We start from the raw sequence: 250,598 nt of genomic DNA on the forward strand, positions 1-250,598 counted from the left end.
TAATGATGCACCAAAAGTAAGTTGTATAGAGAAAAGGTAACTTAAAAATAAACGCAATTTCATTAAAATAATTTTCTTTCGCTTATATTTAACAGTATTTTCAGAATCCATTACGCTATACAACACTTCCAATTCTATCCTTCCTCTTCCCATTCTATCCTTCTCCTTTCATTTGTAACGTTAAGTGAAGTAAAATAATACATAAAACATATTATGCAAGATAAAATACAACAAACATTAAATATATAGATATATATAAGAAATGCATTCTTCAACCTATGCCACCCTTCAACCTATGCCACCCTTCAACCTATGCCATCCTTCAATCTATGCCACCCTTCAACCTATGCCATCCTTCAACCTATGCCATCCTTCAACCTATGCCATCCTTCAACCTATGCCACCCTTCAATCTATGCCACCCTTCAACCTATGCCATCCTTCAACCTATGCCACCCTTCAACCTATGCCACCCTTTAACCTATGCCACTCTTCAACCTATGCCACCCCACCTTCTATTCTGCATAATGTCAAAAACATTTCGCTATATCGTAAAATCTTTTTGATCATTACAGAAATGCTTTCCGTCATTTACGCAATCATTCATCCAGGTTTTATTCATAAAACCTGGATCAATTCGTGCAATCTTGTGAGAATAAATGGAAGATTTTTTTTTCCAAAATTAATCAACGCGTACGTTTATCTTCGAAATCTCTTCGCTAAATTCTGCATCGGAGTGTAAAATTTGTAATATCAATTATCTAAATTTAACGAGAAAACGATTTGTATAAAAAATACAAAAGTATTTTAAATAGATCATAATTGCATCGTTATAATTGTTACACTTTTCGCTTCGGCAAATATAATTTGTAAAATTATATCATTTTTTTCAATCTATTGACTACTTTAGATAAAAATTTATTATAAATAATTCAAACTTTTCTAAAGTTTTAATCTTCCGATCTCATTAGATATAGGAATTATTCCTCAAAGTTCTCCAGAAAGATTAACGAGAACTGGACGAAAAAAGCATTAAACTCGTACAATTCTGTTCCATTTTTGCATAATTCTGAAGCGATTTCGCGGAAGAAATTCAGAACGATGGTCACTATCGAATTATTTTTGCACGTATATACTACTTTATACTACTGTACTCTATACAATGTGCATTTGGCCTTTCATCTGCGAATTCGACTACCGCGGATCAAAATTATTCGAAAAAAAGATACAAAAGCGTACACTGCAAAAAGTTCCAAAAACCAAAATTTCAATTTCTTTTGTATTTTTAGGTCATTAATCTGTGTATTGAAAGAAAGAAAATGTTACGTTATTGCTGACGTGTACTATGTAGGGTAAAGAGACCTACGTCTATAGTGAATATGTACTGTACACTGTACAGTAAAGACATTTTTGGTTAATGTTACCTTAGGTAGCCAAGATGGCGGCTCGTCTCTAATTCCAACAAGGAAACAGTGGGACCTACTGTACGTTCTAACCTAACCTAACCCATTCTAATAAATTACCATAGTTATTAGCAACCAAATTATTAGAATAGGTTAGGTTAGGTTAGGTTAGGTTAGAACGCGCGTCCCACTGTTTCCTTGCTGGAATTAGAGACGAGCCGCCATCTTGGCTACCTAAGGAAACATTAACCGACATTTTGTTTCCTTCTGGTCAAAATTTCCTGAACAATACAATACAATAACTATTTACATAGAATTTATATTGTATTAAGTATTATAAGTAATGTAGCTATAGTATACGGCAGGATGTACGCGGGTTATAAGCAACTCGAGCATTATTCGAAACCAATTCCCAGCGGATATCGAGGGTGGACTGTATATATTTTTATGTTTTAGGATGGGGATGCGCAATATCTATAGTTAGGTATCCGAATAGATTCAGTTTACATCTCTTTGGGAGATTTCTTTATGTTCGACATCATTCATCGTAATACCCGTGTCTAGAACGACAAAACGTGAAAAGCCAGACGTATAAGTCATACTTACAAGATGGAATGAAAACGAACCGGTTCGATCTGTCTTTCGTCTCCAAAACACGAAGAATTATAGAGAAAAATTAATTATATCCGATCGAAAATTTCGCGTAATTTTATCTATTTTCGCGTTAAAGAAAGTGACGATACGTAACGTACAAGTAAAACCAAGTTGTATTTAGTGTTTCTCCTAAAATTGGAACATGTTCTAAATGTAGAGGTTAGAACACGGGGTACGTTGAAACATTCGCGCTATTTCTTTGTGCAGCTTATGAAATGCGTCTCCGCTTGAAGATGGGGACAATCGACTCGTTGATGTAATGGTAGGAGTATGGCGGCGGAACCATTGTAGTTTGAAGGATTTTTATAATTTCCGGGCAAAGGAGTAACTTTTTTTATGTCAGAATTGTTCTCGAATACACTTCTGATAATCTTTTCCATATTGGTCTGTAAGAAGAATGAATATTATCGGGCAGAACTATTAAAGTTTAGTCAAGGCACACTTAAGTGTCGTTTTACTTATCTTTCAATGTGCTTTTGTACATTTCAAGTTTTTCAGCGTTCTGTGTTAATGTAGGGAGTGTACAGACTTAATGATGTTTGCCGCTTCCTATTTATCACTGAGCCCTCGGCCTGCGCCATCCTGGATAGTACCGTGTTATTGGATCCCTTTCTTACATTATATTGATGTTCTTTAAGTTTAATTTTCAAGTTCCTTGTGATGACACCGATGTAATTCTTGTCTATCCCCGACTGCATGTTTTCATATAGTACCCTGTATACCTCTGCAATTTCTTGTTTCTAATCTATCCTTATTGTTTCCTAAAATTCGATACATACTTGGGGCTCTTTTTACAACCCTATTAGACCCTTTACGTTCCGCGATTTCTTTCACGAAGTTTGTTATACCTCTGTTAAAAGTGAATTTCGTGATTCCAATAGATTTACTGTTTTTTGTCCTAAGATTGTCATCTTCAAACATTCTAATCAGATCTTTTATCGTACTAGTTCCTTAACCTAGTGTCATGGCCATTTGTTTAATTCTGTTCAGCTTCTTCATCCTATTACATTATCGTAATGTAAAAAAGCTCTTCTGATGACTGCCCGGAATGTCGCTAGTTTGTATTGATAACGATTATTGAAATTGGAAGGTATGTACAGTGGGCTTGATGTACACACTCGTATCCTTCCGTTTTTAAGTTCTGTATTTATGTCCAAAAAATGTTGTAGTTGTAGTAAGCTTTTTTGTTGTTTTCAATTTCGACCCACCTTATTAATAAATTCAATTATGCTCTTCCAAATTATGCATACTTTATCTACATATCTTTTAAAATATATAATATCTTCAATAATTTTTATATCAATCCGTTCTCATTCTGTTCGTTCGATATAAACATCCAAACTTTTGTTGTAAGTTTCTCTTTTCACGGTAACAAAATGCTTTGTTTTGTCTTCTCTTGTTAAGACCAATCCTTTCTCGCATTTGTTGCTAATGCTTTCCTTTGCCTTTTTTGTTTGGTCTTGTAACTGCTTTCCATCTGAAGTAATCTTTTTCCATATCACCAAGTCCTGAAATTCCTCTTTCTAGTTCTAGAATTGAAAATTGTCACCAACCCGCATTAGCCAGAACAAAGTTCGGGCCTTTTTCGAGGACCTACCTAACTTTTTCCGGAACTTCAGTTTGGTCTTTTAGGAGTAGAAAGTAACATAAAATAGTATGTAAGTTTGGTTATTCGTTTACTTTCCTGGAAACTAAGCGAATAAGAAGCTAGAAAGAGTCTATTTGTCGAATCATTTCCGAATCTCTTAAACGGGGAAGAGAAAATTAAACCAGTAACATTTTTATAAAAGAACAACGTCCATTGATACTTGGAAACCGAGTCCCACTTCATCATCGAATAGACGGAAAGCTTTGACAAATTGGAAAGTGACCCGGTGTGAGGCGTTACAGCGGATCGCAGGTTCGTCTTTCAATTTCGACATCCGTCTGGTCGAACGTGCCCGTATCACGGGACCAAATTCGCCAAAAATTCTTAAAATTATTAATAAATAATGGATTAAAAGGTGTCGGTAGACGACTTTGTTATTTCTGTAACGACAAAAAAAAAGCGACAATTTTATTCATTTCCTCAATGAATAACGTTTATTTCGGCAATAACTGTAATGTCTAAGGCATCCGATATATCCTCGTTATATTCGTAGTTATTAAAATGGAACACGTCAATTGATTAATAATTTAACGAATAAGGTAAACGTGTATATTGGCAGAAATTACCAAGTTCTCGGCAGAGTTGCCTTTTGAATATTAACGGAGTCGACGGGCCGATCGGTAACAAATTAATAAAAATATGTTGAAATTACTTAATGGATAATTATTAATTCGAAGAAGGTAAGTAGCGAGGGACGTAATTACCTCGGCTGGTACCCGGGTATTAAATCCGTGGCTTTCATCATATTGGATTCGATAGTTTTTTTATTCCTATCCGGGAACATTTGCCGGTGATTTATGAGTCTCTAGAGATATCGATAGCAATAATCACTAAGAAGTAGCACCATCTACTTTAAAAATTCACTAAGGTACTCCGATACCGGATAATGGAGTTTACTAACATCGGCGCATCTTCATAGTAATGTCCGTCGGTAGATCAAGAAATGAGTATTTTTTTTATACCTCCAAATATAGAATTTCGGAAGATAAGAAGAGATATTTCTAGCGAGTTTATAAAGTAGAATTTGTTCGAATCTTCCAGCGAAAAAAAATGTAAAATTGCTCGTCTCGAAAATCTGAAATCGATGGTAAAATAAATTACTAAACCTTAAGATAATCTTTGGAGATTTCGAAAGGATACGGTAGTTCCGGTCATTTAGATGCGGGCAGGGATGCAAATTCTGGAATTACGAGACGAAATACGGAAGAGGGGTGCCATTTCTAATTAAATTTTGTCACGGGGTAGGCTAAAACGAAAAAAAATTCTGTGATATTCGGTAAGTAGGAGAGGGAGGGGCTAGTTGTTACAGTTTTTACTATTTTCTATAAGTTATAATGTGTATACTGGCTGCGCTTCTAAAACAAAATTAAAGGCATCGTATACCTTATTGTTTCCCTCGTTATATAAGCATAGAACCCTTAAGCATGTTTTAAATAGTTCAAAATAATTTATTATTTTATGACTTATCACAATACGGGGCATGTTGTGACACTCGTGGGGCAAGAAGTGACAATAATGCAAAAGGTTTGCAAAGTCCAAAGAATAAAACTATAACATGGAAAAGGCTTTAACTTAAAAGTTGTAAACGGATAAAAATAACTCTCACGAATATAACAATTTGTTGCGAATTTATTTAGAATGTTTTTTCCTATTATAATACTGCAGAATTATGGAGTGACTTGTGGTAAGTAGGCCTAAATGATGAGGACTCTTTAGAATCCCCACCGACCAATATTTGAAAAGATTGTTTAGTGTACTAATTCACGGTTAATCAGACGTTAATTAACCTTAAAGTAGTGGAGAAAATAGAGTTTCTCCCTTCGTTTCTTATGGCTTCCACCCTAACAAATGTGAGCGAATTTAATCTACTCCGATCGCGCCACGAAGGTAAAGGCGCACTTATATTTGTTCGGGTGGAAATGACCCAATTTCCGTTTTGAATCCGGTAGTGGTAGGTCTTAAAAGGATAATTTAACGGATCCGAAAATAAGATTACTTACGTACAGCACGTCAGTTAGTACGAGTAGGCGATTTTTCTCTAGAATTGGGAGGAAGACTTATCGGTAAAGAGGGCGAGGTGTTGTCGTCTATAAAACGCGGAAGATAACAATTTTCGCCTTTATCTATACAAAAAAGAATTTTCCGGCAAAAAAGGGAGCTTATTTCGGCCTAAAGTAATGGGCAGAGTCATAAGGCTTTCTTTTACCTTTACGTAATCTTCTCCCTACGAAGCTCTCCCGAGAAATATAAAATCCTTCCGATAATATTTATTACGCGGACATAAAAAGTGTCGGCGCTTTTACTCCTCATTAACTCGGCACAGTAATTAATAATGTTTATCCAAATAGATGTTCGCGTGGATTCATATTTAATATCGCCGGATAAAAATCTTGTCCAGCCTAAAAAGTGGCAAAAATTCTAATTCGTTATATTTTATCGCTGAAATGTAAGAATAATTTCCAGCAACGAGTTGCTTAACTTTCCTGACAACAGGTAAAATTTTGGTGGCGCCATCCGTTACTATATATTTTATTTAAAAACTTTTTATATCTTTAATTATTATAAAATGGCAAAAACTCAATTTTGAGGGTAGGGGACGGGTTTTATTAAAAATTTTTAAATGCTAATAACCAGTAAAATCGTCGTTAAGTCCAACCCTACTCGAGATACGACACACGAACCCCTTTATCTCCCTACCCCGTTGACCTTTAACCACCAAAATTTAAGAGCATCGAGCCTCCCGATACACAAACCTCCATGCAAAATTTCAGAAAATTTCGACAAAAATAATACGAGTTATTAAGCTTTAAAGAGAGTGGACAAAATTGCTCCCCCCACACACATCCATATATAAGACGGTTAACCGGATCGTTTATAATTGGCTATCGCTGGACTTGGGTGTAAAAACTCCTTCGTCATCTCCGAAGAGAGTAACTGGAGTTTAACGTGTAATCTATTATCGTCGTCACCTTCGGTCGACCGAAAATATTTACGTAACGCCTGGAAACGGGGGGAGGAGACGTTCGGCCCTACTCTTAACTAGGAATAATTCGGGCGTAAAGGTGGAAACTCGATCGCGTCGGACGTCTTGGTCCTCGTTAATAATTCAGCGGAACCTTCCCGGAAAGTTTTAAGTAACGGTAAATTCTCTAAATAAGTAATATACAAATAAAAATCGATGGATCTGCCTAATCGATCGGAGGGGACGAAGAGTAATTCGCCCGCTGCGGGACCGAGGTTTGTAATTTCTTAGCGGCGAGGTCGTTTGTTATTCGTCGAAAATCTCCGTTACCTTCAAAACTCGAGCGGTTTACGTGAGGAAAAGATAATTAAAAAGAAGTGTCGTCTCGCACGCGCTTGCCTTCGTCCCGCATTAATCTTAAGGAAGAAGCGGTTATTGTCTCGATACCCAACCGATTTCCCGTCCACTCGACTCCTCCGTTTATTTTAATCGAATTTCGTAATTAAAAATATTATTTGTTATCTGTATAGAAGATAATAAAATGTTAAATTTAAAAATAAAATAAAATTTCTACGCTTAAAATTGATTTGTTAGGTGAGGCATTAGCCGACGAAACGAAATATATATATGACACGATTGATTTTACCGTCATCACGGACGATCTAACACTAGTCGGAGTCTTTTGCACAAATATATTACACGTTCTCGGATACGTATGGCTCCAATATCTTTTTATTTACGATTGTAGCGACGGTAACCGTACCTCTTCGACACCGTAATCGTTCCGTCCGTCTGGTTTCCGTGCATAAATCCGTCTATCCGGCAATCTTTGCGATATAAACGGCTTGAATTATAAATGGCTACGATCATTGTGACAAATGACGTATTTAAAAATCGTTCTTTCCCCGCACAATAGGATACTGTTTTGCGCTAAAGAATTATATTACTTTGCGGCTGGTTTTACGTACTATCCGCGCCTATCCCAGCGAGAGATTTATAATTTGACACCATTCGTTAAGCGCCAGTCTCGTCTGCATCTGTCGTGGCAGAAAATTACGTCGTTAAAGATGTCTTCTCGGTAATTTATAATTTGACGATTTGATCCCGCGAGTCCTTCCCGTCGGGAAGAATTTTCCTACAGAAACAGGAAATTTGACTTTTACGGTCTGCGCGGATAGACAAGTTTATTAAAATATTAAATATAACACCAGACCGATGTAAAATAAATAATATAAATTTAGAATATAGATAAAGGAACGAAAAAATTGGCTTAATCTCGAGAAAGGTGTTAGATTGATAACCTGCACGACTCTATTGTTAAAGGAAAAGTATGATTTACAGGGGCAAGCCACTACTAATTTGAGGTGGAGAGCATATATTTTAAATTAAGTTAAAAATTTCAGCCCGACATTGCGACTATATCGCAATAAATAATTGCTGGTTCGAATTAAAATGTTTTAAACTAGATTATAAAATAATATTTTAAAAAGGTAAACCAGAAATTTTCTGGACAGAAAGTCAAAGAAAAATAAAATTTTTGCTGCGAAATAAATCTAAGAAAACGCGTCATTCGAAATCCGGTGGTCTTTTCACGAATATTATTTTTTCCAACCATTTCTTCGAAAAATCGATAGAAAATGTCGTCGTTCGGATGCTAATGATTTCCTCGAAAGTGTTAAAGCAGTTATTGAGTGAAAAATTCAAAATTAAAAGATCCTCCAACAGGTAATACTTATAAAGACGAAAGAAATGGATTACGAATTGTTAGTAAACGATGGGCTAAGTAACGATTTCACTCCAGTCGCATTGTGTGCATCTTTTTACTGTTATTCTTTGTTGTAAGTTTTCCAATAAAATAGTCATCCGGATCACCTTACCTCGCACTTGCATTATCAGTTTTCTCTTTTCTTGGAGGAAAATACCCACTCCGCTTTTCATCCATGCGTGTGACGAGATATTAAAAGTGAGCTATTAATCCGAATTTTATTGTTAAATTCCAAGTGTGTTTCTTTTAAACAATTCTTCCAAACAAAAATTCTAACTTTTAAATCTTGTTTTTAATTTTTTCAAAAAGCAAATTTTTATATATTTGAGAAAATAAACAGTTTTCTTCAGTATAAATAAAAAGATTTATAAAAAAAACTTTTTTTTTATATATTTTTAATTATTATAAGTTGGCAAAAAGCTCAATTTTGAGGGTAGGTTTTACGAAAAATTGTAAATGCTAATAACCAGTAAAATCGTCATTAGGTTCGATCTTACTCGAGATACGACGCACGATCCCCCTCTATCTCCCCACCCCGTCGACCTTTGACTCCCAAAATTTAATAGTATCTATCCCTCTAATAAACAAACCTCCCTGCAAAATTTCAGAAATTTTCGACAAAAAGTATAGGAGTTATTAAGCTTCAAAAAGGGTGAACAAATTCGTATCCCCCCCACACACTAACATACATACATGCAAAAACCCCCCAATTTTGTTGTATTTCTCGAAATTTCAAGGTTTTCCGGGTCAAAAAATGGAAAAATCTTGGGGGAGGGGGGTGATTCTTTTGACAGATGGCCATAGTTTTCCTCTGTTCTATATAACAGAGCCGTGAAAGTAAAAATTAATCGAGAATGTCAAAATTAAAAACTTTTCTTGTCGAAGAAAACTCGAGTTGTTTGTCATTTTCGAAAGAATTTAAAAAGAATCAAACTATAGGAAAAATATGGAGACCGGTTTTGTTGTTAATCGGTTCTGACGACAAATCTCCTCCTTACTCATCAAATTTACATTACTTTTCTTATTAAAAAAAAAATAACAAGAATGTTTGGAATATCGAAAGCTTCGAAATCAAAGGAATTAAAGATGATTTAGACTAAAACATAAAAGTACGCTACGTACAGTTTCTAATCATTATAAATTCTTCTTTGTTAATCCTAATGTCCAGCAAAAAATAAAATAAAAGAACATTATCAGACGTAAAATAACGAGTTATTTAACCGTTTTCTTCGGAAGATTAGGGGACGAAACATATATTTGCATTTAGAGGACACGCTCGATTGCCAAATACATAAACAAGGATCCGAGTTTCCAAGTTTCTCCGAAATTCGATAACATCATTCCGCCTCCTAAAATCATTAATTAATAATATCAGAATTTATAATATTTCTGGTTTCGGCTCCGGAACAAACACTTTAACCCGAAAGGAAAAAGGTTGGGATTAAGGAAGATAAAAGAGCTTTATATTTAAAATTAATTATTCCATTTAAAAAAATATACTTTTCATTTAATAAATTCGAGATTATACACAGACTCATAAATTATTTTCGAAATTTTTTAAAAATACAACGGATGTTTATAAATTTAAATAACGTAAAAGAGGAAACTAATTAATAATTGATTAATTATACTTCTCTTATGATAATTAATTAGTTTAGTTAAAATATAAACAGATAAAAATACGGAAGAAAAATTATAGTTTAAGTAATGTCTTATAACCTATTTTTATCGGGGGAAGTTTGATTATTTCCAGCGAAAAATTCATTATTATCGTTTCAGAAATGTCTTAAATAATTCGAAATCTGTATTAAAAATTTCTGATACTATCGAATTTATATCTATACCCGAAAAAATAACGTGCAATTATTTATTGTGACGTGGTCACAATGCCGGGCTGAAGTTTTTACTCGTATTTTTTTAATTTATTTCATTTAAAATATATGCTCTCCACCTCAAATTAGTAGTGGCTTGCCCCTGTAAATCATACTTTTCCTTTAAACAACAAAGTCGTGCCGGTCATCTATTTAACTCCTTTCGGGGAAAACGTTTTGAATTAAAATAACGTATAGTTAATCAGGTCCTCCTGATTAACTATACGTTATTTCGGATTTCATCTAACTCTGTTCTCGAAATTAAGAAAAGACAGTGGGAATTTATAGGTTTATTTTTTTGAAATTAAAGCCTAAAAATTTCGAAAGGAAGCCAAATACATTTCGTTCAGTTCCGAAACTATCGATTTATATTACTTTTTGGACTAACAAAATTCGTTAAGCCGGTGTCGTGAAGGAAATAACTGTAATTCAAAATCGAGCAACAAATTCGAAGTTTGTAAAATTCGACGATAATAAATTTGGATGAGAAAAGGAAGGGTAAGACGTAGGAAATTGATAACAAATGGACGTCGGTCGATCAACTTCAATTATTGTCGCTTCTCGGGGATAAATGTAAACTGAGAAATAAATTCTTCGTTTCCAGAGATAGACTATTTCTTCCTAAAGGGGCGCTTTACCACTCCATTCGCAATTTTGACAAATAGCGTAATTAAATTCCATGTTCCTACAGAAACTAGTCTTTAAACTGTAAGAGAAAAAAGTCAAAACTCCATTCTTCCCACACGATAATGCACCGAGTAAAATAATAAAAAGTTTAAATATTTTAAAATTAGTCTTGATCTAAGTTGCGACATAATTTTAATATTATTCCAACCGAAATTAAGGAGAAAAAACTATTCGTATAAATGCATATCGTACTCGCAGTAACACTATTAAGATTTATAGATATTGGCGTTTTATAAATGATACGATTTTATATCTTCCCGCGGACCTCCTCCCTAAATTTGTCACGCATTTTAAATCGGCTCGCTTTTCGGCCATATTTTATCACAGATTATGCGACTCGCTCCTAATGTTTCCGCAAGAAAACCTAATTTATCTGAGGAGTTTTTGTGATATTTTTTACAGCTAGAATCTATTAAACACTATCGACGATATTCTGAGCGGGCTGACATTTAAGAAAATGCCGCTGTCCGCCTATCCTTCCTCAATCTCGAGAAATATGTTAGATACGTGAATGTCAAGACCAGATATGAAAAGTTTATGGCCAGGAGGACCCTATTAACTATATAGAAACCTTCCAAAATACACTGGGAGTGATTTAGATTCAAACGTTTTTCCCTGAAAGGTGTTAGATAGATGACCGGCACGACTTTGTTGTTAAAGGAAAAGTATGATTTACAGGGGCAAGCCACTACTAATTTGAGGTGGAGAGCATATATTTTAAGTTAAATAAATTAAAAATATGAGTAAAAATTGCAGCCTGGCATTGTGGATATGTCATAATAAATATTTTTGCCCGTTGGTTAACGTTGGTTAAGTCCTGTAGTGTTTTTGAAAATACGAATTGGTAACCTCGACGTCCGAAAATTTCGCCATTAAGTACGAAAAATGAATAGGTAGATCCCATTATTGGCGTTCTAAAAATAAAGTAAATAATTCATATTTATCTTAAACCGATCTCAAATATTATGTTATTTCCATATATCCGAACGTTTCATAAAACATAAACTTATCTCGACACGTTTCCAAAATTCCTCCCCGGTAACATTTTATCATAAATCATCGGATGCGTATCGTCCCTGATGATTTGACACAATTTTAAGAAATTGTCCGAAAGAATAGACAGATTTCGTTAGATAGAAAAGTATAAGGAAATGTTTTCGGTTCCTTCTCTACATTCCAAACTAACAGAATTTTCGGAATTGCGTTTTCATTGATCCGATCGACTGAAAGCGGAGGTTGCGAGGAGATATGTAGGAATGCCACAGGACGAAGATGTACGACGTCACACTCCCGTTACAAATTAATGTCTTATAACTTAATAAATATATTGAGTTGCAATTCGTGCAAGCGACATCGTTCTCATTTTTCGCTTATAGATAAGTATTTTTAACAGTTCCTCTTTCCACCTATTACTTTCCCTGGCTCTTTTATACTGTATATAACAGAGGAAAAGTATGGCCATCGGTCAAAAAATGATCCCCAAGATTTTTACATTTTTGAACTCGTGAGACGTTGAAACATCAAGAAATGAAAAAAATTCGAAGGTTTTTTTCTGTACGTATTGATATTAGTGTGTGTGTGGGGGGTAGCACAATTTTGTTCACCTAGTTTGAAGCTCAACTCTTGTGCTTTTTGTCGAAAGTTTCTGAAATTTTGTTTATTAGGGCAATTTATACTAATAAATTTTGGTGGTTAAAGATCGAGGGGGTGGGAAGATAAAGGGGATCGTGTGTATCTTCAGTAGGGTCGGACTTAATGACGATTTTATTCGTTACGAACATTTACAATTTTTAATAAAACCCGTCCCTACCCTCAAAAATATCGCCACATACTCGGTTTTAAATGTCGCCGGGAAAGTTAAGCAACTCATTGCTGGATTTTTTTCTTCTTATTCTATTTCATCTTTCCGCGAAATTTTTTTGTCTATATTTTCACTTCTCGTCTTCCTTCGACCGATCCGATAGTTCTAAAAATCTTTTTATTCTAGAACACTAACGGAAAGTCGAAATATTTCGTTAAGTTCGTGTCAGAAATAGCAATTTCTTCTCTAAAAAAAACACTACCGGTATTAAGTTTGTCTTATTTAAAATGTTGACGGGGAAGAAATTCAGTCAGAAAGTTCTTACGAACGTGGGTGGTTCTTTCGTACAAAATATAGGCCATGCATTCTTACATACTTTAATGGATAAGAATGGAGAAATGGTTCGTCGAGTGACGATTGATTAGAGAAGTAAAAACTGACAAAGATACGTTTACGACGACTTATTTCCGCTTCCTCAATCAATCGTCGTTAACGTAATCGGGGTTGGGGGTTGGGACTTAACGCCATCGTTACGGAAGGAAATTTCGTTTTAAGACACAATATACATCATAAAAGTACCGACTGCTCGAAGGTAATTTTTAGTATTGTCTCGACTAATGTATAAGTTGTACTTCGAGTAATCGATTATACGAATCGCTTCTGCGTGTTATTGACAAAGAGAATCGATGACAAGTAATTTATGTATTGATATGCACATTCATTTATTCGAAAATCTTGCAATAATGTGCATTTCATTACGCGCGCATCTTTTATTACGTATGCATTATACATGTGTAGTAATTATTATAGTTTTTGCCTACTGAATATATTATTTCCTATCTTTATGTATTAAATACAGCATATAAAATTTAAAAAAAAAGAAGAAATTAAATATATTTTAATATGGAGAATTTCGAAATTTAATAGTGACGATGGGAAATGTTTTGTTCGGTTTCTTTATAGATAAACGACTACACTCAGCAAATTTCCTAATAATTTATAATTTGATAAAATATTTCATTTAATAAATAATAATTTCTTTATAATAGAAGACGTTGTTGAAAATAATGAGAATATAGAGGACTGCTGAGTAATGAAAATAAAACATTTTGATTTACACTTACGGTATTATAATGACTGCTACAAATAATTTTTTATCTATAAAACCCGTTATTTTATAATAAATAATTATACAGATGTTACAATTATTACATCAAATTACATACAAATGTAATTGTATTCATTAAAGGAACACGCTGTATTTAGTTAATATTTAATTACAAATATAATTTCGAATATTAAATAACTATAAATACATTTTTTAATTGGAAAGTAAATGATTTAAGCCTTACTCTACTAACATTATCGGCCGAAGACACGGCTGGCTTCGGATCTTACCGGTCCTACAAGAAAGCGTAAGGAGGTGGTTTCGAATCTTATTAAGTATCGACAACTCGTTTACAATCGAAAAGAGAGTAATTTATTTCGAACATATTATGATAATGAAAGAGTTAAAACCCATCAGAAAACGATTTTCCGGAGTGAACCATTTGACAAATGGATCGCGCTTTGATAAGTAATTTTAGAAGCGAGTCCGTACCCAGAAAAAACTGCAAAATAATTGGCATCCGATTCATCCGAACGCGAAAAGAAATAAAGTTAGGAAAAATGATTTTGACATTTTCTTAAATACAAGATTTATGCTACGACCTTCGAGTTGATCCACTTTTGAAGTCATCACATTGTGCCTCTGTCATTTGATAATCTCCGTGATTGATAGTCGAGTCTAGGATATTGCCGTAGTTCGGCTCACTATGTTTACTTCACTTATTTTATACCGGACAATAGCTTTGGCACTTCATTGATTTTTGGATACCGTCCTCCGCCATATTACCCGGGTTACACCCTCGTCAGTCGTGAAGGAACCGACTCAATTTACGCTTCTAATCTTTTCTTCGGAATATCTAAAGACTCCCATTCCGGATATTAAAGACCAAATAAAATTATTTAAATTTAGCCACCCGTAGGCGTACGGCCGCAATCTTCTCTCGTATTTCGAATAAATTCTAATTAAAAAACAGTAAAGAAAAAAAAAAGATATTTAGTAAAAAATATGCCATTTATTTTCTCGAAGAATACTTAAATAAATTATTTACATAATTCAATTCGCACCGGTGCCTTTTTAATTTTTAAACTTCCGCAAATTAATTCTGATATATTATTCGAAAGTAAAATTAAATTAGAAGCTCGGCATTTTATATTAATTTTTTATATATTTTACATTTAAAATTCAATACGGCAAATTCGTTTATCGAACCGAGTCTTTAACAATTAGCCTACACCAAATACGAACGATTTAGACGTAGAGGAAAAGAGAATGCGCCGATTTTCCGATATTTACAATTAAAATTAAAGATATTGTCTGTAAAAAAATATAATCCCTGGTATTTTGTTAGAAATATCGGAAAGCAACACACTCCTAACAAAATTACTCGGCGGCGAATTCGTCGCACTTAACACCTACGTTATACGATTAACGCTTTCGTTATTAAGTTTCATTTACTTTCTTCGTTAATAATTAATCGTAAATTTATAAATATTAATATAAAGTAAAAAATTGATAATTTATCTTCTCCGCGCGGTTGGAAAAAATACGAAAGAGATCCGATCGGAATTATCTTAAATTTTAAAATTGAGCGAAGGAAATGACGTCGGAGAAAAACACGAACAAATTTATAGATTATAATTAAAGAAACAAAACGGAAGTGACAAATTACCGAAAGCAATTACGGTTAAATGAGAAATTCGAAATCGGAGCGAATAACTGAGAAATGTACGTTATCGTCCGACGATGGCTCCGTAATCACGTAAAGTGAACCTACTTTATCGATTTCGTTCTCCGTCAACAATTCGCAGTAATTTTCGGTTCCTTCCAACTTTCTTACATCCGACACAGACGAATTGTTATACTCCAGATCAACTTCCCGGACCGACATTAATTCTCGTTTTCCTAAACTTCATTTTTTACTTCCTAAACGTTATCCGTACTTCACGTTATTATAAAGAGCGTAAGTAATATATTTTTTGTCTATTCTAATCCCGTAAAGAAACAACAATAATTTCAATCTATAAATTTACGTCGCGTGTAAATAGTATAACGGGTGAACGGACGAAAGACCCTTTATCTAACGTAATACGGGAGAGTACGAAATAAAAGAGACCGTATCGAAAATGTTACCTCTGGTGCCAAGATGGCGGGTCGTCTCTGATTCCAGTAAGGAAACAGTGAGACACACGTTCTAACCTAACCTAACCTATTCTAATAATTTGGTTGCTAATAATTACGGTAATTTATTAGAATGAGTTAGGTTAGGTTAGAACGTGTTTCCCTTGCTGGAATCAGAGACGAGCCGCCATTTTGGCACCAAGGGTAACGTTAACCAAAATATATTTTACGTGGAGGATCGATTTTATTTTTGTCCAAAAGCATTGGTACTACGAACGGATTTTTTAAAATATTTTCTCTATTTTAGTCGTAAAGTTTTATAAAATTAAAACGGAACGGATTTAATAAACCCGGTCGACGTCCTCAAAAATTAGCTACGACTTTCCTCTTTCGAATCGCAACGGATTTGGAGTAATGAGATTCTCTAGGAAGAAAAGAAGAAAAAAAAAATCATTAGGCGAGAGTAACCTATTCCGGTTAGAGTCCGACAACACCTACTCTCGTCATTGATCCGTAAAACGGGGAAAAACATCCCCACCGAAACAGTTGGAAATTTGCATATTCTAACTTGTCAATTGTACCCATCTCGCTACCCAACACACGCCGGTAAGTATTATTTTCTCGTTTTTAAATATCAATTTTTTTGCACGAAAATTGGCTCGGGGAAGGGGGGGAAATCGTCGTAATCGCGACGTAAAGTAAGTCATCGCATCGGTTGACCCATGAAATATCACGAAACTTCCGTCTAAAAATCGATACCAGAAGTCGAGTTTGCTATAGATAATAAAAATGGAGGCCGGCTTAGAAATCGGCAATAATTACGGCAGCGATTCGAGCGCCGTTTCTTCTTCAAACGTACCGAATATACGACGAATAAAATACCACGACGTGCCGTAATTAATTTACGCCAAAACGGGTACAATATATTACAATTTAAAATCAATATTACGCCACGTAATTTTTAATTACTGTAAGTAAAATATAAGCTTCCGGCTTCAAAATTATTCGGGAAATAACTCTCTTAATCAAATTAGTTAGCTTACTTAAAAATGTAATACAATTAGTTCGGAGCGTGATTAATATCATTATATTAATCACACTGAGAAGTAATTGAAGAAAAGAAAATGAACCGAACAATTTGATATAATTTAAGCAAAACACCATTTCAAACGTGTAATATTATACAATTTATTATTATTATTATTATTATTTTTTTAAATTAAAAGAAAAACACAGAAACTGGAAACTGCGGTGTTCTTTTGTTATTTCATTTATTACAGTTTTTATTTTTTATTTTTATTAGATGGAGTGAGCTGACGGGTAAAATTTACCATCGGAGGAGAACGAGAGTATTTTTACAATGAGATATTTTAAAACGGGGTCTGCACTGATTACTTCTACTCCCGTATATTAGAAGTTTGAAAGGCAAGAGAACTCTTGAAGTTTGAATTATTTAGATAGCCAGCAATAGAATTCTAAGTTGAAGTACGATTGAAATCTTTTAAATTCGAACGTTTAACAGTTTCCCATCATTCATACATCTATAAAAAAAGGAATGTTCTTTATTTCTCTTAAAATTGACTTCATTGTCGATGGAGAAGGAAAGCGATTTTTAAATTTAAAATAAGAAAAAGAAAAATTAAAGTAGGAATTGGTTTCGTCCGTAGACCGTGGTCATAATTTGAGATCGAAAAAAACACTTATTTTTTTAAATATACGTAAAGATTTTTAGGTGTTTTCATTGTTCGATTTAAGGTCTTACTTATCATTATGTAAGACCTTAAATCGTCTTATAAGTCATCGTGTTTCCGGTCCAAGTCGCTACCCAAACTTGCAAATAGACGATGGATGCGTTAATAGTGATTATTATTCTTCCGAGATTAATTCTGAGCTACGAAAGAAATTCCTAAACTTCTCGTAAACAGTTTAAAATTCGTAGACGTTACGTCTTTCTCTTCTACTAGTAAAAACTATCCACAACTCAATTTTAGAAATGTTCGCTCCGTTACACAACGGAGTTTATGAATAATTTATGTTTATACCAATTTTTATTTATCTAAAAAAATAATCTAAAAGTCTCGTTTACATGACGTTAATCTACGTTATCCAGAAGTCGGTTACGGTTACTCGTGTTACAATTTACTTAATTGTTATTTAATAGGAAATGTTTTTAGCTGGTAGACCTACTCGAATTACGGAATACCGAATTACGCCTTAGAACTTTTATTAAAATCCCCCATCCGATCCAAACTACGTCGATGGCTCCTTCGTATCGGTATACGAAATACCGTAACGGGCTATCGTTACGTAACGTCACCGACGTAATTGGATAAGACGAGTAAAAAAATAGCGTAGACCAATGAGCGTAATTAAATACTTTTTTATCGAAGAGGACAACATTAACGGGAAGAAATATTTAATGGTTTATTTCGTTAAAATGTTTATGAGAATAGGAAGAGAGTAGTGGAATCATTAATCATGTATCGAAGACGGTAGCGATCGGTGGAGAAGTTAAAGTATTTATTACTCTGTCCAATGACACTCGAGTAAACATCCGCTCTCTCGTACCAGCTCCGTTAATAATCGATTTTAAAATATTGGCAGAATTAATTAGACCACCGCCTACGGTACGTCGTTCGTACCGGGTTCGTTCGGGATTTTTCCTTTCTAGAAAAAAAATTATCTAATTAAATTTAACGATAATTAAAATTTAAAAAGTCCATTTCGTTTAATAACGGACGTTAACGAAAGGAAAGGAGGAAGAATCGGGGCGGTGGAGACCGAGAATCACGTGGTAGAGCGGGTACGTTAAAAAGCACGTGATCGAGTGGCGCTGAACCGCGCGTGACGTCACCGGGCACGGGTAGTGCCTATAAGACAGTGCGCGATGAATGGTCCCGGGTGAACACAATGCCCGTTGCCGCCACGGGTGTAGGATTGCTGTGGTCTGTCCTGTCCCTGATCGCTTCGGTGCTCAACTCGGTGGGTTTCTACAGTCCCTACTGGCTGCGAGGCACCTCCTTCAACCGGACGCAGGTGACGTTCGGATCGTTTCGTCGCTGCGTCTACCCGCGACTGGGTGAAGACGGCGACTGGGTCATGGTGTACGAGTGCGGACGCTACACTACCTTTTCGGACATCCCCAGCGTGTCGTGGCAGATCGTCACCGTGGCGGTGGGAGTGGGTTCGGCCATCTCTCTGCTGGCCGCCTTCACGGCGATCGCATCCTGCTGCATCTCGGACGTATTGACCAAGAGCACGGCCAGGATATTGGGCATGATTCAGCTGTTAGCAGGTGAGTCTCCCCCTCCTTCCGATGCCCGTTTAAATCCGCACAATCTGCGCTTCTTTTAAATTTCTTTTCAAATCCGGTTGCCATTTGCAATTCTCCCGGACGGAGTACGCGCGGTACAGTACGTCGAGTCGGAAAGGTAAACTTAAAAGCCAAGTTTCTTTCGTTTTTCCCAAATACACGCAGATGGATTCTCTAAAATACAATCGATTTTTGAATTAAACGAAGTATAAAAGCACCCATTCCGTAGGATACCGGCATTAACCGCCGAGAGAGGTTTGTCGATCGTCTCGGTAACGGTATACTTTGTTACGTTAACCATAAATACGTAACTAGGCGGAAGCGGAAACCGTAATTACTCGGGCAATAACCGCGAATGGTCTTAGAAGGCGTTGGCGGAAAAAAAATTCAATAGTTATCTGAAGACAAGTACGGAAATCGTTAGGAAAGATTCCATGGTGGTGGCAGCCTACGTTAAGTAATCTCGCGTATTTGTTACCACGTCGACAATGTCTCTTCTCGTACGCTCGTTCCTTATAGCGTTACGCTGCCGTTCCCGAAACAAATTCCAAACCACGTTTTAAAGTCGTTTGGCGATATCGTTTCCACTTTTCTCAATATATAAAACAGAGACGTTTACAGCGGGGTTTATATTCCGGTATCGACTGCAAGATCCGTCACATTACGTATGAACGAAGGCAACAGATGTCGAGTATTACAAAAAGCGTGTCTTTGCGCGACAAAACCACTTTTCGTATTGATAATGTGTGGCCGAACGCGTTTGCCTTTCTAATCTTAGAAATCCCTTCTTCGTGTTTCGCTTGTTGGACTCTTTCTTGTTTCTTTACCAATAATTTCGACCGTAGTAAATCGTCAAGCGGTGGAGATATCGTGGCTCGGATTGGATTTAATTCGTTCCGGTTTACCAGGTAAGTTTAAAAATATCATTAATTACTGCTAATTGGGCTACAATTAAAAAAAAACTTGTAGACCTATAAATTCCCACCGTCTTCTTTCCGTTCGTCTGTCCGTCCTTCCTTAATCTCGAGAACGGGGCTAGATACACGAAAGTCAAAGACCATATGTAGAAAGCTTAGGAGCAGGAGGCCCCGATTAACTATACAGGAACTGTTGATGCAAACCGGAAGTGACGTTTTTTCAATTAAAAAGTTTCCCCCAAAGGAGTTAGATACGACTCCATCGCTAATGGAAAAGTGATATACAGGGGCAAGACACTACAGTACTAATTTGAGGTGGAGAGCATATATTTTAAATTAAGTAAATTAAAAATATGATTAAAAATCGCAGCCCGCATTGTGACCGTGTCACAACAAATGATTTCTCGTCATTTAAATATAATAATCGTATTTTTAAATATCGAATAACCGGATAGATCGGGCGTTTCGTGGTAAAATGTATCAAAATTGTTAAATTTTGATAACATTGCTAAAGCCAATAATTTTCGTGCCGGAAAAGTTAAATTTGTTTAAGGCGGAATCTCCGATAACACTTCCCCAACGCGTTTGTCAAAGACAAAGTCTACACCTAAAAATGACAGTTTAATGCCAAAATAGATATAAAAAGAAACGAGCGACGAAGAAGGAAAAAAAGAAAAACGGAATTTTTCACTACCGACGATCGTTTACCGATAGTAAAGTGACGTCACTTCCCAGATAGAGGGTACTCTACTTCCGAGCGGTGATCCATCAACGTCGGATACGACCGATGTCCGGCTTCTGTCTTCTTAAGCGGGACATTCCTATAAGTTAAACGTTGGCTGCGGCTTTAGCGGAACGCAATGCGCCGCCACTTTTTCGTTCGTAAGAAATATTTCCCGTGTTTAAAGTCGAAGAAAACGTAAGAAAAAAATCCGCACCCCGAATTAAATACGATTCCGTATTTTTGTACCAAATAATAGCAATAATTCGGTTCGTTTCTACCGGAGAAGACTTGTTACCTTCCTAATTTGCGTTAGGAACCGCTGGTATGCGGGCCTACGACGTACGGTCACGTCTATCCATTTTCGCCTCCGATTGGAGACTTATTATTAGACGTACGAGGAATGTATCGAAGGGCAAAACGTTCTTCTCTTAATTAACAATCTAAATCAGTGTTTCCCAACGTGGGGCCCACGCCCCACAAGGGGGCAATTTGATTGTTAAGGGGGGCAATTCGAAACTCGTCAAGAGTTTAAGTTAACCGTATAGCCGTTGTAAATATTGATTTAAGTTAGTTTTAATTTTCTTTGTTTCCCTTTCCTTCTAGAACTTTCCTTTATAACCCTTTTCCCTTGGGGTGGGATTAACAATTCTGGGAACCACTGAGAACAAAGAGATGAACGAGGCCCTGAGGCCGGTGAAAGAGGAGAAAGAACATTCTTTGCCCAGACCTCAAGGTGGGCAGACGCGAGTTGTGGTGTTCCAGGTTGCGTTTGGCAATGACTGGAAAGTGCAAGAGACTGATGAAAGAATTGGGTTTTATTGTGGTTACGATAAAACAGTGTGGCAATTAAGTGGAAGAAAAAACTTCAACGAACACGACAACGACAGATCTTCCAAAAGAGTTCAACATATGTGTTGGGGGGCATAAGAATTTTAGAAAGGCTTAGGTGGGGCATAGCACAAAAAAGGTTGGGAAACACTGATCTAAATGGAGGTTTTCAACAGATTAAGCGCCCGATTCCATATTTTCCACGGGGCCATTCTTTAAAAACTTTCTAAAAAATAGCTTTTTATTCCCAACAAAGGTGACGTACGAAAATTAGCCATTAGTATTTAAATAATCGGTGGCCGAAAAACCGGGAAGGGAAAGACGGGCGCGTAGACTACCTCCCCCCCGATCCGGAAAGCGCAGAAAATAGAAATGGCGGGCGTAATGAAAATTCGTCGTTAGAGGGCATTTATTAAGAAGAGAAGCGCCACCTGGCGAGAAGACCTTTATAACGGCGAACGGAGAGAACGACATTTTAAACGTCACCATCGGACGCGTAATTAACAATAACTTAGAGAGAACGACTTATTTAATAAAGTGTGATTAAATTTATCTCTCGTTCCCGACCGATATTAAAATATTCTGACCCAAAACTCTCCGATGTTTCTCGGGTTATTAAAAATATTTTAATAAAATTTAAAGTTAAAATGCCAATGGAATATTAAATAAGACGATTGAATACTTATTCTCTTCCGACCGAAAACACTTTTTCCGGTAGATGTCGCGCCACGAGGTAAAAGGCCTTCCACCTAAAAATCGTTGGCAATTTCCGTCCGTCGATCCAAATTCTAATTTTTACCCGTCTTATCTCCCGTAAAATTCGTTAAATAACATAAAAAAATGGAGGGGGAAGTAGTTTAAACGTCCGATAGAATATCCGGAAGATTAATTCTTTACAAAAAACGAAAGCAATTGAAGGAACGCCCACCGTCTTTTAATTGTATTTTACGCGCCGATACTGTGCCATATCCAAATTATTTATTTTCCTTCTGTGGTAATTTCATTCCCAGATGTATATATATATTTCTTTAAGCGTTTAGTTTATTGTTAATGGCCCGACGTTACGGAAGAGTTCTCCTTTTAACCGGGTTTTTGCCTTTTAACGCGAAATAAATCGGTGTCTGAAAATAGGTAAAGAGAAGAAGTAATAAATTTTAAGGTTCCGGTTAAAAATGTAAGTTTAGATAAAACCGTTTCAGTGGAATATTGCGGTTATATTTATACTGCGAGTATTTTTTATCTGTCGTGTTTCGTATATTTCATGAATAACAAACAACTGTTGATGGTTTTTCCTCCGCATCTTTAAACTCTCCGCGATTTTTTTTTTAATAGAAACTTTCGTTTTATATTCTCGTTTTGATTAGATTTTCTCTTCTTTTCCGACTAGTGTAACGTGGTTATTTCACGTGTTTTCCGATAAAATCGAAAAAGTTATTCAGTAGTGTTTTTTAACGTTTTCCAAAGATAATTTTCGAAACTCGAAGATAAAAATCACGCAGATTTTTGGAATAGAAAGAGCGGTGAGGTGGGGACGGAATTTAATAACTTTTCTTTTTATCGTTTCGTCCAGTAGTAATAATAATCCGAAGCTATCCCGAAAAAGTAAATTTACATTTACATAAATTTCTGTTGGATTTTTCCCGGCGAGTTCGTTTGTTTTTCCCAAACGAGTAGAATTAATGTTTACCATCTTATATTCAAATATTCGGTTTAAATTAATTTACCACCTCCGCGTAAACAACACGCTGGTGAAAGCGGACACGCGCCGTTTCACCCTAACAATAACTTTTATGAATTGGAAATTGGTACCACCTCGGGCTATTTAATGCGTTTTTTTTCTTCCGCGAATTTTTAAAACTGGAATTTACATTTATAAACTGATTTTAATCGACCCGGAAAAATATTCTCGACGACACTCGACTTACGGGGAAAGATTTCTCCTTTCTCCTTCGTTAATCCACCACCGAGTCCGTCTCGAACCCCTCTCCGGGAAATGGGAAGGAAGAAGTCCGGGAGGGTTTTATACGGCCCGCTGCACCCCGCCATTTTCCTCTACTCCGGACTCGTCCGGTGACGTAATTTCGATTCGACTGGACGAATTCGTTCGACGTTGGGGATTAAGTTCCGTCGACGGTACCCGGCTAACGGAGGGTGGTCGAGCGAGAAAACATCGTCTCTATACTTAAGCCCCCGCCGATCGAAACCAAAGTCGTTTCGATCTCCGCCGGTCGGTCGACAGACGGCCGTTTTGCCGAGCGAAGAATTACTTCCTATCCCCGCGGATCCCGAGGATTTGCCAGACGGGCGTCGATTGGTTTAGACGTTACTTCGCGTCGATCGAGAGCGTGGAAGAACCAATTATAATTAACGGAAAATGGAAAGCCATTTTTGCCTCCGCTAAGTTTGTTTTCGATCGCAAGAAATTTCCGTACTTTCCTCTAATCTTATTCCGGATTGGTGAAAATTTATATTCTATAATAATGGCGATAGTAGAATCGTATCGGCCGTGCGATTCGAAAATATGGATCGGGAAGGAGTTGGAAGCCGGCCAACAATACTACGAGGTGTGACGTCAAAGGTACCACCGGGTTAGGCGCCCCCGTTTAGTCCGTCGAAAGCTTTGCCTCGTAACTTGTCGGTCTTTCCCCATCACCCAATACCGATTACTCGGATTTGACGAAAGATCCTTTACCGTCTTACGGATTTAAATACGTTATTTCCAGTGTTTACACTCTTAAATTAACCGGAAAAAAACATTCCCTATGTGTTATTTCCAATGCGGAAAACGGACGAAAATTGATCGATAGGTATCGTGTCTTCGTCGTATTTCAAATGATTTGTTTAAAGGACGTTTTTATTCAAAAATGCCGATTCGGCAGTTAAAAAAATCTTACACCGAAAGTGTTTTTCGGAAAATTTCTTTCTCGGTAAAACGAGAAAACCATTAAATCTATTATCCGAAATTGGTTCGTTAAAGGCATTATTTAGTGGGAAAAATGGCGGAAAAAAGAAAAATAATCAACGGAGACAAATGAAACGTATTAAAAGAAAATATCTTAATTTTGTTTGGAAATCGATAAACAGATACGTTATAAGTTATTTTGCCCGCTTCTTCTTCTAACAAATTCTTTTTCAACTGGAATAAATTAGATTAATAGAAATACGACCGAGTAATCAACTTATCAGCCTACAATAATGCGTTTAATTAATCAAATCATTTTCGCAGACTCAATTTCCCAGAATATTATCGTCATTAACAATTTAAACGTTGATCGAGGCGCGCGAATGAAAATTCTCGTCTCATTAATTTTGTTCGTTTCCTACCGCGGATGTGAACCCACGTCTCTTTTTCCTTCTCCGATCGGTAATTAGACGCCTTAACGAGCGTCGGAGCCATCTAAATTAAAAAAAAAAGAATTAACGTTTTGACGGAAGAGACGAGAATTGACGATTTACGAGATTGCCGCCTGTTACGTCACGGGGTCCTTCTATTGCCTCGCGACTGTGAACAATCGGAAAGATTGGCGAAACGCCTTTATTTCGGTTCGATTGTCGGCGGTTTCATCTTTTATTCATCGATTCCGTCGGTCGGTATCGAGCGGAGAACTTTTTTTTTTTTCCTCCCCTTGCCTTCTATTTTCTAAAGTGTTTTCGGTAAACGGTTAATAAAATTATTTCTGGTCGCTGCCATAAAAATAAACCGAAGTTGGTTTGTTAAGGCGAGTCTAGTTGCTTAGAGAAGCGATACCGAAGACTTTTTACCCGTTGAAATAAGTGAAATTCTTCCTTTCTCCCCGCATTAAAAAATGCGGTCTTTCAAACGAGGTCCTCATTATTTAGAAATTGGGGGTTAAATTTCCTTAATCCGAACGAATAATTTATTAAAAGACGAAAGGAGCGAGAATTAGAAGAGAGAAAAAGACAGTTACGACGTTATCGTCGATGGTCTATCGACCTTCGCCTTAATTAAGACGTCGTCCTTCTGTCCCAGAAACGATCTCGTGCTGCCTTTTTGTAAACTTCGACGTTATTAATAAATGTAAGTTAGACACAAGGTTGTTTAAATTACGCCGGTTTTACTTCCCAACTTCTTCTAACTCTTTATTATATAACGAAAATACAAATCTGTTAAAGTTTCTTCTTAATTCTGGAGGGCATTAAAAGTCGAGAAGCGAATCTCGACAATCTTTCCTCTCCGTGGAATAGAGTTTTTATTCAAAGAAGAAGTCTCTCTCTTCGATAACCTTCGATAACATTGGAAAAATTCAATCTTCTTTAATGGTTCTTTCCATTATTATTTATTCCCGGCTTAAATTGTATTTGGTTTAAATGCCTGGACGTAATTCGATGGAAAACGTAATAATTGAATTAATTATTTTAATATTTATAAACGTAATCAAATTTTACGGTGAGAAAAAAGAAAATCTTTATTTCGTGTTTCTCTCGTTGAAAAGCTAATCGATATTATTGTCATTTAAATTTTTAATGATTATTAATTAGTATTTCGCCTGATTATTTCCCGATTTTACTGTGTGTTTTATTCCAATGGTCCTAAACATTTTAAATTAGTTTATTCGATTTTTCGCACCTTTTACGAATTTCTCCTTTGTAAAAACTCGTTCAGAATCGATCGATTAATTAAATCTGATCGATTATCAGCTTTAATTAAAATCAATTAAAATATTCTTTTCAAAAATCTTCAAATTCAATCGTTCTTTTGTAAAGAAGATATAAATTATTCCCGTAATTACCTTTCACTTTATGCTAAATATTTCTCAAATAATAATTGGAAGATAATATCGGAGAAACACCCGAAAATATCGATTAATAAGCAAAGTACATACTTTTTTATTATGTTTAGATACACTAGTTAATACCTAGGTTACGAGAGGATCGGTAGCGTAGATTTTTGTTAAAATGAATTCTGTTGACCGATAGAAAACATGGTTAATAAGTAAATAGGGCTTATTATACGTATGTTAAATCGGCAATTAATCTAGTATATCGTCGACCGGAAATAATCCCCTAATCCCATTTTGAACAGAAAACAAACGAAATGAGTTTTGGTGTCAGATACGGATCAATTCGTAAGAAACCGGAAGATCCAATTCGAATAAATTTCTGATTTTTCAAACGAATATTCCGACTAAAAATGAATTTTAAAATTCCTCGACTGCAAACGTGTCCGCTGTGTCATTTAACAAAGCGCAAACTTGCGGTATCTTTTTTCCATTTATCGATCTAATTTTACGTTTTTGACACGTTTATTTTATTATAGTTTGTCTTTATTAAATGCTATTGTGTGTTATTTCAGCGGTTATAAAAAATTTATGTGTTTTAAATCGAGTTTAATTTATTTTTTCTTCAGATAGGTAATTAAATATTAACCGTTTTAAAGGCCCGAAAGTATTGTTTGTATCGTTTGTTTAAAATAAATGCCGTGGAAAAACGGTAATTTTATTTGGGAAATTATGCGGATATTATTTCTAAATAAAATTATTAGATTAATTAAGCGTATTTACGTGAATTTTTATATAACTGCTAATGGCAATTATTAAAATTAAAGTTACAAGCAAAAATGAATAGTTCAATTATATTTACGCGTAGTTTTCGATTAGGATAATTATAAAACGGAATATTTTTCGTCCGATTAAAGCATTTATTCGGGTTTATGCAAATATTTACTTTTATTTCTAATGAATATTCATTTATACAAATATATTCGACTGGTACGGTACACAGTGGGAAAATAGTTTAACTATAAATCATAAATATGTGGGTATAACGAGGATAAAACATCCTTATTAATCTTCCAAACGATTAATGGAGCTATAATAGAATAATAACTTTTCAATGGAAGAATTTATTAGAAATATTCTTTAAAAGAAATTATACAGAACTGTGCATTTGTTCCATTGATTGATCGAAGGCCGAAGAAAAATCGATCAATATTTGAATCCTCGCGATTAGTAATTCGTTTCCAATCCCTGTCTCTTATTGGTCAAATCTGCCACTCTAATAGTGCAAAGTTTCCACCGGTATCGGAACTTTTCTCGGATAAGTTTTGAAAACCAAACTAAACTGCAACTAACTGAAAGAAGCGAAGAAGTTGAATGCCAAGCGAGACTCGACATAACCAATAATAAATTCGATGTAAAGCGTGGAATTATCCGGTGCCTCAAACTCAAATTTACAAAATTCAAGATGATCGGAGTCACAAATTTTCCAGTCGAAAGAGATTTCTGTCGATCACTGTGTGTCCGTTATTATTACGGATGCAATTTAATTACATAAACGGCTTTTGCTGCAATACATCCAAATTCGCAGCTCGCCCGTCAAGTATTTCAAAATAGCTATTCTCTTCTTCCATACCCTGTAAATTAATTCATTATAACTATTAAATTTAACAAGAGATGGTGCCTAACGCAAAACAGATATCGAGATTCTATTATTAATGAAAAAATAAAAATGGAGTGGGTGACAGCTTTCGATCGTAGCCTATAAATTATGTCGGTTAAATCTCCAGTTTCCTCCTCGAGTCTGTGGCTGTTGCAACTTAAGATTCTTCAATATGTAGATGAGATAAAAACACGACACTAATTTCAGATCACAGAATTGCATTTTCACGAAAATCAATAACTATATAGACGAAGAAATAATTCTTTTCGAAGCTCGCAGTCCGTTGGGACCCCATAAACACGATAAACGAATCTGCCGTATCGTTCTAAGGATCCGAAGATGGCGAAATTTCTAGTTTGTACGGTCTGAATCGAATAGGGATCTGCAATGCGATCCTATTTCGTACGTTCGAGGAAAACAACTTTACAACGATAAAAATTTCCCGAATGATTAATGGAAATAACATTTTAATTATGTGAAAAAACAGAAAATTTATCGTCTGAAAATAATAAGTGATACACCAATAGCGATTCTCTTGTCTGACAAATTGGTGGAGACAGTATTGAAATTGTATGCCTCTGGGTTAAGTTGACGGCGAATGATAATTTTCGCTATTCCCTTACGATTGAATTGTTACCGACGATTTTCGACGGTAATATATTTGTTAGCGATAACTTAATGACTCTTGTTCTTTGGTTTGTTAGTGTAATAAGCTTTGTTTCTATTGTTTCGTCGTCGAAATATTTTTGTTACAGACAATGCAATTCTATATTCAATATGCCAATATTATTATTGAATCTTATAAAATGTTGTGATTTAGATGAACGTTTATTGTCTAGAATATCTCTTAAGTTTTAAATACTTTTCGAGACCATTAGTCTCGAATAATTAAAATAGTCACCGTCCAGGTGGGATTATCAAATTACTACAGAATACATTTGCTAGAATTATTCGAATGATATTCAGATTTAAATAATCTTAATTCAAATTTAATTAAATTAATAATCTAAAATTACAAATGACTTTTCCCTTTTTTAACGTCTTTTTTTTGGAGGGGTCGAAAATGCACCAAGTACTGGAAAAAGTCTTTCGCTACATTTCGAAGTTGGTCGAATGGGGCCGAGAACATTCAAAAGCCTCCGTAAATTAGAAGTGAAGGTTCCATTAATTTCTGACAATTTAATTCTTTGTCTAATGTAACACTACCTACTTTTATTTTATTTTTAAACGACGCAGTCTTCTTCGTCCCCATTGTAAATGAGAATAAAGCATCTTCATCTCTGTCAGTATCGGACGACGTGGAAGATGAACAATCATCTGTACTGCACCGGTACAATCGCTTTGTAATGTTTTTATAGTCTTCTTTCTTTTTATTTCAAACTCGGAATCGTATTAATACACACGACGAAATATGAGTAGGCTACTACACGGATACCAAATAGTTTTGAACTTTCCAACTACCCGCATTATTGTAATCGGATGATATCCGTATTGTACACATTGTTCATAGTGTGTTCCGGAGAGACATCTCCGATCCTAATGAAGTTAAAACTTTGGATGTATTAATAGAGTACAAACTTCATTTTTGAACGATATTTTGATGGTCAAAACGGTTGTAATTTTATAATTTTGTACCACAAAATTAGCCATATTTTGTAGTACATTAAAGGATTTTAAATGCTGAATCCAATGATGCAAACGGATTTCAATTCGAACGAAGATTCAATGCCCGACTATTTTTGAATATTACTAATTATCAAAAAGTGAAACTAATTTACTGTATTTCTACGTAGTAGGGTCTCATTTAAAGAAGAATTTTTTAGGGGAAAATGCTCTATTTTCTATTTTTAATAGGAACTAGCAGGTTTATCGCGTGTAACTTCTCGATGCTCCGTTAAATTCAAACCTTCAAACTTTAATTTTTATTAGGTTCAGAGATAAAAGTCTTCTATGGCCTTTATAGGATAATATAAGTGAACTATGAGCGCAATGGACAACTTTAATTTTGCTTACAAATTAGAATGGAGAGAGGAAGCGGGCTCAAACTATTTCTAGGATTTATCCTCAATTTCTTTGTGTATCTAAATAGGAGAAAGTCGTTTCGGAAGGCATAGATAGAACATGGCAAAGCAACAAGTGGGCGATCTGTCATTTCTCAAATTACGAAAGTTGCTGTCTTCTTCGATAAGTTTGGATTCGTAGGTCTATAAAAAATTTCAATTATCCATTATTATCAATTTCAGTTCAAATCATTAAAACTAGATATCATATTATTATTATTATAAGAGTTTTGTTTCTTAAAAGCAATTAAATAAAGGAAGGATTTTCTTCTCTTTCTTTAAATTGTTATTCTTTAAACAACCGGTTTGGGGCCATTCCTAGTATATTTGTGATATTGCCCGTATTCGTGTACTAATACTACTTCAATATCTACATATTATTTGTACCTTTGGATAAATTTCTATCCAATGAATAGATATTTCCGTTCTTTTACCACCGACGTTTTTGAAAAATTCTGTTATTTTTTGTTTATTACACAAAAAATAAAATGTTCGTTACTGTAAGCCGTACTGTACTTTACACGGGTGTAAACCAGCTTTTATTTATTTTATTTTTTTGTCAATATTTTCGATGATTCTATTTTTCCTTACCCGGCTTTTCTCTAATGACAATATTCGATATTCTTTGTCTCCATTGTATTCAAAATCTGTTTATTCTAGCAATTTTTTTCAAAACTCTCCCGTCTGACAATTTCAATATTTTGTCTGTTGCGTTTTTCCTCGGGTACGTTCTAGTCAATAAATCAAAATAAAACGAAATAAACTTTAACAGCGTGGCTTCTTTCTTCACTAAATACATTTACCAACTTGTTTTCTTAATGATTAATTTATTCGATTACTTCATTATCATATTTCTTCACTGAAAACTATTCGTAAATACAATACGTAAATAGTCTAATATTTTTTAAAGATTTAAATATAAGGGAGATAATTTACTCACTTCTCATTATTTTGTGCCGATATATAAACAAAAATATACTACTTTAGACCAGTGACGTAACTGGAGGAGGAAACTAGGTTAACCCAGTCATCCTCAGTCTCGTAAACAATTGTATACAGTACACAGAAACAAATTCAATAAGGATTGATTAGATAGCGTAGAAAGTTATAAAACTTTATTGAGAATGTAATTTTGATCGTAATTGATTGGGCATATCTTATACGAAATATTATTCTAATACGTGTTTTGTGGTGTAGTAATTTTTAAATTCCTCGTGTCTCTTATTGTCGCGTGTTTGTCCCCCTTCCACTTAAAATTGTGACGTAATAGACGTTAAGATTTGTTGGCAGGCAGAAGTAAAGTAGGCATTTCGATCTGTAAAACTTAGTGTATATTAATACGCTCGATGCATATTTGAGGCATTTTAAATCGCGTGTGTACGAGCGCATAAACTCAAATAAATTCGGCACTTAGTGATCACCGAGTTAGAGTTCTGTACTGTATCGATATAGGGCGTATGTTCGCAACGAGCAGGCTTGTAAGCGTTAATTAATTTTCACTTCTGTCTATCGTTTCGTAGTTGGATAATCATGTTTATTTAAGTTTTACGTAATTTTGAATACCTCGATAAACTTAAGTTAAACAAATAAGTAAAAAGTTATTTATTATGATTTGTTAAAAAGAATTAATTTAAAACTTAAATACAAAGTAAATGTTTTTGGTAGAATCTCTATCTTCAGATACTTTGAAAAATCCGTTTGTTCAAAAATCGAACACGCGAAAAGTCTGTTTTCTCGAATTATAAAGAGTATTTAGGCTATTCGAGATAATTAAAAAGACGGTTTAACACATAAACTCCAGCAGGCTGTACAGTATATAAATAACATATCATTGACGATCTGTTTACGTTTGAGAAAATACAATTAACACGTCGACAGTGGACATTTCCATTGCGTGTGACAGAAATTTGTAATGGAGTTCGAGTTGGTAAAATAAAAGAATAACTATAGTATTTACGATGATTATAGATGAAAATATGCAGATAATTCTGTAAAATTATATTTTTTATGCATTCCGATGCGAATAAAGGAACCTTTTTTAAAAAAAATTTATTCATCCAATAGCAATCGAAGCCATTTACGTCGAAATTCCGTAACCAGTTTTGTTCTTTTGCAAAAAGATTCTTCTTAAGCTATTATGTTTCACCCTCTTAATTGGTGCAAAGTAAAACGTCTTTTCTTTTTCTTTAGATGGTGCCGGTATGTGTTCGACCCATCCGGCTTTCATTAAATTTTTTTTATTGAAAAAATCCATTCCGTCATTCTCGATCCCTACCTGCTTTTTTGTCCATTCAATACAATGAGTCTGACGACTTTTTATTAATGACAGTTTTTCTTTAATTTTCGCAGTTTTGTTTTTCCATTTATACCGAAAATCTTGCCAAACTGATTCTCCGCAAGAAAAAGAACTAAATTTAATTTATTTTCTACTCTTAGAGAATAATTTTGCTTAAAATCTCTCGAAAAATCCCCCGTAGTTCTAAAATCTGTGGTTTAATCTTTACTTGTAAATATTGGATGCATTGGTTGAATTTATATTAATAATTTATTGTTTTATTACAAATTTCCTTTTTATCTTCAACGGTTATGCTTGCGAGCTTTAACAATATTAACTTCGGATTTTTATGCATTCAAATAATGTGTTGCTGGATTAACCAATAAAAATTTTTTCGCATTAATTTAATCCCGCCATATTGAAAATTTTAGTAATATTTGTTATGATAATTTCATCTTTTCGTGTCGTTCGTAAGATCTAAAATTGATCTTTCGATTAACAAGTTTGTAAGTTGCTACTTCGAGGAATTAGACTTTCTAGAATTTCCACTAAAACGTTTGTATTGTTCTTTATTTTAATTTAAAATTCCTTTTAACTCGTGCATGAAATTAAATAAGGCAAGTTGCAAAGAAACCATTACTTAGAACTTATCTTTTATACTGTATATTTCAAATTCTTCTCGTACTTATTATTTTTGTTCTATATATTTTTAATTATTGTTACAGTTTCTTCACTAACTGGCTTCTGCAGTTGCTTTTGTCCTTTCGTCCAATTACGTTTCTTTATCTTCACTGGAATGTCTCCTGCCTTTTATCTTTACAAATACCGGTGATCGTAATTAAAGCAACCTTATTCAACGCTGTCTAGAAAGATATTTAGCGGTTCAAATACAATCATTTCAGAAAAAGTGGTATCTAAATTCACCAATACGGTACTTTTGGTACTGCATGCGACAAATTGTTCATTTATGTATAGACCTTAGCGATATAGAGGTACTACTCGATGTGTGTTTTGTTCTGTAGATATAAATCTGAAGGGTATGTTCTACAACTAACCTTCTCTGTACAACCAATAATTCTCTGTAGCCCATCACTGTCCTTGTGGATAAAACCACTGAACACTAGAAGTTGGTCGTGAGTGAACGTTTCACCAACATGGACTTTACCGGGTTTCTTCGCCTGTCTAACACCTAAATAGGAGCCAGTTTCCCATAAAAGTCCCGGAGGCACCCTTTCCTTGACAGATCGCCCATGTGTTGCGCTGCCTTTTATTTGAGAAGCATCACAAAGAATTGGATTGAAACAAATCTATTTCAATCCAATTCTTTGTGATGCTTCTCAAGTAGCCTACAGTGTAGTGCTGTCTTGCAAAACTTCCAAATATGCTACGTTTCGTCGATAAATCACACTTTTTTAACTGTCTCCACAACCAAAAATCAAACGGATTAAGATCTGGAGAACGAAGTGGCCAGGCGATAGGAAATGTATAGTACCACTAATCATACTGTTATTAGAAATGTTGCAGAAAATGTTATATGCAGCGTCTGATGTATGAAAGGATTTTGCATCAAAGTGAAGAATGCAGGCATTTTCCAGTTGGGAAACAAAATGTTTTGTATCTTTTGGTATCTCTGGACTGTCACGGATCATGTTACAGGTCTATTGAGAGTAGCTTCTTCAAAAAGAATGATCCAAGGATAAAAGTGGCTGTGAATCACACCAGACTAGGCAAGTGCAATGAAATATGCTGGAAAATACAAGGTTTTCATACGTGGCCTAAATGCTACAGTCTCGGATGTTTTCTGTTCACTGAGATGAAAATGCACCTTGTCACATTACACGTTTTTCTATGTCTATGATACATCCATTCTGACAACAAAGGCCATTGCAAAGGTCAATCAGTCTACCTGTCAGTGGCAAGCAACTGCTGGTTGTGACTGATCTTAAATGGGTAACAATGCTCAACTTTCTCAATGCAACTTTCTACGCTGGTGCCATAGGATACACCTACTGGAGCCTGAAACATTATTAATTTTCTGTTCAACAACAGCTGTGGTAACATCCTCGGCGACTTGTGAAGTGATAGGTTTGGGTCCAGTTTTCTCGAATTGCGTGATCCTCAGTTTGTGGAGTCATTGATCCTCGGCAAAAGTTCTTACGACAGCAAAATTACCGAAGTGTAGTTGCAGCATTGTCGATGTTTTCGTAACTACACAAGAAATGCACATTCCGACAAAGTGATGACCGTCGTAGCAGATAAGATAACATTTAACAGTTGTATACATTTTGATACGCAGGACTCGGCCTTTTTCTTCGCCATATGGGTACTAAGAAAACCTTTTTATAGGCCCACAATAGAGCAGCCGGATGGTGAGGGACCGGCCCGACTTATCCAAGACTGACCACCCTCGAAAAATTCCTGATGTTTTTCGACCCTTCCGTATTCGTTCTCGAGTCCCCAGAGAGGTAGGCTGACACCTTAACCGCTCGATTTGTTTTATTTATTTACGGTAAGGCTAAACATGAGCGATCTGACGAGGAAACACCGGAAAACTCCAAGTGACTAGCCTGTTAGTGAGGCGCAAACCGCAATGGTTTTATCCTCTCGGGCCTTAATCGCTCGGCCATCCACAGGCAACCAGAACTTGGCTGCAGCACACGAATCTATACAGCATTCAATAGAGATACTTTAATTACGGACAACTGGTATATTTTTTCGCTAACTGCTTTAACTAAATAATAGGTGGATGTGAAAAATGTTTTTGTTTCCTAGCATATACGATTCGGTGTTCGATTAACTAAACTACCTCCAGTTCCAATTAGTTCGAATAATCGGAGTTCTGTATATATTTTAATAAAATGTTTCCGGTTCTGATTCTTCGTAATCTTTAAATAACAATGTTTCATTTTTGGCAAATATCGTTATATTTCCCTAAAGTAATAAATTCATTTTCTATAATATATATATATATTCATATATTCAGGATTTAGTATATGTTGTACAGTTGATCTGTTTAAATTCGATCTCTAATGTTCTTCGCGGAACTTATTTACATTTTACATATTTTTCTGTTTACAGATAATCGTAACACGTGTCTTCTGACATCATTTCTGGAATATTATCGAGTGTTATCGACCGATATCTGTTTGATTTTAGTTTAGGAAATTGGTGCAAAATTAATAAAAATAAGTTGCATTTTATAGATTTCAATTTTCTATTGTTGTTTATAAGCTAAAGGGTCGTTTTATTTTATGCAAATAAATTAAAATTGAATTGATTTTTGGTAATTTGTCAGGAAAATTTATACGCATTGTGCAAGAAAAAATTATATTCTTAAAAACTCAAATGAAAGTTATTTATGTAAAGCAATAAAAAAGGAGATACAAATAACCTGTAAATATCAGTCGTGATATTTTTTTATTTTTCGTGTTTTCGGTCAATTTTGCAAGCTTTTCTTTCTGTAAATAATGATAATAAACGTCAAGAGCGTTATTTTTTACAATTATAACAAAAATTATTCGTTATTATTACGTGTATTATAAAGTAGCGTTACATCGCGATTTTATTCGATTACGTGACAAGATTCCAGACATAAGCTACAAAATTCACGGAGAGTTGTATTTATAAATAGTTATCTGTTAAATGTATTGGTATTATATCTATACAGCTAATATAATTATGAATACATAAATAAATAAATCGATAAGTAATTATTTCGGGCTGCAATTTTTAACCATATTTTTAAAATATATGCTCTCGATTTTAGAAGTAGCTTGCCCCTGTAAATCATACTTTTCCTGTTAGCAGTCGTGCCGTCTATCTAACACCTTTTAGGGGAAAATTTTAAAATTGAAATAACGTCATTTCCGGTTTTTATGAGAAGTTCGAATATAGTTAATCGGAACCTCCTACCCCTATGCTTTCCATTCTTTACATTCGCGTATCTAACTCCGTTCTCAAGACTAAAGAAGGACAGATAGTGAGAATTTATAGGGCTGTACAGTACTGTACAGTACGTATCCCTCTCAAGCACTGTAATATGCAGTGCTTGAGGGGGGATAAAATAAGAATTGAGATTGTTTCCCGTCTCTGCTAGGTGGCGCATGTTTACATGTCACGCATACATAAACACATGCAATGATTAAACGTAATTTACTAATATACCTTATTATTAACAAATTTATTTGCATTACAAGTCTTTAAAATGTTTTCCGGATGTTAATAAGTAAACTTTCGGGATGATGATGATGATGATGATGATATTGCTAAATTGGGATGCAATTCCAAAATTTAGCATAAATCATCTAATTTCATAAGTTTAAAACGTTCTGTTCAGTGCAAGTGACATCACACTTTTTCTCTAAACAAGTAATTGTGTGTTTTCCGACGTAGAGAAAAGAAATATTGAATCATTTAGTTCTGTGTGAACTGGGAGAAAGTGAAACTGATGTACAGCGTTCTAACTTTTTAAACTTTATGATATACAAGATCATCCACTAGTAAAAAATGACGAAAAAAAACATAAAGTAAATAAGTCAAAAATGAAGAGAGCCAGACTTGCAAATATAAAAGAAATGAGCAAATATTTATCGTGACATTGTCGCAATGTCGGACTGCAATTTTTACTCATATTTTTAATTTATTTAATTTAAAGTATATGCTATCCACCCCAAATTAGTAGTGTCTTCTCCTGTATATCGTACTTTTCCTGTTAGCAATAGAGTCTTGGGGACGTTTTGAAATGAAATAACGTGACTTCCGGTTTGCATCGGAAGTACGTATAGAGTTAATCTGGGCCTCCTACCCCTACGCTTTTCATATCTGGTTTCGAATTTCATCCCTATAATTTCGTTCTCGAGATCAAGGAAAGACAGACAATCAGACGGACGACATAGTGGAAGATTTAGAGGTCTAAAAAAAAAAACAATTTTTTCGAATTGCGGTTTAATCAATTTTAATCAAATTCGCAATCGATTGGGTGTAAAAGTTACTGGGAACGATTCAAAGTGTTCGGTTTTGTCTCTCTCACGGAAATGCAAACTGGTCAATCTTTACATTAAAAGACACGTTAAAAGTTTCTCTCCCTCTCGAACACGTAATACAGAAGACGTCGTGTTGGAAAATGTTTAAAAATGTAAGACAGAGATCAATTTTATATCATATCTTCCATACATTTTTGACAATTGTGTTGTCGTCAGTTTATGAAAAATGCAAAGATGAAGAATCTGAAATTCGACTATCCCTCCAATTGCCGAAACGTGATGCCCGTCTCTAATAATATTTTTTACACGAATCTTAGCGCAATTTAATGTAGTCTGAACACTATTTTGGACGAAAGCCGGCTCTTTCTGATCCACAAAGACGTATAATGAGAGACGTATCGAAGCAATCGATTATTTGACATTATGTTAACCAGTTTTCGTCATTTTGACAAGTGTTCAGGAAAATTTTCTGTCACTGCGTATAACGTTTGCATTAAAATATTATTAAATGTTAAGATGGATGGACATTTTTTATACTTAATATTTAAGACTTAGCATCTTTTGTTTATCGATTAAAACGAATTTTCAAATGTATTTAAAGAGTATTTTCTATAAAAACTGAAATACCAACAACTACAATTGTCTTATGAACTTTGAGATTCTGTTGTTGTTGGTGTAATCTGTAAAGACGATATCGTATAAGTGATGTATTTTTATTTTCGCAAATATGGGGTCATATTGATAACGCAGATAACGACAATAATCGCCAATTGTATAAATATACAGGGGTAAGGTCGGAGTAGGATTATTTGTGTACCAACTACACCACGATTATTGTAACGTCGTCACAATGCCGGGCTGAAATTTTTAATAATATTTTTAATTTGTTTCATTTAAAATATAAGCTCTCCATCTCAAATTAGTAGAGGCTTTCCCCTGTACATCATACTTTTCCTTTAACAACAGAGTCGTGCCGGTCATCAATCTAACACCTTCGGGGGAAATTTTTGAATTGAAATAACGTGACTTCCGGTTTGCATCGGTAGTTCGTATATAGTTAATCGGGGCCTTCATATCCGGTCTTGAATTTCATTTATCTAACACGTTCGTTGTTTGCTCGATGTTCTTTGCAGTGGCGCGTTATAGTTTCATGGAACCCAGGCAGATTTGAATTGAGTGACCCGTGTACAGTGTTGACTTCAGACATTTTTCTTCGAGGAATATTTTCTTATAAAAGATTTGTTTGGGACCCTTGTTGGTGGGGGCACCAAGAAATTGCCCTTTTTGCCCATAGGATAACGCGCCACTGGGTCTTTGTGGTATTAATCTTCTTCAAACCTAAGTAATTTTTGCATTCGTTAAGCATATTTCTTATACGACACCGAATCATTCGGACAATCCAAATGGCGAGCTCCGATTTTTATTTCGTATTTTTATAATGCTTAACAAAAAATATTTCTAGAACGTGAACAATTACAATTAAAATTTTAGATACTTTTTCTATAATTGCTCACGTATCGTATTAATATCGTTCGTGTTAAGGATTTTTACGTAAACATTTTAAAAATAATTCAATTAGACCCTTCGGTAAAAGAAACTGCAACCGCTTCACTTTAATATTGGTGTAAAATGAAATATAAGTACAGTACGTATGTATTATTTATTTAAATTTTATGACCACGGTTAAAACTAATATTCGAGAAAACAATCTTCAATTATTTAAAGCTAAACTTTAGAATTCGTTAAAATTGTTTTTAATCTTTAAATATTTAAATAAAAAAACAAATATACGCATTAACTTTGAAGTATAGAACCCGTATAATGTATCAGATTTCTGTCATTACTCGACGGCAATTTGAGAGAATTCATTTAAAAAAATCTAATCGAATTTCTTTCATTCTTATTATAATAAAAGATGACCCTTTCTGTAAGACGAGAATAATAAAAAGTTAAAAAATTACTTTAATTGTAAATGAGGAACGTTATATATATATATATATAATATTTCTTTTTCTGTATTTACAAGAAAGGCAAATTTTAGACATAGAATTTTTCAGAAAAAGTGACAAGCCACCGAATTGCATTTGATATTAGTTATTTTTCGTTTCTTTCCAGTAGAGACTTTCATTCGTGATGTAAAATCGGAAACAGATTTGTCCAGAGATTTGACCAATCACAGAACGACAGAGGGACTCGGAATCGTGACGTGTCTTTCTTCAGGCAGTGTAAAAATTGAACGTTTTTTTTTCCTTTTCATATCTTCATCTCCACCAGCGTGATTAAATAATCGTTAAGAGAATTTGTAATGGTTTTTTCCCCCTGTCTTAGTAATATAAAAGAGTAATGGAATAATTATAATTTCCGAAGATTTATGCTGACAAAAACGAGGTAAAATGTCTTTGTTTCGTTTATATTTACTATTTGATATATGTGGGAACAGCGCCGTAACTATCCTTTTATGCACCCGGTGCGAGCTTCTGTAACTATGTCCCAAAACTTGGTCCGGGTCATTTCTACGCCCCCCCCGAGTCCCCACCGCTGGCACCGCCCTAGTTACGGCACTGTGTGGGAATAGGACGAAGATTCGTCCTCGATCCGTCTTCTCGTATAACAATGACACGGAGTTTGTAAAAATGAGTTGGTTTTATTATGGAATGGCATTAAAAAAAACAAAAGATATGTCAAGGACATACGAATGTATCTGTTAAATCGTTAATTAGATCACATGATAAAACGAAGTTTCGGTTGATACGATGGAATTATGTCTGGAGCTCGACTTTGACAATACCTATTGTTTTTGTTTAAATTTGAATATAACAGAAATAATACCCAATTTGTGTAGGTAGATTAGGAAGTATGTACTGTACTTTCTAAACTAAACACTGTAAGAGGTAACGCGTGACTCCACGTAGTCTCTCGCATCATTCCGATAATAGTAGAAAATATTTACAATGGAACATTTTAATACTAATGAATACTTCTTAAAGATAAAAGAAAGTACAGATTACGTGTTTCGATAGGCTTTTTCTCTCTTTCGATCGATTCTCTTAACGTTACGTCATAAGTCATTTTTAACAACGATGGACCCTGTTATTATACACTAATTTATTTTGTCCGCATGGCTTGTACGACTTATACAGAACTAGTGATGGCAACTGCGAAGTATTCCTCCGGAAGTCTTTAAAACTTTTTAATGTGTAAAGCCAAATATTTTGTTTTGTGTAGTTGCATTTTTCGGATGCCAATGTGCAAATCGTCAGTTCCAACTCTAATGTTATATTCTGGTAAGGAAATAGTTTACTGTTACTTAGTAAAAAAAGTTTTTCTGTCGCAACGAGTTGAGAAAAGAAAACGAAGAATAACCGAGATTCTTTTCGGAGATTTATACCGTCTTAACTCGAAGCGGGAACTAAAAAACATCTTTAAAGAATCGAAAAGTGACAAAAACAACCTCTCTGTATATCACTTCTCTTAAAAAATATGCTGCTACACAATTCGAATAGATACAGAAATTCGGAATAATTCTTAAGTTTTCTTCTTTAATTGGCAAGAATTACCGGAATAAAATAATCATATGAAAAATTCTTACCGAAATATGTTATCTCTTCTATTATTTTAACAGTAAATCGCAGATTCTCGAACTAATTCTACTTCCTCAATATACACAAATTTTAGTATTATTTAACCTAAATACATTATCTCTAATAAATTTTATTATTTTATTTGTCTTTACCAAAATTCGTAAAACGAAACATTTCACACGTATGAAAAGAAAAAATTCCAACAACTAGTTGCTTAACATTCCCGGCAACATTTAAAAGTGCGTGTGCGGCTCCATCCGTTACGATATTTTATATAAGAAAACTTTTATATTTTTAACTATTATAAAATGCAAAAAGCTTCATTTTGAGAGTGGGGACGGGTTTCATAAAAAATTGGGTTAATGTTACCTATGGTTCCAAGATGGCGGCTCGTCTCTGATTCCAGGAAAATAGAAGGGAAACAGTGGGGACGCACGTTCTAACCTATTCCAATAAATTACCATAATTATTAGCAACCAAATTATTAGAATAGGTTAGGTTAAGTTAGAACGTGCGTCCCCACTGTTTCGTTGCTGGAATCAAACAAGCCGCCATCTTGGAACCATAGGTAACATTAACCAAAAATTGTAAATGCTAATAACCAGTGAAATTATCATTAAGATACACACGAACCCATTTATCTCTCCACCCTCTCGACCTTTAACCATTAAAATTTAACAGTATCAATCGCCCTAATAATCAAACCTTCCTGCAAAATTTCAAAAATTTTCGACAAAAAGCACGGAAATTATTAAGCGTCAAAGAGGGTGAACAAAATCGCGCCGTATACACACACTAGCATCCATACACAGAGAAATAACTCCCTAATATTTTTGCATTTCTCGATATTTCAAGGTTCCCCGAGTCCAAAAATGTAAAAATTTACGGGGGTTGATTTTACGACCGATGGCCGTACTCTTCCTCCGTTATATATAACATTAATAAGTACACTTATAAGTCAACTTTAACTTTTTGTTTTCTCGATTAAAGTCATCTGGTTTTAAATATGCTGCACGAAGAAACAACTGTTACGTGCAGGATAAATGTTTTCTCTATCATTAAACAAATTGGCATTTACGAATTTTTTTTTAATATCTACTTTATATATTTTTAATGTAAAATACAAGGGAATAATTATAATCGGTTAACGGTCGACGTGGAAAATAAATAACAACCGTTGATAGAACCACAGAACGTCTAACATCATCATTTTATACAATTTATGGTTTCGAAAATAGGCACAATACTAAGTCAAAAATTTCGGAAGTTCGTAAATCGTAAATAAAGCGAAAAACAATCCGAGATTATAAGCCTCAGAACCATTTACGATTTTTTTTTTTTTAAATAACTCATCAAAGTTAATTAGCAGGTGATTATTTACAGGCAATTAGTCTTTTTCGAAGATGCCCGGAAACGTCAACAAAACTGTAATAAGACCGCGGTAATTGCCTACGTAACACCTAAATACCCAAAAGTATCCACGCGACGGAGTAAACCGGTTCGAAAATGCGAATGCGAATGTCCCGGGGCGATGAGAAGAAACGGCTTTTTTTGTCGAATACGAACACAAAGAACGAAATCCATTTCCACCCCGAGGTAAATATCAAAACGTCGACGTAGAAAATGGTGTGCCACTTTGGTAATGCCAAAGGAACGAGTGACTCGAACCTTTTCTATAATAACTCGACTCCAAACGTCGAATTTCTTAGCCGTGACTCTTCCACAATGTATAACTTATTGCTTGATCTATAAATTTATAAATTACAGTAAAACTTTCACATTACCCTTTCCTTTAGTATACGGTTTATAGAAAATTAGGTTAATGTAACCCTTGGTGCCATGATGGCGGCTCGTCTCTAATTCCAGCGAGGAAACAGTGGAACTCACGTTCTAACCTAACCTAACCTATTCTAATAGCCGCCATCTTGGCACCAAGGATTACATTAACCGAAAAGGATTATTAACAAAAGAAAAAGATCGATACGTTTAAAATCGATCGATATCTTATTAAATTTATTGGAGTTTTTGTTTTACTCGCGGTAAGTACGACGAGTAAGTCGAGTCAAATAGGGAACGGTGTCACGAAAAGCCAAAGGAAATAAGAAATGTAACGGTATTAATCATAGTGTCTAGACGTTATTAGTTTTGTAGTAGATTTGTTGTTGCACGCACCGCTCTTTGCTAAACCCTACTTTTATCGGGATTCTGTCTTTCCATTATCTACGTATGGAGTCTATTATTACCGTGGATAAGATCCCATCGATTATTGTTAACCAGTCCGAAATGACTTCCGAGTTTCATTATTAATTCGGTGTTTTATTATAATTGGCGAAATAATTCAAATCGATTAAAGTAAAGCGGGCATCGATTAAGGCACGAAAGAGCTAGAAATTAAAAAAAATACTAACCGGGTATGCGAGTTGATGGACTTTTACCTACCCAGCTCTGTTATATAAAACGGAAAGTATAGCAAAAAATCAAAAAATGACCCCCAAGATTTTTACATTTTTGAACTCGGGCAACCTTGAAACGTGGAGAAATGCAAACAAATTCGGGGTTTTTTCCTGTATTTATGGATGTTATAGTGTGGGAGGACACGATTTCGTTCACCTTTTGAAGCTTAATAACTCCCGTGCTTTTTGTCGAAAATTTCTGAAATTTTGTAGGGAAGTTTGCATATTAGGCAGGTCAATTCTATTAAATTTTGGTGATTAAAGGTCGACGGGATTGGGAGATAAAGGCAAAATTCAAAATGTCGTTCGTGGTATCTTCAGTAGGGTCGGACTTAATGACGGCTTTACTGGTTAAAATTGTTTATAAAACCCGTCCCTACCCTCAAAATTAAGCTTTTTGCTGTTTTATAATAGTTAAAAATATAAGAAGTTTCTTTTTAAATAAATAAAATATCGTAACAGATGGCGACACACAGGCAATTTTAAATGTTGCCGGGAAAGTTAAGCAACTCGTTGCTGGAATTTTTTTCCGGAAAGGGTGATAAATTTGGAGAACGGAGTAGAGGCGAGTGTAGAAACACGGACTGACATGACTATTTTTTGTCGTTTTAATTCGATTTCGCTTATATTGCCGAATTTAATTGGAATTTTTTAGAAAATGAGGCACCGTAATATCGTTAAGCTCCGATCGTATAACCGTTTCTTTCGTCGAATTAAAACAAGAAAAAAATTTAGCAATTAAGAGACGTAAAAAGCCATTAATTTCGATACCGCAAAAGAGTAAATTCCGTCGTCCGAGAGCCAGAGAAAAACTTAATACCCGGATAATTATCCTCAATTTTAAAATCAGAATGTAACCAATTTTCTGCGGTCGAAATAGCTTCATTAAGAGAGAAAATCTGGCCGAAGGAAGCGGGCAAAACTATAAATTGTTATCGTATAATCGTTACTTTAATGGTGTCACCCGAGCGACGACCAGGTGTAGGTCATTACGAGCAGGCTAATTTCTAAAAGACTTTTAAGGAAACATTCCAGAAAAAAAAGGTTAAATATTAAAATTATTACTTTAATTAAGATTTTGTTACGAAAGGGTAATAAGGACGGTAAAAAAAAACGCTTCTTTACTCCGCGGTCGCGCCGGCGTAGGAGGGAAAACGGCGCTAGTGAAGTAACGACTTTTCGGTGTTGTAACGGAGTATTATGACGCGTTACGCAATATCCGGAGTTTCGACGAAATTTATTTAAGTTACTTAACGGAAAAATACATCAATTGTAAGTGTTTGTACGGAAGATCGCAGTTACTGGTCGTTAAATGTCTTCTTCTCTTATCATTTAATGTTAAATTTTAATACATTTAACAACTCGATTGATACTGTTAAATTTTGGGAGTTAAAGGTGGGTTGATGGGAAGATAAAGAAGAGTTGTGTGTCTTAATGACAATTTTACTCGTTATTAGCAATTAGAATTCTTTATAAAACACGTCCCTACCCCGAAAATTAAACCCTTTGCCGTTTTATAATAAAATGTCGCAACAGATGGCGCCACACACGCAATTTTAAACATCGCCGGGAAAGTTAAGCAACTCGTTTTTGGATTTTTTTTCTACTTTTACCAACCAAAAATGTCTTCTTTTTTTTCTTATCGTCGTAACGATATAAAATATCTTTTTTTTCGTATTTAAAAAAATATAATTTTATATTTATTTAAGTCGTATTTTTAATAGTAAGGTTGTTAATCCGTTAAAAATCCCGATCTTTCCGTCTTAGCAAATATTGTCACGCCATCCGTATACGATAAATTGTCGCTAACTAGATAAGCTTGTGTACGCCGAATACGTGTCGGGGGTAAGACGACGAATACGTAATTCCGACGCCGATATTCGTCCTCCGTTGCCGGAATTGACTCGAGTCGAGTACATTTTCTGGTTTGTAATTAAATCGAGTTTGGCAAAAATAAATACAAATTATAGGACCGATCCAATTAAATTATTTAGGAAGTCGGACGGCCGAAAAATAAAGATAATTTAAAATTCGCGTTAGGCGAAATCCTCTTAACGGATTTCGATAAAACTTTTATTAGTACGGAGCGTACATAAAGTAGTAAATATACCAATATGTATTAGTTTCCGTCTACACACAGAATTGAATCGAAATCGTTCCGAAAATATCGATTTTTCCCTTTACAGTCGGCAAAACCCAAATCGTATTTCTCAATTTGAATTTCATTCGTCGTTTCCACCCAATATTGATCGATAAATTTCGTATTATCGGATTATTTCGTTGTCTTAATTACAGCAATTCTTATGCGAATAAGACTTTATATAATAAACGTTTTGTGTTGTAATTTCGAATGAGCGAGGATCCATTCCTTCTCTCAAATATTAATCGTCCCGTGTTGTTGCTCTTTTTCTTCACGCACCTTTCTATTGAAATTTGGTCCTCGACTAAACATATTTTTGGTTGATCTCGGGGACCTTGAAACATTGAGAAATAAAAAAAAAAGTGGGGAGGGGCGTTTTCTTTATGTATGGATGTTAATAGTCTGTGTGGGGGGACGATTTCGTTCACCCCTTTAAAGCTTAATAACTCCCGTGCTTTTTACCGAAATTTTTTGAAATTTTGCAGGGAGGATTGTATATTAGAGGGGTCGATGCTGTTAAATTTTGGTGGTTAAAGGTCGACGGGGTGAGAGATAATGGGGGTCGCGTGTATCTCGAGTAGGGAAGGAATTTAATGACGATTTTACTGGTTATTAGCATTTACATTTTTTTAAAAAATAAAACCCGTCCCTACTCTCAAAATTAAGTCTTTTGTCATTTTATAATGATTAAAAATATAAAAAGTTCTTTTTAATAAAATATCGTATATTTTAACGTATTAATTTTACTTAATTCTTCTAGATAATAACGATAACACATTTGTAACATCACTTCTTTTTAAATAACTTTTAATAAGTATTATTCGACAAAGGTTTGTTTGTATTATTGAACATTAAAATATCAGGTATAAATTATCAGGTCTTTTAGACATTTCCATATAATTGGCTTAAATTAAATCTCATTCCGACCGAATATGTCACGTAACTCTTCGGTGTACGAAATTCCATAAAAATAAAACTTCGTGACAAATGTTTTTATCTTTAATCTTCCTCTTTCGTCATTCTATTACAATACACAAGAATTCCAAAATTGACAAATTCGTTTATTAATCAATTAAAACCGTACTACGGGAAAATAACTTTTTCCCAGTATTTTCTTAAAGAAACCGCGAAAATATTATTAAAATCTTCATCGGAATTGCCATAGAATTTGAGAGTTTTCGAGGTGAGAATATAAAATCTGCTTTAGGAGTCGAAAAACGGCGATTTTGGCAAACTGTCCTCATGTGTTACGGACGAGGGAACAGGAAGTAATGGTTTGCGTCAGTCTTATAGTTCTCGATGCCAAGTTTGGCACTGGCAATTACACTTCTCCTTCTCTGTCCTACGCGGTTTGAATTCCCACTATTGTATTTCTAGAAGAAACTTCTACAAACGTTTGAAGTTCTCTTTATTTAATTTTCAATTCCTCTCTCTCTCTCCAATATTTTTAGTTTTCTTAGAAACGGACGAGCCCGCGGCACCGTCGCCATTCGATTCCCTTCGAGGAAGAAATGATTCTGGGCGATAATTTTGTTTGGAAAAACTAATTTGACAAACAAGACATTAAAAATTAAGTCGAATGTATTTTCTCCCACTCTAAAATTTCTTATGGACGGATGTAAACTTTTTAGTACCTTTACACTCGTAATCTGCACCGAATTTCGGGTTAAATATAACAGAGCCAGAAAAGTAATACAGTTGTCCCTTGATAATCCGACTGGTATGAAACCAAAGGGGTGTCGGATTACCGAAAGTGATTACATATTTGGCATTGTTTTGCTAGCAATAGCCTACAATATTCCTACATTTTATGAGTAAAATGCTGTCTAGGTTAATATGGAAATGAAACACCCATTTCGGTTAACTAAAACATGTTTATTAAAAGAAATATGGGAGCCAATAAATGTACATAATACAGTATGTGTAGACATAAATAATACAGTATGTACAGTAATTTATAAACATTATAACTAAATGCCACAACGTAGGTAGATTAATTATGTACAGTACATATGTAAATATGTACAGTACAGTACATACTGTGCTCACACTTTGAAGACGGGGACTACGGTGACCTTGACGGGAGGCGCGTCGGACTAATTAGCGTGTCGGATTACAAAACGTCGGACTATCAATAGACAACTGTACTTCGCTTTCCAGTACGATTTCTTTTATAAAGGGTGTCCCAAAATGAACGAAAGAGTTAAATTTTGCGCTAGCAGCTCCATATAAAGTAACATCTTGTAGTAAACACATTGCAGTTAGTTAATGTGGAGCGATACACAATGGAGGAGCACGTAATAATTATCATAACTTATTACAAATACGGGGAAAGTCTGGCTGCGACTGTGCGCAGATTACATGGCATTTTCGGTTGGAGAAACGTTCCAAATTACTGTGCAAAGACTGTGCAAAGAACAACTGATGCATGCCCATTGAGTGACAGTTTGGTTTGAATTTTGGACTATTGGAATGACTGGAAAAATTTTCAGCCATATTTCTTCGAAAATGACACCGAAAATGTAGTTACTGTTAACGGTGTGCATTATCGCGAGATGATATCGGAGTTTTTGCGGCCTCATTTGGACACGTGGTTCCAACAGGATGGGGCCACCTGTCATACGGCACACGAAACAACCGAGTCGTTGCGGCAGAAGTTTTTTGGGCGACTCGTCTCTCCCCACAGCGATCAAAATCGGCCACCGAGATCGTGCAATCTGACACCGTGCAACTTCTTTCTCTGGGACGATTCGTAAAGTCCAAAGCTTATACCACTAAAATATGAACAATTCCTGAATCGAAAGCAGAAATTTGAAAAATTATCGACGAAATTTAGCCGCAAATGTAATTGGAAATTGTTTCCAAAGAATACGAATATGTCAGAAGAGGGACACGGGGGCATCTGTCAGATATTTTATCCCATATTTAATTGCAATGTTTGCCCTTTAAAATGATGTAACAACTTTGCCAATTAATGAATAAATAATACGTTACTTTTGAAACACCCTACACAAATCTACGGATTAAATCTAAATTAATTAGCTAAATTTCAAGAATATCGAAAATCGATCGGTAACAGAAGTGAATGGAAAAGAAATCGGACGAACGAAATTCTATTTTGAGTCAACTGCAATAAAGATAACCCCGGCCGATAAAAATCCTAAGGACATTTAGGCCAAGTCTGCATTTTGGGAGAGGATATTATAGTCCTAATTAATGATTACGATGATTTTATTTCGGACGAAACCAAACAGTTTTGATTCTATTTATAAAAATTCACACGAAATTAATGATTTAAATTTATAGAAGTTACTGGTGTCTTCGTCTGAATCGGACGAGTAAAAACACCTCCGAGTCCACGTGGTTATAATTTAAAAATGTCGCATTAAGAAATAATTATAGAGATATTATCTAAATTACGATTACCAAGTTTTTAAACGAGAAAACATTAAAATATAATTAATAAATTTTAAAATTCTAATCTACTTTTACTTAGAATTTCTGGTCGTACGAGCGAACACCAATAGCTTATGCGGGTCCGTACAAGTAAATAAGGGTTTTATTCGAAAAGCATCGATCCTATTAAATTTTGGCGGTGAAAGGTCAAAAGGGTGGGGAGATAGAGGGGTAGGACGTAATGGAGATTTTAATGTAAATGAAAATCTAACAACAATAGTTGCGTAACTTTCCCGGTTATTACGAGTTTTTATTAAAAAGAACTTTTGTTATTAAGCAAAAATTAAAAAAAAATTCGTGTGGCGCCATCTGTTATCAAATTTTGTTATAAAACTTTTTATATTTTTAATTACTATAAAATGGCGAAAAGCTTAATTTTGAGTTTAGGGGAGAGTTTTATATATAGGCCCTATATATAATGTAAATGTTTATACGAAGTTTTTAAATCTCGTTTTCTTATATTATTGTATTTAATTTAAGTATTGTATATTTGTTCTCTGTTTATAAATCTCCCGGAGAATCATTTGGAGTCCAAGAAACAGAGTCGTAGTTCCACGGAGTATAAACGCCGTTTGAATTATTGAATATAATAAGAGAAAGCAATTAAAAGTGGCGTTAAGTATTCCGTAACGATTGTCGAAGGGACGATTCTCCTCACGGAAGTAACACGTTAAGCGTAATGAGCGCCGGAGGCTCTTACGTTAATTTAATCTACTAACGTCTTTCCTTACGCCAACGAGACAGAGACCGGACGAGACCCACCTTTTGGACCAACTCTGCCTTGCTAAAATCTAATATTTCGTCCGGTTTTCTCTCCTCCGATTGCAAATTGAACCGGCTTCCGGGTATCGGTTTCCATATCGGAAATTTTTCAGAAGTTAGAGACGACGGTAAACGGCGTGTGCGGTCTCCTTCGACGTCATTCGAGTATAGTAAGCGACTAACACCGAGAAATATAATTGCACGAAAGAACGACGACATACCTACTCACGAAATTATACTCTTCCAACGAATAATTTCGGAAGTTTGATTCAAAAAGCTTAATTTTCAGAATAGGAACGGGTTTTATAAAAAAAATCGTAAATGCTAATAACGAGGAAAATCGCCATTAAATCCTTCCCTCTTCGAGATACAAAAAACGACCCCCTTTATCTCCTCATCCCGTCGATCTTTAATCACCAAAATTTAACGGCATCGACCCCCCTAATATACAAACCACTCTGCAAAATTTCAGAAATTTTCGACAAAAAGCACGGGATTTATTAAGCTTCAAAGGGAGTGAACCAAATCCTTTTATTGATGTCGTTGCTCGCAACGACATCAATAAAAGGATTGGCGTTGCCCAGCCGTGGCACTCGTGCGCCAACCGGAGAGAGGAGAGAAAAATACGCCAGAAAGTTTCGAAGACGAGGGAAACTGGTGCAATTCCGTTTCCCACTTCCGCATAAACGGCACGGCGAGTGCGAATTCCGATTCCAAAAGTGCTAATTGTCGAATTGGATGATACAGCATATCTCTTCTGTTTCGCTTCAATATCTTGTCAAAGAAATTCTTACAAAACTGGAGGTTATTCCTCAATGCCAAAGTGATACACAAAGATAATAATTAGAACACGTGCAAAGGTGTCATCGAGTTGAAATTTCTCTCGCACTTTCAATTAACTGCTGACATTTTCAAATATACGTGGTGTGTTTTTCTGGGCTTCTGAGGAATCAGAAGCCCAGAAAAATTCCTCAGCGTGAAGCGTGCTTCGCATTTACGAAGGGTGACAGTCTTGCCCGTGACGATGTAGGTAATGATCAAAGTAGATTTATAAAATGTACCCTTATGTGTGCACCATTTACGGATTGAAAGTCATTGTTATTTTTTCACCGCTTTTTCCCGCGTAAAGGATATTAAAATTAACGTAATCACCAAAAATAACTTTACTACTATTAAGAGTATACTAGATGCTACTGTCCTGACTGGGATTATAAATAAAATAAGCTCATCTCACGAAATGACTTATTTGATTTACTGGTTAGACTTCACTCCTCCAATTTTATTAAAATATTAATGTAAATCTTATCTCATAAAATACCGCTGGTTTTCGAGATTGGGCTACTAGTAGTAGAGCTCTAGGCTATTTGGGTGACTTACTACTTTTCGGTCCACTTTAAAAAATAATTTGGGCTACATTTTGAGGTTTTGCTTTGTTTTTTTTAATAAAACCTATGATTCGACGTGTGGGGTTCTCACTGGCATGCGCCGTTTACCTTGTTTTCGGCAGCTCGAGACCTCGACCCCTACCGCTTCGGGTTCAAATTCGGACGATGGAAAATCCCGAAATCTTTCGGAGAGGTCCATTCCGGATACGTCCGGTCCCCTCTCTCTCCACCGAACGTACGACGGGCCCGAAAACAGGCCAATCTCGGCGCCCTCGAGGAGGAAAGAGTATTTAAAAAGTTGGCACTCGGACGCAAATTTCTCCGCGTGATAAACAGGGGTGGAGATTTCGGTCGGAGCGAGTTTTAAAAGACGAGGACGAGGAAAAGGTTCGAATTCCGATAAGAAGCGACACCCGGAGCAAAGTCTGTCCTACTGTGAATGGAGAAATTTCGATAAGGAAGACGTGGGAGGAGAATAATTCGCCGGAAGTCACTTTCCGACCGATATCGGCCGACAGCGAACTTTTCCAGGATAATTACGATAAAAATATTTCCTTGAGTCTATACCGAACGTCGTTCGATCCAACTTTTCTTAATAATTAGCGTTTTCGTTTTTTCCGGAATGATTAAAGGTCGTTCGATTTTCTTATCTCGGTCGTCCACCGCCTCCAGAAATTCGTTATTATCGAAAGCCGTCTTTCTAATTTAATAAACAAAAAATATTTACTAAGGAGAAGATGTCTCCCGTTGCGTAAAGGGAAGAGAATTCCTCATTTCGGACCGGTCCAAGAGGTTCCGATTATCACACAAATCGATGTCCACGCGCTAACAATCATAAAGGGCGAAGACGGGGTTTTCGTTTTCCGTGTCTTTGGCATTATCTTTTTAGTCGGGAGCAATTTTAAGAAATTCTCTTCCGGTTTGGACCGGGATTCTCCGATATTTCTCCCGTTTCCGGTTTATGGCTTCGGTCGACCCGGCGGAAGTACAAAATTTGCTTCCGATTCGACCGTAATTTCCGAATAATCGTCTTTATTTTATCGCCGTCGATGGCTTTTCGGCTTCCTCCCCGACTTCCTCCCTTTTCTCCGAAGGACCGCCCTGCCGAAAATTGGCCGAAAAATATCCGAAGAATTAAACAATTTCCCTTCCGTTTTCTCCTAAGATCTCATTTTGGTTTTGGCCAACTACGTCACAAATGGCCAGTTTCGTCTCCGGAGAATACCGAAGAACGGATAGAAATCCCCGCACGTTAGTTTCGTGTAGCGTTAATTAATACAATACGGATAACAATGGTTAAAGCTAGAAGAGGGCGCTGTAAGCAGTTACGAACGAGCCGTAGCTATCGATGGCTTTACTCTTGGGTTCTTTTAATTTCCTGTCGATTCTTTATTCGCCTAATTAACGATTTAGATTTTATTCTTTAATTCGACTCGAAAATCGTTCTCGGGGAAGGAAGACGAATTTATGAAACCGAACAGCGCGATTTTTTCTAATCTTTCCTAAAAGAGGCGAAGGAAGAAGGCCGGGTTTAAGGGCAGATAAAAGAGCTGCCGGGTGGGGAAATTATTTACTGGCCCAATTACGCGTCCTTTAAGTAATAAGGTTTCGGGGAAGGAATTTTAATGGACGCTTCCGTCGTTAATGGCGTCGGAAGGCGAATGGTTTGGCCATTAGCCGCGGGCAATCCGAATAATTCCCGTTGTTTATTTTAATTTTTTTAAGCCGGAGATTCGGATCTGGTTGTTATTTAGGGAAGCGACGACGGCCACTCCGCCCCGAACAGCGAAAAGGCGTGCGCCGGTCCACCACTAAACGTTCCTCGTAATAAGAAATAAAACGCTGTCTTTTCTATTAACGCTTCGTCCCGACGACTTTTCTCCGTCTCCCGCCTTTAACACTTTCTAAATATTCGATCCCAGGCGGTAAAACGGGGTTCGAGAGTCTCGGACGGAACGACTTTACACCTTTATTGTTTATTTTGCGTATTCCTTTCCATCTGGAACTCGTTCTGTATTTGGGTTTGTCTTCGTTTCTATAATAATAGGGCGCTCGTAGAATTTTCCTCTTCCGGTTGCGGGGAATCCTCATCCGGCATTTTTATCCTTTTCGATTAACGTAAGTAGTTAATCGAAAAGGATAAAAAGAAGAAAAAGGTAAGGAAGAGGCCAGCGTTTTATTAAACGAAAACGTCTTCGATAATTTCAGACGTTTTCTGCCACTTAGTTGGCGCTGAGGAGAAAGGGGGTCCCGGGTAAGTAAGACGGAGAGACGTCACACTGGAAAGGGAGAAGAGGGAAAGAATACATTTAAAATAATTAGTTTAAGTACACGGAACTAATAAAGGAGAAAAGAGGAAGTCTCTCTCGGTTTCTTTTGGCTTTCTTTCTCGGTTTAAGGACGTTTTGTTGTAACTAACGCGATTTCCAGGCGAAAACAGAAAACGACGTTCGATACTCTCTAAATAAAAAGTTTCTAATCGACTCGTTTAGAAAAGTACAAAGACTCGTTTAGAAAAGTGGCTACAACAACCGTCGACCACCGTTTTTCGAACGGACCAAGGGAAGCGACTAACAGATAAAGGGGGAATTTGCTCGGATTTATTCTTCCTATTTGTCCGGATCTAAAAGAAATCGTCCTCCCCAACGGGATAAATTAGGTGTAGGGAAGGGACCGTTCTTTTCCAACGCCACGCCGTCTTTCCGCAACTCCTTCTCCCTCTTATTCCGCATTGGCATCCCGAGGGTCGAAGAACCTTTATCCCGAAACGCGGCTCTCTCTTAGCGCGACGCGACGAAGAAAGCGATTCGGCGTGTAATTAGTATAAAAGCCAAAGAGAGAACTAAAGACTTTTCTTTTCGTTGAATTGTAGCTACGGCGATAACCATCGGATGCGTCATTTATCCCAACGGATGGAGCAGTCGAGAAATTAAAGACGCCTGCGGAGACACTTCCGACGCTTATCGTCTAGGTAAGGCACGCGCCCGTCTTTTATCGCACGTTTTCTTCTCTTCCGCGCGTGGCTTGACGCCAGTTTTCGGGTAAATCTTTCACCGGAAGGACCCTTTTCTGTAGATTCCGAATGCGCGGAGGATTTCCCGACCGAGAACGCCTTCGCGTACGATTTCTCTCTGGTCTTCGGGCTCTTTAAGACGGGATGCGCCCTCCCGACGATTTTCCCAGCCACGCGACTTTCGCTTCTTTCCGGCCATTGTCGCGACGAGTAAAACTAACGCCACTAAAGCCCGAATTTTTGTCGTTTACGCGCAAACTTTATATCGTCTACCAACGATTAATTTGTGTTTCCTTCGCAGGTTCCTGCAACTTCTCGTGGTCCATTTATCTACTGGCGTCCGGAGTGATTCTTCTAGTGATCTGCTCGGCGCTGTCCTTCAAGGCGGCACCCGACAAACTTCCCTATCGCATCTGACAAAGACTTTCCGACCGGAAGTGGGCGGTGGACGGTAGAGGCGCGGTGACACTTCCGGCCACCCGAGCGACGGAGGGAGAGAAAGCGGTCGCTACGAAATGCGCCGTGTGGACGGTCGAAAGACCACCCCGAAACGACCGACTTTTGTGATTTTACTGCCTCTTTACGTCATTCGACTGATTTTTATACGCGTTTTCCACAAATGCGCGTTCTTCGTTCGCGTTTCCTTATTGTTACGCAGTTATATCGAAACGTAACGTTGTTCCGTTGAAAAATGATATATTCTGTACTACATTATAAACATATATATATATATATATATATATATATACACACATACACGCGCGCGCGAAGACGAGCGTACTGTACGTATAACGAGGAGTTACGTCCTATGTGCCAACACGTTGGATTTTTCACCTTCTTTAGTCATATTTTTAATGGGACGAGGATACGAGAGAAGTTATATACATAAACGTTAAGACGGGGTCGGCTCGGTCCGTCCCGATTTAAAGATTTTACGACGAAATAAAGTTATTATCGATTATCTTTACCGCGGTGGGAATCATTTGAGGACCTCCGCGCCGAAATATCTTTTTCTCACTCTCGGCCGAGAATTCGGAGTCGACCCGGTTTCCGGTGAGAATTTCTTCTGGCGTAACGAATTGTTTCCGACCTACTACGTCACTGCCCAAAAATTCAGCGGAAACCGCGCATATCTTCGTTTCGTCCGGGGGGAGGGCCTTATTTGTAAAAGTTTTCGCTTCCCTTTGTGGGAATTTCGATCGGCGGAAAACAAAGAATGACGTCATTCCGGAATAGAACTTAAAGGATCGTCGTGTCTCTTAGGTCCGACGGAAAACAAAGGTTTTTAATTTCCGAGGTAGAAAGGCTGCCGGTGTTTCTTGGCCGTCGTCCAACGAATCGTACTTTTGCGCCATTCTCCGAGCGTACCCGAGCGAATGGGAGGAAGAAATTATCTAAAAATGTAATGGGAACGAAATAGGAGCGATACGCCATCTCCAACAATTAGCCAAAATTGAAAACGTTCTTAATATTGGTCAATTGTTGGACGCCATTTACCTACTTCCTCCGGGTCTTTAATCTCATTCGAGTTATTAAATTACGTAATTTTCGTCTCCTAAATGTATCTATTTTCTCGTATTGTTACCTTTCGTAAATCTTCCGGAAAATAGTTACAGTCTTCCGCCGACAGATGAAGCTACACTGGAAATTGCCAAAGAATATAATTGGGAGTAAAGACAATCGCCGGCATCTTCGCTATCTCGAAAACCCATTATTAATTAAGCATCGCTCCTTTTCGTTACTAACGTTATTTTCTCTCAAAAAATACCAAAATTGCTTCCAAAATTATTTGAATTTTCTAAAGACATTTTTGCCTAACTGGACAAGTTTAAAATTAAAACCTAAAAGGATTCGAATGTTATACGGTAGACGATGATAATTTAGAAGGTCGTTTCGAGAAAATACACGCCATTTTCCATCATAGGCATAGACACACACACACACACACACACACACACACACACACATATATATATATATTTCAAAGATGTCCAACAGCTGCGAATGATGGGTATCTTGTTCCTCGAAAAAATCTCATATTTTATTCTCCGAGTGTAAAATAATCATTATTCTTCGGTAGTGCCTTTGAATTATGAAACGGAACGCTCCTCTTTAAATTACCCACCAACCAGGGAAGCGTCGGGCTTTTTCACTCTCGTCATCCTTCGGCTCCACCAAATCTGTCAATGGTCGAAAGTCCCTTATCTAATGTTCAATTAATACACATTTTGTATCGCCTTGATTAGAATCGCGTAGAAAAATAAAGAAAAAGAATTTCGATGGCCGTAAGTTTAGCAGAAAAACCGGCCCGGTAAAAGTAAGAATTTGGGAAGTATGGCGCCACTCTAATAACTTTAGTGGAAATAACGGCAAAAGGAATTGAAATTTGGTGCGTGGGACGATAATCCGTCGATTTGTTACGCACGGTTCGCCCGTTGGACGAAAAGAAGGCGCCGTCGTCGAACGACACCCGGTGAGTGGGACGGATAGATTTGGAAACGGGCCAAACCGGAAGAGGGTAGAAGGAGACGGATTAAGTCGCGCCACCGGACGGAAGGCTTCCGTCCATCCCCGAGGTAAAGGGGTGGAGGCGGCCCTCCGTGGTAACTCTCCTTTTATTTTCTAAGCTCCGAATAGAAATAGGCGGAAACGGAAACCAGCCAAATAATTCCCGGACGTGGAAAATAAAAGACGAAAGTCCACAAAATTTACGGCGCGAAGACCTTCCACTCCAGTTTTTAAATATAAAATTGGGGAATATGGAATATGAAAATGGAACGTCTCTGTTATAACTCGGTGGGGGAATACCTTAGCAAATACGGAAGATGTAAGCGCTTCCTTTCATTCGTCTCTCCGTCGACGGCGTTTTCGATTATCCGTGATGGTCAGATCCTTTATTAACTTTCGTTCAGTGGCGTAGCGTGGGTGTCAGCCGCCCGGGGCGGAGGAAAATTTCGCCGCCCCCTTATTTAGGTATCTCAATTTAAAACACTAAAATATACAGTAATTCTAAAGAACTTTTCGGCAAGAACAATCATCATTATTGTGTATTGTACGGGTTACAAATAAAAAAGTCATGTATATATGTTTTACAATATAATAATCACATTTATTACAAAAATTTTTACAAGATATTATTATTATTTATTGCGAAATTTTGCCGCCCCCTAAAAGTGCCCGCCCCTGCCGCCTCCACTACGCTACGCCACTGCTTTCGTTAAACAGGTTATAAGCAGTGTTTAATATTTTTATCATTCCCGTCATAGTCCTTTATATGCTTGGCTTTAATGTCTATTTAAGCTTTGCTTATGATTATATTTCGGTTAATGTGTACCTAGGTAGTCCAAGATGGCGGCTCGTCTTCGATTCCGGCAATCAGAAGACAGGGAACAGTGGGGACACGTTCTAACCTAGCCTAACCTATTCTGATAAATTACCATAATTATTAGCAACCAAATTATTAGAATAGGTTAGGTTAGGTTAGAACGTGCGTCTCCACTGTTCCCTGTCTTCTGATTGCCGGAATCGGAGACGAGCCGCCATCTTGGACTACCTAGGTACACATTAACCTATATTTCAAATTACACTCACCGCATTCCATTTTATACGACGGACAATCCATTGTATATTAGCAAAATATTTCGTCACCGCCGACCGAAAACAAAAATGACTAATCCGGTTCCCGCATTGGCGCTGTTCGCCGTAGAGGCATAATTTAGAACTAATGCTGGCTCGGGGGCTAGATAATAGTGACTTTTAAGTGTATTGTTCTTTCTAAATAATTACTTTCGGCACTTGCCGCTAGGTGCCGTAAATTCCCGGTTTCGTTATTCATATAGAGCAGTGTTCCGCAACCTTTTTCTACTTGCGTCACACCCAAGACTCGACACGGCACACCAAAATGTTATTCCCCTCACAAACGTATGATAATATACTATTAATAGAATTACGTAACTGCCACTAACATTACGCGTGTGAAATACGGGTGTTCTGCTCGTAAGTACCCAATTTGATTTAGATATAAAAATTAACGGTTAAAGATATAAGTTCACCAAAAATTTTATACGACAGAAAACCTCAACAAATTTCATCGAAAAAAATCATCACGTCTCTATCTGCGCTTCAGTAGTCGCAATGACAACTTCGAAGGCACTTTCCTACTATTACAGTACGCTTTAGCAGTGGCGATGGCTGCCATGTTGCGCTCCCGAAGATCCCAAAGTTGCATAACGAATGGCACAATTTTAAAATAACTGGCTCTCCATTGTTTCAGCGCTCATCTCCGAGATCATCTTCGAAGGAACGGCTGATTTTTACCTAAATTAAAAAGTGTAAAATGCCATAAGTTCGGTCTGTCACTTTAGAGAAATGATGAATAAACATCTGGAAAATATTTAAATTAAAATCATGAAAAAATAAATAAATAACCGTCTTTTCTTCCACTATTATTGAAATTGTGGAAGAAAAGATAGTGAAATTACGGTTTAGGCGACAGCTGATAGTTTTACAGAGAACTAAAACTTAACTAGAAATAACTTCTAGCCATTTATTATAAATAAATATACGAAAGGAATAATTTCTTCCACCTTAACTAATTTTCAATTATTTGCTCTCCCTTAATAATATTTACGATTTAATTAAGTCTTTAAATCACCGATGTAAAATAAAAACGTCGTGGACTTTGAGATATTTATTAAAATCGTTTTTAATTTTAAAAGGATCTTCGAGAAAAAGAAACAAGTATTTTAAAGGAAGAATAAATTATCCAGAATACTCTGCATTAAATCCGTTATTTGTTTTGGAAAAAAAACCAACTAAGATAAATAAAATGAATTGAATTAATTAACGAAAAATAAATATTTATATTTATTATCCAATGTATTATCTTTCTCCTGGGATTAGTTTTTTTTTTCAAAAAATAGATGTTTGTGTTTCCGCTTAAAACTCGGTTAGCGATGGCATCAAAACTAAAGCTCTGGTTAACGAACGGGTGTTTCCGGTCGCCTTTTCTCTGTGTCAAAGAAATCAGCCTTTTCTCTCATTTTTCGCATCCCCGCAGCTCTTTTCTACCCGATTTTCGCCCCACTCTTGGTCTTAAGTGTTTACGAATTGAAAAGATTTTCCCTTGTCAGATTAATAATATAAACGCAAATTAGAGACGTTCTCTCAAATTCTTCTGAGGACAACCCTTTCAACATCGCTGTTATAATACGTCTCGAACAATAAAAGTATAAATAAGTAAATAAATAACATATGCATATATCAAACATGTCCGTCAGACTATTTTGATCACCATCGTACGTTTCACCCCAAAAAATTAGTTTAAAAATACAGTAAATTCGTAAAAGCACGCTTTATTTTTAAAATCTCATTCCTGCCTTCAAAATGAAGTCTTTTGCTATTTATAATAATTTTAAAAAATCAAACAACGAGTTGCATAACTTTCCCGGCTGTTTTGAAATTTTATTTTAAAAAATAACTTTTATAATATTAAGCGTAATAAATAAAATTGTGTGTTGCGCCATCTATAGTCATATTTTGTTATTAAAAATTTATACTTTTAATTACTATAAAAGGGCAAAAAGTTTAATTTTGAAGGTAGGAATGAATTTTATAATAAGTTATAACGAATAAAATCATCCTTAATTAAGTTCTACCCCTTTGAAGATACGATACGTGACCGCCTACTATCTCCTCACCTTCTGGACCTTTGCTTACCAAAACTTAATAGCATCGATGCCTTTCATACACAAGCCATCGTGCCAAATTTCGTTTCTTAATCTTTACCACACCCAGAGATATTAAACGAAATAGATATCAACACACAGGTACTGTACATATCCACTGAATTTTTTGGCTGTTTTTTGACTTCTTTCGATTCAGGAGGTCTCGAAACGTGGAGATTTACAAAAAACTCGGAGGGTCAAATTTAACACGATTCCAATACTTTCCCTTGTTATGTATACATAACAACCAGGAAAGTAAAATGACGTATTTACAAAAAATTTGACTGTATCTGGTTATTTAGTTCTGAATTCAATAGGGAAAACATTGTGTTTCCAAATACAATATTTGAAATAGCGAGTGTTTGTGTCCTCCGTACTGATTTTTAACAAACTATGCGAATTCCGTTTCCGGTCCCGTTCATGGAAAAGAACCAGTAATCGAGTCACTATACTTTTTGATCGGGCAAAGACTGATAAACCTGGCACACGATTTGTTATGACCGGTTAATAATTCAAGATGGGTTGAAGATTAAAAATCAAAATTTGGCATGGTAGGTTGTATATAATGGGTATTAATGATATTAAATTTTGGTACCGAAAGGTCGAGGGGAGGAAGAGATAAAGGGTGATCACCAGGGCATGGATAGCCAAAAATTGCCGTCTGAGGTGATCCAAGTTTATGCCGCCCTTTTTTTCATAGTTACTGGGATGGTAAGGGTAAGGGAAAGGCAATAAAAATGAAATAAAGTTCTTCGTAATATTTTATGTGCGGTTATTTATTACGGACAGAAAACTATTCTCACATAAATACAAGTACGTAATAAATGCAATTGTATAGGGCGAAACATTATGTAAATCGACTTCTAATACCACCGCAATTTATATTTGTTGAAATTTTCTGTTCAATGGATGATATGGCTACTTAAGTCAACTTCCAGCACCGTTGTCGATCGTAAATAATTTTTATTTTATTTACTTATTTATTTTTAGAAATTTCTTAGTGATTTCTTCAGTACTTTAACTATCTTTTCGTTCTTTTATTTTTCTATCTCTTAAGTGCCATGTTCTTTGGAAGCTTGCTTAAACCAAGTTAATAGTCTTTTAGGCTTCCTCCACGTAAATAGAAGTTTATCTTTTGAATAATAAGGATTACATGTCACAGGGAGCATCAGGATTTTAGAGATGCTTAGGTGGGGCATGGTCAAAAAAGGTTGGAAACCACTGTTCTAATTAGGGTTCTCAAACGGGATCACGGGATATTTATCGGGTTAAAAAACAACCGGGCTCCCGTTTGAGAACCCTAATTAGAACAGTGGTTTCCAACCTTTTTTGACCATGCTTGTCACAGATTGTCAATAATCAATATGTAGCCTACTTGTGACAGGACTATGAAAATTCTTTACTTGTCAGAACCTGTGATATCTAGGAATAATTTTTAACCATGTCCAGTAGCTTCAGTAACTGCGTAGCTGTAATGCCAGGTTGTGCAAATTGGCCCAGGATACAAACGAGTACGAAGTGTGCAAGTATGAAGTTTTTCTTCATAAACATGATTATTAAAGACAAACAAACTGCCGAACTATCAGGATATAAGCTCGATGCCGCTCTTAAAGCAGCCGCAGCCGAGGAAGATGAATCAAGAATACTAGAGAGCAAAAGAAGTACTACAATCTCGAAACCGAACTAGAAATCTTCCAGGCTACATGCGAAAAAGCACAGAACGTCCGTCTTCTCTTAAATGCATTAATAATTTCTCCAGAAGGTGCCCTCCATCACTGACAACAAAGTTCAAATAATGGCACGAACAGAGAACAAAAGAAGGGCTCTAGGATTTTGATTTAAAATTAGTCTTTGGACACGGGAATGGACACCGTTCGTATTTACTTCATTATCGTAGCCCCATTTACTCATATTTAAAATTTTTAAGCCTAATGATTCCAGTTGTTGTAGTACTTGTAAACATTTTTATTTAGTTCGAGTTTACCGTTCCTACTAGTTCCGAGTCCGGAACGATTCCGACACGGAACTACTCGGAGTGATCAGATTTCCGATAATTGCTCCGGTTTTGTCCGTTTTTAATATTTGATTGTAGAATAAATTTTTGAATGGAGCAATTTTATTAACACGCCGTAAAGAAATTATAACACGGCTGTTTTTTTTATTATTTAAATTAAAATAGTTTTAAATAATATCCACTAGGGGGCACCTAGTGACGGCGCGATTTTCGTCGGCCCGCCATCGACCGAAGGATTGCTATTATTTTTTTTTTAAAGTATAATAATCTCGTAACACGACTATTAACCGAGTATTTAATTATAATTATCAATATTTAGTGTATTCGGAATTTATCGGCATTCTTTCGAATAGATCGTTAATATTTTATATATTAAAAGAGAAAACTAACCGAGAAAAATTGATACCAATCTTATCAATGAACTGTGACGTAGCATCGTACGACCCGCCGTCGCTAAATGCGGAAAAGGTTGATATTTACGTTACAATGTTTCCGAATTTGACGAAATCGGCTGTGAAAAAGACACAAACGACGTAATAATAGAAATGAAGGTGACGAACGTGACGTCAGCCATATTCGCGGGAGATGTCTAGAACTGGAAACACGGTAAGAAAGATTCCTTTTCCTTCATTTTGTATATTAAGAAGTTGTTACAATTTCGGTCATATTTTTATTTCAGTAATGAAGACTTTCGAGTCAAAGGTCAATAAATATTTGTAGTTAAAGTTCATATATATATACATAAACGCATTTTATTTCGTTGTTTATTTATTTTATTTTCTTTTTTTACGATACGTAAGTAATTCTGTACGTTACCGACAGTTGTTTAGCGCGAAAATATATAATGGATGACACAAACGAAGTAAAATACATTGCCGCCGTGGATATCGGAACTTCGACCATTCGTTGCCACATTTACGATAAAAAAATAAACGTCGTGGGGGAAGCGACATTACAGGTACGCTTTACTCGTTTACCCGTGACCTTTAAGTTATTTTAATTAATTTTCAATAATTACAATTGGATTAAACGTTTCTAGATCGAACTCACGCATCCGCATCGAGGATGGGTCGAAGTCAGTCCGGATCATTTGTGGTTGGCCTTTGTTAAAGTTATAAAAAATAGCATATTGAGTAAGTAATCGAATTTTCTTATTAATTTTGAAGTTAATAACTTATCCCGCCTCTCGTTTACCACGTAAGATTTAATCCCGTCCGTGGGTGTTGTCGGGATCGCTGTGGGAGTCTTCGAAAGGGTGGCCCGCCGAACCCTTTGAGGGAAGAGTGCGACGGAAGTCGTTTTGTCGTGTTTCGAAGTCTTCGGACGTTGCGTCGTCGTGGTTCTCCTCTCGTTAAAGTGCCGATTTTGCTCTTTTGCTCCGTGTTTTAAATTACGCTGTCGTTGGCCTAGCGGAACAGTATCAAAGTAGACCTTGATTTATAAGCATTTCTGAAATGTGTAGTATCTACATTGCAAGTGTGTCTTGTCTAAAGATGTGCCTTTGGGTGGTGTAAAGACTTTATAAAAGGTCGGATCGTCGTGGACAACACCTGACCTGTCTCTTGTCCGATTTGTTGTCTGAGAGATTTAATTAAGTAATAAACAGATTTTTTTTTTCTTTGAAATTCTCCGTTTATCTCGGAATATAAATTTTTGGATAAAATCTTTATTTTGAGGTGAAAGGATGAATTACAAAACTAAAAGTGATAAATTCTTGATGATTTTGTATTGAATAATTAACAAATTTTAAGATTTGAATTATTTATTAATCAAATTCCATTCAGTTAAATTTTATTTAAAATTTTGTCTGAGAGAATTTAATTAAATAACAATATACTGATTTAACATGAATCTTTAATTATCATAGTGATATGGCAATTACGAATAACATGATTCTGCTATTTAAAATTTTAAATGTATTTGATATTTACAGTATATTGTTTGGTAGAATATATTTTGAATTATTCTGTCTTTAATTAGAATTTATCTGAAATAGTCTGTTTATTTCTGTTAAAAACACTTTTATTTACAGGAAATTCTCATTAGTTTGAAATTCGCGGGACAAAATAATCGCAACTTCAAGTTATTTCGTCCCTCGAATTTCGAAACTTAAAGTTTTGAATTATCTAAGATTTACACATTTCTGTACAATATGCTAAATGCCTTATAACTGATGTAATTTATAATCAATAATAATATAAATAAACTGGAGGTAAACAGCATGTGTCAAGTGAGAACCACATGGGTTGCAGGTTGATTTTATAAAAAGTAAAGCAGAATTCCTTGAAATGTGTCCCAAATTATTTTTAAAGTGGTCTCAAAAGTAGTAATTCACCTAAATCTAGTAGCCTAGAGCCCTACGAATATATCAATCTGCCACTTGTAGCCTAAATTTTGCAATTCCGAAACCCAACTGTATTTTATGAGATAAGAAAAAAACGGTAGTTCGTGGGTGAAGTGACACTTGAAAATGTGTTACCATAAAAGTAAAGACGTATTGACCAGATTAGAGGAGTTTTCGGTCTATTGTTCTTTTGTAGTACAGAGGCACTTCGATCTAAACGAACGAATTACCACACGCGTCGCAGTTCGGACAGAATTTTCATTTCAAATTTTGAAGTAGCCGTATTTCAAACTAACCGAATTCCTTAACGTGTAAATCTCTATATTTCGGGCCGGAACTAATAGTACAGTTACAAACTAATGGGATTTCAAACTATCTGAGTGTGAATTAATGAGAATTTCCTGTATTACTAATACAAGTTGTATAGTACCAAATTTTATGTTCTTTGATAGTTACTTGGTAGCATCTGCATTACTGTATTACTTAGGGGATCAGGTGGGTGGATGGGGCCAGAAATATTGGTAGGACTGGTCCCTTTTATATTCATAGGCACCAGCACCGGTCTATATATTTTTCATGCTTCTTGAACAAATCTCATCTGCCCTGAATTCAGATTCCAAATTTTTAATAATTTTTAAAATAAAGTTAAGATTGAAAACAAAAATTGTTTGTATTAGCTTTATTTCCATTTCCATACTTATCTGTACAATTTAATTTCAAATAATTTTTTTAAAGTACAATTTTTTATTTAATTTGTCGGAGAAAGATCTCGAAATTCGATCGTTACACAATAAACTGCTATATTTCTCAAAGCTGACTTGAATTTAATAACTGAATATTCATCATTTATTTCTGGTTTGCCTACTTTTTTTCTTTGGAAGTTGATGAAAATATTCAAAATATATGTCAAACTCGTTCAAGGACTCTATTTATTTTATTAAAAATGATTACACAATCATTTGATAAATGTAGTTATACAACCTTGAATATGAGATTTAAATGGTAATTTTATTCTGCAGCATTAATTCGGCCATTTCGAAATATGTATTTTTTAGTATTGTGACTAATTAGGTAATACTTCAATAATAATCTTATGTAGTTTGTCTCCTTTTCTTAATATTTTATTGTAAAGTAATGTTTGTTCATTTTTTAATGTCACATAACAATATTTCTAATTAAAATACTGTAATAGTATTACACGAAGATCTGTCATTAGATGCAGGCTAATTTTCATTTCATTTTATAACATAACTTAAAACGTTTTTTCTTCTATTTTTGAGAAATTTATTATCGGCAGTTTTTCAACTTTATATATCTTTTAAAATTTTCATTTCCCGTAGCATAAAGGTAAACGAGTGAAACAACACGCTTAACTTAATTACTGTGTGTGACTTTAACTTAAGCAGGCTGCCAAAACTGTTTTCAATTAAAAACTTATGAGTTGATGACTTCTTTAACATACTTAATATAGAGATTAATGAAATAATAAAAATTTAGTATAAACAAATAATTTGTCTTATAATGTTTCCAGCAGCTGATGTTCCAACTATACTTCATTGATGCAAATAGCATATACTTCATTGAGCATAAGCAAAAAGCATACTACAATATTATATTCTATTGTTGAATACCATAAGTAATGGTATTACCATAGTATTATGCTTTATAAATTATTAATATTTTATTGGAAGTGTTGATTTTGGCTTGAATATATTTACCTGTAGACCTGAAATACAGTAGAGTTTAACCAATCAACTTGCTTAAAATTTTTCATGGTTGCTTAGTGTCCTATAAAGATATATTTACTAAATAATATATAACCTTATACCAGTATTGTATAATATTATGTTATAATAGTATTATACATGTAAGCTTATTTATATTTAAAGTATTGTTATGGTCAGTATCTCAATGAAAATGATGTGGTTTTATTGAACACATCTGCCATAGGATAGTGTATCCTATAGCCATATTTCAGTTTTAGCCTACTGGTGGCTATTGTATGTTTGGGGATCAATTTACATTGTAGATATGAGGCTAAAACAATTGTGAGCTGAAAATCTTATTGAGGTCAACTTATACACTGGAACATATGGTAAATGCTCATTACCAGTAAACGTAAATGTAATTTGATCTGATGATATCCTTGAGAAATATAGTGTTGTACCAATAACACACTTTTCACTATTTACTTGTGATGACTTCTGATTGTTGTTTTTGTCTGCTAATGCAAGATGCCACTGATTCTAAGCTATATCTCTGTTTCGGACAAGCAAAAATCAATAAACGTATGTTTTAGAATTGAGGAAATGTGATATTTGTATTTAAACCTGTTACTAAGAAGTTGGAATAATATGTAAAATAATTAACTTTATATTTTTAATAAACTTACATTTTAATCTTCAATAGGATATTTATCATTATTTATTCTAAAACTTCATCTCATCATGTCTAGGTTATGAAAAATCAGATTATTTTGATTCTTATTTTCTTCTTCTCAATAATCTGGATTAACTAAGATTCTTGTAATATGAAATATTGTAAGGAACTGAGTCCAAACGTTATTTTTATTTTATTATTATTATTTCCGTTTTATTATCTTTTGTTTGGGGTTTATGTTTATTTAGGACGAAGGTTCCCCACCACTCTCTTGTTAGTAAAAAAAAATGAAGAAAAAACAACTCACGGAGAAATAAGCGCCATAGGAAACATCTTGCGCACTTGCGCTGCCCGGCGGAAGTAACAGTCCGCAGAAAAAAAATGGGGGGGAGTCCCCACAATCACTAGTAGAGAAATACTTGATAAACCGTCTTAAACATCCCAGAAAATTATGATAAATATTTTGTAAACGGTTTATAAGCTTTGTCGGAAACTTAAAGCTGCCAGAACAAAGTTAATGTTAGCAACTAAGTATGTAAATAAGAGGAGTAACCCAGCTCAAGTGTGACGTCACCTCACAGTATAAAACCCGTACGTTAACCGAAGAAGGAGAGGTGATTTCCAAACCGAGGTGATTTCCAAATCGAGGCGACTGTGAGAGCGAGGTTAATTCGAAAGCAAAGTATTTTCTGATAGAAGTCCAGATTGATAATTGGACGATCCAAGGTGCTAAAGAGGAGTTTGATTGACGATTTGACGATATCGAAAGGATTGAGGAAATAGTTTCTTCTTATAGTGAGGTGACGGATAGACGTTTAATTAGTAAGAGATTTTGTTCATAGTTGCTAAGTATTTGATTTGTCGAATTTCAAAGGGGAATTACTATTAAGTTAAGCTAAGTTTATTGTCGGGTTGACTTGTTGATTTTCGTTAATAAATTTTGTTTGGAATTATTGATATTTGTACGTAGTACGTTCTAGTTGCTAATTAAATATATTTGAACTTTTGATTTGACTTGATATTTATCGTTGTTATTACTAATTTTTCGGTGCACGCTTAAAAGCCCAGGCCTGGCAAACTAATCTCGAATCCGCGTAAAGTACCCGTTAGGTTAACAGAAGTTTTACCAACTGTAATTATAGTCGGTTTCCTAAGATACTAAAAAAAATAGTACTTTACAATATAATCTCCACAAACCTCAGGATTATTTCAGCAGGAATCAAAAACATTTTTTTTCCGACATTTTTGTCACTGCAAAGGTCTTCTTCGGGAATATTAGAACATAATGGAACGTTTGACAAATCTTCAAACAGCAAATTTAATTAATTTTGGATCAAAAACAATTTAAAATTGCCCGTCTTGCACATTCCAAATAGTGTATGGATAAGGAGTTCACAAAGTATTGCCATGCTTTAGAGATTTTTGTTTATTCAATTTTCTGCCCTGTTTGCCTTGAAAATTTCAGTCTTCCATCTTATTGATATGTTTTCCATGCAACAATGTTTTTAACATGGAGACTTGTTGAAGAAATGGGATAATTTCAATCCCTGTTGTTGCATGGAAACATATCAAAGAGATGAAGTCCTGAAAATCCAAAACCAAACTCTCAAACTCAATGAATCTTTCTCTCTCAAACTTGGTTAGTTGTTCATATGGTCGTCGATTGTAATGTAAAGACATCTCTAGTGATACAGAGTCTCTCTACAACAAGTGAACTACAGAAGGGATGCCTTTTTGCACTTTTTTTATATGCCAAGGAAGACACACTTTAACACTCTCTGCTGGCATTATGCAATAAGACATCAAGCTATAACTAATCATATGCATATCTGCTTGAGACTTATCTGCATGCAAAGTTTCACAGCAATATGACAACTCCTTCTTAGTGCACTAATTTTTATGGCAATGAGTAAGTGTATGTATATATATATACACACTCACTATTCTCTATTCTTTGCTTATATAGATCAATCAAGTTGTCATCTTGATCAGTTGTTGCCCGAGTTCTACAAATATAGTTTCTGTTTACATGTTCAAAGATAAGATAAATCTTATCAATTTTGATTAAAGTTCCAGAAAAATGAAAAGGTATAAAAGAATATGAGATTCTTTATATCCTACCGTTTATTACATCACAACAAATACGAAACGTCATCAATAAATTTTTGAATTCTGTAAATCCCATTTCTGTTTTAGATTTCTATACTTCATTATTATTTAATGTTGTGAAGATGTAGGATTTCTCCTAAATACTAAAGATATGCATATATTATTTGTTTCCCTTCTTAACAAGTGTAAGGGGAGCTAGACAAATAATGTTATTTTGTGTAATTCTAGATGTTCGTTTTTCAACTAGATTTTAGAATTTTTGATTATTTTTGTTACATCTCATAACTCTATTAAAATGCATATTTTGTTGCAGTTTTTGTTATAGTAGAATATTTCTTATGACAAAGTACTAAAGGCAAAGATGTATACTGTGAAGGTAGATAGATGATAACAAAAGAAGAAATCAAAAGATGTTAAATGCTTTGTTAAAAATAGAATAACATTTGATGATTTAAGGGACTAATAAGAGTATTACAGATCAATAAACTTGATAAATCTGAAACATGATATACAAAAGAAAGTAAAAGAAAAACTTATATGATATAAGGATGATTCATAGTTTATATTAGAAACCAGAGAAGAGTGCATCATAAATGATGTCAATATGACAGGAAAGTTTTATTAATATTACAATTGTTTTAAATCATGAATTCCCAATCAGTAGAGATTTCTGCATCTGTATAATTACTCTGTAATTGGAGGTCTACACCATCTCAATTACAGATGATGGTACAACAAAGAGTGTGTATACATAGGAACTCTGGATGCACATATTAAGGAGCGTTTGTATTCAATCAAAAAGGGCCTACCATCCACTGCTTGGGCTGCATTTGCTTTCCAAAAATGATGTACAAATGTCTCTTGGTGAAGCTCATTTATTACATCCTGCCACAGACTGGTTCCTTTTAAAACATCTTGAGAAACTAGAAATATGTAATGCTCCCTGTATGAATGCAGATATAAATTATTAAGTTCTGAAGATCTTCTCTACTGTCTGGAAATCATTATTTGAATTATATTTTTAAAACAATTATTACATTAATGAAATTTGCCTGTCACATTGACATCATCGACGACGCGCTCGTCTCCAATCAATGGAACAGTAGTGCCTTTTAAATTCGATATTTTTGTTCTGACTTCCTTTTTACATTCTTTTGTAACTTAACCTGGTGATTACGGTTTAAAACCATCAAATATGTATCTTTAGTTTATTAAAGTTTGTCCTTGTTAGATATTTTTGGTTTTGGTGTGTTTATTTTGACATTATTACATCCAGTTATTCGAGCGGTGTCGTATCAATCAAGATACTCGTTCATAGAAACAAAACTCTAGCCAAAAAACAAATAAATGAGTCCTCTATAAAAGTTAAAGTAGTTAAAGAAGACAAGATCATGGCACTATTTTGGTTGTTAAATTGAAATATTTCTTCCTGAGAGATTTAGTAAAAAATTAACTGATATATTGATATTTTGGATAAAACAAGCAAATTGAAATTAAAATGTAAAATGAGAAAAAAGTATGTTGAAGTGGAAGTAAAGCTTATACAATGAAATTTAATTATTATAATTAATAAAATTGAATCAAATAATCAATTAATAGTAATAAAATTATTATTAATTGATTATTATTATTAATTGAAATAAAATCAATTAATAAAATTATTAAATTTTCAAATGTTATTTAATCTTCTTATATTTTTTCTATCAAACTTAATAAAGACGAGATTAAAAATGTTAATTTGGAGACGAGGAAAATGACATTTTTTTAAGTCGACTTTATTTCCTAGTTTATTATGAAAATTCATACTACTTCAGGGGACCTTCTAGGTCTCCTGAAGTGGTATGAATTTCAAATTACAAAATAATCTAATAAATTATATGAAAAAATAAAAACAAAATTTCATACTGTATATTTATACTATTACTTTTTTTAAATTCACATCTTGCCCGATAGTATAGAAATATGGATTCTACACTACTCTCAGAAAACCAAATGAAAGATTGCATGTCTTTTCTAAATTAATTCCAAGCCTAATGAACTGATAATTCAGTGAATTTCATGAATTTGTTAAAATATCTATGCACAAAAATACTCTTTATGATAAAAAAATTTTGCAAAAAGTTGACATTATCCTAATATTATTGTCATATAAAATTATTAAAGCTGGAACTACTATATAAGGGACAACAAACTGACCTTTTGTACATTTCCGGCAGTGATATTTGCATTTTTGTTTACGACACTGTCACTACCGGAAATGTACAAAAGGTCAGCTTGTTGTCACTTAGTATATTATCACTTAATCTTGATAGAATTCAAACGAAGGGAAAATGGAAATTGTATTGTGTTACTTAATTTTTTTGCATTTAGTATGCCACTCATAAATACTTATAACTTTTATGTAACATGCATTTAAAGACAGAAATATAGTTAATTTTTTTATATATAAAAATGATAAAGACTAGGAATTCATTTCTCTGTATGATATTAATTGACCATTTATTGTACCTTTACGATTTCTATCTTGATGGTTCAAGTATGAATACGTGGCCTTGAGAGGTAAAATTCGCCAGAAACATTTTTGCTGTATGTTATGGACTTGCATTCTTATTAGACTGTAAACGTAGTAATGTTACTTGGCACATTCCGCATCTACTTTAACTTTATACTTAATTAAATAAACATAAATATATTAACTGGAAGGCGGTGTGAAAAAAGATACAATTTCTTGTTTTATAAATTTTTTATTCTTGTGATTCTTGTACTTAGTTTTTTGTTATGTCGGGAATAAACTTTACAAAACTCTGAGTATTATATGGTATTTTGAAAGTGTTTGCCATATTTATTAATATGTATCTTAAAAAATTTTGCAGTGTGTATTATTTTGACTTGAGAATAATCAAACGATTAATATAAATAAAAATTTTTCAGATGGTAAATTAAAACCTTATCAGATTGCTTGCTTGGGTATCTCATCTCAGAGAGGTACTTTCATAACCTGGGAGAAGTATGTATGCCCTACATCAATTTATATTTTTATGCATAAGATTTTTATTTAATTTTAATTTATTATATTTTATGAATTTATTCTGATGATAATTCTTATTATGCTTTTTTATGTTTATAATAGAGACACAGGAAGACCATTTCATAATTTTATCTCGTGGAAAGATTTACGTGCTTCATCTATATGTAAAGAATGGAATAATTCTTTAAGAATGAAGGTATTTTAAGTAAATTAAATAGTTTTATATAATTCTAAAATTAATTTTTATAATTAATACATGATTTACATTTGTTTAATCACTTTTTATGTACAGTGGACCCCTGATATAACACGCATGTCGGGCAGGAAACAACACCAGCGTTATAAGGTGAACCGCATTATACCGAGCGGTGCGGTGTAACGCGGTTTACCTCTTTACTTTAGCAATAATGTCAAGCTTTTCTTTCACACTGTAAGCTTTTCTTTTACTCATCATGCATACAATAATTAAACACTATTGAAAATACATTCAGGAACTCAATACATACACAATTACTCAATACGCAGTAACAGTAAAATGCGCTACTCACTAACGCTGCACGGACCTGTATAAACGTGTTTGAGCTTATTGCCCGCGCTATAACCGAGTGCGCGGTATAGTGAGTAGCGCTATAATGAAGGTCCACTGTATTTAAAAATTAGAAGCAATTTTACTTGTGAACTATCAATAAATTCATAACTCATAGAATACATATCTGTAAAAATATTTAGATATCCATTGCCAACTAATATGCACAATAAAGAGTAGGAATATCTCTGGACACTCTTCAGTTCAGTAATGCAGTTCATCAAAGTTCATCAAATTGAAGGTCATACCTAGTAACCCCATATCTTTTTATTTCATTATTTACAAGTTGTAGCTATTAATGCCTTCCAAGCCTCCAAAATTGTGTTGTTTTTTCTGTAATTGTTGCTTGTCTATTTGAAGTTGCTTTAGGTATTTTCCACACTTCTGCATATATGATATGCTGCCTACTTGTAACTTTTTGAATTAGTTTTGCTTGGCTCCATTCAACTGATACTGAAGTTGGGTCCAATATTTTGTAAGCGGCTAATGTCGAGGATGCTTTCTGAATGTTGTCCTTATGCTCTTTTATCCTTTAAGTGACGTTTTGGTGGTCCCAATATATCATAAGTCTTGTTTAATCTTATTATCTTTTATCTGTACTTTGTGTACTCTAGGAATGTATTCTGGGTGATACGTTTCTTGCTGTTATGCAACAGTTTGTATATAGTGGGATTGTTTTTGAAGATGATTCTCTTCTTTCTAGTTTTTTCTGTTTTCCTGTAAATGTTACAGAGGGCTGACATATAGTCCCACTGTCTACTCTGTCTGATTTTCTTTTCTTTGTACTCATTTGTACAACCCCCTAAAATTTGGTTTGAAAAGATCATCCTGGAAGTGCAACAGGCAATAGAATGCCTCAATGATCAACAAGTACAAGCCAGAAATGAAAGGAGTTATTTTATAGAAGTCCAGCAGATGCATTTTAAAAAATTTTTGTTGTTCCAAAAACATTAATATTCACATTAAGTGATTCTAGAATAAATTATGGACTTCCTTCATTTTTGAATTATAAATTTCCTGAGAAAAGTCAATTAAGAAGACAAAACTGTTCAAGAAATGAAGTTTTACTGCACTGTAAAGGTGGTTGTACGGTGGTTAATAAAATGCAAATAAAGTTTGTGATGTTTTAGTAGCAATGTAGAAAGAATGGGTATGTTACACAGTTTTATTAAAATTTAATTTACTATTATTTTAGTACAAAGTCTCGCATTTCAGATGCTGTGTTCAGTAATGCAGAATTCTTATTAAGTCTAATTATGTTGTGATCTTGAACTCATTTCTAACCAATTCCTGTACTCTGACTTCTAGAATTCTAAGTAGTTTGGTCAGCAAATTTTTTGTAGGCTAGGTTTTCTTTTCTTATGACATCTCTTTTTCTGTTGTTGTTATTGTCAATGCTATTCATTTTTAGAATGGCTGTATATGCTGATGTAAATATATTGTTTTAATGGTAGTCAAAATATTATGGTTAGTATCTGAATAATCATTTTTATCTTATCACTATGCTGATATCCGCGACTTCGCTCGCGTGGATTTTGCAAGAAAACTCCATTTATATTCAGTATTTCAACAACCATAGTAATTGTTATATAACACCTACCGGTGAGAATGATGAAAATTGCTAAGAATCAAACAAACTGTTTTCAATTTGATCAATTTTCTGGAATGTTTACAAGCGTTCTGTAATCGAACCAATATGCAATAACAAATTTGAATTTAAAACGGTTCGAACATTAGGTTAAAAATTAGAAATATATAAAAATTTTTATAACAACGTCTGAAATGTTATCAATTTAATACACCTAAGTACTCAATGAAGACTAAATGTAGTTGAAAATAAAAAATTGCATCTAAAATAGTACAGTAGAAGCCATTCTTCAGGTTAATGCTTTCCCTCTTCCCCTGTGGGGAAATTTCGAAAAATCCCTTCTTAGTGTGCATTCTCATGGTGTACCCTAACTTGTACCAAATTTCACCTCTTTAGGTTCAGTGGCTTGCTCTGGGCGATGACGAATCAGTCAGGACAAGTAATTTTATATATTTAGGTTACAAAACTAAGTGCTACATATCTGTTCATGTAATGAGGATATTTTTTATTTGCCAGAATTTTAGTTAATAATTAATTGTTATCAATTAAAATTGACCGACAAAATGTTTGTCATCATTTTTATTGTTTTACTTTTGCAAATTACTTTTTAAATCTATCAAGAATAGAATTTAAGAAAAATTAACATACAGAATAATGAAACTTTTAAATTAATTACATTTAATCATATATTTAATAATTTATTTTAAGTATTTAAAGTATATTATTCCTAGTTATTTTTGGAAAATTATATTTGTCAAATCAAAAACATTAAGCTATATAATATTTTAAATCTTAATAATTGTCTAAAATCAAACTATAAATAAATATATATAAGATGTTTATTAGATTAAATATAAATTGTAAAATTTTCATTTAGAAGCATATTTTGACAGACTGTTGTATTAATTTCAGTGCTTAAGATGGGGGAGTCACATCTTGCACTTATTATCTGGGAAAAAAAGATTTCTAGCTGCAAAAGTTCTTAAATTATCAACTGCCATGGTATGTGCTTTCTTACACAATATGCAGTAATATTAACTAAGAATATTGTTTTCACTACATAAAATTTAATTATATTTAGGTTGTGATGAGGTTATATTGGATTCTTCAAAACATTCCAGATGTATGTATGAATGTTCTGATTATATCAAAATTTATAATAAAATATTTACATAATTTATTTTAAAAAATTGTAATGATTAGAGGAAGGAATTTAAGGTGCAGTACCTTTTCAAAAATATAGCTGTTTTCATATAGATAATTTAAGATATACATTGGGGCATGAATCGAAGTGAAATGAACACACTACTATTTGAATACACACCTTTTGGTGAGGTTAGCGTATTTCTTCCCATTTTCTTTCTTCTTTGATACTTCAGTGCCTTTTTTTCTCATGTTTCTCTGTGTTTTTAAAGAGTGGACAGAAAAATAAAATAAATTATTCTTACTCTTCTTGAGCAACTACATAAAATCCCCATATTCTCATTTTGTAGAGCAGATTGAGAGCTATAAAATGATATATTTACTGTTGTTGTAGTCCCAATAGTTCCCAAGATAATGTAGCAAAACCCAACGAGAGAAAACACAAACTTTGACAAAACAATAGTGCTCTATTTGCCAGTTCTTCTGAGTTCTTCTATGTTCTCTTTACATTCAGGGCCAGTTCTCTGCACCCAGCATGTCAAGAAGGTTCAGAAAAAAAGAGAGCATTTTATACTGACCTTGGATTTTATGATGGATAATTGCTCAATATAGTTTGTAGTGTTAATATTGTACCAGTATGGTATGTTAAAACATTGGGAACAATTAAAACATACCAAAAGTTGAGAAGGGAAAGTTTTATGCACTTTCAGAATTCAAGATGCAGTTTGTTGAAACTGATGATCTTATTCTTTGGTTTGCTGTCTTCAATGTAAATATTGCATTTGATGAGAAGCATCAAAGAGACAGAATAAACTGGCACATCTGGTACAGCAAGATTGCAGAGAACATTAAACTTCATAACTTAAGCAAATTAATGGGACAGTCACCAATAACAATTATTATTGTGAAACAATGAGGGTGGTTTTCTTTGTAATAATTAATATAAACACTAAAATAATGTGGTTGAGATTATGGGATGATCTCAATTTATTTGTTGACCACTTACTATTGTGATCTTACTGGACAATTACTGCTTTTAGGAAGATGTTTTATTCAATAATACTTCTTTTTACGTTGTATTATTGTAATTGTCTACTCGAACCTTACTTATTAGTAGGACTTTATACTGGTGTCTAAAAATTTATGGCACAATGACAGTTCAGAGAAAATAAAGTTTTATTAAAATTCACCTGTAGTAGTAATTTTTTCTGTACACATAGATAGATACATGTTTCAGGCCAGCATGCCCCTCATTAGCAGATTTACTACAAACCACTACAATAATTAAAACAAATAAATAAGACATTATGTATAATAATAAATACCCGACATTAAAAATTTGTTTAAAAAAACTTACAGTAGGAAAATTTCCCAATACCTTGTACAGGTAGATTGTACTTCCTAAAATAACAAAAGCCAATTTAAATAAATACATTTTTCTGTATAAAGTAAAATTACTATAAATTAATTAATCTTTAAAAACTGGATTATAATATCAACCAATAAGTTAAAACTTACATAATTCCATTTCTCCATTCACTTACAACATCAATGTTAATGTGAGTTTAACAATCACTTAAATCATTCGCTGTTTGTAAACGTCATCCAGTATGGCGTCCCAGGATTGGTGAATTATTCTCCCTAAATTATTGTTTATTCTGTTTTCTTCTTTATGTTTGTGTTCATATAATTGCCTTTTTGTAATTATTGGATTCTTTCTTTTTAATTTTAATTGTATTTATATCAATTTGGCATCCATGATTATTGCAATGTTCTGCAATGGCAGAATTTGCATAATTTCCTCTGATTGCTCTTATGTGTTCTTTTATTCTAATACCTAATTTTCTTTTGGTTTCACCTATATAAGTTTTTGCCGGGTTACAATTACAATTAAATGCATAAACTATTTCTTTTTCTTCCAATAAATTAATTTTTTTGTCGGACCTATGATATAAATAACGTTTAAATAAATTCTTTTTTCCAGTATTAAATTTACTTTCCCTTTTAAAATATTTTTCACTTTCAAAAATTTTTGGTACATAAGTTAAATTTACACATTTTTTATCTTTATCAAAATTTTTGGTTTTTATGCTATTACAATTAATCCATTTTAATCATTTTTCTTAAATCTTTTTGGTATAACCATTAAGTAAAAACATTTTTATTACTTGCTCTATTTCTATATCCTGATTTTGTAATTTACTAGTTGTATATTGATAAAACTAAAAATAGATTTTAAAGATATTAAATTTCATAGTTTGTGGAACGTTACTTTTTATAATGAAGTACCCTTGGTATTTGCATAGGTTTTATAAATTTTTGGTATTCTAAATTATCATCAGTTCTTTTTATGGTTATACCTAAATAATTTATACTGTTATTTACTCCTTTTTCAATTTCAAATTGTATATTATTTTCTATTGCGTTTGCCTGTTTTAAAATTAATTCTTCACTAGTCTTTCTACTATCAAATAAAATAATGCAATCGTCTAAATACCTATTATAAAATATTATTCCTTTTGTGTCTTTAATCTTTTTATCTATTTCTATTATAAAAATTTTGGCAAGTCTTGGACTTATGCATGTTCCCATTGGTATCCCTTCGGTTTGACTTGAATTTTAGTAAAACTTTATTTTCTCTGAACTGTCATTGTGCCAAAATTTTTAGACACCGGTATAAAGTCCTAATAAGTAAGGTCCGAGTAGACAATTACAATAATACAATTAGAAATAAGGACAGTAAGGCAATTTTAATATACTTCTTTTTACAGTTTGCATTTTGCCCGAAATGCATAGGTCTCAATAGTAAGCGGTTAATGAATAAATTGAGATCATCCCGTAATCTCAACCACTATTTTAGTGTTTATAATAATTATTACTAATATTAAATTAAATTACCTTGATACGTGCCTTCACTTCAGGATCTGAAAAACAAAAGTCATTGTGTGAGTTCAGTGCAGATATTACCATTCCATTAATTCAATCAGGAATTCCAGTCCACAAGGTAAACAATCCTACATTCAAATTTTTCCTCGAAGTACATGCAGAGGTCAGTCCGGACGAGAGCACCTTTAGAAAAAATTACATAAAGCCAACTTATGAGAATTTCTTAGAGAAAATAAAAGAGGTGGTCAAGAAGCATGAAATGGGGTTCATGTTAGATAAAACTATTGATGAGCTGCAAAGATGTATAGGTATCTCTTGATTAACATGGTTAATTAATCCCTTGATCCTACCACATACATTGAAATTGCATTCATCAAAATATGGTATCTATGTTAAGTAAAGACAGCTGATAAAGCCACATAAATTAAAACTTCTGTTGTGTATATAAAAGGATTGCTACAATTAATTTCATGCATTAATCAAATCCTGCATTAAACAACAGATATCTATATGTTGAATATGCTAGTGTTTCCATTATCTGGTGAATGGGAAAACCATGCTTTTTAAGATGTACCAACTCAAGAAGACAAATGCCTGAACAGTAATGTAGTCATTCAGTGATTCATGCATGAAGCTGTGGTCAGGGAACATACATTACAAAAAAGTTTGGCTTATAGTGAGTAATCAAGCATGCTATATACCAGGGCTTCCCAAACTGTGCGCTGCGATGCCCTGGGGTGTTGCAGCGCTATCCTAGGGGAGTCGCGAGACAATACCCACAGGTCGCCTGCACGCGACATAATGAGTGAGTGCGCAGCACATACGTCTCATCACTCTGCTCTGCCATTTTCTTGTTCTTTTGTCCAGTCTTTTGTTTTCGTTGATTATAAGTGTTGATAAATCAGTGTTTTGATTTCAAGTGTGTTGTATTTAATTTATGCATTGTAAAATGGATAACTTTATTCAAATAAATAGAAAACATGTCGAAGACTCGGGAAAGAGTACAAAGAAGAGTAGCCATTTCAAAACTTCAGCCTCAATTTGAGAAGTTATGTTCAGAAAAGCAAGCTCATCCTTCTCATTAATTGTACTGTTATGTTTTCTAATAAATAATAATTATTAAGATTCTGTATTCTTTGGAGTTTTCTTTGAATAATAAAGTAAGTTTTAATGTCTGCTAGAGCTATACGTAAGTATCTTCTTTTAGAAGGGTGTCGCAAAAAATTTACAGCTTGTAAAGGGAGTCGCAATATAAAAAAGATTGGCAACCCCTGCTATATACTTTTGGCTTTCCAATAACTGAAGGCTATGTACTGTACCTCAACCTCAACCACATGACATATATTGGACATGTACTATGCCATGTTTGTGAAGATAGCAGGGAGGATTTCAGTAGGATAAATGACTTCATTGCTGCTCTGAAGAAGATTCTTGTGAAAGTCCCCCAGTCAAGTTTTGTACTGAGAAGTTACTGGGCTTTATCTACCACAATTCCATCATAACCAGGTGGGTACTTGGATAAGATGTAGTTTTTTTATGTAAAAATGTTGACAAAATCAAATGCTTCATGTGTGCCCAGATAAAACAGACACAGCAGACATCAGTAGGTTCAAAAACTGCTCAACACCGAAGACCTAGAGTTGGAATTTTTCACAGTACATGGCTACAAGTATTTGCCTGATGTGATTCAGAGTTTGGAAGAAGGTATGGAGAAGGAGGAACAGTTGGTGACTGAGATGGATAATCTTGATGGATTTGCCAAAGCCAAATTTGAATTAAATTTGAGGAACAATCTGGATGTTGAAACTTTTGCAACTTCAACTCTGTCTGAATGCTTACAAGATATGCTCCATTGGTTTCAGTTCATGTTGAGTGGAGTTTCTCCACATACAAGGAACTTCTGAGCTCGAAGAACTAGACTTATTTTCGAAAACATAGGAATGTTGTGCATAATCCAATATAACAAGTTGGTTAAAATCAGTAAATGTCATATTTACCTCCTAAATATGTTTACTTTACGATATATGCTATAGTGTTGGATAAAGAATGTTCCCATAAGTGGTTTAGACCTGAATAAATGCATTTCATCGCCATCATTTATTTTCCAATTTTTTTTGTATATTTTTCAGGGCCATTTATCCCTTTTTCTTACCATAATTTTGCAACTTAAAATCCTTTTCTCCTAGTGTTGATGATACTGAAATAACAAAACTTACTTTATTTACAATTAGGAAATATGTTACAACAGATTTTCTCTCCTACATCAATATAAAGCCATAAAAGATGAAATACAAAAAGGAAAAATACAAAAAACGAGCAACAACAAAAAACATACATGCAAATACAAAAAATTTAAAAATTATAAAGTATACTTTTACGAGATTTTTTTTATATCGCAAGTACTTAATGCAAAGCATATATTCGATATTATTCATATTGCTAGCAATGTGATAAAAGAAATATTTAAACAAAAGAAAAAAAGCATAAATGCATGATAAATCAGGGTGTTTTTTGCTGTTTTTGCAAAAAAGGCCTCAATTATTTTGCACTCTCTTGAACGTCAGATTAACCAAGATTGACTGTATAATATAAACAAACATGAAGTTATATTTTTTATCTTTCTCTCCTAAAATCCTTTGTTATAATTATCCAAATGAAATTAATGTCATAAACATCTACAAATAATAATAATTTGTGTACTTGTAAAATTTTTCGTTTTGTATTTTCACACACAAATTTCCTAAAATGTTATTTTGTTTCAGAAATATTTGATATATGTATGTGCATATATATATTAAAAGAAAATGAATGATAAACATTTTCGATAAATGTTCTATTTAATATATTTCTTTGTGTGACATTAAATAGGTTAAAAAGAAAGCAATAGATGGGCAAGCTCTTTTCGGAACGATTGATACTTGGTTAATATGGAAATTAACGGGAGGACGAGTACATGCTACAGATGCGTCAAATGCATGTATCACAGGATTGTTTGATCCTTTTCAGGTATTAAAAATTAAAATAATTTTTAAAATAAATTCTTTAAATATATATTATTTTGAAATGATTTATTTACAAAGATAGATCTCATGATGTAATATTTTATAGTATACATTTGAGTCTGATTAATTAATCTGATAATTATGTAATAATTCAAATTAGATCATTTGAATCTGCCCCTTGGATTTTCCCTTGAATTTCATATCTAAATTAGCTTTGTTCAGTAAAAATTTGGATAATTTACAGATACCTTATCTTTTATTGAAACTCAAGAATAGACTCCACACTTCTCTCTAGACTAGCTATTGCATAGGGTTAGGATTTAACACTAAATGCTAGTTTCAAACACCAAGTATAAACAATGTTAGAATAAACTGCTTATGAAATACACTTTTCTGAAAATTTAAGTTTAAACCAGTCTAGACTTAGACCACTGTCTAAACTAGCTTTCTGAAATCCATATCTTTGATGTGGATGAAATAATCATATTTTGCAGTTTTAGTGATATTTTTGTCTAAATAGTAGAATCGTTTTACAGTGTCTGAGCACAGAACACAAGTTTATCTTTGGCTTAAAAAGTTGAAGCAGTTAAAGGAAAGGAAAGGAGTGGAAACAGAAAATAAAGAGAAAATTTGATATTGCCAAAGAATGTGAAATATTGATGAACATTAGAAATTTGCAGAGAAAGCTGGCTTAATTTTCAAAACAGATTATTTGAGTTGTCGAAAATTCAAACTTTTTGATTTTATTCCCAATATTCAAATTAAAAACCTCTTTTTTATATGGGAACACATAGTATTATGTATAATTATTATTTTTTAATACTCTGCACTCAATATCCTTATGTACAAAGTCTGTACAGACCTGGAAAGTCGAGGACTAACATTTTTAGCAGAAAAAGTTGGGAAATCTGTCTTTCGTTCTCGCTCCTTTTTGTTCTGAACATGTCTTTAAATTTGGTTCAGTATAGGGAGGTCTAAAAAAACTGTAGCAACAAAACAATGGCAGGATTTGTTGCACTTACATCTTGTAAACTATAAATGATAATCTAATGATTTAAATGTTGTTGGATAGTTTGTGTCATATTTAAAATGGTGGGTAGTGAGAGGGGAACAGCTGTGTGGGTAGGGGTAGTGATTGCATGTAAACACTGAAAATGGCAATTTGGTGCAGCATTTGGGTGGTGAAACTTTGGATGGTGAAGAGATAGGATGTTGAAATTGGTGTGTAGATTTGTACAGAATGACAGGATCTACAATATTTTTTAGCAATAATGACTGATAAAATAGAATTTGTAAAGTTATAATCCAATAAGTGTGTGAGTCAGAAAAAATTTTCATAATATTGAAGAAATTGCAAAGGAAATATGAACAGAAATGTAAGAGATGTATATCATTGGAAAGAAAAATCAAAAAAGAATCAGAAAAGGCCAAAATGATTAATCAGAATGATGCAGATAGAGAGCATAAGAAAACTGAGCATGTCAACTCCGATGCAAATCCTTTGAGTGTGCCATCGCCCGAACTGATAGATATGGAACACCACTTTTAAACCTTTACTTCCGGTAAGAAATGATACATAAACGAACAAACGTTTTCAATCTTAATCAAGATTTGCCTCAGGTTTTGGACCACTTGAGTTCCAATTATGGAATGCAAAGATTTAAATGTTTTTAAATACAAACATTTTTAACAAGTTTGTAATTAAGAACAGAGATTTAAATTGAAACGATAAATTAATTATACATATATAGACTGATTGGAATGCATATATATAGATACATATATGCATTCCATAATTGGAACTCAAGTGATCCAAAACCTGAGGCAGATCTTGATTAAGATCAAAAACATTTGTTTGTTTATGTATCATTTCTAATCGGAAGTAAAGATTAAAGGTAGTATTTACATATACTGGTAATTGGTCTAATAGTTTGTTCTGATAAATATGGACTTGGAATGTGATCACGAGCAAGATCATTAAATCTTATCCTTCCTCTAATAACACACAAGGATTTACGCCTTAAACAATTGTGATTGGATTCGCAACCCTTCCAACTTTTTGACCAGCGTGACATTTGGTTAATTCATTGCAGTCAATTGCTGACATTAGAATTTTGAATATAAATTCTAAGTCAAAAGTTTACTTTAATTTATAATTATTTAGAAATTTGTCATTCAAATTCAATAACTTTGATTTGTAATCTACTGCTATGACAGTAGATGAAACTAAAATTAAATTCCAAAATAATTGTAAAAAACGATGGAGTCAGACTTTCTATTCTTCTTACTTTTTAATCTTAAAGTATACGAAAAAATTATATTTTTCTTCCAGTTCTGACTTATGGATATTGTATAACTAAAAAATTTTCTAAAACATTGTGTTAACAATGAATAAAAAAGATTACAGTTAAAAAGGTAAAAGGAAATCAACATGCAAAGAAAAAACTTTTTATTTACTTTAACAAACTTCCCAAATGCATTTCGCCTCGTATGAAAGGCCTCTTCGGTAGGTTTGACCGTACACAGTTCATATTCCGACAATAACTTGTTAGGAGAAACCACTTATATAGTTCACAAAAATTTCCCAGCATTCCGCTGTTAGCATTCCCGTATTCAGATTTACATTGTTGTTTTGCATAACGATAGCAAAATGTTCCTTTACTTTCCGTTTTAATCAATACTAATAAGTTAAAAATGGTCTTCAGCGAAAAAAAACAATGTAAAACGGAAAGTAAAGGAACATTTTGCTATCGTTATGCAAAACAACAATGTAAATCTGAATACGGGAATGCTAACAGCGGAATGCTGGGAATTTTTTGCAAACTATATAAGTGGTTTCTCCTAACAAGTTATTGTCGGAATATGAACTGTGTACGGTCAAACCTACTGAAGAGGCCTTTCATACGAGGCGAAATGCATTTGGGAAGTTTGTTAAAGTAAATAAAGTTTTTTCTTTGCAAGTTGATTTTACCTTTTACCTTTTTAACTGTAATCTTTTTTATTCATTGTTAACACAATGTTTTAGAAAATTTTTTAGTTATACAATATCCATAAGTCAGAACTGGAAGAAAAATATAATTTTTTCGTATACTTTAAGATTAAAAAGTAAGTAAAATTAAATTATAATCTGTTATGATATTCTTTATATAATGAGTGATTAAAATAAATATAAATTAGATATTATTGCATCTATTGTACAGTTGTTATTGGGCTACAGTTTGAAAAAATTGTAGATCTATATTCCCACTGTCATCCATGTGTCCACCTTTCCTTAATCTTGAGAATGGTTAGATAGATGACGAGTGGGATGGCAAAGAACCGTCAGTCAGTTTAACGATATTGTGTACGAGACATTTTTGCATCGCATGGTGAACTTCACACAATTCATGTATTTTTATTCATTGTATTCTTTGCTGCTAGCCACATTTAGTATGTGGAGATCATCAATCCATCAAAATTGACAGGATTATTATTTGTGATATATCTTCTCTCTAACTGAAAATTTCCATCTTCAGATGATCCATGGAATTTCAGAAGTATACCGAAATATCGCCATATAGATAAACTCGGGTTTTCAAAAAACACCACAAACATTGACCCACTTTCCTGCCAAAACTCTGCTGCTCTGGGGAGGGATGGGAAGAAATGTAATGACCTTGAATGGGTGTGTACAGGTTCAAAAATAGTGCATAGTAAGTGATTTCTCTTGTTTAAATTATTTTGAATTTACCCTCTCCTGGCTCTGAGAAAATTAAATTTTATGGTATGATGCAAGTCTTTTTCTTTACTTAAATAAGATTTACAAATTAATTTTAAATTAAATCATGAAAAATACCATAGAAATATCGTAGCTAATTACATAATTGATTTAATGCAAAGTTTTTCGATTTTTGTAAGTGAATAAAGTGTTTTTTTTAATAAAAAGTTATGTAACTGTGTACAAAATGGGCTTAAATAGACTTGGCCAAATATTACATAATGGAAAGGGGAAGTGTAGAAAAATTAGTAAGTCAGACAATATTGTCATAATTGGTCAGGGAAAGTCAGGGAATCACAGATGGAATTACCTGTACAGATCCTGTTATACAGGTTCCATTTAAATTAATTTAAAAAATAAAAAATATTTGTATTTTGTATGATGATTGTTAATGTATTGGAGCTGAAGGTAACTTGAATCGAGTCGAATGCGTTTCTCTAATAAAAAGTTTTTGATTTCCTTAATCAACATTTGTATGAATTTTCATTAGTGTTGACTATTTTACATAATATAATTTGCCAGGATATTAATAATTGTGTATATATTAAAGTTAGTTATCTAAATTGCAGAATTTGCTTTTATTATTTCAAAATAAAAGTACCAGCAATTAAATATATTATCAGTAGCAAATAATATATAGATAAACTGTAATAGGAATAGTTAAAATGTACATATATATTGAAGAATATATATTCCCATTAAAATATGTACTGTTTATTTAACAGAAAATGAACATATATTTGAATTCTTATAATTGATGTATTTAAAATTTCCTATTTTGATTCGTTGGAAAATGCCCAAATATAGTTTTTATAGTAGTAGTTCTACAAATTTCTAATCAGTTTTTGAGATTCTGAAATATTTCATGTTTATGTTTGTAACATTTCTAGAAGAATTTAATGAACTCCAGTTCTTTCAGAAATAAATCTATTTTTGTTTTTTCTGAAAATACTATCAATATTCCTACAAAAGTAATAAATATATTTTTTTATAGATGCATTGGGCAGGCTGGGCAATAAATATGTTTGGAATTCCTCCTTCTCTGCTTCCAATTATAAAACCAACAAGGTATGTATTAATCCATTTTTATTTTAAGATAATTAAAACCATTTATTTGTTTTAAACTTAAATAAAGGTTGATCTAAAAAGAAATACTATAATTTTTTAATATTATCTGTGTTTTTTCATCAGAATCAGTAGGCAAAAAGTGAAATGTACTTTCTATTAAGATATATGAACAAACATTAATATATAGCATTTATACAATATGAGTCAAAAGTCACTTGCACCCTTTTCATTCCAAGGATCTGAAGATAATCATTTTCATGGCAACAAAAAAGGTCCCATCCAGTTCTCTGTATGTGACATTAACAAAATTAATATATTTTCAGTACTTTTGGAATAAAAAGGGTGCAAGGGACTTTTGATTTACCCTGCGTAGTGTGTACATTACAAATGTGTTATATTGCTGACATTAGAATTTTGAATATAAATTCTAAGTCAAAAGTTTACTTTAATTTATAATTCAAATTCAATAACTTTGATTTGTACTCTAATACTATGACAGTAGATGAAACTATAATCTATTATGATATTCTTTACATAATGAGTGATTAAAATAAATATAAAGTAGATATTGTTACATCTACTGTACAGTTGTTATTGGGCTGTAATTTGAAAAAATTGTAGATCTATATTTCCACTCATCCATCCGTGTGTCCACCTTTTTCCTTAATCTCGAGAATGGTTAGATAGATGAAAGATGAGACCAGAAACCTTAGGGACAGGAGGGCCTGATTAACTATATACAAACTTCCATTGCAAACTGGAAGTGATGTTACTTCTATTCAAAAATTTCCTTCGAACGGAGTTAGATGACTGGCACAACTTGATTGCTAAAGGAAAAGTATGGTGTACAGGGGCAATACACTACTAATTTGAGGTGGATAGCTTATATTTTAAATTAAATAAATTAAAAAATATGATTATTCAGGTTTATTATTATTAAATAATGAAAAATTGTAGAGGTTTGCAAAATTTGGCACCATATTCATACAGAAATAAGTCAAAATGCTTAATTTAGGTATAATACTTTCATTAAAATAAATGTTTTGATCAAATACTTGTCTGTCTCAGCTTATAATAACTTACTTAACAGATTAGAATGCTATAAAATGATTGGTACCCTTATATTAAAATATACAAAACAATTAAACAAATTTTTTTTTTTTGAAATTTTATATTATGAATATATTCGATAGAACAATTAAGACAATAAAATAATACTTTTATATAAAATCAAGCTATTCCAGCCTGCATAACCAAATGTACAATTTTAAAGTAAAAATAACAAATGCTATTATATGAATTTTGAGAATAACCTTTTATAGCAAGAATATTAATTGAAGGAATTTAATAATTATGACCCAGTATTGTTAATTTCATATATATATCTTGCATACTAATAATATTACAATGATGTCTTAAAGCATAAGTATAGGATGGTTGTAAAGTAACTTGACCAAGTAATTGCAATCTCAACAGCAGGGAAAGTGAAGAATCCGTTAAAATGCTTGCAGGATATGTACAGGGTGACATGCTTGTTTGTAATACATGAAAATAGGATTAGAAAATATGTCATGGTTATGGTTAGCATAACTGTAACTTGAAAATTTCCAATACAAACACCAATAATTCACAATGTCATAAGATTCTGCATGATGAAAAACAGCATACACACAACCATTCCAATAAATGGTTTTGTGTAGAACAGAAAAAGAAATATTGATATTTGAACATTTGGAAACAGATTAGCCATTGTCCACAACAGAAGACTCACACTTGTTCGTGGATGGGGCAGCAGCATTTTAGCTGGAATTTATTGTGATGTCAGCTGTGAGGTGCAAAAGCATCTGTTGAACATAATTCAATAAAGCATGCCCTCTCTTGTTTCTCCCCATCTGCAAAAGTGTATGGATCTTCTATTGTGCATTTTGATTTGCCAGCTTCCCATTGTTCAAACACCAATATTTCTGTGGTTTTTCATTCTACACACTTGTGTTCCAGTGCCTTATGCTGTTTTCTGTTAAGCAGAATCTCATGACATTGTGAATTCCTAGTGTTTGGATTGGAAATTTTCAAGTTATGATTATGCTAACCATAACCATGACATGTTCTATTCCTATTTTTGTGTATCACAAGGGCAAGTCAACCTGTACATTTGCTGAAAAAGTTTCAATGGATTCTTTGCTTTTCATGCTCCAGAGATTGTGGATTGATCAAGTTACCATATGACTGTCCACTATATAATTGGTATCTAAAATTTTTATCAGGTCATTATTATCCCATTCTCTAATTAAGATAAGCTTATTTCATAGGCTTTCATTTTGTTTTAGCATTTAAGGCCTACATTGAGAGAGATGTGACATTGCTTATAATGTTTAGAAGTGTGAAAGTAATGGTTTATATATACTGCATATATACACCATATTTACTCGGATATAAGACGTTCTCGCATATAGGACGAGGTGTGACTTTAGAGATCGAAATAAAGTAAATTAGATTTATTAATACAATTCTAATTTTATTTTGTTTAATCACAAATAAAATATTATCAAATACACATATTAAGGCCTTAATATGTGCACGGTTGTTTGCATTAATACGTGACGAATAGAAAACGAAACCAAAACGTTATAATGTGCATGACTGGAAAAGGTTTATTTTTAATAATTCGGAATATCGTAATATTTATTAAAAATAACAATTTAACTAATATAAAATAACTACATTTATAATTATTGCTAAGTGACCTGTATTTCATTAATGTTTTTATAAATAATTAGAAACTATTTTCTGCAAACGAATGAGATGCAATGTGGTTTTTAATTAATGGACGTAGGATTAAACCAATAAACAAAGGAAAGTGTGTCTTAATTTGTTTACAGTAGATGCCAACTTACGCTAAATAGACTGTAGACCTATAATGACAGCATGAAGTATACACTGTTCACAGAAATTATTGCAAAAATGTAAAAAATCCTTCGCTCGCGCGTATAGGATGACCTAGGTTTTTGAAGCAGTAAAAAATGAATAAAAACCTTGTCTTATATGCGAGTAAATATGGTATATAATTTATATTTTGGAGATGAACCTAATAGTTGAACCAATGTAATAAAAATCTTCGTGTTTATTAATTAGTTTAAATAAAACTGAATTTACATAATTAAATTATCTATGTCAACTTAAATCTATAATTAAATAAGCAAGATTAGTTAATTTCTTTATCTATGGTAAAATATAAATAATAAATGAAATTAAATCTATCAACATTTTACCGATAATTTTTTCAATAAATTATTAGTGATCTGAAGAATTAACATTGCTATAAATGTCATGGAATTTAGCAAAACGTCCGGATTTCTCTGCTCGAAGTAAGTTTTGTTATTGGGTTGTTCGGAAAGTAAGTTCGTTTTTTTATTACTAGAGGAATTAGATGTATTTTTACCAGCCAATTTTATTTTAAACCACATTTTCATTATATACTTTGACAGCTGACATTTTAAGGCATATTTGTAAAAAAATTTGTTTGACTCTGTACAATTGTTTTTTTTTTTTTTTTTTTTTGGTGACCCATCAAATATGGAAAATCGAAAGCATCATTTTTGGCATATTTTGCTTTTTTATAATTAAGAAACCAAAATGCTGTTCAAAGAAGAAAAAAATTGCGGTACATGTTTGGGGAAGATGCATTGAGAGAAAGACAGTGCCAAAACTGGTTTACAAAATTGTGTTTTGGCAATTTTAATATCAAAGATACACCACATTCTGGATGGCCACTTGAAGCCAACGAAAACAAAATAAAGGTACCGATCGAAGCAATCTGCCGTATAACAACATGTGAAATCACTAAGACATTAAATCTGTGAAATTAAATCGTTTATTATTACTTAAAACGAATTGGTTTCGTTTCAAAGCTCGATATATGGGTTCCACGTGTTATTAAAGAGAGATGCTCTCTATGGTGGGATTTTAAAGAAATTTGTTTTTGAGCTTTTACCAGACAATTTAACAATTGATTCGAAAGTGTACTGCCATCGAGTAAACAAATTGAGTAATATCATCAAACAGAAAAGGCCAGAATTGATCAACAAGCAAAGTGTATTGTTTTACCACGATAATGCCAAATTTCACACAAGTTTGGTAACTCGTCAGAAACTGTTATAGCTTAGATGGGACGCGTTATCGCACCAACCACATTTGCCGGATCGGGCACACTCGGATTATTACTTGTTCCGGTCTATGCAAATTTTTTTTAACTGTAAGACATTTACTTGAAATGACAATGTCAAAAATCACTTGGCTCAGTTTTTCGTAAACAACGATCAAAACTTTTATGAACGTGAAATCACGCTACTACCAGAAACAATGACAACGGGTATTTGACCAAAATGGTCAATATATAATTCAATAAAATATTTATTGTAAGAATATTGCGTTTATTTTTCTACGGAAAAAACGAAATTACTTTCCGAACAACCCAATATAATAGCTTTAGTGCAAATACAGAAAGGACTTATTACTAGTAAAAAGAGATAATGACTCAAATTGTTAATTGAAGAGAGACATAATTAAACATTTTTTTATTTGGGTAAATCTTGGATAAAATTATAATATCAGAATTCAAAATTTTGGAGATTTGGACCAGATATCATTTATTACTTCCCGACACATTGATTCGAACAAATTGGTGGTTATGAAAAATAGTACCAGCAGATTCTCTTATTGCCAACAGATAGCAGGAAGAAATGTTTTCTTAATTGATTTTAGATATATTGAAATGTATTTTTATAAGTAAAAATTGAAGAAATTAGAAGTATATTAGTATTAAAATTTAATAATAAAATTATAATTTATTATTAACTTTTTTAATAGTGGTGAATTTGGAAAAACAGAAAAATCAATTTTTGGTGTTTCTATACCAATAACTGCAACAGTAAGTATCTATTTTTTATTTCCATACAAAAAATTAGCAATTTGCATTAAAATCATTTGGAAATTCTTTGAAACAATACTTCATTACTTTCATCTTCATCAGAACTGTCATTGTTGTCCTCATGATTGTTAGCCTCCTTGAATAGTACATTATCCTCTGTTCTGTCCAAGCTGTTGGTAACATAACATTTCTTAAAGTCCTTTATAATTGTGTCTGTGCCAACAATCTTTCATAATTCTACTGCTGTTCTAACTTCTATAAGACTATGTGGAATTTTGAATACTTTTTGTCTAAGTGATTGATTGTGAAAATTTACTTAGTTGGAAATAAATCCTTTTTAATTTGTATTTAAAAATACCTGGAAATCGATCAGCGTAAATGAATTTTTAACTGCTTTTTTTTTAATAATAATAGTATATAAATGAGAGTTTCTGGATAAAAAAATTGCAAAATATCACAAAATTAGCATGATTTTTCTTTAAAAAAAAAAAAGAAAACACGAAACAACCATTTTAAGTAAAAATCACAAAATTCTAAAAATTGGATCCATTCACCACCTCAATTTTGGGGTCCAGAACTTTACATAAAAATTTTTAAAAATTCATTAGAATGTAACATATTCTGGCTAAGTTTTATCTATATACATTTATTTTCCCATTGGAGCAAAATATTTTGCATTTGTAAACCTGAATAATTTCATAGTCATTAATTACTCTTTACTCAATATGCTAACTGATATAGAGTATGATATTACAGTAGAGCATCGTTTATCCGAAAGCCGGTCAACCGAAAGCTTTCCGGTCGGAATGTGTCGTGCCGAATCGAACGTTTTTGATACTAGATTAACTTCTAAAGTATAATTTTTTTGTTTTTACATTTTTTAATATACAGGGTGGGCCAGCGAAAACGAAATGGCAGAGTGTTCGTGTTCGTCCAAGCAAATCACTCGGACAGGTCGATTTTATTCTCGAGGGGACATCTTTTGCAATAAAGTTTTTGCGAATCTGAATATTAACTAAACAAACAATTTTTTCGGAATAAATGTTTGTTTAGTTAATACAAAATAAATGAGTTTTTAAACTTTTTTGTTGTCTGTTGTATTCAGAATCGCAAAAACTTTATTGAAAAAGATGTCCCCTCGAGAATAAAATCGACCTGTCCGAGCGATTTGCTTGGACGAACACGAACACTCTGCCGTTTCGTTTTCGCTGGCCCACCCTGTATTTATTTTTGTACAAAATAAAGAAATAATTTTTAACGATACGAAAGCCTCGATTATTATTATAAAAATTTTCGTTAGGCTTAAAATCGACGAAAATTTGACACGAAGCGACACGCGACGGAGAAAAATTTCAACATGGGATGGTTGAAATTTCAACAAAATTTCAACATTTTTTCATACGTAATCGGTTATTCAAAAAATCGGTTATCCGAACGACCCCCGATCCCCAATTGATTTGGATAAATGACGCTCTACTGTAATTGTATTAAAAATCTTTCTACTTTAACATACAGTACAATAATAATAAAACAAATAATGAAAAAAATCTGCTTTATTGGAGTTCACTTTCATAAAATACAACAAAAGCATTTTCTTTTTATTTAAAATGAACCACGAAAACATTCTTAGCAATGCATTTAGATAAATTTAATTTTGTAAACAGTTAACAAAACATCAATTTTTAAAAATTTTAAATATTATCTGAATATTATATATAATATATATATTAAATCTATTAATTTTAAATAATTAGGTTGGAGATCAACAAGCTTCAATGTTTGGAGAATGTTGTTTTGATGTGGGTGAAATTAAATGTACAATGGGCACAGGTTCTTTTATTAATATTAACACAGGTAGCAATCCTCATGCATCTTACAAAGGTATGTTTTTATTAAGAATTTTTATCACATAAAATACAAGGTAATTTGAAAGTCTCTGTATATAAGCAAAAATGGTTCATCTAATGCAATCATTTATATTACAGAATATAAGTGCCATTTACCCGAATGCATATACAAATGCTTTCCTCTCATTTGAGGTGAATTACATCTGATGTAGTGTACTGTACATATGAATACGCATTAAAATTATGTCTTTTAGACTTTGTTTTATATGGAGACTTTTTGAATTACTAAATATATTAAAAATATTACAACTTTTAAATGAATATTTAATGAAAATTTATATGACTGCAGTGTTTTCCTTTTATAAATTTGAAGGATAAACTAAACTAGAATTATACTAAGCTATTTCTTATTCCGTCATTAATTTCTGCAATTAGCATGTTTGCTAATGATATAAGCAAAGTTTCATTTCATAATAAGTTTAATAATAATATAATAGCTTAAATTACAAAATAATTATTTATCTTCTAGACATGTTAGGAACTTTGTAATTTAGAACTAATATATAATTATATGGTTTACAATTTTTTCTACCAATGAGAGCTAACATAATGTTCATTTGCTCTTAACAGATTAATTGACATTGTCTTGAATGATTATAGGTAAATTATATTAAATGTAAATGTGTGTAATAATAATGTACGTGTATTTCATATATCAACTACCTTATTTGTTATATTGTTTCTATTCCAATTACAGAAATTAATGTTACTTTCCTGGCTATTATATATAACAGGAAAAGTATGATGATTGATCGAAAAAGATTTTTACGTTTTTGGACTCGGGACCTTGAAACATCGAGAAATACAAAAAAAATTTGGGGGTAATTTCTGTGTGGGGGCATGATTTTGTTCAACTTCTCTGAAGCTTAATAATGCCTGTATTTTTGTCAAAAATTTCTTAAATTTGGCAGGGAAGTTTGTTTATTAGGGGAATTAATGGCATTAAATTTTGGCGATTAAAGGTCGAGGGCGTGGGGAGATAAAGGGGGTCGTGTGTATCTCCGGTAAGATCGGACTTAACGATTTTACTTGTTATTAGCATTTATAATTTTTTTATAAAATCCTTTCCTACCCTCAAAATTAAGCTTTTTGCCATTTCATAATAATTAAAAATTTAAAAAGTTTTTTAATAAAATAGCATAGCAGATGGTGCCATCAAATGTTGCAGGGAGTTAAGCAACTCGTCGCTGGATTTTTTATATTACTGTTTATTTTTAAGCCAATGTCTTTCGTAGATTTTTCTAAACTACTACTGAAAAAGTAATACAACAGGTTTGTAATGATTAAAATGACTCCTTCTAGCAATCAACTTATTTCATTGTAAATTTCTATAATTTAAAAAAAGCTTGTAACTTTTAATAGTTTGCTTTAATTATTTGTGCATAACTTGATTTATTTACACTCATATTTTTCCGTATAAGGATAATTATTAATGATAATTAAATTTACTTTTTATGTGGTAAGTCCAAAGCACATAACTATACCAGTAATATCCAGCACATAATGTACTTACTAAAAATAATAAAAACAAATTCTTTTGATGATTTTTAAATTGTCTTCTTCGGGTTAAAAACAGTCGAACATCTACATGAAAATTTGAATGTCACTTTAAAAACACATGGAACAATTATTTCACTGATTGAAAAAACACCAATGCCAACAATGACAAAACCAAATATTTTTTTTAAGTAATAAGATTTAATTTAAAGTTGTACTTCAAAAATATACCTCTATGCTTTGGAGAAAGTTTTGGCAACTCTAATTTATGGCTATGTCCCAAAAATTAGCCTTCAAGTCTCTTTAGATGTTTCAGATTGGTCCAGTTCTTACTAGGGTGTATTAGACTTGGTTCATTTAGAAGTAACTTTATATCATTTTTGATGCAAACGTTGCTAATGCTGTGGTGGAGAGGTTTGGATAGAATAACTATGCTCCTTGATACACTTGTAAATAGATTGAGCCATTGCTCCTATGTAGACCCATTTTTTGTTGAATCTGTTTTGTATAAAAATAGAATACACTCCAGATGAATTTTGTATGGTTCTAGGCATTTCGTAATAAAGACAATGCAGTTGGGTTTCTCGTATAGGAGATACTAAGTTGATTTGTTCCACAATTTGTTTGTAAACCCTAGAAAGATGTAAAATCTGAAGATTGATATTTTGGACGAGGCTAAAAGGATACCCATGTTGTTTCGCAATGCATGCGATGTAGTTTGTTCACTCACTCCACCATCATCGTCAACAGAGAGATTGAAGCTACTCTTTTGACTAGGGCTTTGTAGGCTGACAGTTTACATATATAAGGGTCTTTAGATTCTGATGGAATGAATAGTAGTTTTTACTCTGGTTTTCTATAAACTTTAGTGGAAATGTGGCCATTTTTCAGTGTGAGAAGGATGTCCAGGAAATGAACTGGGTGGATGCTTTCTTGCTCAATGTGAAGGTGAAGGCCATAAGAGTTGTTGTTGATGGTTATTTAGAACACTGGATTAAATCAGGTTTCTGTTGCCAGATTTTGAGAACATTATCGACATATTGAGAAATGTCACGAAAATTATTTTTTGTGACTAAATTTATTATTGAGATTGCATACAAATTATTTTATCAAGATTAAATATAAATTGTTTTTTACTATATTAACTTTATTAACTCTTGTTGTTTGAAATAACAGATATAAAATATTCAGCTGCAAATTATTACAAGTGGATTGGAATATTTAAATTATTTATCTCAAAGTAAACCTATGTCTTACCGAATGATTGAATTCTATTCTTTATAAATTAAAATTATAAAGAATTGTATAATAGGTTGTTGATGTTAATTATCAAGTATGTGAATGTAAAAATTGAATTTTTCTGTTATTAGGAATTAATTATCTTGATATTTTAGTGATTTTTAACAAAAAACTCTAAAAAAAAAAAAATAACAAGAAAAACTTACATTTCAGGTCTTTATCCTGTAGTGGGATGGACAATTGGTGACGAAACTACTTATTTGGCAGAAGGAGGCACGCACGATACAGGAACAGTTATATGCTGGGCTCAAAAACTTGGTAATTTCATTATATTTTAAATTAATTCTTGTAGAAATGCATACACTTTTTATACTTGAAATATTTTCAATTTAAACAAGTTAGAGTAGGCTATAAGATAAAGCTATTAAAAATTGCAATGTCCTTCAAAATTATAATAAAATGTTATATGTTTGTTTTATTTTGTTTATCTTTTATGCAATTATGGTTTGCCTCCACATAGATGTGATATTTTTTTTAATAAGATTTTAAAATATAAATAAAACTTGTAATAGTAATATCCAAGTAAATTAAACATTTAATCAAATATTGTCAGAAGATTTTTTACATACTATAATTTTGCTGTATTTTAAATCAATTATTAGCCAGGCTAATTTGGTCTTAAAATTAGGTAATGCTTCCATCTTGTATTCATTTTAATAAATAATTTAGAAATATCTATTATTATTTATGTTGCTTGTACCACTGTGCTGATCTTTACTTCTAGATGTAATAATTTTAGAATCATTACATAATTACGTAGATTACGTTATTTCTAAGCTACCGAACGGACAATAATATCCTTGCAGTAATCTTTAAGAATATCATTATCGAGTGGCTCCTCCACGGCATTTAACTTGCCTTAACGTTTGTCTTATTATTTTGTGTGCGTGTGCATTTATAACAAACCCAAAATTATTAAGGTTTCATATATTATTTGTATTTGATATTATTTATATAATATTATAGGATTTCTACTTAAATTATTATTACAGTAGACTCATTAATTTGAACTCAGAGGGATGGCCTTAGATGGTTTGAATTAAAAGATCATCATTTCTGGATGCTACAGAACAAAAAAAAATGATTTTGACAACACATTGCCATCACATGGAAAGCAGAATAATGTTTAATCAATGAGAAGTACAAAAGCTCTGTATTGCCCACGAGAATCCACAAAAAAAACAAGTGCCTAGGGTGACCGTAAACTTTCGTGCTTCAACTAATTTAAAACGTTTTTAAACTTCATAAATAAATTAAAATTAAATTAATTAAATTTCAAAAATGGGAAAATGTTAATCTAGTTACACTTGCTCGATTCGAGTAAACGGGAGTCGGGACGATCGCATTTGAACTACCGAGAGAATTTTACATTGATTTAAATAGGAATTGAATGAGACTGGTGTCCAATTCGAATTTACAATTATTTTGATTACTTAATTTTTTAAATTTCTATTTTTGTTTCTTATAAGCACAATAATCTGTAACAGCATCGATGTACAATGTACAACTACTTTTCGTATGTTTGTCAAGTTGTGAAAAATATCTTATGACATTTCAATGAACAAGTTTCGTTTTAAAATAAGTGAGAGAAATATTAAGCAATATAATGAATATTTACATTTGTTAATAATGGAACATAAAATAATTAATATTTATTCGTTGTAAAACACTAACTTATTTCAAAAGTTTGGAATGGTTTTTATAAATATTCAATAATTGCATCAGTTGACAAAATAATATTAAAATTAATATTTTGTTGGGTGTCCCCTGACTCAAATAACTGCTTCGAATTGGAGGTAACGATTCAACAAGTTTGGCACATTTATCTAAGGTGATTTCACTCCATACTCTTCATAATAAAGCAATTAAATCATTTGCATTGCTGAATCTTCCTTATCTAATTGTCTTTGTTTACCAAATGTTCTCTATTGGAGATAAATTGAGTGTGGAGACCACCATAGAAGAATTTTCCTATCCTTCAACCAGTTTAGCACGTGTTTAGCCTTATGTGCAAGTGCATTAGCCTGCTGATAAATTTATCATCGGCATGTAACTCTTGTTTAATTTCAAGTATCGAAATCTCTCCATCATATCGATATACATATCGGCAGTGACAGTGTTTTTCAGAACAAAAAGCTTGCTAATTCCATTGGCAGACATGCACTCCCATACCATGACCTTAGATGGAAACTTTGCTGATTTTTTAACACATTAGGGTTTAAATTTCTCATCTTTACGGCGATAAATACGCACTCCTTTAACACCGAAGGTCGGATTTCCGATTGCCTATTGACCGCCAAACACATTTTTATTATTTTTTGTTTAGAAATGGCTTTTCTTTAGGGACTTGTAATCCATAAACTAATTCTGCCAGTCTTTGCCAAGAATGTGTCTACTACAACCATGTGTCAATGTTACTAGACCATTTTCGAGCTAAACTCAATGGCAAGACAAATCTATTGCAATGCAAAATTTGTTTAAGTAAAATATCAGGAGAAGCAGCAATTTTGGGTCAACCAGAATGTTTTCTGTGAGTTTTAATGGCTTTACCATCCTCTCTAGGATGGAGAAACCATTAAATTCCCCTTCTCTAATTCATTTTAACTAGCAATTTCCATTGGTATGTTTCCTTCTTTCCAAAGTGTGTCAATTTGAACCTTTTCTGCATCAGTTAATTGCCTTCCAGATCCCATTTTCACATACAGAAATGATAACAAATGCTTATGCAGTCAAATGCCTAATGTTCTACTAATTCAAATACATTGCATTGCATGCATTTTTATGCAAATTTCAAACTTCTGAAGTAATAATTATTCAATTGTAATGCATTAACTTCTGTAAAATTATTAAAGTATTGATCTTCATTATATTGTTTAATATTGCTCTTTCATATGTTAAAATGAAATGCGTTCCCAATTTGTTATTAATTTTCAAATTTGTTTATTGAGATGTAATAAAATGAATTTTTCGAAACATGACAAACTTGCAAAAAGTAGTCGTATTAGTATTTTTGATTTAATAAATGTTTTCATTATGAAAAAGGACTAAATATTTAAAAAAAAAAATTAACTGAAATTCAATAACTTTATTAAACTGAATAAAATAACTACAGTAATGCTTAAAGTTAAATATTTACAGGTTTATTTGATGATCCGTCTGAGTCGAGTGAAATTGCCACATCTATACCAGGTATTTGACAAAAATTATTTTATTTGTAATTAAAATAAATAACATTGATTGTTGGAATATGAGTTTAAACTTGTAAAATTTTAAATTTTGTTAATCAAAATCCCAAATCAAAAACATTCTTTAAATAAAATAAAAGTAATGAATTGTTAATCCAATCAATTATATGAATTGATTGCTAAGATATTAAGTAGCGATATTTACTAACTAACAAAAATTTTTCTCAATTACTAGTAATTCTGGTTGTCCAGATAGTCTATCGCACTTATTTGTGTGTTGGGTAATTTGCAAAGTTTCATTTGCGGTTAACGAATATTCCCGAGAAACTTTTGAGCAAAAACTGTCATACTCGGTAGGCTAAGTTCAAATTCAATTCTTGATAGTTTCAGATTTTTTAAAATAAAAAAACTCTTCACTGCAAACATTACTTGATCTAATTCCCTGAGATTTTTGTATAGACGGAATGGATGGAAGATTTTATTTGTGTGATGAAAAGTGCAAACACAAGGAATGTCATTTCACTTACTAGGGATAGTATGTCTAGATCAAAAACACTTTGTGCTGTTTACACATGTGCAAAAAGTGCACCGAAGTGTAAAGAGAGATACTTGAAAAATCTCTAAATATTGTATAACATTTGTGATTTCATCAATGAATAACTTTAACAAGTAAAAAATCAATAATTTAATCTCCATTATCGTGCTAAGGACCATATATTAAACTAGTGGCCAAAAGTTTTTGTTACAGAGATTTCAAATTAAAATTTTAGTAAATTAGTTAAAGTATTCTTCAAATTCAAACCGGACAATAACTATGAATGTTTTAGTAACCCACATCCAATCCAGCGGGGTAATAACAAATCGGTTCAAATGTTTTTGTTCCGCACCAAAGTTTTGGTTGTTCCCGAGGAAGGGAACAACCAAAATCTAAAATGTAATGCTAATGTACCGTGGAATGCGACTTTAAAACCCCGATCCCACAGAATTCGAAGGTCGAATGCCGATTCGTCGTTACCCTGCCGAATTTGGATGTAAGGTTACCGAACTGTTTATGTAAAAGTATTTTGGTAACTACAATTCTTCTAATAATATAGTGACCATAAGTTCTTGTACATAAAGCCATATTTTTGATGCCAAAATCTTTTAGATCAAATCAGACAAAATCGAAAAGTTACATACAGAAGTATTAGAAAAATTGCAACTGCACTTATAATTTTTGAAATAATTGTCTTGTTTCATTTACATAAAATTTGTTGTGTGTGGAAACATGCAAACAAGTTTTATATTTTATTTATTTACATCTTTAATTTCAGGTAATTAAGATACTCTACATAATCACATATTTTCTTTTATATTGTTACAAATGTTTGTTTGCAATACAAAAATCTTTTTTAAATCATTTTTAATAGTAAAAATATACAATAGAGTGTCATTATCTAAGATAATTGGAGCAGAAAAATTTCGACTAACCATTTTTGTTTTCAAGATAACTGATCACACCTGATAGAGAGAAAAAAAAAATTAACTTTAAATTTCTATGCCTTAATATTATAAAGTAGAATTACTGTTTTAGAAGCCTGTGACTTGTTATTAATCATACTTTAGGTTTTATTTATTATAGCACAAACAGAAATGAGATACCTTGGTACAGTTCATTGACAATTGTCATTATGTAAAATCTTTGTAATTTCTGGAATTAGTACACTCAGAATTCAATTTCAGATCACCTGTACAATAATATTGTAATATTAAAGAACTGTTTTCATTCATTCATTTATTTATTTTCAGATTCTGGAGGTGTTTACTTCATTCCGGCTTTTAGTGGATTGCAAGTAAGATGAACATTTTTATTTTCTTTTATCTAATATTAAGTTAAATAGTCTGGTTTCTAGATTAATTTATGGAGTTAAAGATTTTTAAAAATAACAATCATATCATAGGTAATAAATAATCTAAAGAAACACCAAATAAGTGGATTCCATAGATGTGTATCACTGCTAAAAGCTTTCCAATTAGGTTTTTGTAGCCTTAACTTGTTGTTTCAGCTTTTAAGTCCTCTTTAGACAGCAAATGTTATAATTGAATCATATACTCTCGTTTATATTTCTGATGTCCAAAAATCTATGTCATTACTTCTATCAGCAGTTCAACAGGCTGCATTCTGTCATTTTTTTCTTTTCTTTAAATAATAATCTATTTTTTTCTAGTGACATTTTATGTTTTCAAAATTTATAACAGTATAAAAATTAAAAAAAATGCTTTGGATGAATTTAAAGTATTATTTGAAACTGACCCATTGCTACCAAGGGAGAGAGCATTGTTTAAGAAAATACACACACAAAAATGAATCTTAATGTATCACCAGTACAAACTTTGTCAAACATTTTTTGATTTATAATAGATCTGCTTCAGGTCTAGATTGCTTCACATTATTTCACAACATACAATCTTACAATATTTCAAATTTAACACGTTGACTGCCACGTGACTTTTTAGGATTCTGTTGTAAAACGCCAACTTAATTTAATTATATTATATTATTAAAAACTCTAATCAGAGTATATAGTAATAATCAAATAGCATATAGAATGTGTTTTTCTTAAAATAAAGGTATTACGAATTATCTCGTAGTTGGCTTATGTAACAGAAAGCTCTTCGCTAAAGCCAAACTACGAGTTAATTCGTGCACAGACACGATTCGTCCTGTCACTTCGCTACAGCCAATCGGAGATGTGCGTCTAAATTCATTAGTAATAAATCGGATATAGAGGCGAGCACATCACATTTACGTCTTTTTTGAGTGTGTTATTTTTTATTTATTTTTATAATCAAATTATAAATATCCCAAAATGGATAAGAAAAGACCACTGACTAAAAAACAACTTGATTACTACACTAATCTAAGTGATTCAGAATCTGACAAAATTTTTGGTGAGGATGGGGGAGTTTATTTGGCAGCGAAATGGTCCTGTTACTGTATGTAAATGGAAAGACAAACGAGAAGTCCTTACCATTTCAAACATGCACGTTGTTGAAATGGTAGAGGTGTTCAATCGCAATGGAAAATGTTCGATGAAACCGAATATAATTCGAGATTATAATCATGGAATGTCTGGCATTGACGATCAGATCAAATGCTATCGTACTACACAGCTCTAAGAAAGACTATTAGATGGCCCAAAAAGGTTGCATTACATATTATAGAAATATATATACATAATGCGCACAAACTCTTTCAAAAAGCAACTTCTTCTAAAATAAAACTTATAAAGTTTAGAGAAGCATTCGTCAAAGCGTTGATTGGAGAAGAGATTCAACCAGTTTCAAAAAAAATTAAATTGCAGAAGCTTCACTATTTACAGAGTATCCCATCTACTCAGAAAAAACAACATCTGACAAAGCCATGTCGAATTTGTACCAAAGCTAAAAAACGCCGAGAAACGCGTTATTTCTGTCCAATCTGTCTTGAGAAGCCAGCCCTTTGCGTAGAAGATTGTTTTAAAAATTATCACAAACAATAAAAATATCGTTTTGCTTTTGATTTTGAATAAACATTTTATAATATTTTCTGTTCGTTTAAATTTATATTTCTGTTTTATAAATTATCACAAACAATAAAAATATTGTTTTGCTTTCGATTTTGAATAAACTTTTTATGATTATATTTTCTGTTCATTTATTAATAAATGTTCTGTTCATGTAAGCCAAACTTGATTTTTTGTTCTTGCCCCTGAAGCTATCTATTCATATTTACACTGATATACTACGAATTACATCGTAGCTGCACAAATATGGCAAGGAAACAAACTACGATATAACTCGTAGGTGGCGTCCTAGGCAGAAACGGTAACTACGAGTCATCTCGTAGATGGCAGTCAACGTGTTAATGAATATTGTGTTTTTTTGCAAACACAACCCCGGGTACTTTTTTGAGACCTGTTGTTAACAAAGCCAGGTTATCCACCTGTTTATTATGAGAAAAAAATACACTACTTACTAGCACAACATCTGAAGAACAACAACAAACTAATTGTTAAGGACACACGGGAGTTATTTTGGGCTCGAGCGTTAAGTTTTTTTTATCTTGCCCGAGTTATCTCGGGAGCAAGCGTTAGGGGACCGAGTTCCCGATTAACTCCCTAAGCTTTCCATATATGGTCTTGACTTTCGTCTAGCTAACTCGATTCTTGAGATTAAGGAAGGAAAGACAGACAGACACAAGAAGGAATTTCTAGGTCTACAATTTTTGAAAATTGCAGCACAATCAAAAAAAGATACTGTCATTTGAGTAATAATTGTATGTGCATTTTATTTAAAAATTACTTATTAAAACTAATTCAAATCTTCCTGTTTCAGGCTCCATTTAATGACAATCACGCTGCATCTGCATTTATTGGCTTAAATGCTAAAACAACAAAATGTCACATGGTAAGGGCAATATTAGAAGCAATAGCATTTCGAATCAAACAGCTGTATGATATTATGGAAGAAGAAGCAGATTTTACATTAAAAAACATCAGGTAAATATATTTCATTTGTTTTTTAAACACATTTGGTTTGTTTGGAATGCAAGTTTAATGTAATGGCTAAAGATTTCTTTTATTTAAAAGTATAGTTTTGAAGAAATCTTTTAAAATTGCTTTCATGTACTACAACTTAACCAAATACACTTAAATTAAATCATTTTCTTATTAAAAAAAAATGTGCTTAATTTATCTTGACCTTTTCACCAATAGCTGGCATTATGCAATAAAAGTAAATGACTTATCTCATCTTGCATTTTTATAAATTTAGTAGACTACCCGTGACCTGTCGAGTCGCTTTTACTACTAAAAATTTATAAAGAATAGATGTCGTAATAAGTAATAATAGCATTTTCTAGATGCGTACGACCTCTGCATATCTTACTTTATGAAATGATTTTCCCTCAGAATAAACCTCAGAACATGGTGAGAGCCAATGCCGTAACCTGTGGCATGGAAAGCCTTTTTTGAAATATAAGCTAAGTGACATATGCACAAGCTAAGAATTTGTATAGTAAGAAGAAAAAATAATAATAGCGGAATACATTATTATTATTATCTATTTGGAACTTCAAAGGTCTGGCCATAAACATTTGAAATAATCACTCGAGAATGCAACCGACATTTGATTTGTGTTTTATCCCGAGGAAGTCGGTAAAAGGAATTTAGAGGATGGATGAATGGTCACTCTATTTTATATACATAAATAACTATTGGGTTTAAGATATTTATCATCAAATGCCAGCATTGTTTGGCTTTATTAAATATTGGGTTATATTACTACTACTACTATTATTAATTAAATGCTAAGTAATTTGGCACAAGGACAGACATTAGGCACCATCTCTTGCTAAATTTAATAATTATAGTTAAATTAATATTTTAATAATTAATTTAGAAGTTTCTGGAAGATATAGCTTTGAGTCCTGCTTGCCATGGGGTCACACTGCCAGTTATGCTACCCAGATCTTTATGTGATCCTTGCTTCCAAAACTTATTTAGATATAACCATGCTCAGGTGTCTATTGCATCTACCCTGACATTGACCATATTCTTGGATAAACAAAAACTTGCCTGAACTTCCATTTTATGTTTCTGGTTAGTTGTAAGTAGTGACACAAGGAAATAATGCCAAGAAATTTTGTTTCAATGTCCAACAAATTAAAATAAGCTATCAAGAAAAAAATATATAAAAATCCAATAGATGAATACATCAGAAGTTTTTAAACAGTTATTCCAAATGTGTGATCAATTTTTATCTTAGACACATTAAAGCTTCTTCTTTGGAAGGGTTTATGTAAAACAATACAAAACTTTTATAGGCTTTAAATCAGACAATCTACTATTTTCAAACTGTATTCCTCTGTGGCCATTTAATTCTAAACTGATCTTTTCTCAGTTGAAATTTATCCATAATTATTCCAGTTGTATTAATGAACTCTGACAGTTTGGTAAACATTTCCTTACACGGTAATTACTATAAAATAGCAAAAGAGAACAGAATATTATGACTAATATTCATCAAGATTAAACATTAGCGAGTTGAAAAAAAAATGTTTATTTTTTGGATTTAACTAGCATTTTCTTCTATTGCGGTATTAATATAGAATGAAGTTTAGCTGCATTATTTTGCATATGCTAGTTCATCAGTACTTACTTCCTCTGTGGAATGATTAGAAGATTGTTAAAAAAAAAAAGCTGAACATTTTTGAAAGAATTATTTGGATTTAGAATGTTATAAAATAGTCTTTTATAGCAGTTGTATTTTCTTGGGATCATTGGATGATTGAACTATGAAATTAACACAATATAAACAAACATACAGATTTTTTTATTAATTGTATTTATTAAAAAAGAATCGCAAATGATGTCAGATAGCTGAACTATACAAATTTCAAACTGGCATTTTAATAAAAACAAAAAATTGTAACATGAATCTAAAAGCATGTACAACATTTAAGCAATATCATAACACAATGCCTAAATTGAAGTTATGTTAAATGCAAAGAATTCGGCTTCTGATACATCAATTCTAAAATTCTGTTAAATACTGTATATTTGCTTAAAGATTTATTCTTTTTGTCTATCTGTGGACAGTGAATAGCAGATGTACTGAATCATTTCTGACTCTTTTTATGATTTATATTTTGTGAGATGATTGCTTAAAAATCTATATTTACCTACAACAAAATGTGTGAATATTTCATTTGTCATTTTACGAATGATTGTTTAACTAAAAATGTTTAAATAAATTTTATTAAATACAAAAATTAATCTATAATAAGCAAAATACGGCGGCAGTCTTAAAGTCTGAAAGCTAGGACGAGGAAGAAAAAAACTGTACCATCAGTTTTCATTAAAGTAAACCTGACAAAAGGCATAAAAGAAGTTAAAAATTTCAATATTGTAAGATCCATGGACATATTTGAGATGGCATACACAATTACTCGAACAAAACAAAATATATGGAATAATGAAGCTTGCACTTAAGTCACGAAATTTTGTATGGACGATTTCCCAAATTCTCAAACCATGTTAGAACAGAACCAGAAGCCGTGTTGTATGAAGGATACCTGTATTTAAAATCTGAATGTATTGATTATTTATTTAATGTAATATTTTTATAATTAAAAAAACTAAATAACATTATCTTTTTAGTGTTAATGGCGGCGTGGCAAACAATGACTTTGTGATCCAACTAATTGCCGATTTGACTGGCCGTCCAATAGAACGCTCGAAACACAGGGATATGTCTTGTCTGGGGGTTGCATTTCTCGCCGGACTCGGTTGTGGTAAGTATTTCAAAATAATAAAAATCTAAAAATACTTTCAGACTAGTTTTGAAAAGTAACTATACCTCCATTAGAATGTATTATGCATTTGCATGTCAAACTCTACTGTTAACAAATATACAAATAATTTTCAGTTTCTATAAATTAGATTCCATATGTTTTTTTTGTACTTTCAGTCAAGACTAACACCAATTTAATGTGTTTAGCTAAAATTATGTTGCATAAATAGTAGAATAAACACAAAATTCTCTAGAGTTGATGTAGACAATTGCTCTTACAGATTTAAACTGTACAAATGCATAAGTTACAATTATAATCTTAACACAGTGTTATTTAGTATCAGCATTATGGAAGCATACAAGGCCGTAATTAAAGTTTTGCTATTCAAGCACTCGGTAACCAATAAGTGGATTGACACCAATATTTGTACACAGACTATACAAAGGATGCAAAAAAAAAAAAAAAGTACTTCTAGGGAGTGCTTTACTGGTAAATACATGAAACAAAACACAGTTAGTCACACGAAAAGGTAAATAATGAAGACAACCTTAAAGTGACATTTTAATCTGAATCTGTGCAATTTCTGTGATAAACCATATTCTTTAAATGCTACATTACACTGCATGTGTGAAGCATCACTAGAGAGCAGTTGAAGTCAGTGTTCTTTGTCTTCAAATTTTACACCTGAACAACAGGGCATCCCTTATATCAGTAAACAGCTTCTATAGAAGTCATGTCCTTCATGAAATGAATAAGAGTATTTTTTCTATCTGTTTTTGAACTAAATTTTATTTTGCAAAATCTTTTTTATCAACTGTGCAATCTGCTTATTCGTTATAGTTACAGAGTGCTCTGAATGGTGAAACTTTAATTATGGCCACACAATCATGAGGATAATTATATATGAATTATCCTCATGACTGTGCATAAATAGAACAGTCCATATACCCATACATTACAAGTGGAGGCAGTTGTGATAGCAACTGGAAAAATAATTGTACTGCATGCGAAAAGGTAAACTTTTATGAAAATTTATTTACAAATATGGTACCAAGTTTTAACTCATTAGATAATGCTAATAATTTTTAAGGAGTCAGTTCTGAAGTTGCTTATCAAGAGAGAAATTACTAGCATTGTAAGTTTCTCATGGTGATGCAAAACTTACATCACCATCACCATAACTAACTTGGTGGCCTGGGATTAAACTATCACTTGTTATCAAATGAAAAATTTCTGGGTTTTTACATACCCAGAAATTTTTCATTGGCAGTATGCTCCAGATATGTTGGACCCCATCCTAGGCCTGGAAGAAGTCAAAAAAAGTATCAGACCTACCCGATCACAGTAGTAAAGTTATCTGGAATGGTTCGTTTAAACTGCATGCGTGCAGTAGCGCTGTTGTCAATGAAAGTTTTACCAAATGACATCTAGCAAGCATCCTTATGTCATCATCTGTGTTAGTTTGCAAATAAATGCTTGTTTTGTGAGTGCAAAATTTCTGTACAATCGATTTTTCAAAATGTCGAGTGTAACTGAACAAAGAATGCACAATTTTTTTTCACAACCACGACAGAATTAGTGCTACAAAAACATTACCAAAGGCTTTTTGCAACATTTCCATGAAAACACTCATTTTTTAATAGACTATAAAATGATATAAGATGTTCAAGGAAAAGAGAAAGTGTGTCAAAGATGAACCATACTCTGATATTCCATCCATTTCAGCTGATAAACATGTCTCAAGTCTGAGATTTGGTGCTCAGTGATCACTGTTTAACAATTATGGGCATTATTAAACATGTTCCACTATTGTTTGGATCTTTTAAGATTGCTTGACAAGATCATTTGGACTTGAGAAGCAACAGGCCACAAGTCATCCTGAAAACACCTGTGGGGCTCCAGAAGTGGGCTGGAACCACACTAAAAATAAAAAGAAACATAAACAATTTTTCTAAAAAAAAAATGTCTACCCTTTTATAAAACTTCATGCCCATATAAGGGCATGTTTGATGAATTGTTAGGAAAAAGAGCGAATCTCAGGTTAAAACAATAGATGAATGTAAGTCCTAAGATTGAACATCTTTGATAGGGATCAAATTGTCAGTCGGTGTTGAATCATCCCGTGATCTGGATTCCGATCTCGTTACAAAATGTAACGAGATGGGGACCAATTGGAGAACACAGGCGAGTTGGCGTTGGCCTATCGAAATGTTCAATCTAGGACCTGCAAAAACTTATAAAACTGTGCAAATCAAGGACGTGATGTTCTTGGTTCTCCACTTCGGGATTTTTGTGATCATACAGATCAGCGGCAACCGATTTGTCAACTCCTAGGACTTACTGTCGCCCTCCATGACGTCGTGCTTTGTACAGATTCACTCTTCACCCAAAGCTGTACTGCATGCCCTGGGGCCGTCGATCTCAACGTACAACATCAAGGGACTAAAAGGAGAACTTTCGGAGAGTGTTAAAGCATCTAATCATATACTTATTAAAACATCCAATGTTGTCTTTGGATTATTGAAAGTCATTCCACAAACAATTTACGGGAGCATGACAATTAGTTCATGCTGTTCACTGCTGCACAATATATAAGTGTATTTGGTTTGAGTACGGTGTTAGAGAAACACCATACTGTGATGATGTGATTTTGCAAAAGTTACATTGTCTCCTAGACATTTCGATAAGGCTGAAACTACCTGTAAAATTGAGGTAAACAATTCTTTACCAATTTTCCAGATATTGACTTTAAATCCATTATGGCGTTTAAGATTTGAAAATATCCTACTAAGAGATTTCCTCTAGCTTATTCTCAGCTATCTTGGAATCTTTTTGTAACTGTATTTTGTCTCTATCACTGGCATGCCTCCATGTCCACTTTCATTACTTTCTCCCCATTGATGCAGTTGATTATTATTTGGATGCCTCTAGACATGCCAAGCGACCTCTGACTGCTTTTCTGAATTTTCGTGTCAAATTTTATCACTTCTAGGACTGCCTCTTTTATGATCTCAATTCGTGTTAACAATTATAAACATCCTATAACAGAAGTTTTAGTTTAATCCCAAATGATTACAGGATCACATCAAGCTATAAATAATGCTACTAATTATTAATAATTTGGCCTAGAGGTAGACATTATCTGCCACCTTCTGTGAATTATTATCTGGAGATGGCATCCAATGTCTAATCTAGGCCAGGGGGTCACCAAACTTTACGCACAGAGGGCCACATAACCATTTTGTTCAATATAGTATACCGAATACGTATAAAATAATGACAACCTACATATTTATTTACCAATACACAGAGATGATTGCTGCAGCGAGCTCATAATCGCTTTTCCTAGAAACTTCATTGCAGGTATCTACCCAAAAGCATTGATATTCAAAGTCAAAAATGTTGCTGAATTTTTCATTTCACTGAATTTTCTTAAAAATTATATTACTTTCAAATGCAAAAATCAGATTGGACCAATTTTGGCATTTTTACTTACTACATAGATTGTAGAAAAAATTAAAATAAGTGTAAGTTCGTCTATGATATTTCCATAGAAATAATTATATTTTAGCTGATTTGTGGAACAGTGCAGCGGCGGGCTGAATGAACTGACCTTGCAGGCTGTAGTTTGGTAACCCCTACTCTATGCCAAATAATGCTACTAATTATTATCATTATACTTTGATGTGATCCTGCAATTGTTTGGCATTATATTAACACATGCATTCCTGCCACTTCTTTACGGCCCAGCATTCTACCTCTCGGTGGTATTGCGTCGTTATTCATTACCATATCTTTGCACAAATGGAAGAAAGTTAATGGGTAATCTATTTGAATTCAGTTTAAATGAGATTGGAGATGATGTCATAGAGTATTTAACTTGTTAGCAATTAATTAAAAATAGCTGGATTTTCCTAATTGCTAACAAGTTAAATACTCTATGACATCATCTCCAATCTCATTTAAACTGAATTCAAATAGATTACCCATTAACTTTCTTTCATTTGTGCAAAGATATGGTAATGAATAACGACGCACTACCACTGAGAGGTAAAATATACAAGAAGCCAGAACCATAAATAATAGCTTTTTATAGCATACAAATGTTCTTGGCCTCTTCAGGTACATGAACAATAGGATAATTTTTGTCCTGGCCATTTTTATTAAATTATAAAGTAATACATGGGTGGTGGTCACCCATGTAGGTGGGTAAGTGAACTGAGGGTAGTATAACCTCCAAAACCATTTTTGGGCCCCACATCATTGAGAACAGTTGGTCTTTTTAGGAATCATGGCTTTATTTTGCCTGTAGCTCCCCAACTTACACTATAAAGAGTGTTATATAATGATTGCGACACTATCACATTAAATGAAAAATCAGGAGTCTACAAAAAATTCCATTATAAGATACACTCTTGGGGGAGGAGATTATTTACATTGGAGCTACTGCTAGAATGTTACAGTCCTGTGTCTTAGAACATTAAGATATTAAAAACAACAGACCAACAACTGAGTTAACCTTGGTCTAGTACCCATTTAGATATCTACCAATTTGGGTGCACACGAAATTATTTAAGCAGTGCAATAGATAGAAGGGAGTTATTTATATGGGAGAACCTCTATATATCTGCCATATCATCATGTAATAAATCTACCATAGAAATCACACAGTTATGGGTAACCTTATTCAAACAATTTAATTTATAATTCAGTTTTTTGTAGGTACTACAATCATGTACATGTTACTAAATTGATTTTTAAAGGTTTTGACGTGAATTATAATACACTTTTATAATTTTTTATGCCACTACACTCTAGTGTTAATTATTTTCAATCATCACTTTTGATGATGGTGAGTCTGCTCCAGGCTACTTCTGAAAATCCGTCATACATGCCTTAACCATCTTGACTGTTCAAATATCAGCCTATACTCTGTGGATCCAGTATCAAATCTGAGTGAGCAACCCTAGTTGTTCAAAGCAGTCATTCTAAAATATGTCTGGTCTCATTCCTTGCCACTCAGCCACCCCAATCATGGGCCTGCCTGAACCACAGTGGGTGTGATTAAAGACACTTTCTACCCTGTTGGAACTATGACAGTTAAAAATGCACTTCAAGAACACATACACAAAAAAATTTGATTGTTGCTTTATGTTTCTAACTGAAAGAAATGCTTATGCCTGGCATTGACAAACTTTTATTTTCCTTGAATTTCTATTCTAGTTGTGGTGGTATTAATATTGGCTCTATTGTCAATTTTTCTGGCACAATATACTTATAGGATAGACCTCTCCCCTCTGATAGTTTAAAACAATCCATTATTTGCCATGCTGCATCGAAAGTCATCGTTGCTTTCCAATGTAATAAAGATTATGCTTGACATTTACTTCTGTATATCATTCTGTTAAATAGATTGGGAATGAACTGGCCTACCAGTATTTCCCACAGCACTTGCCCCTACTGCTTTAATTTTCAGGAGTGTTCTTCCAACTTTGTTTCAAAATTTGTTCACTTTTCGATTCTGATCTCTGAAGAGACAAGACCATATTATTTCTTCTTAAGGTTATCAAAATCCATTGTACCCTCTATCCTTTTATCTCAAATATACTATTTGGTTGCACTCTCTTTTCTTCATGCATCGTTGTCAAAAAGTATCTTTTTGACACTAAAATAATATGGCACTGCAGGAGGCAAAGATCCTCCAATGATGTAAATAATTTTGAAGAAATTCAATTAATTGTTTAAATTTGACAGGGATATGGAAAAACAAAGAAGAACTAATGAGACTGCGGAAGAAGAACCAAATGTTTATTCCTCGAGACAACTGGGAGAATTACTTAAGGGAGACGTTTGATTGTTGGGAAAGAGCAGCTCGTCGATGTCTTCGTTGGTATTCCGACAAAAACACCGTTTGACTGTCTCCGTCCTCTTAAGCCGCAGGACACTTCATTCCATCTGATCTACTACAGAATTCTAGAACTTTACTAACCCACCATAACTGAATGACTTTTGGCTGGTAAGAAACGACCCTAAGACAGTGTTTCTACATCACAATTGAAAATAACTGTTCTCCTTAATGTTTCTGATGTGTTGATTTTTAATATTGTATTGTTTATGTTCTCCATACTGTTTTATGTAGGGGAAAATGTGGAAAGAGGCCAGTCTCTGTCATTGTTTGACCATTTATTTTTGGAAGAGAAGAAAAATCAACCAAAACATTAGATAAAAGATTCCTCTTTGATCACAGTTACTAGTGAGGAAAGTCTCTTCATCCATCTGCTTGTATTATTAAAAGTCAAATATTATTGGATAGATATATCAAATTCGTAAAAGTAGGGTGGGGTCTTGGACAAAAGGAATGCACTTGGAAGGACTAATGGAGATGCCATCTTTAGAGCCAGAGGAGCATGAGGTTTGGATAATTTAAAGAAAAGACAATTTACCTTCCTTTTAACAATTATTTGGCAGTTTAATGGAGTCACATCTTCCTTAAGCATTGACACCAGTTATATTATATACTGATTTTTATGGCAGTCTTCTTAAATCTTTCGTCATACAAGAATTTTTGTCCCCCTAAATTAATTTAAACAACTGAAACTTCAGTAGTGGGAATTTTCATAGTTTCTATAAGTGAATTTCCCTTTATTTTCTTCCATATTTAAATGAAAGTCATAGAAGTATTGACATATTTATTAATTCTAACAAATGTTTATTTTATGCTTGGGTTGTCGGCAATTCTGCTGGTCTCTGCTCATTTCCCAAAGCCAATTCCATTTTGTTGGGGGTGGTGTCGGGGCTGCGGCCAGTACTTACCATTGTTTGTGATAAGACCTCTATTGTATGCAATTGCAGGGTAGTCGGAAATGTGGTGGCTCAAAAATCTGGACTGCGGGTTCGTATTGTTCTCGATAATTGGTCATCTTCCCATTGTCTTTGTTCCTCTTTTAACAGTGGGTTGTAGAGGGAAGTTCTGAAAATCTCCAATTTCTATGCCATCATCATCCAGATTTTTGAGCATTGACTTTTTCTATTTTTTTAGTTGTTCTCTCGGTGCGCGAAGTATGTAAACGTCGGCAAAGATGCACGATTGTTCCCATTGTTATTATATCAGATTTTATAAAACTTTTGTATACTTTTATTTATTTGTAATTTCTTTCTTTTCCAAATTAATAAAATAATTCTGACAGCTTGTTAACCATAGACTTAAATTATTGACTTCTATAAAGCAGTCTTTAAATAACAATTCGTTTCCCAAAATTAAGAGCTTTTTGATCACTTTAGTTGGCATGAAACCTATGACACTGTATTGCATTGTCATATGGCCACAAACATAAAACATTATTAATGATCACTAGGGAGAAAACTGTAGTGTACTAAGACCATTACCATTTCATTTAATCAACCTTATAATATAATCGAGATGGATTGATGATGGTAATAAGCACAGAGCCCAAACGGTTAGGAGTTGAAAGTTGAAATTTGGTACACTGTTAAGATACGTCATGAGAATGCACACTAAGAAGGGATTTTTGGAAATTCCATCCCCAAGGGAGAGGTAGAGGGTTAAGGATTGCCCCGAAAAACTTGGCTTTCTACTGTACTATTTTAGATTCTCGTTTTTATGTTTTTGTGGGAAATTCAACGTATTTTTAGACCCATCTAATAATTCTTTACTTAGTCTCAGAAGAGCAGGGACCTAATTTCTGCACCCGGTGAAAACGGGTAAAATCAGCTATGTAAGATAACTTCTGTAGTTATATAAACCAAATTCTACAATATAATACAATAGAAGGGTTAGAAGTATGAAATTAGTTAATCTTATTTTTTGTCTGGGCAACACCGAGCTTACCTGCTGTTATATACGCTACCCTACAATAATGGACCGGACAGCAAGATGTGATGGCATAAGGTAAAGAATACATGCTTTAATAGGAGGAGGATCCCCACGTGCTGCAATTACACTAGCAACCCTTCTGGGCATACTTTCAACAAGGTTTTGATACACAGCTATGGGCATTTGTCTATTCCTGCTTTAATAATGTCGTCGGCTCGGCTGTAGACTTCGGACGTGGTTCCCTGGTCCATAAGTGTTGCTGTAACTCATCCCACAAATGTTCTTTTCGGGACTTTGAGCAGACCGGGGAAGACGGTTGGCATCCGTATCTTGATACCACTGCTTGACAGAGGCTGCAACACGACATGGAGCATTGTCGTCCTGGAAGTAACATTCGTCCATTCCATAAAATTGCCAGAGCGTAGGAAGAACCCAATTGTCCAAAATGTTCGCAGACGTTCAATTTTACCAGGAACAACATGCAAAGGTTCCAGACCATACCACGAAAAACACCCCCAAACAAGAACACCACCACTGCCGATGTCCAGTCCATTATTGTAGGGTAGTGTATATTATTTTAATATGTTAAACACTTTTACACTCAAATTATTTGAAAACAAAATATTAAAAAAAAAATATCAAAATTTTAGAGACTAATTCATTTTTGAATTTATAATTTTACGTCTTACAATTAGTTTAAGGAATTAATCGTAATTTCCTCGTCCGATGGTTCCTTCAATTCTTTTTCAAAAATAATTAAAGACAAAGTCGCCCAAGAGTAGGGTTCACCATTTTTTACTTTTGCGTTCTAGACGATACATTTCCGGCGACCGACCTTCCTTTCTAGGCTACTAGCCGCCAAAAAGTTAAAAAGTCATTAAAAAACACAAAAATTTCCAATTAAAAACACAAAGATTTTCTAAAATTGGAATTGGTGTTATACGAACGTCTTTCTTGTTACCATCTTAACCTTCTTGGGGTTGTTTCAGCCTTTTTACCCACAGAGAAATGAGCGCTGGAAAATGTAGATTAAGCAGGTTCCCCCTGGTGATGATATTTAATACTTTTTAATTGGAAATTTTTGTGTTTTTTAATGACTTTTTAACTTTTTGGCGGCTAGTAGCCTAGAAAGGAAGGTCGGTCACCGGAAATGTATCGTCTAGAACGCAAAAGTAAAAAATGGTGAACCCTACTCTTGGGCGAATGTCTTTAATTATTTTTTAAGAAATTAATATTTTGTGTAGCCTCCTTGGTGATGAAAAACACCATACTTGCTATCTGGCATTGAATCAATTAATTTAACCAGCTGCCCATTGAAAATTGTCTCCCATCTTTGTAAATGGGCCTAATCAGCAGCTCCCATAGATTTTCTATTAGACATAGATCTGGGTAGCATGTAGGCCATGGCAAAATTTCATTATTATTTTTAGAAAACCATTGTTTCATCATTTTTGAATTGTGGTAAGATGTGTTATCCTGCTGATAGATGAAACTTTCACCTCCAAGAATGTTGGAAGATCACAGTAAGTATGGTCACAGAGTGTAATAGGATTTAGAGATTATATGTCCAGAAACTAACATATCAGTCTTTCCTTGGGTTGAAAATGCAATCCAAACCATCAAGGAGCCACTATTCATTTGTTTACTCATTTGCAAATCAGTTTTGGCTCTTAGGCATGCCAATATTTTTGACAACCATCAAGCCCATCAAGGTTAAACTTTTTCTCATCTAAAAATAATATACTATACCATTGATGAATCCAGATCATGCACTTCTTTACTATATCCAAACGAGCATTTTTGTTTCTTTGTTAATTGTGTTTTCTTCATTAGTTTGTGTATTTAAGCATATTTTGGATTTCAAAACTCGAGAAATAGTCAGAGTCGAACGGAAAAGTCCAGCCGTGGCTTTGATTTTACTTGCCGACAACTTAAATCAAATTGCAAGTAAATAAGTCTGTCTTTTGTCTCCAGGTGATAAACAATTTTTTCCAGGATACGTTTTAGTGGCCTCATCAATTCTGCATTTTATAACATTAGGTACAACACATTGAGAACAGTTACTTGCAGCAGCACTTTCCGCCTGGCTTTCTGCACTGCCACGAAATCTCCAAATTTATCTAGTTTCGGGTTCTCTGAATCGGCATTCTTTTCCTAATGATTCTCAAGTAATGTATCTTTGTATGTTATATGTTAATGTTTGATATAACTTCATTTGCCTACTTTCTCCCACGATTGTGCCTGAAATTTACACTGAACTTAAAATTTTGTCTGTAATATTTTGTTTTCAAATAATTTGTGAGTATATAACTATTTAACATATTAAAATAATAGATATAATATATAACTACATGATAACATGCAAAATCTATTATTGCATGTTATCATTTCACTTAACCAATTTATTCATTTACAGTCTAAAAGTAATACTCGAATTTATATATTTTTTGTCTAGCAGTGTATTACCATAGTTCTCGATCCGTGGTCCGCGAAACACAGGTTATCCGTGAAAAATCAAATATACAATTAAAATTTGTTGCAAAAGAAATATCAATACAATGTAAAATAATTTTTGTATGGGAATGTAATCGACAAATGCCAATGTCGTCATCTACTAGACCGAGTACGCTCGATTTCAAAAAGGTTTGCCATCCTGCTTTAAAGCCGACGTATGTGTTCCGTGGGAAAAAATGTCAAAGTTTAGTGTTCTCCGACTTCAAAAAGATTGAGAACCACTGATGTAGTAAACACATGAAGAACAAACCTGAAAAAAGGAAAACTACTTCCAAACATTTTCATTAATCAGTCTTATGTATTTTTTACTGCTGCATTTATTCAAGCCAATCACTCTTCAAGCTATAACATCCTTCTCTAGAAAGTTACTTAGGAAAATGCACTGAAAGGTGTTCCTGACAGAAGTACAATTCAAAAAGTCTATATCAATCTACTGTATAACTCAACAATCACAAAAATCAAGCCAGAACCAAAGATACCGATTAGAACTATAAGCAGAGTTAGCAACACCAATAAACCAGCAAAAACAAAAATCTTACTTAAACAAATGTTTTCACCCATATACAACAGACGACATTTGATTAAAGGAATATAGAATTAGAACACTAAGATGAAAACTGGAACGGAAAGTTTTAATTTAAAAAATAAATAAAAAGCGCAATAACACATGCGCATGACTTTGGTGTGTTTCATTTGCCTCCGGTTAGAATAACCCTTTCCATGTGGACAAGATAGAATCTCCTTTTCATTATAATTAATTTTTGTTCCTTTTCAGATGACTTAAGGTATCTTGAAAATTTGAGATTTTTTAACTGGTGTTGATCCCTAGCATAGTGCAGACGACTATACGCCAAATCTACGTCACCGTTCGAGGCGTAGGCAGCAAGGGCAGTTGCTTTCTAGGGTCCGGATTTACGAAAGTGTCACTAGTTACGACACGACAGAATTTTCATTATTGAAAATTAAGGCAGTACAAACAATGTTTGAGGGGTAGACGTCAAGAAAATTTTTAATTGTGTTTAATGTTTTTTTTTAATAGTATTTGTCTGTTATTTTTAAAAGTTTTACTTCAAGTCGACCTGCTGGTTGTGGTACCTGGATTGGAATTAAAAAGGATTTAAAGAGAGAAAGGACTCAAACATTGTTTGTATTACCTTAATTTTCAATAATGAAAATAAATAACTCAGTTATAATAATCCTGGGCTAATACGTATAAACAGGTTCATTCTTAATATTTTAGTTGCACCCACTAGTCGGCGAGTTTTAAACAACATTGTCCTTTCTCGAGAAACTCGACAACGGTCGCGCAGGTCTTCGATAGTATTTTGGTAAGCCTACGGCCAACTATCGCCCGTTGCAAGTTACGTGCTTCTTTGCAAGTCCTCGTATCGGAATTTGAAACACATCACCCGTATAGCTCGCACAATTCACAGCGTCTACAAGACAACGAGAGATGAATTTTGCCTCACAAATAAATACCTAACAAATTTCGAGATACTTGAAAACACCCTTGTTTAACTAAAATTAATATTAATGCATAATATATTACTTTTAATTGCAATTGTTGGAAATAAATTATCAATTGCTTTAATAAACATTTTTCTCTTAGTAACAAAAAGGAATGATATAATTTTGTTAACTTCTGGAACGTAACCCCAAGTTTCGTATTAGTCCTTTGCGTCGTACGGCACGGATTCACGTAACGTGGCACTTTTTTGGAACGTAATTACCACGTTATACAATGGATTGCAAGAATTCAAAATACTGTCATTTTCTGACAAATTATACAGAGAAAAAAAGGAAGGAATGGAAGAGCAAAATAAATAAATTTTTATTCTGGTTTTCCATCCCTGGGTAAAAAGTAGGGTGGAAATTTTCGATCAATTATTTTACACGCATTCCACGGGCAGGAAAACTCTCAGATGGCCATTTAGATACGTTTACAAGATACCGGATCGGGGCATCGTCAATTCAATGATAATTTTTGATACGAGAAGGAAAGGGTTTGAGAATATTTCTCTTACAGTTTAGACTGCAGTTATCAAAGTATAAAGAACAACATTTGTTGGGAATTCTGAAGGAATTATACAATTTAATTGAGGGAACACTCAAAGAAACGACGACAGAGTAGCAAAAATCATTCAGAAAAAAACAGTTTAGTTTTGACAATGGACGAAAGCCAGTTTTTCTTTTTACTGCCTTAATGGCAGTAAAAAAAGTTGCCTTTTCTACCGATTTCAACCAATTATTGTAAAAATTCACTTATGCAGCGATATCCTTTCCTTTCTTTCTTCTACATTCTATTTTTCGGGGAGGAGCAGATTGTGGCTTCTGGAATCAACAACAGCCAAAGATTGCAACCGGAAAGGAACCGTCGAGCGGGATAAACGGTCGAAGTTCTAAATCGGAATGCAAATCCAAACTTTCCGAGAAACGTCGGTCGTCACACGTAGACGACAATTTCGTCAAGCATTCCCGGCATTCGTCTCGGTCGGGGAAAATTTCCTCCCCTTCCACGGAACGTTCTTCCTTCAAACCGTCCTTTTCGAAACGAAAGGGGGATTTCGGACGGCAACGCCAAACGGAACTTTCGGACGGACGGCTCTCCGCCTCCTTCGCTTCCTTTTGGAACAACGAGGAATCTTTAACGCTCAAAAACTCGGTTATTTTCTTTTGATTAATTTTGTCTACGAACTTCTGCTTCCTCTTGTACTTCTTAAAAATCATTTGCTTTTTGGTCTGAAACATAAGAAACTAGAATCAGCGGAAACGTCGGAATTTGTACGTCCAAGTTAGGTACAAGTTTTACACGAGACGACTCGTTTATAGAACTATTCCATCTAGAAACAATTGACCGACGTTAATTCACTTACTCATACCACAAACTTTAAAATTTTATTTAATTACTAATCACATGTTCGAAGTATCTCTTTTTTTTCTAGAAATGTTCAAAGTTAAGTTAAAGTCCATTAAACATTCTAAATTTATTTAAAGAATACGAAGATTAAATTTAATCATTTACTGGATATTAATCAACGAGAAGTTGAAATTAAAGAGGAATTAAAAGTGCAGCTTTGATTAGTCAAAACTGCACTTTGACTGTTTCGTAATCAACGGAGTCTGAAACGGGACACGGTCGGAAAACGTCTATTAAATATGCCCCTTTAAAACGAAATTTAAAAAAAAACCGCGAGGTGTTCTCGACGAAAATAATTATCCTTCGAACTCCACTCGGACCGGTAATTCGACGTTATTCCGGATGGAGTAGCGACCCCCCAAATTGTAGACCGCCCGTGGAAACAAAAAAGTCAAAGGAACCATAGCCCTTCTCGAGATATAGCCCTGTAAAGAATCGCCTACGTCATTTCCGGACACGTGACACCGTGCCCAAAAAGAGAAGCAAAAAGGGGTAAATCTTACCGATCGAAAAGTGAAGACTTTCGACAGAGAAGTTTTACTCGCCTTGCTCAACCACTCGCCACTCGTCTCCATTCCCACTTCGAGTCTCGCGCCTCCACTCGTCGTGTGACGTTGCCAGTTCACTCCGGTAGGGAAATTTCTCGTTTTTTCCCCCCATCGTCTATTAAATTTCGATTGATATAATTAAAAGTGTATTTTTAATTATATCGATAGTTGTTAGGCCCGGAGACGGCCGGCTTCCCAAAAGCTTCCGGCCGAACTCGAACCCGAGATCAGCCGACGCCTTTATTACGAATGGCGAGGTGGAAGCGTTCTTACGACGACGAAACGCTACATAATGAGTTTATTGTGACTAGGCAAAGTTGCCATCTGTACGATGATTATCGTATTTGTACTATTATTTCGGACGCGGTACGATAATTTAACAAATACGCTTTATTCCCCAAAAAACCGTTAATTATTGAAAAAATCCAATTAGCAATTGCCATCTCATTGATATTTCGTGTCTTTTTTCTCCGTTACAGGGCTACTAAATTTTCGGAAATTTTTGCTTAGATTGATTGGTTAGTACCAACGAACTAGAATATACTACATAGAGGGCGTGGTCGTTAAGTAGTGTTCTTGTGTTTTTATTATAATTTGTCTGTGAAAATATTTACAATGGAAATCTACAGTTTGACCTTTGTCGTGTTACCAACCATATTGTCGAAGTTAAAATCCTTCTAGAAGTAATAAGGAGCTAATAACTGTGAAAAATGATAGAAGCCATCAACAATAAACAAAGAAAACATGCCAGTAAGCGATAGAGACATGTAGAAACTGCACCATTAGGATGTGTACAAATTGTGTACTTTTTTTCTGTAACTCTTTCCGTCCTGTGGGCACTAAGAGGGCCTCTTATAGCAAGCCCATTATGGGTTCGGCCAGGCCCACAATGGGGCGGCCGGGTGGTGAGGGACGGGGACCGACATATCCGGATGCACCACCCCCCGAAAAATTTCCAGGAATTTTTTGACCCGTCCGGATTCGATCTCGGGTCCCCCAGGGCGGCAGGCTGCTAACCTTGACCGCTCGGCCATCCGGCCCCCAAATTGTGTACTATATCCATCGTTGTAGATAACAAAAGTGTATTAAAAAACCAAAAATGGGTAAGATTAAGGCAGTTCTCGATGAACAAAACCAGCTGCCGTGTTGCGAGTATGATGAAATATACGAGAAGCACGAAGATCTTTAACGGTCTTTAGCAATACTGAAATACGAGCGAGATTTGTGCGCTGATAATTTCTTACCAGACTAAATTTAACAGAAAAATTCGATTATTTACGCTAATGTCTGAAATTACATTTAATCGAAGCAAGATGTGTGATTACCAGAGCCCCTTCGGCCGCCAATTTAAAGTCTTTTAATCTTTAAATTTGGCGTTTCCACTTCCCGGGACGATGACCCGGGGGTTGGATTTGTGGGAAGCGAGTGTTCGGGTTGTTTCATTGTGTCGAATTATGCAGTGACGTGAAGATTATTACCTTTATCAGACAGTCTTTCTTCCCGAATAGTGTTATGAGAAGAGCGAAGGACCTGACCTAACCTACCCTAACCGGAAGCTCAATCCTCATAACAGCTGTTTGGGAAGAAAGGTCGGCCGAATGTCGCGTCCGGTGAAGAAACGTGTCACGTCCGGGTGGTCACAATCGGGAGTCAAATCCTTTGTCGTCGACCGAGTGTCACGTTCGGGAGACAAGTCCGTGGGTCACGACCGGGTAGAGAGGTTACGTCCGGGAAAAGGTGTCGAGTCCGGGTGAAAAGTGTCGAATCCGGTGAGAATGTCGCATCCGGGTGAAGAAGAGGAAATCGAAGAGGATCACCGCCTAGACCAAGGGAACAGCAGCAGTCCGCAGCAACAAAACCACGGTCCCTCAACTTCGGCGGCTCTCTTCTCCGATTCCTCCTCGTTCCGACTTCCGCAAGGCAGTGGCGTGGCCGCGGCGGACGAACGGGAAAAACGCGACCAAACAGAAAGTGTCACCTCGGACGAGCCGTCACTTTCGACATCCTCCACAGCAAGGTTCGTGGCCGGATGACCGCCCGAAGACCTTGGTCAAGTGCACTGACCCAGGGTGTAGTGTGGCATCGTCCCGACTCCGGGAGGATGCTACGCCACGCGCACTTGGGGAAGGTCCTCTTCACTCGCTGCCTCTCTCTCGTACAGCCCCCGCTCCTCCACGTCCGAGGAACCCCCTCCCTCTGGCGCCACCGCCTGCCTCCGCCGGAACCGCCTACAAAGCCGCATCAACGTCTTCATTCTGTAAAAAAGAAAATTTGCAATTAGTCCAGAGAAAACAAAAGCTTAAATTCTTCCGAGAAAAGAAAATGCTTACCGCAGCTGCCTTTTTAAATCTAAAAGATTCGAATCCGACCATCGAACGATGTGTCGAGATGTCTTCTGGGACCGATTCTCCAAGTAATAGCGAGGTTGAGGCCGAAGTTTTAAACGCGAAAACGTGTACGTCGGACGTTCGGCGCCGCTTTCCCGTAAGCCTAGAAGTTTGAGAATGGCGTTTGGAATGTCGAGCGTGATCCACTGACTTTCCAAACGTTATTGTCAAACTTCTAGGCTTACGGGAAAGCTGCGCCGAACGTCCGACGTACACGTTTTCGCGTTTAAAACTTCTGCCTCAACCTCCAGCTAATATTAAATAAATTCTTACGTCTAGGGTCAATACCGACTAAGACTTACCTGAAAAATCTTCAATTTTCTCTTCAAAAGTGCGCAAACCACAAAAAATCAACGCAATCGAAGAGCGCAAGAAAAGCGCGTTCGACCACAACCAGAAACACTATCGAACTGCGAATGGTCAGGCGTGACGAATTTCGAACAAACGTTAAAAGACGCGTCAACGATGTTCCAATTACGTAAACGTTAGAATTATAAAAAGTCAATTTTTTCAATCATTTTCTCGCGTTCGGAGTTTGATAAATAAATTATCTTCTGCATTTACGCGGTGCAGAATGTCCAACGTGGAGATCTTTTTCAATTCCGCGTCTCCGAAATTCGTTTGAATAAATATCTTTTTCGGAAAGATTCCTCGGTCGCGGGTTTCGCGTATTAATGCAAGATCAAACTGGATAAAGTTAATGTTAAAAATACCGAAAAACCTTTATAATACGGCCGAACGAAAACGAGATAAACAGATTGAGCCAGGGAGAAGCCACCATTGAATTTCTGGCATTTTAAAGGATCTCTTCCCTAAATTCTTAATTTGATGGGTTAATCGATTTCACACCTCCGTTCGTCTTGGTTCGTACTTCGAAACTCGTATCTCGCGCCATATTTTATTTCCTGACGGGTAAGAATTTTTTTTTTTTTTTTTTTACTTACAACGCGACAATTTTGCTTTCGGAGGAATGCTACATTTATTTCCAAATTTTGTCATTGTAGACCCATAAATCCCCATTGTCTTAACCTCGAGTACAGAGTTATATGAGATGCGAGACCAGATGTGGAAACTTTAGGGACAGGAGGCCCCAATTAACTTGCAGAGTTTTGGAGAATGTCGCCGCGTGTGTGTATTGTTTCTGATACTGTGTTACTAAATCCAGTGAATGTAATAATTAATGTCTTGTAATATGTAAATTATTTAATTCATTATTAAAACATTATTTAAAAATTTTTATATTCGGCAAACCTTATATTAAAATATATTTAATGTTGCAAACGTGGTTTTTAATACTATCGTTTTTATAAGTTGGAAGAAATGAATTAAGATGGAATTTCAGGTATCCAGATATAAAAATAAATAATAGTTTAATTGGATAATTTATATGTCGATCGTTTTGTCGCAATTAAGACTACAATATTCGCATTTTACTTATTTTTTTACCCCAAATATTACGAAAATGAAAACATTTCATAAGACGGACCTATATATCATTGTAATTGGTAACCCATTTAGGTTAATGTTACCTTAGGTAGCCAAGATGGCGGCTCGTCTGATTCCAGCGAGGAAACAGTGGGGACGCACGTTCTAACCTAACCTATTCTAATAATTTGGTTGCTAATAATTATGGTAATTTATTAGAATAGGTTAGATTAGGTTAGAACGTGCGTCTCCACTGTTTCCTTGCTGGGATTAGAGACGAGCCGCCATCTTGGCTACCTAAGGTAACATTAACCTTAATTGATTTTAAAATTTATCAGTAACAGCAATAAGCTATTATACGTGTTTCAAGGAGATCTGCCAGGAGCAGGGGACAACTCGAGTTAGAAATCGTATTGGCGGGGTACTTGTTCTTCTCTTATTTCCAACACATGGCTTAATACGTCTAGAATGAAGTTTCTAATTCGTTTTAAATGGAAAAATAAAATCACTCAAGAAGGATGTTTAGTCACTCAATTGATCTCATTATCTTTCGTATCTCGTCCCCTAGTCGTCATCATGTGTAAGCTTTTATCTGTAAAATTCGGACACTTTAATAGATTAGTAGATGAAAGGGGGATTACTACACTTCAAGTCTATTGTTTTTTCGGTTCGAAGGATCATCGTAAAGTCGAAATTTTTATTCACCTTTATATAGACACGAAACACGAGATTATTAGATTTTTGTAAACTGATGCCCGCAATTTTGTTTACAAATCTCTTCATTAATGTGCATTTTTTGCCCTTCCGTATCATAAGCATTAATATTTAAGTTAGAGCACGTAGTTTGTGTTTCTTGCTGCATATAAAGCAATTATTTGTTAATAACTACAGGTAACCCCCGTATAACACGGCACTTCTATAGCACGGATTCACTCTAACACGGTTCGGGAATTAGGCAAAACACTCGTAGAGTACAACATGAAATGTAATAAAAACTGTTACCAGTTGATGATTTTCATGCTGAGATCATCATATAGGACGAATAATCCTCTGGTAAAATATTTACTTAAACAATAAATAAGTATTTTACCCATGAAAATGACCTACTATATAAAGTTGAAAAACCTGATTCTATCACTGTATCCCAAAAATGGTCACTAGGGCTGCCCCTGGCTACTATTTAAATTAATTTAAATGAACAATATAAATTATTTTATATTTTTACAGTATAATATTCAGTATATTTTTATTTTTATTTGTAATTTTGTATGCCCCGATGCCTGCCTGCATCCGGCCTTTCGACTTGTGAATAATAAATCCGATTTAAAGGATTTAACAGCATGTTTTTAATGTTTGGAACCTAACCCCCCTTTTCGCACTAGTTCTTTGTTTCGCGTAACACGGCAATTTTTTTGGAACGTAACTCCCGTGTTATACGGGGGTTACCCGTATTTAGTGATTAGTTCGGGTTTATTCAATTACGGCAATAAGAGGGTGTCTCCCGGGAGGTCTTTTGTAGGGAAACTGGCCCTATTTGGGCATTACTAATGTGAAAACACCCTGGAAAATCCACGTGACTGCCCCGCCGACCAACTACCAGCGTTCGGTGGTTCTATCCACTCGGCCACTGGTGGACATTTAGTGATCAGAAAACGATGTATTAATCATTTTACATTCTAATATGATGCAGTAGTTTATTTATATACAGACATTTCGCTGTATTTTAGTTGCGAAAATTTGGGTGATGTAACGCATAATAAATTTTCCAATTTAAAGTAATGGAAAATGGCTCCAGGTAGCATTTTCGTACAAAATCTTTCCGTAATCAGTAATACGTTCCTAAAAATAAGGGGAAAACAGACATTAAGCCGCAAATATCTGTATAGAAAAATATCAAAGAAAATGTTAGTCTAATAATATTCTTAAAAAATGCTCCAAGAAGACTTCAGAAAGTTTTATTCAGATATTGCTGAGAAGTGAAAACAATTGGAAAAAAGGAAAATAAATATTATCCACAATTAATGATATAAAATACAAAATACATTGATAACAACCTTAAATGTAAACTAACAATAAACAAATTTCAGCAAAAAGTAAACTGCTTTCTTAGATATATAAATGTACTGTACATAAAAAATATCAATTAATTACCGAAAAATAAATTAAAAAGAGTTAAATAAAAATTGATGCAGGAAATTATTCAAGGAAAAAATCATTCCCATTAATTCATAACAATATTTAGTTTTACATTCTGTCTTATACAGAAAATAATTTAGAATTTTTTAAAAGTAATCTATATATATATATATATTTTTCAAGTGTATGAACAGTCTTGTATAGTTTACATTCTTAAAAGCACATTAATACATTAAAGCAATAATAAAAATCTACCTTTTAAGTGATACAAAAATAAGTGTTGAAATCAAAATAAAAGTATTAAAATAATTTACGGCAGATAAATCTGATTCTGATTGTCTCCCGTGGGATGATAGAATGGCATGTAATTTTCATGAAAATTTACTCTCCTTTAACTGCATTTTAAGAAGTCAATATTTAAATGTATAACTGGTCGCATAACTGAAACATGAAAACTTGTGCAGTAATCCCTCCATTTATGTGAATTCACTTTGACCCTGTTAAAACTTTTATACTCCAGTAAAATACTGTATTTGAGAATAGGGAAGAGATCCTTATTTTAAACAGGTTTCGATTACTCTATTTACACTGAAACCTCGTGTAAATAGAGAGCTTAATGTATGCATAAATTTGTTGTGTTCGTTCGTGAACGTAAATGTTTATAATTAACTTACTGTTTGGCATACTTTAAGTTAGTTAAACGCTATTGTTGGACGAGAAATGTTTTGGCCATTGACGCCACACTGATTAAACAGAAATAATGATGATTATGGCAGAACGACATCAGTTATAATATAATTTTTTTTTTTAATTTGAGAAAAAGTTTGTTAAAAATTTCTCGAAAAGTAAGACGTCTTTTGCTGTGGTTTTTATCTACTTTCTCTCGAAACTCTAATTTAGAGCTTTGTTTGATAGATGCTTTTGTGACAGTAAAGATATGTGATTCATTTTACACTAAGAGTCTAACACGCTGTTACACATAATGCCAGCACATTAAATCTGTATTTCTATAAAATCCTGTCCTCGGAAACATCGACCGTACCTACGTAGAAACGAAGCAAACGGGTGTTATTAACGTCCAATTTACGGTCGAATTCTCGTAACGTTCTCCGTCGTCGTACCGTTTCAAATGCAAAATGGAAACGAGTACGATCTTTAACGGAATAACGTAAGGTCGACGAAAGTTTGTCGACTTAACTAGCTTAGTCTTTACCTGGCGATGCTATAAATACAGAATACTGGAAAGATATTATTTCATGCATTTATTTTGATCTTTTATTTTAAGCAAATATAACAATTTTTTCCAATATATATTTAGAATCACTCTCAGGATGACAAAGGCATTTGGAAAGGAATAATTCCTGTAAAGTACAAGGCAACTCTCATAAAAATTAATTTATAGAATAAATAATAATAATAAAGTCAATGTAAATGACATTTTTGAACATATTTAAAATTTTATCAAATTTTTTAACTTCGAAAATTTACTTTTTTTTTTTGTTAATCATTGTACAACTTCAGTTATAATTATCTTTTAAAAAATTCTATTAATTTTTTTTTTTGAATACAGATTATTCTTAATAGAATTACCATGCATTTTGAAGGGAATCGTATACTATAATATAAAAACATTCTCAATTCGCACATATACAAAATTTTCATTATAGATACAGAATGATTCAAAGTAAATAGTTTCCTTAAATTTTAATTTTTAAAATTTTTCCTGAATCATTTATATCTTATTTCTTCTTGACTTCAAGATCCTACATCCATTAATTCATTAGAAAATTAGAAAAAATTTAATAAAAATATTTTACCATTAAAAAACTAAATTATCGATAATTACCTAACTGCAAACCTTAATTAAATTTGGATTAAATTAGCTAAATTCTAGTCCGACATCAAATGATAGAGTTAGATTAAATCGTCGACGACAAATTACTTTCCCATTTTACATTTAATATAAAAGGCACCGATACTTTTATTAAAATAAAAAATAACTGAAGTTTCTCCTTAGGGTCGATTTACACACGACAGTGACTTCGGGCCCGGATTTAAGGCGATTGGAGCGATTGGGCCCAATCGGGCCCCGCACTTGAAGGGGCCCCGCATCACCACCAAAATTAACAAAAAGTTATTTTTCGAAATTTAAAGCAAATTGCTTTTGACGATAAAAGATAAATGATAAATTATTCAAATAATTAAAAATATATTTATTTTAAGTTCGCATTGATGGATTAGATTTATTATTGCGTTTATTATAATATATATACATTATAATATAGAAAACGGATACCCGTAAGTGTCGTTTTTGACTAACGTTTAATTAATCGGATAGTACTATCTTCTCTCTCGATTATTCTATTCTATATGCGTCTTACTCGGCGCACTCACATTCGTTTTTTTGCATTAGTCATCGTTGTGCTGCGCTCGCTATTAAGTAGATGTAGCTACTATCAAATGTCAATTGTTTATTGCATTTGCAGTTCTCTATTCTTCTAATCGTTTTAATTATTATTGTCGTATTTTGTGACTACAATTACTAATTGTTATTGTTAAAAAAGGTAAGTACTAATTGTATTACATAATATTTATTAACAAGAAATTATATTTAAAATTAAAAATATAAGTATATTTTGTGATTAAAAATGCATTTAATTTTTTCATTAGATGTCGAATCCACTAAAACGAGAAAGAGATGTGGGAAGAAAATATAAAAGTGGTAGTCTAAAAAGGAAATTAAGTACAAAAAGGAAAATCGAAAGTGAAAAACTCAGAGGTGCTTTGAACAAATTTTTAAAAATAGATAATGATGACAATGGTGAAGAAGAAAATGATGATAAAAATACAGAATAACAGGTAAAAAATAAACAAGAAACACAATTACACAGACCAGAACCGGAAGAAGCAAATATTGGAATGAAAATGGAAAAACTGAATATAACCGACGATCCCACTTCTTGGCTCGGGATTATTACTCAACAAATAAGAGATTATTTAGTTAAAAAAGGTCCTACAAAAATTATCTTAAATGAGTTTCCGCAGCAAGAGGATGGAACACACTTTTCAAAAGTGCATTTGAAAAGAAAGCTTACGAATGGTGAAATAATAAGCCGTCATTGGATAATATACTCTGAATCAGAAGACAGAATATTTTGTTTTTATTGTCGGCTATTCAGTATGGGTGCCTCAATTGCACTAGCTACTGTAAGATTTAATAACTGGCCAAATATATGTAATAGATTAGCCACAAATAAAAAATTAAAAAATCATTTGGTAGCTATGTTAAAATGCACAGAGCTTCAAAAAAGACTTTCTGCTGAGCAAACAATAGATAATGTTCAACAGAAGTTGTTGAACCAAGAAAAAGTTTGTTTGTATAATATATTTGAAAGATTATTTTCTGTAGTTCAGTTTTTAGCTGAACGAAATATCGCGTTTAGAGGATCCATCGAAAACCTAGGCGATGCACGAAATGGAATTTTTCTAGGAATACTTGAATTACTTGGAAAATTTGACCCAGTAATGCAGGATCATATACAAAGAATCGCCACAAAACAAATACACCAAAGTTATTTAAGCAAAACAATACAAAATGAAATAATAAACTTAATAGGCAACAAATTAAAAAATAAAATTATTGATAGAATAAAATATGGAAAATATTTTGCTGTGATTTTGGATTGTACTCCAAATATCAGTCATCAAGAACAAATGTCTGTTAGCATCAGATATGTTTCGGATGGAACATTTCCAGGCTCGAATATCGCTATATATGAACAATTTATCAAATTTATACATGTAGAGAGCAGCACAGGAGAAAATCTATTTTTTGTGTTAAAGAAAGAAATTCAAAGTTTAGTGCTTGATATCAACAACATAAGAGGGCAAGGATATGACAATGGTTCGAATATGAAGGGTAAAGTCTCCGGTGTTCAAGCTAGACTCTTAAAAGAAAATCCAAGGGCATTTTTTACTTCTTGCGTTTGTCACATTTATAATCTAGTATCGGGAGATGTAGCAAAAATTTGTCCCGTGGCTTTAACCTTCTTTGGTATTCTCCGACGCCTATATGTTTTTTTTTTTTCGGCATCTTCAAAAAGATGATTAATACTTCTCAAATATATAAAAGAACTTACTGCGAAGCCTCTTTGTGATACCAGGTGGGAATGTCGGATTCAAAGCGTAAAAGCAGTGAGATACCAAATAGGTGAATTTTATGATGCTCTTTTCGAAATATCAGAAATTACCGAAGATCCACAGATTAAAAGCGAGGCAGAATCTCTTGGAAATGCAATGAGACTATAAATTTTTAGTATCACTGGTTTTTTGGTACGATTTACTGTTCCAAGTCAATTATGTAAGCAAGGAACTTCAAAGTAAATCTGTAAATGTATCCATTGCACTTTCTTTATTTGAAAAACTTTTAAAATGGTTAAGCGACTACAGAAATACTGGATTCGAACAAGTTTTAGTTCAAGCAAAAACTCTTGCAGAAGATTTGGAAATATCTACAGAATTTGAAATAAAAGGCTTCGGAAAAGAAAGAAACATTTCAATTCTGAAGGCGATGATAAACCTATTGTAGATCCGATAAATGCATACAAGATATCTTTTTTAAATTTTGTTTTAGATAAAGCTACAGAATCACTAAAATATCGTTTTGGACAATTGAAAAATCACAATGGCTTATTTGAGTATCTGGGAAAATTTCAAAATATGGAAAAAGAAGCACTTGAAAAACATGCAGCTAAATTAGAAATTTCTCTAACAGACTCTAGGTTCACAGAAAATGATGCACCAATAGTGAAGGAAGCTGACATAGATGGAAAAATGTTAGTTGAAGAAATGGAAGCTTTAAAATCTATCCTTCCATCAGAATTTTTTGAAAATCCATTTAAAATGTTCAAATTTTTATCAGAAAATGACAGAGCAACGGCATTTCCAAACTTGTTTATTGCTCTCCGAATATATTTAACAATTCCAGTGAGCGTTGCTTCTGGACAGAGATTGTTTTCCAGGCTAAAACTAATTAAAAACTATCTGAGATCGACAATTCTAATAAATAGTTTAGCAATTAATTATGTCGATTGAAAGTGAAGAAGCAAGGAAATTGGATTTTCAAACTATTTTAGAAGAATTTGCAGAACAAAAGCTTAAAAATATGTAAATTTATATATTCATATTCAATAAAGTGTAATTGTTTTTGTATTTTGTGCACTTTTATTTTTTAATGTATGTAGAAGTTTACCTATCTTATGATCCATGACATATATATATATATGTAAAATTTGCATTTTATTTAAATATTTAATATATAGAGGGCCCCGCAAAAAAAATCCAATCGAGCCCCGCACTTATTGGATCCGGGCCCGAGTGACGTGCCGGCACGGTGACCATTTGGTGCATAAACGTCGATAAATATCAGACACGGCCAATCAGAGTTTCGTCTACGACACGTGATCTGTATTCTGTCGATCATACAGGTGTCATACATAAAACTGATTAGCTATGTGTGATATTTATCGATGCTTACTGCACTGTGCCGACACGTCACTGTTGTGTGTAAATCGACCCTTAAGAATAACAACTAGTTATGTTAAAAATGTTATTTTTTTCTTGTACAAAAGTGATATAATTTATCTAATTTTATAACAGAAAAAACATTTTTCTCGTGAACAATTATATCATCATCATCTTTATAGATATTCATGTGTGTGAAATATCAATAAAAGATGACGACGACAAAATTAATTGTTTAGAAGAAAAAAAAAAAATGTTTTTAATGATTTGCTAATTTAAATAAAACAAACATTCAATTATTTCTATTTTTAGAAGTTATGTAACTGTATTTAGTATATATTTTTCCTGTTAATGATTAAAATTATTTACCTTAGATATAACGTTAATTGATTAGTATGCAAATTATAATGCAAAGTTAAAACATAATAATTAAATAAAATTAAGCATCTGTCTTATAATAAACTGTAGAAAGAATTACATTTAATAGGTATCAAACTATAAATACAATTTTTATTATAAGATTAAGAATAAATATTATGGAATTAGCAAAATTTGAATTAAATTTACTTCTGAAAATTAACTAAATGTTAGAAACCAAACAGGCTTCACTCCAATAATTATCTGTTCAGAGAAGAGTGTATTTTGAAGATATTTTTGAGACAAAAATATATTTTTTCAGGTTTTAAAGTGTTTTTGATGAACAAACGAATAAATAACAAACATTCTCATGCATAAAAGCTCTTACTTTTTCTAATTTAAGAATAATATAGAAACTCTAAAATTCAAAAATAGTTTTAGATACATTTTTAAATTAATTTGTTTAATATTTGGTATAAATATATATTGAAAACAAGTTCGGATAAATTCAAAGTATTTTACTTTGAACCATTCTGTATAAAATTACAGATAAAGCTAATATAAATTGGACACTGTATCGTAATAACGTATTTTAATTTTATATTTTTTATATTAACAAATATATTCAAAATATAAATCTCCATTTAGTAATATTTTTCATTGTTACTTTTGAAATTAAATTTATAATTTACTAAATATTCATATGGACATATCTACAGTTAATTATAAACAGTTTTTTAAATAAAGGCATTCCTAACTTTTTAGGGAAAGTCTGAGAAGAATTTATACTAATTTCCGTGAAGTAGTTTCATATCCAAGTCGTCGAGAGTACTTATCGGAGCAGAACAAGTATTGTTCTGACAGACGTAAACCGTCGCTTGGCCTTTTTTCAGTTGATTCAAAATGTCAATTTTCTTATATAAGATGTTGTTTTTGTTACCGTCTGCAAGTATCAAAGTCTTAAAAGGAAGAAAATGGTTATGAATGCATCTCAAAAATTCTTGAGTCATTCTGTCTTCTCTACTTCCTGAGACAATAATCTATAAAAGTGTAAAAAACAAATTAAATAAAGTTTTAAATTGATTTTATATATATATAGCAATTTACAAAGTCGTACCATTTGCGAAGGATAATTTAACAACATGAGGCCACATAACATTTCGGGTAAAGCTAATGGAAGGTGTCGTAATCTCTGTCCGTACGCTTTTAATATTTGTATCGCCTTATCTCGATACGATCTATCATTAAAATAATTATATAATCTCAAAAGATTTGTTACACTGACTGAGTTAGAACTGGGTTCAGCACCATCTTGATCTAAAGAAATAAAAATGTTTGATTATAAAATAAATATTAATATTCATAAATACTTATAAATGTAAGTTACATAAAGGTTTAATCATAACATATTTTTATAGTCTTGAAGTTTTATAAAATTCAGCATATATGGCTTAATTTTGTACAGTTGATAGGGAAATACAGTAGAAGGTATATTAATCCAGCCTAATGTCGGATTATAAAAAATGCTAGATTACCAGATTTTGTATTTTCACGAAATTTGATATTATGTAAACTGAATATTACAGAATATATTACTGTACCAACACATTGTTGTATGCTTCTTACTTTTTTATGCATGCTCTTTATCATCTTCAGACTGATTTTATTAAAGTGTATGAATATACTATGTTACAATTGCTAACGTTTTTGCAGGTTTGTCAATAAAACATATAATTATACAAAATTAACATTTACAATGATTCATATAATATTTATTTGTTTTTGTTTGTTTACAGGTATGTTGTCCTTGTTTGGGGGAAGAAAATAAGTCTCATATGCTACTGAACACAAAACATGTGCACCAGCTCTAATAAAGCAATATTTATTCAGCACAATATAAAGTAGATTGCATATAGCTTATAGAATTGCACTGCAGAGAAGTTTGAGATCCTCCTAACTATTCTTGACAGAACTGCTTCATCTGTCGAAATCAAGTCATTAGTGTTGTCTTCAGCCTCCACAAATTGGTGTCCTGACAATTTTTGAACTCTTTCAAACATGTCTGATACATAATCGCTTGTAGTTCTGTGCTTTCTTTGCATAATTTGTCTTTAGTGTGCAACATATTCAAACTAATTTTGATTTTTACAGTGTACTAGCATGCTGGATTAATAATCAAACAAACAATTTTGAATTATTGGCTATTCCTCAGGGTGCCAGATTATACTACTACTACTATAATTCTCCATAAACTATAAAAATGTTTATCATTTGTCACCATAATTCTGACAGTAAATAGTAAATATATTTACTATTTACTGTTAACAGTCTAGAATAGTAAATATATTTACATCATTACTTTTTTACATGTAGTGTGCAATAAAAAATAATGCAATAGTAAAAAAATATAATGGAATGCCTAAAAAGAAAAAAAATATAATGCAATAGTGAAACATAAAAAATTATTCTGAAACTCTTAAGAGTAGAGCAAGTGCTGAAAATAATAAAAATGAATATAACAGGAAAGAACCTATTGTTCATTTTCTCGAATTAAATATGTGAACTTTTAAAGTAATTTATCTAAATGTAAAATATCAGAATTTGCAGCGTGTCAATAGATTAAAGATTATAAATTAATGTGTATTTGTTATATCTTCATTTTAGCAAAATAAATCCTATTATTTATTGAAAAACAAACTTTTTCTTTTCTCTTTTAGATTTATTCATATGAAATAGTTTTATATGTTTGATAAGTTTTAATACATTCATATTAAAATTTAAATTACTATTTTTCATTTATTTAAAAAATTACTAACCTTCTTTTAACCGTAATATAATTGACGAATCAGATACTATGCTATAAAAGTAAGCTCCATTTTCTGAATCCCAAAATAATTCATCTTGTAACTGCTGAAGCTCAAGAGCCCATTCAATGCACCAAGGATCATAACAAGCTTCATACAAATCAAGTAGAGCTCGAATTGTAAATGCATAATCTTCTAATACTCCAGGCACTGGTTTTGATCTTTAAATTATACATGAAAAACTGATTAAAATATTTTAAAAGATTTTTTTAAATAAAATTACACCAATACGTACAACTGAACTACATTATCATATTCATCTCTATAAGCACTTCTTAACATACACCTTGCAGTTTTATCAAAGAGATAATTATATATAAACTTAGCAGCTTCTATTGCTTGAGTAGTATAATGCTGTTCTTGAAGAACCTGTCCAGCTTTGGAAAATCCAGATATCATCAAAGCTATATGACCATAAATAAAATAATTTATTTAATATGCAATATTTTTATTTCAAGAAGTGATATTTTGAAATACCATTCCACGAAGTAATAAATTTATCGTCCCGATGAGGTTTTGGCCTTTTCTGACGTACTTCGTATAAAATTTCCTTTGACTGATCCAGTGCTTTTTTGACTACTTTTTCAGTTATATTAAAACTTTTTGCAATTTCCTCCTCAGATGTTCTAATCATTAAGACGTTTTTTCCTTTTAACTCATCGTGTGGATCCTGAGAAAGTAAAGCGATTTGAAATGAATGAATGTTTTAAAATCTTATTAAATTTTAAAAAATTGTCAAGCATTCTATTTACTTTATAAGGATCAACATTGCCTTTGGGTAGAACATTGTAGTATTTACAAAAAATATCTGCTAAAGTTATGTTACAATTCTCATTTAGAGTTCGTCCCAGATGACTTTTAATTTCTTTTTGAGTCCAAATGCAAAATGCACCTTCTTTTTTATGGATTGCATTATGATCTGGCAAGGAATCAGCATCTTCTGCACTATAGAAACCACCATTCTAAAAAAGAAAATTAGACTAGTATAATCGTTTAAATCATCATTTAAAGAATCCAATTATTTTTTTTCTTTCGCAGAGATATAAAATCTAATAAATGAAATCTGAATTTTGTCTTAGAGAATTAAGTTTACCTTGTTTCTTAAATCTCGTGAAACATAATTTAGAATATCACAGGCTATATCAGCTAATTTCTTTTCTTTGACAATCTGAAATGCTTCTAAATATGAAACAGCAAGTTGTCCTTGATCATAAAGCATTTTCTCAAAATGTGGTATGTGCCATTCTTGATCTGTTGAGTAACGATGAAATCCCTAATTATGTAAAATATTTCTGTTTCAATAAATTTACTTTATCAATGATATTCAGATAACTGAAAAACTGCATTGATTTGAAAATACTAATTGAGAATTAAAATATAATTTTGAAATATGAGTAATATTTAGAAAAAGAAAATTAGTTTTATTTAAGTCTATGTTTATTGAAATGACCAAAAAAAAAAAAAAAAAAAAGATAAAGCATGCAACAAGGTCAGCATGAAAATAATCAATATATATTATAAAAGTCAGTGTACAATGTGTGTGCCACTAAAACTCAAAAACGAGTCCCAGTACGATCAAGGGGGTTATACGGCGTGGTAGCCCTCTATCCCCCATCCACAAAGAAGGTTCCCATTTTTACCTGAAAGGCATGCTGTTGAAGCTATAAGGGCAGGAAATTTCTAGAACAGTCCAGAACATTCGAGAACAGTCCAGAACATTCGAGAGTATTCGAGAGCATTCCACAACATTCCAGAATGTTCTGGGACGTTCTGGAAGATTCGGAAACATCCCAGAACATCCCAGATCATTGTGGAACATTCCAGAACACTCTCGAATACTCTCGAATGTTCTGGACCCAGTGCAGAGCCCAAATGGTTGAGTTGAAAGTTGAAATTTGGTACACAGAGTATGTCAAGAGAACGTTTAGAAGGGATTTTTCGAAATTTCCCCACGGGAGAGGGAAAGAATTAAGGCTTATCCTAAAGAACTCAGCTTCTACTGTACTATTTTAGATGCAATTTTTTGTTTTTAACTGTGCTTTAGTAGAGTACCACGTGGGGATGAAAGAAGTTTATTCCGTAACAATGGAAGTGTTAAGAGAAAGCAGTGTGCAAGATTTACAGGCGCAGATGCGGTTTTTTGCAGGAAATCTATCATATTTTTAGACCCATCTAAAAATTCTCTAATTAGTCTGGAAACAGGGGGACCTAATTCTTGCATTCTGTGAAAATGGGTAAGATTGGCTATAATGTAATAATTTTAATCTTCACTATCGTTGCTTTTTGCCCAAGCAATGCCAGGCTTATCTGCTAGTATATAATATTGTAACAAAATTGGCAATCTTATCAGGAACTGATACTGATGAATGTTGGAGTTATTTGACTATCATTCTAGTTTCGAATTCCTCTCAAAAAAGTAAAAGATGTAACACTTATTAAAATTCAGAAATGTTTACTGCTCAAAGTTTAAAATGCAATAGTTGGTCCTATAAGAACTACATTATCTAATCTGTAATCTATGAAGTAGAGAACCATGCTAGCTAAGTTGTAAGGTAGACAGAAAAGTTGAATCACTATAGCTTACACCATAATAAAACAGGTTTTTTTCTTTTACACCAATCAAATTTTGTACAGACATTAATACCTTGTCTAATTCCCCACATCTTAAAATTAAATTATGAATTAAATTGTATCTCTATCTGTTTTTACAGCCAAAACTTATGACTCTTAAAATTATACATTCTTATAATGTAGACTAACTCTACACCTTCAATATGTATCGTAGAACATCCCACATTCAAAACAATCCACTTACATCTCAGGTTATCTAGTTTCAAATTCCATTTTAATTAAATGGTTAATTTTCATCCCAGATACTTGGCATCTAGGCTAAACATTAGCCTATTAGAAGCTTTAACTTTACATGTAAGATGCAAGACAATTTTTGAGTCTTTTTTTTCTTGGAATAAACATTCTATATGCCATCTAATATGCAGAAAATCATACATCATTTCTATGTGTTATGGATAATATTGAATTTTCTTATAATTAATTATATTTTTAAAAATTTTAACAAGTGAACTAAAAATTATGCTCTCTCTGTTACTGAAATTATTACGATTTTAAAAAAATATATAATGAAATTAAGGAGTGTTATCTTTCTACAAATTAAAATCATTTTCATACTTGCATACTCTGAAAACTTTAATATAGACATTTCGCATTTTTTTTCTATTTGAACTAATCAACTATTTAATAGTGTTCCCTTCAAACAATTTTAAGAATATAGAAAATTATAATAGAATACTTTATATTTTTACAATATGCATTTATAGACTAATGCATGCTCAATTAAAATTGTTAAAAAAAATTTATAAGAAATTATAATTCTAAAATTATTAGATATATCTTTCCTTATCATTACTTAAATAAATAAAATTATAAATTCTTTCTACCTGACAAATATGATCATGAATTCCTCCTTTAGACATTTCTATCATTGTATGAAGACACATTTTCAAGGCTAATTTCCCTTCGTTTGAATTGGGATTCAATTTATACAGCCGCAACAAAAAGTTAAAATTTACTGAAAAAGTTTAAAGTAATAATATTAGTGATTTATAAAAATAATTTGCAGCATAATTTTATTTATATTTCTTTTATTAAAAATTATTGATTAGCTCTAAATTAAAATATATTTTTATAAGCAACCTGGCCATTTTCAAAAGAAATCAGATATGGCATTTCTTATAAACTTAATCTGAATAATAATTTATCTTTAATTATGTTCAGAAATTTTTCACATTTATTAAGTTTTCCAATATAACATACTGTAAATAAGCTATTATTAAATCAAATTATTCAAATCATTTATTTATTTGTCAATAATTGAAAGATAAAAAGTTCTCAACTTCTTCAAATCCAGAATCATATTGTCGTTGATTCAATATGTCAACATCAAACTGACTGGCAAAAACGAGAACAATGAATCAATCTGACCTGTAACAGAGAGGCCTGAAGACCAGCTGTCATAGTAGGCAGAGATCCTTATGGTTCAAGTACCATATAGTGATTTAGTTTAATTAGAAGATTCAAAACTGATTTAGTACGTAAAATCAAAAATTTATTCATTCATTTACAATGGCAATGTATCTTACACAATAGATGCCTTTTACCTCGGAAATATAAAGCAACTTCTAATAATAAACATATACATATTTCAAATTTAAATACTAAAAATTATTAATATAATCATTAGCGAATTGTAATATTAATTACAAAATATATAAATCATTTCTACAGAGGATGTTCACATATTTTTAGAAATGGTTTGCTTGGAATAAAATTAATGCTTTTTTTTATAAAAATATTTATTTCTTAAATGCTCTATCTGACAGCCTTTATCTAGATGATCAACTTCTATTTAATTTCCAAGATATGAGTGCATTTCTTAAAATAAATAGTGATATTTTATTCCCTGCCTCTTCCACCATTTTCCATAGTCGATCTATTGTTCTAGGTCTACATTTAGAAAGAGCTCTTTTTAATAATCCAAATGCACAATAGTCCATTGGAGACATGTCAGGTTTCTACATGGTCAAAATGTAGTAAAAGATAATGTGAGACCCGTATTAGGCCTTGTCTCTTTTGTCATTTTTTTCAAGAAATGTAGTAGTAGATTTGGATTATTCTTTCTACTGTCTTTCTTAAGAGAGGCTCCTACACCCCCATTCTGCAGAAATATATACGAGACACGGAATGTGAGGAAATAGGAAGGGCTTCGTCGATAAGATCCAATCTAGGGTCCTCAAATTTATGCGTACCAGCTTGGCAAGGAAGTTACAGCTAGACAACATGACTGTAGCCTCACCAGTAGTTCCGAGACTCTTCGCCTATGCCAAAACGCATAAACAGGGGACAGAGCTTAGACCGATTTTAGATAAAGCCAACGTGCCCGCCAGAATGATAGAACGTAAGATCCATTTGCTCCTAGCTAAACATCTAGAAGGTTATCAGTTTACGGTCTCCGACTCAACGCAGGTGATTGAGGCTATACATAATTGCCGGCCGTCTGTGGGTTCCTGGATTACTATTCTGGACTTTAAGGCGATGTACCCATCAATTAAGCTGGAGCCCTGCTTCTGCAGTTTATGGGATTGGCTTATAAGTGAGATAACATGCAATGCTGACCACAAGCAGATACTAGAACTTTCTCATATTCTTTGCTACACCTCTTGCTTCCAGCTAGATGGGAAGGTGTACCTTCAAAAAAGAGGAGTACCTATGGGTAGCCCCTTATCTGGGGACTTGGCAGAAATTGTGGTTCGTCGCTTGGAGGCCAAAGTCATCCCCGAGTTCCTCGATAACATCGACCTATATAAAAAGGTACATTGACGACATCTGCATCATCTGGAAGACAAAACCGGACATTGACAAATTCGTGTGTTGTATGAATGACAACCCATACGGTCTTTTGATTGAGTTAGAGCAAATGAGCGACAAAGCGGCTCATTTTTTGGACATTAATATTACCTTTAACGGTGGGGGTTACGACACTAATGTAAACCAAAAACCGAACGCTATCCCGATATACATCCCGGCCGACTCCAATGATCCATATAGCTACAAACTGACAGCCTTTAGAGCACTTACTAGAAGAGCCCACACACACTGTAATATGGAGAGGGACAAGCGGAAGGAGATAGGAAGAATAGCCGAAATAGCTGAAAACCAGTAACAAGCTTATACTTAGAATAGCAGACGAACAAGAATGCAACCCGGTAAACCGGTTCAATGCGGTTCCGGAGAATAATCAGCGGCAAGGTGTGTCTCCCCGTCCTATTATTATTACATATGAACGGCATCTGCACTCCTTATACCATGAGATTGGTGCATATACTAATACAAAAATAGCCTACAAGCATAAACCGGACGTCTTCACCCTGCTTAGGAACAGGAAGGATCCGGTGGATGTTGAAAGGGCGCCGGGTGTATATTGAATTCCACTCTGAGACGATAGATTCGATAGGGATCTGGTGTATATCGGTTCCACAAAAAAATCCCTTGGGCAACGCATCCGAGAGCATAAAACGGATATCGAGAAGAAAAAGACCAATACTGCCTTGGTTGTATATGCCAGTGAAAACGGCATTACGCCCGGGCTGCAGCACACGACCTTGATATGGAGAACCAGGCAGGTACACCACCTTAAGTATTTGGAGTGCTAGAGATCTTTAAAGCGGATTGCCTGGGCCTTTCTATCAACTTTAAAAATGAAAAGCAACTTTCAAAGGCGTGGAAAGCGATGTACGACCCAGCATTATAGCCGCCAACGCATGCGCAACAATGTTTGTTTATAGTACACATCTGGAGTGGGGGTTGGAATGCATCCGTAACGGGAGTTTAGAACGTAGGGTCACACTCTACTCAGATCCCACCTGAAGAAGGTCCTAAGGGACCAAAAATGTTTGTGGATAACTATACTTTGCAAAGCTATTTAAGGTTATTACAGTAGACATATTTAAAGAATATTTCTCTTCAGAAAGAGCAAAAACAACCTTCAATCCAAAATTTGTGCACTCCATTTAAAAAGCAAATAATAGTAAATTACAGCTTATAGTTCATATTATAACTTGTTGCCAGACATATTCTTTTGAATTATTTTACTGTTTTTCTACTAGTTTTTAAAATCCTTCTAAAAATGTATAATACTCCTCTAATTTTATGGAAAAATTTAAACATTACACATTATTGTAAAGTTTAGAAAATAATAAACAGCCAAAGTTATCATTACTACAGTAATAATAATTCTCTAAATAATAAAAAATATATGTAAAAAATTGTTATGAATAATATACCTGGTTGAGGAAACTTAGGTGCTTTATCAAATCCACCATATTTAGTATCATATCTTTGAGTAAATTGTTTGAAGCAACTTTGAATGCATTCTTCACTGTCCAAATAAGCATCACCTGATTCAGGTAATACATTTTGCTTGATAAGTTCCATGATTCTATTTCCCTGCTCACAAACTTTGTCTTGATGTTGTCTCCACTAATTATATTAAGTAAACAACAATTTATTAATTCATTTAAAATATTTCATAAAAAATTAACTTGTATGAAATAATATTAACTTATGATTGATTTTTAGAATTTCACTTCAATTTTATAAACAAAAACTTCCAAGACATGATTCAAATTCTTTTATTACAAGAATGACATCAATATGTTAGCCATAAAAATGCATGTCTGATAACATATAAAAGGAAAGATAAAGAAATGGAATAGTTAACCATTTATTTTTCAATTTTTAGTATTATATTAAAAGAAATTACAATGATTATAAGTAGCATTTTTTATTAATATGAAATAAAAATTGCGTATTATAAGAAGTAGAACTCACTGTGTATGGCGTTACAAAATATTTTTCTTCCGAGTGCTTTCGACGAATGTATTTCCGTCGTCTTCGGGCGAATAAGAGATTTTTATATCAAACATGAATGTTTGAAACAGAGAAGAACACATACGAATTTAAATAAAATGATTTTTTGGCAAACATTCTGAAAATCATAGTGGATTCATATCGAATGTCGACCAAAAAATCATTTTATTTAAATTCGTATGTGTTCTTCTCTGTTTCAAACATTCATGTTTGATATAAAAATCTCTTATTCGCCCGAAGACGACGGAAATACATTCGTCGAAAGCACTCGGAAGAAAAATATTTTGTAACGCCGTACACAGTGAGTTCTACTTCTTATTAATATTACTTGGCATGAATAGCATACCAGACTATATTAAAAATTGTGTTTTATATAACTAGTTTCTACTTTATAACTTTGACAATAATTTAAAAAGTTTGATATAATATGTGGCAACATATAAATATTTATATATTACCCCCAGCACAATCCCAACATTTTGTATTGCTTTGCAATGCTCTCCACTTCTGAATTGCAATTTATATAACAATTCTTTATGTAAAAACAACATTAGGCATTGTTTACAAATAAGATGGACCTGTAACTCAATATGCATGAAATAGAATGATAATGAAAGCTTTTTATTTTGTTCAGTCTAATCAAATCTACACTGAATATAGTACATAACTGACAGGAAGGCTCCTCATGAATGTAGAACACTCAGAGTGTCAAAGCATATGTTCCTGTTGTGTCAGAATTTCCCTGCTCGACTCCATTTGATTTTGTAAGGCTGTTAAGTGATTTTTACTATCCCGTATTTTCATTTATTTGATACAAATTTAACAGAAATTTTAATGTTCTGAAATTAAAGTGTAGTCGATAAATGCGAGATATTTTAGACTAAAAAGCCTAAGGATAATAAACATGTTTTTACTTATTAACCATCCTTTCTGTATAAAAACAGAACTGAAACAAATTGGAGATGAACAAGAGTACATAATCCCTTCCTTTGAAACTAATCTATAATGACTAATAGTACTGTACATAAGAAAATGTAAAGTGTATGATTTTTTAAAAAGTTTTTTAAAAATACTTATTTTATATAATAAATGACTTACTTGCTCCGAAACATGCTTCATTACAGTGACAAAACTGGGCCGACCAAAATATTTATCTTCGGGAGGAAAATATGTTCCTCCAAATATCGGTTTTAAATCGGGAGTAAGCCAAACACTCATGGGCCAACCCCCGCTTCCAGTTGTTGCCTGAATAAAAATGAATTCTTTAAATAATATACATTTTCATGTATTAAAATTTATCGGGATAATTACGTATAAATTACACAAACCTGAACAAATGTCATGTAAACTTTATCAACATCCGGTCTTTCTTCTCTATCTACCTTAATATTAACAAAATTTTCATTCATAATTTTGGCAACATTTTCATTTTCGAAAGATTCTCTTTCCATAACATGACACCAATGACAAGTTGAATATCCAACTAATAAAAAATTATTATTATTATTATTATTATTATTATTGATTCAAATCAATTATTAAAAAATAAAATATCAATAAAATTTTAGTTGTTTCTCCCGAGTTTAATAAGATACTTTATATAATTTCATTTAATTTTAATTAAACAAAATTTTTGTTTATAACTTTCATAATTTTGGTTGAAGCAACAAAAACTTTTATCCTTGTTATAATTATTCTAGCATCATTGCATATTATTTCTATGGTTAGTAAGCAACCAAAGACAGAGCCATGAAAGTCTTTTATAGATGTATATTCATTATGCAGTTTCCGGTGGCGTAGTGAGGGGGTGCAAGGAGGTGTATCATGCACTGGGTGCCACTCGCAGAGGGGCGTCCCAAATAGTCTCCAAGACAAACTATATGTGTTTCTGGAGGGGGAGAGGGGTGCGAATAAAGTGTCGGGCACCAGTTATGCCCCAAGCGACAGTTATGTTCGCTATGCCACTGGCAGTTTCTAGAAGTATATTCTTCATATAAAGTTTTAAAATTAGTTTCAGTCTTAATAACTAGTATAATATACAGATTGGAAACATTATCATTATTTTACCTTTGTCATTGTGTATTAGAACACATACAGAATTATGAATAATAAATAATTCTTGCCAAACAATTACTGGATTAGATCAGGCTATATTTTTGCTACTATTAATAATTAAATGTTAAATCTTATTTATTTAATATGTCAAAAAAGTTCTAAAAATATAAAAATGCTGTTAATAAATTAAAAAGCTTTCTATTATAAGTTATGAATTTTTTGAGTTTGAAGTTTTGTATGTTTTTATTATATTCGGTATAATTGCATAAAATTGTTTCATTATTTTATTAATTATTTTGGCCTTTACTAATCTTGATTGTTAGTATTCATTTGCAGAAATATATTGGATTATTATCTAACAGAAGACTAGAAGTTTAATTTCTGATATAATATTAATAGATTTTTTTAAAGTGCTTACAACATATTAAATTCTACAGCAGTACTTACAAATTTATGTAATTTAAATGTTATTTAAGACTTTTAGCGAGGTTGAGGCCGAAGTTTTAAACGTGAAAACGTGTATGTTGGACGTTCAGTGCCACTTTCCCCGTAAGCCTAGAAGTTTGACAATGGCATTTGGAAAATCGGTGGAATCATGCTCGACATTCCAAATGCCATTGTCAAACTTCTAGGTTTACGGGAAAGCGGCGCCGAACATCCGATGTACATGTTTTCGTGTTTAAAACTTTGGCCTCAACCTCGCTATTATCTGCTCACTCTAAACCCATAATGTTTTTATTGTATTTAATAAAAATTTCTTAAACTTAATAATTTTAACAGATAAATTCTTCACTTCTGTATAAAATATTAAAAATAGTGTATCAAGAAAGTTTCCTGTAAGTAAACTGTTAAAGATTTAGTTCTTAAAAGTAATCATTACAGCTGAAAAATAAGAGGTTCTATTGTTTTGTAATTACATGGGTGAGTCAAAGAGTAACCTTAATATGATCATAAAAAATTTTAAATCTCATTGGGATGACTATAATTTTGAGGTGCTGCGTGTGTCTTTAAGCAAGTAGACTCGGTATGCATAGCTACGTCAAAAGTTAGGCAGGTACTGTACTGTACATGGACTGTGACATCAGCAGATCTTAACAAAGATGACAGCATCCTTATAGATATGCTCTAAGAAGAGCAGCATGCAGTTATCTGGTTTTTGAGTAGTGAAGATGAAAAACTGGCTGATAATCATTGAAGAATGAAACAACAGTATGGGGATACTTATTTATTTACTACAGCTATATGAGTGGCACAAGAAATTTTAAAAAAGTGTGTCAAGTGAGACTGATGCAGCTTGCTCTGGCTGGCATCAGACTGCAACTACACCTGACATTGTTGGAGTCAGTGGAATGTGTCATAAGAAGAGAAGACAAGCAAGTGACATCATTGAGGTAACTGAAATAATGTCCATTAGTCAGGGTTCAGTGCACAACATTATTAACAATATGCTGCAGTATAACAAAAGTCTCCACTAGATGGATACCAAGGTGATGGTATGAAGATGAGGGAGATGTCTTTCTGCAGTGCATAGTTACTGATGATGAATCATGAGTCATTATTTTCAGCCATAGACTAAGCAAGCAAGCAAGGTAATGCTCACACTTTTCTGGGGACCATGAGAATTCAATTCTGGAACATTATATGCCCAGAGGATTGATTATCAGTGAATTCATATTGTGACTTGCTTCAGAATCATTTGAAACCCATAACAAGATCTAAATGTCATGGTTAGCTCAGTTTTAGTACACTGTTACAGCATGACAATGCACAGCCACATACATCTAATATGACAGTCCAAAAAATTTCATATCTGCATATGGAGTGTCTTCCACATCCCCCTCTATTTGCTGACCTTGCACTGAATGATTATCTTTGGAAGCCCTTGGTGGAAAAAAATTCAGTACAGACAATGAAGTGAAAACAGTGGTGCATAAGTGGTTGTGCAATTAAACCAAAGATTTTTTTCTTGTGGAATCCAAGCAATAGTGAAACACTAGTGCACATGTATTGAATGTGACAGGGATTACATTGGAAAGTAACAGATGTTTTTTAATTCATGTTATATAAATTATATATATATATAATTTATATAATAATTAGTTTATATAATTTAAATTATATAAACAATATACTTGTCATAAGTGTTTTGAAATCAAGGTTGATTATATTGAAAAATAATAATTATTTGTTTTTTCCTTGCCCTTTCTCACTAGGTTGGGAACTTATGGCACATCTACAGTTAGTATGAGGCAGACTCGTAATATGTTTTTAATTCTTCACTTAAAAGAATAAAAAAGGAATAGTTTAGTTTTTATGCTTTTTATCATATGTATTTTCCAGAATCCTTACATTGAAGTTTTGGCTATATAGTGGGGTATGCTATATCAAACATAATTGGTTCTAATTGCTTATTATAGCATCTGTTTGTTGTTGCATACATTGAAATATGCATATTTAGATGTAATCTGTTCTGAGTTCACAGCCTAATGCAAATTTACCATATAACAACCATTTAAACAGGAAAAATATTATACAAAAATCAAAAACTTAAGCATAAAAATAATATAAAATTAATTTATTTACTTTCATACACTATACATGTTAGTTTCCTTCTGCTTTGTGATATTACAATGTAAACTGCTTAATCTGGAGATTTCCTTCGCAACTTTACACTTTTTATTTCTTTCTTGTTTTTTTTAAAATTCTACTGTGTGTGTCTGTATTCAGGAATTTCCTAACAATATGACATGTATTCAATATAGTGGCCTTCTGTAGTGTGATGTAGGTGTTTCTATTCAATTGTAATGTGCCCAGGCTTTTGTATAGTGCATATGGTATGACACCTGTAGAGGAGAGAACAACAGGTACAATAAGCACCTTATCCATCCTCCACACATGCCTTATTTCTTGGGCAAGTTCTGTGTACTTGCTGATTATTATAATTATTATTATTAAAAAAGGTTTATGTTTATAATTATGCACTACCTAAAATTAAATGACTCATAATTTGCCCTGCACTATATCTAAACTTAGTACTTTAAGAAATGCATGTATTCTCATACATTCTTGAATTTTGTGAAAATCAGATACTTTAATAAATAGCTTCTAAAGTATATTCTACTATCTTTGTATAGAATTGTCAATTAGCAATTTTTAGTTTATTTTATGTTTTATTTCTTTTTCAATAGAATGCAAATGAAAAATGGATAGAAACATAAAATGAGTTATCACTCGAATCTACAATTATTCTACATTTATCAATAAATAAGTACAGTAATATAACAATAAAAATGAAAAAATATCAGACCCAAATGTTTAATTGTTTTATAATCAAACAGAAGCAACTGTCCTAATCAACATCGATTATAAAACAGTTAAACATTTGGATGTGATGATTGGACAGAATGATTGGTTAATGTTACCTTAGGTGCCAAGATGGCGGCTCGTCTCTGATTCCGACAAGGAAACAGTGGGACACATGTTCTAACCTAACCTAACCTATTCTAATAATTTGGTTGCTAATAATTATGGTAATTTATTAGAATAGGTTAGGTTAGGTTAGGTTAGAATGTGCGTCTCCACTGTTTCCTTGCTGGAATCAGAGATGAGCCGCTATCTTGGCACCTAAGGTAGCATTAACCGAATGATCTCAAAAGGCACTTTATTGCATTTAAAAGTTGATTCTTTTAAATGATTTTACAGTTATTTCTGTTTCAAGTTTAACCATGGAATCATCCGATTCAATCTTCTGGTGTAATCTACAGAGTTCAATGGTCAAATTCATCAGAATCTTCAATAATAATTTCTTTCCATACAAAGAACATAGTAAATATAAAAAAAAAATTTATTAAGAAAAATTATATATCATTTATACAGACAATCATTTATCTATCAAAATAATCATTTTGTCAGACAATTACAAATGGATTAATCATAATTATCATTATTTCAGGTTATGTGTATTTAGAGATAATGCTTCATCCTTTCGTATTATTTTAATTGTACTTTATCTCACATTTTGTGTCAATAAAACAGTATTAACTAACTAACTAACTAATAAATAACTAATAAAAATAATTGCTTAAATGTTATATAATATAAAAAATTTTAAATTAATAAGTAAATAAACTAAATACTAAAATAAGTGCAAAAATATTTATTTAATATCTACAAATAAACTTTCAAATCAATTCTTGAATATTTCAATAATTGACAAATGAAAGATGTTTATCTATTTGTAAAATATTTTTCATTATTATAATCATAAAATAATTAAAATACAAATTACTACTTAGCACAATTAGCTAATTTACATATTTGCATCTACAATTATGTAAATAAATAAGTTTTATTCTAAACAGTAAATTATGTAAACAGGAATATTTCATAAAAGTGCTCACGAGCATTTGATTCTCTATTTTCTATACTTTAAATATGTTTTTGATATTCGTTATTTTTGGGGTTGTCCATAAATGACGTCCGCACTTGAAGAGAGGGAGGGGGTTATGCTAAGTTGGATAAAGTCAGATGAGAAGGAGGGGTTGAACTTCGATGGACGTCCATTTTATTTAATTAAATTTTACACAGTTTATGTATTTTATTATTCATAAAGTGATAAAGGTTTTGAGGGAGGATTGAGTTTTTTTAGATGTCCAGAGAGGGGAGGGGATTAAAAAAACTTGGACAAACTGGGACAATGGGGGGAGGGAGAGTAAAAATTTCAAGCAAAATGCAGACATAATTTATAGATAGCCCCTTTACGCAAAATACTTTAAATAATTTATATAATTTTCAAGTTAATTTTTTTTTAAATCAAACAAATTTTTGCTAATAACTGAATTTACTTATAGATTATTTCAGTTAATATAGATATAATGTTTGAGTAAATTTATTTAAAAAATTTAAAAATATTTATTCAAATATCTTTGACCTTTTTCAAGGTCACCTAGAGAACTAACACAATAAAAAATTAATAAATTCTTTAAAAGTTTGTCTGCTATTTTTTAAATGTATTCTTTGATTAAATATAGCTAAAAGTTCACGATAAATGATTAAAAGCAAAATTACTTGAATCAAAGTAAAATTAAAATTAGTAGAAAAGTAGAATTTGATATTGATTTTTTAAAAATAAATTCTAAATTATTAAAGAAAGTATTACAAATATTTATATGTACTATTACTATTAAACCAATCTGACAGTTATATTTGCTACCAATTTACTAATGCTATGGGAAAAGAATTGCAAATAGCCTACACGTATTTTAACAATTTTTTGAATGACTTTAAAACGTGCACGGAACACCAGAAAGGACACACCAAGCAATTCCCCATTGGGTTTCATTATTGAGAGAATAGTACACTGAATACTATATCTATACAGTAGAATTACAGTAACTATTTCTCATGCTAAATAACTAAAGAACAAATTTGTTCATTATTTTTGAGTAATTAAAATTCGTAATAGTAATATTTTTAATTTTGATATCTGAGATATATTTATTATATTTAAATACAGCGGAACCTCACTTAATGAGCACCTCTCGTAACAAGCAAAACAAATTGTAAAAAAATGACTCGCTTAACAAGCAACATTTTGCATAACAAGTGACTAGGAGAGGGGAAGTCCCAAATTGTGCACATGCTACGTCAGTATGTGTTTAGCACTCATCCTGCTAGCATCTTAGTTTTACTTGTGATCTCGCATTTTTTCAAACTTGTGTTCAGACATATTACATATAAACATCAACAACCAATAGCCCATTATATGATAAACACACCAAACAATATGCCAATTTCTTGGGCTATGTACAGACTATAATTAAATATTAGAAATTCATTAATTTGACTAGAAGTAGGCAGTTATGCTTCCATCTCATATTAAATTTAATAATTATAAATAAATAATTTTAATTTAGACAATTATTAAATTTAATACGAGATGGATGCATGACTGCCTACTTCTAGTCGAATTTTTAATTTCTAATATTATATTAGAAATTAAAAATTCGAGTTTTTTGTTTTCTGCAAATCGAATTCGCATTTCGGGTCAGTTCATTTCGCACTAGAAGAAATGATGATGATGATTCGCGCTCCTTAACAATGTACTGTATAATTTTCTTTGAATAAACGTTATACATAAAATATTTGAGTATTTTTTCGGCATGGAACGCATTTTCATATACTACATTAATTTATATGGAAAAAGAATTGTTTCGCTTAACAAGTGTTTCACATTAACAGTAAGATTCTGGAACGAATTATGCTCATTAAGCGAGGTTCCACTGTACATTAAAATGAACATTATTATAAATTAAACTTTTTATGCTTGAAAAATATTGACGTATGGTATATCAAAAACAACTAATATCTAAAAATTTCATTCTTTCTATTGATCTTACTTTTATATACTTACAAAGAAAATACCAATTTATCATTGCAGGTTTGACTATGGATACACAAACAGAAAACTGATATAAGCTGAATATTTTTCATAATGCAAATTACAACCACTGTAAGAAATGTAAAAGCGAGTAAAAAAATGTCCTTGCATTTTAAAATTAACACAAAGTCAAACTATAAATCACCCAATCTATACGATTGATTTCTATACTCACAATGACAAGACATGTAATTGTTCTGCAGAAATTAAATATTCAACTAATAGTCGAGAAATATTAATGACAAACATGACCGTATGATTTTATAAAATGTATGACAACATTCCAGAATGCATCACTGATTCCCAACATTATCAGTTACATTTTAATATAAATTATATATTTCGATGCAAATTGTTTTGTAAATCACATGTATAAAGTAAACATACAAACATTTTTCATAGTTTGTTTAATGATTTCTATAATAAAGAAAACTATTGCTCACCGAAACTTAGAAAATTATACGAAGATGGAGTGACAGTAAATGTGCACAAGCGTGGGATTATTATTCTATATTTGTCAATCTTTGCATAACAAGGCCTTTTTGTTTAATGCTTTCATCTCATCTTTAAGACATCTTGAATAGGAGTCAAAATAATCTGAAATCACTTGAATAATGAAAACCAAGTTTCTATAAATAATGTTTAATGTTTTTGGATGACTAGAATTAATGTCTTTTTGTCTACAAACTACTATTCAAGAATTAACATACAGATATCAAAGATCTTTTATTTACTGCTTTACTGTAACTTGATATTTGAATAGAATATCAATTTCTAATAGAATGACATTAAAACAAGAAACTTTATTAGTACTGAGAGTTCTTGTCTTACATTTGTAACAATATTGATGACCTTTATCAAACTGTTTTGTTTTTATTGTTTATTTCATGTGATTAATATTCATTGGTTGTTTTATAGTCATAATTTGCATGACTTCTGTTTATGCATCTTTTAATTCTTCTCATTTCATACACCAGAAATAAACTCATATACTAGAAATAAAGCTCTTCCTGTGTGTGTGTGTATTATATATTATAAATACAAAATTTGCTGGCTCTTTAACTTTTTATCAGTTCTAAACTATGAATTTCAGTCCTTAACTCAAAACAGTTAATTGCAAATTATTGTCAATAACACTAATAATGTGTCTTTGTTAATAATGTGTTTAACACTAATAATATGTTCACTTTCTCATTTGAATCATATATCAGCCTCAGAACATGTCAGTCAGTCATCAGCCAGTGAGGAGTATTTTGTAAACTATTTTACATATTTATTACTTTAGCTACCTTAATAATTAAGGTTTCTTCTATTTAAATTTATTCTAAATTAGCTAATTAAGAACATTAAACAGAAGAAACTAGAAAATTAAACTACTAATAAACACAGAATGTCCTATTAACATTACATCATGCCTTCACTGTTTAAACACACAGTACATTAGGATAGTACTGTTTCTGTATCACTAACAATTTAAATAACTTTTTGTAATTATTTTTTCCTAAAATATATATATAATGTTTTATTCCGTACAAAACTGTCAACAGGATAGAAATATGTCTATCGTTCATTCGCAACTAATCTTTACATTCCCACATTCTAACACGATTTTCAAAGTTACCGATTTCCTCGAATTGCACAAAACGAGCCAGTTTTCCGACTAGATAAATTTCTATGTTAACAATCATTTCAATTATTACCGACTAATGGTTCTAATGCATTCAATTTAAACAAAATCAATTCCACCAAATTTCATTTTTTAAATAACTAGATATCCAAACAAACTATAACCCAGTACATTCAAATCACTAGATCTAAACTACTGGGTTATTAACGGCACTATTATAGTCTCCAATAATTTAGTTTAGATATTCGGTTATTTAAACTAGCTTTCCCGCACGATTTGGCTCGACTTTCCGCCGGACACTTTCCGACAACGCATTTTATCCTCGGCTATTTAAATACATTTAACTCGAAACAAGTACAGAGGACGTCCTCTATTCTTATGCGGAACGAATCAAATCTACGTCTAAACGACGGCATAAACGACACGTCGTTCGGGAGGACGGACCGAGAGCGCGAAAGTTTGCGGCGGGAACGAAACCACGTCCGGAAGAAACCGGCGGCGGAGACCGAACGACCCGGATTACCTGATAGAAATATTAATTTATTTTCCGACTTCGCCTTCTGGAAGGCTTCTTCGCCCCAAGGATACCTTCGGAAACAGACAGAAATCTAAGCGTAAACGAAATTAATTTTTAATTTACGAAAACGAACGAATAAAAACATTATTTACCAATCGACCGGATTTGATGCATGCTGAAGTAAATAAGAGGATTTTTCATAAGATAATCTGTTCTTAAATCTCTTCTGATCTTTCTGGGATGTTGTTGCTAATCCAGAAGCCATCATCCACGTGACATTTGCTCTGTTTATAAGGGAGAAAAAAAGACATTAAAAATGACCAATAATTGTAAAGTATTACATTAGAAATCCGACTTTTAACACCGAAATTTATTCCCTGGAAAACGTATTCATCTTGCAAATTATCCGCGAATACTTCGAAAAATCATCAATATTTATTAATAAGAACGTTAAAAGATACCTTCGTTCAGTGATAAAATATCTTAAATTATGGACACGAATTATATCGGGTGCTTTAAACGAATTAAATAAACATTCGACTACATTTCTCGCAACTTTCAAATGTTTCGTCTTGGCGATATTCATTTAAAGTTATTCGCCTAGTTGTGTTTTACCCCGTTAGATGGCGTATTTTTTTCCCTCGTACTTATTAGAAAATCCGCTAGAGGATGGTCGAGGTGTATACGGATTGTTTCTTATTTATCGCTTAATGCGTTTTTATGCCGTTAAATAAATATGAAATCGGAAATGGAAGAAGCAAAGTCGAAGTTAGACAAGGTGAGAAGATTCTCCTTCGTCTATCGTTCGTATAAAATGCAATTAAATCGAACGAAATTAATATTTGCAATTTTGATAAGTGTAAATGTAACTGTATAATTACCATAATTTATCCCATTAATTAACTTGTAAACGTCCAAAAAAAAAGGATTTGAAAAAAGAAAAAGACATCAAACCGTATTTTTCTACGTTTAAGTTCTGAATGGGATGGATTTAGACACATGACCTTAAATTGTATATAAAGGACTCTTCCAGTAAATACATTTAAAAGCATGAGGCCTTACCAGTGGTGTAGCGAACGTAACTGGCGATCGGGACACGACACTTTATTGGTGCCCCCCTCCAGAAACACATATAGTTTGTCTTGGAGACCATTTGGGTGCCACTCGCAGAGGGGTGCCTGGTGCATGATATACCCCCTTGCCCCCCTCGCTATGCCACTGGACCCTGCACATTGTGGTATCGGGTCCGCACGAATCTGCATTCTACGTGAACTATGGTGTACCACGGCAGTTCTCGATCGCTTTGAAGTCGGGGATGGCTAAACTTTGACGTTTTTTTTCGCAGAACACTTACGATATGCCAGCTTTAAAGCGGGGGTGGCAAACCTTTTTGAAACCCACGTGCTCGGTCTAGTAGACGACGAAATTTGCATTTGCCGATTACGTTCCCGTACAAAAATTATTTTACGTCGTATTGATTTTTCTTTTGTAACAATTTTTAATTGTATATTTGATTTTTTCGTGGAACGCTTGAAGTGGCTTCGCAGAGCATTCGTGTAATCAAATTCCCACAAAAATCTATGGTAAATTAATAATCGGTTGACGAACGATTTGGATAGCAAGTGTAGTCTCGACGCAGGTTGTTTGTTAACCGATCGCCCACTGTATTTTTAACTTTTAACCTTTATGAAAGCATTCAAATTTTATGTATGCAGATTTTAAATTGATATTAATAGAGTATCAAATTTTCATCCATTAATCTTATTCAAAAAAACCTGTCGAATTTTTATAGTTAACTTGGTTATGTATGTATTATAAGATTGATGGAAAAATGAATGATGATTCTGCTAATTTGAAACTATAAGAAATAAAAATATAGGATATTTGCCATTCTCTAATTGCTTTTAATTGTTTAAATGTCACTTTGTATATAATCTAGATTATATACGAAATGACAGGTTATAGCTCAATATAATCTATCTGGCCATTTAGCCTTAATCAAAAATTGGGTTATTGGATATTTATATATTTTTATAAAATTTTACCAAATGTATATTTTGAAAAATAATCATTCAAATAACAAACAAACCTTTTTTTCAGTTTTTCTTAACTTAAACATAACATTTTTGTTCCGAAACAAAATCCAATAATTTTATTTTGTTATCGTTTTATACTTTTTTAATAATTTACTTAATATATTACTCAAAATTGTGGGAAATAAAAATTTTAAATGAGTTAATTGAAAAGAATATTTCTATGTGGGAATCAATTCAAGAATAAGGTTGGGAACCCTTGCTCTAAATTCTAAACTCTCTGTAATCAATCTCTAATGTTATCATCTGATTTGATTTTTGTGTGTAACTGTATTGTATTTTGTCTAACTTTTTAAATTAATTAAAAACTCTTCAATAAACATTTTTTTAAATTATATTTTTCATGTTTTTACACTAAGGAAATGTAAACATTATTTCAGACAACTTCTTAATGACCTAATTTATGAATTCATTTAGGTTAATGTTACCCTTGGTGCCAAGATGGCGGCTCGTCTCTGATTCCAGCAAGGAAACAGTGGGATGCACATTCTAACCTAACCTATTCTAATAATTTGGTTGATAATAATTATAGTAATTTATTAGAATAGGTTAGGTTACGTTAGAACGTGCGTCCCACTGTTTCCTTGCTGGAATCGGAGACGAGCCGCCATCTTGGCATCAAGGGTAACATTAACCTTAATTTATTTTCCATTGATTGTTAATTTTCATATACTGTGTGTTGTATACTTGCAGAGCCAATTAACCACACAAATTGAGTTGTACTTTGTAAAATACCACTATTCAACTTAAAGTAAATGTAATATTAAAATGCATATTGAGTTATATATGTTTTGAATGCATTGGTAATATCGGTGATATTTGGATTGTTGTATATCTGGAATTCTGATTTGTAATGCCGAGTAATAATTTCGACTAATTTATGAATTTTAATTATTTTATTTTACATAAGATTGGATTATATAATAAATTATTATATCATATAAAGAAAATTACGACAATAAGTAATTGTCCAAGATGCATATAACATACATCCATCTATTTCTATATAATATACTATATGCTTATAGTTGTAAAGCTGAATTACTTATTTAATATAAAACTGTAAAGTTGCAATGAATGCTGTTACATAATAATTTTATTTTGAAAGTTGACATATTTTCTGTAGCTCCAAAACAAGGATCATTTGTGTGGAGTATTGTTATAATAGAAAAGTATGTAACTGATTATAATATTCCAATGATTCAAGTCTGATTCTTCAAGTTTATTTATAAATTTAGACTTGATATCTAACCATACTAGTTTATAAATTGTTTTGGTTAAATAACTCTAAATTCAGATGCAGAATTTATTCTTTTCAGATAGCATAATTAGTAAGAAATTGATGTCATACCTTCCTTGTTTATAGAATTTGAATTGTGTTTCGGACTTTTATCAAATTGTTTTTCATTTTTTTAATTAATTGTTAAGGTTATATACTTGTCTAAATTAAAGAAATTCTAGAGAAAGTTATTTCAATGACGTAATTTTATACATGAAAACCAAAAATTAAAATTTCCTCCATTTTATTTCTATTCTGAAATTATTTAATCTAAATCAAAGCTACTAATAGATAATAAAATAAACACTATATATATATAAATTTTATTAAAAGGTTTCATATAGCATGTATATAATAAAACAATGCTACATAATTACATTTACCGTATTTTACGGACTATAAGACGCACTTTTTTCTTCAAAAAAGTGCCTCCAAAGTTCAAGTGCATCGTATAGTCTGTAAAATATGGTATATTTTGAATTAGAAATTTATAATTTTTAATAATTTGATATATTATGAGGCACTCGCTTGTCAAATCGATTAACTCCGTAAAACAAAAAGTATAAAAATTAATAATGTGAATTATTTAAAAAAATTTTTTTAAACTTTAAATTAAAATAAACATTGTAGAAAGTATTTTCATATACCATTCTATTAAAGCATTGCTTTAATGTAACGATATATAAAATTAGTTGTGCGAAAAATGTAAAAATAATAACGATTATCTTAAGGATTTACAAATGAAGTTAATTGATTTGGCCTGGGAACGGCTCATATAATTGATAAAATTTTATATCAGAATTAATTAGTTTATTTATGGAAATATTATTTACATTTTATTATAGTTTAATTAATTTATATTGATTATAGGAAATATACAACTTGTCTGTATTAAAAGAAGCTGCACTGAAAAGCAGTCAGTTAACTAAAGGAATGTGCAGTATATTGACATCATTTGATGAACGTTTGATGAAATTAGAGCAGACAATACTTCCAGTCTACCATGAAACAGGGAATTTACAAAGAAGACAAAATAGTATCTTTTAATTATGATTTAATTAATACTAATTTATGAGTTGATAAAATAATTTTAATATAAAAACTTCAAATGCAGGCTTGTAGTGACTCACTATTCTTGCTTTTAGGCTGCGACTATACAGATGCGAGCGAGCGAATTTTCCGAGAGAGTGAGAAGAGGCGAGAAACGATAAATATCAAACCCTGTTAGATATATGCGAGAGCCAGAAATTCGCTCTCGCCAGCGATATTTCTCGCTTTTTGCTTGTATATGTTTTCCTTTGCAACAACTATATCGCTCGCAACCTCTCATTTGCTACTAAATTCGCGTCTGCATACTTGCACCCTTACTCGCTATTTTTCAGATTGCTCACTATTTACTACTATTTTTATAAAAAACTCACTTTTCTCACTAATTTTGAGATCTGAGTATATGTTACGTGCTACATAACATATTTTGGATACAATTATGATGTGTTTACAAGGTTTGTGACAAAATAGATTGGGTAATCATTAATGACGTATATGCCACATAAATGTTCATCATGGCGTCACCTATTTGCGAGAGAAAGTATAGCGATATGAGCAAAAGAAGGGTGAGAGAGACTAGTGATTTCCCAAGAAGTCATCTTGGAGATCCAGCAGTCATTTTACATAAAATATTTGGAAATGAGCCAAGAACATTATCAAACTGGCATCATTTTTACTTTGATTTTTATTAAAATTTCAAAATATGAAAATACCACCAAGATAATTTAATGGATAACATATTTTGCATCGAGTGAATCTAAAATGACATAATTTACTCAGATTAATATCTACAATAAATTAATGCAGAAATGCAACAACAGCGGCTGATGATTTGATTTGGAAAAAAAAATTGACTTGTCTTTAATGCTGTCAGTGAAGAGAATTTTCTGTTATGAAGTTAGTCATGTGTGCCACGATTGCTGGTTGGCATTTCAAGTTTTAAACATTGGCAGCATAGTGTTTACACCAAACTTTATTGGCTGTGGCATGAGTCAGAGAATAGGAAAGAAGTACTAGTCATATCTTATTTTGAAAAACAAAATAAAACTGACAATTAATGAAGATTACCCTAGTAGAAACTAGTGATGGGTTGGTTATTCAGAATCGAGCAAATCTTGCCACAATTTTTCATTCCTAAAATGATTCTTCCACATTTTATAAGAAAATTAATTATTTGTTTCGGTTGAAGATTAAACATTTTTTTAAATTATGATATTAACAATTAAGTATTTGTTTATTGGAAACTTTCATGTTGACAAAACAGAGTACACAACGATGTCTGTTATGGCGACTTTTCTTTCATGAAGTCAGAGCGATGAGAGATTTTACTTGGTTAGTACTATTCACATCTTAAGGGGTTAATTATTTTTAATAATATATATTTAATTTTGCCTGCATTTTTGAACCCTTAATTACAATTTTTAATTAATTGCAACTCGTTTTTTCTTTTGCAACATAACTATAGAAATTGTTTTAGTGTTGTTTCACACAAAAGATAACCAAATTAACATTGATTTAACTATCGAAGTACATAGTCTCAAATCCAGGCCAGTAGTCGGCAAAAATATTTAAGTGTCGGCAAAACAATATTATATAATTTTGTTTTATATTTTAAACTTTTCCAATCGAAATATAAAATTATTTTTAATATTCAGTAAGTTTACTTATAACGATAAAATACTTTCTTGTCATAATATGAAAGTTTTTGTTATGATTCACAGATGATGCTTGAATGTTATGCATTGAATTTTCAAATGTAATTCGTGCGATTCTAAGTAAAATAATTGTTTGTGCTAATTTTACTGCCATTTTGAGTTTTAAAAGTTGATTTTTCAAGATGAGTTGGTTTAGGCATTTGTGACTCAAGTGAATGATTTCAAAAATTGGTTAATTTGTGGTGATGATGATATTTGTTCAGCTCATTGTATCATTCATCAAACCTAATTTAGTGTTGAATACAATAGAATTAAAGCATTTATGAGGCATGCTGATTGCAAGAAGCATGGGAAAAAGTGCATCTACTCATTAACCTTCTTGAGGTCTTTGCTTCTGCCAACAAAGCAGTTTCCAAAGATGGCGACCATAAATGACATGATGGGATAATTCTTGGCTATCTCATTGTGGCCTGACTGAACCCATAATGGATCTGAAAAACCATGTTTTGAACCACTGAAATGCTCATGTTAACCCGCCATCTGTCGGCTTTGTTCGTATCTTCGAAAGTTTGTAAGTCGAATGTTCGTAAGTAGAGGACTGCCTGTAATAATAAATGTATGCATTTTTCCACTGATGGTCTTAGTTAATGATAAATTAAATTAATAAATTTGAAATATTAAAAAATCTACATTATTTATTAGTAAGTTGATAGGATTTATTCATATGAAATAGGGTTTATTTTTTATATAATGAAAACAGAATATAATATCTCAGTATCTAAAAGATGTTACACAAAATTTTAAAAATGTTAAACATACATTGCAATGTAGTTTTGCTTGTCTATAAATTATAAATATCATTAAGCACAATATTATCATTATTATAAATGTTTCAAATTATTTAAAATATTAAACAAGCATTTAACAATTTTAAAAGATATAATATCATAGTTATGCTGTAAACCACGTGTTATGGAAATTATAATTTTATTTATCATTATTTAATTTTTATTTTAAGAACTTTCTTTTCACGTATTATCCGATTGTCATTTATGTACAGTACAGTACAAGGCTTACAAGTAAAGAAATAAAATGAATTTGAAGAATTTGTTAGATTTTTAAAATAAATTTTGAATTAAATAATTTAAATAAACTTGTACAGAATCTTATAGTAAATTGTTCAAATTCATTTACTCTATACAATTGTTAAAGATTGACAATTGTGTTGTTATATTTTGAATACTTTTGTTAAACTAATTTGATATTCTAATTATTTGATAAATAAAACAATAATTTAAAGTTTGAAAACAATACAGATATATTTTTGTATTCTTTTATTAAAGGTAAATAACATTGAAACACAGTGATGCCTGTACTTTAAATTTAATCCATTCCAGGAGGCTGTTTGAACTCCAAATCATTTGAAATTTGAATCAATTTTTCCCATTAGAAATAATGGAAAGTGGATTAATTCCAGATGCTAAACAATTGCTATTTTGATAAACTTAAAACAACAAATTCACATAATTTAAGGTAAAAATAACAATTAAATTCTCTAATAATAAATTAAAACATGAAAACAATAAATAAAATATGTAAATACTGCATAGTAAATTGAAAATTGCATTTACTGGTTGCACGTTGTCATCTTCAGTATCATAAACATGACAAACCTGCTTTTATGCTTCACAATAAGTTCTTTTTTCATCTCAATTATTGATATTACAATATTTCTTGTAGACTTCATTGCTTTCGTACACTTCTCGGATCGGATGCCACGGTTAATAGGTAAAGGTTAGGTTGGGTTAAACAGAAACTTTTTGCATATTTCTAACAGCTGTCATTACTTAACTTAGTTATATGATTTAATTATAATAGTTATTTAACACGCTATTGCTAATCTGAGATTGTAATCTTTGTTTATAAGCTTATTTTAAACTTCATGTCTTATCCGAATCTTATCTTATCAAGTCAAAATGTCTTCAGTTACAAAGCATATCAGGCCTATTATGAGTTTCAGAAAAGATATAATGACATACGAACAATAAACAAAATTCATAATGTGTATGGGGATGATGCTCCCAAACTTTGAATGTGTCAAATATGGTTTAAAAAGTTCTGTTCAGGAAATTTTAAACCAAATGATACAAAATGTATGGGGGGGTCTCAAAACCTGTCAATGAAGAAAAATTAAAGGAGGAAATTGTTAAAAATTGATGAACAACACACAATATAAACAAACACATCAAAAGTAAAGTGAGAAAAAGCACTGAAAACATACGAGCATAACCCAAGAGAAAGAGACAACTTGTGTGCTCAACAAATTGATTTTATGCTTCAAGTGCATTTTTCACTGCATTTGCGCTTTGAACTCCAAGGTGAATTTTTGTAGAATTTATTGTTCAAAGTTTAAGTTACCATAGCATGTGAAAAAGTAATGAACTCTTTGATATGTGCAATATTAAAATTATTCATTTAAAAGAAATTAAAGATATATTGCCTTCAATTGTAAATTAATCTTTTAAATTACAGTAGTACCTCTTAGTTCAATTGACTAACTTTGAATGCTTTAAGTTCAAAGGAAAAATTTGACAAAAGTTTGCCTCAGAGTTCGAATTGCGCACACAGTAAAAAATTGTGCTTGAAGCATAAACACAATCTGTCATGTGTTCAAGTCGTCTCTCACTCTCTCTTGCATTATGCTTGTATGTTTTTAGTGCTTTGATGCTTTACTTTTGGTGTGTAGTTATATATATTGTATTGTGTGTTATTTGTTGATCTTTAACAATTTCTTCCTGCGATTGTTTTTTATCAACATTTTTCAGGCACCCCATATATTTTGTATTCTTTAATTCAAAATAAACTTTTTAAACCGCATTTGATGTGTTTGAAGTTTAGGATCATCATCTCCATACACATTACGAGTATTTTTTATTGTTTGTATAGCATTATATTCCTTGTGAAAGTCAAAAAGCATAATATGCCCAATATACTTTTTTGACTGAAGACATTTCTTGAACAAATTATTTACTTGAAGACGTTATTTAAACAAATGTGAAGTAAAGAGTTTAAAATAAGCATCTAAACAAAGTGTGAGAAACCATGGGTCAGGGGTTAAACCTTTCTGACCACTTACTAAGCAACAGTCTGCAAAGACTGCCCACGCTGTCGTTTCAGATTGCTTTCTATCGTGTGGCGAGGGAGGTGAGCAAGTCGACAGGTGTCGTTGAGAGACAGGAGACAGGTTTAACAAACAAATAAAGCATTTATTATATAACTAACTAGTAAAATACAAGAGGTTACAATAAGTTGGATACATCTATGGCTAATTGAGATTATATAGGCAATTATACAGGCTAACCTTTCTCAAAAGGGTTTAATCTAACAGCTAGGCCTATGTTTGGGGAGAGAAAGGGTTCGCTGGGATTAAAATATTTACCTCTAGGTGATAATGATGACTACGTGCGGCGATTAAGTTCTGTGTGGAAGTTCTACCGGGATCTTCTCCTTTGATTTAGTCGGTGGAGCCTAGAATGGCACATCTACCAAGTATAACTTCCGAGTGATCGCATCGAGCTTCTGGTGTTTTGCTCTTTTATACAATTGTCGTGGAAAAGAAGCCATGTGATTGTCCCTTGTTGACAATGACTTGCATTTTCTGACACTTGTGTGTCAACTTTCCCATCGACTTGTTGATACACCCATTGACCTCTGGTTTAATTCTCCATTTTTTCTATAGGAGTTATTTACACCTTTTTTTTCCTGACAACTGCGTTAAAATCGCGAATTTCACAAATGTTATAATCAAGTTACATGTCTAGGTTAAGATGCTGAAGTCAACTGTGTGCGACCAATAAATGCAATTTTCATTTAATTATACAGTATTTACAAATTTTATTTATTTAAGAATTTCGTGTTTAAATTTAATATTAGGACATTTAATTATGCTATTTTTTTACCTTAAATTATATGTATTTGACGTTTTAAGTTTATCAAAAATAGGTATCGTTTAGGATCTGGGTATTGATTAACTTCTTTTCCATTATTTCTAAAGGGAAAAAAATTCTTCAAACTTTGAATGAATTCTTAGAATGAATCAAATTTGAAGTATGAGGCATCACTATATTTTTAATTTCTAATTATGTATTTATAAAAACTTTGATATTTTCTTTTTTTCAATTTATTTCTTAACATAAAAGATATTGAAAAAACAATGGAATATTTGGATTATTATATCCAGTTTTATAATGTTGCAAGAGAAGTTGAACCAATAATAAGAGATGGGTAAGATGGGTTTTAAAACTTTAATAAAAGTTTTCTGTAAATTGAGAAATTATAAAAACTTTTTATTTAAATTTAGCCCTAGAGGATGCTTAACAACATATTTAGGAGCTATGGAAAAATTAGTGAAAGCCATTGAATTTTTTAAAAAGAACAATCCACATAAGCGACAATTGGAACAGCTGGTAAAAATATTTATTTTTCTTTCTTATGAGTTTTGCATGTCTTTGAAGTTAATAAATATGTCTACTACTAAGTAGAATTACAATAAAAATTATAATGTATTTTATATATTGAACAAGGATAAAATAAATTTCTATGAGTTTAAATGTGTATAACTGAACAATGAGTAATTTTTTAGGATGCAAGAAAATAAATTAAACAATTTTTGAAATTTTTAGTAAAAATACACTATAGATTTTTAATTTGTTTTCTTTACTTTTTTTAGCTAAAATATCTTATTGTATTTTGTTGATTGGTTATTCTATCCAATATTTTTACTAGATTTGTCACGATGGTTAGACACAGAAGACAACTTTTACTCCTATGTATAACCATTGTGACAAATCTAGTAAAAATATTGGATAGAATAGCCAATCAACAAAAATGATAATAGATTTTATTAGATACAAAGCAAACAATAATAACTTAAAATATCTTAATTTATTTAAACTCTAATAGCATCTAAGCACTTTAAAAAGTTTAACAAAATAATATATTCTCTAGGAACTTTACTATTTAAATAATACAGTAAAACTTCTGTAACTCGAAGAAAACAAAGCACTCGATAGGTGTCAATGGAATAGCATAGGGATTTGATGTCTCCAATTTGAATTTCTTAACTCGAATTTTCTCCAAGTCAAAGTTTTTCACGGCCCCCGACATCAACTTATGTTACTTCTGACTTCTCCGACTCAAATTTTAATATTTATTCTATCCAAAGTGATGCTAATTATCAGATTTTCATGAAATTTTCAGACCATTAATTGTATCTACTCTCCAATACCAATTTTCAGACATCCTTTTAGTCTAAAATGAGAGGTCCTCTCGCTTTATTTCAACAAGATGTACCTGCAAAACTGTTCGATTCCATTAGTTACATTGAACATTTTGCTGAAAGGCATTATATGGGTTGTTTAAAACAAAAAAAAGCTATCAAAGATTTTTATATAATGCAAGAGAGGTAAAAATACAGATATATTCAGAATTGGCATTTTTTACTCTTGTTCTCTAACTTGAATTGCCTGTAACTAAAAGTTTTTTCCTGCCTCTTGGAGCTTTCAGTTAGAGAAGTTTTACTGTGTTTTTACAATTATAAAAAGCATTGAGTTAGAAATATTACTTTAATAATTTAAACATTATATTGTCAACTTGCTAATAATCTTGAGAAATCTGGTAATCAGTTTGGCTTTTACATTTAATTGCAGAAGAAATTGCATAGTTTCTCTTCAGAAATCAAATACTTCGTTTTTGCTCTTTTAACCCTGTAGGCACTAAGAAAACTTTTTATTCCATACCCATCGTGGGTTCGGCTTGATCCACAATGGAAGCAATTGGGTAACGAGGGATGGGGATCAACAGTTTTGGACAGACTGCCTATGAAAAATTCATGAGGTTTCTCACCAGGATTCACTTTCAGATCCAGAACAGTAAATCTTAATTGTCTCAGCCAGCTATCACTTTGAATATTTAAATTTTTTAGAATTTAGAATGAAATATTTGGAAAAGATTTAAGTAGGTTTTTCAAAATTAGCATAGAAGAAATTTGTTTATTATGATATATGATAGTGTGTTCTCAGTGCAGTCAGAATGAATTACTTATTTAGTAATTATTATGCAGGGGGATTTGTTATCAGTTATTCTTATAATAAGTTACAATAGTTATTAAATTATAAAGATTTGTAGTTTTTCTAAAGAATTCTGTTGAACAAACCCTGTAGATAATTGCCAATTAAGCTGAAAATGATTAAGTGTACTGCATTTTAGTAAAAATTTTCATTTATCGCAAATGAGCAGACAAACATTTTTATTAACATTTTTTACACTGGAGTAAAAATATGATTTTTGTTTGACTTTATTATTTAGTTTATGGATTATGAATTAAGAAAATTTATGTAGTTATATAAGTTTTATTCAAAAATAATTTTTTCTATTAATAGGAAGAAGAATTAAAAATAATTACATAAGATTTAATTTTTATGCTTATGTTTTTAAATTTATAACAGTTCATTGTTTATAAAGAAAAACAAATAAAATTAGATATCAAAAATAATAAAAGACAGTTAACTAATCAGTTTTTTTTTTTTATTTTAGCGCAATAATATGCTATACATATATCACATATCAATTGAAATTTTGTAATTAAATCATAATAAATTTATTAAGTTTTATTTTAAATAATTGGAATTTTTAATCTGAGGATTGATTGATAAGTAAGTTCTCTATTTTTATAAAATTAATATGGGAAGATAGATTAAGTCAAGGATTTACTTGAATAATGTGCTTGCCAAAAGATTATATTAGTTCTATTAACATGCATAAAAATTAAAGATGTTTTGTAGTCGAAATTAACTTTTTAGGACCAATAGTACTAATAGGATCAATGTTAAAAGTAGGAAAAAAATTTTCTGCTTTTCCATTAGTCCATACAACAGTTTGTACTTCAGCATCCTATGAAAAGTATTGACCTTTTCATACTGCCTTTAATTTCGAGAATAACCAGGTTTCGTGGTATCAGATGTGGGTTTTAATGAAAGTATGGAATAACCCATAACTTTGCATTTTTATTCTTTTCTTATTTCAGTACAGTCCTGTGCTATCATGGCACAACAAAATGATTGTTCTTTCTAGTCTTGCTATGTAAATGTGTCTCTTAGGTGCTTGTAATGTTTTAAAATACTCTGAATTTTAATAAGCATGCATCTTTTAACTCAAAGTCAAGTCAGTGATTGTTACTTTGTACAGAAAGAGGAAGTTTAAACATAAGCTTATGTTTAAACTTGTGTTATGAGTTATGGTTTATGAGTTTGTGGTCTGTCAATAGAATGAATTGAGACTTCACACAGACCAGAAACTCATGACTACTAAATGATGGCTGTCATGTGTTTCTATTCTGTCACTTTGCGGAGTTCTACGATATAAAACTTTTATCAGTGAATCCTTGTAATTCTGCATATAATACTGTACCCCCTTGTTAGCTTAGAAAGATTTTTCCAGGTTTATATTTATAAAGATTGCAGCATTTTTGGTATTTATATTTCCATTTTTTAATAATTTAAAACAAAATTATAAACTTATCAATTGTTAATATTTGAATTGAAATTAAAATTTATTAATTTTTGTTTGTTTTTAATATATATTATTTATTGTAGTTAGCTCTTTGTGAACATGGTGGATCCTCATTAGAGAAAGAATTTAGAAACCTTTTATATTCTAATAGCAAGACCATGCCAACAATTATGATTTTGGATTTATTAGGTTTAGATGATGGTATGTTTAATGATTATTAAAATTAGATGTGTATTTTATTTTATTAAAAGATTGAATTTATAGTAATCAGATAATTTTAGTATCTTATTTACAATAATTTATTATTTAATGCAAAATTATAATTTGCTGAATGCAGTTTTAAAATTTTTTTTCAGAAATATTTCAAGGATTGGAAAAACCAACTTTTGACCAATTACCAGGTAAAGATTTTTTTATAAAGTTAAATTAAATAATTTAATAAATTTATTAAAATGAATTTTAATGTCGCTTGAAGTAAATAGTGTGCAACAGTGTATATGGTAATATATAACTCTAATAAATTAAATACATTAGTATATTTAAACAATATTCTAAGAATAAATATTAATTTATTATTAAAAAAATATTTATCCAGTTAAGAATCATCTGATTGCAATTGTAAATGAACTTCAAATTTGCCAAAATTTTATTCCCAATTATTAGAAAATGAGATAATATTTTTAGATTATTTTAAAAGCACGAATTGAGAATTTATGTTCTGTATTTTTTTCTTTTACAAAACTGTGTTTAATAATTTTTACAAATATGAAATGCAATTTTAATACATACCAGGTTGTTCAATAAGTTTTGTCGTTTGATAAGAAAAACACAATTTTATGGTTTGAAATACATTTTATTATTCAATATAATCTCCCTGAACTTCAATACACTTTTTCCAGTGATCTTCTAATTTATGGTTTCCATCCCTGAAGTGAGAATCCGGAAGACTGTTGAAATACGCTTCCACGGCTGCTATTACCTCTTCCTTTAATGAAAATAGTTTCCCATGCATGAATTTTTTGAGATATGAGAACAGCCATAAGTCAGAGGGAGCTAAATCTGGCAAATAGAGTGGGTGTTGCAACAATTCGTACTTTAATTCACCGATTTTTGCGATGGTTTTTTGAGCTGTATGAGAAGGTGCATTGTCTTGATAAAAAATGATTTTTTTCTTCTGTAAACCAGATCTTTTCTCATGAATTTTTACATCCAGCTGGTCCAAAAGGTTACAATAATAATCTGAGTTTATTGTTTTACCAGTTTGGAAATAATCCACAAACAAAATTCCTTTTGCATCCCAAAAAACTGATGCTAACACCTTCTTGGCCAATTTCTGGACCCTAACTCGCTTCAAAGCCGAAGTACCAGATTCACACCACTTCTTAGCCTCTTGTTTTGATTCAGGATCATGGTGGTAGACCCAAGTCTCATCCATAGTGATGAAATGACGCACAAAATCCTTTTTATCCTTTCTAAAACGCTCCAAATGTTGCTGAGAAAGTCACATTCGAATGTGTTTTTGTTCCATTGTTAGCAAATGTGGCACCCATTGTGCGCACAACTTTTTGTAACCCAAAACTTCAGCCAAAATATTGCTCACACTGCCTAATGAGATCCTAGGGTTTCTACTAAATCTCTCTCAGTTAATTGATGATCTTCCAAAACCATATGCTGTATTTTTGCTACGATTTCTGGTGTTGATGCACTTTTTGGACGTCCTTCACGTGGATCGTCTTCAAGACTTGTACAACCACGTTTAAATTCGGCAACCCATCTTTCTACTGTTCTAATTGAAGGTGAAGAGTCATTATACACTTTTAACAATCGTTCATGAATTTGTTTTGGTGTTACACCTTCCAAAAATAAGAATTTTATCACTGCACGATATTCAATTTTTTCCATTGTAAAAAAAAAATACAGTGACACGTCAACTTTGAACAGTTGTAAATATACGAATGAGTTGACAGATCTACATGAAACTTCACACATGTTCATAAAAAAGTAATATTATTTTTAGAGAAATAAAGCGAACAAACCTAATAGTGCCATCTCTTATCGAACAACAAAACTTATTGAATAACCTAGTATTAGCAAATTGACATAATAAACAATACAATATTGAAAAGTAATTATACTTAAATATACAAATTAAGTATTGTCAGTTGGATTCAAAGTTTGAAACAAACAATAAATTTTGAATCTGCTTATTAGAAAGTCTTTCAAATATAAAATATTATAATTTACACTTTTAACATATTTTTGTGTTGAAAATTCACTTTGTTTGCATAGAAGTAAGAATATAATCCCATATTTGCAAAATTTTTAATATAGAAGTATTACATACATTATACATTTTAATAAATAGAACTTCAAGTCATTTGCTTAAATTTCTTTCTTGCATTAAACTAAACAAATGTTCTACATTCCTAGTTTTTAATAGTATTTTCTAATTTTTTTCTAGTATTTCCCCACTGATCTCTATCATTAAAGCATAATCTGTGTAGAGAGGATAATGTTAGCTGAAAAGAACGATTATTATATAACTTTAATAACATGTATGTTACACTATCAGTAAATGTTATAGAAGCTGGAGAGAGAGATAATTTTTCGTTATTTGGAGTTAATGTAGTCAATAAAAATAATTCATACCTAATTTTGTGTTTCAATAATTGAATAATTACTGTTGGTCATAGATTTATTAATTATCTTTGATATTGAATACAATATGGTTATGAACCAGGAATATTTGTATGCTTCCTTATGTGAGAAACAAGGGCCACGGTAACAAACTTATCAAATTGATGTGATCCTTTAGTTGGAAAGACTGAAGACAAATTGCTTTTATGATGAATATTGAATTAAAATTAAACATTTTTTATGAAAATGTATTTAAGAATATATATTTAATATTTGTTTTTCAGAAAAAGTAATAGAAGAACTTATTTTAATTGCTAATTGGTTACGTAAATATAGAAATGGTGATTTTACTTCTGTATATGCAACAATTCGATCAAAAACACTTGTGCAATCACTTAAGAAGTGAGTTTGAAAATTTATATCATTTATTTTTCTTTTATAAATTTATGAACATAATTTAATGTGCACATATTCCAAGATTACAATGAAGTAATAAACATGAATAAAATTTATCACGTATTCTTTGTCAGTTGTGATGTAAAACAGTCTATTTCTGTTCTTAGTTTAAAGGAACATCTGAAATCTTGTAGTGGAAACAGCAATACTCTTCCAGCACATAATTCTCCTTTGTTGGTAAGTAATATTTTAATTATTTTTAATATTTTATTAAATATCAAAAGTTTACAAATTATTTGCAAATATATACATACAACATGATATAATGCAAATGATATAGATTTTGACATAGACTCCATGACGTGAGAAGAATGATATTTATATTCCTGATCTAATTTTAATAATAATTTTATATAAAATGAGAAAATAACTGTTTTCTAATATTTTAAATTTGATACAGAATACTTTTAAATGATAGTTTATTTATTATGCAGGGAGGTAGAAGAAATGTAAGAGAAAATGCAGTTCGAAGGACCTCTAGAAGAGGAATTCAAAATGTGTCAGTAAAAGAGAAAGTCAAATTATAATTTTAGGTGGCATATTTGTAATTTAAATAATTTTCTTATAGCTTTATGAAGAAAGCATCAGCAGCTTTTATGAAATATTCTCCAACTGTAGAAGGTACTGTTCTTGGTTAGTAAATTAAAATTATCAAAATAATTTTTTAGATAAATGTCAAGAAAAATAATTCTTGAATAATGAAACATTCTTTCAATTGTTTTATTAGGTCAGAGATTTCAAACTTCTCTTCTGCCTGAAACAAAAGATGATATTATTGAACAAGAATTAGAAGGTTATCTCACTTCTATATCAGCCTTATGTAAATTAATACAGGTAATTTTTATATTAATAAATATCACTTCTTTGTATTATATATTATCTAGATTTATAATTTGATGATTCTTTTTTAGAGTGAACATCAGTTAATGAATAAAATCATCATTCCTTCAGAGCAAGTAGCTGTTTTTGACAGAGTTGTGCAACAAGCTCTTGATAATGTGATTTCAGAAGGCGAAGTAAATTTTATTTTAATGTCAATATTTACTTAAACATATTAATATACTAAAAACTTGTATTTAGAAATAAACTAAAATTTGTGTAAATCAGTGGCGTAGCGTGGGTGTCGGCCGCCCGGGGCCGAGGAAAATTTCGCTGCCCCCTTATTTAGGTATCTCAATTTAAAAGACTAAAATGTACAGTAATTCTAAAGAACTTTTCGGCAAGAACAATCGTCATTATTGTGTATCGTACAGGTGTATTGTATTATTATTATTATTATTTGTTGTGAAATTTTGCCGCCCCTAAAAGTGCCACCCGGGTCGGGCCGCCCCTGCCGCCCCCACTACGCTACGCCACTGGTGTAAATGTTAATAATTAATTTAATTATAATTGTTGTTTTATCTGTTTTATTTTCTTTAAATCTTATATACTTGCATACTTTTTGATTATTTCTTTTTTTATCGTAAAAAAAAATCAGTAATTTCAGATCATTATGGCAATTTAATTGTCAGCAATAAATAATCTTATTAGATCATACTCTTATAAACTATTTTTGCAGTTCTTAGTCTCGTAGTTGGTTACAAGTTATATAGTTTTTCTTTTAATTAATTAATTTATTTCTAGTTTTAAGTTTTCATTTTTGTACTTTAAATTTGAAAGATTTGGTTGATAATGATATATGATTCGTTTTTGTGACGACAAATTTGATTAGCTAAAGTTTTATTTTTCTTAGATAGCAAGTTTGTATTATTTCTGATTTATTTTGATTTTTAATTTCTGATTTCTAAAATATTTGTACAACATAATTTATTATTAGTTTGAAATTGAATAAGATCTAAAACTGTTAGTTTTAGTTTGAAAATCTTAAATCCTAGTGTCACAAATGACGTCAAATTAGTGTAATATAAATTACATAAATTTATATAGTTTAGAATTTCATAGTAGTCATTTCGCAATTACACATTTTATTGAGACTGTTCCTTGACATTTTAAATCTTATATAAGTAGATGATAAAGCATAATTTTAATTGATCAATAAATATCAAAATTATATCTCTTAATGTATCTTTATATCTAAGCATTCTTAAAACTTTAAAGTATTCTCGGAAATATTCTCACCAGAAACGTCAAATCTAATTTTATTTAGTCAGGTATTTTTATATTTAATTCTAAAAATTGTTAAATATTAAAATGAAATTGCATTGTTTCAATAAAATTTAGAAGAAAAGATATTTAGCTATTCAAAATTTATGACTTTCCAATTAATTTAATGTTTCAGTCATTATGATTTTGAATTCATTTACTGAATAAAATCTCTAAATATTTTCATAAATGCTATTCATCTCTTTTTTCTAAACTTTACAAAATTCACTTGTGAAAGGAATAAAGATTTTTAAAATTATTTTTGAAATTTGAGAAATAAATTTATTTAAAATTCATTATTTATACATTTTAAATCAGCTTATAATTTTTACATGTTACTTCTTGAATATCTCGCCAAATACAATATCTTTAATAGAAAACTCATTTCCATCTATTTTTGTGAATATTCTAATATTTTTAAAAGATCTTTTTGGATGGAGGTACTTCAAAAAAGAATGTTCATGCATAAACATACCTACACAATGATATCCTATTTGATCTATTCTTATCTATTATATAAGTATGATTTGAAGATAAAGTCCTTGAACTTCAAAAATATTAATTTGGATGGAATTTTAAGCTTTTTTTATTGTAAGCTGTTTTATTTTATTTCTATTTACAATTTTACATATGAAAAAATCAATATTATTTCTAATTACAGTAGAACCTCGATTATCCGGACTGTTCAAAATAAACAAAACTTATAAATTTGCTGATTTGTACTTGGCGATTGCGACACTGTTTATGTATGTGATGGAATGCATAATCTTTTTTGTCCCAACGACGTCTCACCCGGCACAGTGGTCTTAAACTTTTTAATGCATTTTGCGTTGTAATAAAAATATAACTTAACATACATATTTATAAATAATTTATATCAAATTACATCATTTCTATGGCCAAGAGTGGTGTAAGGCATGGGCGACGTGGGCCTACGGCCTCGCGCCTCGAAGGTTTATGCATTACTTAAAAGCCGTGAACGCGACGAAAAAATTTTACTCGTCATAAAACGATAAATAGTTTGCATTTTTATGAATAAAAATTTGACAGTTTCAACTGCTTTTTATTTTATAAAATCCATCTTCTTGTGCTACCAGAGGGCCTTTAAACAATAGGCAGTGTTAGTGCTGGTCAGTAGTACTCCAAATTCAAAACAAACGTTTGTTTCTTGAAAATTTGATCACTATTTAAATACAGTACAGTATTATTTTTCGATTATCCGGATTTTCCCTTATCCGGACTACCTTCATCCCCAATTAGTCCAGATAATCGAGGTTCTACCATATAACACTTCATTTCAATAATGTTTAATATTAATCAAAAAAGTGAATAACTCAGTTATTAAATGAAAATTTTTTTTATAATATTATCTTTTAAAATCTTTTTCATTTTATGTATAACTACAATTTTATAATAGGGACTTGCCACACGAGTTAGAAAATGTGCTGCTCGGCACGAGTTTTCGACTGCACTTTCCTTATTTCCTGTTTTGCGCCATTTAAATGCCATTAAACCCGAATTTGATGGAATTTTTCAGGTATTTTTTTCAATGTATTTAAAATTATTATTTAAAAAAATCTTCAACATTGTTAACATTTTGAATCTTTGTGCATTTGATTTTGTTTATTTATAGTTAATTAAATTCAATTAATACATCATAAACTTGTTATATATAAGATAGTTGTAGTAAAGTTTAAAAAATTGATTATTTTAGAAGGGTACATCAGAATTACGTTCTCGTCTTCAGGGCCTAACAACAACATTACAATTTACAGTAAGATTTTTGCTTTATTTTTAAGTTAAAAAAAAAATTTACTTTTACTTGTTGACAAAAATTTTTTAATATTGAATTTTTATTAGATAAACAAAGCTTTAGAAGAATTTGTTGATTGTATTAAAAGTGATCCCGACACAAAAATGCCTAAAGATGGTACAGTTCACGAACTTACAAGCAACGTATGTAATATTTAATTATGACTGATAGTCAAATAATTATAAAAGTGATAAAATTGAAAAAATTTTTAAGGTTATGATTATGCTGGAGCAATTACAAGATTATATGGATATGCTTGGGACTGTTCTTAATAATCAAGATCTAGGTTCGTTTAATGACGACGGGGATATAAATAAGACTGCTTTAGCACGGTATATCAGTAAGTTTCCATGTTTAATACTTAATGTTATGGTAGTTAAATTTTATAAGTAATAGATATTTCTTTTGTAATTACAATAGTGAGAGTATTGTCAGCTCTGGGTTTAGCACTCCAGAGTAAAAGCGAGTCTTATAATGATCCCTATCTGAAGGCTATTTTCCGTTTAAATAATCTTCATTATATATTAAAAGCATTGCAAAGGTTAGTTACAATAAATAAAAGATAAAAATCATTAGCATTATTTGTTAATTGTATGTTTTTATTTCAGGACAAACTTAATAGAAATTGTTAGTAAATGTAGTCCTGATTTGGAAGATTACTACAATGATCAAATCTGTGATCAAAAAAGAATTTATTCTCAAAGGTTATAAAAAATTTTTGTTCTACATTAGTTTGTTTTCTTTCTTAATATTTATATACAGTAGAGACATGCAAACTTGACTTAATGTGGACTGAGGTGATGAGTTACCAAAAATGATGAATTTTACAGATAGTGATGAGGCTAGTCTAAATAGCGACATTTTTGTAAAGATATTATATGTACAAATTGATATATGTATTAACTTTGTACCAATAGTGATTATTTCCATTTGTAGTTAAATTTTAGTTTAAAAAATATTGGCTATTTGGTGGCTACTTTAGAGTTAGTGGCATTCACTTTGTGATGTTTTGCAGTGGCACTTTGAAAAAAGGTTTATATTCTTTGTTAACATGAGGAATTGATGCTATTATTAAGTGTTACCAATGATGAACAATAACTTATTGGATTCTATAAGTTATTGATAAGTTATAGAGGTAAAAATTAGATTACAAGTATTTCTTTTTAACGACACGACGAGTTATCGAAAGTCGAGTTTCCAGAACTCTACTGTAATTAAAACTTTCATTGCATGAAGCCAAAATGAAAACTACATTGCAACAAGATCATTTTTGCTTATTTATTTGTTATTTGTGTCAACAAAGTAAAATTAATTTGCTAATTTTACTTTGGCTTCATGTAACAAAACTTTAATTTTTTTTTCTAATCCTTACAGAAGGTTTAACATTTATTCTGAAAGTTTTAACTCTTTTTACATAGATATTTCATGTATGAAAATAGATAAATTTTAATAGATTAGATTTATAAAATGTGAATTTTAAAATTTTATTGATTTATTTAAATTATATCTATAATTTTAGTTGGAGTAGAGTTCTTCATTATGTATTGGAGATTGATAAACCAATATCAACTGCTCTTACTCAAGTTCCTACCTTGAAAGTGAGATATGTTTAATAAGCAAAATAATTTTATTTATTTACAAATTATAGCTATATTGTTAGTTAATAGCATAAACATAATGAAATTGAAATTAATGATTTAAATATATAATTTCTTTTTATTATATTTAGTTAAAAGATAAAGATAGGCAGAATATCAAAGATAAATTTACAGTAAGTACAGTTTATTAACGTTATTAAATTTCATTAATATTTAAGATGTGGATATATGATAGAAAAATAAGTGCTTTTTTAATTGTGTGTTCATGTCTAATTTTTTATTTTTAATGCAACATTTCTACTTTATAGTTACTATAGACTTTTACAGTGCATTATAATAATTCTTCTATATTCAAAAACATTTAATACAGTATATCATATTGAAATTATAATAATTTTAATACAATTTGATTTTTTTCTATATTATTTTCTCATAGACAAAATTCTTTTAACATTGATATAAGCATTTTCCACATCTTCAAAAAACATGGCCTCCTCTTGCCTTTCTCTCCATAGCCAACTTTACGCAGACTTATCTGCAATGATAGGGATAGGCTCTCCCATCTTGAGTAATCGGGTTTATATTGTATCCGTTTTGCACCCAACGACTGGGAAATAAACTGTACATCATTGTTATGGTCAGAATGCTGGTGAGTTATCTAGCAGCACATCAACAGGATATCACAAAATGTACATGCTCCACAGAGTTGATTAAAAGAAAGTTGTAGAGTCCAATGTGGACCCAAACCACCCTCCTAAGGTGTTGTGTCAATTGTAGGGCTTTATTTATTTGGGAAGCCTTTTTCATTTTCACCTTGTGCCCATGCAATACACCCACATTTGATCTTCGTAACTTGTGGATCACTTTTTAAATTTTTCAACCCCATTGCCACACCACCCTAGTCATCCCAGCATGGTATAAAGCACCATGGATTCATTGCATAAAAATGTTTTGAGGGTTCTGTTGTGCCTTTTATTTCAAATTTTTGTTCTTTCTCGTACTTGCAAGCCCTGAATTTCATTGTGAATTTTAAATATCTAAATGTTGAGAATATTATACTGCACATAGGGATGTTTTTTCCAAATTTGAGATGTTCACTAGCCTGATGATGACAATTTCATATTGTTAAAAGTACTTGTGTTATAAAAAGGATTTTAATGCCCTCTGACAGTGTGTGTATCTAGTATTATATAATATTTGGCATGGAGTTTAACATACTATTTCATAGGCTATCAAGCATCTTTACCAAAAATTATTTATTTATGTATCATTATTAATTATTAAAGTTTAATTAGAAACATTTCTGTAAATTTGATTGGGAGGTTATTTTAAAACAGAATAGTGCTTAAATATTTTCAGAATACATTTAATAAAAGATGACTTCTTCATGATGTCATTTTTTTAGTACTTCCACTAAAGAATAAATTAAAAGTGATATTTATGTGTGTTAGTCATTTACAGTTAAATATGTACTTGTACTTTCTTGGAATCAAGTTAAGAATTTTTCCAACAGTTATATAATCAGATACATATGCAAGAACATTATTAATTAATGTCAAGATTAAATTTTCATATATTCAACTACTGATTAAAAATCAATTATGTTGTTTTGTCATACTGTATAAAAATTAACAAGTTTTCCTTGAAGGTTGTGATAAAAATAAAAATATTTTTACATTGCTGTTATTGGAAGTATGTCACTTAGTTTTAATTGTAGAATTTCTGTGTAATTAATGCAAATATGTAATTCATATCTTCAAAACTATTTTAATGAAAGTTGCCATTACTTTGTTTAGAACCTTTGTTATTTTTATGACTTCAAAAAACTACTTAATTCAAACATTTTATTAATTGAAATGGAGCATTTAATGAGATTCATTAACTGGTGCAGCACTACTCAAAACACTTATTATAACTTTAATAACTGTCTAGTCTCTGAAGGACAACAATAAATTATTTCTCTTTCTCTATCTGTTCCATATTAAATAGTTCAACTGAAAAATGAAGTTAACGGTTCAAAATAGTCTAAATAAATGAATTATTTACAGTTTTTTTTTATTAAAATTTTTAAAATTTAATATTTCTTTAAATTTTATTCTTATCCTTAACATTTAAACAGGGATTTAATAAAGAAATGGAAGAAATTTATAGAATTCAGAAAGCCTACGCTATTCCAGATGTAGAACTTCGAGAGAGTTTAAAACATGATAACAAAGAATTTATACTTCCCAAGTACCAAATGTTTTACGACAAGTAAGAAATGTTTATTTTTATAATAAAATGATGCATTTCTGTTAAAATCAAATTACATAATGAATACTTAAAATTTAAAAAAATATTTATAGATATGCAAGTTTCCACTTTACCAAAAATCCAGAGAAATATTTAAAGTACCTTCCAGCAGATGTTTCCAACATGATTGATAAATTTTTTGATGCAGCAGCATAAAAGATAAAAGCGACTTATATTTTATTATGAACTTTGTTATTTGTAGAATAATATTTATATTGTTTTCATTTTCAGTATAAATATATGTATATAAATGTAACAAGATAAAGTCTTATTTATTGATTTTATAAATATTAATTACACTAGTGTACATTAATAATATCTAAATTTATATTTTAAGATATATGAAATTTTTTTTTACTCTCCGTCTCTGAGCACTAAGCTATGTCATCGTAATATGGGCATTGTATGCACATATGCCCATATTACGATGACAGATTTTGCTTCAATTTTTATTCCCATCCCTTCTGTATACAATTCATCATCACCACTGCTTCTCCCTCCCCATTTGCACAATCATATGTATAATAAATGTCAATTAACAGCAGAATATTCCAAAATAAATTAAATTATTTTGTATTTGCAAACACTCAGATAATCTCCTCTCCCTGTGTCAGCATTCATCAACATGTTTCCCATCTCAATGTTGTCACAATTAGTGCATGCTGTCTAAGAGGTGTACTTTTACCCTGTACCCATTATGGGTCCAGCCAGGCACTGAGAGAGGGGACCAAATATATCCATGACAGACTTCCCATGAAAAATTCTGGGATTGTTCTCCTGGGTTTGAGTGATAGATTGTCACCTTAGCTGCCATCTGGATGTCCTATGTGAAATGTTCAAATTATCATACATTATTATATATCTTTATGTAATATACAAGTGTACAAAATGTTATCTAATTATCTTGTTTATCATTTATAGAATAATTAACAGAATGTCAACAAATACAGAAAATTACAACTATTAAATAGAATATCTTAAAACGTATATTTATACAGTTGTAGGCGTGGTCGTGCGCAGCATTCCGGGAGGGAGAAGTTACACGCTGCGAGACGTGCGGGGGAAGCAGTCGAGTTAGCAGGGAGGGGAAAGTAAGTGGGAAGACGTAGTGTGGAAGGTGCCGGGCAGATGCCCACCATATACAACATATGTATATTACGTAACAGACCGAAGAGGGGCAAAAACTCGAAACGTTTCTCTGTAAAGATTACGGATTAAATAGACAAATTTGCCAAGTCATGACACCAAACAAAACAAGAAAAAGAAGACACGGTTTCAATAAAACAAATAAACAAGAATACAGAAAACTTATAATTAGTCTATAAATAAGCTAGACAGAAATTATCAATCTGACATTTAATGAAATATTTTAAGTAAAGCATATTAATATTTAATGCTCAAAATATGCTTAAGGACATTACATATTAATGTGTAAAGCCCGAAGACACTTTATTTCATGTGCATAATTTCTGGTATGCTTCATAATTACACTTTAAGCAATTATGTAATTTTTAGAGCCTCAAAACAAGACAGGGCAGGTTTAATAAAAATATTATTAATAATTTTTATAATTTTCCAATATCCTTTTTCAGATTATATTGCACATCTTTAGTTTTATCAATAGTTTTAATAAACTGCACATAATTTAAAAACTAGCATTATACAATCCAAAGCCATTACAGTACTTCAAAACTATGCATTATTATACTATAATATGATGTCAAAAGTATTAATAGAACAACTATCAATAAAAGATTTATAATTAAAATTATTTTATTACCAATTACAAACACATCCTAAGACAATAGAAAAATTTGTAGCTTAACAATTTCTAAAACATCAAAATATTTTGATGTTTACTACTTTATATTTTACAAATTCAGGACCAAAATGATTCATTTTATTGCAACCAAACAATTATAAGATATGAAATTTTATTTTAAAAACTATTCAAAAAACACACTTTTATCCCACAACCATTCCAATTTTAGAATATAAATCATTTAATTGTCATTCTGTCAGCTTTTTAACTCGGAACAATGTACAGAAATTAAATTAATTTTTTTGTCACTTAAAGAATTTCCCGGATTTCGAGGCATTATTATTTAATTCTTCGTTAAACAGGAAGTGAAATTTCCAGTTAATTTACTAATTTTATCATTTCTCGATCGTCCATCATTCAAATGAAGACAATTTAAACAATTTGGAGACTAATGGCTCCTACCAAAATTCTTAAATTATATTACAGATGTTCTTGAACCGAGAAATTTTGAATCGTTTTATAGAAACTGTAATTGCAAAGTACAGCGAAACCTGTTAATGTGACCGGCTCAAAGTGGTCGCCTTACACAGGTGGTCACATTAGCAGGTTTCGCTGTATTAGGAATTGGAGTTGACTTCGAACCGTTATGCAAATCAGTCGATCAAAATCGCTCTGGTGAGAAGTTTAATGTTTAAACGTCCGTACGAAGCTGTGTTTTATTTTTATTTTTAATTATAATTAATGGATAAACTAATAGCAATAAAGAAATCGTTAGAAATTTGTCATTAAAGATAGATAGGAGCAGTTGTAGGTTCACTTTTTACTTGGACTCTTCGCCATTTGCCCGCAAATGTTCGAATGAAGATATCGTGAGATGTTATTAACCTTGTAAGTGGCATGACTTTAGGCAAAAAAAGAAAAAAAAAACTGGTTTTCGCACAAATTTGACGATTGCGCAATATTTTTAAGGTTAAGTTTTTATTTATTTATTTATTTAATTTTATTTTTTCGTTTTTGGAAGATACTCGAACGTCATTTATAACTCGGTTCAACAACATTTGGTTTGAGTCGCCCGATCATCTGTTGGCTCAATCAGGTAAATTTCTTCCCTTTACACATAAAAACAATTGGAAGACAGAGTAACCATTAACCTGGTCGCACGCGCATTATATTCACCCGTTCGTAATTAACGCCCTTCGAAATATTTCTCTAATTATTATGTATTTTAATTGTATAATAAAATAGTAAATTATTTTTAAAATTTTAAGAGAATTCGGGAGTATATTCGCTAACAGTTTCGTATCTCATTTTTATTTTTTTTTTATTTAAATTTGAATTTTTAAATTTTTGATAGTGCAGTACTGCCATTTCCATCCGTAATGAATAGTACCAAAAAAAAAAAACTCGAGAAAAGTCAGAAAGTACAGTAATTATTATTTTATTAAGTTACCAAATTTCATTGTTATTATTATTAATCCTGAGGAATGAATTCAATTTAAGCAATTTTATCTGGGGGAATTAAAAAAAATAATAATGGGGTTTAAAAAAGCGCCGCATGGTGGCAAACCTATATACAACTTCCGTTTCCGGTATTGGTCAACAGCTTTGGCCGAACTAATGATATATTTTTTCAAATAGGAAAATTGTTTTGATTCGTTAAACCATTTTTCTCGCAACAAACAAAATAACTAGTTACAAATAGACGTAACCTCGAAATTAATCCAGTCGCATTAGGAACGTCTAAAAACTAGTCAAATGGCGTTACGAGACGTGTAAAAACGCGTTGGTCAATTAATCACAATACAATATCGATAATTTTCATTAAAATATTTTCCCACGCGTATTAAGAAAGTAAAAAGTGAAAGGAATGCCACTGATACATCCCTTTTTGCTTTCTACCTCTAGAAAATCCAGTGCATTTCCTATAATACCGCATTAAACGTATGGTATATCACTCCATTCGGGTTTAAAATTCTTATTTAAGTCTCAATCTATAATTTTTTCGAACTCCTCCCCCCCCGCAAATCCTAAGAGGTCTTTTTCACACCTCTCGTAGATTCGACCAGAGCCCTTCCTTCGTAACTTAAATCCATCCAAAATTGGAAAACCCCCAAAAATTTTATCAAGAATGCCATAAGATTTGGAAGGTTTATTAGAGGGCCTAGAAAATAAAACTGGATAATTTCGACATTAATCGTTTGGCACCTCGTTGCCGTAACAGGATCTATTAAAAATAATTGATCATTATGAACACTTCCGTACTGTTTGACGTGGATTGAATGACAATCGGTTGTATCTCCATATATATATATATATATATATTTACGAATTTAAGTCATTTTAAATTATAATTGTTTGATTTCAGTAAGATTGGATTGGTTGTATACAGCAGCGTGACAAGTGATCGATCAGCCAATAATAGGGGATGCCTCCCGTGAGCACTTTTATGGGAAACTGGCCCTTTTTTAGGTGTACAAACGTGAAGAAAATTCGGAAAACTCCACGTGGCCGGACCTTTGGCCAGGCGCAAATCCATGACTAATTACAGTACCAGTGTTCCATCTTCGAAATGTTCGATAAATGTGCAATAATAAATTTTAAACGATAATATTTGATAAACTGTTATTTCCTGTTGTGTGAAAAGAACAAAGTGGAAAGACTTTGATGTGTTGTCTTGTTTGGAAAATTATTTTGTAAATTTTCGATGTTTATTTTCTTTCAGTTTTTCCCAACGAGCTAGAATATACTACATAGAGTGACTGTAACCGTGATTACAACGCTCTTGGTGGCAACGATGGGTACTATCACTTTTACACAACATCCTTGACTAAAAGAAAAATGGCAGACATGTATTCGATTTTCCTCAACATGGCGTCGCTTCAGCCATCTATGTATTATATTCTAACTCGTTGGTTTTCCCTGTTAAGTTGGCAAGCTTTACGTAACAAGCTTCAAACGTATATCGATTAATAAATTTTGGCGAGATTTTATTTTCCACTTAATTTAAAATTTAAAAAGTACATTAAACACTAGTTAGAAGGAATACGCAGTTCAATAATATTCATTACTAATAGTTTTTCTTATACAATACTGTAGTTCGAATAATCATCTGAGACATCAAACATCGGTTACACCTATTTGCTACTGGCGATAAGTCGATCTCGGAAGAAACAAAAATGGATGTGAATGTGATGGACATCATCTAACAATGTCAAATGTCATTATTTTTCTTTTTATAATGGTAAACGAATTGAAGACTATAAAATGGGGGCACAAGCTATTAAAAAAAGGCATCGTACATTACGCAAGAAGCTTCAAACTATAATTCAACGTTGGATCAGCGCTTCTACATGGTGACTCTGATTGTAATCGGAGCCTTGAATACAAGGAAATTTGCTTGTTTTCAAAGCCAAGTTTTTTGGTAAACATACGAAGTTGGTGAGACAATAGACAAATATCGTTTATTAGTTTCTTTTGTATTTGCAAAATAAGCTAGAAGTCATGAATCTTCTTTTGTTTGTTGATAATGAAATTTAGGCCTCCGTTGGGATTAGGAAAAGAGCAACCAAGAATGAAAAGGGAGCACGTGCTCCAAGTGCCCCAATGTACGGGCGTCCGGGACAGTAACTAAATTTACAGAAATAATTCATGTATTAGCGCTTTTCTCTCTATAAATTTTATGTATTTAATATTTTAACAATTTGTAAAAATAAAGCCTTTTTAATTGTATTCGTCGTGAGTTCAGCCAGATCCACGTAGGAGCGACTGAAGGAAGGGGTCTGACCTATCCGGGACACGCCACATCCCGAAAATCAACTGAGGATTTTCGATCTCCCGGATTCAATCTCGGATTCTCCGGTGCGTTAGGCCGAGACCTTATCAGTATTGTGAAGCTCTTAAAATGTATTTCGTATTTTTTGATAAATTAACACATAAAAAAGTTAGGGAATGACAATAGATATTTCCAACGTGTTTAAAAATAAGCGCGAGTTCAAAGTAATAAAAACGGAGCAAACGTTAATTTTGCCTCTTGACTTTAAAATTTATATAAACGAGTCTAAATATTTTTGCTTTATGTAAACCATTAAATAAAAACATCAAATGAACAAATATATATTTAGGACTTTTTATTTTTTTATATTTTTCGGTTCGTTAACCCAATTATTAAAAGCCTAATAGCGAAATTGCCCGAAAATATTTCACTATTTTTCCTTCAAAATCAAGTTTGTTTCGATAAGTAGATAGGTGGAGGGAGATAATTATTTATTCTAAACTCGTGTCACCATTTAAATAGCGAACAAAAGGCAAAAACGACATTATGTATCGTGTCTTTAAACATCAAAAGAATTTAGAGTAATCCGCCATTTTGTACCATTTCCTCGACACAAAATGGCGGATCGTTTTGTTCGATTTTTACTTTTTCTATTGTTATACATAACAGAGGAAAAGTATGGCCATCGGTCAAAATATGACCCCCACCCCCCAAGATTTTTACATTTTTGGTCTCGGGACACCTTGAAACGTCGATAAATGCAAAAATTCGGAGAGTTTTCTATATGTGTGGATGTTATTATGTGTGTGGGGTGCACAATTTTGTTCGCCCTCTTTAAAACTTAATAATTCCTGTGCGTTTATTTCGAAAATTTCTGAAATTTTGCACAGAGGTTTGTTTATTAGGAGGGTTGTTGATATTAAATTTTGGTGGTTAAAGGTCGACGGTGTGGGCAGATAACAGGGTCGTGTGTATCTCCAGTAGGGTCGGACTTAATGACGATTTTACGCGTTATTAGAATTTACAATTTTTTATAAAACCCATCTCTACCCTCAAAACTTTTGCCATTTTATAACATTTAAAAATATAAAAAGTTTTTTTAATAAAATATGATAACAGATGGCGTCGCCAAAATTTTAAATGTTGCCAGGAAAGTTGAGCAACTCGTTGCTGTTTTTTCAAAACTAACGAAACACCACTAAAGTTCTGCATGGTTAAAGTATGGTTAAACGTCATCGTTCGCATAATATAACAGTTAAGTATTAATAAATTTACGTTATGTGTGTCATCACAAAGTCCCCGTAGTAAAATAATAGCTATTAATTGGGAAATGAGCTCATTTCAAATTAATAAATATATTTATTTCGTCGTACACATTCCAGGAATTAAGCATTAAGAAGTCATTTAAAATTCTAAATGTGTTCATAATTATTATGATATTTTTTTAATGATAGGATCAGAAACAGGTTTATGGAAATAAAGTAAAAGTGTTTCTTTAGGAAGTTACTACAAAAATTTACTAACAAAAAATTAAGCGAAAGGTTGTACTTATTAACCGAATTTGTTCGTTTTTATTGATGTAATTTAATGCATGCAAGCTTTTTAATTATAGTACATATTAATTGTTTAATATTATACAAATTATAATAGAATATTTGTCGAGTTATTAAAAAATGGAGAAAACAATGTCAAAAACACATTCACACTGTACGTGACTCCATTTTTGCTACGTTAATTTAAAGGAAGTATTGTTATTCGGCAGCCAATAGAACGACAGTGTTTGGAGATCGTCACCAATACGCATAGTGGACATATGCAACTAATCCAGCAACGAATCAGAAATTTTGTGAAAAGGAAGCTTTCGAAACGTGGACGTCGATAGCGCTTGTTGCAGGAGAAAGCATTTATAATTGAAATACTACATTTTATTGGCTGTTGGGTTTCATATAGGCTAATTCGATTGGCTACCGCTTGTTTAAATTCTCTCTTAGTCATAAACCCTATTCATACCTTTGATTCACTTGCGTGCACACGTGCACTTTAATTACTATTTTTACTTATTAACTAATTGTATTTACGATTATTTTCATTTACTAACATTTGGTAGCACACCAATCAGATTATTAGAAATTATCTCGTAATTCTATTTGTTCGATATGTCCATTTTGCCCGGTCCATTACAGGGAGGATTAATATTGCGGTTTTAAACAATGGATTAAAATTTTAAAGTTTATTACAAATATTCTTTCCGATATTGATCGCGAATCCTTTGCCGTCGACCTTATTTCTTATTCTGTCATTAACAATCACCCACTCCATTCCGGAAATCCGAGAAATCAAAGAATTGATATTTCCTGCTCATAATCCGTGTTTTGTTTAAACAGTAGCAACTTTAACTATCATTATGATTCCCAGTGCATTCTCGATAGCAGGAACGTATCAACGGGGGGTACCAACGAGCTAGAATATAAAACATAGAATGGCTGAAGCGACGCCATGTTTGAGGAAAATTGAATACACGTCCGCCATTTTTCTTTTAGTCAAGAGGCTACGAGCTAGAATATTCCAACTCGTTGTGTAAAAGTGATAATGTCCTCTGTAACCATATATATTTTATATCCCGTATCTTTCACTAAAATCAATTTGAAGAGATCATGATGTCGTATCGAAACTATTATTGTTCAATATGCAATGACAATCGAGCTGATCTCGTGCTGAAAAAGATACTAGAATGTAAACATTGGCGATTATTTTTGCCTATGCATTTATTAATTAAAGATGGGGAAGATTAACTTTTTTTTATAAAATGTATGCACGCAATGGTGCCGATACAAAAGATGTGAATTGTCAATTAAATATCCTCGTAATGTCACAAATTATGGTCGAATTTGGCCATGATCTCAAATTCTACGTTATTCTAATATCTTTACGTTTAATTTACATAATGATCAGATCTAAATCAGATGTTTTGAACAAAAACTTCTTTTCCAATTGAAAGTCTAAGCTAAACACACGTTTGATTTATTTGAGAAAGAACAATGGAAGCTGTTTATACCTTATGGGGCCTGCGCAAATCTGAATTATAAGGCCTCTTATACAGTGTTGACTTCAGACATTTTTCTTTACTGATCAGCCAAAATGATTCAATACATCTCTAAACTTTACAGTGCGATTTTGAATGCGTAAAATATCAGGAGGAATAATTGGCAGATTTCTGCAATAAGATTATCTTCAATTCTTTAAGACTAGGCAGAAAATCATAAAGATGAACACATCTTTCCAGTTCGCCTGACAAACGCCTAAATACAGATGCGAGATCGGAAAATTGGGGCAGTGAAGAAATTGTTTGAAGTCCTTTTTATATTCTTTAAACTATTCTCTGATGCATTTATCAACAAATGCATCAGAAGTAGTCCTAATTGTGGTCGACCTAAATAAATATTGTGGTCCTAACAGACCTGTTTTTATCGGAATAACTATGCTACTAATATAATGTTGGGATACGTCTCGGAATTGGTGAGGACTTCTAACGGTATTAAAGAATCAAAGCGTGTGTCCTGTATCATTATTCAACTTTCAATACTTGCACTATCGATAGACATGACGGTAAATGCTCTTTACTTGTTTCTTCGTGTGAATCTCATCTGTATCAAAAAGAATAAACGTAGACTCGTCAAATCACAAGATCTTCTTCCATCCCTCTTGTTCCATATTTACTTTCCTGTTATCATCGCATTTTTCTGTTAGTGTTCAAGATTAGAAACGTACACAAAGACCTCCTATTTTCGTTTTTCATTCCTTTAAACGGTTCTTTCGGTGCGAGTATTGATAGATAACGACAAACCCATATTAAATTGTCAACTCTGCTGTCACGTGAAGATTAGACTTGGCAATCCGCTATAGACACGGAACATTCCGTTCTGTCACATTATAATTTCGGCCGTCTGCTCTCGGATGTTTTCTGAGAAATTTTCTATTCCTAAAAAAACTAATGGCATTTGCTTTAACACTGTCGTCCTCTGTGTACGTACAAAATAAACTGAGGATGAGTCGGATGTGTTCTGAGCTGTGTGATGGTTGTTGAGCCCAGCTGATAAGGTTGCAACTGGTCTTGTGGATCTTTGGGTGTGGTTACACTCAACTTCCGGTTGACTCCCCATTATGGGCCTTTCAGACGTCTGTGCTGAGTGACTCTCCAGCATAACCCATTCCACAATCCACCCACAAAATAAATTTAATTCTTTTGTTTTTCGCCAAATTCAAGTAAAATAAAACCGTTTTAATAACCGAGAGTAAGAATGTTAATAAAATAAAACTATAGAAAAATTTTCTGCGAAACAATTAGCTATAGCGACAACAATATAATAGGTAAAGAAACACGTGAAATCATCGACAACTTCGAATTCTCACGAACCAAAATAACAGGAATGTAAACGTTAATACGAGATTACGAAATTAAAATCTCGATTGCCATTCTATTTCCAAATACGTGCCTAGAAAGTAAAATTAAAATATACAAGGCCGTCATAACGTATCCTATCAATAAGAAAAGATTAAGTAAATCCGACGTACGGTACAGTACAGTACATCGAGATCAAAATCGGTGACACGCGACCCATTTCGTGTCCTACACGACAAGTGATAAACGTCCATCGAAAGACCTTTATCGAAGGTGGAAGACGTCACACAATATAGAAAACAACGAAAAATATTTACACTGAAAATGCCATTCGTTGTCAAAGGATTTTCAGTTAAAATTTTCCATTTGTAGCTTGTCTAATTTAACACAACGAATTGTTTTATATTGCAAATTATAATCCCATTTTATACCCAACATTATGATCCAGTAATAAAAATGCTTAAAATCTTTTTTGACCCATAAACATTTTCACGCTCATTAATATTTATTTTCGAATGAAAATTGAGAACGTGTACTGTATTCGAAGTTCTTCCATTCTTTATGGAAATAATTTGAATGCGGGCATTTAAAAACCTTAATGTTTAACATTAATTATAATTAAAGCCATACTAATAAAGTTTTGACTTATGGACTTAATCATAAATTTTATTGGGGGGAGAAAAAGCGCATAAAAAGTTCCTAAATAGCATATTTAAACTGAATTTTAAGTAGCATAAAATGAGGTGAGTGATCTTTCCTAGACTCTTTGATCATAAATGTGCGTATGTAAATTTGACCTTGCACATAATTTCTATTAGTGGCAGCTCGAGAGATTTACAAATTTCGGTTATTGAGCTTTATAAAACTGTAAACACCGAAAACAAAAATTATGTGAAGAGTCAAATTTGCATACGATCAAAGACACTCCGAAAGATCATTTCAATTTACGGTAGTTAAAAGGAAATAAATATTTTATTTTAAAGTCTTATCCGTAGGTGAAATTCGTATTTCATACAGGTTATCGTTGTAGGAGACTCGCAATAAATTCTCATAAGCAGACATTCCATATTTAATTCAATGTCGCGTATCAGTAACACTAGTAAACTAACGCTACGTATTATCCTTTTTTTCAATTTTCTATGCCTCTAATTAAAAATCCACAAAATAAATTAAAAAATTGTCACCCGAACGGCAATATTTTTCGAGTGATGATAGATTTGACCCCACGAAAGCATTGTAATTTCTCATATTGCAGACACTCGCGTTGGCAAACAATACGCAAATGCCAAAGTTCGATACGACAAACTCATATTTTCTTAAATTAAATATCTTTTTCTATTCATTTTACCTTGCATTTCAAAGTAATTTGGGCCAAACAAAAACTTAAAATGGCGGAAGACTGTACCACGATATGCCAACTGGACGTATGACACGTAATTAGAATATTGGACCATACTAAACTATACCAACTTATCATAAATTGACCTAACTTTTTTAATGTTGTATTTTGTTGTATTGATTTTTATTTGATTTGATTTTAGTTTTTACGCTTGGAATTAGTACTTTACGGGCTACACAGCAAGCTTTAATTTGACCATAGGAGTGAACTTGACTGACAACTTATCTATCCCATTTTAGAGTCAGGCCCACTCCTCATCCGAAAAATTACAAAGATTTGAACCGGATTCCTCAAACATTCATAATAAAAATGCTGTAAAATATATATATATATATTTTTTTTTATTTGAAAATAAATCTGCTTCGCCTCTTTTGCGTTGCCCTAGGTGATTGTCCAACTGGTCATCCTACTTAAATTCCGGTTGCCGTATCTCAAATAACTGTAAAAATATAAAATACTGGCCATTTAGTACTTAACAGGAAAAATTCCTGTTGATGTAATAAATAAATTAAAAAAAAGAAAGAATTATTATTGAGAATCGCAAGCAGAATATTCAAATTTCATCGCCGTTGTTATTTATTTTGCATCGCAATTGGTTTGTAAACAGGAAAGTTGTTAAATATTTAAAGAATAAATGATTTCGGTGTATATAATGCGTATTTAAAATAGAAAAATTCGAACGATTCCTGTAAGAGCAACACGGTTTTTCTAAATATAGGAAATTAGCGCATAACCAATGGCTCCGTAATGAGCCGGTGCTGCAATCATAAAACCTATTTTTAAAACAATTTAATCTGCGAGGAAGGTGAAGAGGGCCACAAAGAGTCATTTCAAGCTTTAAAACAATATAAAAATGAATCATTATTTCGAAGAAACACGATTGCTCAACTGTACTGTTTTGTAACTGTAACATTTTCCATTACAAATGGCGTCAAACGACAGAATACAATTTAAAATATTCAACGAATTTAATGAATTAATCTTTTCCCAATAAAAATCTGCTTCGGATCGTGCTTACAAATGAAAGTTTATGGGTTAACCTTGGATATCCGAAGACACGCAAGAACCGAAATTTAAAAATAAACAAGGGGGGAAAGTATCTTAAATTAATTCCAAAAAAATAAAATTTATTGCATGGAATTAAAGTAAATACTTTATTTTCTTGGCATAAACATGTAAACGTAAAATAAATGTATAATTTATATGCCTACTGGTACGTTTATACGCGCGATTGCATTTTGATTCCATATGTTAAAATGAAAGAAAGTATATTTTCAAATTTTTAATTTCGATAATATTTAAATAAACATTAAAATTCTTACCACAGGAATTCTAAAGACCGGGTCAAAGTAGCTCAGATATTTAAAATTAGGGCTATATTAATTTAAAGGACGTTACACGGATTCACCAACTAGAGAATTATGGCTAACACATATTTACGTGTTGTATTATACTTAAAATTTCGTCACACAAAAATATGACGAGAAATTTTCAACCTACTTCGACAATAATTAATACTTTCGCATCTATTTTTAAACGTAATTTTCAAAAATTCTTACAAGTGTTGCCAATTAAAATCGTTTTCTAGAATTTCGGTTCCAGATAAATACATTAACGTCATCTACTCTATAATTTAACGAATGACAGTTTTCGTTGGGAAAAATATAGAAAAAAATTATCTCCATTTTTCCAACTGGTCTGGTGTTAAATGTTGTCTATCCAGTTTCGACTTTACTTTTCATCGTTTGATAAATTCCCTTTACCGAATGGGTTTAAAATACACAAGCTAAATCAACCAAGATAAAAGTCAATAATCACATGATTATTATTACCTTGACCCGTTTTGACAGTCAAAAAGCAAATTTTTCTCCTATTTATTTCAAGTATGCTACTTCTATATAAATAGAGAAACGCCTAAGAATTAATTCTTAATATAAATAACACCCTTAATATTAAAAAAGAAGAAATTCTTAATTAAATTAATTCAAAAAATTTTAATATTTTGTATACTTTAAAGGTTTTTGAGTAAAGTATTGTCCTATATAGGAGGGTTTCTTAAGTTGTACCTTGTTAAATGCCTATCGAGTTACTACAAGAAAACTAATGATTATTCCTCCTTGTAGTAAGGATTAATGCTATTTTAGTTGAATAACAATAGTTAAATAGGGTCATAACCGAGGTTAATGCATAGTTTTTTTTTGATTACGCTGACCTATTCTGGATGAAATTTCATAATTTCTAAAAATTCATTTAAAAATTTATATTCTCAACCACACTAAATGCTCGTTTGCTCCTACACAAATGTGTAAAATATATATTACATATAAATGAATGTAAATAAATAAATCGTGAATATTCCATCAGGGAAAAAATGCAAAAGAAAATTAAAATAAATAATATATAAAAATTTATTTTTTAAAAATTTAAATTAGTTTTATAAATTTGTAATATTTTTTCTTTATCCAATTTATAAATAAGAAATCACATTTAATTGGATTTTACACGAACGACTTCTTCAAGATAAACCTGTTACACTTCTTTATTATTCATTTGAGTTTATTAAATTTAAATTGCGTGGAATATAGCTTTCGGCAATTCATCTAATAGAAAAATTTATCTTCTGTAACGTATCTCGTATATCACGAACCCCTTTCTCTCTCTCTTCATTTGTTAAAGTCGCTTTCCTTACTCGCTCCGTTATGCAAATTAACTGGATTCCCTCTTTGATTTAGAGAATTTCGTGCGGAAAAGATAATTGTGTTGTTTAATTCTCTGTTTTTTTTTTTGCAATTATTGAAAACGTTAACGTTCGAAACATCGTCATAAGCTATAAAGACGTTAAATTCCTTAAGAAATATTAACTATTTCTAACTTTTCATAATTGTTAAAGCTCTGAAATACGTTCCATTTAAACATTTGAAAATAACATTAAATTTCTCAAACGTGTTATAAAAATGGTTAAATTTATGGAGCATTTCTTTTAAAAAATCCAGCAACTAGTTGCTTAACTTTCTCGGCAACGTTTAAAATTGAGTGTAGAGCCATCTGTTACGGATATTTTATTATTAAAAACTTTTTATATTTTTTAACTATTATAAAATGGCATAAAGCGTAATTTTGAGGTAGGGGTGGGTTTTAGTAAAAAAATTGTGAATGGTAATAACGAGTAAAATCGTCATTAAGTCCGACCCTACAACACGCGATCCTCTCTTTATCTCCCTATCGGCTTGACCTTTAACCACTAAAATTTAACAGCATCAATCTCGCTAATATACACACATTCCTGCAAAATTTCAGAAATTTTCGACAAAAAACACGGGAATTATTAAGCTTCAAACGGGGTAAACAAAATCGTGTCTAAAAATTCAGTTCTTCCAATACATTCCGTGCAATATTAATTAGCTCGTTCTATAAACGTTAACGTTCTCTAAGGCATTCCATAAAACAATTAACATTCTCCAACGTTTCGGGAAACGTTAACATTTGTTAATATTCTAGATACGTTAACGTATCTAGAACGTTTCGAAAAGATAGGAACTTCCTCAAACGTTCTCGAATTGCTCGAGTGTCCCCCTCAAAAAAACGTTCCAAATGTTCGAAAAGTTAACAATTTCTCAACTTAATCATTAAAATCGTCCGCTTTAAACACGTATTTAAATACGAAAACGTTAATAAAAACGATATTTCGAAATAAAATAACGATTAATAAAAAACTACAAATCGGGCCATTGTTTAAAACATTCCGTTGGGAATTCTTTCCTCTTTCTAAGAAAAACGACGTTAGACCGTTGTGGCTTGGGTTTAATTATAAATTACTTTCGCTGGGAATTACGCAGCTCGAGCGATAGGTGAAATGATAAATGCAAGTCGGAAAATTTGGAAACTGAACTGCGAATGTCAACAAGCCAAGGATAGATAAACAAAGCAGATCCTATCCTACCGGTTGGATTTCGTTCAAATATCTATTGACGTCGTCCTTGACATCTATTATGTTTTATCTATCGATAGAATTAGTACTTTCAAGTAATGCTCCGAAACATTCTAAAAACTCCAGTTACTGAACCTGTTTACAAACATCTGTTCAACACTTCAATTGCTACAAAAACTGTAATTGAAGAAGTCTTCCTTCAGTTATTTCTAATCTTCTCAAAAATATTCCAAAATACTTTGAAAAAATTATTTTTAATCACGTTTAATCGAAAATTAATGAATTCGTATAAAAATAATTGAATATTTATATAAAGAAATTACATCTCTTTGACGTGTCAAGTCTCACGACTATTGAAATTAGTTACTAAGAAATTATATAAAAATTTTTCCCTATTTAATAATTAAACAACTCACTTATGTATAATAATAATTTTTTTTTTTAAAAATCTCCATGATTTATTATAAAATTAATGAATTGTCTAACACTTAATTAATTTTAAAAGTTACTTTCAAAAAATACATATATTATGTGTCTAGATCTTATACTATTTTATTTTTTTATTTTTTATTTTTTTCTATGAGGAAAATTTATTAAAATGATAATCTCATGTTGGAATTTATTAGCAATTAAACGTATAAAAAATATATATTTTTTTACATGCATATTGAAATAGTTATATAAATTATTTAAGACAGATGTTCGTAAATCACCTGTCAAGTAATTTCTTCACGTAAAACATGGCTTTAAAAGGGGGAGAAAGTATTAAAAACAATGGATTTCTTCCTGGAAACGTGTGAGAAGAATCCAAAATGGTTCAAATAAATCACCTTTCTCGGCTATCGATCAAAAACAATTCAAAAAAATATCCTTAAAAATTTGATTTTTTCATGTATTTACAAATGTATTGTAAACTTTTTAAAAGAATTTGTTATAATAATAATGATGTTTATTGTTTAATAAGATTTGTGTCAGCTCTATTATTTTTCACAATAATGATTTATTTATCTCTTATAATTCGAATCGAGTAAATTGTTTTATTATTTTTAAATATCTCTAATAAGCTTAAATACAGGGGCGAACAGAGGGGAGCAAAATTAGCAAATTTCTCTTAGTGGGGGCCCCGCTTTAATTTAATAATATAATTTGGTGTAGGGCCTCCAATGCGTATTTTGCCCCGAGCCCCGTGGGCGGTCTAGCTTAAATACATCTATCAAAATGATAATAATAATAGATTTATTGCCACTAATGTATTTAACACATACACAGAGTCAAATATACTGCCCGTAAGCTGAAAATTCTTTCGATTTTCTGCATTTTTAGCAGTTAATACGAGCTTAAAAACTGGATATTTTTCATTTAATGAGTTTACTTTACTTAAACCAATCAATTAATTACGAGTTTCTTTTGAAATTTTGTGTGAGTTTGGGAAATTTTAGAGCTTCTAAAATCATAAAAACACATTGAAAAATTTTAGTGGGGAGCTCGTAAAAGTAGGAAAAAATAAATAAAATAAAATTAGATATGACGACTTAATTATGCATTCATTTAGTTAGGTCATGATTTTCACATTAATGGTAATTACAGTGTTGTATTCGAAAAATTTCATTTCGACTAACGGAAATTTTAGTAGAAGTTGATTAAAAAAAAAAAAACAATTACCTTTTTTCCATTATCTACATCAGATTACTGTTGTTGTACAAAATTGTATTTTATCAGAGGTAAAAGAAATAAATCACAATCTTCTTTTCTTAAAAAAAATCAACTTATCGATCACTTAACTGCGATTAAGTTTACGTAATTTCGATTTTTTGGACCATTTCCCTCCAAAATATTTAATAATTGAAACGACCTTGAGAAGTCGTAAAGGAATAATAAATAGACGTGAAGGACGAAGGTCAAGTTCTCAGTTTTACGTATTTATTTCTTACTAACAGAATTTATTTTATAGTTTCAAAGAAAACTCCTAATAAATAGTTAACCTTGTGTATTGTTACTGTTATTTTTAAGCTAATTAATTTTAAAAAAATAAAAAAAAAATAAAAGACATTTTATTCGAGTCGTATATATTGTATATAAAACTTTTTTATGTACAACTCATTAGGACAGTAAAAAAATCCAAAAAAAAAAAATAACAATTTTATAAGTAATAAGTTCATACTCTATAAATTCTTAGCACAGTCTATTAATTTAATTAATAATCTTTATGGATTCTATATGGAAATATTAGTTATTATTATTATTATTTTCGTTGGAAGAGATAAAATGGCAGATTTAAAAGATTACTTTTCGACAGGTGCTCTACCACTTTCTTCTAAAGAGTACAACCCGTCTTTCAACGCAAGGTTGTCGAGTACCGTTACCTATCGTTCCGTCACCTAATTTTCCCACATCACGTGACCGTCGGTAATTTTTTGGATTGGTGGAAAGTTTACGTACCGTTATCACGCAGTCGAGACCCAGTTATTAGAGGAATAACATAAAATTTACACTCCGTCCATTCACAAAACTTTTGCACCATTCGCCGCGCCGAGTGAATATGTACGTCTTCTGGTGCGAAATATAACTTTTTTAAACATGTTTTATGTATGTTAATTCTATAGATTATTAAAAAAAAAAGGATACTCTATAAATATGGTAAGTTACACGTTTTTATTACCCGTATTCTCCATCACGCCTTATTGTAAATGATATTTTCTGGTGTTATTTAGACTCGTGTGACGTTTGAATGTTTTTATAATATATTTCACTGTTTAAAAAGTGTAATTGAATCTAGGCTAAATGACTTTTGTAGTCTTTGGTGTCGGCACTCGACCCGAGGCAGAATTTCTCTATAAAGTTTCCTGTTGTTGATGATTTTTATTATTCTTTTGTCTTCTGAAAAATTATATATATATATTAAACGTGACCCTAAACGAAAGTAGTTCGTGTATTTTATTAAAAAAATAAATGTTACTGATCTAATTTCGCTTAAATTACTTTCTAACTGAATAAATTATCATCAGATTTATCGTGTAGATTGTCGCACTTTTCATGAAGATTAATGAAGGTTTTCATTAGAGACGTTGATGTACTCGTTTCTCGAAGTAATTTTATAATAAAACATACATTTTTTTTTATTTAAAAAGGTTGATTTTACGTTCCAGAATTGTCATTCTTCTCTTTGGTATTTAACATATTTACGAAAAGCACGCTATTACTACTTCATTGTGGCGTAAAGTAGGACGTGGATCGAGTTATAAGTAAAGTATACGGATGTCGAAACGGTTTACGACAATTGTCATTAATAACGGTTGTTCCTAAATAACCATTTATTTTAAAAGAATAGTTAATTTTAATTTTAAAAAGAAGAAGAAGAAATCCTTAATAATTTAAGATTTTTCATACGTGATAAGTTTGTTTAAAAGGTGAACAATTAAAGAAAACTCTGGTTTTGTTCTCCCCCTGAGGAACTTGTTTCCATTTATATTGTCTAAGAATAAATAGTATATTAAATCTGTAAGATAAATAAATATAGGCCAAGGGTAATTGATTTTTTTATTTATTTGTTTCTAGTGTTTTTTGATATTAAAATAATAAAAAGAGGCTTTCTGGATATATTTAAATGTAATATCTATTCAGAATGGAGTGTTGTAAACACTAAAGTATACAGTAAAGTAGTGTTAAACGATACACATAAATTTAATCCCGTGTTTTAATTATGTAAAGTTTGTTTCTTATATATATATATATATATATAAATTTGCGAGTGGTAATATCTGTTTTGACTACGTCATTAAAACATCGATTATATCCGGAAAAAGACCACTTTAGAAGAGATAAAATTATTTTGTGTATCACGATTAAACATTTAAAAATCCCCTCGTGACACGTGTATAGAAAAAAAAAATCACGAATAAGTGATTGGAGAGGTTCTAAACTCGATTCGTCTACAGGAAAGGGGTCAAGGCTCAAACGACGTCCTCTCACAAAAGTGGTCATTACGTGTAATTGCACAAGTGGAGTGTAAAATTTTCATCAAATACAGAAACAATACTTTATACTAGCAAAATGTAATTGCATACGTCGAAGATTGCATCTTGGATTCGAATTCCGTCACGAATTTCACTTTCACTAACAAATCGTATACTCTGTAACGTGTTTGTAAATGATGAAGAGAATCTTTAATTCTTTTTTTTATTATTATTTCTTCGACTCTACACTTTTCCTGCTGGGGTACGAGTTCTCTTACCTTTTCCTCCACTCGTAAATGATTTACTTTTTTAATATCCGGTTATGTGGGAGAAGTTCATTTTCTCAGAAACCTGCCTGACCTTGTCGAAATTTCCGAAAGAACGATTTACTGTAATACATCTTGTTTTTTTTTTTTTACTCTCTCGTATACAAAGATGTAACAGTTTGATAACCGTTCCGTGGGAATTGGGTGAATGCTCATCTTTAGTCTCTTCCAAATTTATACCTCGACACCTTTAGTGAAAGCTTTACTCTACACCCGTTCCTCTCCTATTTACACCTGTATATAAAGCGACGTTTTAAAGCGTTACGTTCGAAACACGTGTTAGATACACACACCAAAATATTCATTATTCAATTAGTATGATGTTCACGCGGGTAGCACGCCTTCGTCACTTGTTAAAAAGCAAATTATTCGTATTCAGAAATTGTCTAGAAAGTGTAACAAGGTCATCAACTATTCTAAAGTTTTGTTTTTCCTCAAGGCGTTGTTGACTTTCGAACTTTCTTTTCTTTTTAATAATAATAACTCGATAAGATGTGATATATTAGAGTGTTTTTAATTGCGGGGTGGTTTTCGGAATTTCTAACCACGCATATTATAAAATATTTAAGTTAATATTCCAGATAGTTTCGTGGTACTTAAAACCTGTTGAGTTGAATAAAAAAAAAAAGAAAAAAGAAACCAGACTATCGATAATAATCTAGAGCGAAGTCATGCTGTTGAGTAGAATGAACATTTTATGAGATGCTCGATAACGTTGTTGATCCCTTGATAGGTAACGTTCTGTCTTGCATTAATCTCTTAAAAAACACCTCTTTTCTCTCGTGATGTGAATAAAAAAAATGCATAAATATTCTTCGTACGTTAACAAATTTTGACGTATTTTATCGATTGTTAAACACGACCAGGCCAGTTAAATTTTCTAATCTTTGTTAAATTGTCTCTTGTGTAAGTATTTTTGTAATCGACCCTCTAAAATTCCCCGTGTTTTAGTATCTATAAAGCTTTTTATTAACCTTAATAAACGTTATTTTATTCCAGACAAAGGTAATTTTATACGTGACATTATTATTCCTTTCGGTGGCCGTTAACCATCAGCAATTTGCGAGTAAGTTGGAAATTATTTTTTCAAATTACTTTATGTAATAAGAGAAATAATTTAGTATTTATATTTATTATAATTTCATTTAATTTTTAAGTAGAAAAATATATATATTTATATATATTAAAATAAATAGATACTTTTCTCTGGAGGAAAATACAGGTACTCGCATTGTAGAATATAAAGGAAAGTAGGGCACAGACTTTATCTAACGTCAAATCTTTACAGATATTATCCTGAATTTTCATTTATATAGAATAAAATAACTTAAAGATTTAAGTTAAAGAAGGGGTGTGTCGTATTTTACGATTAGTAACGAAAGTAAATTGACGGATAGTTCTTGTTGTAACGACTTATCCATTGACTAGAAGCGTGCGAGAGAGGACGTTGACAGAAGAAAAATATATAATTTTTCTTTGATTTGTCCTAAAAATTTCTTATTTTTTAACTTATTCTTCGATGTCCCGATTAGTGAAGCTCACTTATCATCCATCAAATTCGAGTTAAAAACAATAAAATTGAAGAAAATCAAATCTTTTATCTGTTCATTTGTAAACAGATTAAAGGTAACGATAATTGAAAGCAGACCCTTTTTTTTTACTTCATTTAACAATAAAATAACATATTTAGGTCAGTTACGTAATGTTTGGCGAGATAATTACAATTAAGATAACAGTTAATTAAGGCGTTAATTACACTGACCTATCTTTCTTACCTTTTGTTTACTCGTTACTTAATCATACGTTACACCTTTAGGTGCCGGAAGAAACGAGAAGAAGATCGTTTGTTACTACACTAATTGGTCCCAATACAGACCAAAAATTGGACAGTTTTTTCCAGAGGATATCGATCCTCATTTATGTACCCATTTACTATTTGCATTCGGATGGATGAAGAAGCATAAAGTATCGGCTTTTGATCCCGCCGACATCACCAAAAATGGAAAGAAGGGAATGTACGAGAGGTTAACAGAATTAAGAAATAAAAACCCGCGTATGAAAGTATTACTCGCTGTCGGTACGTATTTATTATTATAATATACAAACGGATTATATATCAGTTCTGTTAGAACAATTAGACAGTGTTCAGTAAACTGGATCGTAATTTTACAGGGGGATGGTCGTTCGGAACGGAAAAGTTTAAAGACATGGCAAAGAGTCAATACAACAGGCAACTTTTCATATTTAGCGCCTTAGATTTTCTACGAGAACACAATTTCGACGGTTTAGATCTAGATTGGGAGTTTCCTAGAGGACCCGACGACAAAAAGAATTTCGTATCCTTGTTAAAGGTAAATAAAGCATTTAAAAAGATATAAAAAGTATATAATTTTAAAATTAATCTTAGAAATTCTACACAGGAATTAAGAGAAGCATTCGAAGAAGAAGCTAGAGAAACGAAACAACCGAAATTGTTACTAACTGCTGCTGTATCTGCAGGTGCGGAGGTTGTCAGAACAGGATACGACATCCCAGCTATTGGAGCGTAAGTTGTGAATAATTTTCCAACTATTTTGCTCATAACCTACTTTAATTAACTAAACACGTGTTTCTGTAGGTATGTGGACTTTGTCAATGTTATGTCGTACGATTTCCACGGAAAATGGGAGAGCCAAACTGGACATAATAGCCCTTTGTACGCTAGCAAGAACGAAACCACTTGGAGGAAACAACTTTGTTTGGTAACTTTCAGCAGCTTTAACATTAAAAAAATGATTAATTTATCATAGGTTTTTTAGAAAAATCTTTATTGTTTCAATAAATAATCACTTTATTCTTCTAATAACCTATATATTATCAAACCAGGTATAATAATACAAGTAAAAACTGAAAATATTTGTAAAATTATTCAGGGTCAAATTTCAGATTTCCTCAAAGGTCTAAAAAAACTTTTTCTAAAATATTTTTTCCTCCTTTATTTTTTCCAATGTATCAAAATGATGGATATTTTTATATATTCATAAGAATTTTCCTTATTTTTTAATAGATTATATCTCCTTAGATTCTTCATAGACCACCAAGGGGGTACCTTCATTTATAAAACAATGACCTACATTTTATTTTAGAATATTTTTACTGATTTTTTTTAAAAATAGAACTAATAATGATTTGATCATTTCTATATCTTTGCTTCCCGTCTAGGATTTTGGTGTAAAAATGTGGGAAAGATTGGGAACACCCAAAGAAAAGATCGTGGTTGGAATGCCCACTTATGGTAGAAGCTTTACCTTATCTAATCCTAAACAACACGGCTTCAACGCTCCCGCAATCGGAGGAGGAACAGCTGGAGAGTATACGAGAGAAGAAGGCTTCCTCAGTTACTACGAAGTGAGCCACTTTTCTTTACCTAAAAATTCATATTTTGAAGGTTTTATATAATGTAATACTTCTTAGATATGTGATATGTTGAAAAAAGGAGCAACATACGTCTGGGACGACGAACAGAAAGTACCATACTTACACAGTGGAGATCAATGGGTTGGATTCGATGACGAGAAGAGTATTCGATTGAAGGTAATTTTTGATAAACAAAGGAGTAAATTTCAGTGTTTTATATATATATATTTGTAATATTTCTTCTCTATTTCTTGATAAAATACAAATTTCTGTAATTATTTTTAGGCCAGGTGGGTGGTAGAAAATAACTATGCGGGAGCAATGGTGTGGACGGTAGACATGGATGATTTTAGAGGTATTTGTAATGGCAAGAGTTATCCTTTGATATCTGCTATTAAGGAGGAACTCTTAGGAAAATCTAGTAGGTCCGTGTCCAAGAGTTCTCGTGTATTTCCTACGAGAAGCCAAAAATTTCCTATAAGAAGAGTCACTGTTAATTTAAAACCTACTACCGAGGCACCGGAAGTAGTGGAAATACCAGAACCCGGTATTAAGCAAAATTTAATTAGTAATAGCTTCAATTAATAATTTTTACCAATACTTTGTTAATTTCTATTAGAAACGAATGCTCGAGTGGTTTGTTATTACACGAATTGGTCGACAAAAAGACCAAAGAAGGGGAAATTCTCACCAGAAGACATCGAGCCATTTCTTTGTACTCATATTGTTTACGCATTTGCCGGAATTCAAGATAACAAAATATCACCAACAGAAGAAGAAGACGTCTCGGATGGTTATAGCCGAGTGATGGATCTGAAGAAAAAAAATCCCTCTTTGAAAGTACTTTTGGGAATTGGTGGATGGATGGTTGGATCGGCTCCGTTCAAAAACCTGACCGAAACGGGTTACAGGTAGACTTTTTTAGAAAACAATTACATATTTTTCAGGAAGAATTGTCTACTTTTTCTGAAATATTCACCTTCCTTACAGGAAGATGTCATTTATCTTCAATGCAATGGAGTTTTTAAGAGAACACGGTTTCGACGGTTTAGACGTCAATTGGGAATTTCCGCGTGGAGCGGAGGACAAAGAAAAATATTCATCTTTTATTAAAGTATTTGATAAATTATAGTAATATTATAATTTATAATTTAAAAAAATGTTTATAAAATTAATAATTTACAGGATCTTCGGTTAGCTTTCGAGGGGGAATCAAAAACTTCAGACAAACCGAGATTACTTCTTTCTGCCGCAGTTCCTGCCAGTTTCGAAGCAATTGCTGCGGGTTATGATGTAACAGTTATAAACGAGTAAGAATTAATCCTTTTTAAAAAGTAATAAATTTTCAAAGTAAAATCTAGGACAGTCTGATTATTTTTCTCTAAAATTCTTTTAGATACGTGGATATGTTGAATGTATTAACATACGATTTTCATGGAGACTGGGAGAGACAAGTGGGACATAACAGCCCCCTGTTTTCTCTAGAAAGTTCCAGCGATTATCAAAAGAAACTTACAGTGGTCAGTTGAATATTTTGATTTACTCTCACGTGTTTGATTTTTTTTTTCTTTACGTAAATTGGTTTAACCATTGTAGGATTTTAGCGCTAGCGAATGGATCAAGAAGGGTGCATCGAAAGAAAAATTAGTCATAGGTATGCCGACATACGGACGTACTTTTACGTTGACCAATCTCACTCTCACCGACATCGGTGCGCCTGCCAAAGATGGTGGCAAACCGGGAAAATATACTAGAGAATCCGGTTTTCTAGCTTTCTACGAAGTAAATACGTATAAATTTTAACGAATATTATAGAAAATTGTTTACTGTTTTATAAAATAAATTTTATAATTTTCTAGATATGCGACTTACTAAAATCTGGTGCCACTTTGGTATGGGATAACGAACAGATGGTTCCGTACGCTTACAAAGGCGATCAATGGGTTGGCTTTGACGATCAAAGGAGTTTTAAATCAAAGGCAAATCACTTGACAAAGTTATTTATTTATGTTTTATTTAATATTCGAAGAAATTATATAAATATTTTACGAATAGGTAAAATGGTTGAAAGAACAGGGATACAGCGGAGTCATGATTTGGTCCGTAGATTTGGATGACTTCAGAGGATCTTGCACCGGGGAGAAGTTTCCATTGATCAAAACCATTAAGGAAGAGTTGAAAGGTTATACGGTTGCCAATTTACAAGCTGAAAGTAGCAATGTTCACAAGACTTACGGTCAAGCTGTAGGTGAGAATTCCCAATTATTAAATCACGGAAATGTTTTTAGAAAATCCCTTAAAAAATACATAGAATTTATTATATAAACGTAACGATATTTACTTTACAGAAGAAGTCAAAACCGTAAATTGTAACGAAGAAGACGGACATATCAGTTACCACTCGGATAAGAAAGATTGCACGAAATATTACATGTGCGAAGGTAGGAGGAGGCACCACATGCCGTGCCCGCATAATTTGGTGTTTAACGAAGACGAAAGCGTTTGCGATTGGCCAGAAAACGTACCGGGTTGTTACGTCACCGGATAAAATCCCACCTAATAAAATACAGTATAAGTAATGTTATCGACAACGTAAAATACATGTAAAATAGTAAGGCAGACATTAATTAAAGTGTCGCACTTTTAACCAAGTAGAATTTATTCGGATGTATATTTATAAATCTGTTCGTTTAGGCACTCTGTGCCATATTCTTTTGAAACGGAATTAAATTCGCCTAAACGTCATATATTTTTTATATATTATTTCTATAACTTCTATTATTTTTAAGCTCGTAGACTGTAAAAAAAGGAACCTAAATATTATTTCTTTATAATTTTTAAGTTATAAAAACATTTGTATCCATTTAAAGAAGAATTGTTTAAAATGTTAATTAAAAAATTCTTTAAAAAAATAACAAAAATAACAGCTTAAATTATAAACATTGCATTTAAAATTCCGATTTGTTTATAGATAAATTATATTCACAGCTAATGTTTAACACTGTTAAGATGGGAAGAAATGTTAATTTTTAACGAATTAACCCATCCCGATTTGGATAAAACAAGTAATTTTATAAAATTAATCGATAATATTTTATGGCAAAAGATTCAAAATTGTCAAAAATTTCATTTGTAATTTGCAAAATGAAGAAATTCTTCTTCAATAGTTGAAGACAGTCCTGCGAATTGCCATACCAAAATTTGGTCCTTAAATCATAAATTTTGTACGGAAAATCTTTTTATTTGAGCACGTATTTATTGCAGCGAGGGTCCACAATTTAAAAGCATTGTTTCTGAAGTGTTCGAATGCTTATTTTATCGATTAAATACACTTTACTAAGAGCCGGGGTAAGATGACGAATAAGCGACGATGTCAGAAAAGTTGATTTTAAGTTACTTTTCCTACATATTTATATAATATACGTGCAACGTTTGGAATTGAAATAAGTTCTAAGAAACGAAGATAAACTAAAAAGAATATAATTAATTTTAAAGATTACGTAACAAGATGAAAGATCCTCCATCTTTGTATGCAGGTACTCACAACTAAAGATTGAAATCGGAGTTAAAATCTAGCCAATAAACGTTCGTGTATTAAAAATAAAATAAATTATAATTGGTTAAATCTCGATCCTCGATGGTAAAACACGGCAACCTCCAGAACCTCCACGTAAAAGGAAGAGGAGGAGAAGAAGATGGAGGAGAAGATGGAAGCTTCCATCTTGTTACTTAATGGGAATCCGCCATCTTTATAAGTGAAAGCTTATTTGTAATAACTTGTAAATAATTTAACGTCCGACGTTCGTGATGGACTTGTTACGTAACAGGTTTGTATAAGGAAAACACTTATAAAAAGTATGACCGATAATTCAAATATTATTCATGACTAAAAATAAAAAAATAAAATAAAGAATGGGTAATTTTAATATTTAAAATAATGTACAAATTAGTTCTTATACATTAACATTTTATATACAGATATATATTTATATAATTAAAAACACATTAGTGTTATTAATAGTTACCGAATTTAAAAATATATAAAAAATAATAATATACAAATTAGTACTTTACAGGTCTTTATGGGCACTGTATATAGAATAAGAAGGCAATAATAATAATAATAATAATAATACTGATGGATAATTATAAAAATATATATATATATATTTTTTGTTTTTTAGTTACAATAATTACATTAATTCGTTATCGATATGACTGTAAAGGAGGGTGTACGTATGTCTTCGGTGTTTATAACCAACCCCCTATTTGCCTGACAGCTTCTGTAATTTCGCGGTGTACAAGAGCGCTCACTCCATCATCCGGACTCTGTACATCCGCGTAATCGGGAGTAGGAATCTTGATGTCGATTTTGTTCTCGGATCCGGAATATTTGCCACAGTTGCTGTGTCCTCGCAGTACGAAATGGTTCCTGTACGAAACAGGTAGCGGAAACGACTTAGGGGATCTCCCCTGTCGTTCCTTTACATCCGACAGAAGATCGGGAGGTAGGGATGCGAAAGATTCGTTGGAAACGTGCCCGGAAGTGTGACTACTCGCCGGGCGGAAGAAGAAACCACTAGAATAAGTATCTTCTACGGACGTGATGCCTTTGACCTTCGACCTATTCTCCGACCTGCTACGTGGAGTTCGATGACTTCCGGACTTGCTACTTCTGTCGGCGGATCGGCTACGAGTTTCTGGTACCAAAGCTGGGTACTGCCACGTGATGGCACTGTCGGAATCCGATTCGCTGAGAGCCGAATCGTCGTCTCTTCTGGAACCATTTTTTGGCTTCTTGTCGTCCTTGTCGGATACGTAATCGTCCGTGGCCGATCGGAAACCGATTGGGGGTCTAATTGTGGGGATGTCGATCAAAATCTCTTCGTTTTCTGCTTGGTTATTCTCTTCCGCCATGAAATAGTCGTCGGTTATAGAGCTGTGTCTACCGGAATCTGTCACCACTTCGCTGGAAACACTGGCATTTTCTTTCACCACGCTCAGGGCACTCTACAAAACAAGCGTTAAATATATAACTACGATCACGTGGTTGAATTTTTGGCAAATTTCATACATTCATTTCTATAAAAATCCTATTTACCGTGCCTTTTATCAAGCCTGAATTATGTTAATTCTTATTTACTTATTCATTTGTCATTAGTACATAGGAATAAGTAAATAAGAATCGTTAAATATAAAAATAACAACATATGAATAAATAATATAAAATGAAACATTGAATATTTCCATTCGGGACAACCAATGTTTTTCTTTAAATAGTAAATATTCCAGATAAAATAATGAATATTTACTTAAATTATTGAATATTCTTTTAATAAATAAATAAATAAATAACCTCGAAGCTGATCTTAAATGATAATTACTAAGATAAAGAATATTTATTATTGATATTTCAAATAAAATCCAAGAGAATTAAAGTAGAAATTAACGTAAATAAATATATTTGAAGGCGAAATCGCATTTACTTGTCGAGAAAGTCAGACAGTTAAAAGTCACCACACCCAGGTCGTGTCAAGCGAGCGTTATTTTAAAAACAAACTAAACATCTGTCTGCAAAGCTCCAGATAAATTATTGACAAGACTGTAGTGAAACCTGCTTAAGGAGACCACCCGCGTAAGGCGAGTTGGTCCCTTCATTCGACAACACCTACGTTCTCTTTCGTATAAAACAATCGAATTAACACATAAAAATCTATTTACTTTAGTATCTTGTAATTCCTTCCTTAAAATGGTGACTTCTTGATCCAGATCGTCGCATCTTTCTTTCAGCTGTTTTTTAAAAGATGTTTTATTTATTATTATTTTTATTAACTCTTCCATTTTTATATTATAATCAGAGTTGGCTCGAAACCCGGATCGACGAGTTTCGAAGGTGGAGAATTTAATTTGATATCAACCTTGATCGAACGAAACTTAGACACGAACTTGTATGCTTCGATCGCCTACAGCAATCCCATGTATCGAGTCAACCCAGATTATAATTAAAGACAAAATAAGTAACAAACCTCTCTCTCGATTTGCATTAAACATATTTTATCGTCTTCTAGTTTCTATAAAACATAAAATTTGCCTGGTAAAAATGAGCGTATTTAGGTTATTTATCATAAACTATGCTTAAAAAGTATGCTTACTTTCAGAGCTTTCCTCAATAGGATAATCTGTGACGTATAAAATTGGTTTTTAAAGCGAATTATTCCCATAAGATTTTAATTTATTGAATTTAAATGTTACCTCTTGTTGTAATTTCACGTTTTCCATTGATAAATGACGTCTTTCTCCCATGTCGTTCTCTACGTCGATGCAATTTTCCTTCCATTTTTTAATTTCGCTCCATATTTCGTCGTCGCTGGCTACGTTCTTCGCGTGCATTTTCTGTAATAAAATGCATTAAAAATTATAAATTACTATAAAAATTTTAATGGTTAATGAGGTTATTATTTATTATAAAGTCCATAAATTTAACTGAAAAATAGCTTTTTTTCGTGGTTAATTCATCAGCTTCCCACTGAAGAAGCTTATGAGTTAATTTATAGCATGGTTTATGTGGTTTAATTTATTTTTTAAACTAATTTAGTAATTATTCCCCCCCCAAAAAAAGCGATTTAAACAATCTTCTTGTAAGCAACACTTACAATTTCGATGGCTTTCATATCCAATCCGGCTTCCTCCAGTTCGCACTGTAATCTTATTTTCTCCGATAACTTCGGGCATTTTTTAAGTAAAGTATTAAGAAAAGACAAAGTAATCCTCTGTTTAAAAAAAAAAAAAGTAGAAGTTGAAGTAGATTAAAGCATATAAATCGAATAAAAACACCATTAGAATACCTCAAATCCGGGAGGAGTAGTTACATTTCCATTCAAGATGGCCACCAAAAATTTAAATCTGACAGACTCTCCATAAATAACTCTTACTTGGGACATGGCTTCTAACACTTTGTTATAACCACGAGAGCTTGTGTTACAACATTTGGTAAGTAACTATAAAAGATGATAAATTACACTTTTATGATTCTAATTTGGATATAAAAATATAAATAAATTTTTATAGCTTAGTTTAAAGATCACGTTTTATAGAAATATCACGCTTATCTGATGAATAATTTATAAGTATTTTAAGGCATTTAATCTACTGTTAAGATCCACAGTTTAGGGATTAAGAAATGAGGTTAATTAGATTTAATATTGTTTTATTATTATTATTATTTAATTTAAAACACGTTACGAACGAATAATTGACTTCGAAAAAATCCAAATTGTAATCATACCTCTAATGCTACTAGACGAGACTTACTGTAATTACTCATAATGCAATTAGCTATGGTAGAAAGTCCATCGTTATGTTCTGTCATTTCTTCGATTGCTTTCTAAAAATATTGAAAAACAAATTACTCAGAAAAAATGTAAATTTTCGTCATTAAATTTTTCAAAAAATACAAAAAAAAACACTAACCGAAGATCCGGAAATTAATTTTAAACACAGTAAACAATCGTATTCTTCCGTCTGTTGAACAATAAAAATAAAAAAAATGTAACTAGTAATTATAAAATGAAGTAACAGTTATCAAATATCGAGTGTGGTATCATTTATAAAAGTAAAAACAAAAAAAAAGCATTAAATTATGGGTCTTTTGTAGTTGTGTACTTAACAGATATACATTACACAGGGGCATGCCTTTCAATTATATATCTATAACAATGGTTTAATAAATATCTAAGTAAAAAAAGCTATGGTGTATAATAACCTATACGGTCGTACGATGCTAATAAGAAAGGTAAAAAAAGTAAATTAAGTATAGCTCTATTAAATAGAAGAGCCTATTTGTTCCCAACAATAACACGTCGTTCGTTTACCTGGGAATCTGTTGATAGTATCGTTTCCTGTTACGGGATTGTCAGAAGAACAAAGTATTATAAAATATTAATTAGTATCGACTGAAAGAGAGTGAAATTACACGTAAAAAATACAGTTTTATAGTCGATTTCTTATTATTTTTGTGTAAGATTTACTCGAGTGACGTTTAGAAAAGTATCTTTAAGAGTCATTTTAAAAGACTTCTCACCCCGGGCAATTACCGGAAGAGGTCGTTCACATCGCTAAATTACTTAAAATTTTGTGCCCATTATGAAAATGATTACGTTGGTTTTATTGATTTCTATCTTGTTTATTATTATTTTTAAATATTAACGTTAATTCTATTGTGTGGAAGACATACCAAAGATCGTTTTAGAGAATATTGCTTGTCTCTGGATGTGTGAGTCTTGTCTCGTTTCTCGGGACACAAACGAAGAAGATCCAACAACCATTTCACACCTCTGTTAGTTTCGTTGATAAATTCGTCGATAAAACTAAAATTTTTTAAAGTAAAAACACTTTTAAAATATACTTTTTAAAGTAATTAATTAAAGATTTTTCTTTTACCTTTTGGAACTTCTCAGATCTTCTTTTAATCTTTGTAATATTTCACATATTTCGGGGATGTTCTTAGTCGTGCTCCTATCTGTCGCATCTTGATTATTATCAGAACGAAGATGATGCCTCAGTAGATAGATATAATCGGAAGAATTTAGGTTCTAAAAGAATAATTACAGTCTTATGAATATTTAAGAACTGTACAAACAGTATAGATTTGTTGGAGTAATACGTATTTGCCATATTCGACGGTAAAGACACGTATTTGTGGGCCAATTCTTAATAATTTACAACTATACACAGAACAATATATGTATAAGCTATTCAGAATGATGTATTGTAATCCAATGTCGAACAGTATAGATCTGTGTGTATATTTGCAAACTTTCAACAGTAAAGGTCTGTATCGAGTATAAAATTAATTTCAACGATTTTCTGTATTTATTTCCGTGTATTTCCTTAAAAAAACGGTGTAGAATTTGATAGAAAGATTAACAATTTCGTGCTAAGCGAAGCGAAAGAATTTTTACTCGATCTAATTACATAATTTCCTCGACACGTTACTTAGATAAGTTCGGCAATTTTCTTAAATTCGGACGAAATTATCTCGTATAAATATAGAAGAACGAACAATCATTTAATTATAAAGTAAAGCTACAATTTACAGAGGAAGATTGAGAGAGGGGGGAGAGAGACTCTTAACAATTCTTTTTAGAAGTTATCCCAGTCGATTCATTCTCATGTAAATTGCGAATTAAGAATGCGGACAAACCTTTTTATCTAAGACAAAGAGCGATATTTATACACCATATTGTACATAGAAATGTTATATTATTGTTTAGAAGGTTAAGGACTGTTATTAAATAGAGGAAAAGAACATTTCACCTCGGTTCGAATTCGCACAATGAGTACTAATTAGATAAAAGGTCGGTGGGTTATTTTATTTATAGACGTGAGAATTAAAAATTGTAGGTTAATATTTAATAAGTTAAAATGGGGGGGGGAATCGCTCATCCTTAAACGAAAAAACATCGTTTTATAAAAGGAACAGAACACCCGTCGATAAACTATTAATAATTATATTTATTGAAGCAATCAATAATTATATCGTTTCCGTCTTTGCTGCAATTCTTCCGCTCCGTTGAGCAGCGAATATCCGACAATTTGAATGGTTTCGTTAGAAAAATATTCTAAAATTCGAATATACATTAAAAATTTACCTTGTGAGGGTAGACCTTTCCAACTAAGTAACCTTGAAGATGTCGTTTCCTATCTTCGTCTTCCGGTAACATGGTGTTACTATCGGTAGCGTACTTGAATGATAAGATTAAAAATAATTATTTTAAAAATATAACTAAAATAAAAATAAAAGAAAACAATAAGTTCAACGAAGCGTAAGGATAATTAGCGAGAGAAATTCTTAAGTAACTTCAATAGGAAACAACGAAATCATTGAAGAAAATACCACAAAGAGACGGTTGTGTACGAGGAAAAGTGCTTACATAATGATGCTAATGTCGAAAGTACGGCTCCATTGAAAAAAAAAATCTAGTTTTGAAGCTCCTAGAAAGCGAAAAGAAACAACTTTCTACGAAGCCAGGAGCATTTTAGGTGCGGAGAAATAGCAAACCCAGTACAAAAGTCCCAAACGGGCTGCAGGGGAGCTTGGAGCGAGATCAGATGATGATGATGCGATAGGTAATGCCCCCGAGTGAGATGGGCCGAGGCCAGTGACTACGAAATGTGAATGCCCTTGAAAGACCAACAATGGGCGATAAATCTGTCCGAGAAGGATGCGGCTAGACATGTCACTGTGTTAGTAAATGCTAGTTACATATAATACGATCGGACTAACACAATGAACCACTTCTTCGTCATCTTCATCACGCTAATTATGCACGAGACGATTTGAAAAGACTGGTTCTTCTTCGGATGCCATTCACGTAAAGGGCAAGAACAATGATATTGCCATAGAAAATGGTTTTCTGACGTTGAAATGTAGTATTGTACATTATAATTATTATATTCTAATCCGCAGAACAGGATGTAAAGACAATTTTCTACGTAATTGCTACTTTTTAATGTCATTACCATCGTGGCGTTTTTAAATGTTTAAGTACTACTCCATGATTAATTATGTGACCAAACTTGACCTATTTACTAAAATTAAATACCAATGCGAATAATCTTTCTTCCGATTGAAATTACCACTTTAAAAAAGCCTAGAAATTAACTAAAGTCGAAGACCTCCCAACTGCACTTCTACCGCGGACATATCTTTATACACCACGAATCGTATAAATTCGACATTTGTAAAGCCTTAAAATAACTACAAAAAGCCTTAAAAGGGGGCATTAATTACTTTTTATCCTCCATAAACTAATTTTAAACAAATTTTCCAAATGCCACAAAATCGAACAGTAATTAAAACCTTTTTTTAGACTATACTTTTCTCGTAGTATATATAGAAAATAAAAATATATTAATATTTTTTGCGGGTTGTAATGCATGAAATTTTGAATGAGAAAAAGAACTGTTCCGAGTGAGTAATTATTTAGGTTAGATGCTGTACCCAAAAAAAATGCCTGCAACGTTTATTATAATATTATTCCTACTGAGTCATTTCAATGAATATATTACAAAAAATCAAATAAGTAAATAAATGATATATTACAATATCTCGAATAACTAAAAATTCGGTCAAACACCTAAACACTTATTGAATTTAGTTATTAAAAACAATTACGTTTATTTTTCGGATATTTTTTTTTTTGGCAATTCCGTTAAGAGGTCAGTTTTAGCAATGACGGACAAAATTTCGACACCAATTCCTATTTCTAAGAAGATAATAAGCACTTCCTTATTGGTAACTATTTACAGAGGATATAGAAAATCCCATATTGTCTCTCCCACTTAACAATACCCGAAACTTTCTTAACAAGAATGCAATACGACAAGCCATTAAAATATAAATATAAAAAAACACAGTCGAGATATAGAAACAGGATTTTCGACCCCATTTTTCAGGGTTAAACGTTTTCGTAACAGAACATATAATATTTTTCGAAATAACACGAAAACTTTTACATTTACTTCAAGAAATCTTTGTTAGATAGTGTTATATATATATATATATTTTATAATAAAGTAATTAAAAAAATACGAGTAAGTCGTTAAACGTCGAATGTACATAAAATGGGTGAGTAACGAGTGGATGCGGAAAGATCAAAGTGGAAAAAACATAAATTAATTTACTTTACGGTTGTGGAGAAAGTCGTAATTTAGTAAAGAAGGTGAAATTAGTACCCGATGACCTTTTCCACTAAAGTAATTGTACGAAAATTCGAGAAGAAAAGAAAGACGAGAGGTACTCACCGTATACATATTCTGTGTTTATTTGTACGGAGGGATAAACAAAATCGAGGGACAGACCGTTGAACACAAGTTATTTTCCTAATACGAGTGAATGTACCATTTCCTGATATTTTCGGTATTTTCCGCGTAAATCCAAAAATCCGGAAACGTCTTACCCTCGTTATCGGGTCAGTTTTAGCAGTTCAATAAGCTGATGCGGCATAAAAATAGGGCAAATAAATTTTTTTGAAGAAAATCGTCAACAAAAAAAAAATACTCTTTTCCTCCCTCATATTGTTTACAGTTTAACAATAACTATTACTCGAATCTTAATCCCGTGAACAGAAAAAAAAAATGTAGAACAAGGTTTGATCTATAAAGTTTATTAGTTTCTAAACTATCAATAACCTAAATGGGTTATATTTACCTCGAAACACATCAAAAACTCTACTTCTATACTGGAAATAAGGTTGAAAATTGTAAATATTTTTGTTCTAGAAACGATAATAACTATTTAAATTTTATAGATTCGTAAAGTATACGTGAATTTTTAATGAAGAAACACTATAATATACTTTAAATTCTAAAAAAAAATTCGAGACGGGAATTGGGAGGAACCAGTACTCCGCCCTTCAATTTTTTATGTATACATATATATTTTTTTAATTGGTTAAATTTCCGGCAGCCCAACGTGATCGGGTTTTTAATTAACTCCCTCCTTCAGATAATTTTTAAATTTAAAAACTTCATATCTGTTCGAAAAATTCAAATTCACCGTAAATTCTTTCTTATTAATGCAAAAAAAAAAACCCGTCTAAAAATCGATACAGCGTGCTAGAAAGAAGGAGAAGAAACAAATAAAAGACAAACCGACAAACGAACGGTCTTTAGAAAAATTATTCTAAACTCTTCATTTATAAAATAATATTAAAAAAAAAAAAAAAGTTAAGAATTACTTACGATAAAAATATAATAAAATATTTATATATTTTCCTTAAATATCCTTAATAATCCGAACGAATCTTGCACATTTCAAAGCAACGATAAAGAATAATATACGAGATATTCACACATCCATAATAACCTTGTTAGAATAGTTGCACTCTGCCGTCAGCCATTTTATATATAGTCAGTGTAAATGGCCGGATGGGGTCACGTGGTATGTCCTGCCGAGATTTTCTTAGTTCCGCGCTGTTTGCTTACAGTTTGTTAAGCGATGGTAGTGATCACACCCCGTAAATACGTGATGTAATACTTAAATTAAAAAAAAAAATAAATAAAAATCCAAATAATCTAGATCGAGTCATTCCAATAAATTTAACCGTAGATAAATTTATACGACACGTTACTTAATTGGAGGTATCAGGAAGTAAAAGTTGTGTGTTAGACGTAACAACACAGACACACGTTTTTAATGAAGTTTAAAAGGTAAATAACGTATTTTTTTAAAAGGTTTTCTAGCTAATTAGGAGCTGTAATGTCGATCCAAATCGGTAGTACCAAGCTACGATGGCGGAATTTGTAACTGCTGCAGAATAACAATTGAATAGTTCGCTTTCTTTGGCATTGTTTCCCCTAGCAATGCTGCTAAGTTGTTATTAAATTTTCAAGTCTGTTTCTTCTATTGTAAGATATGAGATCGCTACGAGATGGAAAGTCACGCCAACCTCCACTAGAAAGTGACCCCTTAGGTAATTTTTATTCGAATTCCCCCCTCAACTCCCTACTAAATTCGGAAAAGTATACTCACACAACCCCTATTAAAATGCATATTAATATAACTCTTACTAAAGAAAATTACTTTCGAACCTACACTACTAAAGTGTAATATTTTGAAAGAAAAAAAATACCCGTCTTAAGAAACTTTGTGTATTAAATTTTATATACTTTGAAGGGGAATTTAAAAATAATTCACGTAAACATACACAATACACAATATATATTTACGAGTGTTCAAAACAAAACAAACTATTAACTTGGAGTCATTCAATTATCTTAAAGTGTTCAAGTGCATTCACACTGGGATGGATTTTAAAATTAAAAAAATAAGTAAATAAATGGGAAAAAAAGCATATTCTTTCGATGCTTACGTGCTGTTTAGTCTGTCAGGTGACTACGTATAATTACCGGAGTGGAAAAGAGTTCTGAGTTTTGTAATCCCAAGAATTGTGGTTCGATAAAAAAACAAGAAAAGTACAGGAAGATATATTTTTCATAGTAGATGACATTGCTTTCTTCTCGTAGCCTGGAGCTGGTGGGGGATGACACTGACCCGTACGGCACCACCACACAAAAGTCGACTCACCGACCAAAAAATAAAATAAAAATTTACAAAGTGGTCCTTGACCTCCACTTTTACTATCATACGACGGGAAATTACGTTTATTTTCAAGAAAAAAAAACATCACCAAAAACTAGTGATATATTTATACACGAAACCATTAAATGGCAAAGAAAAATCTAATACATACCCCGGTTTTTAAAGCGGAATTTAAGGCATATAAATATTTTATAAGCTCATTAGAAGTATTGTGAGGTGGGTACTATTTATATATTCATCCTATTAACCGTTTAAAGAGGTGAAAATGGATACAGATCTGTACTGACATTGATACAGATACAATGCTTCGGTTTAAGAGCATTATGTCTTTTGAAGCGTGTTTTTTTATATAGGAGTTGGCTAATTAATACCACCGTCGGTAGTCGAGACTAATTAAAGTGGGAGTCGTTTGAAGGTAGTGAGAAAGGAGTAGAAAAGCAACCAACCACAAAATCCCATTATAGAGAAAGATATAGAAACGAATGTGGTAATGAGAAGATATTGATTATTTCCTCGAAGGTACGTCGATCATGACGTGGGAACAGCAGTCATCAACCTCTGAAGCTGTCAGATTCTCTTCATCTTTTCACAAGAAGCTGTATGATTAATGAAGATACAGCCAACTTACTACGTGATGAATAATCACGTTTTGCAATTTCTATTCGATATCTTATTACAATTGAAAATTTCCAACAATTGGAAACGGTCGAACCCTTAAAAAAAAATGGCCTCGTTGAGATAACCAGAACGATGAGGATGGCTCGACACTTAGAATATGGAAGAGGGAACGGAGCGAATAATAATAAAGATGCTAACTATTAAGACATATCTCTTAGAGCGTATAATTTAAGCCAATAATCAAAAATGGCATTTATATTTTTTGGAATGCGAATGATAGAGGTTATTCTGACGATTTCTAAAATAAAATGTCATTATCCCTTAAATCTGAGAGAAAACAATTTGCTAACTACATCAGATAACAGGTCAGAATTTACCCATTTATAATCGTTGCTTGGGGCTTGAAATTCTCTTTAATACAAAGTCTGGCAGGACCTGTTTCTACACTAGCGATCGTGATATTCTGACGTCATCATAAAATAACTTATATGAGAAGCCATAAACAAGACAACGAAATGTTAACATTTTGTTGTAAATTACAGTCTATGGCTCTATAATCTCATACGTCCACACGAGAAAAATGCCCGACTTTTATATATTATGACGTCAATCGTATTACGTAATTTTACATTTAATTCTATCATTTTTTTAACACGGTATTAATTAAAAATTACGTCAATTAAAATGCAATATTTTTAAGATTAAACTATGCGTGGACTTTTCTTTCAGCATCCATTCATAAGCTAGCATTGTTTATTTAGTCGTACGTAAAGGTCGTATTATTTCACATACTTTACCTTACAATTTATAGTGATTTTCTTTATAAAATCACGTTCCGAGTTCAAACGTAGCCGACACCGAAGCACATAAATTCTAAAGGAGAATGTATGGTGTGGGTCGTTGTGGTATTTTCGGATTCCACACCCGTCTGTTGACATTTCTGACCGAAAATTTTCTAGAGACAATTACAAATTTGAGAGCTTACAGCGAGAAATACACTTCTCGTATTGCTTAACAATACGTTCTCCGTTCCGTCGTTGCTTATTAATATATTAAAGAATTTCGTACAAAGAAAAGAAGAATGTTTTAAAATATGTATTCGATACGATAATCGGCACAATAAACTTGAAACTGTTACGAATAATTTAACAAGAATGTGGCAATTTTTTGGTTTCCTCCTGTTTATTGGTTCGATGTCTCCTCGCTTTCCCCTAATCGAAAAGTAAATAATGTCGACAATCGATGGCATTCTAGCCTCACCGGGGGGAAAAACGTGGATGATTTCCTCACTTCCAGTTAATAATTTCGTCAATGTTTGACGTTAAATGCTAGAGACCAAGGCAAAACGTGAGGGATGTTCCCTGGTTTAAAGTAAGTAATCTTGTCCATAGAGGCAACATTTCTTGTTTCGGACGAGGGAGGAGCGTGAAGTATTGTTCGACTGACAAGAAAATTGAGTGCATAAATCCTGTTGAACGGTATTAATTACAACGAAAGGAGTACAAATAATTAATTATTCGATGGCTTTTCTACACTCCATAAAGTTGCACTTCGTTACAATTAATCTGCTCATCTTCTACTTACGTAATTAGAGTATTATTATGAATTCTAAACACTCGTTAGGTATTTATATTAAGAAATATGGCCTATATAATTATATTTGAACTTCTCTATCTGGATGATGATCGTCCAGAAAGATTCACTAATTAACATACACTTAATGATTAGGAGTCAGGTTTCACTCCAGGTAATTAATTAATGATTTATTTATTATACAGAAATATAGCCCAAAGGTTTTATTATTTTAATTGTAATATTTTGTTTACATAATTAAAACGTTTACGTATTACGTGTCCGGCATGTAATGGAAGAGAACACTTCCAAAGGAGATTATCATTAAAGAAATTGCTTGAAATGTCTTAAATTATTATAAATATTTTACGAAATAAACTTAAATTTTATTAGAATTTTACAGTCATATTATTATTATTATTATTTATATAATTAAATATAATTGATTGTAAATACACTTGTTCAATCGTCATTCGCCGCCATATTGATTCTGAAAGCGAATCCATGCGATTAAAGCTATATATTTTACTACACTTTTTCCGATAAACCCACACAATTCTTTAAGCTCACGAAAGAAATTCGAGAAGGTGTGAAGGTACCTGGAAGCTAAAAAGCAGATAAAGTTGTAAGTTTGATTTATATAGTTAATTTCTCTTCGTTTATTTTTATCCGGAAGCAATCGCGTATATCTTACCTAAACGGGTAAGATATAGGCGATTACCCGTTTAGGTATTAAGTACATCGCTTCCAGGCAGACAAGCCATTAATTTTTCTACACGAAAATCGAATTTAAGTAGGCAAAGCGCCTACCTAAACGCGTAGACGGATACCAAAAAGTGACCTCCTACAAGACGATGAAGGCCCTCGATGGTGCTTCGTTGTAAACCATTCGATAGGGTTTCTTCGTGGTAACAAATGGATACCAACGAGCGAGTCCTATAAGAATAACGAAGTTCTTTATAGCGCTGCATTGATAAATCGTTAAATAGGGGGTTCCCCGTCGTAGTAGACGAATGGCTCTATTGTCCGTCATCCGGGCGGAATTACTGTCTTTTTAGACACAGCAACCGAAAGCAAAAATATCTGATAGGCGGGTGATGGCACCCACACGAGTCGCACCACTGGTTTCACGCGTGATGTCAATTTGCAACCATCTTAAACATAATGGTCCTAATCGTACACGACGATAACTTTCCATTTCAATTGTCCATCAATGAAACAATTCGACGTTAGCGAATTATTATTATTATTATTATTATTTCGAGTCATTCGAATAGCCACAACGTGATAAATTATAACGAATAAAATACCTTTTCGTGATTTAGAATTATTATTCTATAATCTAGAATGATTTTCCTCTACGTTTTCAATAAAATTAACTATATTAACCTCAAGACGTGCTCATTTTATTAGTATAATGTGCGCTTCTACGTCAATCTGACGTAATTTTTTCGCTCTCATTCATTTTAAAGGTATAAAAATCCTCGTGTATAACATAAAAATTAAAAATGAAATAATTATGGCGTTATAACCGGGATAGGATTTGCACGTAAACTGAATAACCTGTAGCTTAGGTCACATTTTTACGTGTAGGCTATTATTATTTGGTGGAAGGGAAGGGCCCGTTATACGTTATAGCTTAGGGCCACTCCGATTATAACTATTATATAGATGTTTCGTCGGGTACCATTATTCATTTATGAACCATTCCACATTCATTTTTGGTATCAAAGCATCCGATTTTTACAGTTTCGTACGCAATAATCCTCGTTATCATTAGTAAAAGTTCACCAAAACTACGAATTTAACAATAGTCTACATTGGGCTGCAATCTGTAAAAATTGTAGACTTATAAATTCCCATTGTCGTCCGTCCGTCTTTTCTGAATCTCGAGCCGACGATTTTAAAGTTTAATTTAATACTTACGACTTTACGGTTTATCGTTATTTCTAACCGTAATCCCGTTTTATTGCATCGACGACAGTAAAAAATTAAATCAAAAATGGCGCGGCAACCAGCCGAAACGTAACGCCTAATCACTGTTAGATACACACGCAAAGCTCCGAGTGTCTGCTGGAAAGCTGCCTCGCAGGATAACGTTTTCGTGTGACCCACCCCTTTAAAATTTCAAAGTAAAATTAAGTAAGATCCACGTTTTTAAAGTCGGGTAAATAATTTCTAATTTTTGTAATTTCTATAATAAATTTCACTATAATTTTGAGAGAAATTTGCACTGGCAGAACATCAAAGAGCATTCGGTAGGAAGAAACTTCTTTGAAAAGAAAGAAAAAAAAACAAATAAATCATAAAAAAAATCAACACAAAATTACGAAAGGGTATTTAAAATAATTGCATAAATTAACGATAAACGCACGAAATTTCCTTCTGTCGTAGGTTAATGACGTTTCGACAATCGGACTAAGTCGTAAAGGATTTTTTTGTCCTCCTTTCGCTGCCATTTTGGATAATTTCTTGTTTTTTTTTTCGCTTTCACACCAGACAAATAACTTCCGTTCGACGTAAGACTCACGTGACAATTGGTGAGAAAATATTTAGACGAGGATACAAAAATATATATTAATTATATCTATCATCTACGCGCTTACGCCTGGATATTTGTTAATAATTTGAATACAGTATTCGCTTGTTATAAATTCAGGGAACTGCAGGTTTTTCAATTACGCGCTCGAGAAAAAGGAAAATAAACGGAAAAATACACTAAAATTAATTTTGTATACAAATTCGAATTACTTTTTTTACAATTCGTACATTAAAAAAAAATTATTTTTTATGCGGGACTACAATTAAGCCCGAAAGCACTTACTGCCATCTGTCGACATTTCTGCAAACTAATTACCAAAAAAATTTTATCCAAGTACAGTACATTTGAAGATTTTGATGCGTGTTTCGTTATGTAAATCGGTTTAATAAAAAACAAGAAAAAAATATGCGTTGTATCGAAATTTTAAGGGATTTAAACTACAGTAGAGCGTCGATAAGTGGAACGATTTTCAGTCGGACTGTGTCGTGCCGAATCGAATGTTTTTGATACTAAATTTACTTCTGAAGTATAATTTTCATGTTTTTTATATTCTTTAATATATTTATTTTGTATGTACAAAATGCAGAAATAATTTTTAACGATACGATAGCCTCGATGATTATTATAAAAATTTTCGTTAGGCTTAAAATCGACGAAAATTCAACACGAAGCGACACGCAACGGAGAAAAATTTGAACATCGGACAGGTTAATGTATTTTTTCGTACAAAGTCGGAAACTGGAACAAATCATTAACTGGAAGGACCCCAGGCCCCAATTGGTTCCACTTATCGACGCTCTACTGTACTTCAAATAAATATAATTTATATATTTATTTTTAAAAACTGTTTAAATTCAAAAATATAAATGTTTCCTCTACCAGAATTAAAGAGTGGTGTGCATGGAATGTAATTACTGTCAAAGAATAGTTTCCACTAAAATATTATTCAATTAAAACAAGTTTAACACTTTTTTGCCCCGAGTGCCTTTTAGTCCGTCGCGGGTTTGGCGTGATGCCGGGTTGGGTCCCGGGTCCTCGGGAATAGTAGACCGACATCTTACTTGCCGCAGCCGTTGCACCAAAATATACTGCATAAATATAAATGTAAACAAGCTCTACTGTTAGTTTTTTAAAATCTTATTCTAGCATGACTTTTGATAACTTAAATATAAAAACTGAAAGTGAAAATATAAATTTACCTGTAAGTGTTTCTTACATTTTATTATTTCATACTGTCAAAGGTAATGTAGAAAATTCCATTATTATTTAGAAAACTTTTAGGAATTTAAAGAAAAAATAATAATTCAGATATACATATATTTTTATTTTTCATTAATTTGTTTCTCATATTTATATCAAATCAATAATAACAGTAAATTTATTACTACTGTTTCAACTTAATGTAAATATAATTACCATAAAATGTTCTCAAATTAGTTATATAATACAGTAAAAATCTAAATTTATTACATTTTACAAGTATAAATAATTGCTTTTAATCAATTTAAACATAACAGTTTGGCATGTTTTATTATTAATTAAAATACAAAATCAACAATATATATATATATAAATACAAAATAATTCTTATTATATTTCACATAGGAAGAACTGAGATTATAAAATATATTGATAACAACAACAACAACAATAATATAATTAAATGCATTTGCAGCATTAGGAAAACAATTTTAAAACTTAAACAAATTAATGACTAGATAAAAGTAACTTAAATTACAATAAATTCTTGTATGATAACAATATTTATTTACCTTTTCAACCTTATTTTATATTAGAAGACTTTATTCTTACTTATACTCTAGTGTTTGGACAATAAAAGTTATTTCAAATTAATATAAATAATATACATAGGTAAAATATAGTTATTTTTTAATTAACTTTTGTACGTAACCTTATTTCTGTACAAATACTTGAGCAATTAATTAAATACGTCAAAAAAGAAGATAATCCCGGGATCACGAATTCTTTATATAATGGTTTTTATTTATAGTTACGAGAATCGAAGTATCGTGCATTGTACTGTCGAGCAAAAATCTTTAAAATAGTTTTTTCGTTAGCATAATTTAAATTATATAATATAACAGGAAGTTATTTCTAAAAATAATTTAATATTTAGTGTTTTGATTATAAATATATATATGTATTTTTTGTATAAACATCTGTCATACAATATTTAATGTTTCCCAAATAATGTTAGAGCTTCTCATAACTTTCTTTTAGAAAATAGATGATGTCTATTTTAAATGGCACAGTTTTATAATCTTTGTGCATTTGGTTTATTGATACATATGATGCACGAAATACGTCTTGTAATAAACTAAACTTCAGAAAAATTTTAAATTTGTGATAATTTAAAATAAAATTACAAAGTGATTCAAAAAGGACTGTACAAGTTTGAAAACAGAGAATTTTAATCAGGAAACTTACAGAATCGGTCGAGTTGTTAATTTGTAGCAAAGCACGTCGAGTTTGTCTCGCGTAGTGTGGAAATGTATCGTCAGATTGAGGAAGATAAGACACTCCTGGACATTATTTTCGGTAATGAATTGACATGTCATCCAGTGATAGTGAACACTCACAACCCCAGAATTTGGAACCTCTACAAGCAATTATAGAAAATGTTTGCAATAATCCTAAAGTGAATGTTTTTGCTCTTGGCAAAGATAAAGTGTATGGTCCCTTCCTTTTTCTATGAGGAAACTATTAACAGTACCATGTATTGTGAGAAAATTTTATAGCATATCCAATACGTTACAAAATTTTCTCATTTCGCCGTTAATGGATGATGGACACAGGACACATGCACCATCCCACTACTGTACAGCTTTCCTAGATTTCCTCAATAAACAGTTCCCAGGTCAGTGAATTGGTTGAAAAAGATCAATAACCTGGCACCTTGTTCTCAAGATTTGACACTTCTTAATTTTTCTTCTTCTGAGATTTCATTAAAATTCTAATGTTTATGCCAACCTTGCCTACAAATTTCACTGAGCTGAAATTTAAATTACCATTGAAGGAACTGAAGAGATAACAGATTTGCTTTGAGTTTGGCAAGAAATTGAATTCAAGTAGGATGTTTGTCATACCACAGTGCCACTCAAATCATAATAATTGTTTGATAAACTTTGATGTGTTTTGCTATAAATTTTTGCCTCAACTGACTGTAAGACGTCTTGTTAAAATTGCATATGCTTTCAAAGTTGTAAAGATATTTTTGAATCATCCTACGTGTTGATTAATTCTAAGAAAGTGTTTTAGCAGAAATAGAAAGATTACTATTAGTTTATGTTTAGCATTTAAATTGTACTTAAATGATTTAATATAGTTCTTGCAATAATTTACTTTATAAAAAATAATAATTTACCTTATTAAAAACAAATATGAGAAAAATCAAAAAAGAAAAATGATTCTATTAATCTTTACAGTATTATGGAAATTTAATTTAATTTCTATAGAATAAATGTATAAATAAAAAACACATAAAATTATTTGTTTAATCTAATATAGTAGTGTTTATAATCAAACATCTATATAATAATCATCTATAAAAAAAATATTTTTTCAAGAACTTCGACAGATGCTTTACGTAAAATAGTTTCCATATAAAAAACCTATTTTTATTTAATGAAATCTTAAATTTTTTTTCAATTCAAATGTAAAAATTATTTTAAAAATATCTAAACCAAAATATCTGAAATATCTGAATGTTACTGATATAGTGTTATATACACATGAAAACTTGTATTTTATATTTTATATAATAAAATTTAATATATATCTTATGTATAATCTTTATGCAATCAGTCTGTTTACACAAAAGACATTTATTCTATGTAAGAAATTTCATGCAATTGATTCTTCCATTTCATTATTTAGAAATTATACTAGTTTATAAGAGATATTTAAAATGTATTTTGAAAATTTCCTATATTATCTTTAATTTAAAATAGTTATACTGAATATTGATTTATTTATTATTTTTATATATATATATATATATATGTATACTATACGTGTTTTATTGTGTGTTTGTGTTTGTTTACAATGATTGATACTTTTATATGAAAGAAAATTGATAAAATCCTCATTAGCTGAACAATGTTCATTTTATACAGTTTTTACATGTAATATATATTTGATATATTAGATAACAATATATAAAAATATTCTTATCATTATTATTCTAATAGAATATTTAAAAATTTTATAATTATTATATTATACAGAATACATGGAGTATAAATGCTGATTGATCAAACAGCCCAATGAGTTCTTCCAAAACCTTGTGCTATATGAATTATAAAAAGTAAAACATTTGTCTTGTCAAAACATTACAAGAATTAAAACAAAACTTACCGATATGACTCAATATTACTTTCGACTAGAAATAAAACATAATAAAATGAATAGCGTGTGAATATTTACTTTATAATATTTATTAATCATCAAATTTGATTTTTATGAATGAATCGTCATATCAAAAAATTTACCTCTTCTATAGTTGATGCTTCAAAAACATAACAAGCAAAATTTTTAGCAACTGTGCATAAAGTTTCACTAAAAAGAAACATTATTTATGTGATAATTATTTATTAAACACAAATAATTTTATTATATTATAGTAAAAATACTTTTTTTATTTTCATTATTATAAAAATTTATATATTGAATAAAATATTTGCTTTGAAATTCTTACCCTGCAATAAATGCAAAATATTTAGTAAAATCTGTCCTCCTTCCACAAGAAGATATTTCTGTATAATGCTTAGAAACAATATTCTGTAAATAATATAGTATAAATTATCAGGAACTCTAAATGTTTGATTTGTTTGCTATAATGAACTGTGAGCAGTTATACAAGTTTATTTAACAGGCATATTTTACAATTTAGAAATGTTAAGAGTTGATCTGTCATTCCATATCAATTTGAGGGAAAGAAATAGAGTTAATTGTTTTTCATTCTTCTGTAGCAATCTTAGTACTATCTATCTGGACAGTAGCAAATGAACAGAATAACAAACTAAGCATTGATATTATTAAGTGTGAGATATATCTATCACATACAATTTGGTAAATGTATGTTTATTTTCTACAGAAAAAAAAATTTTTTCTACGTCTGTAGATAATGCTTTAAATAAATAATCCACTTTCATGCACAGTGGATTATTTATACAGCATTATTTATCTATACAGGTACTCCTCACTTTATGACCGAGTTCCGTTCCGACGACTACGTCGTTAAGCGAAGTGGTCGATAAACAAGTAGCTTGCGCCGGGAATATAGGAACGTTGTAAAATTATACAAATTATGCAACAAACTTCAAATTTATTCATTAAAAGATTATTATAGTACGCACAAGTCTATTATAGTACGCTTAGTGCACATGTCACCATTCGCCACCGATCGACGCTCGAGCCGAGAAAGGGGATTCCCCAAATTGCAGGTCGAAACTCGATTGGTCGTAAGTGCGAGTGGTCGTTAAGCAGATAGGTCGTAAAGTGAGGAGTACCTGTAATCGATACACATTTTCAAGAAATGCAAATATTGCCATGTAGTAAAAATAACTTAAAATGTAGTCACTTAACAATGATAGTCTCAAATAAATACAAACTTTTACTTGAGCTTAAATGGTTCATATGAAATCATATGAAAAAATAATAATAATAAATGGAAATTTTTTCTGAAGAAGTCAGGGAATTCATAAGCATAAACAATGTGATTTTCATAATATCTGGCTAAAGACATAGCTAAATTTTTTAGTAAAATCTTAATCCAATTTCCAAATAGAATATTGATAAGACAGCAGAAGCCAATTAAATAGAAGAATTTCATTACTTTTTTCCTTCCAAAAGAAAAAAAAAGTGCAAAAATACGAAATAAGAAAATGGAATCTAAAATAATTTTAATTTTCTAGAAAAACTGAAAAAGAATTAATGGCAACTGATCAAAATACATATTTTCAAAGCTTATTAATTATTGAAAAACTGAAAATAAAGTTTCCTTCAAAAGTTTATCAGATATATAGTTATTACTGTAATTAGTCATACAAATACAAATAAACTAAGAATATGTATTCACTGAAAAATAATTATATGATTTCTTTATCCATACAAACAATATTTTGCCCTGTTATTTATGAAATGAAATGGTTATTGTATTGTTGTATTATAATAAACTAAATTAAAATTCTAAAAAAATAAATAAATAAATAAAATTCATAAATTTAACTTATATAGTCTCACCTTACTGGTTAATTTCTCTGTAGCTATAATCCTTATTTCTTTTATATAAAAATATGCTTCCTTATAAAACAAATATAAAATTATTTATTAAAATTAATTGAATATTTTAATAACATAATATTAAAACTTTAAATTACCTTTTTATCTTGACTGTTCTGAAATTTATCAATTGCTTTCCCAATTTCAGCCATTCCATGGTCCTGTTTGAAAGCAATTTTATAAATTAACAAAATTGGTATTTATATTAAAGTTGAAGTTCTGCCAAAACAGAGTAAAATTATACAAGTCCAGAATAATTTTACATTTCAGAAATTTTATTTCAATTTACAAATATATCACACATTTTCATTCCAAAAAAATATAGTAAATGCTAACATATTATTCACTTGATTATAACAAAGACAAATCATATTATTAAATTAAATCGGATATATTATGAATAATTTATTGTATATATGTATTCTATGTAACAATTATGATTGACTGATTATTTATTTATATCTTATTTATTCTAGGATGAGACAAGCTGAATATATGTTTAATTTAAACTATATTCATTATCATAAAAAATAAATTTTTAATCAATTGTATAAATCTATTATTTGTCTTATTTTATTATAAGGACATTACATTGTACTTTAATTACTTCACCAATAATTTTCATACTTACTTGTCCAACAACTTCACATCCCAAAAACACAACAGAATAACCAGAACTAAAGTATTAATATGCGATTAGTTTAAAATGCTTAATATATCAAGTTTAGAATAAATAAATAAATCCAACCTCACTGTTTCTCTTTCAAAAATATCACTTTTATCACATCTTGACAATTGAGAGTTGAGAGGTAATTTACAATCCAAATTTTTGTCTTGAAGTTCTGATAATTTTATTAATGTACGATGAAATTTTTCTTCAATTTGATTAACGTTAAGATGTAACTGCATTAAATGCTGACGTAAAGGCGGAAAAATGTAACCATTCCAAAATAAACACTGTAATGAAATATACTGAATTTATATGAAAAATACATATAGCAGCTTATAATTATAAAAAATTAATAATATGAAACAAATAATAATATTAATATAGAAAGAGTATTTCATCGTGTTAACATTAAAACAACACATGCAGTGTGGTCTTAAGTAAAATATATCTATTCAATGCTATCTACAGATATTTATCAGTCCAAATGCAATCAAATTTAATATGATGACATTACAGAATATGCAGAAAACATTTCCATAAAAACAAAAATTAGTACCAAAACTCACAACAATGGCACTTTTGGTGCTGCAAACAACAAACATTTTATTTGTACAGAACACTCATGCTATACAGGGTATTCTGGGAGTTAGTGGCAATATTTTTACAGCATGTTCTAGAGGCCTTGGGGATCCAAAAACGTTCTATAAACAGGCCTTCAAATGCATTGTTTCAGCACTAGGAGTTAATATTCAGACTAGTTACCCCTCAAGACACTACTCTGCAGCACTGCTAAACATTGCAGAAAAGCCTCAATCTCATTGCCTTTCAGTTTCTGCGCTGTACTGAAGTCACAAAATACAAGCAAACCATATGTTTTTTCACGTAATGATTACCCAGTAATAAAAAATAAATACTGAAAATTAAAATTATGTTATATACATTACTATGATAAAATCATACTAAAACTGCAGAAACTTTTACACAGTTTCATATTAGTGGTTGGTTATGTCATCATTTTACTTTCAATTTCTTCGTACTGAATAAAAATAGTTACAAAGACAGAATTGTATACATTAAAAATTTTTTGTTTTAAATTATATATACTTTAATTAAAATATTTTTGTTATATCTTCCTTTTAAACACATTGTTTTAAAATTCAGTATATTTATTCTTATTATCTGTAAGATTCCATAAGTGGAGAATAATACAAAATGTAAATATAACATATTGAACACTCATTTTCATATTCAATGCTTATTAACAGAAACTAAATAATTCTATTTTAACTTGATAATTTAAAAAATTAATATCCATTCATTACAACAGATTATAAATAAGCCACAAAAACTTTATTACCTTTACAACACATATATAAATAGGCAATCCTTGAAAAGTATTTAATAAAGAAGATATCATTCCTTTTCTACAGCCATAGAGTGGCTTTCCATATAACTCATCTAACATATCTCCTACTTCAATCTGGTCCTGAAACATTTGAATTACATATCTTTTAACATTATGCATATTTAAACTTTAATATAAATATATATATACAGTATATATAAAACAAGATATTTTAACTTTATGAAAAAACAAAATATTAAAAATTTATCTAAATTATATTAAATTTGAATTTTTAATGAAACTATTCGAGACAATAATGTTTACAAACTCAATAATCTACTGCCAATTCATTTATTCAAGTATAAACTTTATTAATAAAAAATAACACACAAAATATAAATTCAACGTATACATTAGACACTAGGTGATTGTAATTAAAATATCCCTAGTTGATGCTGTCTAGAGAGATATTTAGCAGTTTACATGCAACAAAATCTGGCATGGCAGCATTCCAAGACTTGCAGAAAACATTTCCATAAAAAAAGTTAATACTTCTACTCTGACATCATAAAACTCACCACTATGGTATTTTTGACAATGCAAGCAACAAAAATTTTATTTGCTATGTGATACTGTATTTCAAGGCTTCAAATCCGCAACATGTCCTTGATAAACCACACTTTTTAAGCATCCTCACAATCAAAAATTATATAAATTAACATCTAAAAAACAAAGAGGTCAGGCAGTAGGAAATGCATCACTAGTCACTCTGTTGTAAGTAGAATTTTGCCACAGCAACTGCTGCATACAGCAGTTGCTGTGGCAAAATTCAGCAGCATCTAATATGAGGAAGCATCACGTTTTGCATGAAAGTAGTTGATTCAAGCATTGTTACTGCTGTAATTGGTGTACAACAAAAGTGTTGAACATCTCTTGATATATCTGGGCTTTTTTGAAAAAGAATAATCCAAGGTTAATGTGGCTATGAATTAACACCAAACTAACTTTAGGTAAGTGCAGTGGAATCTGTATTGGAAAACATGAGAGTTTTCTGTGGCCCAAATGTGACATTTTCAAGTGTTCACTGAGGTAAAAGTTGCCTTGTCCCTTCACAGGATCTTCCATAGTCACAACTCATCCACTTCCATTCTAGCAAGGAAAGCCAATGCAAAGTTTGATTCCCTTCAGTGGCAAGCAACTGCCAGTTGTAACTGATTATATTCAAATAATATTGCAATTTTCTCAATATGTTCCACACTACAAAAGGAGATATTCAACTACTGTGATACTATGCATACACTATACAAGCCTGCAACATTATTAACTGACTGTTCAACAACAGCTGTGATAACATCTTCAATGACTTGTAAAGTGATAGGTTTGCAACCTCAACAAGACTGAACTTCCAAGAATCCAATTTCCTTAAATCAAGTGATCATTCTCCTGAGAACTTGTAAAGTCAATGGTCCTCAATATAAATTCTTAAAACAGTAAAGATCTCGAAATGCAACTGCAACATTGCCATTATTTTCATGAAACAATTTCACAAGAAATGTATGTTCCAGTAAGATGATGGCATAAGATTCCAGATTACATCTAAGCTCAACATTTAATTTTTATTAATAGAAAATGAGAGAGAGAGAGAGAGAGAGAGAGAGAGAGAGAGAAAGAGACAGAAATATTTTGTAAAATAAATATAAAAGAAGGAATAAACAATGTAAGTCCTGAGATCAACCATTTCTTGTTGGTATGAATTCAGTGTCATAATAAATGAATTATCGTTTATCAACCACAGCATGAATTGGTCTCAAGTCATGCATGGAAATATGTAGAGACCAATTGAAAAGTGTGGACAAGAAATTGAGACCAATCAGAATGGGCAATCAAGAAACCAAATGGATAAAAAAAAAACCATATCTCAAAGATACAGGGTTCTTTTGCAAGGATGTTAGTTCTTTTAGAAAGACCAGTCCTTTTGCAAAGATCCATTCTCTGGTTCTTTTCTACAAACATATCCATTCTTTCTCTAAGATCCAGTAATTTTCACAAAAGTTCTAGTTCTTTATTTGCCACGTTCTTTTAGTATAGTTCCTGTCAAAATTTTTTCAAGCTCTTTTCCAACAAAAGCTCCTGATCTGTACTTTCGACTGGCCAACTGTCAACTGCTAAACCCAAAGGTAACATAATAAGAAGTTCCACTGGACAAAGCTTAATCAGGGCTGTCAATCAAGAAAGAATCACAGACATAAACTAGTTTCTAGAATTTCTCACAGAATTCAGTAGTGACTGATCTACAAACTTAATTTGTACCCTGAGGGATCTGTGGAATTATTGCAAGCCTTACTTTACTCCAATAAAAGTTTCACATAAACAGAGTCCTGCCTCAGTGCCCTCTCAACCCAACATACGATATTTCAAATATTTCACCCCTCTTTCATAAAAGGGTGTCAACTGCATCACTGCAGATGATATCAGGGCTGTGAACCACTTTATGGGATCTTCACAATGGCCATTGCAACTAATGACATTGAACATTAGTGGCCATTTTTTATACCAAAAACTTGGCTGCAGCATTTAAACTGCAGATTTTGTTGCATTTAGACTGCTAAATCTCTCTCTGGAAAGTGTTAAATAAATATATTTTAATTATAATCACCCAGTATTTACCCAATAACAACAATTAATGTGAATAAGTAGTTTGACATGTTATTGAAAAAATGATTCAGATCTATCTGTATTTAGACGAAATATAATTTATGCATGGAAATTTTTAAATTTAAAATGCCAATTTTTAGTTAGAAATAAAGATGTTTTAATAATTTAGTTCATTATTATTATTATAAAACAGAGAAATTTCTATATGCACAAACATCTAAAACAAAAGAGAGCGAAATGAATCATTGGTCTGAAAGTTAAAGCTAAATCATACAGTATCAACTATCCTTCTAGAAGCCTAAAAGGAAGGTTGAAAGAGACTGAATCTTAGTTTGTGTGAAATGGCTATCATAACGTAACTCTGGTTATTCAGACTGTTACTTTTTATGATATTTTAAATATTATTTAAAAATTAATCAAGAATTAGTTACTGCTAATTATAAGTCATTATGTTAAATTAAAATCATTGATAATAATTATCATAAGCTAGCTTGAAAAAGTAATTTTCTCTGAGAATATTTAATCTGATATAACTATATCATTTATCAATTGAAAAATATTCATAATTTACAAGATTTCCTTATAATCTTACATTATCCTTCTAATGCAGAAATGAATACAAAATACTTTCTTGTGTCATCTGAGATAAAAAAAAAATTGTCGTCTCCATTTTGTACTACATATAGCAAACTTTTTAATAATATAAAATGACAAAACAAATGTTTAGGTGCTTACAAAGTATTCTGGAGAATTTGTTTTTTTTTTTACTCTTTCTGTTCTGTGAACACTAAGAAAGGCTTTTTTCCAGATTCATTATGTATTCAGCAATATCCACAGTGAGGGTATCTGAGACCAATCAGAATGGGAGATCAAGACCTAACATTTCTGGGACATCTATGAAAAATTCCTGAAGTTGTTTGCCTGGATCCCAGAGCAACAGACTGACATCTTTACCACTTCAAACATCCAACTGTTGATGATTTGAATAGGGTGTTAATTAGTTATGTAGTATATAATTAAAAACAGCAATTCTTACATCCATTCTTCTTAGGCCATACTTCACCAATAACAGAATAACATTTAGCCAACATCACAAGTTCACCTTCATTACTTATTCTTATAAAACTCAGGAGGTCTATTTACTATCAAACAGATACCCAAGTATAAAAAAATCTGACACTTACCATGAAACCTAACTATGCTACATTGTAAGTATATACAATACTGTATATTTAAATTAGCTCAGAAATTAAAAATGACTGCAAAATTTATTCTGTTCAAAACATAGATAACAAAATGTCTAAGCAACATTTAGACATTTCATATTAGTCATATTTCATTATCATTGTATTTATTATAAACAAAAAGTAACAATCTGATAAAGGTAAAATGCAAAGATATTAAATTTTTGTAACAACAATTTGTTCAATTCTTGTTTAGATGAAATTCACATTCTCAAGATTCCTTTAAATGACCTTGATATAGAAAGAGAGGATAGAAAGAAGAGATATATAAAAGATGATTAAACAATAAAGATTTCCTAGAATTCAATTTGTAAAAATTAATAATAAACTAAATTATTTTTAATTTTTTATAAAATTAATCAAAAATTTAATATTGTTCAGATATCAGTAAGAAATTATCAAAAATATATTGTACTTATCTACACTCATAGCATCCATTTTTTTTTTAAAAACAAATCACCCTGAATATTAATTTTCCTCAATATGCTTTGCTGTCCTCTAACGAATCATTTATTCTCAAAGAACATGCAATTTTATACTATTCTTGTTTTTACATGTTTTCTTTAATATTTATGTTTTTATAAGTATTTTTCTCAATAATTAAAAATTTAACAGGAAATAAGTATTTATCAATGTTACATATTTACATCTTCAGCGGCAACACTTCCTTTTTCGACATTGACAACAATTGGCCTTCCTTTAACAAACCTAAAAATATTTCATTTTTAAACTTCAGTTTCTGCAGTAAATTTTTACTTTAGAATTATAAAAATAATTACCCTAAACTCATTCCCAAATCTTTGCATGGAACAAATTCATACATTTTATATACCTAAAAAGAAATCGTGAAAAAGAGTTGATATGGAGAAATACGTTCACACAATAAATGCATTATTACTTATAGTTATATTAATGTAATAATTTGATATATAAAAATTAATTTTACATTTTTTAAATATAAGAATTTATATCACAGTACTATTCGGAACAATTTTAATTATCAAACATTTTCAGTTGTACTGTGGTTTATTACAAGTGGTTTTCAGAGAAGTCGAATTTTCATCACATCCATTTTTCATGTTTTAATTTGAAAAATGAAAAGTAATTATTTCAAATACAATTATTAAGTAAATAATAGTTATCTACAATGTTAAAACAAATAATGTTTTAATAGTGCAAATAAATATCAGTGTTAATTTAAAAATATTTTAAAAAGCTTCTAAAAGATGTCATAAAATAATATAAAAAAAATTTTGATAACTGCTTTTCATTTACGGAAACTCTAATTTCTGCACATTTTTATAATTTTATAGAGAGTATAAATATAACATAGCAAAAAAAAAGAATCTTGAAGTCAATTGTTAAACAATATTGGGCAACAACATTAGTTGTTTTTCTGGAATTATGTAAAGATCAAAAAAAAGTTAATGATTATAAAATTTTTATGAATGAATGTAATATATAATAAAGTAGCAAAATGAATACTCTATGCAAATTTTACTTACTCCAAGTTGCCATGTTTCATCAAGAAAACTTGCATTCTAAAAATTAAAAGTTTGCATTTATCTATTTTTATATATATATGTTAAACAATGGAAAGTGTTACAGAAAAATAGTAACTTTTTTACCTTTAATGTCAATTTGAATTTTACATTATTTACTTCATATATCAAGGAAAGAAAAATCTCTGAAATTGATAATAAATTTTAAAATAATTTTGTTCAATGTCTTAATTGGAATATAAAAATTTCAAACACAGTATTTTTTATATAATGAATTAAAACCTTTAATTTTAATTAACAGCTTTCAACCATACAATAATCATTTGAACAATCTCTAAATATATATATATCAATACAGTTTATGGTTTAAGGAATGTTAAGTAAGTGATCAATTTTTTTAAAATTATATTATTAACTAATAATGTAAAAGTCCTTGTGAAATTCTGATTTTATATAACAATGAAATATTATTACAATTCACAAAATTGATAAACAAATAAATATCTGTAATGTAATAGCTGTAATAATTGTAAAATTGCATAATTGTTTATTAGATAGTGTGATAAAGCCTCATTATGGATATTTATTTGTTTATCAATTTTGTGAATTACATCAGTCATCTCTCTGTTTTGACTAATTACTCATTATTAGAAGAAATTTATTTCAGTACAGAATTTACAGCAAAAACTCCTCACATTTTCACATAAATTAAAAAAGCTATCTGCTTCAAAAGCATTAAAAATAATTAGACAAAGGCATAAGCAGATTTGACTTTGCCAAAGAATTCTGAAAATAAAGCAATAAGAAAAGAAACCTAAATACATTTAAATTTAAACTAGGATAATGGCATCAGTGTTTGACATAGACCCAGTGACTGACAAATACTACTAAAATTCCTAGTAAATGATGCTTTAAACTTAATTTAGGACCACTAATACAGTCTAGTGTTATTTTTATTACTATTAAGTGATTTGATGTAGTTCAGTTTTTGATCACTAGAGAGAGAGAGAGATGTGGTAAAAGCCATTTTAGTTGTGGCTTGTATGTGAAGCTAGAAGACCTTAATTTTTTGTTACGGAGGAAAGCAGAGAAAATCCATTTATAACTAATTGTTGTTAAGTGTTTTTAATAATGTTTTACTTTATTTCCATAATTTAAATAGTGAAAAGTTATTAAAAAATACTGCCTAAAGCTGCAAATAACTATTTAAGGCAAAAAACATGTAGTGTCAATTATCAGTTTCAATATCTGTATCTCACCAGTGTTTGACATCTAAAGTCAAACACTGGTGAGATACAGATAAACTTTGTCAATAAATGGTTTTTTTTTATTATTAAGATATTTCCTTCTGGTTTCATTCCAGATTTTTTTACATCAAACTGGTGATTGTGTCTCCTATGCAGTCTAAGCCAGGTTTGTAAAAATCAAAATTTAAATATTCTGAGTCTGTAATGAATGGTGCTCTCATTGCAGTAAAAAGTAGAATGTCACAAATCCAGTAGGACTTTTGATGTTCCTCATTCCACTCTGGTGTATAAATCCTCTGGGAAAAATCCAATTGAAAGAAAAATAGGGCCAATCATTTGTAGATGGATCCAGGCTTCAAACTCCAAATGATGTTTCAAGTTCAGATTTAAAGATGCTACTTCATGATAGTAGCAGTGAAATCTGTTTTCACAATCTTGTAGCAGAAATGGAAAACTAAAAGTCAGATTTTCTCAGAATAAACCAATCTTCAGGTTGTCACATGGATTTTAGCAGAGCTTTCAATTGTGAAGAATGCTAAAATACACGTTGTGTTGATTGTGACAATATTTCAGTGATTCAGAAGAAAATTTCTAAACCACTGAAATATCATTACAAAAAAATTATAAAAATTTTAGCTGAACCAAATCTGGGGCATAGAGAATTAAGTTTCAATGTTTCCTTCTCTGTATATAATATAAACTAAGCAGGCCCAAGTAGGCTTACAGTTTTCTCTAGATTGCATTAGTTAATTTTCTATCTCTAGAAATTAGAATTGCTACTGTTTAATAAGACGTATGAACGAATGACAGTAGGAATTTACAAGTCTCCAATTTCAAAAAATTGCAGACCTGTAAATTCCTACTGTCATTCGTCCATATGTTGTCTGTCCTTAATCTTGAGAATGGAGTTAGATGGAGTTAGTTATGGAAACCTTAGGGACAGGAGGCCCAAATTAATTATACATGAACTTCTGATGAAAACCAAAAGTCATGTTATTATAATTAATTCTAAAATTTCCCCTAAAAGATGACTGGCACAATTCTATTGTTAAAGGAGAAGTATGATGTACGTGAGCAAGTGACTACTAATTTGAGGTGAAGAGCATATATTTTAAGTTAAATAAATTAAAAATATGAATTAAAAATTGCAGCCCAGCATTGTAATAATGTCACAATAAATAATTACTTGTTTGTAATAATGTCTAGTCAACAGCTCAATATTCTTATTATAATTTTAAAAAAGATAACTTTCTCTCCATGTTCTACAGAATGTTTTAAAATCTAGGTTGAAGCCATAATACATCTCAAGGGCATAATTCATTAAAATATCTTTTTAATTGGAAATCTTGTTGTATAACATGTCTGTCTGTGATGATGTGAACTGTGTCAATTATTGGGGAAATGTCTGTCAATCATTAGGTTCTCAAGTATCAATTATTAAAAAAATAAAGTTGTTTGTTTATTAATTTTTTTGCAGAAAAATAATTATGATTTTCTAATTTGTAACTTCTAAATATGGCATAACTTCATGTATTATAGGAAAAACAAAATACAGTCTTAGCTTTAAACAATAAAATTGTACAAGTTCTTTTATAAATATGTTACCTTAGTGTGTCAATCATTGATGATGTTATATGGACAGTTTGACATTTTACATTCTCTTTATGATTAAAAAAATTTTTTATTCAATTAAATAATAAAATATTTTTATTATTCTAATCCAATTTTTTATGAAATGATAAGGATTTTTATAAAATAAGGATATATATATATATATACAGTCAAACCTGTTTTTATGCGGGGGATAGGGACCGCATTAAAAAAAATCTCACGAAACTTCACGAATGGCTGTAAATAATAGTTTTCGCGACACAATTAAAAAAATATTTTTTTTTATGCGGTCAACAGGGACCGCATAAAAGAAGTCTCACATAGAAAATAACTCAAAACCGTACGAAATTGAATTTATTGACAACAGATGTCAGCACTTGACTGCATCGTCTGGTCTATCGTCTGTTTTACATATTTTTGTCCAGGTGGTGTTTTGTTGACTTAAAAAGTAAATTATTTTATTTTTCGCATATTCATGCAATAATATTACTATAATAAGTGCATTTATGCTATAATAAGTTTATTTAGCTATAATAAGTCAACGTAAGACATGACGAATCGCACGAGACTAGTCGCCAACTATACCGCACAAATTAAAAATCGCACATAAAAAGAGCGCATAAAAACAGGTTTGACTGTATATGGATTTAAATATTAAAATGAATTAAAATGATAAACTAGTTAAAGTAAATTAAAAAGTATAATTTTATTACCTGATAAGATTTCATCACACATAATTGAATCTTTTTCATATACTAACTAGAAACAATATTTAATGTTTAATTAATTAAAATGACTTAATAAGTAAAAATAGTTTTGATTAATGTTATATATATATATATTGTTTAGAATTTAAAATATTTGGATATTTTACCTGAATATTGTCATTGTTATGTAAAAAATACTCCAAGGTCTTATACAAAATTTTCTTCATCATAGCAATACGAAGAAATAATCTTCCTTTTCCTTGGCTATGATGGACCTAAATTAACATTATTAATATGACTACAAATATTGACAAAAGTAAAAATAAATAAATATTTAAAAAAGAAACCTTCTTATTTTCCTTTACAACACTAATACAGTCACAAATGGCTGATGATAACCTTTAATGAATTCAAACAATAAAAGTTAAATTTTGTAAAATATACATTGCTATTTACTTGTTACACTCATTTATATTTGATAATTTATATTATTATTATTATTACGAATTTTAAGTAATAAGTATAGTTTAGTATTTTAACAATTAGTAGTTTAGTATTTGAATGTGATTTAATCACATTCAAATAATAGCAAATATATATATATATATATAAAATGCTATCTGTAGCAATATAATTAAAATTTTATCTCCATTTCAAATAAATGAAATATTTTATTGCAGTGATATTGATATCAATCTAAAATTAATTAAAAATGATCAAATTATAAAAGAAATATCAAATGCTAATTACAATAATTTTAAATCAGAGAAAAGGTCTAATTTTTATATAAAATATAAAAAACATTTATATAAAAAGTAATGATGAATCATTTAACACAAATAATACAGTGATACCTGACACTTTAAACAACTAACTTCAAATGCATCAGTTTGAATGATGCCTCAAAGTTTCAACTGTGCATACAGTGAAAAAATGCAATTAAAGCATAAGCACAATTTGTCGTGTGCTCAAGTTTTCACTCTTGCATTATGCTTGTATGTTTTCAGTGTTATTTTTTGCTCTATTTTTGATGTGTGATTATATATATTATGTGTTATTTGTCAATTTTTAACAATTTCCTGCAATTTTTCTTATTTGACAGTTTACAAGGTTACAAAACAAAAGGCCCCCCCCATATGGTTTGTGATCTTTAATTCAAAATTTCCCAAATGGAACTTTTTGAAACCATATTCGACATGTTAAAAGTTCAGAAACATTTTCATATTACAAATTTTTTATTGTTTCTACAGTGTTATATCCTTTCCAAAACTCAAAGCATAATATGCCTGATATGCTTTTTATCCAAAGACATTCCAACTCAATTTTATTCAACAAAATGTGAAGTTTAAAGTAAGCTTCTAAAAAAACAATATAATCTCACATTAAAAATAATGTCTTAAATTTCAGAACTTTTTAATTAAATCACACATCTATGTTAAATAAGAATAGTTGTTAAAAATACACAGATTTCTGTTTAACTCAAAATAACCTTTACTTATTAACTAGGGCATCCAAAAAGCATATGGAAACAATAAAGTGTAAGAGGAAGGTTGTATTATTTACCATTTATGTGAAAAAGGAACTTATTGCAAAGCATTATAACGGGATCTGGTAGCCATGTTTAAGACACCAAAGTTTATGGCACACAACCAATAAATGCAATTTTCATTTTACTTTACATCATTTATGTATTTTATTTGTTTTCACATTTTAATTTAATATTAGGATATTTAATTGTGTTATTTTTACCTTAAATTATGCATATTTGCTGTTTTAAGTTTATTGAAATGGGTATCATTTAGGATCTGGGAATGGATTGACTTTCCATTATATCTAATGGGAAAAATCAAACTGATTTGACTTAATTTATTCCAGGAGGCTCCTGGAATAAATTAAATTCAAAGTACAAGACACCACTGTAATGAACTTTACTATTGAGTAATTTTTTAAAGTAAAATTCATTTTTACAATACAAATTTTATATTGTAAAAATGAAACATGGAATTACACGATTCCAAATATGCAATTGTGAAATTAATTAATTTTTGTTCATTTAATCATATTAAGCTATAGTATAACTTTAATATGAAAATCCTAAATAAATAAACAGTGTATTGAAATTTAGTAATTATTATTTATGATAGCTTACTTTTCATGATTTTTTTCAGAATGTAAATTTTCAATCCAATGCCAATAATCTCTTTTACTGCGACCAAATGCTGATGATACACCTATAAAACATTTATAAACTTAGCACTACCAGTAAATTCATTAATCAATAAAAACAGAACATCCAAATAATTAATTTACTAACAAAATTAAATTAAAATAAAATAATAAAATGTTAATTAATTTCTCTCAAAATGATTTTTTGGATTTCGACACGAGCCATAAAGACAACTCAAAGTTATTTGAAAGCTTTTCATTATCATAAAAATCAGAATCCTCCCTTATTGAATAATCTTTTCCTAATAAAATATTAGAAAAAAAATAGTTATTACGATGGCATTTTGTTTATTTGTATTCTCAACTTTACCTTATTTACATAAATAAATTAATTCTTTTTACCTATCATAAATTATGCATTTAAGGATTAATTTACTGGAATTTTAATGCATTTCTGCTTTGTGCAAATTCTCATTTAAGCACACTTTCCTGAATGTAGCTCAGTAAGTCACATACATTCAAGTCAACACTTCACTGAATTTTATATTCTATTGAAGTTTAAAAAATTTTAATATTTTTATCGTCAATAGTTTATCTTTGTTTAAAGTGCAAGAGAAAAGTGAATTTAAAATTACACAGTTTACAAGAATCACCTGGGTGAAGTATGTCAGAAAAAAAACAAATTGGAATGCATTTGGGAGAAGCCTTTACCCATCAAAGGGATGCTTCAGGCTGACAATATTTCTATACTAGATTAGATTATCATTAGATTATCATTATTATTGAAATGCTTAATATTCAAAAATATTATCTTATCTACATTGTAGAATATATTGCAAATCTCTCTAAAGACAAAGTAATCTTCCATAAAGTATAAATAGAAAATATTTGACTTTATGACTGAGCAACTGATATAGATAAGGTTGATTAAATATTTGTTTGATATTGTGCTATGACAAATCTATTTTGTAATTTTTTTTATTCAAATTTAAAAAAATTAATGGTTATATCATAAAAATTTTAATAAACTTACTTTTGAGCCCTTTTCTAAGTATAGTTTCAAGGGTTTCACAAAACGGCAACAGACATGCATTGCTATCAGTTACTTCTGCACTCAAAGAATATATTCTTAAATCAAACACATGGCCTTTAAATACAAAAATATAATTAAAATAAAACTAAAGTACTTATCTATTGAAAAATTTTGTTAACTTTAATATAAAAATTTACATTAAAAAAATTAAATAAGTAATAAAACGAAAAAAATGGAACATAAAACAAACACTTGACTGATTGATTTGTTGATGCAAAATACTAATATATTATTGATTATATCGCTGATATCAATTTTTCCCATTGCAATCAGGCTCAATCCACAATGAAATTAGTCAAACAGTAAAGAATAGGGCCCCAATCTATGTTAAAACCTTGGTGAAAAATCTCCAAGGCACAGCAAAGGATTCAAATCTGAGGTTCTATAAATGGCAGGAAGACAACTTTGCCACCTTGGCAATCTGGTCAGAAATTTATAACATAATACAAAAAAACAACAAAAAACAGAAGTAAAATAAAGTATAACAATTTTCTATTCATTGTTTCTTTCCAAAACTATATCAAATTTTAATCTTTTAAGTAACTTGATAAGTCTTAAATTATAAAAATTATTAGAAAATGAACACTTTGGAAAGGCAAGAGATCATTTAAAAAGCAACAGACACTCTCTGAATAAAAACATTAATGATAATAATCACTAAAGACAGACTGTGGCCACTACATTGATTAAGTCATTAGTTTTCAGTTTCATCTTCAACAACAAAAATAGCATTTCTCTAAATGAAATACAATATTTAGCAAACCCTGTCTTTCAGCCTTTGGAAGCAGTTGTTAGCCCAAGTTAGAAATTCTCTGCCCTTTTGAGATGATGTAACACTTTTAATGCATTGTCTTCACAAACACTGATTTACAACCAATACTAAAACCTTTTATCAGACCTTTGTTTACATTATGAAAAAAAATAGTTAAATCACAGTTCATCTCGTAGTTGACCAGCAGGTGCACGATCGTTTATGGCCATTGACAATTGTGTTTTCCTTCATTGAGAACCTCACAAATGTGGCAATTGTGAAAGGATAAGCAAACTCAATAATAGGCATTTTGTAGAAAACATACACCCAGAACGTTATCTTCTAAAGACCCGAGAATGCCTCATTACGTGGTCAACCACTAGAAGGGGTGTTGTGCACTAATTTTTCCCCATTACCACAAGTGCGGGAACTTGTTATTCTTGCATTTCGTCGAGAAAGGGGTGATCTTACGTTGCTTTCCGTGAGGACGGCTTGCCTAAAACTGCTCCGATGGACTAATTACTAACGGATTTTGACTTACACGATCGACTATCAGAAGCAGTCAACAATAGGAACCCCTACCCTATATATATGGGACCTTCTACACTTTGGTATAAGAAAGCTAATCTGAAGTTCTTGTAAATCTAAGTACATGCCAAAATCACATTCTACACCAGTGTTTTTCAATCTTTTTCTCACAGCAGACCAGTTAAATTACGGATAATTTTACAAGGATCAAGAAACCATAAGTAACTACACATTGTTTATTTATGCTTATCTAGAGTTACCGTACGCAACAAAGTACGTGCAGTAATTCTAGATTACTACTTCAATAACACCAATAATCAACTACGCCAACTTCAGTACAAATATTTTCTGGAGACCAGCAATCAAAAACCGCTGCTCTGCACTATAAGGAATTATTACTTTTTGTAATTTATTTCCGGCGCTTTATTTCCTACAGATAATTAACTTTTTGTACTTATAATTTAAGTCTGTTTTCTACTTTTTTTACTATTAGTAACCTATCTAGCAGGAAAAGCAAATATTATAAGTCTGTTATTGCAAAAATCTACTCACAAAGTCGACCCAAAATCCAGCAAGTAAACAGTTGCATAAACGTTTTCATCTACCTTCATATAGACATCGTCGGGTAAAATATTATGATTCTACAAGAAAATTCTTCATTTAGAATCACGTACTAAGCGGCACACGATATTCTAAATGAAGAATTTTCTCGCAGAATCATAATATTCCACCCAATGTCTACTCTAAGGTAGACAAAAACATTCGTGCAACTGTTTACTCTCTGGGCTTTGGGTTGACTTTGTGAGTAGTTTTTTTATTGTATATCCAGTATTGTGTTGTTCTTCTGTTATTGCAATAAAGAGAACAGAGATTGAATAAAATGGCTGTGCTGTAAGATTTGCAGACAAACTGTGTTTGCATTCAAAAATTAGCCTTTCCTGGCTATCAAGTTCAGACTCACCTGTAATTATACAATGTTAAAATTTAAAAAAAAAACTGCAACTGAAGTCATCAATAAATAACACGCAGACACACTAAAATTCGTGTACAGGCTTTGTGCATGTCACCACAATGAGACGTACGGGAGCTTATCGAGATGTAATTTCTAAATTTTATAATAATAATAATAATACGAAAGCATCAAACCCAACCTTTCAATTCTTTCAATAACGGATCGTTCACCGACATATTTAAATAACGACGACACGCGACGACAAAAGCAAAAATGACAATTAAGAATCTTTATTTTTGCTTATGGAAAAACTGACACACTACATTATGATTTGTTATTATTAAAATGCAAAATATGCATTCGTCAACTGACTCATCGCACAACTGTTTCTGCTATCGTTCTAACAGTGTTGCCAACCTCGGTTGTTATTACTTATATAATTCCGGTTGTTATTAATTATAATTCCGAAATTTGAGGTATATATTATTTGTTTATACATTTAAAAATGGCGGTTTTTCTATAAATAAAAGTTTTTTTTTGAGATTTGTATCTATAAATCATTGAAACTTTTTTTTAAATTTTTACTCTCCGCCTAGCGGATACTTTTTTCCGGTGTTGTGAAAAATCATTTTTAAAATTTTTTTAAAAATTTAAAATAAAAATCGTGATATTCTTCTGTGATTTAAATCGATATCGAAAATCAAATCTTTCTAATTTATTTCTAATTAAAAAAAATTACACTTTTGATTTCAAATCAAAAATATTTATTCATTTTTTATTTTTTAAATTACCAATAGGATTTTAGTTATTTAACCTCCATCACTGCATTATTTACAGTGTTATAATTCGAGGTAATTATGACCACAGATCTGTGATTCGCATGCGATCTCCCGCAGATGACGGTAAAAAGTAATGATTTTTCTATGGGAATTTTTCATAGAATCTATGGGAAATTTCCATAGAAAAATTATTACTTTTTAAACGCCATCTGCAGGTGATTGCCTGCATATTCAAAGAGGTTATAATCAGTTTTAAGCTGATAATTTAATAATAAAGTATTCCATAGATTAAAAAACTCTCGAAAATATATTATTTTAATGAAACATTAAAAGCAACGCTGGAGAAACAATACATTAATTTTTGTCACTAAGTCAGCTTTTGCTTTTTAATAAACTTCATCTTGCTTAAAAAGCAGAAGCTATTCAAAACAACACATCTTACAATCTATTATGCTTTGTGGTTTCAATTAGTCCTGCAATACGCAATAATCTTTTTACGAGAAAATGGATATATATATATATATATAAATTAAAATGTTTGTTTGGATGGCTGTTCGACCAATCTCTGCAAAACCTAATAGTTATGTTTTATACACCGCTAACTTAGATAATGTCGAACAAAATATCTATTGGATTTCTGTGAATCAATTAATTTCTATCTCCATTCGATTTGTTGGTTTACACATATGTTTGTATATCCAGTATTGTGTTGTTGTTCTGTTATTGCAATAAAGAGAACAGAGATTGAATAAAATGACTGTACTGTGAGATTTGCAGACAAACTGTGTTTGCATTCAAAAATTAGCCTTTCCTGGTTATCAAGTCAGCCTATAATTATACAATGTTAAAATTAAAAAAAAAGAAACTGCAACTGTGATTATCAATAAATAACACGCAGACACACTAAAATTCGTGTACAGGCTGTGTGCATGTCACCACAATGAGACAAGCACAAAGAAGCGCCATCTATTGGCAAAAATTTTAAAAAATAATAAACTAAATATAATTTTTATAAAAAAAGATATAACTTTAAAATATATATATTGTATTTACTTAATTACTGCGACAAGTGGCATATAGTACTTGCCTGCATGCAATCCAAAGTGTTACCCTGTTAATAATCAGTAAGTATTTAATTTTTTCATTCTAAACGGGTTTCCGACACGGGTTTTGTCATTTCTAAACGATACTTTTTTTAAATTCTAATAAGGACCCTCCAGTAGCCGAGTGCGTAAAACCACCAAACTCTGGTAGTTAGTTAGTCGTTAGTTTGAGCATGGCCAAAGGGCTGGCCACCTGGAGTTTTCGGGTTTCTTCACCTAAATAGGGTCCAGTTTCTCATAAAAGATTTCTTGGGATGCATCCCTTCGACAGATCACTCACGTGACGTGTTGCAGTAATCAAATAAACCAAACTCATTCTAACCAGCGATTATTTATTATGATGTCGTCACAATGCCGGGCTGCGACTTTTCGTCACAATGTTCTCAATTTTTTAGTGGTAATAATGCCCCTATACATTATACTTTTCCTGTTAGCAATAGAGTCTTGTCGGTAATCTATCTAAATCCTGTCAGGGAAAAATTTTGAATCGAAGTAACGTTCATATATAGTTAATCTGGGCCTCCTGTCTCTATGCTTTCCACATCTGGTCGCCTTCCTTAATCTTTCTTGAGATTAAGAAGAGACAGACAAGACATGCACAGGGGACGACAATCGGAATTTATAGGTCTACAATTTTTTCAAATTGGAGCCCATAAACGCAATATTTACGAGAACATACTTCCCACGTAGTTTATACAATCTGTTGACAAAATACAAACACTTTATTATCACATAAAAGCAATTATTCTAGCATTTTTACAAATTTTTTTTTTTATTTAAACAAGTCATATGAAGTCTTTCAGACGTTAAGGTTAGCACCATCGATCACATGCACAAACTGTCTACCACGGATCACCTTTCAAATATTAATAATAGACCAGTATTAATTAGTATTCGTCGACCATTCTCTCTCCCAGGAGGACGACAACGACTACTTTTGATCGAATTATCTCCGACCCCTTCTGCAACAGCCCTTCTTTCTATCAGACCAGTGGTATGGTGGCATTCGAATAGGAAAATTACATAATACAAGATTACCGGCGAACACAAAATATGATTTAAATGGTTTTCGAAGGTGGCGAGTTTATATTTTAAATTATTCCTCTACTGCACACAATTAGAAGGATTTTTAAAATGTGTTAGATTGTTATAAACCCTTACGTAATGTAACCTTTGTAAATATAAATCAATACTATAATATAATATAATAGAAGGGTTAGAAGTACGAAATAATCTAATAATCATATTCTTTGCTTTTGTTATTTTTGGCTCGAGCAATACCGGGCTCATCTAGTTTATATATATTGATATATAAAACAAATCATAGACTACACTTCGATTTAAGGACTGCTAAACAACGAATAGAACCATATTAAACAGATTATATTAAACAATAATAATAAAAAATGTAGATAAAAGGGAGAAAATTTAACTTTTGCGAGAACTGACAATACTGTATTTACATTAAAGTTTTAGAGCAATTCATCCTCGACATTTTTTTACTTTTTGACACTTTAATATGGCTCTTTTTTAAATCCTTTATAAAATTTTACTTAATTCAATTATATATTTGATGTTTTTATTATTTGATAAACAAATTCTAAACTCAGTTTAGTTAATTTGGAACACACGTCATTAACTGGCTTTGGGCCACCCTTTATCGATTCTATTTCTCACATATTAATATAAACTAATCATTAATCTTCTATAAAATTCCCTAATTTTGGATTAAATAAAAGAATAAACTCGTATTAAATAACTTCGAAAAGCCATATTTATAAATACTTTTTTTATATAAAAAGAGAAAAGTATAATTAAAACAAAAATTATTGTAACATGGTCACAATGCCGGGCTGCAATTTTTAATCATATTCATAATTTATTTAATTTAAAATATATGTTCTCGATCTCAAATTAGTACTGTCTTGCCCCTGTACATCATACTTTTCCCGATAACAACAGAATCGTGCCAGGTATCTATATAACTCCGATCTGGGGAAAAATTTTACAATTGAAGTGACGTGACTTCCGGACCAAACTGGAAGTTCGTGTACAGTTAATCGGGACCTCCTACCCATAAGCTTTCTCGATTTATCTAACATCGTTCTCGGGATTTAAAAAGGATAGACAGTAGGAATTTATAGGTCTACAATTTTTTCAAATTGCAGCCCAATTACATAACATAATTTTCCATTTATAGTGATGCTTCTTACGTTTCCTCTATATTTATTATTATTATTTTATTTCCTGTTTCGAAATAACAAATAATTTTTTACCAATCATTTTGAATCTTTAGTAACATCATTTATTTGACTTTTGTCTCCTTTCTTCTTTCCTTATTTAAAATCGAAGGTATAAAATTGGTAAATAAGAATATAAAATGCTCATATCTCGAATCCCCACCTTTTGTTGGTGTCCAAGAAATTCCAACGAAAATCTTTTACTTTGAATAATCTCGTGAGTAATTCGAGAGAAAAATAATTCATTCTTAACATCTCTAATCTTGTACGTAAACATATTTTTATTACAAAAAAAAATTAAATTGTAAAAATTTTAAAAAAAATCAGAAAAATTATTTTAAAAAGTAATAAAAATAGATTTTTATATCATTATTTATTTTAAATATTTAACGTTTATAAAATTTGTTTTATTTAAAAAAAATGTTTTTTACAACCAAATAAATGAAATTTTTTTTTTCAATAAGAAAGGCCAGACAAACGGACGGAACGGACGACAGTGAAAATTTATAAATTAAAGCCCAGTAAATGATTAAGCAAGATCAACATTTTTAGAATAAATTAATACATAAATATTTTAAAAATTCACAAATATAATTACTAATACTTTTTAATACGTTAACAGAAAATCGCTCGGTTACGAAGAATTTTTCACGTTTAGGCAAGTTTCCGTTCTATTCGAGTGCCGTATTGGGCAGGTTTTACTGTATTATATATATGTGAGGCTTGGCAAGCTAAACAAGCTACAGCTAGGGCAGTGGTTCTCAATCCGTGGTTCGCGGAACACGTGTGCTCCGTGAAGCCATTTCAAGTGTTCCACGAAAAAACAAATATAAAATTAAAAATTGTTGCAAAAGAAAATCAATACAGTGTAAAATAATTTTTGTATGGGAACGTAATTAGCAAACGCCAATGTCGTCATCTACTAGACCGAGTGCGCTCGATTTCAAAAAAATTTGCCATCTCTGCTTTAAAGCTGATGTATTGTAACTCCTTCGAGGGGAAAAAAATGTCAAACTTTAGTGTTCTTCAGAAAACAATGTGAAAGTTTAGTGTTCCCCGACTTCAAAAAGATTGAGAACCACTGGTTTAGGGCTTGGCGTTACCAGAATACAATTTAGGGCCTCGCACTCTTAATTTTATTATTACTTGGTGCAGAGTGAGGATCTAATGTATGTTACAAATTCAGTTCTACGAGCCTAAATAAGATTTTTATACGAGTCCTGTGGAACGTTTCTCAATGTAATACTTAGTTTAAATCGTCACTTTAACGAGCTGCTGCACTTTTTAATCATATTCTTAATTTATTCAATTTAAAATATATGCTCTCCACTTCAAATTGTCAGTGCCTTGCCCCTGTACATCATACTTTTCCTCACGACAACAGAGTCATACTGGTCAGCTATATAACTCCGTTCAGGGAAAATTTTGAATTGAAATGACGTGACTTCCGGTTTCGACCGGAAGTTCGTATATAGTCCTTAAGCTTTCCATATCCGGTCTTGATTTATCTGACATGGTTCTCGAGATTAAGAAAGGATTTATTGGTCTATGATTTTTTCAAATTGAAGCCCAATTAATAAAATAAAGTAAATAATATTTTGAAAAGAATAAAAATATTGGAAAATATTTTCGAATTAAAAACACTTTTATAAAAGAAAAAGTATTAAGAAAAGAAATAACGCGTCATTAAGTAAGAAAGCATAATATATTTTCACACTAATCTGGAGAGAGAGAGAAAAAAAAAGAAAAATGTTTGTAGGATGAAGAAGAAATGGTTTAGAAAGAGGAAGAGTTCAAACTTAATCCTTTACTTTAATCATTTATTATTTATTTATTGTTTTTTGACGTTTACTGATGCGATTTAAACTATATAAATGCAAATATTACGTTAAAACAATTCAATTTTAAAGATTTTTCCTCCACATTTTTATTGATATTTTTCTTCAAATTAATTAACCAACAGAATTTGATTTTAAATCAGTCTTTTTTAATTTAAGAAAATAAGTTATATTTTTTATTTAGAATTTTATATCAATATAAGTAAGGAGATTATAACTGAAGCTACTAAATATAAATTCTTGTTCTTTCTTTCTTAAAAAAATATTATTTTTTCATAAAAGTATGTTTTTACGCATTTTTATTGTAAAATATATATATTATATTTACAATAAAAAATATTTAAAAACATACTTTTATGAAAAAAAATACATTTTTTTAAAGAAAGAAAGAACAAGGATTTATATTCAATACATCAGTTCTAAGAAAGAAATGGAAGAAAAAACATTTTTCTTACTTATATTGATATAAAATTTTCTTTTTTATTTAGAATTTTATATGTTAAAAAATATAAATATATATTCATTCCGTGTCTTCATTCTATGGAGTACTAAAAATCTTCACTTTCTACCAAGCAGAGTGTTAAATTCTTTCCTATTCTAAATGTTGAAAAAATTACATTTTTAATTAAGTACTAAATACAGATTTCACACGAAATCTTTGTCTGAACGGTTTACAATTTCAATGTAAAATAATTTGCATTGTGCGTGAAGTTCCTCAATTTCTTTGTAGTTCCTGTTTATTTTGCTTACAGGAAGCGGTGCCCACAGACTATGAGAAGAGAAGGGGGCACAAACTATAAAAATGAGCATCGTACATTACGCAAGGAGCTTCAAACTCTTATGATTCAACGTCGAATCAACGCTCATAAGATGGCACCGGTTGCACTCGGGACACTAAAACAAAGAATGGTCAACATACGACGAAGTTGCATGAGTCGATGGATAAACATCGTTCATTAGTTTCTTTTATATTTGCAGAATAGGCTAGAAGTCACGAATTTTTTGTTGTTTGTGGATTAGGAAAAGGGGCACACCCCAAGTGCTCAATTTATGGGCGCTCTTGCTTACAGGATTCTTCATTTACCGAATTTTTTGATGCATCGCGAAGATAGAAAACGTAAGCAATCTTGCAATAATCAATAAAGAATTTTATGATTTTCTTTCGAAACTTAACTAAGGAGGAATTTTGAAATTTCCTCCATCTAAGTCTTTTATTTTAAGAGTAATGAGATATGTATACGGCAGAAAATCATCTGAATTGGACCGTGTTAGTGAGCAATTCATAAAGATTTAGAGCAATGGAAGAGAAAATGATCTCAAGAAAAACTTACAAAGTTTTATGGTACGTACGTATATCATTTACCTTGCTACACACAAAAGAATGAGAAAAGAGAAAGAGACATAACATAAATAAATGACGACAGCTTAAATAGAGATTACAGAATTGAATTAAATATTTTTTTTTTTTAAATTATGAATTTAAAAAGTATTACCGTTTATAAAATGCTAATAAATAAATCAGCGTAGATAAGGAATCATTTGGAAGATTTAAAACAAGATTAAATTTGAGATTCCTGAGGGTGCGCATTCTTTGGCAAATTTCAGAAGAAAAATACCAGAAAGAAAAAGATTCAAACGTATCTTAAATTGCTTTTTTTTTCTAAACAGAAAAAGTAAATACAGGAATTGCTTAAGAATTTTCGTAGAAAGCAAAGTGGAGAGATAAAATCGAATGTCATTTAAGTTGGGGGGAAAAAAATGTAAGAAAGTCAAGCGATGAGAAAAATGGAAAATGGAGGATATCAAAAGACAATAAAGAAAGCTTAAGATATAGACTATAAACGAAACAAAATCACTCCAAAATAAGAAACAAAATTTACAGTTTCGTATGAGGAAGTAACTTCAAAGGAATGTGATGACGTAAAACGGAGAAACTCACTTTTCGCAAATAAGGGTGTTCGAGAGATTTTCATGGTATAGTCTAACATTGCGTAATTATTTCATTTTAATTAAAACAGCTATTAAGAGATATGACGTAATTTATACTCCCTAAATCTATTATGATTTAATAATAGACGTGACTATCATCGGGTGTAGACGTAGATGTACAGTGGCTGATTTCCCATTAGGTCTGTTAGGCTCGGGCCTACTGGCCCAGAAATACATAATAATAATAACAATGAAGAAATTGTTTTATATGAAAACGATAAACAGCTGGAATAGGAACAAAATAACATCTGTCAGTTGAGTATGAATAGAAAAAGTATGAGTAACTACACGTTTATTTATAGCCATTTTTCTTCTATATCTCGGATATTTTTAAAATTTTTAGAACTTAGGCCAGTGTTTCTCGACCAAGGACTGGTAAAAGGCCTGAAAAAATTAGGTCTAAGTGATGAGGACTTAAGTTTTTTTAAAAATCTATGTAGATATTACCAACATTTGGAACATAATAAATCTAAAATCGCGTTTTAAATACGTATGAAAACATAATTAAGTTAAAAGTAAGGTATTAAAAGTGAATTATTATTAAAGGAAGTTTTAATCCTTACTAATTTAAGTCTGACTGCGGACCACAGGTTGAGAAACTGATTCAGGCCATAGTATAAAATTCTATTTTACGTACAGCACGTGTATGCATGTTATATGCAGTATAAATATAAATCGAATACGTATCTGAAAACAATATTTTTATTTCTAAATAAAAATTTATAACAAAATAATAAATTTTTACAATATAACTTCTAGTTTTTCAGTTGTAAACAATTTAACAATGAGTTTCTTTTAAAATAAATAAAAATAAATAAATAATCAAATATTTACAAAATTTAATAAATAAATTTATCTTGTATATATTCATTT

General features: G+C 31.7%; 8 protein-coding genes and 1 long non-coding RNA gene across 12 annotated transcripts; 6 read left to right on the forward strand and 3 right to left on the reverse strand.

Annotated features, from left to right (window-relative positions):
* The first annotated feature begins 18,845 nt into the window (after positions 1-18,845).
* On the forward strand, positions 18,846-55,271 carry LOC136989206 (LHFPL tetraspan subfamily member 6 protein-like). 2 transcript variants are annotated; one of them, XM_067287293.1, is made up of 3 exons: positions 18,848-19,311; positions 54,164-54,262; positions 54,606-55,271. In XM_067287293.1, the coding sequence occupies exons 1-3, from the start codon at positions 18,927-18,929 to the stop codon at positions 54,719-54,721; spliced, it is 600 nt and encodes a 199-aa protein (XP_067143394.1). In that variant the 5' UTR covers positions 18,848-18,926; the 3' UTR covers positions 54,722-55,271. The 2 variants fall into 2 exon arrangements, with proteins under 2 accessions (XP_067143395.1, XP_067143394.1); XM_067287294.1 differs by lacking the exon at positions 54,164-54,262 and having other exon boundaries at positions 18,846-19,311.
* Positions 55,272-62,279: 7,008 nt separating this feature from the next.
* LOC136989241 (putative glycerol kinase 5) lies at positions 62,280-113,259 on the forward strand. Of its 2 annotated transcripts, XM_067287354.1 has the most exons (18): positions 62,280-62,650; positions 62,724-62,746; positions 62,867-63,002; positions 63,084-63,177; positions 71,808-71,883; positions 72,007-72,100; positions 74,991-75,080; positions 75,160-75,201; positions 80,976-81,113; positions 85,861-85,934; positions 90,801-90,861; positions 92,616-92,742; positions 95,718-95,822; positions 98,703-98,753; positions 100,538-100,581; positions 103,106-103,269; positions 105,931-106,064; positions 111,819-113,259. In XM_067287354.1, exons 3-18 carry the CDS (start codon positions 62,889-62,891, stop codon positions 111,977-111,979), a joined length of 1,569 nt encoding a protein of 522 aa, XP_067143455.1. In that variant the 5' UTR covers positions 62,280-62,650; positions 62,724-62,746; positions 62,867-62,888; the 3' UTR covers positions 111,980-113,259. The 2 variants fall into 2 exon arrangements, with proteins under 2 accessions (XP_067143455.1, XP_067143456.1); XM_067287355.1 differs by lacking the exon at positions 62,724-62,746.
* Positions 113,260-128,750: 15,491 nt separating this feature from the next.
* LOC136989204 (zinc finger MYM-type protein 1-like) lies at positions 128,751-130,919 on the forward strand. Its single transcript, XM_067287291.1, has 2 exons — positions 128,751-129,879; positions 130,459-130,919. Exons 1-2 carry the CDS (start codon positions 128,751-128,753, stop codon positions 130,917-130,919), a joined length of 1,590 nt encoding a protein of 529 aa, XP_067143392.1.
* A 1,453-nt stretch (positions 130,920-132,372) lies between these two features.
* On the reverse strand, positions 132,373-153,273 carry LOC136989245 (spermatogenesis-associated protein 20). 2 transcript variants are annotated; one of them, XM_067287357.1, is made up of 14 exons: positions 153,112-153,273; positions 152,803-152,934; positions 152,657-152,721; positions 143,341-143,495; positions 143,111-143,257; positions 141,427-141,622; positions 138,025-138,155; positions 135,663-135,842; positions 135,322-135,531; positions 135,047-135,239; positions 134,805-134,973; positions 134,522-134,730; positions 132,823-133,022; positions 132,373-132,745 (listed from the first exon to the last, which is right to left on the reverse strand). In XM_067287357.1, the coding sequence occupies exons 1-14, from the start codon at positions 153,234-153,236 to the stop codon at positions 132,494-132,496; spliced, it is 2,364 nt and encodes a 787-aa protein (XP_067143458.1). In that variant the 5' UTR covers positions 153,237-153,273; the 3' UTR covers positions 132,373-132,493. The 2 variants fall into 2 exon arrangements, with proteins under 2 accessions (XP_067143458.1, XP_067143459.1); XM_067287358.1 differs by lacking the exon at positions 153,112-153,273 and having other exon boundaries at positions 152,657-152,741; positions 152,803-152,925.
* A 5-nt stretch (positions 153,274-153,278) lies between these two features.
* On the forward strand, positions 153,279-177,510 carry Exo70 (exocyst complex component 7). The gene is made up of 22 exons (XM_067287359.1): positions 153,279-153,428; positions 156,893-157,058; positions 162,924-163,008; positions 163,085-163,190; positions 166,377-166,494; positions 166,650-166,694; positions 169,215-169,332; positions 169,494-169,563; positions 169,821-169,885; positions 169,955-170,019; positions 170,114-170,220; positions 170,298-170,402; positions 172,946-173,065; positions 173,243-173,302; positions 173,389-173,484; positions 173,555-173,681; positions 173,762-173,882; positions 173,950-174,045; positions 174,861-174,939; positions 175,071-175,112; positions 177,059-177,192; positions 177,285-177,510. The coding sequence occupies exons 1-22, from the start codon at positions 153,387-153,389 to the stop codon at positions 177,385-177,387; spliced, it is 2,070 nt and encodes a 689-aa protein (XP_067143460.1). The 5' UTR covers positions 153,279-153,386; the 3' UTR covers positions 177,388-177,510.
* Positions 177,511-179,803: 2,293 nt separating this feature from the next.
* On the forward strand, positions 179,804-181,601 carry LOC136989214 (uncharacterized). The gene is made up of 2 exons (XR_010882880.1): positions 179,804-179,962; positions 181,359-181,601. It is a non-coding gene; the product is annotated as an uncharacterized lncRNA (long non-coding RNA).
* A 13,205-nt stretch (positions 181,602-194,806) lies between these two features.
* LOC136989219 (probable chitinase 10) lies at positions 194,807-202,911 on the forward strand. Its single transcript, XM_067287313.1, has 17 exons — positions 194,807-195,128; positions 197,770-197,836; positions 198,587-198,847; positions 198,943-199,121; positions 199,191-199,315; positions 199,388-199,511; positions 199,972-200,157; positions 200,224-200,343; positions 200,452-200,713; positions 200,786-201,077; positions 201,157-201,280; positions 201,352-201,476; positions 201,563-201,686; positions 201,763-201,948; positions 202,026-202,145; positions 202,222-202,414; positions 202,515-202,911. Exons 1-17 carry the CDS (start codon positions 195,126-195,128, stop codon positions 202,712-202,714), a joined length of 2,691 nt encoding a protein of 896 aa, XP_067143414.1. The 5' UTR covers positions 194,807-195,125; the 3' UTR covers positions 202,715-202,911.
* Positions 202,912-204,365: 1,454 nt separating this feature from the next.
* On the reverse strand, positions 204,366-213,012 carry LOC136989220 (formin-F-like). The gene is made up of 13 exons (XM_067287315.1): positions 212,911-213,012; positions 209,817-209,909; positions 208,606-208,757; positions 208,400-208,532; positions 207,637-207,687; positions 207,452-207,550; positions 207,012-207,164; positions 206,820-206,936; positions 206,419-206,559; positions 206,319-206,345; positions 206,193-206,237; positions 205,888-205,956; positions 204,366-205,176 (listed from the first exon to the last, which is right to left on the reverse strand). The coding sequence occupies exons 2-13, from the start codon at positions 209,886-209,888 to the stop codon at positions 204,418-204,420; spliced, it is 1,818 nt and encodes a 605-aa protein (XP_067143416.1). The 5' UTR covers positions 209,889-209,909; positions 212,911-213,012; the 3' UTR covers positions 204,366-204,417.
* A 10,098-nt stretch (positions 213,013-223,110) lies between these two features.
* LOC136989221 (uncharacterized) lies at positions 223,111-242,170 on the reverse strand. Its single transcript, XM_067287316.1, has 19 exons — positions 241,976-242,170; positions 239,486-239,599; positions 238,436-238,517; positions 236,634-236,685; positions 236,454-236,561; positions 236,293-236,338; positions 232,848-232,906; positions 232,725-232,760; positions 231,999-232,051; positions 231,867-231,927; positions 227,333-227,461; positions 226,054-226,262; positions 225,937-225,982; positions 225,404-225,466; positions 225,267-225,326; positions 223,720-223,802; positions 223,514-223,580; positions 223,380-223,404; positions 223,111-223,311 (listed from the first exon to the last, which is right to left on the reverse strand). The coding sequence occupies exons 1-19, from the start codon at positions 242,010-242,012 to the stop codon at positions 223,277-223,279; spliced, it is 1,365 nt and encodes a 454-aa protein (XP_067143417.1). The 5' UTR covers positions 242,013-242,170; the 3' UTR covers positions 223,111-223,276.
* Positions 242,171-250,598: the final 8,428 nt, after the last annotated feature.

Source organism: Centruroides vittatus, unplaced genomic scaffold (genome assembly GCF_030686945.1).
Source record: "Centruroides vittatus isolate TY-2023 unplaced genomic scaffold, ASM3068694v2 scaffold_450, whole genome shotgun sequence".
Lineage (NCBI taxonomy): Eukaryota > Metazoa > Arthropoda > Arachnida > Scorpiones > Buthidae > Centruroides > Centruroides vittatus.

Bases quoted from the DNA above. Each gene is read 5' to 3' on its own strand.
- LOC136989206 (XM_067287293.1), top strand. From the start codon at position 18,927: ATGCCCGTTGCCGCCACGGGTGTAGGATTGCTGTGGTCTGTCCTGTCC. The intron at 19,312-54,163 runs GTGAGTCTCCCC...GTTGAATTGTAG, and splicing joins CATGATTCAGCTGTTAGCAG to CTACGGCGATAACCATCGGA. The intron at 54,263-54,605 runs GTAAGGCACGCG...TTTCCTTCGCAG, and splicing joins TTCCGACGCTTATCGTCTAG to GTTCCTGCAACTTCTCGTGG.
- LOC136989241 (XM_067287354.1), top strand. From the start codon at position 62,889: ATGGATGACACAAACGAAGTAAAATACATTGCCGCCGTGGATATCGGA. The intron at 75,202-80,975 runs GTATGTATGAAT...GACATTAAATAG, and splicing joins TTCTTCAAAACATTCCAGAT to GTTAAAAAGAAAGCAATAGA. The intron at 90,862-92,615 runs GTAAGTATCTAT...TTAAATAATTAG, and splicing joins CTATACCAATAACTGCAACA to GTTGGAGATCAACAAGCTTC.
- LOC136989204 (XM_067287291.1), top strand. From the start codon at position 128,751: ATGGAAAAACTGAATATAACCGACGATCCCACTTCTTGGCTCGGGATT. The intron at 129,880-130,458 runs GTATTCTCCGAC...ATTTTGTTTTAG, and splicing joins CGTGGCTTTAACCTTCTTTG to ATAAAGCTACAGAATCACTA.
- LOC136989245 (XM_067287357.1), bottom strand. From the start codon at position 153,236: ATGAATATCGCCAAGACGAAACATTTGAAAGTTGCGAGAAATGTAGTC. The intron at 141,623-143,110 runs GTAAGTCATTTA...TAATATAATTAG, and splicing joins TGAAGCATGTTTCGGAGCAA to TGGAGACAACATCAAGACAA. The intron at 135,532-135,662 runs GTAAACTTAATT...TTTCTTTTTTAG, and splicing joins CACGAGATTTAAGAAACAAG to AATGGTGGTTTCTATAGTGC.
- Exo70 (XM_067287359.1), top strand. From the start codon at position 153,387: ATGAAATCGGAAATGGAAGAAGCAAAGTCGAAGTTAGACAAG. The intron at 173,303-173,388 runs GTAAGATTTTTG...AATTTTTATTAG, and splicing joins CAACAACATTACAATTTACA to ATAAACAAAGCTTTAGAAGA. The intron at 177,193-177,284 runs GTAAGAAATGTT...AAATATTTATAG, and splicing joins TACCAAATGTTTTACGACAA to ATATGCAAGTTTCCACTTTA.
- LOC136989219 (XM_067287313.1), top strand. The intron at 197,837-198,586 runs GTAAGTTGGAAA...TTACACCTTTAG, and splicing joins TAACCATCAGCAATTTGCGA to GTGCCGGAAGAAACGAGAAG. The intron at 201,078-201,156 runs GTAGACTTTTTT...CCTTCCTTACAG, and splicing joins CTGACCGAAACGGGTTACAG to GAAGATGTCATTTATCTTCA.
- LOC136989220 (XM_067287315.1), bottom strand. From the start codon at position 209,888: ATGTTACCGGAAGACGAAGATAGGAAACGACATCTTCAAGGTTACTTA. The intron at 207,551-207,636 runs GTTAGTGTTTTT...CAATATTTTTAG, and splicing joins AATTAATTTCCGGATCTTCG to AAAGCAATCGAAGAAATGAC. The intron at 205,957-206,192 runs GTTTGTTACTTA...TTTAAAAAACAG, and splicing joins TAATGCAAATCGAGAGAGAG to CTGAAAGAAAGATGCGACGA.
- LOC136989221 (XM_067287316.1), bottom strand. From the start codon at position 242,012: ATGTCGGTGAACGATCCGTTATTGAAAGAATTGAAAG. The intron at 232,052-232,724 runs GTAAGTAAAATT...ATTTCTTTTTAG, and splicing joins ATGAAACATGGCAACTTGGA to GTATATAAAATGTATGAATT. The intron at 225,467-225,936 runs GTAAGTATGAAA...GCTTTCAAACAG, and splicing joins GATGTGAAGTTGTTGGACAA to GACCATGGAATGGCTGAAAT.